Source organism: Nerophis lumbriciformis, linkage group LG36 (genome assembly GCF_033978685.3).
Source record: "Nerophis lumbriciformis linkage group LG36, RoL_Nlum_v2.1, whole genome shotgun sequence".
In the NCBI taxonomy this organism is placed as follows: domain Eukaryota; kingdom Metazoa; phylum Chordata; class Actinopteri; order Syngnathiformes; family Syngnathidae; genus Nerophis; species Nerophis lumbriciformis.
In genome coordinates this window covers 8,526,094-8,814,451 of record NC_084583.2, presented here as the reverse complement: position 1 = coordinate 8,814,451, position 288,358 = coordinate 8,526,094, and the positions used below count along the sequence as shown (strand labels likewise).

The 288,358-nt window shown below is 40.1% G+C and overlaps 10 protein-coding genes and 1 non-coding gene across 28 annotated transcripts in view; 6 read left to right on the top strand and 5 right to left on the bottom strand.

The window, feature by feature from the left end:
• LOC140677570 (uncharacterized) overlaps positions 1-5,102 on the bottom strand; it is a 6,157-nt gene extending 1,055 nt beyond the window's left edge. Inside the window, exon 1 of the mRNA XM_072912386.1 lies at positions 915-5,102. Coding sequence (XP_072768487.1) covers positions 2,043-5,102 — 3,060 coding nt within the window. The 3' untranslated portion in view covers positions 915-2,042. The remainder of the gene's footprint in view (positions 1-914) is intronic.
• The window catches only part of dnajc4 (DnaJ (Hsp40) homolog, subfamily C, member 4), a 25,523-nt gene extending 14,132 nt beyond the window's left edge, over positions 1-11,391 (bottom strand). For 3 of the 7 annotated variants that reach the window (XM_072912436.1, XM_072912437.1, XM_061930502.1), the window contains exons 1-3: positions 10,958-11,043; positions 10,503-10,573; positions 10,337-10,441 (exon numbers count right to left, since the gene is read on the bottom strand). In XM_072912436.1, coding sequence (XP_072768537.1) covers positions 10,337-10,416 — 80 coding nt within the window. In that variant the 5' untranslated portion in view covers positions 10,417-10,441; positions 10,503-10,573; positions 10,958-11,043. Of the gene's footprint in view, positions 1-10,336; positions 10,442-10,502; positions 10,574-10,665; positions 10,755-10,782; positions 10,936-10,957; positions 11,053-11,296 lie in introns of those variants that run through there. The other 4 variants (XM_061930501.2, XM_061930498.1, XM_061930500.2 and 1 more) reach the window with 4 other exon arrangements.
• On the top strand, positions 11,025-19,869 carry nudt22 (nudix (nucleoside diphosphate linked moiety X)-type motif 22). Of its 5 annotated transcripts, none has more exons than XM_061930495.2 (7): positions 11,288-11,669; positions 15,287-15,378; positions 15,441-15,915; positions 15,973-16,086; positions 16,186-16,283; positions 19,555-19,648; positions 19,723-19,869. In XM_061930495.2, exons 2-7 carry the CDS (start codon positions 15,290-15,292, stop codon positions 19,822-19,824), a joined length of 972 nt encoding a protein of 323 aa, XP_061786479.1. In that variant the 5' UTR covers positions 11,288-11,669; positions 15,287-15,289; the 3' UTR covers positions 19,825-19,869. The 5 variants fall into 5 exon arrangements, with proteins under 5 accessions (XP_061786481.1, XP_061786479.1, XP_061786480.1 ...); XM_061930496.2 differs by having other exon boundaries at positions 11,288-11,730; XM_061930493.2 differs by having other exon boundaries at positions 11,289-11,669; positions 15,264-15,378.
• On the bottom strand, positions 19,849-41,693 carry LOC133577015 (heterogeneous nuclear ribonucleoprotein U-like protein 2). Its single transcript, XM_061930492.2, has 11 exons — positions 41,050-41,693; positions 38,347-38,423; positions 38,024-38,269; positions 34,320-34,432; positions 33,980-34,246; positions 33,798-33,920; positions 33,626-33,727; positions 22,252-22,420; positions 21,950-22,159; positions 20,170-20,225; positions 19,849-20,096 (listed from the first exon to the last, which is right to left on the bottom strand). The coding sequence occupies exons 1-11, from the start codon at positions 41,550-41,552 to the stop codon at positions 20,043-20,045; spliced, it is 1,920 nt and encodes a 639-aa protein (XP_061786476.1). The 5' UTR covers positions 41,553-41,693; the 3' UTR covers positions 19,849-20,042.
• Positions 41,694-49,286: 7,593 nt separating this feature from the next.
• Positions 49,287-60,753, bottom strand: LOC133576847 (transmembrane protein 179). The gene is made up of 4 exons (XM_061930189.1): positions 60,287-60,753; positions 54,913-55,050; positions 54,744-54,822; positions 49,287-50,670 (listed from the first exon to the last, which is right to left on the bottom strand). Exons 1-4 carry the CDS (start codon positions 60,607-60,609, stop codon positions 50,497-50,499), a joined length of 714 nt encoding a protein of 237 aa, XP_061786173.1. The 5' UTR covers positions 60,610-60,753; the 3' UTR covers positions 49,287-50,496.
• Positions 60,754-62,233: 1,480 nt separating this feature from the next.
• trnaf-gaa (transfer RNA phenylalanine (anticodon GAA)) lies at positions 62,234-62,306 on the bottom strand. The gene has a single exon. It is a non-coding gene; the product is annotated as a tRNA-Phe (tRNA).
• A 5,143-nt stretch (positions 62,307-67,449) lies between these two features.
• Positions 67,450-78,505, top strand: hs6st2 (heparan sulfate 6-O-sulfotransferase 2). 2 transcript variants are annotated; one of them, XM_061930228.2, is made up of 2 exons: positions 67,450-68,392; positions 76,943-78,505. In XM_061930228.2, the coding sequence occupies exons 1-2, from the start codon at positions 67,845-67,847 to the stop codon at positions 77,751-77,753; spliced, it is 1,359 nt and encodes a 452-aa protein (XP_061786212.1). In that variant the 5' UTR covers positions 67,450-67,844; the 3' UTR covers positions 77,754-78,505. The 2 variants fall into 2 exon arrangements, with proteins under 2 accessions (XP_061786212.1, XP_061786210.1); XM_061930226.2 differs by having other exon boundaries at positions 67,451-68,392; positions 76,940-78,505.
• A 2,317-nt stretch (positions 78,506-80,822) lies between these two features.
• Positions 80,823-185,264, top strand: mbnl3 (muscleblind-like splicing regulator 3). 7 transcript variants are annotated; one of them, XM_061930212.2, is made up of 8 exons: positions 80,823-80,971; positions 81,307-81,388; positions 106,788-107,462; positions 149,136-149,300; positions 151,936-152,139; positions 152,208-152,447; positions 170,005-170,176; positions 184,022-185,264. In XM_061930212.2, the coding sequence occupies exons 3-8, from the start codon at positions 107,289-107,291 to the stop codon at positions 184,162-184,164; spliced, it is 1,098 nt and encodes a 365-aa protein (XP_061786196.1). In that variant the 5' UTR covers positions 80,823-80,971; positions 81,307-81,388; positions 106,788-107,288; the 3' UTR covers positions 184,165-185,264. The 7 variants fall into 7 exon arrangements, with proteins under 7 accessions (XP_061786196.1, XP_061786201.1, XP_061786199.1 ...); XM_061930217.2 differs by lacking the exon at positions 81,307-81,388 and adding an exon at positions 178,838-178,926 and having other exon boundaries at positions 184,022-184,153; XM_061930215.2 differs by lacking the exon at positions 81,307-81,388 and having other exon boundaries at positions 106,791-107,462.
• A 23,321-nt stretch (positions 185,265-208,585) lies between these two features.
• rap2c (RAP2C, member of RAS oncogene family) lies at positions 208,586-222,082 on the top strand. The gene is made up of 3 exons (XM_061930070.2): positions 208,586-209,542; positions 213,667-213,952; positions 220,941-222,082. The coding sequence occupies exons 1-2, from the start codon at positions 209,270-209,272 to the stop codon at positions 213,943-213,945; spliced, it is 552 nt and encodes a 183-aa protein (XP_061786054.1). The 5' UTR covers positions 208,586-209,269; the 3' UTR covers positions 213,946-213,952; positions 220,941-222,082.
• A 7,287-nt stretch (positions 222,083-229,369) lies between these two features.
• LOC133576988 (UDP-N-acetylglucosamine transferase subunit ALG13) lies at positions 229,370-239,750 on the top strand. The gene is made up of 4 exons (XM_061930446.2): positions 229,370-229,836; positions 229,943-230,105; positions 236,356-236,494; positions 236,559-239,750. The coding sequence occupies exons 1-4, from the start codon at positions 229,756-229,758 to the stop codon at positions 236,668-236,670; spliced, it is 495 nt and encodes a 164-aa protein (XP_061786430.1). The 5' UTR covers positions 229,370-229,755; the 3' UTR covers positions 236,671-239,750.
• A 14,917-nt stretch (positions 239,751-254,667) lies between these two features.
• sesn4 (sestrin 4) overlaps positions 254,668-288,358 on the top strand; it is a 47,183-nt gene continuing 13,492 nt past the window's right edge. Inside the window, exons 1-2 of the mRNA XM_061930209.1 lie at positions 254,668-254,853; positions 285,367-285,564. Coding sequence (XP_061786193.1) covers positions 254,803-254,853; positions 285,367-285,564 — 249 coding nt within the window. The 5' untranslated portion in view covers positions 254,668-254,802. The remainder of the gene's footprint in view (positions 254,854-285,366; positions 285,565-288,358) is intronic.

The window sequence follows — 288,358 nt, the reverse complement described above, 5'->3', positions numbered from 1 at the left end:
TTGTAAGTGTATCTTGTGTTTTTTATGTTTATTTAATAAAACAATAAAACAAATTAAAAAAAAAAAAAAAGACCTGGAAATATGTGTCAAAGTACTTCATATTTTCTCACTAAATGTAATTTATTTTTTTCATTTTGACAGAAAAATATATGTACTGCTTGAAATTGCATACCTTTTAAACTTTAATAGTATCCAATATTGCAACAAATATTACAGTATATTATCATACTTTTCAAACATTTTTGTGTCTAAATAAAAATAAATAAAAATACCTAACTTTACAGCAAACTACCCATCAAATTAATAAAAATTACAATACATTTTTACGGTGTTCTTTACAGCATATTACTGTAAATTGAATAAGAAACTATTACTGTTTTTTGCGTTAATCTGTTGACTGAGCTGCCAGTTTTTGACTGTAAAATCTTGTTTTTAACGGTGTATTATTGTAAATGGAAAAACTATACATTTGTTTTTACGGTAGAAAAACTGGCAGCCAAGTTGCCAGAATAAAACAGGAACATGAACAATATAATGTTGTAAAAACCAATGTCAATTTAGCAGTAAAATTCTGGCAACTAAGCTGCCAGCTTTTTCCATAAAAAAAACCCCTAAAAACATTGGTACTGTTTTTTCATTTACCGTAAAATGTAAAAAATACAAAACCCCGCTATATTTTACAGTAAAATTTTGTAAATGTAAAGTTTTTACTGTAAAATCGACAGTCTACTTAAAAATATATATATATTGTAATGGCAATCTTCACCTTCAAATGTTCCAATTTATTGTCATTACTCAACAGGTTTGAGGGAGTGATCCTATGCAGTAGCAAACATTGCATATGAAGTGAGGTCCAGTCAGAAATCCAGTTTATGTCTATTTATTAATGAACTTGCAGGGTGAATGAAACATACCAGGGATTATTGCAGTGATATTGTGTTATATGTTCTCCTGCCTGTTGCTGTCTGCTGTTGCATTTGCTGTTGCCTGATGTTGTCTGCTGCTGTCTGATGTTGTCTGCTGCTGTCTGATGTTGTCTGCTGCTGTTAAGAACGGTTTGTGCTCCCACACCTGAGTCCTCCCTCGTTTGGCTCACCTGTGCTCCTACATATGCCTTCCCCCCTGCACTGCTCAACCAAAAAGCCCGCCACCTAGTGACAAAAGAAAGTAATGCCAACACAAAAATAAGGATGCCTTAAATGGCTCCTACACACCGGGCCCTAATTGTTTACGCTGTAACAATTACTTGAAAGGGAGCCATTCAAATTCACCTTTACAAGATTCCTCTTCCCAGTTTTTTTTTCTTTTCTTTTTTTTTTTTTCGTAATTTCAAAATAAAAATATGTTGGCATTTATAGTTCATTAATCTTGAATCTTCATTAGTCTTCAATTTCAGTCTTTTGGAGGAGACATATCTTGGTTATTGGTCTTTCCAGTATGTTGGTTTTGGTCTTTAGTCGAACTGTGCGTACAAGACCTTTTGCATCAGGAATAGTTTCCAGTATTCTCCCCAGTAACCAGGATCCTCTTGGGGCAGTGGAATCGACCACCACCACAATGTCACCAGGGGCAAAACTTCTCTTGGCTCTGGTCCATTGCTGACGTTCTTGGATTAAAGGTAAGTATTCTTTTGTCCATCGTTTCCAAAAGAGATCTGGCATGTATTGTACTTGTTTCCATCTACGTTTGATGTACAGATCCTCCTTTACAAAGAGTCCAGGTGGCAATATTGGATTGGTTTTTAGCAAAAGAAGATGGTTTGGGGTCAGCGCTTCCAGGTCCATGGGGTCATCAGAGGATTTGGTTATGGGTCGGTCATTTAAGATTGCTTCAACCTCACACATTAAAGTTTGCAATCCTTCATCATCAAGTACTTGTTGATGAAGAACAGAGCGCAATACACTCCGTATCATGCGGATTAGTCGTTCCCATACACCACCGTGATGGGACGCTGCAGGGGGATTAAAGTTCCACTTTATACCTTGCTGTAGCATAGCGTTCTGGATTTTATCCTGATTCAAGCTGTTCAATGCTTTCTTTAATTATTTTTCCGCTCCTACAAAGTTGGTACCATTGTCCGATCTCAAAGATGAAACTTGACCTCTTCGACAGATGAATCTCCTTAATGCATGGATACAGGAGTCTGTGTCAAGTGTATGTGCAACTTCCAGGTGTACTGCCCTGCTGGCCATGCAGGTGAAAATTACACCATACCTTTTAACAAGACTTCGTCCTCTTTTGATTTCTATAGGACCAAAGTAGTCCACTCCTACATTCGTGAATGGAGGTTTGTCTGGTTCAATTCTTTCCAAAGGTAAGTCTGCCATTTTTTGCTCTCCTACTTTACTCCTCTGTCGTTTGCACACAATACAGTCATTTATGACTTTTCTTGCAGCAGAATTGGCTTTGATGATCCAATATTTTTTGCGGAGACAAGACAGCATGTAATTTCTTCCTGCATGCCCGAGTTGCTTATGGATGTGGCATAATAGTAGTGTGGATATGTGGAGGTCCTTAGAGAGAATAATCGGATGTCTGATTTCTTCAGGCATTGCTAGCCTATTCAGGCGACCACCTACTCTGAGAAGTCCATCCTCCAGCACTGGATCCAATTTGTACAAATGACTGTTTCTTTTGACATTTTTCTCAGTCTTTAGAACAGACATTTCCCTTTGAAATCTTTCACTTTGACTGAATGAGATGACTGCATTCTCTGCTTGGATTAGATCTTGGGGAGATAAACACTGTCCATGAAGGGTGGCTTTAAATACTTGCATCTCCTCTTCAATCTTTTTCTTTAATTTGACAGGATTATTTTCAACACTACTCACAGCAGTTTCAACTTCTTTTATTTTCCTAGTCAGTTGCAGGAGTGCAATCTTTACTTTTAAAAGCCAGGCTATTGCAATCTTCAGTCTCATCCAGGAGGAGAAGTAGTGGATGAAATAGTTAGTTGGGTTCAACTGACTTTTGACAATGGCATTTACTGTGATGCCAGGTTTGATCTCTGGATCATCAACAGAGATTTTGGATTCAACTTGCAAAATTGGCCATTCTTGGCTTGCTTTCCAGAGAAAATCTGGTCCTCTTATCCAATTTTTGTAGCCTAAGAAGCGATCTGCTGTCAGCCCTCTTGATGCTGCATCTGCAGGGTTTTCCTTTGTGCTCACGTATCTCCATTGTGATATGTCGGTAGCATCCCTTACAAAAGAGACTCTGTTTGCTACAAATGTTTTAAAGCGTTTGGTTTCGTTGCTTATGTATTTAAGCACGGTTGTGCTATCCGTCCAGAAAAATGATTTCTCCAGTTTTAACTGTAGATCCTTTCGCAGCATTGTGTCAACTTTGACAGCGAGGACAGCTGCCGCCAGCTCCATTCTGGGAATTGTCATTTGTTTTAATGGTGCCACTCTTGATGTTCCTATGATGAATGCAACATGCACTTCTTTGTTTTTGTTTTCCAGTCTTAGATATGAGACGGTTCCGTAGCCACTCTCACTGGCATCCGAAAAGTGATGCAGCTGTGAGTGTGTGATTTGACCAAAGTGTGTAGGCTGCATGCACCGGTCAACTTTAAACTCCTTCATTTTGCTGAGATCTGCTAGCCATCCTGTCCACTGTTGAGAGAAAACGTGTGGTATGGTTTCATCCCATTGAAGCTTTTCCTTGCAGAGCTCCTGCATAATCATTTTGGCTGGCAGAGTAAATGGTCCTAGAAGTCCTAAAGGGTCGTATACAGAGCTGACCACAGACAAAATGCCACGTCTAGTGTGTGGTCTTTCTGGTACAACAACTGTGAACTTGAACACATCAGTTTCCACACACCAGTGTAGTCCTAGGGCTCTTTCCATTGGTAGATTGTCCTTGTCCAAATCCAACTCCTTGATTTCTTTAGCCCTGTGCTCTTGTGGAATAGATATTAATACAGCACGACTGTTGCTGATCCATTTGGACAGAGTAAACCCACCCATTTGGCAAAGAGCAGTCAGATCTTTTACTAATTGTACTGCTTCTTGTTCTGTGGGAATCGAACGTAAACAGTCATCTACATAAAAGTTATGACGTACTGTGTCTGTCACCTCAGGTGGAAAATGAGCTTCGTTGTCTTCAGCAGTTTTCCTCAAAGCAAAATTTGCACAACTTGGTGATGACACAGCTCCAAATAGATGTACCTTCATCCTATATTCAGTCAGATCTTGCTGCATATCACCGTCAGGCCACCATAAGAATCTCAAGTAGTCGACATGCTTATCAGACACCTTAACCTGATGGAACATAGCTTTAATGTCTGCCATCAAGGCAACCGGTTCTTGTCTGAATCTGATGAGGACTCCGATAAGTGAGTTGGTAAGATCAGGACCCTGAAGTAGTTCACAGTTCAGTGATGTTCCTTTAAAGACTGCACCACAGTCAAAAACAACTCTTAATGTTCCTTTTTTTGAGTGGTGCACACCATGATGTGGAATATACCAGAGTCTTCCATCTTTTCTATTCAGCTGGTCTGCTGGTACCAATTCAGCATAGCCACTGTCAATCATATCTGTTAGGAAAGATGTATATTCTTTATGGAACTTTTCATTTGTGTTGAACTTGCGTTTCAGGCTCTGGATGCGTTGCTCTGCAATACAACGGTTGTTCGGCATGATGGGATCTTCTTCTTTAAAAGGTAAGTTTAAACAGTAATGTTCATCTTTAATCTTTGCAGAGTGGCTCACAATATCAAGAAACTTTTCCTCTTCTCTTGACATTTCCTCTATTTCCTTACTGGATCTTTCACTGAAATCTTGGTTGTACTGTTTGACTAATAACTCCTCCAGGTTTAGAATAGATATTCTATTGACACCAGCAACAGGGCAGCCATTATGCCTGCTGGTGTCATCTCCTTTTAAAGGACCATAAATGACCCATCCCAATAGGGTCCTCACTGCGTATGGCCCGTCCTCCTGGCTATTGACCACCTCCCAGGGTTCCAGTACCTTAGAGGCATTCGTGCCAATGAGGAGGTCGATGTCAGAGTCAATTTCAGGTAATGTGATATGGTTTAGATATGGCCAGTGTTTCAAATCCTGCTGTTTTGGAATATTGTGTGGTGAAACGGGCATGATTTTGTGTGTAAATACATCAGGCAATTGAATAAAGTCTTTCGTATTTATCCTGGCTATTTCCAGTCCAGTGATGTGGTAGCTGGTTTCGGGTTTCACTTGATTCATGGTTTTGAGAAGGATGGTTGTTCTTTGTCCTGTTATGTTCAGTCTTTGCATCAGTTTTTCTGTGCAGAATGTGGAGGTGCTTCCATGATCCAAAAATGCATATGTTTGTAACACTGTATCTCCCTTGTTGCTTTTAACTTGTACAGGTACAATGGAGTAGATGGAGGGGTCATCCCCGGCCCCAATATGACCACAAGTATGCTTGGGAGGTGGCACAACAGTATTGGTTCCAATTGATTTGGTTTGTGTTTGTTCTGTCTGTTCAATGTGGAGTATTTGTGGATGTTGTTGTTTACAGGTTTCACATAATAGACGATTTCTGCAGTCTCGACTTAAATGTCCTATTTTCAGACAACCAAAACAGACTCCTTTTTCCTTTAAGAAGTCTATTTTTTCTTTGTGCTTCTTCCTCTTGAATTGTGGACAGCACTCCAGTGTGTGACCACTCTTCTTACAGAACAGACAACGATGAGATTTGACAATCACATTCCTTTTTCCTTCATTTGACTCCACAGTTTCTATGGGTACTAATGTTGTTGCAAAGCTGCTTCTTCGACTTGACCTTACTCTTGGCTTAGGGACGGATGAGGGTTTGACAGTTGATTGCTTAGTGTCCTGAATGTTACCAAACAGTGGATCAGAGAGTATTTTGACTTGTTTTTCAATAAAGTTCACAAGGTCTGGGAAAATGGCTCGATGGCCTTGCTTCTCCTGTAGGTCACAGGCCTTGTTCCTCCACTGCTCTCTGAGCTTGTATGGAAGCTTTAGGATGATGGTCCTCATATTAGAAACAACATTCATTTATTCCATATAGGCCAGACTTTCCATTGCATTGGAACAACTTCTGAGGAATAGAGAGAATGCTCTCAATCCTTTTACATCATCCAATTTAATTGTTCCCCAGGAAAAAGCCTTTTCCATATATGCTGTTGCAATATGATTTTCATTACCAAAATGTTCCTCGAGTAGCTGTCTTGCCCTCTGGTAGCCCTGGGACGGAGGCAAATGTTGGCAACTTTGAACCAGCTCTTTTGGATGCCCTCTAGTATATTGTTCCAAATAATGCAAACAGTCATAGGTGTCACACTTTTTCTCCACTCCATATTCAAATGCCCTTATAAAGGTTTCATACTGAAACGGATCTCCATCAAACACAGGTACGTCTCTTGATGGTAAAGAGGAATGGACATTCTGCTTAACCAATAAGGCATTTAAATCATGTTGTCCTTTTAGTAAATCAAGAATGTGATCTTGTTTGATGGCATTTGTGACAGGGGATGTAGTGTGAACTGTATGACCTTTAACATCATCTTTTTTCACAGAAGTATGATCAGTTTGCCCAGTTGTATTAGACACATTTTTCATTTGCATAGTTGATTTTGACAGATTGTCCTTTTGCATTAAAGAGAGAGCAGCCTGTCTTGGAGTCATGTAATGAGCTTTGGTATACTTTTCATATATGAATTGTTTTGACTTCCCAACCTGTGTGTCAGAGAGGGGCATTGTTTTCTTTGGAGCAGCAGCTCCCTTGTGTGATTCAGAGCTCATTCTTGACACTCTTGATCCTTCCCTAGATCCCATGGTTGCAAAAACTTGCTCCCTTGCATTTGCTGCTGCCAGCTTGGTTTCCATTTCCAACTTTTCCTTTTCCATTCTGAGTTGTTCCTGTTGTTTTGCAAATTGTTCCTGTTGAATTCTTTGTTGTGATTCAATCTGATGTTTTTTCTCCAATGCAGCAGCCTCTGCCATGAGAGCAGCCTTTTCGGCCTGGCCTCGAATGCGAGCAGATGAGGTAGAAGAGGTTCTTGATGTTATGGAACTGCGTGGGATTGAGACATTTGATGCACTGTCCTGGGCTCCAATATCAGAAAGTGTAACACATAAATGTTCATCATGGGCAAGTGGGACATGCATTTCATCTTGGCCTTGCATTTCAACTGAGCCATGTGTTTCAGAGACATGCAATTGTGACTCCTCTCCCATAGGGGCAGTGTCATGTGTGGTTAGCTTTTTCACTTCTGATAACCATTCATGCACAAGTTTTATAAAACCTTCTAGTACCTTAATCTTTTCTTGAAACCAGTCATTTTTTCTATCAAGTTCCTCTTCAGGCAATGGTAAGGCAATCAATGAGGAATGATTTCCCCTTGCCTCTCCACACAAATGAATCAATTCATCCAAGTGACCTCTTACAGCATTTGCATTTTCATCATTTTCATTTGAATGCATGAGTTGTTTAATTGTGTCCCTTATTTTAGCAGCTTTTTTAACACATGCTCCTATTGCTTTATGATAATTGTCAACTTTCATTTCCAAGCCTTTGGCAGTATACTTTATGGCTCTTTTTTCCTTTTCAAAATATTGTACATTTTCCTTTTCAGGATCCACATTTTTGCCACCTTGTGGCTGTACATCATCTTTGCCACCAGACATAATTGGCCAAGTCTCTCCCTTGTGCTGCTTTCAGCTCCACACAACTCACCCTATAGAGCTGGCAGGTGTTTCCAATCACCCTGGCTGATGAGCAGCAGCGTGGCCGTGGCACAGTTTGTCCTCTTGCAGCTTTTTGATGTCCTTCGGTGTTCTTCTTTTTGTCCTTTTCACTCGAAGAGCAATGTTCTTACTTGAATGTAATGGCAATCTTCACCTTCAAATGTTCCAATTTATTGTCATTACTCAACAGGTTTGAGGGAGTGATCCTACGCAGTAGCAAACATTGCATATGAAGTGAGGTCCAGTCAGAAATCCAGTTTATGTCTATTTATTAATGAACTTGCAGGGTGAATGAAACATACCAGGGATTATTGCAGTGATATTGTGTTATATGTTCTCCTGCCTGTTGCTGTCTGCTGTTGCATTTGCTGTTGCCTGATGTTGTCTGCTGCTGTCTGATGTTGTCTGCTGCTGTCTGATGTTGTCTGCTGCTGTTAAGAACGGTTTGTGCTCCCACAACTGAGTCCTCCCTCGTTTGGCTCACCTGTGCTCCTACATATGCCTTCCCCCCTGCACTGCTCAACCAAAAAGCCCGCCACCTAGTGACAAAAGAAAGTAATGCCAACACAAAAATAAGGATGCCTTAAATGGCTCCTACATATATAATTGATAAGGAAATCCAGAGGCAAATTCATACATTATTGGCTGTTACAAGCGAAATGTTGTCTTTAAAACTACTTTCTGTTTTAATAGACACTGTTAGTTGGGTTAGATCAGAGGTGTCAAACTCAAGGCCCGGGGGCCAGATCTGGCCCTCGACATTTTATCTGCCCGCAATAGTAAAGTATCCTGTTAAAAAAAATAACCTCCAAAATGTATTCACTTGTTCTTTATCAGTTTCATTAACCCCTCCCCTACCTTTTAGAGCTGTGTTGCTGACTAAGTACAAACCCCGTTTCCATATGAGTTGGGAAATTGTGTAGATGTAAATATAAACGGAATACAATGATTTGCAAATCCTTTTTAACCCATATTCAGTTGAATATGCTACAAAAACAACATAATTGATGTTTTTTTGCAAATAATCATTAACTTTAGAATTTGATGCCAGCAACACGTGACAAAGAAGTTGGGAAAGGTGGCAATAAATACTGATAAAGTTGAGGAATGCTCATCAAACACTTATTTGGAACATCCCACAGGTGAACAGGCAAATTGGGAACAGGTGGGTGCCATGATTGGGTATAAAAGTAGAGTCCATGAAATGCTCAGTCATTCACAAACAAGGATGGGGCGAGGCTCACCACTTTGTCAACAAATGCGTGAGCAAATTGTTGAACAGTTTAAGAAAAACCTTTCTCAACCAGCTATTGCAAGGAATTTAGGGATTTCACCATCTACGGTCCGTAATATCATCAAAGGGTTCAGAGAATCTGGAGAAATCACTGCACGTAAGCAGCTAAGCCCGTGACCTTCGATCCCTCAGGCTGTACTGCATCAACAAGCGACATCAGTGTGTAAAGGATATCACCACATGGGCTCAGGAACACTTCAGAAACCCACTGTCAGTAACTACAGTTGGTTGCTACATCTATAAGTGCAAGTTAAAACTCTCCTATGCAAGGTGAAAACCGTTTATCAACAGCACCCAGAAACGCCGTCGGCTTCGCTGGGCCTGAGCTCATCTAAGATGGACTGATACAAAGTGGAAAAGTGTTCTGTGGTCTGACGAGTCCACATTTCAAATTGTTTTTGGAAACTGTGGACGTCGTGTCCTCCGGACCAAAGAGGCAAAAAACCATCCGGATTGTTATAGGCGCAAAGTTGAAAAGCCAGCATCTGTGATGGTATGGGGGTGTATTAGTGCCCAAGACATGGGTAACTTACACATCTGTGAAGGCGCCATTAATGCTGAAAGGTACATACAGGTTTTGGAGCAACATATGTTGCCATCCAAGCAACGTTACCATGGACGCCCCTGCTTATTTCACCAAGACAATGCCAAGCCACGTGTTACATCAACGTGGCTTCATAGTAAAAGAGTGCGGGTACTAGACTGGCCTGCCTGTAGTCCAGACCTGTCTCCCATTGAAAATGTGTGGCGCATTATGAAGCCTAAAATACCACAACGGAGACCCCCGGACTGGTGAACAACTTAAGCTGTACATCAAGCAAGAATGGGAAAGAATTCCACCTGAGAAGCTTAAAAAATGTGTCTCCTCAGTTCCCAAACGTTTACTGAGTGTTGTTAAAAGGAAAGGCCATGTAACACAGTGGTGAACATGCCCTTTCCCAACTACTTTGTCACGTGTTGCAGCCATGAAATTCTAAGTTAATTATTATTTGCAAAAAAAAAAAAAGTTTATGAGTTTGAACATGAAATATCTTGTCTTTGTAGTGCATTCAATTGAATATGGGTTGAAAATGATTAGCAAATAATTGTATTCCGTTTATATTTACATCTAACACAATTTCCCAACTCATATGAAAACGGGGTTTGTAACAAACTAACAGATTGGCGGAGGTAATAATAGAATTGTGTGTGGGCATTCATTGTGGCGGCCTTATGACGGAGCGTCGGGAGGTCGGGTCTGTTGTCCACCTTTTGTCTTTTGCATCGGTGTTGGCTTAACCCGGTGGTTTGGAACATGTTGACCAAACAGGTGGAGCGGGAGTATATTTACATACATTACCTATGTGAGAACAGACGCAGTCCACTCTTACAGCACCACAGGCAAGTCTGATAGAGACGAAGCTGCGCCTCCAACTGCATGGCGACGAGATACCCTCAGCTCTTTCTATTGGGAAAGAAACCATGTGTTGATTGCAGTTGTGTAACTGTACTGCCAAGAAGGTTACCTTGTTTAAGATACATTGACAGGGCACAATGTTGATGACGTCAGCAACTGTGGCCCATCTGATGACTCGGTCTGAGGACCATAAAGAGTGAGATTGTCATTTAGAGAAGATAATAAGGCATCAATAAGAACAAAAACAAAGCATTTGTCATTGAAAAGCCTACTGTGTAAACACGAATGGTACCGCGTGACTTTTATATCACAGGCGTGTGGCAGCAGGTTTCATTAATCAATGACGTCATCATAACATTTAACCACTATATATGTTGACTATACCTCACCAAAAAAAAAATACAATGCTAGCTGGGGTTAGCATTAAGCACTCGAACGCCGGTCAACGCACGCTAACTACAATACGAACAAAGCGTGACAAAAAGGCAAAAAAAAGACATTTGTCTGCTTGAACTTTTAACAAAGGCGGTAATGTTGACGGAAAATAGGGAAAAATCGACATACCAAGAATGACTCGTGTTTTCATAACAGTGTTTCCGTGAAGTTGCCATTAGCAAGCGCCTCTCGGACCGGAAATGGATAAACGACGCCTTCAAAATACAGCACAGGAATGTTAACTGGTCATTCCAGTTTTGACAAAAAACGTACCGTGAAATGTTACAGAATCACTTCTCCCCCATGATTTGTTGCGAAATGATCACATGTTTTGAGTTAATTTGTTTCACCATTCACTTTGGAATGTTTTATTACACCGGAACAAGACTGAATATTGGCACTTGACGCACACACTACACGCGTTTAGTCTATATAGCTTGACACGTGTCTGTCACCAAACGCGCATACCTTGTTTGAAGACGAATTTAAAAATGTATGTATGTAATAAGACAATTACACCGACTAAAAATCAACACTAGTTTCAATAACAAAATGGTACGGTCACGTGTCAATGTCAACCAATAGCATCGCGTTCCTTTATAGGGAAATCGTCAACGTGTTAGGACTGTCGCAAAATCTCAGCTTGTCAAAAGGATCCAACGGCGCAAAAAAATATGCTCTGCTAATGTTTGTTTTTTTTACTAATTTATTCCACAAACTAGGAATCTGGGAAGTTATTTCGTAAATAGTATTTACTTCCTCTTCCCTCCTGTTTTATTTTGTTTAACTCTCTGTTGAGGAACGCTGACTTCCCTTTCACGGAAGAGAAAGCAAGATACAGGTGACTCTCCATACAGGCTGACTCTCCATACAGGTGACATACAGGCTGACTCTCCATACAGGTGAGCAGTATTCCTGTCATTCAAGACCGTTTATAATCTTTAAAGTTATACACAAACATTTAAAACCTTGTGGTAGTCTGACCTTATTAATAACGTGGTATTTGAATGTCACAATTAAATGACCTGTATTTAGAATTAATTTACATCCATTTTGTGTACAGTGTGTTTTTATAAATCTGCACAAAGACTAATATAGAGTCATTTATACTGTCTTGCAATGCACATAATGTTTTTAAGATTGTAAAATATTATCATCTGATAAAGCTTGTAATAGCAATAAATGTGCACTTTGGACCTCCTTGATGACTTCTTAAAGGGGAACTGCACTTTATTGGCGGGGGAATTTTGCCTATCGTTCACAATCCTTATGAGGGACAAGAAAACAAAAGTTTTTTTTTTTTGTTTTTTTTTTGTATTTTAACATGTTAAATCGTCTTGTTCTATGTGACTAGCAATGCAGCTAATGGGAGCAATCAATTCTGCCTCTAAATCAGGGGTGTCAAACTCATTTTAGATGGGTGGCCCACATGGAGAAAAATCTACTCCCAAGTGGTAAAATCACGGCGCGATAACTTAAAAATAAAGACAACTTCAGATTGTTTTCTTTTGATTAAAAATAGAACAAGCACATTCTGAAAATGTACAAATTAGAGATGTCCGATAATGGCTTTTTTGCCGATATTGTCCAACTCTTAATTACCGATACAGATGTATACAGTCGTGGAATTAACACATTATTATGCCTGATTTTGTTGTGATGCCCCGCTGGATGCATTAAACAATGTAACAAGGTTTTCCAAAATAAATCAACTCAAGTTATGGAAAAAAAAAATGCCAACATGGCACTGTCATATTTATTATTGAAGTCAAAAAGTGCATAATTTTTTTTAACATGCCTCAAAACAGCAGCTTTTAATTTGGGACATGCTCTCCCTGAGAGAGCATGAGGAGGTTGAGGTGGGCGAGGTTGGGGGCGTTCGGGGTTGAGGTGGGCGGGGGGTGTATATTGTAGCGTCCCGGAAGAGTTAGTGCTTCAAGGGGTTCTGGGTATTTGTTCTGTTGTGTTTATGTTGTGTTACAGTGCGGATGTTCTCCCGAAATGTGTTTGTCATTCTTGTTTGGTGTGGGTTCACAGTGTGGCGCATATTTGTAACAGTGTTAAAGTTGTTTATACGGCCACCCTCAGTGTGACCTGTATGGCTGTTGACCAAGTATGCTATGCATTCACTTGTGTGTGTAAAAAGCCGTAGATATTATGTGATTGGGCCGGCACGCAAAGGCAGTGCCTTTAAGGTTTATTGGTGCTCTGTACTTCTCCCTACGTCCGTGTACACAGCGGCGTTTTAAAAAGTCATACATTTTACTTTTTGAAACCAATACCGATCATTTCCGATATTACATTTTAAAGCATTTATCGGCCGATAATATCGGCTGTCCGATATTATCGGACATCATAATGTTGGGTGTGTTGTTGTTTTTTACACTTACATGATGCAGTTAATAGTATTCTATCTTTATTTGTCATTATTTATACTTTCTGAATAAATGATGTGATAATGTTCATCAGTCAACTCATTGGTGTTCATTTTCAATCCATCAAAATCAAAAAGTAATATCAAATTCAAATTACAGGATGTTATTTATGTAGTTTGATCATTTTCCTCGACTGGTGCACTATTTTTTTTTTTACATATGTAGCATCGTCTACAAAGATGCAAAGAATTGCTATTGCGACATCTAGTGGACGCATTTAATCATTTTTCATTCCAAAATTTCGTCTCATTTTCATACTTTGCAAACTCATCCCGCGGGCCGGATAAAACCTGTTTGCGGGCCGTGCGTTTGACACCCCTGCTCTAAATCACTTTAAAAATGCATCCAAAAACTGCCAACAATACTTCATTTGCGTTCCGTTACTGTATAATAACCAAGGTGTAGCGACATTGTTATTGAAAGAGCGAACACTGAGGATTCGTTTTTCTAGCGTAGTTACAAATAAATGCGCCAGGGAAGGAAGTTCCACTGTTGATTAAAATAACCAAAATATGGTAAATATTGAACCTATCACATGTTACTACATTATATATATATATATATATATATATATGTATATATATATATATATATATACATATATATATATTACTTGCAGTGTGTATATTGTACATATTACATATTGTTATGAAAGTGTCTGTTACTACATTATATATATACTTGCAGTGTGTATATTGTACATATTGCATATTGTTATGAAGGTGTCTGTTACTACATTACATGTATACTTGCAGTGTGTATATTGTACATATTACATATTGTTATGAAGGTGTCTGTTACCACATTATATATATATACTTGCAGTGTGTATATTGTACATATTGTTTTGAAGGTGTATGTTACTACATTATATATATATATATACTTGCAGTGTGTATATTGTACATATTACATATTGTTATGAAGGTGTCTGTTCCTACATGATATATATACTTGCAGTGTGTATATAAAACATTACATATCGTTATGAAGGTGTCTGTTACTACATTATATACCGTATATACTTGCAGTGTGTATATTGTACATATTACATATTGTTATGAAGGTGTCTTTTACTACATTATATATATATATATATATATATATATATATATATATATATATATATATATATATATATATATATATATACATACATGCAGTGTGTATATTGTACATATTACATATTGTTATGAAGGTGTCTTTTACTACATTATATATATATATATATATATATATACTTGCAGTGTGTATATTGTACATATTACATATTGTTATGAAGGTGTCTGTTACTACATTATATATATATACTTGCAGTGTGTATATTCTACATATTACATATTGTTATAAAGATGTCTGTTCCTACATGATATATATACTTGCAGTGTGTATATTGTACTTATTACATATTGTTATGAAGGTGTCTTTTACTACATTATATATATACTTGCAGTGTGTATATTGTACATATTACATATTGTTATGAAGGTGTCAGTTACTACATTATATATATACCGGTACTTGCAGTGTGTATATTGTACATATTACATATTGTTATAAAGATGTCTGTTCCTACATGATATATATACTTGCAGTGTGTATATAAAACATTACATATTGTTATGAAGGTGTCTGTTACTACATTATATATATATATACTTGCAGTGTGTATATTGTACATATTACATATTGTTATGAAGGTGTCTGTTACTACATTATATATATATATATACTTGTAGTGTGTATATTGTACATATTACATATTGTTATGAAGGTGTATGTTACTACATTATATATATGCTTGCAGTGTGTATATACAACGTTGATGGAGGGTTTTGAAGTTGTTTTAGAGACTTTGAAGGCTACAACAGTATCATCTTTAAAATCCTAATAAAAAAAGACTTGTCTTTCATAATGATTGTGAACGATAGGCAACATAAAAAAAAAGTGCAGTTCCCCTTTAAGTTTGTATATAATAAACAAAGCGTTGTGTGTTGTAGTAATGATGAGCACCTACATACAGTAGATGATGGACCCTGATGTGTCTCTGCTGCTGCACTGTGGACCCTGGCGAGGTCTGCAGCAGTCCCAGGTGCAGGTGGAGCTCTCTGAAAGGTAGGATGATCCAGCATGAAGACATATTTCCATGTGTGAGGTGCTGGAATGTGAACTTGCAGGTTCAACCGTCAGTCGGACGCAGCTCTTGAACGTCACATCGAGGAGGTGTGGACGGCGCGGGTGACCAAGGAGCCGTGGCTTTTCAACGGCGCCAAATTCAGGCTGCACTCTTTTCAGCTGGCGCCACCTCCCAGTCTGCCGTCTGCTGCAGAGTCCTCATGTCGTACTCCGTCCTGCCAAGACTCAGCAGGGGGTGAGAGGACCACCAGTGAGCCAGCACGGGTGCTGACTCTGCGTGTCGGACTCACGTCCTACAAGGACTATCTGGGGACCAACTGGTCCTGGCGGGTGGCGGAGCTCTGTAGACGCGGCGAGGCGGACTTCAGCAGCCGCCAAGCCCTGTTGGCCCAGCCTCTAGGCGTGGGCGCCGTTATGTGCACCGGCGACAGGCAGGTGGTGCTGATCAGGCGCAGCCAGAAGGTAGCGGAGGCGGGCGGGAAGCTGGACATGCCTGGTGGTCACCCAGAACCAAAGGTAAGGTCTTGTGATAGTTCTTGGTGCATCGGTGTTGCCTCAACTGCTCATCCTCAGGCGGTGTGCCAGAGTCTGGGTGAGGAGAACATCAACATGACCCTGCTGGAGAAGAGTCCGGAAGCGGTTGTCTCCGAGCTTTTCTCATCCGTGTGTGCTGAGATCAGAGACGAGGTGGGTCCTCGTCAAACTCAGGAGGTTTATCGCGCTCTCCTGTGGATTGTAGGGATCTTCTCACGTCTTTTGACTAAATAGACACTTTTTATCTCCCAGGTGAACGTTCCTCTGAGTTCCCTCGGAGAGCCTCTGCTAATGGGCGTGGCCCTCAACCACAGCAGCGCTGGGAGACCGAGCATAGAGTTCCACGTCAGGTTTGTCTCCTTTTGACGCTTCTAGGAGGATGGGAGATTGGGAAAGGTGGAAATTCCCATCTTGGAGGTCCGAGCTTAAAAGGTTTTGGTCAAAAGGAAGCAAAAAAACATGGCTGACGACGTCACGTGTTTAGTATTAATTAGGGATGTCGATAAATGCGTTAAAATGTAATATCGGAAATGATCGGTATCATTTTTTTTACTATCGGTATCGTTTTTTTTATTTTAATTTTTTTATTAAATTAAAAAAAACAACCTTTGTTTTCTTATGTCAAACACACAAAATATGCAATATTTTCCTCAAAAAAATATTTCAAAGTGGAATATTTGATGTGAAGTAAGGTTAGCCTTGAATTGGTCAATAATTCATAACATCATTGATTTTGATACATTATTATTTTTTGAGCAATGACAGTTTAAAAAACATCCTACTAAAATTCTCGGGGATCCACTCATAAGTGTTAAAAATAAGTCATATAAATAAATAAATGGGTTGTACTTGTATAGCGCTTTTCTACCTTCAAGGTACTCAAAGCGCTTTGACACTACTTCCACATTTACCCATTCACACACACATTCACACACTGATGGAGGGAGCTGCCATGTCTTGCTCAGGACACAACGGACATGACGAGGTTGGTACTAGGTGGGGATTGAACCAGGGACCCTTGGGTCGCGCACGGCCACTCTTCCACTGCGCCACGCCGCCCCCATATATATATTATTTTTATTTTTTTTACTTTCAATGCTTAAATCTCTAGATCAACTTCAGCTCTATCAATCAATTATACAATTTTATTTTAATTTTATTATTATTATTTTTTGGTTTTTTAATTTATGCCATTTTTGTAAAAAAAAACAACAAAAAAAACCTTTGTTTTCTTATGTCAAACAAACAAAATATGCAATGTTTTCCTCAAAAAATATTTCAAAGTGGAATATTTGATGTGAAGTAAGGTTAGCCTTGAATTGGTCAATAATTGATAACAACATGGATTTTGATACATTATTATTTTCAGAGCAATGACAGTTTTAAAGAGAAAAAAACAGCCTGCATGGCAACTTTTTCTTGTTACATTTCACATGTTTGCTCTTCTATAACACTTTTTAATGTTGTTTTTTTAATAGTATTGTTTAGAGATGTCCGATAATTGCGTTAAAATGTAATATCGGGAATTATCGGTATCAATTTTTTTTTTTAATCGGTATCGTTTTTCTTCTTTTTTTATTTATTTTTTTATTTTTATTAAATCAACATAAAAAACACAAGATACACTTACAATTAGTGCACCAACCCAAAAAACCTCCCTCCCCCATTCACACTCATTCGCACAAAAGGGTTGTTTCTTTCTGTTATTAATATTCTGGTTCCTACATTATATATCAATATATATCAATACAGTCTGCAAGGGATACAGTCCGTAAGCACACATGATTGTGCGTGCTGTAGTATATATATATATATATTATATTATATATATATATATATATATATATATATATATATATATATATATATATATATATATATATATATATATATATATATATATATATATATATATATATATATATATATAATATATATATATTTTTTTTTTTAATGTAACTATGAGCAAGTTGCAAACAGACCATTTAAGAATGTTAAAATATTCATAAATTATGTGTACAATAGATATAACATTAAAAGCCTGGAACGCACACTTAATTTGTACACTTAAGATTGTTTCTTGTGGGAAAACATTTCCACTGTACTGTAGATGCTAAACATCTCCTAAAGTGTCCATTTTTGAAACACTGAGTGATATGCCTCACAGTTATTCAATGACATTTTACATATTAAAAACAATTCAGGCTATACAGTATTGTACTTATGAAAGATACAGTGACACGACATCATGCCTTGTCCTTCCAACATTTCTCAACCAGCTATTGCAAGGAATTCAGGGATGTCACCATCTACGCTCCGTAATATCATCAAAAGGTTCAGCGAATCTGGAGAAATCACTGCACGTAAGCCATGATATTACAGACCTTGGATCCCTCAGGCGGTACTGCATCAAAAAGCGACATCAGTGTGTAAAGGATATCACCACATGTGCTCAAGACCACTTCAGAAATCACTGCACGTAAGCCATGATATTACAGACCTTGGGTCCCTCATTCACAAACAAGGACGGGGCAAGGGTCGCCACTGGTTTTCTACATGTTCCGAGCCCTTGACCTTTTTTTAGACAGTAAAAAACTGCAGGAATCCCCCTCCTTTTAATGATGTCCCTGTCGTCAGCCATGTTTTTGGTCTATGTTGGACTTTAAGACATACTTGCCAACCCTCCCGAATTTTCTGGGAGACTCCCGAAATTCAGCGCCTCTCCCGAAAACCTCCCGGGACGAATATTCTCCCGAAAATCTCCCGATTTTCAGCCGGAGCTGGAGGCCACGCCCCCTCCAGCTCCATGAGGACCTGAGTGACAACAGGGTGACAAGAACTAAATCATCCAGACTAGAGATAAATTGTATTATTATGTTTTTATCTTGCCTACAAATAAATATATTTATTAATTTAAAAAAAAAAAAAAACTAAATAAATGTTTACTATATTTTGCTAAAAACATCAAAATTAATTGTATTTTTATTTGTATTTTTTCTGACTCCTTATTACATCCAGCCATAGAATTATACATTAAAATAAACATGTTTGAAATAATTAATTTTAAATGATCATTTAAAATGACCATATTTAATTATTAAAGTAATTGCTTGTTTATCAACAACTTTAGCATTTTATTCATTACATTTTGAATCTCTCAGAAGCCAAGTTATGTTATATTCCTTAAGATTTATTTATGCAAGTTTGAACTATCAATTATCTAAACACAGTTTTGTTTGCATATTTTCAGGATGTATATATATAATATATATTTATATATGTGTGTGTGTATGTATATATATGTATATGTGTGTGTGCGTGTGTATGTATATATATATATATATATATACATATATATATATAGATAGATAGATAGATAGATAGATAGATATAGTATGTATGGAATGCTTGACTTGGTGAATTCTAGCTGTCAATATACTCCTCCCCTCTTAACCACGCCCCCCACCTCCCGTAATCGGAGGTCTCAAGGTTGGCAAGTATGCTTTAAGAGGCCAAGTGGGATATTTCCGAATCCCCCTGAATGCAGCAATAGCAACCTTGACAATAAAAAATAAACATACATTCCTGGTATTTTCTCACGTACCTCAACGTGTCCCTCAGGTGTTCGCTGTCATCTGCTGAAGTCAAAGAGTTGTACTGGAAAGGCGGCGCGGAGGCCAACGAGTCCACAGACGTCGTCTTCCTCAGCACAGCGGTGAGACACGTCCGCCTAAATGTTTTTGGTTTTTTTTACGTTTGGCAAATAAGCAGTGAGGAACATTCCAACAGGAGGTGTTGGGTCTGGACAGCAGCAGCCCCCTGTGGTCGGAGCTGTGTCCCTCCGCCAAAGGAGCCGTGCTGCTCTACCAGACCGTGACGCCCCACGTGTAAACGAAAGTGAAACCTCACATTAGATCATCTTTAATACTTCCGAGCTTTATTACTCCTCTTCAGGGTGTTCAAACTATGCAAAGTGCATTCATGATTCCAAATCTGTACAATTAAAATATATTTTTGGAATAAAAACTTTTTAAAAAAACTGTAGTTTTGTTTGTAAACACTGATTGCATATTAGAGTCCTCCTGCACACCGAATGTCCCGTTTTGTATTTACCAGTATCCACTGTTACAGTACATGGCCTGGTCATGATAAACTGTGTTCCACTGAAATGCAAGATAAAATCAAATTAATGAAGTAGATCAAATATTATATGATGCTTAGTTGATATATACTCACACAAGTGGGCTGGTGGCTCCAAGGCTGCTGCGTGTACGGCCTTGTGTCATTCCACCCTGACAAGAAAAACATTTATTATTTAACAACATTACGGACAGGAAGTGACACTAAAAGTGTGAATATTATCTCATACTAGTGTTGTCCCGATACCAATGTGGTACCGCTACCAGAATGTTTTTCGATACTTTTCTAAATAAAGGGAACCACAAAAAATGGCATTATTGTCTTTATTTGAACAAAAAAATGTTAGTGTGCATGAAACATATGTTTATTATTGTAATTTAGTCCTTAAATAAAATAGTGAACATACTAGACAACTTGTCTTTTAGTAGTAAGTAAACAAACAAAGACTCCTAATTAGTCTGCTGACGTATGCAGTAACATATTGTGTCATTTATCTACCTATTGTTTTGTCTACATTATAAAGGACAAACTGTAAAAATGTATTATTAATCTACTTGTTCATTTACTGTTAATATCTGCTTACTTTCTGTTTTAACATGTTCTATCTACACTTCTGTTAAAATGTAATAATCACTTATTCTTCTCTTCTTTGATACTTTACATTAGTTTTGGATGATACCACACATTTAGGTATCGATCCGATACCAAGTAGTTACAGGATCATACATTGGTCATATTCAAAGTCCTCATGTGTCCAGAGACGTATTTACTGACTTTATAAACATATGAATTTTAAAAAAAGGAAAAAAGATTTTGTGCCGATAAAAAATATCAATGTATTCATAGTATTATCGACTAGATGCACTCTTGTACTTGGTATCATTACAGTGGATGTCAGGTGTAGATCCACCCATGGCATTTGTTTACATTGTGACGCTCCGATACCAAGTAGTTACAGGATCATACATTGGTCATATTCAAAGTCCTCATGTGTCCAGGGACATATTTACTGACTTTATAAACATAATATAATTTTTTTTTAAACGAAAAAAGATGTTGTGATGCCAAAAAATATCAACGTAATCATAGTAGTATCGACGATACGCCCCTGTACTTGGTATCATTACAGTGGATGTCAGGTGTAGATCCACCCATGGCATTTGTTTACATTGTGATGCCACACATTTAGGTATCGCTCCGATACCAAGTAGTTACAGGATCATACATTGGTCAGATTCAAAGTCCTCATGTGTCCAGGGACGTATTTACTGACTTTATAAACATAATATAACATTTTTTTAAACGAAAGAAGATGTTGTGATGCCAAAAAATATCAACGTAATCATAGTAGTATCGACTAGATACGCCCCTGTACTTGGTATCATTACAGTGGATGTCAGGTGTAGATCCACCCATGGCGTTTGTTTACATTGTGACGCCGGTGAGCTATTGTATCCTCCTACGTTGTGTAGTGAAGCATGTTTAGCTATTCCTCGTCCTCCAGTGATAATGCTACTTGTAAGAAACGTACTTTATTTGTCGCCATGGAGGCGAGTATTAGTGATTTAGAAGTAGCTAAAGCACCTCTTACTGAGGGCGTTTCAGTGTTATAACTTCACCTTTATCTTTACTTTTTACACCAAAATGCGTCCATTCTCCCTTTTCTGTGTACACACTGTGTCTGCTTGTAAGTACTCTGTGTGTGCGCTGCCGAACATGCTCCCCTGCTCGCAAAACCAGCCATGTCACGACGTGACGACGAAAGGGTGGTGGTGGACTGGTACTTTTTAGAGGCGGTATAGTACTGAATATGATTCATTAGTATGGTGGTACTATACTAGTAGCGGTATACCGTACAACCCTATCTGATATGTACCGTTTGAGTGAGGTTGTAAAGGTCCATGCGCGTGGGGTCGTTTCTTCTGCAGGTATTTCTTCTTCTTCTCTGCTTTGGCAACAGGAGGCAGCAGCCGGCGGGCCTGGTCTTTGTACTCCTGCAGCAGCGCCCCCGCCGCTTCCTGAGGCAGCTCCACGTACTGCAGCTCGTCCAAAAGGTGGCTGTGCTGCTCCGGAAGACTGCAGCTCACTGGACGTCACAATTGAAGGATGTTTTTTTCCCTATTTGTGTCAAGCAGCCTTATTTGATCTCATTCTGTCCCTCCTGGTAACGAGTCCCACCTTGGAGTTTGAGCAGAGCGATCTCAGGGATCCTACCCCAGACCTGCTGATGTTCCCACAGCCGTCTTTTCCACTCGGCTGCTGAAGGAAAAACCACCACCACCAAGCGGTGGCTGAAGTCGGCGAACAGCTGCAGCTTGTAACGTTGTGCGGAAAAGAGGATGTTGCACTAGGAAAAAGGGGAAATTAGAATGTTATCATTGGGGCACTAAGAAGTTTTATCAAATGAAACTTTACTTTTATAGAACTTTAACCACCAGCGCACAAAGGCTGACTTTTTTGTCCAAAGTGTGGTCCGGGGGCCATTTGTGACCCGCCTCTAACTTTTTAACAGCCTGCGACCAATTCTAAAAATACTAGGGATGTCCGATAATGGCTTTTTGCCGATATCCGATATTGTCCAACTCTTTAATTACCGATACAAACCGATACCGATATCAACCGATATATGCAGTCGTGGAATTAACACATTATTATGCCTAATTTGGACAACCATGTATGGTGAAGATAAGGTACTTTTTAAAAAAAATTATAAAATAAGATAAATAAATTAAAAACATTTTCTTGAATAAAAAAGAAAGTAAAACAATGTAAAAACAGTTACATAGAAACTAGTAATTAATGAAAATGAGTAAAATTAATTGTTAAAGGTTAGTACTATTAGTGGACCAGCAGCACGCACAATCATGTGTGCTTACGGACTGTATCCCTTGCAGACTGTATTGATATATATTAATATATAATGTAGGAACCAGAATATTAAAAACAGAAAGAAACAACCCTTTTGTGTGAATGAGTGTGAATGGGGGAGGGAGGTTTTTTGGGTTTGTGCACTAATTGTAAGTGTATCTTGTGTTTTTTATGTTGATTTAATTAAAAAAAAAAATAAAATAAAAAACAAAAACAAAACGATACCGATAAAAAAAAAAACGATACCGATAATTTCCGATATTACATTTTAACGCAATTATCGGACATCTCTAAAAAATACTATTAAAAAAATAACATAAAAAAGTGTTATAAAAGAGCAAACATGTGAAATGTAACAAGAAAAAGTTGCCATGCAGGCTGTTTTTTTCTCTTTAAAACTGTCATTGCTCTGAAAATAATAATGTATCAAAATCCACGTTGTTATGAATTATTGACCAATTCAAGGCTAACCTTACTTCACATCAAATATTCCACTTTGAAATATTTTTTGAGGAAAACATTGCATATTTTGTGTGTTTGACATAAGAAAACAAAGGTTTTTGTTTTTTACAAAAATGGCATAAATTAAAAAAACAAAAATAATAATAATAAAATTAAAATAAAATTGTATAATTGATGGATAGAGCTGAAGTTGATCTAGAGATTTAAGCATTGAAAGTAAAAAAAATAAAAAAATAACATGACTTATTTTTAACACTTATGAGTGGATCCCCGAGAACTTTAGTAGGATTTTTTTTTAAACTGTCATTGCTCAAAAAATAATGTATCAAAATCATTAATGTTATGAATTATTGACCAATTCAAGGCTAACCTTACTCACATCAAATATTCCACTTTGAAATATTTTTTTGAGGAAAATATTGCATATTTTGTGTGTTTCACATAAGACAACAAAGGTTGTTTTTTTTTAATTTAATTTAAAAAAAACAAAACGATACCGATAGTAAAAAAAACGATACCGATCATTTCCGATATTACATTTTAACGCATTTATCGGACATCTCTAAAAAATACTATTAAAAAAACAACACTAAAAAGTGTTATAGAAGAGCAAACATGTGAAATGTAACAAGAAAAAGTTGCCATGCAGGCTGTTTTTTTCTCTTTAAAACTGTCATTGCTCTGAAAATAATGTATCAAAATCCATGTTGTTATCAATTATTGACCAATTCAAGGCTAACCTTACTTCACATCAAATATTCCACTTTGAAATATTTTTTGAGGAAAACATTGCATATTTTGTGTGTTTGACATAAGAAAACAAAGGTTTTTTTTTTTTTACAAAAATGGCATGAATTAAAAAAATAAAAATAATAATAATAAAATTAAAATAAAATTGTATAATTGATTGATAGAGCTGAAGTTGATCTAGAGATGTAAGCATTGAAAGTAAAAAAAAATAAAAATAATATATGACTTATTTTTAACACTTATGAGTGGATCCCCGAGAATTTTAGTAGGATTTTTTTTTAAACTGTCATTGCTCAAAAAATAATAATGTATCAAAATCAATGTTATGAATTATTGACCAATTCAATGCTAACCTTACTTCACATCAAATATTCCACTTTGAAATATATTTTGAGAAAAATATTGCATTTTGTGTTTGCCATAAGACAAAGGTTTTTACAAAATGTCAAAAAAATAAAAAAAAATAATAATAATACAATACAAATACAATTGTATATTCAATGGATGGAGCTGAAGTTGATCTAGAGATTTAAGCATTGAAAGTAAAAAAAATTAAAATAATATATGACTTATTTTTAACACTTATGAGTGGATCCCCGAGAATTTTAGTAGGATTTTTTTTTTTTACTATCATTGCTCAAAAAATAATAATGTATCAAGATCAATGTTGTTATGAATTATTGACCAATTCAAGGCTAACCTTACTTCACATCAAATATTCCACTTTGAAATATTTTTTGAGGAAAATATTGCATATTTTTTGTGTTTGACATAAGAAAACAAAGGGTTTTTTTTTTTACAAAAAGGCATGAAAAAAATAAAATAAATAAAAACGTATAATTGATGGATAAAGCTGAAGTTGATCTAGAGATTTAAGCATTGAAAGTAAAAAATAATAAAAAATAACGTATGACTTATTTTTAACACTTATGAGTGGATTCCCGAGAATTATAGTGGGATTTTTTTTTTTTTTAAACCGGTCATTGCTCAAAAAATAATACGAATCAACATCAATGTTGTTATGAATTGTGGACCTAGTTAAGGCTCCAATTACTTTATATTCAATATCCCACTTTGAAATATTTGTTGAAGAAAAAAATTAACAACAAAATATTGCATATTTTGAGTGTGTGCCATAAAACAACAACATTTTAGTCAAATTTTTAATGACAAAAAAGGGAATAAAACTTTACTTTTATAGAACTTAAACCACCAGCAGACAAATGCTGACTTGTTTATCCTTTCAGTAAATGCTTGCTATATTTTAGCCATCATTTTTGTTGTTACTCCAGAGGTGTCCATAGTGTGGCCCGGGGGCCATTTGCGACCCGCAGCTAACTTTTTAACAGCCTGCGACCAATATTAAAAATACTATTAAAAAAACAACATAAAAAAGTGTTATAGAAAAGCAAACATGTGAAATGTAACAAGAAAAAATTGGCATGCAGGCTGTTTTTTTCTCTTTAAAACTGTCATAGCTCTGAAAATAATAATGTATCAAAATCAATGTTGTTATGAATTATTGACCAATTCAAGGCTAACCTTACTTCACATCAAATATTCCACTTTGAAATATTTTTTGAGGAAAACATTGCATATTTTGTGTGTTTGACATAAGAAAACAAGTTTAAAAAAAAAAAAAAAAAAAGGCATGAAAAAACAAAATTAAAATAAAATTAAAAACGTATAATTGATGGATAGAGCTGAAGTTGATCTAGAGATTTAAGCATTAAAAGTAAAAAAAATAAAAACGTATGACTTATTTTTAACACTTATGAGTGGATCCCTGAGAATTTTAGTAGGATTTTTTTTTAACTGTCATTGCTCAAAAAATAATAACGTATCAAAATCCATGTTGTTATGAATTATTGACCAATTCAAGGCTAACCTTACTTCACATCAAATATTCCACTTTGAAATATATTTTGAGAAAAATATTGCATTTTGTGTTTGCCATAAGACAAAGGTTTTTACAAAATGTCAAAAAATAATAATAATAGTAATACAATACAAATACAATTGTATATTCAATAGATAGAGCTGAAGTTGATGTAGCGATGTAAGCATTGAAAGTAAAAAAAATAAAAATAATATGTGACTTATTTTTAACACTTATAAGTGGATCCCCGAGAATTTTAGTAGGATTTTTTTTTTAACTATCATTGCTCAAAAAATAATAATGTATCAAAATCAATGATGTTATGAATTATTGACCAATTCAAGGCTAACCTTACTTCACATCAAATATTCCACTTTGAAATATTTTTTTGAGGAAAATATTGCATATTTTGTGTGTTTGACATAAGAAAACAAAGGGTTTTTTTGACAAAAAAGGCATGAAAAAAAATTAAAACATAAAAACGTATAATTGATGGATAGAGCTGAAGTTGATCTAGAGATTTAAGCTTTTAAAGTAAAAAATACAATTTTAGTGGGATTTTTTATTTAACTGTCATTGCTCAAAAAATAATACGAATCAAAATAAATTTTGTTATGAATTATTGACCTAGTTAATTACTTTATATTAAATATCCCACTGTGAAATATTTAGTTTGAAGAAAAAGAATAACAACAAAATATTGCATATTTTGAGTGTGTGCCATAAAAAACAAAGTTTTAGTAAAAAAATGTATGACAAAAAGGGAATAAAACTAATTAAAAAAACACTATGAAAAATTAATAGGTGCGGCCCTCAGTGGAAAAAGTTTCCATCATACATGATTTTTTCCAATTCTTTCACAGGTGTACCATACACTGGCACTTATTCAACAATACCCCAAAGCCAAACGGGACATAAAAGTCTTTCATTTTTCAAAGGCCATAAAACCATTTTGGATTAATTTTTTTAATTTTTACTTTCTTTACTCAAATATCTGAATCAACCACAGCCCAAAACAAAAATAGCAAGCAACAAAAAAGGCTGACATCATGAAATGTTACATTACCCCAGCAAAAACCAAACAAACGAAGGACGTACACTATTTGATTTCCTATTATGCAGCTCATTTTTATTTGACACTTATTGAAATATCTTGTGTGACATCATATTTTCAAACTATTGTAGTGGCGTTCTGTACAAAAAGTGCACTTTAATTTAGTGTTGTTTTGATAAGTCATCTTAGTGACGTCATGCACAAAAAAGTGCACTAATAGCTTGTTTTAAAATGTCTCTGACAATCTTGCACTTTCTGTTTTGGAAATGACATGAATGTTTGTGACACTGCTTAATAACTGTTTAATAAATACACTTTTGGTAAATTGACTTAGTTGTGATTTCCCTCTCTGCATGAAAGTTTAAAAGTATCATATATTAATGCAGTATGAAGAAGAATGTTTTAATGTAGACACATAGAATCATCATACTGCTGTGATTATATGCATCAAGTGTTCATTCAAGGCTAAGGGCCTCACCTGCCATCATGGAAAGAAAAAAAATGTAAAAAGAAAAAAAATTAATTAAATTGTTATATGTATCCAGTATAAAGTTATTTTCCATTTAACTTCACCAGTTTTAGATTATTTTTATTCAAAATCGCTGAATTTTCACATTTGCCGTACAAATACTGAGAAGAGACAGTGCAGTGATCAGCAGCCAGTTGAGGCACGTCACTCAGTGCCTCAACATGGATTCCGGACTCGGCTAACTGCTGGCCTGCTGTGCAGTGAGACTATATTGCTATATGAATTATATTATACATTTCCATAGTTTAGTAAGCTGAGGTATATAATGTACAGTGTATTTTGTCAACAATTGTATGTGTGAAATGTATTTCTTGTGCTGAGCGATCATAAAACGGCTGCAAAAGACGCACTGGCTGAGGCTCCAGTAATCCCGCCTCCTGCACCCCCACCGTAGAATTGTTATATCAACTAAAGCCCACACTTAAACTTTCCACGTGCAAGATTGAGTCTATTTAAAAAAGTTATTTCATAAGAAGCCAATAAGTGCAAAAACAATAATGTTCGTGTTGGAGGAATGACTGCAGGGCCACAACATTAGGTACACCTGCAAACTGCAGGTGTATCTAATTCACAACTCCTCCAACACGAACATTATTGTTTTTGCACTTTTTGGCTTCTTATTAAATAACTTTTGTAACCTATTTTCATGGGCTTTTCTCTTTGTGATGTTAAGTTCCTGTTATGCGCTGTTATACAGTATATGCCTTGAGCTCTTATTTTGAAGGCGCTAAGAGCGGAAGTGATGACACGGAGTGGAGCGGAGGTTTTTGAAAGAAGGTAAATAAAGTGGTCCTCGTGTAAACTGGAGCCTCCGTGTTTGTTATTTTGTAGTTTCATACAGTGTAGGCGACATTTATAAACCCTCGGTTACACTTTTTTTAAATAGATTCAATCTTGCACGTGGAAAGTTTAAGTGAGGGCTTTAGTTGCGGCGCATGGACTTAATTTATAAGTAAAGGTAAGACCATAATAACGTTTTTTTTTATTAAATGTGCTTTTTTGTGTGCTACAGTTTGTATGTGTAAAGTTAAAGTTAAGTTAAAGTACCAATGATTGTCACACACACACTAGGTGTAATGAAATTTGTCCTCTGCATTTGACCCATCCCCTTGTTCACCCCCTGGGAGGTGAGGGGAGCAGTGGGCAGCAGCGGCGCCGTGCCCGGGAATCATTTTTGGTGATTTAACCCCCAATTCCAACCCTTGATGCTGAGTGCCAAGCAGGGAAGAATGCTGGTATGAGCTTTTAAACATAACCCGTTAACTGCTGCCAATCGAATGGTGAATAAGATACTCTTTAGGGTTCATATGTTTGTAAATCTGACTGTGATGAAGTCAGTGCCTCACCAGCCATCAACCTCACCGCACGTCACTGATATTGTGTATCGTGACATGGCCTAAAAATATCGAGATACTAAAAAAAGGCAATATCACCCAGCCCTACCCCAAACACACGTCTAAAGTGGTAAAGGAATGGCTAAATCAGGCTAGAATTAAGGTTTTCAAATGGCCTTCCCAAAGTGCTGACTTAAACGTGTGGACAATGCTGAAGAAACAAGTCCATGTCAGAAAACCAACACATTTAGCTGAACTGCACCAATTTTGTCAAGAGGAGGGCCTTATAGCAGTAAAACTTGCCAAACCTACTCAGTGGCCTAGTGGTTAGAGTGTCCGCCCTGAGATCGGTAGGTTGTGAGTTCAAACCCCGGCCGAGTCATACCAAAGACTATAAAAAATGGGACCCATTACCTCCCTGCTTGACACTCAGCATCAAGGGTTGGAATTGCCGGTTAAATCACCAAAAATGATTCCCGGGCGCGTCCACCGCTCCTGCTCACTGCTCCCCTCACCTCCCAGGGGGTGATCAAGGGTGATGGGTCAAATGCAGAAAATAATTTCGCCACACTTCGTGTGTGTGTGTGTGTGTGTGTGTGTGACAATCATTGGTACTCTAACTTTAACTTAGTAAACTCACCATGAAAGCGTTAAAACATACCGGTGTAGTGAGTTTACTTTATTCACCCAAGGAACTTTAGTTATTAGAGAGTTCCGCCCGGACGTTTTTTTACGGGACACACTTCCGGCATTGTTGATGTTTCCGGATGAGGAGATGCTGCTCCGTTATTGACTGAAGTAAAGTCTGAATGTCATTAAAACAGTTAGCGCCATCTTTTGACACTTCTTCCACTCCCGTCCTTGCACGCTACACCGCTACAACAAAGATGACGGGGAGAAGACGCTGTCGAAGGTGAGCCACGTAAATAAGACCGCCCACTTTGTTTGGGGTCATTGTACTGTTGGAACACCCAACTGTTTGGCCACAATACTCAGTAATATGTTTGGAGGAGAAAAGGTGAGGCCTTTAATCCCAGGAACACCAAACCTACCGTCAAGCATGGTGGTGGTAGTATTATGCTCTGGGCCTGTTTTGCTGCCAATGGAACTGGTGCTTTACAGAGAGTAAATGGGACAATGACCTCCAAATTCTTCAGGACAAGCTAAAATCATCAGCCCATCAGGAGGTTGGGTCTTGGGCGCAGTTGGGTGTTCCAACAGGACAATGACCCCAAACACACGTCAAAAGTGATAAAGGAATGGCTAAATCAGGCTAGAATGAAGGTTTTAGAATGGCCTTCCCAAAGTCCTGACTTAAACGTGTGGACAATGCTGAAGAAACAAGTCCATGTCAGAAAACCAACACATTTAGCTGAACTGCACCAATTTTGTCAAGAGGAGTGGTCAAACATTCAAGCAGAAGCTTGTGGATGGCTACCAAAAGCGCCTTATAGCAGTGAAACTTGCCAAACCTACTCAGTGGCCTAGTGGTTAGAGTGTCCGCCCTGAGATCGGTAGGTTGTGAGTTCATACCAAAGACTACAAAAATGGGACCCATCACCTCCCTGCTTGACACTCAGCATCAAGGGTTGGAATTGGGTGTTAAATCACCAAAAATGAATCCCAGGCGCGGCCACCGATGCTGCTCACTGCTCCCTTCACCTCCCAGGGGGTGATCAAGGGTGATGGGTCAAATGCAGAGAATAATTGTACCACACCTCGTGTGTGTGTGTGTGTGTGTGTGTGTGTGACAATCATTGGTACTTTACCTTTGTAAACTCGCCATGAAAGCACTAAAACATACCGGTGTAGTGAGTTTACTTTATTCACCCAAGGAACTTTAGTTATTAGAGAGTTCCGGTCGAACGGTTTTTCACGGGACAAATAGTTTGCATGTTGGTTTGGTGGCCCACCAATTTGTTTACCTAATCACGTGACAGAACCTATTTTCTTCCCTATGAACACATTTCGATGCATGAAAGCACTAAAACATACCGGTGTAGTGAGTTTACTTTATTCACCCAAGGAACTTTAGTTATTAGAGAGTTCTGGTCGGACGGTTTTTCACGGGACAAATAGTTTGCATGTTGGTTTGGTGGCCCACCAATTTGTTTACTTAATCACGTGACGGAACCTATTTTCTTCCCTATGAACACATTTCGATGCATGAAAGCACTAAAACATACCGGTGTAGTGAGTTTACTTTATTCACCCAAGGAACTTTAGTTATTAGAGAGTTCCGGTCGGACGGTTTTTCACGGGACAAATAGTTTGCATGTTGGTTTGGTGGCCCACCAATTTGTTTACTTAATCACGTGACGGAACCTATTTTCTTCCCTATGAACACATTTCGATGCATGAAAGCACTAAAACATACCGGTGTAGTGAGTTTACTTTATTCACCCAAGGAACTTTAGTTATTAGAGAGTTCTGGTCGGACGGTTTTTCACGGGACAAATAGTTTGCATGTTGGTTTGGTGGCCCACCAATTTGTTTACTTAATCACGTGACGGAACCTATTTTCTTCCCTATGAACACATTTCGATGCATGAAAGCACTAAAACATACCGGTGTAGTGAGTTTACTTTATTCACCCAAGGAACTTTAGTTATTAGAGAGTTCCGGTCGGACGGTTTTTCACGGGACAAATAGTTTGCATGTTGGTTTGGTGGCCCACCAATTTGTTTACTTAATCACGTGACGGAACCTATTTTCTTCCCTATGAACACATTTCGATGCATGAAAGCACTAAAACATACCGGTGTAGTGAGTTTACTTTATTCACCCAAGGAACTTTAGTTATTAGAGAGTTACGGTCGGACGGTTTTTCACGGGACAAATAGTTTGCATGTTGGTTTGGTGGCCCACCAATTTGTTTACTTAATCACGTGACGGAACCTATTTTCTTCCCTATGAGCACATTTCGATGCATGAAAGCACTAAAACATACCGGTGTAGTGAGTTTACTTTATTCACCCAAGGAACTTTAGATATTAGAGAGTTCCGGTCGGACGGTTTTTCACGGGACAAATAGCTTGCATGTTGGTTTGGTGGCCCACCAATTTGTTTACTTAATCACGTGACGGAACCTATTTTCTTCCCTATGAACACATTTCGATGCATGAAAGCACTAAAACATACCGGTGTAGTGAGTTTACTTTATTCACCCAAGGAACTTTAGTTATTAGAGAGTTCCGGTCGGACGGTTTTTCACGGGACAAATAGTTTGCATGTTGGTTTGGTGGCCCACCAATTTGTTTACTTAATCACGTGACGGAACCTATTTTCTTCCCTATGAACACATTTCGATGCATGAAAGCACTAAAACATACCGGTGTAGTGAGTTTACTTTATTCACCCAAGGAACTTTAGTTATTAGAGAGTTCCGGTCGGACGGTTTTTCACGGGACAAATAGTTTGCATGTTGGTTTGGTGGCCCACCAATTTGTTTACTTAATCACGTGACGGAACCTATTTTCTTCCCTATGAACACATTTCGATGCATGAAAGCACTAAAACATACCGGTGTAGTGAGTTTACTTTATTCACCCAAGGAACTTTAGTTATTAGAGAGTTCCGGTCGGACGGTTTTTCACGGGACAAATAGTTTGCATGTTGGTTTGGTGGCCCACCAATTTGTTTACTTAATCACGTGACGGAACCTATTTTCTTCCCTATGAACACATTTCGATGCATGAAAGCACTAAAACATACCGGTGTAGTGAGTTTACTTTATTCACCCAAGGAACTTTAGTTATTAGAGAGTTCCGGTCGGACGGTTTTTCACGGGACAAATAGTTTGCATGTTGGTTTGGTGGCCCACCAATTTGTTTACTTAATCACGTGACGGAACCTATTTTCTTCCCTATGAACACATTTCGATGCATGAAAGCACTAAAACATACCGGTGTAGTGAGTTTACTTTATTCACCCAAGGAACTTTAGTTATTAGAGAGTTCCGGTCGGACGGTTTTTCACGGGACAAATAGTTTGCATGTTGGTTTGGTGGCCCACCAATTTGTTTACTTAATCACGTGACGGAACCTATTTTCTTCCCTATGAACACATTTCGATGCATGAAAGCACTAAAACATACCGGTGTAGTGAGTTTACTTTATTCACCCAAGGAACTTTAGTTATTAGAGAGTTCCGGTCGGACGGTTTTTCACGGGACAAATAGCTTGCATGTTGGTTTGGTGGCCCACCAATTTGTTTACTTAATCACGTGACGGAACCTATTTTCTTCCCTATGAACACATTTCGATGCATGAAAGCACTAAAACATACCGGTGTAGTGAGTTTACTTTATTCACCCAAGGAACTTTAGTTATTAGAGAGTTCCGGTCGGACGGTTTTTCACGGGACAAATAGTTTGCATGTTGGTTTGGTGGCCCACCAATTTGTTTACTTAATCACGTGACGGAACCTATTTTCTTCCCTATGAACACATTTCGATGCATGAAAGCACTAAAACATACCGGTGTAGCGAGTTTACTTTATTCACCCAAGGAACTTTAGTTATTAGAGAGTTCCGGTCGGACGGTTTTTCACGGGACAAATAGTTTGCATGTTGGTTTGGTGGCCCACCAATTTGTTTACTTAATCACGTGACGGAACCTATTTTCTTCCCTATGAACACATTTGGATGCATCAGTGTTTCCAAGTGCAAAGGTTACCTGGTCCAGGATGTAGTTGCCTGGTGTGTTAGCGGCTCTTTGGATTAATTCAGTCAGACACTGAGCGGCCTGCTGCAGCTGGCGCTCCCTCGCTCCCCGTCCCTGAAAAAAACACGGGGAAGGTTTGCCTGATGTGGACGAGGTGAGTCGTGATCGTGATGTCTCTCCTGACCATCATGCATGCCAGCAGCTCCTCGGTGCTCAGCAGCCTGTAGTGTTTTCCCGGATGCTGTCGTACGCGAGCTTTGGCCCAGTGGCTCTTTCCCGCAGCAGGGAGACCCACCATCAACACCACCTAAGACGTGACAAGAGACTTTGCCTTAAAAAATAATCATTCATGGATTGTTGCTTTACCTCACTCTGCGCTCTGGAGTTGGGGCCCAACGTGCTGCGGAGCCTCAGCCCAGCGGGGAGTGCCGCCAGCGGCGTGAAGCCAGGGGGGCTGCAGTACCACGCCGGGGCTGCGGGGCCCAGCAAGAAGCGGACCGCACAGTTCTTACAGAGGACGTGAGGGAACAGAGCGCGGCCTTGAAGCTCCGAGGCCTCGAGGGAAAAGGCCACGCCCATGAAACGCCCGTTTTTATGGAAGGAGAGCTGAACACTTCCGTTGGTGGAGAAAGACTGTGGGCAGAGTTCGTGGCGGATTAGTGGACTTTCGCTTCTGGCAAATAAATGATTGTAAAAAGTCAATCACAGCATAGCAGCCGATGATGTCTCCCTCGGAGAACGTCTCCCCGTAGTCTTCTTCTTGCCCGCTGGTCACTTTTCTGGCTCCTGCATCGTATGCGAAGGAGAAGGCCTCTTCACCTGGTGGGGGGAGGACAGGTTATTACTAGAGATGTCCGATAATATCAGACTGCCGATATTATCGGCCGATAAATGCTTTAAAATATAATATCGGAAATTATCGGTATCAGTTTAAAAATTATCGGTATCGGTTTCAAAAAGTAAAATGTATAACTTTTTAAAACGCCGCTGAGAAGTACAGAGCGCCAATAAACCTTAAAGGCACTGCCTTTGCGTGCCGGCCCAGTCACATAATACCTACGGCTTTTCACACACACAAGTGAATGCAACGCGTACTTGGTCAACAGCCATACAGGTCACACTGAGGGTGGCCGTATAAACAAGTTTAACACTGTTACAAATATGCGCCACACTGTGAACCCACACCAAACAAGAATGACAAACACATTTCGGGAGAACATCCGCAACGTAACACAACATAAACACAACAGAACCCCTTGCAGCACTAACTCTTCCGGGACGCTACAATATACACCCCCCGCTATCCTCTACCCCGCCCACCTCAACCTCCTCATGCTCTCTCAGGGAGAGCATGTCCCAAATTCCAAGCTGCTGTTTTGAGGCATGTTAAAAAAAAAAAAGCACTTTGTGACTTCAATAATAAATATGGCAGTGCCATGTTGGCACTTTTTTTTTACTTGAGTTGATTTATTTTGGAAAACCTTGTTACATTGTTTAATGCATCCAGCGGAGCATCACAACAAAATTAGGCATAATAATGTGTTAATTCCACGACTGTATATAGCGATATCGGTTGATATCGGAATCGGTAATTAAGAGTTGGACAATATCGGAATATCGGCAAAAAAGCCATTATCGGACATCTCTAGTTATTACTGTATAGCGGTAAAGCTCGGTTGGTAGAGTGGCTGTGCCAGCAACTTGAGGGTTCCAGGTTCGATCCCCGCTTCCGCCATCTTAGTTTAGTTTAGTTTATTAAGGATCCCCGTTAGTCTACACTAGAGATGTCCAATAATGGCTTTTTTGCCAACATCTGATATTCCGATATTGTCCAACTTTTAATTACCGATTCCGATATCAACCGATACCGATATATACAGTCGTAACTCATTATTATGCCTAATTTTGTTGTGATGCCCCGCTGGATGCATTAAACAATGTAACTTTACCATGAATTGATTAACGTGGACTTAAACAAGTTGAAAAACTTATTCGGGTGTTACCATTTAGTGGTCAATTGTACGGAATATGTACTGTACTGTGCAATCTACTAATACAAGTTTCAATCAATAAATCAAAAACAAGGTTTTCCAAAACAAGAGAACAACTTCAACTCCAGTTATGGAAAAAAGTGTCAACATGGCACTGCCATATTTATTATTGAAGTCACAAAGTGCATTATTTTTTTAACATTTGGGACATGCTCTCCCTGAGATAATCCTGATACCCACTACAACTATGGGAAATATTATACTTTGACTTTCATAAATTGCATTATTTTTTTTAAACATGCCTCAAAACAACAGCTACAAAAACAATGAAGGCACACAGCTTCAGTCCAGAGTATACTTGTCAACCTTGAGACCTACTAATTCGGGAGATGGGGGGGGGGTATATTGTAGCGTCCCGGAAGAGTTAGTGTTGCAAGGGATTCTGGGTATTTGTTCTGTTGTGTTTATGTTGTGCTACGGTGCGGATGTTCTCCCGAAATGTGTTTGTCATTCTTGTTTGGTGTGGGTTCACAGTGTGGCGCATATTTGTAACAGTGTTAAAGTTGTTCATACGGCCACCCTCAGTGTGACCTGTATCGCTGTTGACCTGCAAAATTCCACACACAACGTCCTATAGCCATGAAATGAAATTGGTTTGTGTATGTTTGCAAATGTATGAAAAAGACACGACAAGACGCTTCTCATCCAACCTGATGGAGCTTGAAAAGTGCTGCGAAGAGGAATGGCTGGAAACATTCCCAAAGATGGGTGTGCCAAGATTGTGGAATTAATATTGAAAAAGGCTTTAATTGCAACAACAAAGTCGAACATTGAGCAAATTGAGTAAAGGCTGTATTTTTAATACATTTGGAAACATGAAAAAAAAACGTTTTCATGTTATTATGGAGTGCTGTGTTAAGAATTTTGGGGGGGGGGATTGTGTTTTGCATTAAGGCAGTAACGTAACAAAATATGTGAATACTTTCCAGAAGTACTGTATAATATCAAATCTTTGTTGTAATAATTTCCCAATTTTTATAATTTGAGTATGAGTATAACCCATATACATGAGCCAAAACCAGCGAAGTAGTCACGTTGTGTAAATGGTAAATAAAAAGAGAATACAATGATTTGCAAATCTTTTTCAACTTATATTCAATTGAATAGACTGCAAAGACAAGATATTTCATGTTCACACTGAGAAACTTACTTTTGAGGCTTTATATTGCGCCACACATTTTCAATGGGAGACAGGTCTGGACTACAGGCAGGCCAGTCTAGTACCCGCACTCTTTTACTATGAAGCCACGCTGTTGTAACACGTGGCTTGGCATGGTCTTGCTGAAATAAGCAGGGGCGTCCATGGTAACGTTGCTTGGATGGCAACATATGTTGCTCCAGAACCTGTATGTACCTTTCAGCATTAATGGTGCCTTTGCAGATGTGTAAGTTACCCATGTCTCGGGCACTAATACACCCCATACCATCACAGATGCTGGCTTTTCAACTTTGCGCCTATAACAATCCGGATGGTTCTTTTCCTCTTTGTTCCACAGTTTCCAAAAACAATTTGAAATGTGGACTCGTCAGACCGCAGAACACTTTTACACTTTGCATCTGTCCATCTTAGATGAGCTTGGGCCCAGCGAAGCCGGCGGCGTTTCTGGGTGTTGTTGATAAATGGCTTTGGCTTTGCATAGTAGAGTTTTAACTTCCACTTACAGACGTAGCGACCAACTGTAGTTACTGACAGTGGTTTTCTGAAGTGTTCCTGAGCCCATGTGATGATATCCTTTACACACTGATGTGGCTTTTTGATGCAGTAGCGCCTGAGGGATCCAAGGTGCGTAATATCATGGCTTACGTGCAGTGATTTCTCCAGATTCTCTGAACCTTTTGATGATATTACGGAGCGTAGATGGTGAAATCCCTAAATTCCTTGCAATAGCTGGTTGAGAAATGTTGTTCTTAAACAATTTGCTCAGGCATTTGTCGACAAAGTGGTGACCCTCGCCCCGTCCTTAGTTGTGAACGACTGAGCATTTCATGGAAGCTGCTTTTATACCCAATCATGGCACCAACCAGTTCCCAATTAGCCTGTTCACCTGTGGGATGTTCCAAAATAAGTCTTTGATGAGCATTCCTCAACGCTCTCAGTCTTTTTTGCCACTTGTGCCAGCTTTTTTGAAACATGTTGCAGGCATCAAATTCCAAATGAGCTAATTTTTGCAAAAAATAACAATGTTTCTTAGTGTGAACATGAAATATTTTGTCTTTGCAGTCTATTCAATTGAATATAAGTTGAAAAGCATTTGCAAATCATCGTATTCTCTTTTTATTTACCATTTACACAACGTGACAACTTCACTGCTTTTGGGTTTTGGGTTAGACTCCTAAATGTGCAAATAAGACATCTCACCAAGTAGCAGTGATGTTTGGCTCAAGGACCAGCCTACTCGCATGCCGTAAGCCTCGCTGCTTTCAAGGCCGTCCACCATGTTGTTGCTTAACAACGTCCTCTCCAGCCTCGCCTCGAAGCTCACCCTGCCCTGCCACACCCCGTGGGTGAGCCTGCAGCCGGACCACAGCAGGGGGAACCTGTCCCAGAACCGCGGCTGACCACAGACACCATCTTGGCTTATGTCAAAGTGCAGGTGGCTGTCATCTAAGTTGAAAAAAAAAACGCGTATTAAATGGGCAGATGTTGTCACAAAAACAAGGTTAGAGTCTTGAAATACTCACAGGAATCTAACTTGACTGCATCTTCAACTTCCTGCTGCGTCTCGTCTCTCTCCAGTGGAGCTTGTGGTGCTTTGGCTCTGGTCAATGGAGAGACTACGTCACTGACATATTGTGTGATGGTTGAAATCAGTGTTTGGTAACCATTGTTATTGTTGGGCCGCCAAAAAATGTGTTTCTCCGCTGTGGTCCGTTTGGGCTATAGTGGTACTTTTCCACCACTTTTCTATTATTTCCAAGCTTTCACAGGCCACATAAAATGACACCTGAGGTTCAGTCTTTCACAACACTGGGGGTACCACTGTTGCTTATTTAATCCAAAACACACCACAAATATGTTGGAAAACAGTCCAGTCACAGTTAAAGTTAAGTTAAAGTACCAATGATTGTCACACACGCACTAGGTGGGGCGAAATTATTCTCTGCATTTGACCCATCACCCTTGATCACCTCCTGGGAGGTGAGGAGAGCAGTGGGCAGCAGCAGTGGCCACGCCCGGGAATAATTTTTGGTGATATAACGCCCAATTCCAACCCTTAATGCTGAGTGTCAAGTATGACAATTATTTAAACATAACTCCGAAACCAAACATGCAAAGTGGCTAATAATGCCTGAAATAATGTATCTTTGTGAGTTTTACTCGAAACATATGCTTCTTTTAAGGCTTGCAAACACAAAACTTTTTTTTTACTCAATGACAGTATAACTGTCACACTCAATATGACAGTTAATTAAACATAACTCCTAAACCAAACATGCAAAATGGCTAATAATGCCTGAAATAATGTATCTTTGTGAGTTTATATAATAGTGTAAGAGTCCAGTCCATAGTGGATCTAACATAATAGTGTGAGAGTCCAGTCCATAGTGGATCTAACATAATAGTGAGAGTCCAGTCCATAGTGGATCTAACATAATAGTGAGAGTCCAGTCCATAGTGGATCTAACATAATAGTGTGAGAGTCCAGTCCATAGTGGATCTAACATAATAGTGTGAGAGTCCAGTCCATAGTGGATCTAACATAATAGTGTGAGAGTCCAGTCCATAGTGGATCTAACATAATCGTGTGTGAGTCCAGTCCATAGTGGATCTAACATAATCGTGTGTGAGTCCAGTCCATAGTGGATCTAGCATTATATTGTGGGAGTCCAGTCCATAGTGGATCTAACATAATAGTGTGAGAGTCCAGTCCATAGTGGATCTAACATAATAGTGTGAGAGTCCAGTCCATAGTGGATCTAGCATAATAGTGTGAGAGTCCAGTCCATAGTGGATCTAACATAATCGTGTGTGAGTCCAGTCCATAGTGGATCTAGCATAATATTGTGGGAGTCCAGTCCATAGTGGATCTAACATAATAGTGAGAGTCCAGTCCATAGTGGATCTAACATAATAGTGAGAGTCCAGTCCATAGTGGATCTAACATAATAGTGTGAGAGTCCAGTCCATAGTGGATCTAACATAATAGTGAGAGTCCAGTCCATAGTGGATCTAACATAATAGTGTGAGAGTCCAGTCCATAGTGGATCTAACATAATAGTGAGAGTCCAGTCCATAGTGGATCTAACATAATAGTGTGAGAGTCCAGTCCATAGTGGATCTAACATAATAGTGTGAGAGTCCAGTCCATAGTGGATCTAACATAATCGTGTGTGAGTCCAGTCCATAGTGGATCTAACATAATAGTGTGTGAGTCCAGTCCATAGTGGATCTAGCATAATATTGTGGAAGTCCAGTCCATAGTGGATCTAACATAATAGTGTGAGAGTCCAGTCCATAGTGGATCTAACATAATAGTGTGAGAGTCCAGTCCATAGTGGATCTAGCATAATAGTGTGAGAGTCCAGTCCATAGTGGATCTAACATAATAGAGTGAGAGTCCAGTCCATAGTGGATCTAACATAATAGTGTGAGAGTCCAGTCCATAGTGGATCTAACATAATAGTGTGAGAGTCCAGTCCATAGTGGATCTAGCATAATATTGTGAGAGTCCAGTCCATAATGGATCTAGCATAATAGTGTGAGAGTCCAGTCCATAGTGGATCTAACATAATAGTGTGAGAGTCCAGTCCATAGTGGATCTAACATAATAGTGTGAGAGTCAAGTCCATAGTGGATCTAGCATGATATTGTGAGAGTCCAGTCCATAGTGTATCTAACATAATAGCGTGAGAGTCCAGTCCATAGTGGATCTAACATAATAGTGTGAGAGTCCAGCCCATAGTGGATCTAACATAATAGTGTGAGAGTCCAGTCCATAGTGGATCTAACATAATAGTGTGAGAGTCAAGTCCATAGTGGATCTAGCATGATATTGTGAGAGTCCAGTCCATAGTGTATCTAACATAATAGCGTGAGAGTCCAGTCCATAGTGGATCTAACATAATAGTGTGAGAGTCCAGCCCATAGTGGATCTAACATAATAGTGTGAGAGTCCAGTCCATAGTGGATCTAACATAATAGTGTGAGAGTCCAGTCCATAGTGGATCTAACACAATAGTGTGAGAGTCCAGTCCGTAGTGGATCTAACATAATAGTGTGAGTGTCCAGTCCATAGTGAATCTAACATAATAGTGTGAGAGTCCAGTCCATAGTGGATCTAACATAATAGTGTTATTATGTCACGCTTCTACTGTTATATTTAGGGAAAGTAAATAAAACTTTTATCTTTAATTATGATGATAGTTTCTGGTGATGTTCATTACCTTTTATATCGTATCTCCTCTTTAAACTCGTAGAAAGCCCGGCCTCGGTCCTCCAGCTCGCTCCTCCCGGCTCCGGCCTCTCCCTGGCCGACTGGCAGATGCTCACAGTCGGCTAGGGGACTCTGTAAGCCGCCCTCGCCGTCCGTCTGTGTCGTGGAGTCGGAACACTCTCTGGAGGTTTGTTGTGGAAGTAAAGAGGACGGGGACGCCACCGCTTGTATATTATCCGCTACAACCGTCGTGTCGTCGTCTTGTCCCGGTATGTCTTGTCCCGGTATGTCTTGTCCCGGTGTGTCTTGTCTCGGTATGTCTTGTCCCGGTATGTCTTGTCCGGGTGTCCGTGCAGGCTGTTGCTGATCCAGCGACGACCAGAGTCTGCCTACCAGCTCTGCCTTCAGCCCTTTGCACTCCAGACCCGCTTCTTGGAGCTTCGACCGCAGTTCCGCGACTTTTAGCTTCTTAATGTCCGCGAGCTTCATGGTTACCTTTTGTGCGGCGGACATAGATGAAGTTGTGCTTTTATACCCGCGTTCGTGACAAAAACACGGGGAAAAAGTGTAGAGAAAGTGCGGTTTTACACAGCAAAACAAACAATTCAATATGGAGCCCTGCTCTCTGATTGGTTGACGTAACTTGACACGCCTTCGCTTTTCTTCTTCGTTGGTTTAAGGGCGGGTGGCAACCATGACTCTAAAAGCATATTTTGCTCCCTACTGTATCGGAGGAAACAACGTCGCACATTAGTTTTTGATGGTCGACGACGTCCACAGTTTCCAAAAACTAATTTGAAATGTGGACTCGTCAGACCACGGAACACTTTTCATCAGTCCATCTTAGATGAGCTTTGGGTGTTGTTGATAAATGGCTGTGGCTTTGCATAGTAGAGTTTTAACTCGCACTTACAGATGTAGCGACCAACTGTAGTTACTGACAGTGGTTTTCTTGAAGTGTTCCCAACCAGGGAACACTTTTCATCAGTCCATCTTAGATGAGCTCTGGGTGTTGTTGATAAATGGCTGTGGCTTTGCATAGTAGAGTTTTAACTCGCACTTACAGATGTAGCGACCAACTGTAGTTACTGACAGTGGTTTTCTGAAGTGTTACCGACCAGGGAACACTTTTCATCAGTCCATTTTAGATGAGCTCTGGGTGTTGTTGATAAATGGCTGTGGCTTTGCATAGTAGAGTTTTAACTCGCACTTACAGATGTAGCGACCAACTGTAGTTACTGACAGTGGTTTTCTGAAGTGTTACCGACCAGGGAACACTTTTCATCAGTCCATCTTAGATGAGCTCTGGGTGTTGTTGATAAATAGCTGTGGCTTTGCATAGTAGAGTTTTAACTCGCACTTACATATGTAGGCAGGGGCGCCGCTAGGGATTTTGGGCCCCATGAAAAGAATCTTTACAGGGCCCCCAACACAGTGTCATTATTTTTTCTGTATTATAATTTCATCATCATTAGGGGCCTCTCTGGGCCCCCCTCTATCATGGGCCCCTAGAATCCGTCTGCTTTACCCCCCCCCTTTTCGGCGCCCCTGGATGTAGGGACCAACTGTAGTTACTGACAGTGGTTTTCTGAAGTGTTCCTGACCCCATGTGGTGATATCCTTTACACGCCGATGTGGCTTTTTGATGCAGTACCGCCTGAGGGAATCCAAGGTGCGTAATATCATGGCTTACGTGCGGTGATTTCTCCAGATTTTCTGAACCTTTTGATGATATCACGGAGCGTAGATGGCGAAATCCCTAAATTCCTTGCAACAGATGGTGGAGAAATGTTGTCCTTAAACAATTTGCTCAGGCATTTGTTGACAAAGTGGTGACCCTCGCCTCGTCCTTGTTTGTGAATTACTGAGCATTTCATGGAAGCTGCTTTTATACCCAATCATGGCACCCACCTGTTCCCAATTAGCATGTTCACCTGTGGGATGCTCCAAATAAGTCTTTGACGAGCATTCCTCAACTTTCTCAGTCTTTTTTGCCATTTGTGCCAGCTTTTTTCAAACACGTTGCAGGCATCACATTCCAAATGAGCTAATATTTGCAAAAAACAACAAAGTTTCTCAGTGTGAACATGAAATATGGTGTCTTTGCAGTCTATTCAATTGAATATAAGTTGAAAAATGATTTGCAAATCATTGTATTCTCTTTTTATTTACAACCTCCGTTTCCATATGAGTTGGTAAATTTTGTTAGATGTAAATATAAACGGAATACAATGATTTGCAAATCATTTTCAACCCATATTCAGTTGAATATGCTACAAAGACAACATATTTGATGTTCAAACTGATAAACTTTTTTTTTTTTTTGCAAATAATCATTAACTTTAGAATTTGATGCCAGCAACACGTGACAAAGAAGTTGGGAAAGGTGGCAATAAATACTGATAAAGTTGAGGAATGCTCATCAAACACTTATTTGGAACATCCCACAGGTGAACAGGCAAATTGGGAACAGGTGGGTGCCATGATTGGATATAAAAGTAGATTCCATGAAATGCTCAGTCATTCGCAAACAAGGATGGGGCGAGGGTCACCACTTTGTCAACAAATGCGTGAGCAAATTGTTGAACAGTTTAAGAAAAACCTTTCTCAACCAGCTATTGCAAGGAATTTAGGGATTTCACCATCTACGGTCCGTAATATCATCAAAGGGTTCAGAGAATCTGGAGAAATCACTGCACGTAAGCAGCTAAGCCTGTGACCTTCGATCCCTCAGGCTGTACTGCATCAACAAGCGACATCAGTGTGTAAAGGATATCACCACATGGGCTCAGGAACACTTCAGAAACCTACTGTCACTAACTACAGTTGGTCGCTACATCTGTAAGTGCAAGTTGAAACACTCCTATGCAAGGCGAAAACCGTTTATCAACAACACCCAGAAACGCCGTCGGCTTAGCTGGGCCTGAGCTCATCTAAGATGGACTGATACAAAGTGGAAAAGTGTTCTGTGGTCTGACGAGTCCACATTTCAAATTGTTTTTGGAAACTGTGGACGTCGTGTCCTCCGGACCAAAGAGGAAAAGAACCATCCGGATTGTTATAGGCGCAAAGGTGAAAAGCCAGCATGTGTGATGGTATGGGGGTGTATTAGTGCCCAAGACATGGGTAACTTACACATCTGTGAAGGCGCCATTAATGCTGAAAGGTACATACAGCTTTTGGAGCAACATATGTTGCCATCCAAGCAACGTTACCATGGACGCCCCTGCTTATTTCAGCAAGACAATGCCAAGCCACGTGTTATATCAACGTGGCTTCATAGTAAAAGAGTGCGGGTACTAGACTGGCCTGCCTGTAGTCCAGACCTGTCTCCCATTGAAAATGTGTGGCGCATTATGAAGTCTAAAATAGCACAACGGAGACCCCCGGACTGTTGAACAACTTAAGCTGTACATCAAGCAAGAATGGGAAAGAATTCCACCTGAGAAGCTTAAAAAATGTGTCTCCTCAGTTCCCAAATGTGTTGTTAAAAGGAAGAGCCATGTAACACAGTGGTGAACATGCCCTTTCCCTACTTTGGCACGTGTTGCAGCCATGAAATTCTAATTATTATTTGCAAAAAAAAAATAATGTTTATGAGTTTGAACATCAAATATCTTGTCTTTGTAGTGCATTCAACTGAATATGGGTTGAAAATGATTTGCAAATCATTGTATTCCGTTTATATTTACATCTAACACAATTTCCCAACTCATATGGAAACGGGGTTTGTAAAATGTAAACACATCGCTATCAATATTAGTTACGTGCATACTTTATCAGTATCACCACTTTGAAAAGCTGAGCTGGGCTCATTGTGGCCATTCATCCTAACATCCTCATTTTGTTTAGAAAGAGAAAATTAGCACAAACTGTTTCATTCATTTTTGTTCTGTAGGTTAGACCAGTGTTTTTCAACCTTTTTTGAGCCAAGGCACATTTTTTGCGTTGAAAAAATGCGGAGGCACACCACCAGCAGAAATCGTTAAAAAACAAAACTCAGTTGACAGTAAAAAGTCGCAATTGTTGGATATGACTTTAAACCACAACCAAGCATGCATCACTATAGCTCTTGTCTCAAAGTAGGTGTACTGTCACCACCTGTCACATCACACCCTGACTTATTTGGACTTTTTTGCTGTTTTCCTGTATGTAGTGTTTTCCTTCTTGTCTTGCACTCCTATTTTGGTGGCTTTTTCTCTTTTTTTGGTATTTTCCTGTAGCAGTTTCATGTCTTCCTTTTGAGCGATATTTCCCGCATCTACTTTGTTTTAGCAATCAAGAATATTTCAGTTGTTTTTAATCCTTCTCTGTGGGGGACATTGTTGATTGTCATGTCATGTTCGGATGTACATTGTGGACGCCGTCTTTGCTCCACAGTAAGTCTTTGCTGTCGTCCAGCATTCTGTTTTTGTTTACTTTGTAGCCAGTTCAGTTGTAGTTTTGTTATGCATAGCCTTCCCTAAGCTTCAATGCCTTTTCTTAGGGGCACTCACCTTTTGTTTATTTTTGGTTTAAGCATTAGACACCTTTTTACCTGTACAATGCCTTCCGCTGTTTCCGACATCTACAAAGCAATTAGCTACCTGCTGCCACCTACTGATATGGAAGAGTATTACACGGTTACTCTGCCGAGCTCTAGACAGCACCGACACTCAACAACAACACATCATTTGCAGACTATAATTACTGGTTTGCAAAAAATATTTTTAACCCAAATAGGTGAAATTAGACTGTATCTCACGGCACAGTGGTTGAAAAACACTGGGTTAGGGGATCCATAATATATATAATCATTGACATCGCTAATAACACGAAAGTGCTGCCGCTGTCTGAACAAGGCACAGAGGTAGGGATACTAGATATTTCAGGGATACAGAATTTCGCATGACACCGGACCCTAAATATATAAAAAAATATTGCCAGAGCCAATTAAGGCGCCTGCAAAAATTTGTGAGTTGTCATGCATGTCAAGGGCCTCATAAACGCGATGGAAGTGGGAGAATAATAATAATAAGCAAAGCTATATCATTAAGCAGTTGGTGTGCTCATACACTATATTGCCAAAAGTATTTGGCCAGCCATCCAAATGATGAGAATCAGGTGTCCTAATCACTTGGCCCGGTGTATCAAATCAAGCACTTAGGCATGGAGACTGTTTCTACAAACATTTGTGAAAGAATGGGCCGCTCTCAGTGATTTCCAGCGTGGAACTGTCACAGGATGCCACCTGTGCAACAAATCCAGTCGTGAAATGTCCTCGCTCCTAAATATTCCAAAGTCAACTTTATTATAAGAAAAGGGAAGAGTTTGGGAACAACAGCAACTCAGCCACCAAGTGGTAGGCCACGTAAACTGACAGAGAGGTCAGCATACTGCAAAGACTTTCTGCACAGTCAGTTGCTACAGAGCTCCAAACTACATGTCACCTTCCAATTAGCCCACGTACAGTAGGCAGAGAGCTTCATGGAAGGGGTTTCCATGGCCGCGCAGCTGCATCTAAGCCATACATCACCAAATCCAATGCAAAGCGTGGGATGCAGTGGTGTAAAGCACGTCACATCTGGACTCTAGAGCAGTGGAGACGCCTTCTCTGGACTGATGAATCACGCTTTTCCATCTGGCAATCTGATGGACCAGTCTGGGTTTGGAGGTTGCCAGGAGAACGCTACATTTCGGACTGCATTATGCAGAGTGTGAAAATTGGTGGAGGATGAATTATGGTGTGGGGTTGGTTTTTCAGGAGTTGGGCTTGGCCCCTTAGTTGCAGTGAAAGGAACTTTGAATGCTCCAGGATACCAAAATATGTTGGACAATTCCATGCTCCCAACCTTGTGGGAACAATCTGGAGCGGGCCCCCCTTCCTCTTCCAACATGAGCAAGGACCATAAAGACATGGATGACAGAATCTAGTGTGGATGAACTTGACTGGCCTGCACAGAGTCCTGACCTGATCCCGATAGAACACCTTTGGGATGAATTAGGACGGAGACTGAGAGCCAGGCCTTCTCCACCAACATCAGTGTGTGACCTCACCAATGCGCTTTTGGAAGAATGGTGGAAAATACCTATAAAGACACTCCGCAACCACAGCCTTCCCAGAAGAGTTGAAGCTGTAATAGCTGCAAAAGGTGGACCAACATCATATTGAACCCTATGTGTTAGGAATGGGATGGCACTTCAAGTTCATATGTGAGTCAAGGCAGGTGGCCAAATACTTTTGGCAATATAGTGTATATATACCTGAGGCAGACACAGGTGGTGCCTCCACGGCTACACACAAAGTGTATATATTTGAAAAAGAAAGACCCTATAAGTGTAGAAATAAAGACAGAGTATTTTATTTGACAAAAACAGTGCATTACCAGGACATACAAGAGGTATAAAGTAAACACACGGTTATATAAAACAATACAAAAACATTCTGTAAATGACTATTTACACAAAGTGAAACTCTTTCCTTCAGATTTGTCGCTCCGCTGTAAGTGTGTCATTACGACTGCCAAGCATCAACTTTGTGTCATTTGTCCGTTAAAAACTCTGCAAAGTTGATGCCATGATCCACAAAGACCTCAAATGTCCATCCCTGATCAGGATCCTGGTGATTAGTGAGGTCTTGGCGTCATTCACACTGACAGCATCATGTCAACACATCTTCACCAGGCAGAGACACGCTCGTGTTGCCGTCACACCACACAACATAAAGAGTAAGTGGGAGGTGAGGTCATGAGGAGTGAGTGGGAGGTGAGGTCATGAGGAGTTAGTTGGAGGTGACGTCATGAGGAGTGAGTGGGAGGTGATGTCATGCTCACACAGTGAGCCTGTCTGACGTCCCTCACAACACATGCGTCACAACAAAAGCATCTTCAGTGCTTGGTCAAGCAAACATAGCATCTTTCTCCCTGTCTGGGACACAAATATGGTGTGCAAAGTCATGCAAGACACAGTCACAGTATATATATATATATATATATATACATATATATATATATATATATATGCATATGTATGTATGTATGTATGTATATATTAGGGCTGCAACAACTAATCGATTAAATCGATTAAAATCGATTATAAAAATAGTTGGCGATTAATTTAGTCATCGATTGGTTGGATCTACGCTATTTTATTTTTATTCTTTATAAACCTTTATTTATAAACTGCAACATGTACAAACAGCTGAGAAACAATAATCAAAATAAGTATGGTGCCAGTATGCGTTTTTTTTCCCAATAATATACTGGAAAGGATAGAAATGTAGTTTGTCTCTTTTACCCGATTATTAATCGATTAATTGAAGTAATAATCGACAGATTAATCGATTATCAAATTAATCGTATATATATATATATATATATATATAAATATATATATAACGATTAATTTGATTATCAAATTAATCGTTTTATATATATATATATATATATATATATATATATATGTATATATATATAACGATTAATTTGATTAATTTGATGATCAAATTAATTGTTATATATATATATATATATATATATATAAAACGATTAATTTCGTTATATATATATATAAATATATATATATATAACGATTAATTTGATCATCAAATTAATCGTCATATATATATATATATATATATATATAACGATTAATTTTGTTATATATATATATATATATAACGATTAATTTGATCAAATTAATCAAATTAATCATCATATATACATATATATATATATATAACGATTAATTTGATTATCAAATTAATCGTTTTATATATATATATATATATATATATACATATATATATATATATATAATGATTAATTTGATAATCGATTAATCTGTCGATTATTACTTCGATTAATAATCACGTAAAAGAGATCAACTACATTTCTATGCTTTCCAGTATATAAAATTTAAAAAAATAGCGTAGATCCAACCAATCGATGACTAAATTAATCGCCAACTATTTTTATAATCGATTTAATCGATTAGTTGTTGCAGCCCTAATATATACATACATACATACATACGTATGTATGTATGTATGTATGTATGTATGTATGTATGTATGTATGTATGTATATATATATATATATATATATATATATATATATATATATATATATATGTATGTATGTATGTATGTGTGTGTGTGTATGTATATATATATATATATATATATATATATATATATATATATATATATATATATATATATATATATACATATATATACACACATACATACATACGTATGTATGTATGTATATATTAGGGCTGCAACAACTAATCGATTAGGTTGCGTGGGGTGCTGGAGCCTATCTCAGCTGCATTGGGGCGGAAGGCGGGGTACACCCTGGACAAGTCGCCACCTCATCACAGGGCCAACACAAATAGACAGACAACATCCACACACTAGGGCCAATTTAGTGTTGCCAATCAACCTATCCCCAGGTGCATGTCTTTGGAGGTGGGAGGAGCCTATCCCCAGGTGCATGTCTTTGGAGGTTGGAGGAAGCCGGAGTACCCGGAGGGAACCCACGCAGTCACGGGGAGAACATGCAAACTCCACACAATGTGCCACCCTATATTGAATATATAATTAATGACTAACATAATTGGATATTAAGAGTGTGAAAGTTCAACTCCCACCTTGTTTACTTTACAACCTCCTTAAGGTTTTCTAATCATTCAGAAATATCCAGCAGCTAAAATGTGCCAAACATGGAAAAGTGCGGGGAGTGTTTAGAAATGTTCCCATTATGCATTGCAGTGGCTTTAAATGGGCGTAATTTTGAATTATGTATAGTGACTTGGACTATTGTTATAATATCCACAAAGTTCAGTGATCAGATTGTGCTATGTGTGACCATGTGTGTTTTTTTTTTCCTGCACTATGACTAGGAAAGGTTGTTTGGATTGGGTCGTATAGGCGACACTTCAAAGCAACATTCATGGTCGTTAATCTGCCGTCGTTTGGACACCCCTCATCTAAATATTGTAAAATTCCAAAATGAATATATGTGAGCTTCCCCTTTAAATCCTCAAATTGCCGTTTATGAAAACATCCTCAGTACTATTGTGACCTTCTGCAAATACCGTATTTTTCGGAGTATAAGTCGCACCAGAGTATAAGTCGCACCTGCCGAAAATGCATAATAAAGAAGGAAAAAAAAATATATATATATAAGTCGCACTGGAGCCCGGCCAATCTATGAAAAAAAACTGCGACTTTTAGTCCGAAAAATACGGTACATGCAGAGATATTTACCTTGGACTCACGGCGACCCTTCATGGGTCTTTGGATGAATAAAACTAGATGGTCATGTTGCTGCATGGCACCGGAACGTGGACTAATCATGCCAGCAGTGCAAAGTCAGTGCGTGGGTGTCTCTACTTACATCAAACATACATATATATATATATATATATACATATATATAAGAAAAATAAACCTCTCGGCTACAATCAGGTGTCACACCATGATGGTGGGTGTTTCCGGAGGGTAAGGTGTGCCCTCAGACCCAGCGTCCCTGAGCAGCAGCTCCTTCTCCCGCAGGAGACACGGCCCACTGTGCGAGTGGTAAAGACGCAAGAAGGCCAGGACGGACTGGACCAACCACAGCAGGGTCACGCACCACAGGGACGCCTAAATGCAGACATAGGGAAATACAAAATTAAAAAATTTAGCCTCATTACAGAGATCTCTAATCCTGTGGGATTCAGTTCTGGATTAATTTTGGGATAGGGGCAAGACTTTAGGGGAATTTGGGACACAGCTTAGGACATACTTGCCAATCTTGAGACCTCCGATTTCGGGAGGTGGGGGGTGGGGGCGTGGTCGGGGGTGGGGCAGGGCGTGGTTGGGGGCGTGGTTAAGAGGGGAGGAGTATATTGACAGCTAGAATTTCATACATATATATATATATATCTACATCCTGAAAATATGCAAACAAAACTGTGTTTAGATAATTGATACTTCAAACTTGCATAAATAAATCTTAAGGAATATAACATAACTTGGCTTCTGAGAGCTTCAAAATGTAATGAATAAAATGCTAAAGTTGCTGATAAACAAGCAATTATTTTAATAATTAAATATAGTCATTTTAAATGAATTATTATGATAAATTAAAAATTAATTATTTCAAATATGTTTATTTTAATGTATAATTCTATTGCCTGGATGCAATAAGGAGCCAGAAAAAATACAAATAAAAATATAATTAATTTTGATGTTTTAAGCAAAATATAGTAAACATTTATTTTTTATTTTTTATTTTTTATTAATAAATATATTTATTTTTAGGTAAGATAAACATAATAATACAATTTATCTCTTGTCTGGATGATTTAGTTCTTGTCAACCTGTTGTCCTCCCGTCGTGAAAAAAGGCTGTCCTCACTCAGGTCCGCATGGAGCTGGAGGGGGCGTGGCCTCCAGCTCCGGCTGAAAATCGGGAGATTTTTGGGAGAATATTTGTCCCGGGATGTTTTCGGGAGAGGTGCTGAATTTCGGGAGTCTCCCGGAAAATTCGGGAGGGTTGGCAAGTATGGCTTAGGACTCGAACTGGGTCAACATTGAAGTTGGTGCCTTTCTGTGTCATTGAGATGTTGTTTATGTGGTAAACACCACCTTGTGGACCACTCATAAACCAAATAATACAAAACCCAAAAGCAGTGAAGTTGTCACGTTGTGTAAAAATGGTAAATAAAAAGAGAATACAATGATTTGAAAATCCTTTTCAACTTATATTCAATTGAAAAAACTGCAAAGACAAGATATTTAACGTTCAAACTGGTAAACGTTGTTATTTTTGGCAAATATTAGCTCATTTGGAATTTGATGCCTGCAACATGTTTTCAAAAAAGCTGGCACAAGTCAACATGTTTTCAAAAAAGCTGGCACAAGTGGCAAAAAAGACAGAGAAAGTTGAGGAATGCTCATCAAAGACTTATTTGGAACATCCCACAGGCTAATTGGGAACAGGTGGGTGCCATGATTGGATATAAAAGCAGCTTCCATGAAATGCTCAGTCGTTCACAAACAAGGACGGGGGCGAGGGTCACCACTTTGTCGACAAATGCCTGAGCAAATTGTTTAAGAACAACATTTCTCCACCAGCTATTGCAAGGAATTTAGGGATTTCACCATCTACGCTCCGTAATATCAATTAAAGGTTCAGAGAATCTGGACGTAAGCAGCAAGGCTGAAAACCAACATTGAATGCCCGTGACCTTGGATCCCTCAGGCGGTACTGCATCAAAAAGCGACATCAGTGTGTAAAGGATATCACCACATGGGCTCAGGAACACTTCAGAAAACCACTGTCAGTAACAGTTGGTTGCTAAATCTATAAGTGCAAGTTAAAACTCTACTATGCGAAGCCAAAGCCATTTATCAACAACACCCAGAAACGCCAGATGGACTGATGCAAAGTGGAAAAGTGTTCTGTGGTCTGACGAGTCCATATTTCAAATTGTTTTTGGAAACTGTGGACGTCCTGTCCACCGGAACAAAGAGGAAAAGAACCATCCGGATTGTTCTAGGCGCAAAGTGTAAAAGGCAGCATGTGTGATGGTATGGGGGTGTATTAGTGCCCAAGGCATGGGTAACTTACACATCTGTGAAGGCACCATTAATGCTGAAAGGTACATACAGGTTTTGGAGCAACTTATGTCGCCATCCAAGCAACGTTACCATGGATGCCCCTGCTTATTTCAGCAAGACCATGCCAAGCCACGTGTTACAACAGCGTGGCTTCATAGTAAAAGAGTGAGGGTACTAGACTGGCCTGCCTGTAGTCCAGACCTGTCTCCCATTGAAAATGTGTGGCGCAATATAAAGCCTCAAAAGTAAGTTTCTCAGTGTGAACATGAAATGCCTGAGCAAATTGTTTAAGGACAACATTTCTCAACCAGCTATTGCAAGGAATTTAGGGATTTCACCATCTACGCTCCGTAATATCATCAAAAGGTTCAGAGAATCTGGAGCAATCGCTGCACGTAAGCCATGATATTACGCACCTTGGATCCCTCAGGCGGTACGGCATCAAAAAGCCACGTCGGTGTGTAAAGGATATCACCACATGGGCTCGGGAACACTTCCGAAAACCACTGTCAGTAACTACAGTTGGTCGCTACATCTGTAAGTGCGAGTCAAAACTCTACTATGCAAAGCCACAGACATTTATCAACAACACCCAGAAACGCCGCCGGCTTCGCTGGGCCCGAGCTCATCTAAGATGGACTGATGCAACATTTTGAGCAAAGAACCACCATTACCGTATTTTCCGCACCATAAGGCGCCCTGGGTTATAAGCCGCGCATTCAATGAACGGCATATTTCAAAACTTTGTCCACCTATAAGCCGCCCCGTGTTATAAGCCGCATCTAACTGTGCTAAAGGAATGTCAAAAAAACAGTCAGATAGGTCAGTCAAACTTTAATAATATATTAAAAACCAGCGTGATGTGGGCGCGCACGGAGTCGTATATCAACATGGACGGAGCTGCGTGAAAAAAGCCACCCGGCCTCTTCGCGTAAACTTACCTTAACCACTCGCTCATCTTTTCTTCATCCATCCATCCCTTCGAGTTAGCTTTTATGATGACGCCGGCTGGAAAGGTCTCTTTTGGCAAGGTCTTCCTTTTGAATATCACCATGGGTGGAAGTTTCTGGCCATTAGCATGGCAAGCTAGAACCACAGTGAAGGATGACTTCTCATTCCCTGTGGTGTGAATATTCACCGTACGTGCTCCCGTTGTATCCACAGTGCGGTTCACAGGAATATCAAAAGTCAGTGGAACCTCGTCCATGTTGATAATGTTCTCTGGCCGGATCTTTTTTTCAGCTATCTTGTTTTTACAATATGCACGGAAAGTAGCCAGCTTTTCTTGAAAGTCTTTAGGCAGTTGCTGTGAAATAGTAGTCCGTGTGCGGATGGAGAGATTGCGTCTTTTCATGAACCGGAAACCTGTCGCTTAGTAGGAGCCATTTTGTGGTCTTTACAGATGTAAACACACAAAGGAAATGAAACGTAATATCCGCGCGCTTCTTCTTCTTCTTCTACGCGGGCGGGTGGTTGCTTACAGTAGAAGAAGAAGCGCTTCCTGTTCTATGGGGGCGGGTGCTTACCTTGGCGGTTGCTTGCGTAGAAGAAGAAGCACTTCCTCTTCTACGGGGAAAAAAGATGGCGGCTGTTTACCGTAGTTGCGAGACCGAAACTTTATGAAAATGAATCTTAATATTAATCCATATATAAACCGCACCGGGTTATAAGCCGCACTGTCAGCTTTTGAGTAAATTTGTGGTTTTTAGGTGCGGCTAATAGTGCGGAAAATACGGTACATGTTATGTAGACCACAAGGAAGTCTTTTATATTTCGAAAAAATATATATTAATATCACTCCTTTTTTGCACCCTATAATGTGGTGCGCCTTTTGTATGAAAAAAGACCTGACTCAACCCGCTCATCGGCAGTGCGCTTTATAATCCGGTGCGCCCTATGGTCCGAAAAATACGGTACATAAAAACATCAGATTTTACAAAAAAAAAATCTGAATTGGGCATTGGACTATACAGTGTGCACATAGTGAAAGTGACCCCTTCAACATGAACCCAGATTTAACCTTTCAAGTGTGTGTGTGTGTGTGTGTGTGTGTGTGTGTGTGTGTGTGTGTGTGTGTGTGTGTGTGTGTGTGTGTGTGTGTGGACGTGTTACCTGTGCCAAGCTGAGGTCCGTGTAGAAGGACGAGGTGTCCACGTCCAGGTAAAGCGGCACAGACTGGGAAGCTGCACAGCTAAATATCAACACAATTTAGTTTGATTTAGTTTGCTAAGAAGTTGACAACAATAACAAGAAATCCAAACAAAAAGACACGATGGCCGACCTGAAGGGCCGTGTGTTGTTGTCGGTCAGCGTGTCACACCAGGAGGCCAGGCCGAGAGACAAGATGACGCTGGCACCGGCCGACAGGAAGAACAAACACACGCTCAGCAGCACCGTCAGGAAGGAGGAAAACAAAGTACTGCATGGAGGAAACACACAAACATTGTCATGTCTGTGCAATCATGTTTTGTTTTAGTCATGTTTTGTTTTGTTTAATTATTGGACTCTTTAGTTTCTGGCTTTTCACTCCCTTGTCTTGTTTCCATGGTTCCCCATTAGTTTCACTTGTTTGGACTCATTGTGCACTCTTGTTTGTCACCATAGCAACCCATTAGTTTTCACCTGCCCTCACAACTCACGCACCTGTCTTTAATCATGTCACTATTATTTAAGCTTCCAGTTGCCAGGCTGTCTGTCTGGCGACAACATACCCGTCACAATCTGTTTACCTTTGCGCACTTCATGCTACGTCCAAGTAAGTTTTTTTTAATTAATGCCACAGTTAGTGTTTTTGTTTCAATGTTCATAGTTTCTGCCTTTGTGCAAGTTTTGTGTTTATAGCCAAGTTTTGTACCTCCGCTGTGAGGGCCTTTTGTTTGTTTCTTTTTTTTTGAGTGTTAAAATTAAATATGTCTTCACCTTCACGCCATGTCTGGTCCAAATCATTTGCACCACGGGAGAACAAACCACGCCATAGTCCAAGTCCTGACAAACATGACACTTTTCATCAAGGGACGACTACAGTGAAGTTGTCACGTTGTGTAAATGGTAAATAAAAAGAGAATACAATGATTTGCAAATCAAGATATTTCATGTTCACACTGAGAAACTTCTTTTTTTTGGCAAATAATCATGAACTTATGATTTAAAGGCAGCAACACATTGCAAAAAAGGCATGTTCACCACTGTGTTACATGGCCTTTCCTTTTAACAACGCTCAGTAAAGGTTTGGGAACTGAAGAGACACATTTTTGAAGTGGAATTCTTTCCCATTCTTGCTTGATGTACAGCTTAAGTTGTTCAACAGTCTCCCTTCTCATATTTTAGCCTTCATATTGCACCACACATGTTCAATGTCTGGACTACAGGCAGGCTAGTCTAGTACCTGCACTCTTTTACTACGAAGCCACCCTGCTGTAACACGTGGCTTGGCATTGAAATAAGCAGGGGCGTCCATGATAACGTTGCTTGGATTGCTCCAAAACCTGTATGTATCTTTCAGCATTAATGGCGCCTTCACAAATGTGTAAGTTACCCATGTCTTGGGCACTAATACACCCTCATACCATCACACATGCTGCCTTTTACACTTTGCGCCTAGAACAATCTGGATGGTTCTTTTCCTCTTTGGTCCGGAGGACACAACGTCCACAGTTTCCAAAAACAAATTCAAATGTGGACTCGTCAGACCACAGAACACTTTTCCACTTTGCATCAGTCCATCTTAGATGAGCTCGGGCCCAGCGAAGCCGGCGGCGTTTCTGGGTGTTGTTGATCAATGGCGTTGGCTTTGCATAGTAGAGTTTTAACTTGCACTTACAGATGTAGCGATCAACTGTAGTTACTGACAGTGGGTTTTTGAAGTGTTCCTGAGCCCATGTGGTGATATCCTTTACACACTGATGTGGCTTTTTGATGCAGTGCCGCCTGAGGGATCCAAGGTGTGTAATATAATTTCTTTTGTGCAGTGATTTCTCCAGATTCTCTGAACCTTTTGATGATATCACGGAGCGTGGATGGTGAAATCCCTAAATTCCTTGCAATAGCTGGTTGAGAAATGTTGTCCTTAAACAATTTGCTCAGGCATTTGTCGACAAAGTGGTGACCCTCGCCCCCGTCCTTGTTAGTGAACGACTGAGCATTTCATGGAAGCTGCGTTTATACCCAATCATGGCACCCACCTGTTCCCAATTAGCCTGTTCACCTGTGGGATGTTCCAAATAAGTGAACTTTCTCACTCTTTTTTGCCACTTGTGCCAGCTTTTTTGAAACATGTTCCAAATGAGCTAATATTTGCAAAAAATAACAAAGTTTATCAGTGTGAACATGAAATATCTTGTCTTTGCAGTCTATTCAATTGAATATAAGTTGAAAAGGATTTGCAAATCATTGTATTCTCTTTTTATTTACCATTTACACAACGTGACAACTTCACTAGTTTTGGCTTTTGTAGCATGCATGAAATATTCGTACATGTGTATCAGCCAAAGTGTCGCTTAATCTTTGCTAATGTTTAACTTGTCTTTCTTTGAGGCAGTGAGTATAAATACATGCATATTACTTATTATGTTCAGGTAACATGTTCATGCATGATTACTACTGCAGTACAGGTGTAGTATTTAAGCATAATAAGTCTGATGATATAATCATGCAAACTCCTGCTGCGATATCAACATTGACAGTGACGTCACAGAGTGAAGTTACTGTATTTCAAGACTTGTCATCATTCTTTACATAAGTTTTGTTATTATTTATTAGGAATGTCATTAGAGTGTAAATACGGTTAAAAGGTGACTTGTGTGTAAATGACACATCTTATAGTAGCATGTTAGTAGTATGACTAAAGTTTGACGCAGTTATGCGAACTGTGTTACTGTATAAACATTAGTAATGACGCTATTTTAATGGTATACAGTCCTGGTCAAAAGTTTACATACACTTGTAAAGAACATCATGTCATGGCTGTCTTGAGTTTCCAATCATTTCTACAACTCTTATTTTTTTGTGATTGAGTGATTGGAGCACATAGTTGTTGCTCACAAAAAACATTCATGAAGTTTGCTTCTTTTATGAATTTATTATGGGTCTACTGAAAATGTGACCAATCAAAAGTATACATACAGCAATGTTAATATTTGCTTACATGTCCCTTGGCAAGTTTCACTGCAATAAGGCGCTTTTGGTAGCCATCCACAAGCTTCTACTTGAATTTTTGACCACAACATTGGTGCAGTTCAGCTAAATGTGTTGCTATTCTGACATGGACTTGTTTCTTCAGCATTGTCCACACGTTTTAAGTCAGGACTTTTGGGAAAACCTTCATTCTAGCCTGATTTAGCCATTCCTTTACCACTTTTGACGTGTGTTTGGGGTCATTGTCCTGTTGGAACACCCAACTGCGCCCAAGACCCAACCTCCGGGCTGATGATTTTAGCTTGTCCTGAAGAATTTGGAGGTCATTGTCCCATTTACTCTCTGTAAAGCACCAGTTCCATTGGCAGCAAAACAGGCCCAGAGCATAATACTACCACCACCATGCTTGGCGGTAGGAGTGGTGTTCCTGGGATTAAAGGCCTTACATTTTCTCCTCCAAACATATTGCTGGGTACTGTGGCCAAACAGCTCCATTTTTGTTTTATCTGACCACAGAACTTTCCTCTAGAAGGTTTTATCTTCATACTTGCCAACCTTGAGACCTCCAAATTCAGGCGATTTGGGAGGGGCGGTGGGGTTAAGGGGGAGGAGTATATTTATAGCTAGAATTCAGTTAAATTCAGGTATTTCTTATATATATATATATATATATATATATATATTTTTATATATATATATATATATATATATATATATATATAGCCCGATTGTAGCTGAGATAGGCTCCCGCGCCCCCCGCCACCCCAAAAGGGAATAAGTGGTATATATATATATATATATATATATATATATATATATATATATATATATATATATATGTATATATATGAGAAATACTTGAATTTAAGTGAATTAATTAGAATTCACTGAAAGTCAAGTATTTATTTTATATATATATATATATATATATATATATATATATATATATATATATATATATATACTGTGTATATATATATACATACTGTGTATATATATATATATATATATATATAAAATAAATACTTGATTTTCAGTGAATTCTAGCTATATATAAATATGTAATTTATTATATATATATAAATATATATACACAGTATATATATATATATATATATACACAGTATATATATATATATATATAAAATATATAAAATAAATACTTGACTTTCAGTGAATTCTAATTAATTTACTTAAATTCAAGTATTTCTTATATATATATATATATATAAATAAAATAAATACTTGACTTTCAGTGAATTCTAGCTATATATAAATATATATGTAATATATGTATTTTATTTTATATATATATATATATATATATATATATATATATATATATATATATATATATATATATATATATATATATATATATATATATATACACATAAAAATAAAATAATTACTTGAATTTCAGTGTTCATTTATTTACACATATACACACATAACACTCCTCTCTACTCATTGTTGCATTTGAAAGTGCAATGCTTTGCAGCCAGTAGCACAGCCTTTGAAGGAGCATAGGTATGGGCAGTGTAATATTCTGGGTTGGAGTCAATAACCAGGCGAGGTGATGAAGTTAAGTCTCTTTACTTCATACTTCTGAACCGACTCCCACACTTGCCGTCAGGGCGCGCAATACAACGTAAACCGTTGGCCAACCAAACGGTTTACGTTGTATTGCGCACTCTGACGGCAAGTGTGGGAGTCGGTTCTGAAGTATGAAGTAAAGAGCGGACGTGACGACAGGCTGTCCACACTCAGGTCCGCACGGACCTGGAGGGGGCGTGCCTTAAGTCCGACTGGAAATCGGGAGAAATTCGGGAGAATGGTTGTCTCGGGAGAGGCACTGAAATTCGTGAGTCTCCCGGAAATTTCGGGAGTGTTGGCAAGTATGCTTGATGTCAGATGAAACACAAATGGAGCTGTTTGGCTACAATACCCAGCAATATGTTTGGAGGAGAAAAGTTGAGGCCTTTAATCCCAAGGAACACCACACCTACCGCCAAGCATGGTGGTGGTAGTATTATGCTCTGGGCCTGTTTTGCTGCCAATGGAACTGCTGCTTTACAGAGAGTAAATGGGACAATGACCTCCAAATTCTTCAGGACAAGCTAAAATCATCAGCCCGGAGGTTGGGTCTTGGGCGCAGTTGGGTGTTCCAACAGGACAATGACCCCAAACACACGTCAAAAGTGGTAAAGGAATGGCTAAATCAGGCTAGAATGACGGCTTTAGAACGGCCTTCCCAAAGTCCTGACTTAAAACGTGTGGACAATGCTGAAGAAACAAGTCCATGTCAGAAAAGCAACACATTTAGCTGAACTGCACCAATTTTGTGGTCAAAAATTGAATCATAAGCTTGTGGATGGCTACCAAAAGCGCCTTATTGCAGTGAAAGTTGCCAAGGGACATGTACACTTTTGACCACGACTGTATATACTGTATTAATGTCGAAAGAGAAAGTGAAAATAACATTGCGTCATCAACAAGTCACTGATTATATTCTTTCTTACTCGTCATGTCGTCCGTGGAGGTAGAAGAGGCTCCTCCAGCCCTGCGCCGCCCCGTACAGGACCGTGAAAATGCCCACGAAAGTAACGAACTGGCAGGCGGCGGGTGGGCCCCACTGTTGCACCCGCAGGTGCGGGGCCACCTCCCCCGTCTCTGCTACGTCCGGGCCGGACTCGGTCCTCCAGTAGCCGCTGGAGAAGAGCGCGCAGCGGCCTTTGAAGGCGGAGCCGTTGAGAGCCATGGGCACCACCAGCAGCAGCCCCGCCGCCATGGAGAGGGCGTGGGCGGCACAGTGAGCCAGCAACAGCCGCCGGTCCAGCTCCATGTCCCGGCGGGAATCCAAACAGTGACGTCGAAAAGTGAAAAGAAAAGGAAAAAGTCAGCACATGTCTAAGGAATGTAAACACGTTATTGTTGTTATCTTGCTCTTTAAAGAGCGACGGCAAGAAGGGCGGAACTGTTACACAACTTGCCCACTCAAAGATAGGAAGGATGCGAGAGTTCTCACTCTGCTGCGGCACTACAAACAACAGCGTTCAATTTTTTTTTTAATTTTTTTTTTTTTTTATAAACCTTTATTTATATAACGCAACATTTACATACGAGCAAAGAAATAATAATGTAACCTATTTTTTATGGACTTGCCTCTTTGTGATGTTAAGTTCCTGTTATAAGCTGTTATACAGTATATGCCTTGCGCTCTTATTTTGAAGGCGCTAAGAGCGAGTTTGGAAAACAAACGTGTACAAATTACGTTTACCGAGGGTTTATATGGGTCATCTATACTAAATAAAACTACAAAATAACAAACACAGAGGCTCCAGTTTTACACGAGGACCACTTTCTTTCGTTTGTTTTCCAAACTCCGCTCCACCATAACCTGTCACCACTTCCGCTCTTAGCGCCTTCAAAACAAGAGCTCAAGGCATATACTGTATAACTGCTTATAACAGGAACTTAACCTCACAAAGAGGCAAGTCCATAAAAAATAGGTTACATTGAGTTCCTGTTATAAGCTGTTATACGGTCTATGCCTTGAGCTCTTATTTTGAAGTCGCTAAGAGTGGAAGTGGTGGAGCGGAGTTTAGAAAAATAAAATGAAATAAAGTGGTCCTCGTGTAAAACTGGAGCCTCCGTGTTTGTTATTTTGTAGTTTCATACAGTACAGGTGACATATATAAACCCTCGGTTACATTTTAAACGTAATTTGTACACGTTTGTTTTCCAAACTCCGCTCCACCGCAACGTGTCACCACTTCCGCTCTTGGCGCCTTCAAAATAAGAGCTCAAGGCGTATACTGTATAACAGCTTATAACAGGAACTTAACATCACAAAGAGTCAAGTCCATAAAAAATAGGTTACAACAATAATCAAAACAAGTACAGAAACAGTACAAAACAGCGCCAGGGCGTTATTAGTCGTCGCCTGTTAGATTTCTGACTTCACGTTGTACATTCTGGGTAATAATCGCTTGTTTAAACCTTACTAATAATGTGTGTCTACTCCACTATTACACGGAGCTGCTCGAAATGTTTCCTTTCATCCAAACCAGAACGGCGGAAATATTCCACATGCGTGACCCACTTTCTTTCTTTTTTTGAGCCGAGTGAGATATCTTCTGTAAACACACGATCTGCGGTACAGTTCCCCCTGGCTGTATGCCAGTCTTATCCCTTTACTAGGTCAGGAGAATGTGCATTTATTATTAATTTAATCTACATTCTATGTCGACTGACTGGTTCTGTCTACACTACGATGCAACATATTATTAGTTCTGTCTATAATACAATACTTGTTTACTCAATATTATAGGTCTCAAACAGGATACAATAGGATATACATTTATTATTGTTCACAAAAACACGCTCAGTATAATCATGTCAACTGTGGCATTTTGACAAACATTGTTACTGTGACATGTTTAAATAAATAGGTAGCTTGATCAAAATGCCGAAACCCGGGATCGAACCAGGGACCTTTAGATCTTCAGTCTAACGCTCTCCCAACTGAGCTATTTCGGCAGATGAGAAACTGAGGGCACAATTTTAATATTAGAATTTGTTGTGGTCCATTTCTACTTTAGTGATTTACAGAACCACTATCAGAATAATAATAACTAATATAAGATGTTGTACTTTATTCTATGTATTTAACCTATATATTGGTACGCAGGCTTATCAAAATGCCAAAACCTGGGATCAAATCAGGTATCTTTAGCCGATCGTCTCTGGTAGTCCATCCAGCCATCTTCTTCCACTTATCCGAGGTGGGGTCGCGGGGGCAGCAGCCTAAGCAGGGAAGCCCAGACTTCCCTCTCCCGAGCCACTTTGTCCAGCTCCTCCCTTCCAGCTCAGCTCCTTCTTCACCACAACGGATCGATACAGCGTCCGCATAACTGAAGACGCCGCACCGCCTGTCGATCTCACCATCCACTCTTCCCTCACTCGTGAACAAGACTCCTAAGTACTTGTGCTCCTCCACTTGGGGCAAGATCTCCTTCCCAACTTGGAGATGGCACTCCACCCTTGGACTTGGAGGTGCTGATTCTCATCTCAGTTGCTTCACACTCGGCTGCGAACCGAACCAGTGAGAGCTGAAGATCCTGGCCAGATGAAGCCATCAGGACCACATTATCTGCAAAATGTAGAGACCTAATCCTGCAGCCACCAAACCGGATGCCCTCAACTAGGGATGTCCGATGATATCGGCCGATAAATGCTTTAAAAAGTAATATTGGAAATTATCGGTATCGGTTTCAAGATTATCGGTATCGGTTTCCAAAAGTAAAATTTGTGACTTTCTAAAACGCCGCTGTGTACACAGACACAAGAAGAGGTACATAGCGCCAATTAATCCTTGAAGGCGCTGCCTTTGCGTGCCGGCCCAGTCACATAATATCTACGGCTTTTCACACACACAAGTGAATGCCATGCATACTTGATCAACAGCCATACAGGTCACGCTGAGGGTGGCCGTATAAACAACTTTAACACTGTTACAAATATGCGCCGCAATGTGAACCCGCACCAAACAACAATGACAAACACATTTCGGGAGAACATCCGCACCGTAACACAACATAAACACAACAGAACAAATACCCAGAATCCCTTGCAGATGCTTGTTTTCATTCAGAAAAATGTATCTCTCACACGTGATGACAAGGAGAAAAAGCATTAGCCCACTCTTTGAGCTTCATCTGTTGCACAAATAGACTATTAGTCTGGGCTGAGTGAAGCTGTTTTATTTATGTTTTGTGCCTTTTTTTCCCCATGCACTTTAAAGGATGGCTGTGTTTTCTACTAGGCTAGACTGAAGCAGTTTTATTCATGTTCATGCACTTTAAAGGATGGCTGTGTTATCTACTAGTCTAGACTGAAGCAGTTTTTTATTTTTGTGCCTTTTCTTGTTTTTATTTGCACATTTTTGTTACTCATACGAATATGTTAAGAACAGGGCAGTTTGAGCCCAGTTTATAGTATACTCTGGACTGAAGCTGTGTGCCTTCATCGTTTTTGTAGCTGTTGTTTTGAGGCATGTTTAAAAAAAAAAAGGAGAAAAAAAAGCACTTTGTGAAAGTCAAAGTTAACAGTGTTTCCCATAGTTGTACACTGCTCAAGCGTCCTCTGCGCACGGCAAATCTATGCCACGCACAAAATCAAATAAAAAAATAAGCGCATAACAATTTTCGACACGACAGAGAAAACAGTTTTCGTCATCATTGTTCAAATATTGTAACGTCTGTTGAGATGCTTTGAGGACATGAATTCCATCCATCACTTTACTGAGCAAAACTCTTTATGGTCGGCCATAAACACATCACCAAAACATTAGTAAAAAATATACAGTATATCTAGCAAAAGTGGCCATTTTCTGCAGTACAAACCAGACCAAAAGCAACTTTGTTATATCAACAGCAGCCGCTCGCTCTTTCTCACTTGCGCCAACACATGCACATATGGCACTTAGCCAGTGATGCGTTTACAGCCACACAAAAAGTCGGACAACTCCAACACCACACATAAAGTGTCATTCCAGGTCGTTACACTATGATTTACCAATCAAATGTGTGCTTATTCTAGTGTCATTTTTTTAGGAAGAGTTGAAGCTGTAATAGCTGCAAAAGGTGGACCCACATCATATTGAACCCTATGGGTTAGGAATGAGATGGCACTTCAAGTTCATATGTGAGTCAAGGCAGGTGGCCAAATACTTTTGGCAATATAGTGTACATATACCTGAGGCAGACCAGTGTTGGGTTAGTTACTGAAAACCAGTAACTAGTTACAGTTACTAGTTACTTTATTTCAAAAGTAACTCAGTTACTAACTCAGTTACTTAAACCAAAAAGTAATGCGTTACTGTGAAAAGTAACTATTTAGTTACTTATACATTTATTTTTTATTTTTTTAAGGCCCCATTTAATGCCCTTTTAGCCTTCATTTTAGTACTGTTATTGCACTGGAGAATAATACAATCTGTTGATCAACTTGACATGCATTTGCATCACTGAACTCTGCTAAGCAATGTGCTCTACATACAACACACAAAGACAAAGATATGTTTTAAAGGGCCAATTTGTTTCAGACCAGAACAAATTGACAAAACTATTTTAAATAGCTGCAACTTAACATACATAAGTAACAAACAGCATAATAACAACATAGCTGTAAAACAAGAAAGGCACACACTACATACATAAAGCCTAACCAGGCGTTTTCTCAAGGAATTCTGAAATAAAATCATGTCTGAAGCCCAGAACACTCTACACATTTCCCCACTTAGTTTAGAGAAAAGGAAATATTAGCCTGGCCCACTAGTATCCCTCTTTAGGTTTGTGAACTTTATAGTCTAAACATTTAGAGTGATGTGATAATCAAACACTCTAAAAGTTTAAAATGAAAGAGTATATAAGAGAATTGACAGAGTGTGTGTACCTTCAGTGTGCAGTGCCTCGTTAAAATCCAGCCGCTGTTGGAAGTGGAGGTGAGTGTGTGTCTCTTTACTAGCTTCGTCGAAGCATGTTGTTTTTGTCGCTGTTTCAGCATATTTGAAACTTACATTCAACTAAAATGTTCTTTTCTTTGTGGTCGATAAAAGAAACGTACTGAAAATATCTCCATTTTAAGAAACTCGGCTTCGGGGTTCGCCATGACGTCTTGATAGTAGACACAGACACGCCCCCTCCCACACACACACACACACACACGTACACACAGACAGCGCGCGGCGCGCCTCTTTTTTGTCGCCTCTTCAGCAGCACTGCAACACTCAGATCTTCTCAGTTTCTAGCCGATACTACATAAAAAATAACGCAAAATAACGCAGTAACGCATCATGTAGTAACGGTAACGGAGTTACTGAATATAAAAAATAACGCGTTAGATTACTAGTTACCGCCGATAGTAACGGCGTTACAGTAACGCGTTACAAAGTAATGCGTTAGTCCCAACACTGAGGCAGACACAGGTGGTGCCTCCTGAGGCGGACACAGGTGGTGCCTCCACGGCTACACACAAAATGTATATAGCGCGTGCGTGCTTGTTGCCACGGGGAAAAGGAAGGCCATGAGGCGGCAAGTACCTCTGCCTCACAGTAGGGGGAGATATATTGCTGCCTCAGCAGTACTCTGACTCGCCAAGTGGGGGCGCTAGAGTTAGCAGACACATGTCTCTCCAGCTGAAGCAAGCCTTTTTTTTTTTTTTTTACTATATTTGTAACAAACGAGCACTACCTGTGTCTACGTCAGGAGGCACTACCTATGTCCGCCTCAGGAGGCACCACCTGTGTCCACTTCAGGAGGCACTACCTGTGTCCGCTTCAGGAGGCACTACCTGTGTCCGCTTCAGGAGGCACTACCTGTGTCCGCCTCAGGAGGCACTACCTGTGTCCGCCTCAGGAGGCACCACCTGTGTCCGCCTCAAGAGGCGCCACCTGTGTCCGCCTCAGGAGGCGCCACCTGTGTCCGCCTCAGGAGGCGCCACCTGTGTCCGCCTCAAGAGGCGCCACATGTGTCCGCCTCGGGAGGCGCCACCTGTGTCCGCCTCCAGAGGCACCACCTGTGTCCGCCACAGGAGGCGCCACCTGTGTCCGCCTCAGGAGGCGCCACCTGCGTCCGCCTCAGGAGGAGCCACCTGCGTCCGCCTCAGGAGGCGCCACCTGTGTCCGCCTCAAGAGGCGCCACCTGTGTCCGCCTCAGGAGGCGCCACCTGTGTCCGCCTCAGGACGCGCCACCTGTGTCCGCCTCAAGAGGCGCCACCTGCTTCCGCCTCAGGAGGCGCCACCTGTGTCCGCCTCAAGAGGCGCCACCTGTGTCCGCCTCAGGAGGCTCCACCTGTGTCCGCCTCAGGAGGCCCTACCTGTGTCTGCTTCAGGAGGCACTACCTGTGTCCGCCTCAGGAGGCGTCACCTGTGTCCGCCTCAGGAGGCGTCACCTGTGTCCGCCTCAGGAGGTGCCACCAGTGTCCGCCTCAGGTGGCGCCACCTGTGTCCGCCTCAGGAGGTGCCACCAGTGTCCGCCTCAGGCGGCGCCACCAGTGTCCGCCTCAGGTGGCGCCACCTGTGTCCGCCTCAGGAGGCGCCACCTGTGTCCGCCTCAAGAGGCGCCACCTGCGTCCGCCTCAAGAGGCGCCACCTGCGTCCGCCTCAGGATGCGCCACCTGCGTCCGCCTCAGGAGGCGCCACCTGCGTCCGCCTCAGGAGGCGCCACCTGCGTTTGCCTCAGGAGGCGCCACCTGCGTCCGCCTCAGGAGGCGACACCTGTGTCCGCCTCAGGAGGTGTCACCTGTGTCTGCCTCAGCAGGCGCCACCTGTGTCCGCCTCAAGAGGCGCCACCTGTGTCCGCCTCAGGAGGCGACACCTTTGTCCGCCTCAGGAGGCAACACCTGTGTCCGCCTCACTTCTCATCTGCCGCGTTATTTTGATTAGGAAACACGGAATGTTCGCGATTTTGATCATGAAAATGATGAACATATACAGGAACCACACCAAAATCCCATAGAAAGCATAGACCGAAAGAGAAATATTCAAACGTATTTATTTTATTACTTCGTTTTTAAAACATCTCATGGTTAAGCCTTTTCCTCCAACACATTTGTGTCCGAATCCGTCTTCACGGCTTTATTTGAAGGCGCTCTGTGGGAGGACATTGCGACGACGTCATTTTAACGCCGCAAAGGGTAGTGAGCGGTCAAGAGTCGGATGACGTCAACACCGCGATCACGCAAAGGCTTCTGGGTAGAGAGGTCAAGAGTCGGTCGGCGGTAGCTGCGGAAGAACGCTTCGACTCGACAACAAAGACTGTTGCCTTACCTAAAAAAAACAACCAAATACTTATAATATGTGCAGCAAATTCGGGGCTTCATATCTCTTATTTCAGCACAACACGGCGAGAATTACACCAGCATGCGTTTTGTTCATCAAGGCTTGCTGTTAGCATGCTAACTAGCTAGTTAGCATGCTAACTAGCTAGTTAGCATGCTAACTAGCTAGCATGCTTGTTATTGTTTTGCTGTAGTGGACGTTCCTCCCCGTGATGTTATCTTGCTTCTACCGGGAAAATGGATGAGAAGTCCAGCAGCCACCACCGGCTCCTGGTGGCCGTGCTCATGGCGCTGACCTTCGGCGTCATCACGATCCAGTACGCTTGTCCGAGTCGCTCCGAGTGCCAGGTGCTCCACCGGCTGGGCTCCTGGCTCAACCTGGCCGCCGGCCCCTCCAGTGTCCGAGAGCAAAGAGATCCGTACACGGCGGAAGACGGCGCCATGGTCCGCTTCATCCCCCGCTTCAACTTCACCGGAGCCGAGTTGAGCCGCGCCGTGGACTTTAACATCAAGGGCGATGACGTCATCGTCTTCCTGCACATCCAGAAGACGGGCGGCACCACGTTCGGGCGCCACCTGGTGAAAAACATCCAGCTGGAGAGGCCCTGCGAGTGCCACGCTGGCCAGAAGAAATGCACCTGCTACCGCCCGGGGAAGAAGGAGACGTGGCTCTTCTCGCGGTTCTCCACCGGCTGGAGCTGCGGCCTTCATGCCGACTGGACCGAGTTGACCCGCTGCGTCCCGTCACGCATGGACTCCAGGGAGGCTCCGAAAACCATGCTGAGGTGGGTCCACCATGTGACTATTAGGTCTAGTACCTGCTCAGTGGCCTAGTGGTTAGAGTGTCCGTAGGTTGTGAGTTCAAACCCTGGCCGAGTCATACCAAAGACTATAAGAATGGGAGCCATAACCTCCCTGCATCAAGGGTTGGAATTGGGGGTTAAATCACCAAACAAGATTCCCGGGCGCGGCCACCGCTGCTGCTCACCGCTGCCCTCACCTCCCAGGGGGTGATCAAGGGTAATAGGTCAAATGCAGAGAATAATTTCGCCTCACCTAGTGTGTGTGTGTGTGTGACTATCATTGGTACTTTAACTTTACAGTCCCGATACCAATATTTTGGTACCGGTACCAAAATATATTTCGATACTTTTCGATTCTTTTGTAAATAAGTCAAAATGGCATTATTGTCTTTATTTTAACAAAACAATCTTAGGGTACATTAAACATATGTTTATTATTGTAATTTAGTCATTAAATAAAATAGTGAATATACTAGACAACTTGTCTTTTAGTAGTAAGTAAACAAACAAAGACTCCTAATTACTATGCAGTAACATATTGTGTCATTTATCTACCTATTATTTTGTTAACATTATGAGGGACAAACTGTAAAAATTGATTATTAATCTACTTGTTCATTTACTGTTAATATCTGCTTATTTTCTGTTTCAACATGTTCTATCTACACTTCTGCTAAAATGTAATAATCACTTATTCTTCTGTTGTTTGATACTTGACGTTTGTTTTGGATGATACCACACATTTAGGTATGGATCCGATACCAAGTAGTTACAGGATCATACATTAGTCATATCCAAAGTCCTCATGTGTCCACGGACGCATTTCCTGAGTCTCTAAACATAATATGAATTTTTTAAAAATGAAAGAAAATATCGATGTAATCATAGTAGTATCGACTAAATACGCGCCTGTACTTGGTATCATTACAGTGGATGTCAGGTGTAGATCCACCCATGGCGTTTGTTTACATTGTGACATCGGTGAGCTATTGTATCCTCCTACGGTGTGTAGTGAAGCATGTTTAGCTATTCCTCGTCCTCCAGTGATAATGTTACTTGTAAGAAACTTACTTTATTTGTCGCCATGGAGGCCAGGATTAGTTTCAGTGTTATAACTTCACCTTTATCTTGACTTTTTACACCATTATGCATCCATTCTCCCTTTTCTGTCTACACACTGTGTCTGCTTGTAAGCACTCTGTGTGTGTGCGCTGCCCAACATGCTCCTCTGCTCGTAAAACGACGACTGGGGGGGCGGGGGCCGGTACTTTTTAAAGGCGGGATAGTACCGAATATGATTCATTAATATTGCGGTACTATACTAATACTGGTATACCGTACAACCCCAGTACAGTGGTTGTCAAACTTTATTCACCAGGTACCACCTCAAAAAAAAACTTGTCTCTCCATGCACCACCCACGTGACCAACATTAACATACAGTAGCACAGTAGGCCTAAATATTCATTAAAAACAAGGCAGCAGTTTTATTTGACAAGTACCGTATTTTCCGCACTATAGGGCGCACCTAAAATCCTTTTCCCCCCTCAAAACTCGACAGTGCGCCTTATAACCCGGTACGCCTAATGTACGTAATAATTCCGGTTTTGCTTACCGATCTCGAAGCAATTTTATTTGCTCCATGGCGTAATAAGTGTGACCAGTAGATGGCAGTCAAACATAAGAGATATGTGTAGACTGCACGATGATGGCAATATGACTCAAGTAATCAACACCAACATTTTATATGTTCCATTGAAAATATAGAACATTACACACGGCGCTCAAAAATCCATCAAAATGTTTTAGTGTGACTTTGGTAAGCTAGGAAGCCACACCACTTGATGGAGTGTACTGTGCTTCAACTAGGGATGTCCCGATCCGATATTTGGATCGGATCGGCTGCCGATATTTGCCAAAAATTGCGTATCGGCAAGGCATGGGAAAATGCCGATCCAGATCCAGTTTTAAAAAAAACTCCGGTCCGTGTTTTCCAACGCACCGATTTAAATAATACATTCCACTTTTCTGCTGCTCCGTAATTTCCGTTCCGCATTTTCCAGCACACCTTCAACACATCCACAGGTCTGTGGATTCTCACGCAGTTGCTTTTAGCTGCTGGCATTACACGACAGGCTCTTCTCACTCTTTTCTGTGTCTGTGCTTCTCACAGACAGCAAGTGCACCTTCTTACACACGTCACATACTGTCACGTCATACGTCACATACGTATATGTCGTCCCCGAGCAGAGAGGTGGCAGCATGGCTAACGTTAGCTGTGATGCTAGCGCAGCCGTGTGACCAACGTTCTCTCTAAGGTGCGCGCTTGTGCAATTGCGCACTGTTTAAACGTCCTCTGCGCATAGCATTTATATGCCACGCACAAAATCAAATAAAAAAATAAACGCATAACAATTTTCGACACACGGACACGACAGAGAAAACAGTTTTCGTCATCAAATATTATAACGTCTGTCGAGACGCTTATCTCCGTTCGGTGCCACACGCCCACACCATCAAAATGCCGAGGCAAAAATTTCCAGATCAACACCGTATGAAAAAATGTGTGATTTTTTTAGTTGTGATTTCCTTCTCTGCATGAAAGTTTAAAAGTAGCATATATTAATGCAGTATGAAGAAGAATGTTTGAATGTAGACATGCAAGCCTTGAAAGAAAATGTTGAAAATCAAGACTACATTTCCTGCAAATGGGTGCATTTCTACCCTATATTTTAACTTTAGATTTATTCTCATATCAAACTCTTTTGGCTGTCTTTTTGACACTTACATCCGGCGCCCCCCTCCACACCCTGGATTATAAATAATGTAAATAATTCAATGTGATTACCGTATTTTCCGCACTATAAGGCGCACCTAAAAACCACAAATTTTCTCTAAAGCTGACAGTGCGCCTTATAACCCGGTGCGCTTTATTACGATTCATTTTCATAAAGTTTCGATCTCGCAACTTCGGTAAACAGCCGCCATCTTTTTTCCCGGTAGAACAGGAAGCGCTTCTTCTTCTACGCAAGCAACCGCCAAGGAAAGCACCCGCCCCCATAGAACAGGAAGCGCTTCTTCTTCTACTGTAAGCAACCACCCGCCCCCGGAAGAAGAAGAAAAAACGCGCGGATATCACCGTACGTTTCATTTCCTGTTTACATCTGTAAAGACCACAAAATGGCTCCTACTAAGCGACAAGGATCCGGTTCATAAAAAGACGCAATCTCTCCATCCGCACACGGATTACTACCGTATTTCACAGCAACTGATATTCCTGTGAACCGCACTGTGGAACGGGAGCACGTACGGTGAATATTCGCACCACAGGGAATGAGAAGTCATCCTTCACTGTGGTTCTAGCTTGCCATGCTAACTTCCACCCATGGTGATATTCAAAAGGAAGACCTTGCCAAAAGAGACCTTTCCAGCCGGCGTCATCATAAAAGCTAACTCGAAGGGATGGATGGATGAAGAAAAGATGAGCGAGTGGTTAAGGGAAGTTTACGCGAAGAGGCCGGGTGGCTTTTTTCACACAGCTCCGAAGGCGAACACACCTTCACTAAGACGGGCAGACAGCGCCGGACGACATACGCCAACATTTGCCAGTGGATCGTAAATGCCTGGGCAGATATTTCGGTCACAACTGTGGTCCGAGCTTTCCGGAAGGCAGGATTCACAGAACTACTGGACAACAACAGCGACACTGACTCCGATGACTTCGAAGAGACGGAGCCGGCCATTTTGGAACCCACGCTTGCGCAACTTTTCAATTCGGACACCGAAGACGAAGAATTCGAAGGATTTACGAATGAAGAATAACTTCAGAAGGTGAGCGCTATGTTTATTTTGTGTGTTGTGACATTAACGTTCGAGCAACATTATGTTGCTATTGCTCTACACCATTTTGAATTTTACTATGTTTGTGATTGCACATTTGCGTACATTTTGGGACAGAGTTGTTAGAACGCTGGTTTTCAATATATTATTAAAGTTTGACTGAACTATCTGACTGTTTTCTTTGACATTCCCTTTAGCGCAGCGTAGGCGCGGCTTATAATCCGGGGCGGCTTATTGGTGGACAAAGTTATGAAATATGTAATTCATTGAAGGTGCGGCTAATAATCCGGTGCGCCTTATAGTGCGGAAAATACGGTATCTTGTGTGATGACTGTATTATGATGATAGTATATATCTGATAGTATATATCTCTATCATGAATCAATTTAAGTGGACCCCGACTTAAACAAGTTGAAAAACTTATTCGGGTGTTACCATTTAGTGGTCAATTGTACGGAATATGTACTTCACTGTGCAACCTACTAATAAAAGTCTCAATCAATCAAAACGCACAGAATCATCATACTGCTGTGATTATATGCATCAAGTGTTCATTCAAGGCTAAGGCAAAATATCGAGATATATATCATGTATCGCAATATGGCCTTAAAATATCGCAATATTAAAAAAAGGCCATATCGCCCAGCCCTAGTTTCAATGATGCCATTTCTGTTTGTCATGTATAATTTTGTCTATTTTGTGTTTATCCTTGAATAAACAGGTCAGTTTCTTGTTACCAACCATTGTGTATTATTCAAACTCCCCTAATTCAGCTGGCTAGTTGTTATCAAAAGTACTAAAAACCCTTTTCAACATGATTCTGACAACTAAGTAGGCTAAATAACTTTAAACTTTAATACATGCTCGGATAGGCCATTATCGGTCAGTATCGGTATCGGTCAGTATCGGTATCGGATCGGAAATTAAAAAACAATATCGGTATCGGATCGGAAGTGCAAAAACCTGGATCGGGACATCCCTAGCTTCAACATAGGAGTATTATTATGGTGTGTGTATAAGGTAAGATATATTACCCGCCGTTTTGTTTTGCAATATTATGCAAAAGCAACTTTTCTTACATTCTGATACCTGCTGATCTGTTTGCCTTTCAAATGTCTATTCTTGGTGTTGGGTTTTATCAAAAAAATGTCCCCCAAAAATGCGACTTATACTCCAGTGCGACTTATATATGTTTTTTTTTCCTTCTTTATTATGCATTTTCGTCCGGTGCGACTTATACTCCGGAGCGACTTATACTCCGAAAAATACGGTATGTTTCATGTACCCTAAGATTTTTTGTTCAAATTAAGCCAATAATGAAATTTTTTTGTGGTCCCCTTTATTTAGAAAAGTATCGAAATACATTTTGGTACCGGTACCAAAATATTGGTATCGGGACAACACTAGCCTGTAGAGATGCGCGGATAGGCAATTATTTCATCCGCAACCGCATCAGAAAGTCGTCAACCATCCGCCATCCACCCGATGTAACATTTGATCAGAACCGCACCCGCCCGCCATCCGCCCGCACCCGCCCGTTGTTATATATCTAATATAGACGATGCAAGGCATTAGTGAGGTTATAAAGCTTTTGCCTGTTAAAGAAAGGAGACTGATCCAATGCAGTACAGACATTTGCGTGCCACGCTGTCACGACCCAGACGCACACCAGTGCGCAATCATATGGGAGCCGCGCTGAGCGCACCTCCAAGCGCGTCTCGCTGCCGGCGACGGCCGGGTATGGGCCCAACGCTCCAGCGCCATCCATTTTCAGGGCTAGTTGATTCGGCAGGTGGGTTGTTACACACTCCTTAGCGGGTTCCGACGTCCATGGCCACCGTCCTGCTGTCTATATCAACCAGGGTGAGCCCCACCCCTTTCGTGAGCGCACTGCGCGCGGAGTGACCCCTGTTACGCGCCCCCGGCAACAGGGGTGGCGGGCAGGTAAGCTGCGCGGGCGGAGCGCGCGGAGTGACCCCTGTTACGAGCCCCCGGCCACGGGGGTGGCGGGCAGGTAAGCTGCTTACCTGCTACGCGTGACGCCGGCCGCGGCGAAGGCGGACGAGGCGGGGTGTCGGTGCGGTGGGCGCGGTGGTGACCCTGGACGTGCGTCGGGCCCTTCTCGCGGATCGCCTCAGCTACGGCTCCCGGTGGGGCCCTCTCGGGGGAAGGGGCCTCGGTCCCGGACCCCGGCGAGGCGTCGGGGGCCTTCTCCGCTCCGTAAAAGTGTCCATCTCTTTTTTTTTTTTTCTTCTGTTGTGGCATATGCTGCAGGTGCCTGCTCGTTTTTCGTATGTGGGTAACAACATTTAACTATGTACAGGTAAAAGCCAGTAAATTAGAATATTTTGAAAAACTTGATGTATTTCAGTAATTGCATTCAAAAGGTGTAACTTGTACATTATATTTATTCATTGCACACAGACTGATGCATTCAAATGTTTATTTCATTTAATTTTGATGATTTGAAGTGGCAACAAATGAAAATCCAAAATTCCGTGTGTCACAAAATTAGAATATTACTTAAGGCTAAGGTCAGCAGCAGGAAGCATGAAGTGCTCTAAAACTTGCTGGTAGACGGCTGCGTTGACCCTGGATCTCAGGAAACAGAGTGGACCGACACCAGCAGATGACATGGCACCCCAAACCATCACTGATGGTGGAAACTTTACACTAGACTTCAGGCAACGTGGATCCTGTGCCTCTCCTGTCTTCCTCCAGACTCTGGGACCTCGATTTCCAAAGGAAATGCAAAATTTGCATGGTTGGGTGATGGTTTGGGGTGCCATGTCATCTGCTGGTGTCGGTCGACTCTGTTTCCTGAGATCCAGGGTCAACGCAGCCGTCTACCAGCAAGTTTTAGAGCACTTCATGCTTCCTGCTGCTGACCTGCTCTATGGAGATGGAGATTTCAAGTTCCAACAGGACTTGGCGCCAGCACACAGCGCAAAATCTACCCGTGCCTGGTTTACGGACAATGGTATTTCTGTTCTAAATTGGCCCGCCAACTCCCCTGACCTTAGCCCCATAGAAAATCTGTGGGGTATTGTGAAAAGGAAGATGCAGAATGCCAGACCCAAAAACGCAGAAGAGTTGAAGGCCACTATCAGAGCAACCTGGGCTCTCATAACACCTGAGCAGTGCCAGAAACTCATCGACTCCATGCCACGCCGCATTAACGCAGTAATTGAGGCAAAAGGAGCTCCAACCAAGTATTGAGTATTGTACATGCTCATATTTTTCATTTTCATACTTTTCAGTTGGCCAACATTTCTAAAAATCCCTTTTTTGTATTAGCCTTAAGTAATATTCTAATTTTGTGACACACGGAATTTTGGGTTTTCATTTGTTGCCACTTCAAATCATCAAAATTAAATGAAATAAACATTTGAATGCATCAGTCTGTGTGCAATGAATAAATATAATGTACAAGTTACACCTTTTGAATGCAATTACTGAAATAAATCAAGTTTTTCAAAATATTCTAATTTACTGGCTTTTACCTGTATATATATTTCCGAATTGGTTTAACTGCCACCCGCCTGAATCTATTTAAAATCTAATTTTTTTTTATTTCAACCGCCCGACCCGACCCGCGGATAAAATCTACCGTATTTTCCGCACCATAAGGCGCCCTGGGTTAAAAGCCGCGCCTTCAATGAACGGCATATTTCAAAACTTTGTCCACCAATAAGCCGCCCCGTGTTGTAAGCCGCATCTAACTGCGCTAAAGGAATGTCAAAAAAACAGTCAGATAGGTCAGTCAAACTTTAATAATATATTAAAAACCAGCGTTCTAACAACTCTGTTCACTCCCAAAATGTACGCAAATGTGCAATCACAAACATACGTATATCAACATGGACAGAGCTGCGTGAAAAAAGCCACCCGGCCTCTTCGCGTAAACTTAAACTTACCTTAACCACTCGCTCATCTTTTCTTCATCCATCCCTTTGAGTTAGCTTTTATGATGACGCCGGCTGGAAAGGTCTCTTTTGGCAAGGTCTTCCTTTTGAATATCACCATGGGTGGAAGTTAGCATGGCAAGCTAGAACCACAGTGAAGGATGACTTCTCATTCCCTGTGGTGCGAATATTCACCGTACGTGCTCCCGTTCCACAGTGCGGTTCACAGGAATATCAGTTGCTGTGAAATACGGTAGTAATCCGTGTGCGGATGGAGAGATTGCGTCTTTTCATGAACCGGATCCTTGTCGCTTAGTAGGAGCCATTTTGTGGTCTTTACAGATGTAAACAGGAAATGAAACGTACGGTGATATCCGCGCGTTTTTTCTTCTTCTTCCGGGAGCGGGTGGTTGCTTACAGTAGAAGAAGAAGCGCTTCCTGTTCTATGGGGGCGGGTGCTTACCTTGGCGGTTGCTTGCGTAGAAGAAGAAGCGCTTCCTGTTCTACCGGGAAAAAAGATGGCGGCTGTTTACCTAAGTTGCGAGATCGAAACTTTATGAAAATGAATCTTAATATTTATCCATATATAAAGCGCACCGGGTTAAAAGCCGCACTGTCAGCTTTTGAGTAAATTTGTGGTTTTTAGGTGCGGCTAATGGTGCGGAAAATACGGTAATTTTTTAAAATTTCATCCGCCCGATCCGCGGATAATCCGCGGACTCCGCGGTTGTGCCCGCAAACCGCGCATCTCTACTAGCCTGACATGATCCATTTGTCCTGTCCAGTAGGAACTATTACTACATCACCATCCTGAGGGATCCGGTGTCACGCTACCTGAGTGAGTGGCGTCACGTCCAACGCGGTGCCACCTGGAAGGCCTCCCTCCACGTGTGTGACGGGCGCTCCCCGACGCTGTCGGAGCTCCCCAGCTGCTACCCGGGAGACGACTGGTCAGGCTGCACCCTGCAGGAGTTCATGGACTGCCCTTACAACCTGGCCGACAACCGGCAGACGCGCATGCTGGCCGACCTGAGCCTGGTGGGCTGCTACAACGTGTCGGCCATGAGCGAGGAGGAGCGCTGGGCGGTGCTCCTGGAGAGCGCCAAGCGTAACCTGCGCGGCATGGCCTTCTACGGGCTGACCGAGTACCAGCGTAAAACGCAGTACCTGTTTGAGCGCACCTTCAACTTGGAGTTCATCGCGCCCTTCACCCAGCTCAACGGCACGCGGGCCTCCAGCGTGGACGTCCCGGCCGACACGCAGAGCGTCATCCGCCGGCTGAACCGATGGGACGTGGAGCTCTACGAGTACGCCCGCGACCTTTTCCTGCAGCGCTTCCAGTTTGCCAGGCAGCAGGAGCGAAGGCAGGCCAGGGAGCGGCGGCAGCAGGAGAGGAGGCGGCTGCGTGGAAGGCAGGGACGCCAGCAGAGGCCCACGGCGGCGCCCCCTGTGGTCGACAGCCCCCTGCTGGTAACTGAGTCACTAGAAAAGTCTGAAGAAGACAGCGTGGAGTCTGATGGGCTCCTGCCGGACTGGTGGGATGTGGACGAGAAGGGCGTGATGGAGGACTACATGGACAACGTGGAGCAGTGGAAATGACCAATTTGAATAATACTTCTTTTAAAGACGAGGCCTTACTTTTGGTTACTGTGAAGAAGAAAACAATACTTTGTATCAAACATCTTCACCAGTCAATTTATTTCTGTTATTTATAATTGTAAAACACAGTGGTTATACTATAGTTGTTATCACTAATCTTACTGTGATTTTATTATACTGTGATTTGTTCCACTTTTCTTTTAATGTTGTATTAATTTATAAAGTTGATGTCCAAGAACCACAGTATGCAAATGATGCTATGTCTAGACTAGACTGAACAATTTAGACAGATTCCAATCCATCCATACATTTCCTACACATTCGTGTGAAATAATAGTGGGGATAGATGGCTGCTAAATTGAACGTATTGTAGTGCATCAGGCAGAAATCATAGGAACAAAAAAAAAAAGTCTTAAAGTAACCCGAGATAGTAACAATCTTCATATGTTTGCCTCTCAGTTGTTAAGATGGTCTGCAAGTGATTTGCCAATACATTACTGTGTAACATTTACTTATGTTTTTATTTTTATGACACACAACTTAATACCTTTTTTTTTAATGTTTGAAAACAACATTTTTCAAATTGTCTGAAATGCATATGTTTACAAATGTAGCTATTTTATCACAGAAAAAGAATACCTCAGTGGGTAGCATAAATGATGTTGTGGTAAAGTAACTGAATGTTTCCATGCATCTTTTTTATATATAAAAAAAATACTTTACCCTCAACGGAGTGTGGACGGTTCTTCTGATGATTTTTGTTTAGAATAATGTACAGTGCAAGCCAAAAGTTTGGACACCCCTTCCTCATTCAATGCAATGTTTTCTTTATTTCCATGACTATTTACATTGTAGATTGTCACATCAAAACTATGAATGAACTATGAAAAAAAGGTGAAATAACTTAAAACATGTTTTATATTCTACAAACCCCGTTTCCATCGGAGTTGGGAAATTGTGTTAGATGTAAATATCAACGGAATACAATGATTTGAAAATCATTTTCAACCCATATTCAATTGAATGCACTACAAAGACAATATATTTGATGTTCAAACTCATAAACTTTATTTTTTTTTGCAAATAATAATGAACTTTTAACATTTTCAATGGGAGACAGGTCTGGACTACAGGCAGGCCAGTCTAGTACCCGCACTCTTTTACTATGAAGCCACATTGATGTAACACGTGGCTTGGCATTGTCTTGCTGAAATAAGCAGGGGCGTCCATGGTAACGTTGCTTGGATGGCAACATATGTTGCTCCAAAACCTGTATGTACCTTTCAGCATTAATGGTGCCTTCACAGATGTGTAAGTTACCCATGTCTTGGGCACTAATACACCCCCATACCATCACAGATGCTGGCTTTTCAACTTTGCGCCTATAACAATCCAGATGGTTCTTTTCCTCTTTGATCCGGAGGACACGACGTCCACAGTTTCCAAAAACTATTTGAAATGTGGACTCGTCAGACCACAGAACACTTTTCCACTTTGTATCAGTCCATCTTAGATGAGCTCAGGCCCAGCGAAGCCAACGGGGCTTCTGGGTGTTGTTGATAAACGGTTTTCGCCTTGCATATGAGAGTTTTAACTTGCACTTACAGATGTAGCGACCAACTGTAGTTACTGACAGTGGGTTTCTGAAGTTTTCCTGAGCCCATGTGGTGATATCCTTTACACACTGGTGTCGCTTGTTGATTACAGCCTGAGGGATCGAAGGTTTTTCTTAAACTGTTCAACAATTTGCTCACGCATTTGTTGACAAAGTGGTGACCCTCGCCCAATCCTTGTTGGTGAATGACTGAGCATTTCATGGAATCTACTTTTATACCCAATCATGGCACCCACCTGTTCCCAATTTGCCTGTTCACCTGTGGGATGTTCCAAATAAGTGTTTGATGAGCATTCCTCAACTTTATCAGTATTTATTGCCACCTTTCCCAAGTTCTTTGTCACGTGTTGCTGGCATCAAATTCTAAAGTTAATGATTATTTGCACAAAAAAAAGGTTTATCAGTTTGAACATCAAATAAGTTGTCTTTGTAGCATATTCAATTGAATATGGGTTGAAAATGATTTGCAAATCATTGTATTCCGTTTATATTTACATCTAACACAATTTCCCAACTCATATGGAAACGGGGTTTGTAGTTCCTTCAAAATAGCCACCCTTTGCTCTGATTACATTTTCGCGCACTCTTGGCATTCTCTCCATGAGCTTCAAGAGGTAGTCACCTGAAATGGGTTTTCACTTCACAGGTGTGCTTGGAGCTCATGGAGAGAACGCCAAGAGTGTGTAAAGCAGTAATCAGAGCAAATGGCGGCTATTTTGAAGACACTACAATATAAAACATGTTTTCAGTTATTTCACCTTTTTTTTTTTGTCAAGTCCATAACCCCACATGTGTTCATTCATAGTTTTGATGTGACAATCTACAATGTAAATAGTCATGGAAATAAAGAAAACGCATTTAAAGAGGAGAAGGTGTGTCCACCCGAACGCCTCGGGCACGTCCGACCGGTAGGAGACCATGGGGAAGACCCAGGACACGTCTCTCCCGGCTGGCCTGGGATCCCCCAGGAATAGCTGGACGAAGTGGCTGGGGAGAGGAAAGTCTGGGTTTCCCTGCTTAGGCTGCTGCCCCCGCGACCCGACCTCGGATACGCGGAAGAAGATGGATGGATGGATGGAAGGAAGGTGTGTCGAAACTTGTGGCCTGTACTGTAGGTCTCTGAAAGCACCAGCAGGGGGTGTTCAACTCAAGTCTCCAAAAACCAAACATCATTAATACTGGATCATTTATACACAGCAACATGTCTAAAGTCTATCGATGACGCAACAGGCCAACCGCCGCAGTTCGAAATCCAAACAAAAACGCAAATATTTGAGCCAGACAACGTTTACTGTATAACAAAACACCATTTCAAGCAATACAAAGTTATCTGCCTTAATTGAACGTCGGCTCATTTTTTTTGTCCCAACACTCTTATTTCGGCGGCGCCATGTGCTCTTACGTTGAAAGGGTATACACGGGAAGTGTGTTAACGAGGCGGTAGCGTCACGTGACTGCCAATGTGCGCAAACAAGTATGTGAGTTTCTTCCGTGTTTTCGCTCTCAAAAGGAGCGTACCAATAACCAACAATTGGCACTATTATGTTTTCCAAACGCCATTTTTCAAGCAGCTGACAATTCGGAACTAACAGAAGTGGACTGGGTAGGTATATTTTATATTTTTCCACGGCGTTCTAACATCATTTAGCAAGCTATTCGAAAGTGGAAAATCCCCGTCCATGTTTTTTTGTATCCACCTGTGATGCGTTCACGGCGGTCGTGACTTTCGCCTCTGCAACTGACGTTTCCGCGCCAACTCCTCCCTCGCCAGTATATCTCCTCCCTTTTTCTTCATCTCTTCGTCTGTCTAATGTCCCTTTTTATGTCCGCTGTCTGTCTCGCTGTCATCCATTGCTACGCAGCGGGAGAACCGTCAGCCATATTGCAGCTGCTCCACGTTTATTATTGTGTTGCTTATTTTCCTTGGCGTCATTGAAGGCGTGTCCGCTCCCGTTGAAGACACCGAGGCTTGGTGGGAAAATGACACCTTCACCTACGTTGACTTGTTGGATTTGATGAGGTAAGAGCTGGAGAGTGTCATCACGTCATGCTGCTGTTGTAATGCATGGAAGTCGCACTTGTTTTCAATAAGACAGCCATGTTTGTTGCTAGTAGGCGTTATTATTGTGCATTGCTACAGGTTTCTCTTGTTGCCAAAACGTTGAAAGGGCCATATTGGACCAAAAATACAAAAAACAAATCTGTCTGGAGCCGCAAAACAATTAAAAGCCGTATATAAGTCTTATAATGAAGGCAACGCATGACGTAAGGGTCAATATTAGCTATAATAGCCTACTACCAAAATGACTTTAAAAGTCTTATATACAAGTGTTATAATGAAGGCAACACATGATATAATTGTCTATGTTAGTTATATTAGCCTACTATCAAAATTACTTTAAAAGTCTCATATAAATGTTATAATGAATGCAACACATGTTGTGTCTATATTAGTTATATTAGCCTACTATCAAAATGACTTTAAAAGTCTCATATAAATGTTATAATGAAGGCAACACATGATGTGTCTATATTAGTTATATTAGTCTACTATCAAAATGACTTTAAAAGTCTTATACAAGTGTTATAATGAAGGCAACACATGACGTAAGTGTCTATATTAGCTATATTAGCCTACTAAGCTATATTAGCCTACTATCAAAATTACTTTAAAAGTCTTATGTAAGTGTTATAATGAAGACAACACATGATGTAAGTGTCTATAGTAGCTATATTAGCCTACTATCAAAATTACTTTAAAAGTCTTATATAAGTGTTATAACGAAGACACCACATGACGTAAATGTCTATATTGGCTATAATAGTCTACCATCAAAATGACTTTAAAAGTCTTATACAAGTGTTATAATGAAGACAACACATGATGTAAATGTCTATATTAGCTTACTAACAAAATTACTTTAAAAGTCTTATACAAGTGTTATAATGAAGACAACACATGATGTAAATGTCTATATTAGCTTACTAACAAAATTACTTTAAAAGTCTTATATAAGTGTTATAATGAAGACAACACATGATGTAAGTGTCCATATTAGCTATAAAAGCTTACTATCAAAATGACTTTAAAAGTCTTATACAAGTGTTATAATGAAGACAACACATGATGTAAATGTCTATATTAGCTTACTAACAAAATTACTTTAAAAGTCTTATATAAGTGTTATAATGAAGACAACACATGATGTAAATGTCTGTATTAGTTATATTAGCCTACTATCAAAATTACTTTAAAAGTCTTGTATAAGTGTTATAATGAAGGCAACACATGACGTAAGTGTCTATATTAGCTATATTAGCCTACTAAGCTATATTAGCCTACTATCAAAATGACTTTAAAAGTCTTATATAAGTGTTATAACGAAGACAACACATGATGTAAGTGTCTATAGTAGCTATATTAGCCTACTATCAAAATTACTTTAAAAGTCTTATATAAGTGTTATGACGAAGACACCACATGACGTAAGTGTCTATATTGGCTATAATAGTCCACTATCGAAATTACTTTAACAGTCTTATACAAGTGTTATAATGAAGACAACACATGATGTGTCTATATTAGCTTACTAACAAAATTACTTTAAAAGTCTTATATAAGTGTTATAATGAAGACAACACATGATGTGTCTATATTAGCTATATTAGCCTACTATCAAAATGACTTTAAAAGTCTTATATAAGTGTTATAACGAAGACAACACATGATGTAAGTGTCTATAGTAGCTATATTAGCCTACTATCAAAATGACTTTAAAAGTCTTATATAAGTGTTATGACGAAGACACCACATGACGTAAGTGTCTATATTGGCTATAATAGTCCACTATCGAAATGACTTTAAAAGTCTTATACAAGTGTTATAATGAAGACAACACATGATGTGTCTATATTAGCTTACTAACAAAATTACTTTAAAAGTCTTATATAAGTGTTATAATGAAGACAACACATGATGTGTCTATATTAGCTTACTAACAAAATTACTTTAAAAGTCTTATATAAGTGTTATAATGAAGACAACACATGATGTAAATGTCTGTATTAGTTATATTAGCCTACTATCAAAATTACTTTAAAAGTCTTGTATAAGTGTTATAATGAAGGCAACACATGACGTAAGTGTCCATATTAGCTATAAAAGCTTACTATCAAAATTACTTTAAAAGTCTTATACAAGTGTTATAATGAAGACAACACATGATGTGTCTATATTAGCTTACTAACAAAATTACTTTAAAAGTCTTATATAAGTGTTATAATGAAGACAACACATGATGTAAATGTCTGTATTAGTTATATTAGCCTACTATCAAAATTACTTTAAAAGTCTTGTATAAGTGTTATAATGAAGGCAACACATGACGTAAGTGTCTATATTAGCTATATTAGCCTACTAAGCTATATTAGCCTACTATCAAAATGACTTTAAAAGTATTATATAAGTGTTATAACGAAGACACCACATGACGTAAGTGTCTATATTGGCTATAATAGCCTACTATCAAAATTACTTTAAAAGTCTCATACAAACGTTATAATGAAGGCAACACATGATGTAAGTGTCTATATTAGCTTACTAACAAAATTACTTTAAAAGTCTTATATAAGTGTTATAATGAAGACAACACATGATGTAAGTGTCTGTATTAGTTATATTAGCCTACTATCAAAATTACTTTAAAAGTCTTGTATAAGTGTTATAATGAAGGCAACACATGACATAAGTGTCTATATTAGCTATATTAGCCTACTATCAAAATGACTTTAAAAGTCTTATACAAGTGTTATAATGAAGGCAACACATGACGTAAGTGTCTATAGTAGCTATATTAGCCTACTATCAAAATGACTTTAAAAGTCTTATATAAGTGTTATGACGAAGACACCACATGATGTAAGTGTCCATATTAGCTATAAAAGCTTACTATCAAAATGACTTTAAAAGTCTTATATAAGTGTTGTAATGAAGGCAATACATGACGTATGTGTCTATATTAGCTATATTAGCCTACTAAGCTATATTAGCCTACTATCAAAATGACTTTAAAAGTCTTATATAAGTGTTATAATGAAGACAACACATGATGTAAGGGCCTATAGTAGCTATATTAGCCTACTATCAAAATGACTTTAAAAGTCTTATATAAGTGTTATGACGAAGACACCACATGACGTAAGTGTCTATATTGGCTATAATAGTCCACTATCAAAATTACTTTAAAAGTCTTATACAAGTGTTATAATGAAGACAACACATGATGTAAGTGTCTATATTAGCCTACTAACAAAATTACTTTAAAAGTCTTATATAAGTGTTATAATGAAGACAACACATGATGTAAGTGTCTGTATTAGTTATATTAGCCTACTATCAAAATTACTTTAAAAGTCTTGTATAAGTGTTATAATGAAGGCAACACATGACGTAAGTGTCCATATTAGCTATTAAAGCCTACTATCAAAATGACTTTAAAAGTCTTATATAAGTGTTATAATGAAGGCAATACATGACGTAAGTGTCTATATTAGCTATATTAGCCTACTAAGCTATATTAGCCTACTATCAAAATTACTTTAAAAGTCTTGTATAAGTGTTATAATGAAGGCAACACATGACGTAAGTGTCTATATTAGCCTACTATCAAAATTACTTTAAAAGTCATATATACAGTAAGTTTTATAATGAAGACAACACATAATGTAAGTGTCTATATTAGCTTTATTAGCCTACTATCAAAATGACAGTGTGTCGCAAGCTGAAGCAAATCATCGTTGACAGAAATGTTGCAATGTAATATTTATTCTACCTATTTTTACAACATTAGAAAACATTAGTAAATCAGAGGCTTCTCAGAAGGTGAGATAACTCCTGGAATAAGTTACTGTCTTAGAATGGCCAAAGGTATAGATGTGTGTGTCCAAGTTAAAGGAAATGGCGGGCTGTCTTCTTCTAATGGATTTATTACAATCTTTGCAAGCTAGGTAATGTTTGCTGTGGTCTGGAAAAACGTGACACACAAACAACTATCAGAAATGCAGCCAATATTACATACAGATAATGTGTCATGAGACATGCAAATATAAATTAAATACACAGAGGACATAAGTGAAGGAAATTAAATGAGCTCAAATATGAGGCATAATGATAAAATATGTACATACAGCTAGCCTAAATAATATGTTAGCATTGATTAGCTTGCAGTCATGCACTGACCAAATATGCCTGATTAGCACTCCAACAAGTCAACAAAGCTCACCTTTGTGCATTCACGCACAGTATAAAACGTTTGGTGGACAAAGGAGGAGTGGACGATTTTACATGTAAACAAACTGCTGCGTCACGGTCCACACTATGGTGAGTTCAAGAACCGCCAAAAAGAGTAGGACAAAAGGCTGTTCGCCAAATAGTGTCATCAGTGAAGCATACACAAACACATATTCAACAGTGGTAGTTCTAACAATTGGGAAGTGTCATGTTTGTCCTCAAACAAAAAAAACATACTACAACAAAAAAATTATTTTTCTCAATCTTTTTCCATTTTCAATCCTTTTTAAAAAATGCTGCAGGGAGCCACTAAAGCAGTCGTAACTGACAGCAGGAAAGACAATCCATGTGAAATGACTTGACTGTAAATCCCATCGCAGCCCTGCAGAGGTAAAGAACACCTGCAGCTTGCACATTCTTTATATCCGGATTCTTTCCGCCTTCTCCTCGTTTCCCGGGGTCACGACACTCAAGCCACCGTGGCACGCTCGTGTTGCCACAACTTGCATACGCACATTCCCTAATGAAGTATCGCCATGCTCTTGGCTCGACGAAGTAAAAAAACAAAAAAAACAGTCATGGCAAGTTTAGGCTCCTCCCCCACGCCTCAGGGCTGTGGACTCTGCACCAGTCAATCTGGTTTTTTTGCTTCTCTTAAAATTAGGTGAACGTTTATTCTCCCAGGGAGGTTCACTTTGGGTCTTCAAGAGGATACATGCTCACCTAGTTTTAATGTGCCTCAGGGGTAAATATGAACTAAGGTGACCAGACCCATATACCGTATTTTTCGGAGTATAAGTCGCACCGGAGTATAAGTCACACCTGCCGAAAATGCATAATGAAGAAGGGAAAAAACATATATAAGTCGCACTGGAGCCCGGCCAAACTATGAAAAAAAACTGCGACTTATAGTCCGAAAAATACGGTACCGGTTCTTTAAACCAGGGGTCTGCAACCCGCGGCTCCATTTGGCTTTGAAACACAATGTCAACAAATAATGGCTACTTAATTCATGTAGTTAATTTTAATTTAACAGTTATTTTGGAGAGTTCTGGGATTTTGTCATATGAAACTTTTTATTTATTTATATATTGTCGATCGAAATGTACCGTATTTTTCGGACTATAAGTTGCAGTTATTTTCATAGTTTGGCCGGGGGTGCGCCTTATACTCAGGAGCGACTTATGTATGAAATTATTAACACATTACCGTAAAATATCAAATAATATTATTTAGCTCATTCACGTAAGAGACTAGACGTATAAGATTTCATGGGATTTAGCGATTAGGAGTGACAGATTGTTTGGTAAACATATAGCATGTTCTATATGTTATAGTTATTTGAATGATAAATAAATGATAAATGGGTTATACTTGTATAGAGCTTTTCTACCTTCAAGGTACTCAAAGCGCTTTGACAGTATTTCCACATTCACCCATTCACACACACATTCACACACAAATGTTTTAACATTATTTTCGCCTCAAAATATCGCTTTCGTAATTTTTTTTTTTGTATTGAAACATTGTAGCGTTTAAAAAAGGGAGAAGGAGTGTCAACATTTGGAGCTAATTTAATGACATTCAGACTTTGTTTTCTTATCAGCAGTCGAGCAGCATCTGTACATCCGTGGCTTCTCAGCGCAACAACACCCAACATCAGACATGTGTATCGTAAAAAACCCGTCCGACTGGAAGTTCTGTGGCTGGATTATGTAAACACTACCATATCAAAAAATAGCATCTAAAAAATATTTGTTGAACTCTCGCCTCAACGTTGACGGCCTTCTATTTGCTACTATTCATATTTGGATGATTACAATCCCAACACTGTTAGTTCGAACTAGTGTTGTCCTGATACCAATATTTTGGTAATGGTACCCGTACCAAAATGTATTTCCATACTTTTCGGTACTTTGCGGTACTTTTCTAAATAAAGGAGACCACAAAAAAATTTCATTATTGTCTTTATTTTAACAAAAAATCTTAGTGTACATGAAACATATGTTTATTATTGTAATTTAGTCCTTAAATAAAATAGTGAACATACTAGACAACTTGTCTTTTAGTAGTAAGTAAACAAACAAAGACTCCTAATTAGTCTGCAGTAACATATTGTGTCATTTATCTACCTATTATTTTGTCTACATTATGAGGGACAAACTGTAAAAAAATATTATTAATCCACTTGTTCATTTACTGTTAATATCTGCTTATTTTCTGTTTTAACATGTTCTATCTACACTTCTGTTAAAATGTAATAATCACTTATTCTTCTCTTCTTTGATACTTTACATTAGTTTTGGATGATACCACACATTTAGGTATGGATCCGATACCAAGTAGTTACAGGATCATACATTGGTCATATTCAAAGTCCTCATGTGTCCAGGGACGTATTTACTGACTTTATAAACTTTTTTTTTTAAATGAAAGAAGATTTTGTGGTGCTAAAAAATATCAATGTAATCATAGTAGTATTGACTTGATACACTCTTGTACTTGGTATCATTACAGTGGATGTCAGGTGTAGATCCACCCATGGCGTTTGTTTACATTGTGATGCCGGTGAGCTACGGTGTGTAGTGAAGCATGTTTAGCTTTTCCTCGTCCTCCAGTGATAATGATACTTGTAAGAAACTTACTTTATTTGTCGCTATGGAGGCCAGGATTAGTGATTTAGAAGTAGCTAAAACACTGTGGATGGATGTTAGCCGTTAGCTAGCTAGCCATGTCTTAAAGCACCTCTTCCTGAGGGTGTTTCAGTGTTATAACTTCACCTTTATCTTTACTTTTTACACCAAAATGCGTCCATTCTCCCTTTTCTGTTTACACACTGTGTCTGCTTGTAAGTACTCTGGGTGTGTGCGCTGCCTAACATGCTCCTCCGCTCGTAAAACCAGCAATGTCACGACGTGATAAAGACTTTTTAGAGGCGGTATAGTACCGAATATGATTAATTAGTATCGTCTTAGCCAGCGAGAAGGTATATTTTTGACGTGACGCATGTAAACAGAGGTTAAAACACAGGAAGTACAGTATATTGCCAAAAGTATTTGGCCACCTGCCTTTACTCACATATGAACTTGAAGTGCCATCCCATGGAATCGTCCAAAATGCTTTGGTGTCCTGGAGCATTCAAAGTTCCTTTCACTGGAACTAACTCCTGAAAAACAACCCCACACCATAATTCCTCCTCCACCAAATTTCACACTCGGCACAATGCAGTCCGAAATGTAGCGTTCTCCTGGCGACCTCCAAACCCAGACTGGTCCATCAGGTTGCCAGATGGAAAAGCGTGATTCATCAGTCCAGAGAAGGCGTGATGTATGGCTTAGACACAGATGCTCGGCCATGGAAACCCCTTCCTGCGTACTGTACGTGGGCTAATTGGAAGGTCACATGAAGTTTGGAGCTCTGTAGCAACTGACTGTGCAGAAAGTCTTTGCACTATGCTGACCTCTCTGTCAGTTTGTGTCCTACCACTTGGTGGCTGAGTTGCTGTTGTTCCCAAACTCTTCACTTTTCTTATAATAAAGTTGACTTTGGAATATTTAAGAGCGAGGAAATTTCACGACCGGATTTGTTGCACAGGTGGCATCCTATGACAGTTCCACGCTGGAAATCACTGAGAGCGGCCCATTCTTTCACACATGTTTGTAGAAACAGTCTCCATGCCTAAGTGCTTGATTTGATACACCCCGCGGGGGCGTGGCTACAGGATAGACTTGCCAAATAGGGAACGTTTTCGGACTTCTTTGCATGCATGTTATATAATTTGACATGACATTCTCAATGATGATCATGTGAGTAAATCATTTACCTAAAACACTTCAGTGTTACATGACATGACATGCAAGTGTTGGTAGATGAGTAAAATAGTACAATAGTGTAGAAATGCACCCTACTGCAGGAATTGTGGTCTTAAATTTTCAACTTTTACTTTCGGTGTTTGTGTGGTAGAACTTTGTCGCCATGGAAATGTTCCTCATTTTTTTGGGTCAGTTTTTCTCTTTTATTTCTCAAGAGGTGCTCACATTCTTTGATTGTTTGATTGATTGAAACTTTTATTAGTAGATTGCACAGTACAGTACATATTCCGTACAATTGACCAGTAAATGGTAACACCCAAATAAGTTTTCCAACTTGTTTAAGTCGGTGTCCACGTTAATCAATTCATGGTAAATGGTATCTTCATGGTATCTTGGCACTACTAGTATGACTAAGTACGTAGAATAAAAGACTGCATGTGAAGTTGTGGAGGGGGGCGTGGCCTGCGGGCCTGCAGCGAAGCGGGGTGTGCCAGGACCGACTCCTCCCACCTCCAAAGACATGCACCTGGGGATAGGCTCCTCCCACCTCCAAAGACATGCACCTGGGGATAGGTTGATTGGCAACACTAAGTTGGCCCTAGTGTGTGAATGTGAGTGTGAATGTCTAATTGTCTGTGTTGGCCCTGTGATGAGGTGGCGACTTGTCCAGGGTGTACCCTGCCTTCCGCCCGAATGTAGCTGAGATAGGCTCCAGCATCCCCCCCCCGCGTCCCCAAAAGGGACAAGCGGTAGAAAATGGATGGGGATGGGGTAATCTAATTAGCTGCTATGGTAATGTAATTAGTTACTATGGTAATCTAATTAGCTACTATGGTCATCTAATGAGTTACTATGGTCATCTAGTTAGTTACTATGGTCATCTAATTAGTTACTATGGTCATCTAATTAGCTACTATGGTCATCTAATGAGTTAATATTGTCATCTAATGCGTTACTATGGTCATCTAATTAGTTACTATTGTCATCTAATTAGTTACTATGGTCATCTAATTAGCTACTATGGTCATCTATGAGTTACTATGGTCATCTAATGAGTCACTATTGTCATCTAATTAGTTACTATGGTCATCTAATGAGTTACTATGGTCATTTAATTAGCTACTATGGTCATCTAATTAGCTACTATGGTCATTTAATTAGCTACTATGGTCATCTAATGAGTTACTATGGTCATCTAATGAGTTACTATGGTCATCTAATTAGTTACTATGGTCATCTAATTAGCTACTATGGTCATCTAATTAGTTACTATGGTCATTTATGAGTTACTATGGTCATCTAATTAGCTACTATGGTCATCTAATGAGTTACTATGGTCATCTAATTAGCTACTATGGTCATCTAATTAGTTACTACGGTCATTTATGAGTTACTATGGTCATCTAATTAGCTACTATGGTCATTTAATGAGTTACTATGGTCATCTAATTAGCTACTATGGTCATTTAATTATTTACTATGGTCATCTAATGAGTTACTATGGTCATCTAATTAGCTACTATGGTCATCTAATTAGTTACTATGGTCATCTAATTAGCTACTATGGTCATCTAATGAGTTACTATGGTCATCTAATGAGTTACTATGGTCATCTAATGAGTTACTATGGTCATCTAATTAGCTACTATGGTCATTTAATGAGTTACTATGGTCATCTAATGAGTTACTATGGTTATCTAATGAGTTACTATGGTCATCTAATTAGTTACTATGGTAATCTAATTCGTTACTATGGTAATCTAATTAGTTACTATGGTCATCTAATGAGTTACTATGGTCATCTAATGAGTTACTATGGTTATCTAATTAGCTAATATGGTAATCTAATTCGTTACTATGGTCATCTAATTAGTTACTATGGTCATCTAATGAGTTACTATGGTCATCTAATGAGTTACTATGGTCATCTAATTAATTACTATGGTCATCTAATGAGTTACTATGGTCATCTAATTAGTTACTATGGTCATCTAATTAGCTAATATGGTCATCTAATTAGTTACTATGGTCATCTAAGTAGCTACTATGGTCATCTAATTAGTTACTATGGTCATCTAATTAGCTACTATGGTCATCTAATTAGTTACTGTGGTCATCTAATTAGCTACTATGGTCATCTAATTAGTTACTATGGTCATCTAATGAGCTACTATGGTCATCTAATTAGTTACTATGGTCATCTAATTAGCTACTATGGTCATCTAATTAGTTACTATGGTCATCTAATTAGTTACTAGGGTAATGTAAGTCACAGCAGCTCAGACGAGGCACCAAGCAGTGTGGGCGGGGAGCGTTTCCACAGAGTGTTTCCAGAGCCTGAAATGTGGGTGTCAGGGACAGACACGGAAGGAGATTTTTACAACAAAGTTCTAAAGCTTAGTGATATATCACACATATCAGATTGTAGGTGGTTTTTTGTACCCTTTGTGTTCATCTTTGGCTGTGTTTGTTGCATTTTTGTTGATAGTAAAATATGTGGATGGAGAGGGGGAGTGACGTTCATATGTTGTCAATATTCAGCGTTTTATCCTTCATAGTTAATATTGTAACACTCTTTATTTTCATGTACATTCTGGGTGTCTCATTCAGTAGAAAAATTAAAAATTCCATTCTGTTTTAAGGCGGTCTGTCATAACGTTTTTAGCCTTCAATCAGACATTATTGTGAGGTTTTGTATTAGTGTTCCTAAAAATAGATATACCGGCTCCCAGACACATTCTCTTCTCCAAATTTGGCCCCCTGAGTCAAAATAATTGCCCTGGCCCGTATATGCCTAAATACCTCCAATCAGATAAACACATGATCCCCGTATGAATGAAGGACACTTGTGCAAAATACCACTTCTTTATGGACTCACACATTTAGTTGTGTTGTTTTTGGCAGTCATTTAACTGAAATAACAAAATAAAACAGTTTCCTTGGCAGAGCTTTGGAAATGCGGCAAGGGTAAAACATGATTTCTACCAAGCGAGATCATTTATTAGTCCTGTGTTCTGTGGCCAAGTTGAGATGAGTCATGGCCGCAATCTCCAAGTCTTCATACTTAAGTTCGTTTTGCTCCAACGCCCTGAGAGACAAGTTTGCCTCTGATTAGTTAGACCTGAGAGGATTATTTTAACTTAACCTGATTACTTTCTCCCAGACTGGTTTTGACTCTCATATACAAACCCCGTTTCCATATGAGTTGGGAAATTGTGTTAGATGTAAATATAAACGGAATACAATCATTTGCAAATTCTTTTCAACCCATATTCAATTGAATGCACTACAAAGACAACATATTTGATGTTCAAACTCATAAACTTTATTTTTTTTTTGCAAATAATTATTAACTTTCATGGCTGCAACACGTGCCAAAGTAGTTGGGAAAGGGCATGTTCACCACTGTGTTACATCACCTTTTCTTTTAACAACACTCAATAAACGATTGGGAACTGAGGAAACTAATTGTTGAAGCTTTGAACGTGGAATTCTTTCCCATTCTTGTTTTATGTAGAGCTTCAGTCGTTCAACAGTCCGGGGTCTCCGCTGTCGTATTTTACGCTTCATAATGCGCCACATATTTTCGATGGGAGACAGGTCTGGACTGCAGGCGGGCCAGGAAAGTACCCGCACTCTTTTTTTTACGAAGCCACGCTGTTGTAACACGTGCTGAATGTGGCTTGGCATTGTCTTGCTGAAATAAGCAGGGGCGTCCATGAAAAAGATGGCGCTTAGATGGCAGCATATGTTGTTCCAAAACCTGTATGTACCTTTCAGCATTAATGGTGCCTTCACAGATGTGTAAGTTACCCATGTCTTGGTCACTAATGCACCCCCATACCATCACAGATGGTGGCTTTTCAACTTTGCGTCGATAACAGTCTGGATGGTTCGCTTCCTCTTTGGTCCGGATGACACGATGTCGAATATTTCCAAAAACAATTTGAAATGTGGACTTGTCAGACCACAGAACACTTTTCCACTTTGCATGAGTCCATCTTAGATAATCTCGGGCCCAGAGAAGCCGGCGGCGTTTCCGGGTGTTGTTGATACATGGCTTTCACTTTGCATAGTAGAGCTTTAACTTGCACTTACTGATGTAGCGACCAACTGTATTTCGTGACAGTGGTTTTCTGAAGTGTTCCTGAGCCCATGTGGTGATATCCTTTAGAGATTGATGTCGGTTTTTGATACATTGCCGTCTGAGGTATCGAAGGTCACGGTCATTCAATGTTGGTTTCTGGCCATGCCGCTTATGTGGAGTGATTTCTCCAGATTCTCTGAACCTTTTGATGATATTATGGACCGTAGATATTGAAGTCTCTAAATTTATTGCAATTTCACTTTGAGAAACGTTGTTCTTAAACTGTTTGACTATTTGCTCACGCAGTTGTGGACAAAGGGGTGTACCTCGCCCCGTCCTTTCTTGTGAAAGACTGAGCATTTTTTGGGAAGCTGTTTTTATACCCAATCATGGCACCCACCTGTTCCCAATTAGCCTGCACACCTGTGGGATGTTCCAAATAAGTGTTTGATGAGCATTCCTCAACTTTATCAGTATTTTTTGCCACCTTTCCCAACTTCTTTGTCATGTGTTGCTGGCATCAAATTCTAAAGTTAATGATTATTTGCAAAAAAAAAAAAATGTTTATCAGTTGGAACATCAAATATGTTGTCTTTGTAGCATATTCAACTGCATATGGGTTGAAAATGATTTGCAAATCATTGTATTCCGTTTATATTTGCATCTAACACAATTTCCCAACTCATATGGAAACGGGGTTTGTGTGATTATTCATCATTTAACGTGTGCTCTTTGGTAAATCACCTGGTCATTGATGTGAGCTTGTAGCAGAAGAGGACGATGCCAGATAATCTCCAATTCTGTCCACATTTTTACGCAGGAAATAACGGTGTACGACTGGTTTACGGTATTTTTCGGACTATGAGTCGCAGTTTTTTTTCATAATTTGGCCGGGCTCCAGTGTGACTTATATATATGTTTTTTTCCTTCTTTATTATGCATTTTCGGCAGGTGCGACTTATACTCCGGTGTGACTTATACTCCGAAAAATACAGTAATATGGATTAGCAATCACTTCAGGACAGCAATGATGTGTTCAGGTGAGTGCAGGAGAAATAATAGATCAACTAAGGTAACCACAATGCAATGAAATATAAGCACAAGGCTGTTGTATTATATATCACTTAGCTGTGTACACACCAGGGTTGTACTAGTTTAGTATCACGGTACCGTATTTTTGGAGTATAAGTCGCACCGGCCGAAAATGCATATTAAAGAAGGGAAAAAAACATATATAAGTCGCACTGGAGTATAAGTTGCATTTTTGGGGGAAATGTATTTGATAAAAGCCAACACCAAGAATAGATATTTGAAAGGCAATTTAAAATAAATAAAGAATAGTGAACAACAGGCTGAATAAGTGTACGTTATATGAGGCATAAATAACCAACTGGTATGTTAACGTAACATATTATGGTAAGAGTCATTCAAATAACTATAACATATAGAACATGCTATACGTTTACCAAACAATCTGTCACTCCTAATCGCTAAATCCCATGAAATCCTATACGTCTAGTCCATGGGTCGGCAACCTGCGGCTCCGGAGCCGCATGCGGCTCTTTGATCACTCTGATGAGGCTCAGCTGCATACCACCAAACCCCCCCCCCCCTCTGTGCGTCGGTTGAGGTGGGCGGGGTTTGGTAGCGGGGGGTGTATAATGTAGCCCGGAAGAGTTAGGGCTGCATGGGATTCTGGGTATTTGTTCTGTTGTGTTTATGTTGTGTTACGGTGCAGATGTTCTCCCGAAATGTGTTTGTCATTCTTGTTTGGTGTGGGTTCACAGTGTGGCGCATTATTAGTAAGAGTGTTAAAGTTTTTTATACTGCCACCGTCAGTTGTTGACCAAGTATGCCTTGCTGTCACTTATGTGAGCAAGCTGATAGTGATGGGATCGGCAGTTCTTTTGACTGTACAGAATCACTAGAATCGGTTCCTTAATTTGAGTCGTTCAAAAAATTCGTTCACCGTGATTCGGTTCAGTACGTTCACTCAAAAGATTCGTTCGTTCGAACGAATCGTTCGCGAACGATACAACATTACAAGCTGAAGCCCCATACAACGCGTGGCTGGGCCGGCAGGCTAGTTGTAGCGGGCGCCAAATGCTGTACCATCACGGCACGTTCGAGAGAAGTATGATGCTGTCAAGCACCATTCATATAAAACCCGCGGGCCGCACTAACATTCAATTATCATATTAAGGTGTGGGCCGCGTGTCTGAGACCCTTGGTTTAAACATAGCACAAAGCAAGAAAAAAAACTTTGTATGCAGTGCTATTTCATTTTAAATTTCAAAAGATTTTTGTGGCTCCCATTGTTTTCTTGAATTTGTGAAACTGGTCAAAATAGCTCTTTGACTGGTAAAGGTTGCCGACCCCTGGTCTAGTCTCTTACGTGAATGAGCTAAATAATATTATTTGATATTTTACGGTAATGTGTTAATAATAATAATTTCACACATAAGTCGCTCCTGAGTATAAGTCGCTCCCCCGGCCAAACTATGAAAAAAAACTGCGACTTATAGTCCGAAAAATACGGTACTAATGAATCAAAAAGGGTACTATACTCTGTTTGAAAAGTACCGGTTCGCCATATTTTTTTGTAACGGGCTAGAAGGCGCGTCGTCACGTCGTGACATTGCCGGTTTTTACGAGTAGAGGAGCATGTTCGGCAGCGCACACACACAGAGTATTTACAAGCAGACACAGTGTGTGGACAGAAAAGGGAGAACGGACGCATTTTGGTGTAAAAAGTAAAGATAAAGGTGAAGTTATAACACTGAAACGCCCTCAGGAAGAGGTGCTTTAAGACATGGCTAGCTGGCTAGCAGCTAACGGCCATCCACAGTGTTTTAGCTAATCACTAATCCTGGCCTCCATGGCGACAAATAAAGTAAGTTTCTTACAAGTCGCGTTATCACTGGAGGACGAGGAATAGCTAAACATGCTTCACTACACACCGTAGCTCACCGGCGTCACAATGTAAACAAACGCCTTGGGTGGATCTACACCTGACATCCGCTGTAATGATACCAAGTACAGGAGTGTATCTAGTCGATTACATTAAGGCTGAAACGACGCATCGACGTAGTCGACGTCATCGGTTACGTAAATACGTCGACGTCGTTTTTATGCTTCGACGCGTCGCATATTTACGTCACACTGCCGTCATGGCGGAGCGCAAAGCAGATGATGCGAGCGGTGCGAGCGAGGGAAAAAAAGCACGCCAAAAGTCGTCAGAAGTGTGGTAGTATTTCAATAAACGGCCTAATAATGTTGTAGCGGTGAACAGCTGTCTCGTCAGCTGAAGCGCGAGCTCGCAACCGTGGCTGTTTAGCAACCAGCCAAACCCCACTTAATAAAATTATATTTTATCTTAGAGCACATCCGCATCCCTATTCACCTAGGCAACCCCAGGAAATGTATATAATTCGGCATTATTTCGGCCAGTCGGCTTATAAAATCAGAGCCGATCAGTTTACGTTCGCGCGCAGGTATAACGCGGCGCGCTCCTGTCTCATCTGCTGGTGCGCGAGCCCGGTAATTAGACCGCTGTGTCAAATCAAGGAGTACAAAAGACGCCAGCGCAGAGTGGAAAAAGGTTTAGTTCATTACAGAAAACCCAGAGTTGTGCCAAAAGTATGTAAGATTTAATATTTCTCTTCGTGGGTGTGGCGCACCTGTTGCGCTGGTGAGATGGGGGGGGGGGGGGGGGGTTGTGTGCATGTAGCGTGCTTAGTCTGGAGGCTAAATACACACAGTGTGTTATGTAACTGTTGTTTAGTGTTGATATTCTTTGCTTAGTTTGATAAATGTTGGAGCAGTTTGCTTCATCAGGAGGGTGAAGTCGCTCAATTTAAAGTGTTGGATTTAACTGTGTTGGTGAGGGCGTAGAAAAAGGGGCATTTTTCTACCAGTAGACAGCGTTTAAGATTGAGTGTTTCACTGCTAAATTAATAATATATTTATATTGAATATGGATTTTAAATATGTATCTAAATAGGTGGTTAATTGGTTAGGTATTTATGTATTTGCATATTGGGTTTTCTGTTGCATTTATCTATTGTGTTTCTGGTGTTAAATGTATTTTATATGTATCTTGGTGCATTTATGTTGAGACAATTTATTTAAAATCTGTTTTAACTTAAAGGGAAAAGATGTGTCCATTTTCTTGCACTTGTTTAATGGTTAAGAGTTTGATAGCCTAATTAATAGTTGTAAATTATGGGATTGATAATTGATTGATTTTTTACAGCATGTTAATCTTGTGGTGTTTTGTCCTTAAAGGTTTTTCACCTACTAAAGAAGCTAAAGGCTACTAAAGGCTACTAAAGGCTACTAAAGACAGCTAATGACAGCTAAAGAAACTAAAGTCTATTAACACTGCTAAAGACTGCTAAAAAGACTAAAGAAGAAAAAAGAAGCTGTTTCTTGGTTGGAAAAACTGTTGCAAACTAAAGGAAAATAAAAGGAAAAAGTAACTACGGTCTGGTCTTTTGAGTGAAATCCAGAAGCCACATTCAGCATTGGTACATCCCTTCAAGTGTGGGATAAGCACAGCGAAAAAAGCAAAACACTTGACAGTTGTTGTATGCACACTGTGTCGAGCGGAAATGGCCTATCATAGCAGCACAACGGCTATGAAGGAACATTTGAAAAGAAAACACCCGACAGCGTTCTTGCCATCACCATCAACTAGTCAATCGTCCGCGTGAGTATACGTTGTCATCATTACACAAAATCATGAATGTGTCATTTGTATCTGCGTTGTAAATTCATAAACTAAAACACTGTTTCGCTCTGAGAGGCGCGTTTGGCAAGCCTGTTCAGTGTTTACAAAGACGCGCTCCTCTTTAACGCTAACGTTAATTAGTTGTGCAAATACCTTTTACAACATTTACAGTTACATATACTATGTACAAACCAACAATTAACTTTCACTTTAATCATACTATCATTGTTGTGTTATTAAGCAAAATAAGCAATACTTTTACTTTTGTTGAAATGTTTACAATGTTACAGAATATTTCGTTTTGCACTTTTTTGTATTGGATGTTTATCTTTATTTTTGCACATTTTAAAGCAAAATAAGCAATACTTTTACTTTAGAAATGCTTATACTATTGCAGAATATTAAGATTTGCACTGGATGTTTACTTTTATATTTGCACATTAAAAAGCAAATAAGCTACTTTTAATTTTGTTAAATGTTAAAAGTTTTAAATGTTTACATTGTTACAGAATATTTTGTCATGTTGTTGTCAATGTTGACTGAGTGGCCATACTTTTTTTTTGTATATAAAAGTCATGCCTTTTGAAAAAACTGGCCAACATTTATTTTTTCATCTTCATTTTAAATAAAAAAAATAATCGGTAAAAGGAAAAATAATCTATAGATTAATCGAAAAAATAATCTATAGATTAACCGATTAATCGAAAAAAATAATCTATAGATTAATCGATAGAAAAATAATCGTTAGCTGCAGCCGTAGATTACATTGATATTTTTTTTATCGTTACACAATCTTTTTCCCTTTTTTTAAATGTATATTATTTTTATAAACTCAGGAAATACATCCCTGGACACATGAGGACTTTGATTATGACCAATGTATGATCCTGTAACTACTTGGTATCGGATCGATACCTAAATGTGTGGTATCATCCAAAACTAATGTAAAGTATCAAAGAAGAGAAGAATAAGTGATTATTACATTTTAGCAGAAGTGTAGATAGAACATGTTAAAACCGAAAATAAGCAGATATTAACAGTAAATGAACAAATAGATTAATAATACATTTTTACAGTTTGTCCGTCATAATCTAGACAAAATAAATAATGCCTTTATGTCTTGGCCCTCCTCTCGATCCAACACAAGGTAACACAGCTAATCACACACTCCGCCTCACACACACACTCTTGAATTTTGTCACACACCATTCTGTAGTTTATTCATAGTATTATTGCTGATTATTATATATATTACACTATATATAATAAAATACATACAGCTATACCGCCCCCTTGTGTCTGTGCCGTCACAACTCCCTCCAACCATAACAGTATTGAATCGGTACCTAAATGTGTGGTATCATCCAAAATTAATGTAAAGTATCAAAGAAGAGAAGAATAAGTGATTATTATATTTTAGCAGAAGTGTAGATAGAACACGTTAAAACAAGTAAATACAAATAAGCAGATATTAACAGTAAATGAACAAGTGGATTAATAATCCATTTTTACAGTTTGTCCATCATAATGTAGACAAAATAATAGGTAGATAAATGACACAATATGTTACTGCATACGTCAGCAGACTAATTAGGAGTCTTTGTTTGTTTACTTACTACTAAAAGACAAGTTGTCTAGTATGTTCACTATTTTATTTAAGCACAATAATAAACATATGTTTCATGTACATTAAGATTTTTTGTTAGAATAAAGACAATAAGGACATTTTTTTTGTGGTCCCCTTTGATTAGAAAGGTATCGAAATACATATTGGTACCGGCACCAACATATTGGTATCGGGACAACACCAGTATAGACATGTTCATAAATGCACATCATTTGAACAAAGTAATGTAATGATTAATAGAATGTAAATAGCATCACAACAATAATTGTAAATGAACAAACAGGCCCCACATGCTATTCAGCTCGCAGTCAGCTTGTGAACTTGACGCCAAACAGCCTTTAGACGACATTAAATCGGACAAAATGTGTTGTATTACACTTTTAAGCACATAGCAAGTGATGTTAAAGTAACTCACTCTGTATTGACTGCCAATTCAACAATTGACAACCAAGTTCAGTAACTTTCACAGCTTGGTGATGCAATGGTGCGTTCAAGGCCCCCTCCAGTGTCGTAAAAGCGAACCCCACCCAAGCAAGCCAATGCCACAAAAAGAAAACAAGCATTACTGAGTCAGCATATAAATGAATGTGCTCCACCTTCACTTGGGTGTGCAAATGCTGCTTTTTTTTTGTGGCGCACGATGGAAATTTACTGTTGTTATTATGAGCTCTTTTTTTTTTTTTTTTTTTTTAAACTAGCCGCATTGCACGTTATTAATTAGACAAATAAGGAGGTGTACAGACCTGTAATGAGTTGAAAGTGTTCATTGTGAGCCAAGAAGGCACAAGGCTGTTTGTCAGGGTTGCACCCAGCAGGGAGATCACACTCTTGCTGTGGGAATGTTGAGGTTTGACACGGGCTTTTATCTTGAAATCCTAACCTCATTTTGTCAAATGTTGGGTAATTCACGCGTCATTCAGTGTTTCCCACAGGACTGCAATCTATTTGTGGCAGTGGTTGTGCACATTATCATCTATTCTCCCTAATTGGCCAAGTCATTTTTTTTATGAAAAGTATAGGCTCCAGCACCCCCCGCGACCCCAAAAAAGGGACAAGCAGTAGAAAATGGATGTATGGATGGAAGTATCAAATTCGGCACCGTATTGTTTGGACCATAGCACGCATTGCCAAGGAGTGAGTCTATTTAGGTCTATTTTCATACAAAAGGTGCTCCAGATTATAAAGTGCACTGCCGAGGAGCGTGTCTATTTAGGTTTATTTTCATACATTAAACGCACCGGATTATAAGGCCACTGCCGAGGAGCGTGTCTATTTAAATCTATTTTCATACAAAAGGCGCACCGGATTATAAAGCGCACTGCCGAGGAGCGTGTCTATTTAGGTCTATTTTCATACAAAAGGTGCACCGGATTATAAGGCCCACTGCAGAGGAGCGTGTCTATTTAAATCTATTTTCATACAAAAGGCGCACCGGATTATAAATTGCACTGCCGAGGAGCGTGTCTATTTAGGTCTATTTTCATACATAAGGCACACCGGATTATAATGCGCATTGACGAGGAGCGAGTCTATCTAGGTCTATTTTCATACAAAAGGCTCACCGGATTATAAGGCCACTGCCGAGGAGCGTGTCTATTTAGGTCTATTTTCATACAAAAGGTGCACCGGATTATAAGGCGCACTGCCGAGGAGCGTGTCTATTTAGGTCTATTTTCATACAAAAGGTGCACCGGATTATAAGGCCCACTGCAGAGGAGCGTGTCTATTTAAATCTATTTTCATACAAAAGGCGCACCGTATTATAAGGCGCACTGCAGAGAAGCGTGTCTATTCAGGTCTATTTTCATACATAAAGCGCACCGGATTATAAGGCCCACTGCCGAGGAGCGTGTCTATTTAGGTCTATTTTCATACAAAAGGCGCACTGCAGAGGAGCGTGTCTATCTAGGTCTATTTTCATACAAAAGGCGCACCGGATTATAAGGGGCACTGCCAAGTAGCGGGTCTATTTAGGTCTATTTTCATACAAAAGGCGCACCCTATTATAAATCGCACTGCCGAGGAGCGGGTCTATTTAGGTCTATTTTCATACAAAAGGTGCACCGGATTATAAGGCCCACTGCCAAGTAGCGGGTCTATTTAGGTCTATTTTCATACAAAAGGCGCACCGGATTTTAAGGCGCACTGCCAAGTGGCGGGTCTATTTAGGTCTATTTTCATACAAAAGGCGCACCAGTTTATAAAGCACACTGCAGAGGAGCGTGTCTATTTAGGTCTATTTTCATACAAAGGCGCACCGGATTATAAGGCGCACTGCCGAGGAGCGTGTCTATTTAGGTGTATTTTCATACAAAAGGCGCACCGGATTATAAAGCCCACTGCCGAGGAGTGAGTCTATTCAGGTCTATTTTCATACAAAAGGCGCACCGTATTATAAGGCGCACTGCTGAGAAGCGTGTCTATTCAGGTCTATTTTCATACATAAAGCGCACTGGATTATAAGGCCCACTGCCGAGGAGTGAGTCTATTTAGGTCTATTTTCATACAAAAGGCGCACTGCAGAGGAGTGTGTCTATCTAGGTCTATTTTCATACAAAAGGCGCACTGCAGAGGAGCGTGTCTATCTAGGTCTATTTTCATACAAAAGGCGCACCGGATTATAAAGCGCACTGCCAAGTAGCGGGTCTATTTAGGTCTATTTTCATACAAAAGGCGCACCAGTTTATAAGGCACACTGCAGAGGAGCGTGTCTATTTAGGTCTATTTTCATACAAAGCCGCACCGGATTATAAAACCCACTGCCGAGGAGTGAGTCTATTTAGGTCTATTTTCATACAAAAGGCGCACTGCAGAGGAGTGTGTCTATCTAGGTCTATTTTCATTCAAAAGGCGCACTGGATTATAAGGCCCACTGCCGAGGAGCGGGCCTATTCAGGTCTATTTTCATACAAAAGGCGCACCGGATTATAAAGCGCACTGCTGAGAAGCGTGTCTATTCAGGTCTATTTTCATACACAAGGCGCACCGGATTATAAGGCCCACTGCCGAGGAGTGAGTCTATTTAGGTCTATTTTCATACAAAAGGCGCACCGGATTATAAGGCCCACTGCCGAGGAGTGAGTCTATTTAGGTCTATTTTCATACAAAAGGCGCACCGGATTATAAGGCCCACTGCTGAGAAGCGTGTCTATTCAGGTCTATTTTCATACATAAGGCGCACTGGATTATAAGGCCCACTGCCGAGGAGCGAGTCTATTTAGGTCTATTTTCACACAAAAGGCGCAGAGGAGTGTGTCTGTTTAGGTGCACCACCTGAATGACCCTGCACCACCAGGGTCACTGTGTTGTCTTCTAAGAAGAAGCGATGGGGGTACAGCGGGTGGAGGCGATGGTGTCACGTGACCATTTGCAGTGTGAACTCTGACATTCTTTGGGTAAAGTTTGTGTTCCTGCTGGTTCTTCTGGAGGCTCAGTTGGTGTTTAGATGTTCAATTTCACTCCCATCCCCCTCCTTACTACCACTGCAGTCTTCTTCTTCTGGCTTGTCTTATCTGCATGCTCTCTCACACACACACACACACACACACACACACACACACACACACACACACACACACACACACACACACACATTGCCTCACACTCTTCCCCCCCGCAGCTTCCTCGTCTGTGTCTGCCGCCATCAGACCCAGCGACTGATGATATCTGTGCCCCGCCTCTCTTTGTCTGCACCATGTCTTCCATTCTCTTCCACTCCAGCATCACATGACCCATCCTCCTACTCCTCATCCTCCTCCTCCTCATCCTCCTCCTCACCTGCTCTCCGGAGTCCTCGCGTGCACTTTGAAAAGCAGCGTGTGACTCGGCCATGACTCTGCTTTGCCGGTGTGTGTGTGTGTGTGTGTGTGTGTGTGTGTGTGTGTGTGTGTGTGTGTGTGTGTGTGTGTGTTCTTGTATTTCTAGCCTTCTTGAGACACGAAGAAGGAAAAGTATCTTCCATATGAGGAGGTGTGAACAAGTGATGACATAAATCATGGTCCCAATAAGATTGCATCTAATAGACAATGTCTCATGTGCACCCCTGCTGGTCAAAATGAGGGTGGTCCCAAAAAGTAGGGATTTTTCAAATTGACTGTGTGTCGCTTTTAAAAGTGCTCCCCCCTCTGGTCAACATATGAAATAACAAGCGTGTGTAGAAATTCGAAGTGTTTCCCCTCTGGTCAACATATGAAATAACAAGTGTGTGTAAAATTCGAAGTGCTTCCCCACTGGTCAACATATAAAATAACAAGTGTGTGTAAGAAATTGAAATGCACCACCTTTGGCCAAAATTAATTAAAAAAATAAATAAATATGTATATAGAGACATACTGTAATAACTTGAAGTAAATAATGAAGATTAAAAACCAATTACAAACAAAAAAATCCCCCCCCCCAAAAAAAACAAATTAGCTAAAAGCAGTCTTTTTCTCACAATGTGTCGACTTTTTTATTATACATTTGGGAACAATTTCTCATATTCTTTCTGTTTCTGTAATATTGCAATATTTTCTCGTAAAATTATTGCTTTTTTTTAATGTAAAATTATTACTTTTTAATGCAAAATGGCGACATTTGTCATATGAAACTCTGACTTTTTTTTACAATTATGCCAATTTTTTTGTTGTTCTTGGAAAAGACTTGTGTCATAATTTTGCCAAGTAAAATTCTGATTATTATTATAATATTGCCAAAATTTTAAAGTTTTCTTCTAAAATTGTGACTTTTGTTGAATAAAGTTACGACTCTTTTCATAAAATTGCCAAAATGTTAAGCTTTTTCTTGTAAAATTGCGACTGTTATTGAGTAAAATTCCAACTTTTATCATAATATTGCACAAATGTTCAGTTTTTCTTGTAATATTTTGACTTGCGTCGAGTAAAATGATGACTTTTATTATAATACTGCCAAAATTCTAAGTTTTTCTTGTGAAATTTTGACCTTTTTCTTGTGAAATTCCAACTCATTTTTCAAAACAAGCTTTTTTATATTTGCATAGTATGTATATATTATTAATGTTGTAAATACACTTCTTTATATATCTAGAAAGGGTGGTCCTAAAGAGGGAGGCATTTTTCTCAGGTCTCAAGAAGGTAAGAAATACAATAATGTGTGTGTGTGTGTGTGTGTGTGTGTGTGTGTGTGTGTGTGTGTGTGTGTGTGTGTGTGTGTGTGTGTGTTCTTGTATTTCTACCCTTCTTAAGACATGAAGAAGGAAAAGTATCTTCCATATGAGGAGGTGTGAACAAGTGATGACATAAATCATGGTCCCAATAACATTGCGTCTAATAGACAATGTCTCATTTGCACCCCTGCTGGTGACATCTATCAAAATGAGGGTGGTCCCAAAAAGGAGGGATTTTTCAAATTGACTCTGTGTCGCTTTTAAAAGTGCTCCCCCTCTGGTCAACATATAAAATAACAAGTGTGTGTAAAAATGTGAAGTGCTCCACCTCTGGTCAACATATGAAATAACAAGTGTGTGTAAGAAATTGAAATGCACCCCCTTTTGCCAAAATTAATTAAATAAATAAATAAATATGTATATAGAGACATACTGTAATAACTTGAAGTAAATAATGAAGATTAAAAACCAATTACAAACAAAACATTTAAAAAAATTAAAAATTTACTAAAAGCAGTCTTTCTCAAAATGTTTGGACATTTTTCTTATAAAATTGGGAACAATTTCTCATATTCTTTCTGTTTCTGTAATATTGCAATATTTCTCGTAAAATTATTACTTTTTTTAATGTAAAATTATTACTTTTTAATGCAAAATGGCGACATTTGTCATATGAAACTCTGACTTTTATCACAATATTGCCAATTTTTTTGTTGTTCTTGTAAAAGAGTGACATTTTTTGGGTAAAATGATGACGTTTGTCATAATTTTGCCAAATAAATTCAGATTATTATTATAATATTGTTTTATAGTTCTCTTCTAAAATTGTGACTTTTGTCGAGTAAAATGACGACTCTTTTCATAAAATTGCCAAAATTTAAAGCTTTTTCTTGTAAAATTGCGACTGTTATTGAGTACAATTCCAACTTTTATCATAACATTGCACAAATGTTCCGTTTTTCTTGTCAAATTTTGACTTGCGTTGAGTAAAATGACGACTTTTATTATAATACTGCCAAAATTCTAAGTTTTTCTTGTGAAATTCCAACTCATTTTTCACAACAAGCTTTTTTATATTTGCATAGTATGTATATATTATTAATGTTGTAAATACACTTCCTTATATATCTAGAAAGGGTGGTCCTAAAGAGGGAGGCATTTTTCTCAGGTCTCAAGAAGGTAACAAATACAAGAGTGTGTGTGTGCGTGTGTGTGCGTGTGTGTGTGTGTGTGTGTGGAGCTGGCAAGGACGTGCTCCGTGCAGGGAGGAGCTGCCGTAAGAACGGCCGCATCCATTGGCCGTCCGCTCGCCGCTTCCGGCCCGCGCCACCGCGCCCGATTGGCCGGTGCCTGGCATCAGACGCGGCTGCTGCAGCTTCCTCTCCTTTCTACCCTTTTTTTTCCTCCCCCCCGTCCTCTTCCGAGCGTCTACCCGTGGCACGGCGGTTGTTAATCATTGCCGTGTGGCCGTTTTCAAGGACGCCGCCTCTCGCAGCGTGATTCATGTCAAGTTAGTCCGCTGCAGGAAGTTGATGTGACGCCTCCTCCTTCCCTCTCCCTCCCTCTCTCTCTCTCTGCTGTATCACTTCATCAAGACATCTCTTTCCTGCTCCGTGCTGCCTCGCTCGCCCATGCTCGTTAGTCCTTGGTCACCCTCCTCCACCACACTAGGTCCTGGTTGGATTTTAATGCCGCCTTTCTCATCAACAGGCTGCAAAATGTCTAAAGCATGGTGTGTTCTCCCCAGCAGGGAGCAGGCGGCGTGCAAGGGCACCCAGAGGAGAAGATGCTGACCAGGGAGGAGTAAAACAGGAAGTGGAACTGCCAGTAGTCATCGGACACTGTTTTTTTTTGTTTTTTTTCTGCTGCTGCTGGATAAGTTTGACAGGCAAGATTCGAAGAAGATACCCACTGAAGCTTAGTGTTATCATTGGAAGAAGCATGGGTTTGTAGCTGGGCACGTGGCGCTGCAGTGAGCATGCTGACGTGATCGTGGGAGCGAGGCAGGGTCGCCAGAGGCCTGGCATCACTCGTGACCACCATGTTTTTTGTTGTGGACAGACTCCAACATTGAACCCTGCTATCTTTGCCCGGTCAAACTTCAGCTGACGCTTTTCCCAGCGAAAGCCAACAAAGCTTCAGGACCGCCTCTCTGCTGGGGAGCCACGGAAATTGCTCTCTTTTTCCCAGCATTAGTCACCCCCGACTAGAACTCTCCGTCCACTCCGGTTGCCGCGTTCCTTGGGCGATGGCGGTCAGCATGAGTATGGGGCGGGACACCAAGTGGTTGACGCTAGAAGTGTGTCGGGAGTTCCAGCGAGGCACCTGCTCGCGCTCGGACGCCGACTGCAAGTTCGCCCACCCCTCCCGCAGCTGCCACGTGGATAACGGCAGAGTCATCGCCTGCTTCGACTCCCTCAAGGTAAGCCTCGCTGTCCGCATGTCGTGTTTGTTTGGACACACCACTTCCTTGACCTGCAAAATATTTGTACAGTCATCCGAGTCAAGGTGGTGCCGGCTTGTAGGCACCAGAGTTGTTGTTACGGTTATCAGCATTATCACAGCATGTGCTCAAAAAGTACTCATGCACACTTATAACCAAGTCTCATTTAAAATATTAAATACAAAATACCGGATTTTGCTTGTGCTTACCGACCTCGAAGCAATTTTATTTTCTCCATGGTGTGACCAGTAGATGGCAGTCAAACATAAGAGATACTTGTAGACTGGACTATGATGGCCAATATGACTCAAGTAATCAACACCAACATTTTATATGTTCCATTGAAAATCTAGAACATTACACACGGCGCTCAAAAATCCATCAAAAATATTTTAGTAGGTGCGCCTAATGTAGTGTTTTTTTCTTATAAAATTGTGAACAATTTCTCATATTCTTTCTGTTTCTGTAAGATTGCAATATTTTCTCATAAAATTATTACTTTTATGTAAAATTATTACTTTTAAATGCAAAATGGTGACATTTGTCATATAAAATTCTGCCTTTTATCACAACATCGCCAATATTTTTGTTATTCTCGTAAAAGAGTGACATTTTTTGAGTAAAATTATGACTTTTGTCATCATTTTGCCAAGTAAAATTCTGATTATTATTATAATATTGCCAAAATGTTCAAGTTTTCTTGTAAAATTGTGACTTTTGTCGAGTAAAATGACGACTCTATTCATAAAATTGCCAAAATTTGAAGATTTTCTTGTAAAATTGCGACTGTTATTGAGTAAAATTATTACTTTTTAATGCAACATGGTGACATTTGTCATATAAAATTCTGACTTTTATCACAATATTGACACTTTTTTTGTTGTTCTTGTAAAAAAGTGATATTTTTTGAGTAAAATGATGACCTTTGCCATCATTTTGCAGAGTAAAATTCTGATTATTATTATAATATTGCCAACATTTTAAAGTTTTCTTCTAAAATTGTGACTTTTGTCGAGTAAAATTATGACTCTTCATAAAATTGCCAACATTTTAAGCTTTTTCTTGTTTCTGTTTCTCTGTTATTGAGTAAAATTTCAACTTTTATCATAACATTGCACAGATGTTCAGTTTTTTTTGTAAATTTTTGACTTGCGTTGAGTAAAATGAGGACTTTTATTATAATACTGCCAAAATTTTAAGTTTTTCTTGTGAAATTGTGACCATTTTCTTGTGAAATTCCAACTCATTTTTCACAACAAGTTTTTTTATATTTGCATAGTATGTATATATTATTAATGTTGTAAATACACTTCTTTATATATCTAGGGTGGGTAGGCATTTTTTGGAGGTCTCAAGAAGGTAACAAATATAAGAATGTGTGTGTGTGTGTGTGTGTGTGTGTGTGTGTTCTTGTATTTCTATCCTTCTTGAGACATGCAGAAGGAAAAGTATCTTCCATATGAGAAGGTGTGAACAAGTGATGACATAAATCATGGTCCCAATAACATTGCATCTAATAGACAATGTCTCATTTGCTCAAAAAGTACTCATGCACACTTATCACCAAGTCTCATTTAAAATATTAAATACAAAAATACCGGATTTTCCAGACTATAAAATCCTTTTTTTTCCTCAAACCTCAACAGTGCGCCTTATAACCCGGTGCGCCTAATGTAAGGAATCATTCTGCTTGTGCTTACCGACCTCGAAGCTATTTTATTTTCTCCATGGTGTGACCAGTAGATGGCAGTCAAACATAAGAGATACTTGTAGACTGGACTATGATGGCAATATGACTCAAGTAATCAACACCAACATTTTATATGTTCCATTGAAAATCTAGAACATTACACACGGCGCTCAAAAATCCATCAAAAATATTTTAGTAGGTGCGCCTTATAGCCCGTATGTAGTGTTTTTTCTTATAAAATTGTGAACAATTTCTCATATTCTTTCTGTTTCTGTAATATTGCGATATTATCTCGTAAAATTATTACTTTTATGTAAAATTATTACTTTTTAATGCAAAATGGTGACATTTGTGATATAAAATTCTGCCTTTTATCACAACATCGCCAATATTTTTGTTATTCTCGTAAAAGAGTGACATTTTTTGAGTAAAATTATGACTTTTGTCATCATTTTGCCAAGTAAAATTCTGATTATTATTATAATATTGCCAAAATGTTCAAGTTTTCTTGTAAAATTGTGACTTTTGTCGAGTAAAATGACGACTCTGTTCATAAAATTGCCAAAATTTGAAGATTTTCTTGTAAAATTGCGACTGTTATTGAGTAAAATTATTACTTTTTAATGCAACATGGTGACATTTGTCATATAAAATTCTGACTTTCATCACAATATTGACAGTTTTTTTGTTGTTCTTGTAAAAAAGTGATATTTTTTGAGTAAAATGATGACCTTTGCCATCATTTTGCAGAGTAAAATTCTGATTATTATTATAATATTGCCAACATTTTAAAGTTTTCTTCTAAAATTGTGACTTTTGTCGAGTAAAATTATGACTCTTCATAAAATTGCCAACATTTTAAGCTTTTTCTTGTTTCTGTTTCTCTGTTATTGAGTAAAATTTCAACTTTTATCATAACATTGCACAGATGTTCAGTTTTTTTTGTAAAATTTTGACTTGCGTTGACTAAAATGAGGACTTTTATTTTAATACTGCCAAAATTCTAAGTTTTTCTTGTGAAATTGTGACCATTTTCTTGTGAAATTCCAACTCATTTTTCACAACAAGCTTTTTTATATATGCATAGTATGTATATATTATTAATGTTGTAAATACACTTCTTTATATATCTAGGGTGGGTAGGCATTTTTTAGAGTCTCAAGAAGGTAACAAATACAAGAATATGTGTGTGTGTGTGTGTGTGTGTGTGTGTGTGTGTGTGTGTGTGTGTGTGTGTGTGTGTGTGTGTGTGTGTGTGTGTGTGTGTGTGTGTGTGTATTCTTGTATTTCTATCCTTGAGACATGCAGAAGGAAAAGTATCTCCCATATGAGGAGGTGTGAACAAGTTACTCATTAATCATGGTCCCAATAACATTGCATCTAATAGACAATGTCTCATTTGCTCAAAAAGTACTCATGCACACTTATAACCAAGTCTCATTTAAAATATTAAACACAAAAATACCGGATTTTCCAGACTATAAAATACTTTTTTTCCCTCAAAACTCAACAGTGCGCCTTATAACCCGGTGCGCCTAATATAAGGAATCATTCTGCTTGTGCTTACCGACCTCGAAGCTATTTTATTTTCTCCATGGTGTGACCAGTAGATGGCAGTCAAACATAAGAGATACTTGTAGACTGGACTATGATGGCCAATATGACTCAAGTAATCAACACCAACATTTTATATGTTCCATTGAAAATCTAGAACATTACACACGGCGCTCAAAAATCCATCAAAAATATTTTAGTAGGTGGTCCTTATAGCCCGGTGTGCCTAATGTAGTGTTTTTCTTATAAAATTGTGAACAATTTCTCATATTCTTTTTGTTTCTGTAATATTGCAATATTTTCTCGTAAAAATTATTACTTTTATGTAAAATTATTACTTTTTAATGCAAAATGGTGACATTTGTCATATCAAATTCTGACTTTTATCACAATATTGCCAATATTTTTGTTATTCTCGTAAAAGAGTGAAATTTTTTGAGTAAAATGATGACTTTTGTCATAATTTTGCCAAGTAAAATTCTGATTATTATTATGATATTGCCAAAATGTTAAAGTTTTCTTCTAAAATTGTGACTTTTGTCGAGTAAAATGACGACTCTATTCATAAAATTGCCAAAATTTGAAGATTTTCTTGTAAAATTGCAACTGTTATTGAGTAAAATTATTACTTTTTAATGCAAAATGGTGATATTTGTCATATAAATTTCTGACTTTTATCACAATATTGACAGTTTTTTTGTTGTTCTTGTAAAAAAGTGATATTTTTTGAGTAAAATGATGACTTTTGTCATCATTTTGCAGAGTAAAATTCTGATTTATTATAATAATGCCAACATTTTAAAGTTTTCTTCTAAAATTGTGACTTTTGTCGAGTAAAATTACGACCCTTCATAAAATTGCCAACATTTTAAGCTTTTTCTTGTTTCTGTTTCTCTGTTATTGAGTAAAATTTCAACTTTTATCATAACATTGCACAGATGTTCAGTTTTTTTTGTAAAATTTTGACTTGCGTTGAGTAAAATGAGGACTTTTATTATAATACTGCCAAAATTTTAAGTTTTTCTTGTGAAATTGTGACCATTTTCTTGTGAAATTCCAACTCATTTTTCACAACAAGCTTTTTTATATTTGCATAGTATGTATATATGATTAATGTTGTAAATACACTTCTTTATATATCTAGGGTGGGTAGGCATTTTTTGGAGACTCAAGAAGGTAACAAATACAAGAACATGTGTGTGTGTGTGTGTGTGTGTGTGTGTGTGTGTGTGTGTACAAAAATACCGGATTTTCCAGACTATAAAATCCTTTTTTCCCCTCAAAACTCAACAGTGCGCCTTATAACCCGGTGCGCCTAATGTAAGGAATTATTCTGCTTGTGCTTACCGACCTCGAAGCTATTTTATTTTCTCCATGGTGTGACCAGTAGATGGCAGTCAAACATAAGAGATACTTGTAGACTGGACTATGATGGCCAATATGACTCAAGTAATCAACACCAACATTTTATATGTTCCATTGAAAATCTAGAACATTACACACGGCGCTCAAAAATCCATCAAAAATATTTTAGTAGGTGCGCCTTATAGCCCGGTGTGCCTAATGTAGTGTTTTTCTTATAAAATTGTGAACAATTTGTCATATTCTTTTTGTTTCTGTAATATTGCAATATTTTCTCGTAAAAATTATTACTTTTATGTAAAATTATTACTTTTTAATGCAAAATGGTGACATTTGTCATATAAAATTCTGCCTTTTATCACAACATCGCCAATATTTCTGTTATTCTCGTAAAAGAGTGACATTTTTTGAGTAAAATTGATTTTTGTCATCATTTTGCCAAGTAAAATTTAAAGTTTTCTTGTAAAATTGTGACTTTTGTCGAGTAAAATGACGACTTTATTAATAAAATTGCCAAAATTTGAAGATTTTCTTGTAAAATTACGACAGTTATTGAGTAAAATTATTACTTTTTAATGCAGTATGGTGACATTTGTCATATAAAATTCTGACTTTTATCACAATATTGACAATTTTTTTGTTGTTCTTGTAAAAGAGTGACATTTTTTGAGTAAAATTCTGATTATTATTATAATATTGCCAACATTTTAAAGTTTTCTTCTAAAATTGTGACTTTTGTCGAGTAAAATTACGACCCTTCATAAAATTGCCAACATTTTAAAGTTTTCTTCTAAAATTGTGACTTTTGTCGAGTAAAATTACGACCCTTCATAAAATTGCCAACATTTTAAGCTTTTTCTTGTTTCTGTTTCTCTGTTATTGAGTAAAATTTCAACTTTTATCATAACATTGCACAGATGTTCAGTTTTTTTTGTAAAATTTTGACTTGCGTTGAGTAAAATGAGGACTTTTATTATAATACTGCCAAAATTCTAAGTTTTTCTTGTGAAATTGTGACCATTTTGTTGTGAAATTCCAACTCATTTTTCACAACAAGCTTTTTTGTATTTGCATAGTATGTATATATTATTAATGTTGTAAATACACTTCTTTATATATCTAGATTGGTAGGCATTTTTTGTTTTTATTTAAAACATTTAATACAAAAATACCGGATTTTCCAGACTATAAAATATTTTTTCCCCCTCAAAACTCGACAGATTGTTTGGTAAACGTATAGCATGTTCTATATGTTATAGTTGTTTGAATGACTCTTACCATAATATGTTACGTTAACATACCAGGCACGTTCTCAGTTGGTTATTTATGCTTCATATAACGTACACTTATTCACTATTATTTATTTATTTTAAATTGCCTTTCAAATGTCTATTCTTGGTGTTGGATTTTATCAAATAAATTTCCCCAAAAAATGCGACTTATATATGTTTTTTCCCTTCATTATTACGCATTTTCGGCCGGTGCGGCTTATACTCCGGATCTACTTATACTCCGAAAAATACGGTATGTCTGTGTACTAAAGGTAAGGCTCGACTGTCCAGTTTGTTGAGTCAGGACTATACAGAACAAACTGTAACACGTCAACAGCCTCTGCAGCTTCTCAATAGTCTTATGGATAAATGTTTGTGGCTTCGGCTTGTGTGATGTGGACTGACTCGCCGGGTAGACTGCAAACAAAAAAAGATATAAACAAAAATGTACTTACAAACAGGTAGGACATATTTTTAGTGGTTTATTGGGGCGGTATAGCTCGGTTGGTAGAGTGGCCGTGCCATCAACCTGAGGGTTGCAGGTTCGATCCCCGCTTCCGCCATCCTAGTCACTGCCGTTGTGTCCTTGGGCAAGACACTTTACCCACCTGCTCCCAGTGCCACCCACACTGGTTTAAATGTAACTCAGATATTGGGTTTCACTATGTAAAGTGCTTTGAGTCACTAGAGAAAAGCGCTATGTAAATATAATTCACTTCACTTCACTTATTCATCTGATTTGCTCTTCCACTTCCTGGCCTTCGCACTGACCTTGTTACTTCCCAGGGTTGGCGGGCAGGATTGTGTCCATCTCTGAAACACGCACGCCATCCGTCAAACTGTCAAAACACTGTCCGAACAACAATAAATTAACTTGTTATTGTTCAAATATTTTTGTTTCCTGTGTAAACGGAGCAGGAACAACAAGGCGTATTAACTCTTTATTGCACAACCCGGTCACAAATATTACTTCAATCGAGGGTGAGAATGCTCGTTAAGTCAAGGTTTGCTCACAGCTTCAAGCATAACAAAAAGCTGAAAGACGGCTCAAAATAACTCACGAGTTAAGGTATTTGTAAGTTGAGGTAACACTGCAGTCGAGGTTGTACGCTATACCGGTACTAGTATAGTACTGCGATACTAATGAATCTAAAAAGTACCGGTCCCCCACGACCCCGCCCCACCGTCGTCGTCACGTCGTGACATTGCTTGTTTTACGAGCAGAGGAGCATGTTCGGCAGCGCACACACACAGAGTACTTACAAGCAGACACAGTGTGTGGACAGAAAAGGGAGAACGGACGCATTTTGGTGTAATAAGTAAAGATAAAGGTGAAGTTATAACACTGAAACAACCTCGGGAAGAGGTGCTTTAAAACATGGATAGCTCGCTAGCGGCTAACGTCCATCCACAGTGTTTTAGCTACTTCTAAATCTCTAATCCTCGCCTTCAAAGTGACATATAAAGTAAGTTTCTTACAAATCTAATTATCACTGGAGGACGAGGAATAGCTAAACATGCTTCACTACACAATGTAAACAAACGCCATCGGTGGATCTACACCTGATATCCACTGTAATGATACCAAGTACAATAGCGTATCAAGTCGATACTCCTATGATTACATTGATATTTTTCATTGTCACAAAATAATTTTTCCTTTTTAAAAAATTCACATTATGTTTATAAAGTCAGTAAATACGTCCCTGGACACATGAGGACTTTGAATATGACCAATGTATGATCCTGTTACTACTTGGTATCGGATCCATACCTAAATGTGTGGTATCATCCAAAACTAATGTAAAGTATCAAAGAAGAGAAGAATAAGTGATTATTACATTTTAATAGAAGTGTAGATAGAACATGTTAAAACAGAAAATAAGCAGATATTAACAGTAAATGAACAGGTAGATTAATAGTCAATTTTTACAGTTTGTCCCTCATAATGTAGAGAAAATAATAGGTAGATAAATGACATAATATGTTACTGCATATGTCAGCAGACTAATTAGTGTCATGACTTGGTCCTGGGGTTTAGTTTTTCTAGAAGGCAACGGAAAGTTAGCTCGGGCGAGACGGCAATGAGAGTACATAATTTATTTTTTACACTAATAAAGGACAAAAAAAAAGCGTGCACAGTGGCAGAGAAACAACTTGGCTATGAAAACAAATACTTGCACAAAGGCAAAAACTATGAACAACAAAAAACACTAAAGTTAAAGTTAAAGTACCAATGATTGTCACACACACACTAGGTGTGGCGAAATTATTCTCTGCATTTGACCCATCACCCTTGATCACCCCCTGGGAGGTGAGGGGAGCAGTGGGCAGCAGCGGTGGCTGCGCCCGGGAATCATTTTGGTGATTTAACCCCCAATTCCAACCCTTGATGCTGAGTGCCAAGCAGGGAGGTAATGGGTCCCATTTTTATAGTCTTTGGTATGACTCGGCCGGGGTTTGAACTCCCAACCTACCGATCTCAGGACGGACACTCTAACCACTAGGCCACTGAGTAGTACTAACTGTGGCAATAATAAACAAAACTTACTTGGCATGGACAAAAAGGAGCAGTGTGAACGATGGACATGAAAAAAGAGTCAGAAATGTGCAGAGCATAAATGTGGGGATGTCACCAGAAAGACAAACTGAAAACAATGAACTTAAATACTACAGACATCCATCCATCCATCCATTTTCTACGGCTTATTCCCTTTTGGGGTCGCGGGGGGCGCTGGAGCCTATCACAGCTACAATCGGGCGGAAGGCGGGGTACACCCTGGACAAGTCGCCACCTCATCGCAGGGCCAACACAGATAGACAGACAACATTCACACTACAGACATGATTAACGAAAACAGGTGCGTGACTCAAAACGTGAAACAGGTGCGTGACGTGACAGGTGAAAACTAATGGGTTGCTATTGTGACAAACAAGAGTGCACAATGAGTCCAAACGTGGAACAGGTGAAACTAATGGGTAATCATGGAAACAAGACAAGGGAGTGAAAAGCCAGAAACTAAAGAGCCCAATAACTAAAAACATGACTAAAACAAAACATGATTACACAGACATGACAATTAGGAGTCTTTGTTTGTTTACTTACTACTAAAAGACAAATTGTCTAGTATGTTCACTATTTTATTAAAGGACTAAATTACAATAATAAACATATGTTTCAAATAAAGCCAATAATGACATTTTTTGTGGTCCCCTTTATTTAGAAAAGTATCAAAAAGTATTGCAATACATTTTGGTAGCGGTACCGGTACCAAAATATTGTTATCGGGACAACACTACACTGCAGCTTTGCTTTATTTTACTTTTATTTGACAGTGGTTGACTTCCACTGCTGTCTGAGAACAAAAGTTACGTTAAAAGTGTCCTCTATTATGGCACCTGTTTTTTGTACAAGTTATATACAAGTATATAAGTGCCAACAATTCTAATTCAAAGCATGTTGCTGAGATATTTATTAAACAACGTTTGCCTTGTTCTAAATGAGCTGTTTGATATTTGCTCAGACTCGTGATGAATGCCAACTTATGACATCAGTGGATATCTCCATACATGGTCAGTGTTTCCTCCACCATTTTTATTTCTCTAAGACAGGGGTGGCCACACTTTTGCAGGCCAGCTACTTTTCAACTGACCAAGTGGAGGTGATCATTAGGGACCGCAATGTCCCTTTGGGACAGAGGACCCTATTGTAATTGTAAGGTTTTATTATTATTATTCCGCCGCCTCTTTGAGCTGTAATTTGACCCTCTTAACATGCTTCAAAACTCACCATAATTGACACACACATCAGGACTGGCAAAAATTGCCATCTAATAAAAAAACAAACCCCAAAACTCATAATTGCGCTCTAGCGCCCCCTAGGAAAAAACACAGACAAAACTGCTTGTAACTTCCGGTAGGAATGTCGTAAAGTCATGAAACAAAAACCTCTATGTAGGTCTGACTTAGACCTAGATTTCATACATTGACATCCTTCAGCAAAAATCAACAAGAAGTTGGCAAAATCAACAAGAAGTTGGCAATTCCCCCTTCAAAACAAACGTTTTGTAAAAACAGTTACTTTTGCCTCTGAGCTGTAATTTGACCCCTTTAACATGCTTCAAAACTCACCAAACTGGGAAAACACACCAGGACTGGCAAAAACTGCGATCTAACAAAAAACCCAACCCCAAAACTCAAAATTGCGCTCTAGCGCCCCCTAGGAAGAAAACACAGACACAATTGCTCCGAGGAAGAAAACTCAGACAAAACTGCCTGTAACTTCCAGTAGGAATGTCTTAGAGACATGAAACAAAAACCTCTATGTAGGTTTCACTTAGACCTACATTTCATTCATTGACAACTCCCAGCAAAAATCAACAGGAAGTTTGCAATTCCCTCTTCAAAACAAAAGTTTTGTAAAAACCGGTCACCTTTTTTCAAACATTATCTCCTCTGAGCGCGTTTGTCGTGTCGGCTTCAAACTAGCACAGGAGAGAGATTGAACCCTTCTGATTAAAAGTTGACCAAAGAGTTTTAATTACTGCTCCGGTTTGGATTTCATGTGCCGTCAAAGTCGGTCCCGTCCATCGCTGCTTGCAGCTTTCATTCATATTGAATTTATATTGATTTATTTACGAAAGAGGTAAATGTGTTTAATGATAATACATGCATGTTTAACATTCCTTTCTTTCATGAAGACAAGAATATAAGTTGATTGTGATAATAATAATAATAATAATGGATTTTATTTGTAAAAGCACTTTACATTGAGCATACAACCTCAAAGTGCTACAGTGTATTAAAAAATAAAAAGATAATACAAATAAAAAAAAATAAAAAAACTAGAACAGCCTAATAGCACGCATATATCTAAAAAAAAAAGTTTAAAAAAAAATGTTTAAAAAAAAAGAAGGGTTTTTAAGCCTTTTTTAAACGCATCCACAGTCTGTGGTACCCTCAGGTGGTCAGGGAGAGCGTTCCACAGACTGGGAGCGGCGGAACAGAAAGCCCGGTCTCCAATTGTCCGGAGCTTTGTCCTCGAAGGTTGGAGGAGGTTAGCCTGTCCGGAGCGAAGGTGTCGTGTGGAGGATTTGGGGGTGAGCAGTTCTTTGAGGTAGAGGGGGGCATTTCCATGGAATGATGATTTGCATTGATTGGAATCAGACAGTAGTGATGATAACGTCCACATTTTCAAATGGAGGAGAAAAAAAGTCCTCCTTTCTGTCCAATACCACATGAAAGTCCAGCTTCCATACTCCTTTTTATACATTGGCGGCAAACTCCGTAGCTCGCAAGCTTGTGTGCGTGGCAGCTTTCTGAGAATCTTATTTTGTTAGCGCAGGCAGGATGAAGCAGGGCTTTTATTGTGAAGACAGTCGGTCTTTAGAGTTTTGACAGCAGGTACGGCACGAGAGTCTGATGAAATAAAAAGTGTTTCTCGCCTTCCTGTCGGTCGTTTTTTCTTAATAATGATCTGGCAGCAAGGCAAGGCAACTTTATTTATATAGCACATTTACAACAATTTTTAAATTGGACCAAAGTGCTTTCCAGGTTAAAAAGCATAGAGCAAAAAAGAAAACAAAGAACATAAACAATGCATAAGCTAAACAAGATAGTGCAAAAGCAATACAGTGAAAGGGTTCAAATAAAAAGTAAAATTGCAAGATAAAAATAATGAAATAATAAAAGTGCGACAAATTGAAAACATAACTAAATAAATAAATAAATAAAGCGAAGGACGGGGGGGGGGACTAGAAATGGTGGCCTAGTGGGCGGGCTCAGCTCAGGTTGAAGGCCAGGGAGAAGAGATAGGTCTTAAGAAGGGTTTTGAAGACCCCCAGGCTCTGGGCTGACCTAATGTGGAAGGCAGCCAGCGTCATCTCACAAGACCCTCGGGTGCCGTGAATGTCAATCAAGTGACATCATTGTGAAGATTGATAATCCATCATTTTTAGGGCTATTTTTTTAATGCCTCGCTGGCGACGGACTGACACACCCTCCACCATCGATGTAATGGGCACCCTTGCACTAAGACAATCAAATACATGTCTAAGGTCGGGCTGGGCGATATGGCCTTTTATTAATATCTCCATATTTTTAGGCCATGCCATGATACACCATATACAAACCCCGTTTCCATATGAGTTGGGAAATTGTGTTAGATGTAAATATAAACGGAATACAATGATTTGCAATTACTTTTCAACCCATATTCAATTGAATGCACTACAAAGACAACATATTTGATGTTCAAACTCATACTTTATTTTTTTTTGCAAATAATAATTAACTTAGAATTTCATGGCTGCAACACGTGCCAAATTAGTTGATAAAGGGCATGTTCACCACTGTGTTACATGGCCTTTCCTTTTAACAACACTCAGTAAACGTTTGGGAACTGAGGAGACACATTTTTTAAGCTTCTCAGATGGAATTCTTTCCCATTCTTGCTTGATGTACAGCTTAAGTTGTTCAACAGTCCAGGCGGGCTCCGTTGTGGTATTTTAGGCTTCATATTGCGCCACACATTTTCAATGGGAGACAGGTCTGGACTACAGGCAGGCCAGTCTAGTACCCGCACTCTTTTACTATGAAGCCACGTTGATGTAACACGTGACTTGGCATTGTCTTGCTGAAATAAGCAGGGGCGTCCATGGTAACGTTGCTTGGATGGCAACATATGTTGCTCCAAAACCTGTATGTACCTTTCAGCATTAATGGCGCCTTCACAGATGTGTAATTTACCCATGTCTTGGGCACTAATACACCCCCATACCATCACAGATGCTGGCTTTTACACTTTGCGCCTATAACAATCCGGATGGTTCTTTTCCTCTTTGGTCCGGAGGACACGACGTCCACAGTTTCCAAAAACAATTTGAAATGTGGACTCGTCAGACCACAGAACACTTTTCCACTTTGTATCAGTCCATCTTAGATGAGCTCAGGCCCAGCGAAGCCGACGGCGTTTCTGGGTGTTGTTGATAAACGGTTTTCGCCTTGCATAGGAGAGTTTTAACTTGCACTTACAGATGTAGCGACCAACTGTAGTTACTGACAGTGGGTTTCTGAAGTGTTACAGAGCCCATGTGGTGATATCCTTTACACACTGATATTGCTTGTTGATGCAGTACAGCCTGAGGGATCGAAGGTCACGGGCTTAGCTGCTTACGTGCAGTGATTTCTCCAGTTTCTCTGAACCCTTTGATGATATTACGAACCGTAGATGGTGAAATACCTAAATTCCTTGCAATAGCTGGTTGAGAAAGGTTTTTCTTAAACTGTTCAACAATTTGCTCACGCATTTGTTGACAAAGTGGTGACCCTCGCCCCATCCTTGTTTGTGAATGACTGAGCATTTCATGGAATCTACTTTTATACCCAATCATGGCACCCACCTGTTCCCAATTTGCCTGTTCACCTGTGGGATGTTCCAAATAAGTGTTTGATGAGCATTCCTCAACTTTATCAGTATTTATTGCCACCTTTCTCAACTTCTTTGTCACGTGTTGCTGGCATCAAATTCTAAGTTAATGATTATTTGCAAAAAAAAAAAAGTTTATCAGTTTGAACATCAAATATGTTGTCTTTGTAGCACATTCAACTGAATATGGGTTGGAAATGATTTGCAAATCATTGTAATCCGTTTATATTTACATCTAACACAATTTCCCAACTCATATGGAAACGGGGTTTGTATATCTCCATATTTTGCCTTAACCTTGAATGAACACTTAATGCATATAATGATGATTCTATGTGTCTACATTAAAACATTGTTCTTCATACTGCATTAATACATGCTAATTTTAAACTTTCATGCAGAGAGGGAAATCACAACTAAGTCAATTTAGCAAAAGTGTATTTATTAAACAGTTATTAAGCAGTGGCACAAACATTCATGTCATTTCCAAAACAAAAAATGCAAGATTGTCAGAGACATTTTAAAACAAGCTATGAGTGCACTTTTGTGCATGATGTCACTAAGATGACATATCAAAACAACACTAAATTAAAGTGCACTTTTTGTACAGAACGCCACTACAATAGTTTAAAACAAATAAAGTGCACTTTTGTGCATGATGTCACCAGTGTTGGGTTTGTTACTGAAAACCAGTTACAGTTACTATATTTCAAAAGTAACTCAGTTACTAACTCAGTTACTTACACCAAAAAGTAATGCATTACTGTGAAAAGTAACTATTTAGTTACTTCTTTTGTTTTTTAAGGCTCCCATTAATGCCCTTTTAGCCTTCATTCAGTACTGTTATTGCACTGGAGAATAATACAATCTGTTGATCAACTTGACATGCATTTGCATCACTGAACTCCGAAAGCAATGTGGTCTACATACAACACACAAAGACAAAGATATGTTTCAAAGGGCCAATTTATTTCAGGCCAGAACAAATTGACAAAACTATTTTAAATAGCTGCAACATAATGGAACTTTAACTTTAAGTAAATAGGATCTTTGATCCAAGACACAACTTACATTGAACTAAAATGCTGTTTTCTTTGTGCTCGACAAAAGAAAAGTATTGAGAATGTCTCCATGTTAAGAAACTCGACTTCTGGCTTCACCATGATGTCTTGTTAGTTGTTATGAGAGTAGCGTATGTGTGTGTGGCCCTTTAAGATATGACAGCATGTGAGGTGAGTGAGTGGGCGAGAGATGTGAGGGAACGGCGACAGTGAGTGCGTGCAGGTGCTCTAGCTTGGTGGATGGCTGCGTCCAATAAAGTCACAAAGTTGCAACAAACCGCCGGCCTCGTCATTCACCCTCAGCTGTAAAGACCCACTTCCGGGTAAAGTGAAGGTTGTTAGCCCCGAAGTACATAGGCCCTGGAGGAACGTCTCCCCTGCGCCCCTCAACTACGGTCTGGGAACCACCCCCCGCCCCCACACACACAAAGCACGCCTTTTCTTTTCCTTGTGACACAGAAGCACGACACCGCAGCGCTCCAATAAAACACACTCAGATCTTCTGTTTCTAGCCGATACTACATAAAAAATAACGTAAAATAACGCAGTAACGCATCATGTAGTAACGGTAACTGAGTTACTGAATATAAAAACTAACGCGTTAGATTACTAGTTACCGCCGAAACTAACGGCGTTACAGTAACGCGTTTCAAAGTAACACGTTAGTCCCAACATTGGATGTCACACAAGATATTTCAATAAGTGTCAAATAAAAATGAGCTGCATAATAGGAAATCAAATAGTGTATGTCCTTCGCTATGTGGTAGGTTCCTGCGGACGTTATCTCCTTCTGTTGTTGACTATTTGTTTCATACGGTGTTGATGTGGAAATGGTTGCTTGGGCATTTTGTGGGCGTGGCACCAGCCGGAGATGTTGACATGCGAAGTTTCAAGTACTCTTCATTCTCTAGCGGGTGACTTTTCAAATGATGCTACATTAGCAGTGCTGCTACTTTTTGTAGCAACGCTTTTGCTGCATAAATGTTCAACATCTTCCCGCTTGAAGCCAAACCACCACCAGACGATGGACCCCGTGCTGTTTTTCTTGGGAATTAATTCTTCCTTCATTTGTTACCAGATTCGCACCTTCTCTCTCTCTCTCTCGTATTACCACCCGCACCGCACCGTTAGCATCACAGCTAACGTTACCATGCCGCGAGAGCGTATGACGTTGCACACGTGACGTATGTAAGAAGGTGCGCTTGTTTTAAGTCTCTGTGAAAAGGAGAGACAAGAAAGAGTGAGAAGAGCCTGTAGTGCAGTGGTTCTTAACCTTGTTGGAGGTACCGAACCCCACCAGTTTCATATGCACATTCACCGAACCCTTCTTTAGAGAAACATTTTTATTTTTTCTTCTTAATTTAATCCTAATTTATTAATATGAATCATGAAATGATGTTATTATATTAAAGATTATATTTTTTTACAAACAGAAAGTTACAGGAATGTACACATGATCCCATGTTTACATCTCATTGTGCAACATGTGAATGTTTTAGTTGGAACTAAATGCGATATCTAAAAGGGGTGCAAATTATTTCCAAAGCAGGACCCCCACCCAGCTATACAATACTAGTACACAGCTCATGAAAAACAATATTTTTTGTTATTGTCATTGTAAGTGGGCCAAAACACTTATATTAGAAAATATGGAAATGACTCCTGTCATTTGATTATAATAATAAAACATTTAAATCAATCAATCAATCAATGTTTATTTATATAGCCCTAAATCACAAGTGTCTCAAAGGGCTGCACAAGCCACAACGACATCCTCGGTACAAAGCCCACATAAGGGCAAGGAAAAACTCACCCCAGTGGGACGTCGATGTGAATGACTATGAGAAACCTTGGAGAGGACCGCATATGTGGGTAACCCTTTAACTTGTTATTTAGTCAGGTTTGGGACAGGTGGGGCCACAGTGTGCACGTCTGACGTCGCTCACACACATGTGCTCCACTGAATGCTCAAGGAGTTTTTGAGTTTGCTCACACATATGGAAAATTAGAGGGAACATTGTTTGGGGGTATTCATAATACGCCGAACCTCTAGGGTTCGATCAAACCCAGGTTAAGAACCAGTGCTGTAGTGTAATGCCCGCAGCTAAAAGCAACTGCGTGAGAACGTATACTCCAATATCACCATATAGTCATTTTCTATATCGCACAGAGACGAACCCGCGATATATCGCCCGGCCCTAGTCTAAGGTGCGACTTGATGATTCAAAAAATGCAAATTTATTGGTGTTATCAACCGGCCCTTTGTCACCGATTCTGTTCATAACTTTTATGGACAGAATTTCTAGGCGCAGTCAAGGCGTTGAGGGGATCTGGTTTGGTGGCTGCAGGATTAGGTCACTGCTATTTGCAGATGATGTGGTCCTGATGGCTTCATCCGGCCAGGATCTTCAGCTCTCACTGGGTCGGTTCGCAGCCGAATGTGAAGCGACTGGGATGAGAATCAGCACCTCCAAGTCCGAGTCCATGGTTCTCGCCCGGAAAAGGGTGGAGTGCCATCTCCGGGTTGGGGAGGAGACCCTGCCCCAAGTGGAGGAGTTCAAGTACCTAGGAGTCTTGTTCACGAGTGAGGGAAAAGTGGATCGTGAGATCGACAGGCGGATCGGTGCGGCATCTTCAGTAATGCGGATGCTGTATCGATCCGTTGTGGTGAAGAAGGAGCTGAGCCGGAAGGCAAAGCTCTCAATTTACCGGTCGATCTACGTTCCCATCCTTACCTATGGTCATGAGCTTTGGGTTATGACCGAAAGGACAAGATCACGGGTACAGGCGGCCGAAATGAGTTTCCTCCGCCGGGTGGCGGGGCTCTCCCTTAGAGATAGGGTGAGAAGCTCTGTCATCTGGGAAGAAGGAGCTGAGCCGGAAGGCAAAGCTCTCAATTTACCGGTCGATCTACGTTCCCATCCTTACCTATGGTCATGAGCTTTGGGTTATGACCGAAAGGACAAGATCACGGGTACAGGCGGCCGAAATGAGTTTTCTCCGCCGGGTGGCGGGGCTCTCCCTTAGAGATAGGGTGAGAAGCTCTGCCCTCCGGGGGGAGCTCAAAGTAAAGCCACTGCTCCTCCACATCGAGAGGAGCCAGATGAGGTGGTTCGGGCATCTGGTCAGGATGCCACCCGAACGCCTCCCTCGGGAGGTGTTTAGGGCACGTCCAACCGGTAGGAGGCCACGGGGAAGACCCAGGACACGTTGGGAAGACTATGTCTCCCGGCTGGCCTGGGAACCCCTCGGGATCCCCCGGGATGAGCTGGACCAAGTGGCTGGGGAGAGGAAAGTCTGGGCTTCCCTGCTTAGGCTGCTGCCCCCGCGACCCGACCTCGGATAAGCGGAAGAAGATGGATGGATGGATGGATTGATCAACCGGCACGGGTCACTACACAAATATACGGAATGATTTTCCCAGAAACTACATTCAGTGACGCGGTTCAAACACATTTTCATATTGTCGCCATGGGGTATTGTGTGTAGAATTTTGAGGACAAAAAGGAACGTATCCCATTTTGGAATAGTGGCTGAGACATAACAAAAGGAAGGAAGTCAACATGTCATGTTGATGCTCTCAGCCCATCAGCGGGCGAGTCGTGGTGACATCCACACCACTCCAATTCCATTTTTACAAAAAAAAAAAAAGGATCAAGGTGTTTTCTCAGTCTCAAGGAGTCATTTATTTAATGTGGTCCGACACGCCTACGACACAGTGGATGCAGTGTTTCCTACTTGTTTCTTTTAGGCCGACATGTACGAACAAACGAAAGTCGAATGACTAAGCACATCATTCCTGACTGTAAGATACACTATATTGCCAAAAGTATTTGGCCACCTGCCTTGACTCACATATGAACTTGAAGTGCCATCCCATTCCTAACCCATAGGGTTCAATATGATGTGGGTCCACCTTTTGCTGCTATTACAGCTCCAACTCTTCTGGGAAGGCTGTCCACAAGGTTGCGGAGTGTCTTTATAGGAATTTTCCACCATTCTTCCAAAAGCGCATTGGTGAGGTCACACACTGATGTTGGTGGAGAAGGCCTGACTCTCAGTCTCCCTTCTAATTCATCCCAAAGGTGTTCTATCGGGTTCAGGTCAGGACTCTGTGCAGGCCAGTCAAGTTCATCCACACCAGACTCTGTCATCCATGTCTTTATGGACCTTGCTTTGTGCACTGGTGCACAGTCATGTTGGAAGAGGAAGGGGCCCTCCTCCAAACTGTTCCCACAAGGTTGGGAGCATGAAATTGTCCAAAATGTTTTGGTATCCTGGAGCATTCAAAGTTCCTTTCACTGCAACTAAGGGGCCAAGCCCAATTTATGAAAAACCAACCCTACACCATAATTCCTCCTCCACCAATTTTCACACTCTGCATAATGCAGTCTGAAATGTAGCGTTCTCCTGGCAACCTCCAAACCCAGACTGGTCCATCAGGTTGCCAGATGTAAAAGCGTGATTCATCAGTCCAGAGAAGGCGTCTCCACTGCTCTAGAGTCCAGTGGCGACGTGCTTTACACCACTGCATCCCACGCTTTGCATTGGACTTGGTGATGTATGGCTTAGATGCAGCTGCTCGGCCATGGAAACCCATTCCATGAAGCTCTCTGCGTACTGTACGTGGGCTAATTGGAAGGTCACATGAAGTTTGGAGCGCTGCAGCAACTGACTGTGCAGAAAGTCTTTGCACTATGCTGACCTCTCTGTCAGTTTACGTGGCCTACCACTTGGTGGCTGAGTTGCTGTTGTTCCCAAACTCTTCACTTTTCTTATAATAAAGTTGACTTTGGAATATTTAGGAGCGAGGAAATTTCACGACTGGATTTGTTGCACAGGTGGCATCCTGTGACAGTTCCACGCTGGAAATCACTGAAAGCGGCCCATTCTTTCACAAATGTTTGTAGAAACAGTCTCCATGCCTAAGTGCTTGATTTGATACACCGGGCCAAGTGATTAGGACACCTGATTCTCATCATTTGGATGGGTGGCCAAATACTTTTGGCAATATAGTTAAGGTGTGTGTGCGGGAGGCAGCAGTGTGTACCTTGGTAAACATAATTCCCTGACCACTTCAAAAGCATCGGGATCTATAGCGCAGGCTTTTGGCTCGGTAGCTAGCACGCTCGTCTCTCATGCTGCCGACCCAGGTTATTAATCCTGTGAGGAAGGGAAAAAGCAGACGCTGAACATGTGCTTGGGAGTTACACGTCTGGTGTGGCGACACACCTCACCTCAAAGCCAACAATATGAAAGATTTGCTCGGTGTTTTCCACACATGTTTGAATTCCCACAGTAGCACAAATTGTATACTCTGCCCAAAATACAAAAGCCAAAAGCAGTGAAGTTGTCACGTTGTGTAAGTGGTAAATAAAAAGAGAATACAATGATTTGCAAATCCTTTTCAACTTATATTCAATTGTATAGACTGCAAAGACAAGATATTTCATGTTCGCACTAAGAAACTTTTTTTTTTGTGCAAATAATCATGAACTTAGAATTTAATGGCAGCAATACATTGCAAAAAAGGCATTTTTTCCACTGTGTTACATGGCCTTTCCTTTTAACAACACTCAGTAAAGGTTTGGGAACTGACGAGACACATTTTTGAAGTGGAATTCTTTCCCATTCTTGCTTGATGTACAGCTTAAGTTGTTCAACAGTCTCCCTTCTCATATTTCAGCCTTCATATTGCACCACACATTTTCAATGTCTGGACTACAGGCAGGCCAGTCTAGTACCCGCACTTTTTTACTAGGAAGCCACGCTGTTGTAACACGTGGCTTGGCATTGTCTTGCTGAAATAAGCAGGGGCGTCCATGATAACGTTGCTTGGATTGCTCCAAAAGCTGTATGTACCTTTCAGCATTAATGGCGCCTTCACAGATGTGTAAGTTACCCATGCCTTGGGCACTAATACACCCCCATACCATCACACATGCTGCCTTTTCCATCCTAGAACAATCCGGATGGTTCTTTTCCTCTTTGGTCCGGAGAACACAACGTCCACAGTTTCGAAAAACAATTTGAAATGTGGACTCGTCAGACCACAGAACACTTTTCCACTTTGCATCAGTCCATCTTAGATGAGCTCGGGCCCAGCGAAGCCGGCGGCGTTTCTGGGTGTTGTTGATAAATGGCTTTGGCTTTGCATAGGACAGTTTTAACTTGTACTTACAGATGTAGCGACCAACTGTAGTTACTGACAGTGGTTTTCTGAAGTGTTCCTGAGCCAATGTGGTGATATCCTTTACACACTGATGTCGCTTTTTGATGCAGTACCGCCTGAGGGATCCAAGTTGCATAATATCATGGCTTACGTGCAGTGATTTCTCCAGATTCTCTGAACCTTTTGATGATATTATGGAGCATAGATGGTGAAATCCCTAAATTCCTTGCAATAGCTGCTTGAGAAATGTTGTTCTTAAACAATTTGCTCAGGCATTTGTTGACAAAGTGGCGACCCTCGCCCCCGTCCTTGTTTGTGAATGACTGAGCATTTCATGAAAGCTGCTCTTATACCCAATCATGGCACCCACCTGTTCCCAAATAGCGTGTTCACCTGTGGGATGTTCCAAATAAGTCTTTGATGAGCATCCCTCTTTTTTGCCACTTGTGCCAGCTTTTTTGAAACATGTTGCAGGCATCAAATTCCAAATGAGCTCATATTTGCAAAAAAATAACAAACTTTTCCAGTGTGAACGTTAAGTATCTTGTCTTTGCAGTCTATTCAATTGAATATAAGTTGAAAAGGATTTGCAAATCATTGTATTCTCTTTTTATTTACCATTTACACAACGTGACAACTTCACTGGTCTTTCCCACATGCTTCCTCAAAAAGGCTGCGGCGGTCCTTGTGAGACAAACACACACACACACACACGTCGTACAGAACCAGAACCCAAACGCGGGCCAAGTGGTGCTTCGCTGCCACCGAGCAGGTTTCGGGACTTTCAATGAAGCATTGTGCTAAAAATGACAGTGGACTATTGTCATGTTGCTCCGCGAGACATTTCGCTCCAGCGGCTTTACGACGACCAAAAAAAAGAAAGAGAGAGCGAGCCAGCCAGCCAGACAAGTGTCTTTGTGTACCAGCCTAGCCCGTGGCCGCGTTCTCTTCTTTATTGAATTTATTATCCGGCCATGTTTCTGTGCTACACAGCAGCAGCAGGGAGAGGAAGTGTAAGGGAGGCCTAGCAACAGCTCAGGATTGGATAGTTGGATGTCTGTTTTTAGCTCAGACCGACAGTCTGCATCAGTTTAGATGGCACTGACCGCAGGAAGCAAAGGCCAGAATGATGCTCGTACCTGTTTGTTGTCTGACAGGCGAAGGTCATCAGCAGGATAAAAGTATATGACTCTACAGCAGGCGGCTGACATGAGCCACCACCCTCCTCTTTGCAGCCTCGCCCTTCTTTGTTCATTCTATGGATTTATCTCCTAATGGCGTATCTGCCATCTTGTGCCCAGTCTGAGCCGACTGCTGTCATGTCGTGTTCCTCCTCCTTCAGGCTGTGTCCGCCACCGCAAGGTTCTTAGTACCTTGTTAGGTGGAGTGCTGTTGTGGTCTCACAGGACGAGTGTCACACCGCTCCACATGGAGCAGGACCCAAACCCAAAGACACCTTTTTGTCCAATTGGAAGAGCTCTCATTGTATTCACGCATCATTCGTGCCAACAATAAGCATCGAAATACATTATTGGACTATTTGGTATTTGCTTTTGTTTAGGGATGCATAACAATGGAAATTTGAACCAATAACTGATGATTTCCAGAACTTATTTATGTGTGTGTTTGTGTGTGTATATTAGGGATGTCCCGATCCAGGTTTTTGCACTTCCGATCCGATACCGATATTGTTTTTGCATTTCCGATCCGATACCGATACTGACCAATACCGATACTGGCCTATCCGAGCATGTATTCAAGTTTAAAGTTATTTAGCCTACTTAGTTGTCAGAATCATGTTGAAAAGGGTTTTAGTACTCTTGATAACAACTAGCCAGCTGAATTAGAGGAGTTTGAATAATACACAATGGTTGGTAACAAGAAACTGACCTGTTTATTCAAGGATAAACACAAAATAGACAAAATTATACATGACAAACAGAAATGGCATCATTGAACTAGGGCTGGGCGACAGGGCCGGCCCGTGGCATAGGCCGTATCCTGCCTTCCTTAAGCACACTTGTACACGAAGGCAGTAAGTTCAACACCTTCCGCTCATCAAAACTCTGAACACCAGGTTGACTGATGGAGGCCAGGTTTATTGACAATTGCAAGGGTAAAACAACGATGCCACGAACAGCATAAGATGTGATAGTTTGCTGAGAAACACGAGGAATGAGGCGGAGTTGTGCGCACCTGTCTGAAATACTTCCTGAGTCTAAACACGTGACCTATCTGCGTGTTTCTTAAAGGTACAGCTCACTTAACAGAACCAACTGAAATGACTCGAAAATAAACACACACTAAATAAAGTCATCTTAATAACCGTGGCAGAACACTCCCCGCCTGGCATTATCAAATGTCATCACTTAAATGTCCCTACAGCTCTTATTGTTCCTAATCAGGAGCAAGAAGGAGGACTGTCTCTGAAATGGGACGCAGGAAGAGTTTAGTCCCATCTTTCCTGTAGACCTTGATCTCCACTTGCCGCACCTTACCGTCTTTGCTTGGAAAGACTTGAGTAATCAAGCCCAGAGGCCACTCGTTTCTTGCAAGCTGGTTGTCTTTGAGAAGGACAATACTCCCAAGCTGAAGGTCTGGGGTGGAGGCCATCCACTTTCTCCGTGGTTGAAGTGATGCAAGGTATTGTTTCTTCCATCTACTCCAGAAAGTTTGGGCAAGATGTTGGACTTGACGCCACTGGGACTTGTGAAGGTCTTTGATCCAATCACCGACTGGGGCAGAAGGAATACTCACCTTTTGGGTGAGGAGGGTCGCTGGAGTAAGGATGAGGGGGTCGTCCGGGTCAGTCGACACTGGGATCAGAGGTCTGGCATTAATGATTGCAGCAACCTCTGCCATCAGTGTAGTGAGTGCTTCGTGAGTGAGTCGTGAAGCTCCCAGCTGGAGGAACATGGAGTCCAGAATCCTTCGTGCTACTCCAATCATCCTCTCCCATGAACCACCCATATGAGAGGCGTGAGGAGCGTTGAACTTCCATTCACATCCTTGATCCAAGAGATACTTCTCGACCGAAGCATTAATGATGTTTGAGAAGATCTTCAGCTCTTTACACGCGCTGACAAAGTTAGTTCCTCGGTCTGAACGAATAAGCTTCACAGGGCCCCTAACAGCAAGGAAACGCCGAAGAGCGTTGATGAAGCTTGACGTGTCGAGAGATTCTATTACCTCGATGTGGACAGCTCGAACACTCATGCAGGTAAATAACACTGCCCACCGTTTACTCTGAGCAAAGCCACCTCTTGTACGTCGTGAAGACACAGCCCACGGTCCGAACACATCCAAGCCAACATTTGTGAATGGAGGTTCAGTAGAGAGGCGATCTTCCGGAAGGTCGGCCATCTTCTGTGTCTGATGGGGGCCTCGTAGTTTATTATCGGGGAGACGGCGCCTTAGTGACTTGAAAGGCAGCGGAGCTACCCAGCTGTTGTTTTTATCTTTCTTTAAATTGTTTCTCATGATTTTCAAGAAAGAAATGTCCTCAATTGATGGAGAAACTTTGTCATCATCCCTTGTCTGTTGAAACACTGTGGAGCCCAACTCCTCAGCTTCTCGACTGCATGTAGGAATCCCTGTTGTCTGTATCTTAGGATAGTCTTTGTACTGAAACTGACTGCACCTCTCTTTCACCTGCAGGGTGTTTGGGCATGGTTGAAAGATGGAGGGGCGTTTGCATTCTGCTGTCTGGGTATAGAAGGCATTTACACTGTCTGGCTTGTACACACCTCCCAAGCAGACATTACCAACTATTACCCATCCCAGGTCGAGTTTCTGTGCATAAGGAGCATCTCGAGGGCCGTTCAACTGTTTGCGAACTTTGTGGGCTGCGATAATGTCTCGCCCTAGGAGAAGCAGAATGGGTGTACTCTGTTCGAGCTCTGGGATGAATTGAGCAATAGACTTCAGGTGGGGGTGATTAGATGCAGCATTGGGAGTTGGGATCTCTGATCTATTGTTAGGGATGTCGTTGCATTCAACCAGACTTGGTAGAGGAAGACTGACTTTCCCGTCCATGGATTCGATCTGGTAGCCTGTAGCTCTTCTCCCCATGGTTTCTGTTACTCCTGAACAGGTTCGGAGAGAGTATGGAGAGGGGGATCCTTGGACTTTGAAGGTGTCGAAGAACTCAGACCGGGCCAAGGATCTGTTGCTGTGTTCGTCAATGATAGCGTAGACCTTTATTGCCTTCTCTTGACGGTTGACGGGGTAGATTTTAACCAAACAGATTTTAGAACATGACCTGTCGTTTTGATCACCACCACAGACTGTAGTGCAGCTGCTGGCAACTTCTGAAGGTGTTGGCTCCCCGCCATGCTTTGAAGAGGGGTATGGCTCCTCTGTCTGTGGTGCTGGTCCTGGATGAAGAGCAGAGTTATGTTTCTCACTCCCACATTCAGTGCATGTGGCCGTATACTTGCAGTCTCTAGCCATGTGTTTTGAAGATGTGCAACATTTAAAGCAGATCTTGTGTTCTCTGAGGAATGCTTTCCTTTCTTCTATGGGTTTATCTCGGAAAGCTCGACATTTCCTCAGAAGGTGGGGTTTTTTATGAATTGGGCAGTGACGTTCGGGGTTCTCAGCTTCATCACTGTGTTCTGTAGGAGAGACGTCCATCTTGTGGACTGATATTTCTTTTGGTTTGGTTGTTCTAAAGGTCTTGTCCGTCATTGCAATGTCAGCTTGAACAGCAAAGTTGAAACTAGGGTCATTTCTGATTTTAGCCTGATGGAAAATAAAGTCCACAAATACTTCAAAGGGAGGGAATGAGACTCGACAACGTTCTCTGTAATCGGACCCAACAGACAGCCATTTCTCTTGCAGACTAGAGGGCAACTTATGGACAAGAGGACTTATTCCTCTGGCTGTGTCGAGGTAGTGAAGGCCGGGAAGAGTTCCATCTGTCTTGGCCGCCTGCAGTTCCATAAGAAGGTCACTGAGCTCATGAAGTTTTGCATAGTCTTTGTAGGTGATTTTGGGGAAGTTGCTGATGCGTTGGAAGAGTGCCTCTTCGACAACTTCAGGGGCTCCGTAGCATGCGTCCAGTCTGTCCCATATCATCTGAAGTCCTCTTTGAGGTTGGCTAGTGTTGACAGCTCGAATACGTTTTGCATGTTCTCCTGACTCTTTCCCAAGCCACTTGACCAGCAAATCCATTTCCTCGCTGCATGTTAGATGAAGTCCTCTTACTGCGTTTTGAAAGGACTGTTGCCAAGCGCTGTAACTCTCCGGCTGGTCGTTGAATTGGGTCATACATGTAGTAACCAGTTCACGTCGAGCGAAATATCTGATGACATCACTCATACCTGATCTGTCATGATGAGCATTATGAGGAGTGTTACTGGACATGGCGGGATACTGAAAACCATTATTACTTGATCCCTGTGGGTTATGATAACCTTGAGTATGCTTGAAGGGTAGGGGCGTGGTCATAGAGGGTTGTGGCTGATTTACAATTACTCTGCTTGCTGCTGTTTGTGTGATGTTGGAAGCAGCTGGCCTATCTACTGCTATGGACTGGGGAGCATGGTGATAGTTTCTTGGTGCTGGGTCTAAACATAGATGGCTGCTTTCATTTTGAGAAGGAAAATGAGGATGTGGATGCAGTGCCGGGGTTGAATGTGTGTGTAGCTGACCAACACTGTCCTGGATGAAGGGGTGAAGAGGGGCGTTGGATTGTGTGCCTCGCTCACGAGCACCATCCTGAGCGTATTCTTCTAATGCTAAAGACGAATGTTCTTTAGACTGTTCAGTGACATATTCTCTGGTCCGCCCTAGAGGATCACAGGGAATCTCTTGAAGTGGTAGCTTCCTGCTACTTCGCACACTGCCGTCCATGCTTAACGCTGCTTCTAGCGCCTTAGCCTCCGCTTCAGCTACAGCTGCATCTCTTTCTAGAGACAGTTTCATCATTTGTGCTTCTAATTGGGCTTTTTCCATTGCTAGGATCATGTCTTTTTCTGCAAAGTTCAGTCGTGCTTTTGCTGCCTCTGCGTTGGCACGGGCTAAAGCCGCAGCATTCCCTGCAGATGATTTTGTGGAGCGTGATGTGTAGGATCTAGACTTCAGCGACGGCTCCTTTGAATCCATGATGTATGTTCAGCGTGAAACTGTGTTATCTTATACGATGAAGTCGTTGTTTTACTATCCTGCCTTCCTTAAGCACACTTGTACACGAAGGCAGTAAGTTCAACACCTTCCGCTCATCAAAACTCTGAACACCAGGTTGACTGATGGAGGCCAGGTTTATTGACAATTGCAAGGGTAAAACAACGATGCCACGAACAGCATAAGATGTGATAGTTTGCTGAGAAACACGAGGAATGAGGCGGAGTTGTGCGCACCTGTCTGAAATACTTCCTGAGTCTAAACACGTGACCTATCTGCGTGTTTCTTAAAGGTACAGCTCACTTAACAGAACCAACTGAAATGACTCGAAAATAAACACACACTAAATAAAGTCATCTTAATAACCGTGGCAGAACAGGCCGTATAGGCAAATGCTAAGGGCGCCGTCCATCAGGGGGCGCCACGCCAGTGCCACAAATGTTGGAGGGAAAAAAATAAAATAAAAAGTTGGTATTATTATTTCTAAATACAAAAAATAATCCCACGTTAATTAAAATGGAAAGTAAAGCCTATTTAATAGAAATATTATTTGTTACAACATTACGCCCCCTCTCCCCCGCACGGTGCGCCCCCTCCCTTCCCGTATCATGACTCTTTTTGGACGTCACCACATCAAAAAATCAACACAAGATGTCAAAACGGTCAAAACTGTCAGGTGCCCAGGGAAGAAAAAAGAGAAAAGAAGAGGAGTAGAAACGAGAAAAGACAGAGTTAGCAGGTAGGTAACGTTAGCCTACATGAAATGATTTGTCTGTTACAATGTGATAGTAACCTGGCTTTTTAGCATTAAGCTAATGTTACATGATTCGGCAATTGCTAATCAATAAATAGCTAGTTCTGTTTTAACGTCGGGTTAATATTGTGGAGGGGGCTAAATTGTTATGGAAAATAATAATGTAACGTTAGGTAATTACAGTACTCACCTTACATTCCTCAGGGACATTTGTATTAGATCTTTTAAGCAGGTGTTTTTTGTTTACATTGTTATTGCCTTCTGGTTAGCTAATGTTTGCCCTGCAGGTAATAGTCACTTGTCCACCCCTTTATATATTAGGTATAGTTGTAAGTAAAAAAAAAAAGGTCAAAGACAAAGCTATTCGGTTTCTTGTGAGTATATACACTTCACTGCCGATGTGGGGGGGCGCCACCTAAAATCTTGCCTAGGGCGCCAGATTGGTTAGGGCCGGGCCTGCTGGGCGATATGGCCTTTTTTAAATATTGCGATATTTTAAGGCCATATTGCGATACACGATATATATCTCGATATTTTGCCTTAGCCTTGAATGAACACTTGATGCATATAATCACAGCAGTATGATGATTCTATGTGTTTTGATTGATTGATTGAGACTTTTATTAGTAGGTTGCACAGTGAAGTACATATTCCGTACAATTGACCACTAAATGGTAACACCCGAATAAGTTTTTCAACTTGTTTAAGTCAGGGTCCACTTAAATTGATTCATGATACAGATATATACTATCAGATATATACTATCATCATAATACAGTCATCACACAAGATAATCACATTGAATTATTTACATTATTTATAATCCAGGGTGTGGAGGGGGGCGCCTGATGTAAGTGTCAAAAAGACAACCAAAAGAGTTTGATATGAGAATAAATCTAAAGTTAAAATATAGGGTAGAAATGCACCCATTTGCAGGAAATGTAGTCTTGATTTTCAAAATGTTCTTTCAAGGCTTGCATGTCTACATTCAAACATTATTCTTCATACTGCATTAATATATGCTACTTTTAAACTTTCATGCAGAGAAGGAAATCACAACTAAAAAATCACTAATTTTTTCATACGGTGTTGATGTGGAAATTTTTGCCTCGGCATTTTCATGGTGTGGGCGTGTGGCACCGAATGGCGATAAGCGTCTCGACAGACGTCACAATATTTGAACAATGATGACGAAAACAGTTTTCTCTGTCGTGTCCGTGTGTTGAAAATTGTTATGCGCTTATTTTTTTATTTGATTTTGTGCGTGGCATAGATTTGCTATGCGCAGAGGACGCTTAAACAGTGCGCAATTGCACAGGCGCGCACCATAGAGGGAGCGTTGCTCGCACGGCTGCGCTAGCATCACAGCTAACGTTAGCCATGCTGCTACCTCTCTGCTCGGGAGAGGGAGACACAGGAAAGAGTGAGAAGAGCCTGTCGTGTAATGCCAGCAGCTAAAAGCAACTGCGTGAGAATTCACAGACCTGTGGATGTGTTGAAGGTGTGCTGGAAAATGCGGAACGGAAATTAGGGCGCGGCAGAAAAGTGGAATGTATTATTTAAATCGGTGTGTTGGAAAACACGGACCGGAGTTTTTTTTTAAACTGGATCTGGATCGGCATTTTCCCATGCCTTGCCGATACGCAATTTTTGGCAAATATCGGCAGCCGATCCGATCCAAATATCGGATCGGGACATCCCTAGTGTATATACAAACCCTGTTTCCATATGAGTTGGGAAATTGTGTTAGATGTAAATATAAACGGAATACAATGATTTGCAAATCATTTTCAACCCATATTCAGTTGAATATGCTACAAAGACAACATATTTGATGTTCAAACTGATAAACTTTTTTTTTTTTGTGTGCAAATAATCATTAACTTTAGAATTTGATGCCAGCAACACGTGACAAAGAAGTTGGGAAAGGTGGCAATAAATACTGATAAAGTTGAGGAATGCTCATCAAACACTTATTTGGAACATCCCACAGGTGTGCAGGCTAATTGGGAACAGGTGGGTGCCATGATTGGGTATAAAAACAGATTCCCAAAAAATGCTCGGTGTTTCACAAGAAAGGATGAGGCGAGGTACACCCATTTGTCCACAACTGCGTGAGCAAATAGTCAAACAGTTTAAGAACAACGTTTCTCAAAGTGCAATTGCAAGAAATTTAGGGATTTCAACATCTACGGTCCATAATATCATCAAAAGTTTCAGAGAATCTGGAGAAATCACTCCACGTAAGCGGCATGGCCGGAAACCAACATTGAATGACCGTGACCTTCGATTCCTCAGACGGCACTGTATCAAAAACCGACATCAATCTCTAAAGGATATCACCACATAAGTCGCACTGGAGTTTAAGTCGCATTTTTGGGGGAAATGTATTTGATAAAACCCAACAGCAAGAATATACATTTGAAAGGTAATTTAAAATAAATAAAGAATAGTGAACAACAGGCTGAATAAGTGTACGTTAAATGACGCATAAATAACCAACTGAGAACGTGCCTGGTATGTTAACGTAACATATTATGGTAAGAGTCAATCAAATAACTATAACATATAGAACATGCTATACGTTTACCAAACAATCTGTCACTCCTAATCGCTAAATCCCATGAAATCTTGTACGTCTAGTCTCTTACGTGAATGAGCTAAAGAATATTATTTGATATTTTACGGTAATGTGTTAATAATTTCACACATAAGTCGCTCCTGAGTATAAGTCGCACCCCCGGCCAAACTATGTAAAAAACTGTGACTTTTAGTCCGAAAAATACGGTAATCATGAATTTAAACATAAACAACGACTTGCCCTAAGGCGGTGTTTGTCAACCTTTTTTGAGCCAAGGCACATTTTTTGCGTTGCAGAGGCACTTAACCAACAGAAACATTAAAAAAGAAACTCAGCAGGCGATATTGACAGTAAAAAGTTGTTCTCGCAATTGTTGGATATGACTTTAAACCATAACCAAGCATGCATCACTATAGCTCTTGTCTCAAAGTAGATGTACTTTGAGACAAGACAAGTACTCACACCCTGACTTATTTGGACTTTTTTGCTGTTTTCCTGTGTGGAGTGTTTTAGTTCTTGTCTTTTGGCGGCTTTTCCTGTTTTGTTGGTATTTTCCTGTTGCAGTTTCATTTCTTCCCTGAGCGTTATTCCCCCACAACTACTTTGTTTTAGCAATCAAAAATATTTAAGTTGTCGCTATCCTTCTTTGTGTGGACATTGTTGATTGTCATGTCATGTTCGGATGTACTTTGTGGACGCCTACTCCGCTCCACACGCTGTAAGTCTTTGCTGTCGTCCAGCATTCTGTTTTTGTTTACTTTGTAGCCAGTTCAGTTTTAGTTTCGTTCTGCATAGCCTTCCCTAAGCTTCAATGCCTTTTCTTAGCGACACTTGCCTTTTGTTTATTTTTGGTTTAAGCATTAGATACATTTTTACCTGCGCACTGCCTCCCGCTGTCGTCTGCATATTGTGATCACGACAAAGCAATTAGCTACCTGCTGCCACCAACTGATATGGAAGAGTATTACACGGTTACTCTGCCGAGCTCTAGACAGCACCGACACTCAACGACGGCGGGTTATAATTACTGGTTTGCAAAAAATATTTTCTGACTTAGACTTCCTTTTATTGTCATTCAAATTTGAACTTTGCAGTACAGATAAGAACGACATTTCGTTGCATTAGCTCGTTGTAGTGCAGGATAAAAGAGCAATAAGGTGCAGATATAAATAAATAGAATACTGTACAGATAAATATATTGCACTTTTGCATATGCATCCATGTTTATGGATGTATGTTATATTGTCTTTATATTCCAGCCAGTTAATCAATTTTTGGGGGGAATTGAAGGGATTATTATGATGCGTTCAAGAGTCTTTTTACGGCCTGAGGGAAGAAGCTGTTACAGAACATGGAGGTTCTGCTACGGAGGCTGCGGAACCTCTTTCTAGAGTCCAGCAGTGAAAACAGTCCTTTGTGGGGGTGGGAGGAGTCTCTGCAGATTTTCTGAGCCCTGGTCAGGCAGCGGCTTTTTTGCGATCTCCCGGGTAGGAGGAAGAGGAGTTTGATTGATTGATTGAAACTTTTATTAGTAGATTGCACAGTACAGTACATATTCCATACAATTGACCACTAAATGGTAACACCCGAATAAAACACCCGCATAAGTTTTTCAACTTGTTTAAGTCGGGGTCCACTTAAATTGATTCATGGTACAGATTAGGGATGTCCCGATCCGATATTTGGATCGGATCGGCTGCCGATATTTGCCAAAAATTGCGTATCGGCAAGGCATGGGAAAATGCCGATCCAGATCCAGTTTAAAAAAAAACTCCGGTCCGTGTTTTCCAACGCACCGATTTAAATAATACATTCCACTTTTCTGCTGCCCCGTAATTTCCGTTCCGCATTTTCCAGCACACCTTCAACACATCCACAGGTCTGTGAATTCTCACGCAGTTGCTTTTAGCTGCTGGCATTACATGACAGGCTTTTCTCACTCTTTCCTGTGTCTCCCTCTCACAGACAGCAATTGCACCTTCTTACACACGTCACATACTGTCACGTCATACGTCACATGTTGTCACGTCATACGTCACATACGTATACGTCCTCCCCGAGCAGAGAGGTAGCAGCATGGCTAACGTTAGCTGTGATGCTAGCGCAGCCGTGCGAGCAACGCTCCCTCTAAGGTACTCGCCTGTGCAATTGCGCACTGTTTAAGCGTCCTCTGCGCATAGCAAATCTATGCCACGCACAAAATCAAATAAAAAAATAAGCGAATATCAATTTTCGACACACGGACACGACAGAGAAAACAGTTTTCGTCATCATTGTTCAAATATTGTGACGTCTGTCGAGACGCTTATCTCCATTCGGTGCCACACGCCCACACCATCAAAATGCCGAGGCAAAAATTTCCACATCAACACCGAATGAAAAAATTAGTGATTTTTTTAGTTGTGATTTCCTTCTCTGCATGAAAGTTTAAAAGTAGCATATATTAATGCAGTATGAAGAAGAATGTTTTAATGTAAACATGCAAGCCTTGAAAGAACATTTTGAAAATCAAGACTACATTTCCTGCAAATGGGTGCATTTCTACCCTATATTTTAACTTTAGATTTATTCTCATATCAAACTCTTTTGGCTGTCTTTTTGACACTTACATCCGGCGCCCCCCTCCACACCCTGGATTATAAATAATGTAAATAATTCAATGTGATTATCTTGTGTGATGACTGGATTATGATGATAGTATATATCTGATAGTATATATCTGTATCATGAATCAATTTAAGTGGACCCCGACTTAAACAAGTTGAAAAACTTATTGGGGTGTTACCATTTAGTGGTCAATTGTACGGAATATGTACTTCACTGTGCAACCTACTAATAAAAGTCTCAATCAATCAATCAAAACACATAGAATCATCATACTGCTGTGATTATATGCATCAAGTGTTCATTCAAGGCTAAGGCAAAATATCGAGATATATATTGTGTATCGCAATATGGCCTTAAAATATCGCAATATTAAAAAAAGGCCATATCGCCCAGCCCTAGTTCAATGATGCCATTTCTGTTTGTCATGTATAATTTTGTCTATTTTATGTTTATCCTTGAATAAACAGGTCAGTTTCTTGTTACCAACCATTGTGTATTATTCAAACTCCCCTAATTCAGCTGGCTAGTTGTTATCAAGAGTACTAAAACCCTTTTCAACATGATTCTGACAACTAAGTAGGCTAAATAACTTTAAACTTTAATACATGCTCGGATAGGCCAGTATTGGTCAGTATCGGTATCGGTCAGTATCGGTATCGGATCGGAAATGCAAAAACAATATCGGTATTGGATCGGAAGTGCAAAAACCTGGATCGGGACATCCCTAGTACAGATATATACTATCATCATAATACAGTCGTCACACAAGATAATCATCAGAGTATATACATTGAATTATTTACATTATTTACAATCCGGGGTGTGGTATGTTGGGGTTAGGTTTGGTTGATATCAACACTTCAGTCATCAACAATTGCATCATCAGAGAAATGGACATTGAAACAGTGTAGGACTGACTTGGTAGGATATGTACAGCAAGTAGTGGACATAGAGAGAGAGATCAGAAAGCATAAGAATAAGTATCTACATTTGATTATTTACATTTGATTATTTACAATCCGGGGAGGTGGGATGTGGAAGGGTGAGGGTGTTAGTTTAGGGTTGAAGTTGCCTGGAGGTGTTCTTTTAGTGCGGTTTTGAAGGAGGATAGAGATGCCCTTTCTTTTACACCTGTTGGGAGTGCATTCCATATTGATGTGGAGTCCTGATGATCTTTTCCGCCGTCCTCACCACTCTCTGCATAGACTTCCAGGTGAAAATAGTGGTTGAAAAACACTGCCCTAAGGCATACTTGCCAACCCTCCCGGATTTTCCGGGAGACTCCCGAAATTCAGCGCCTCTCCCGAAAACCTCCCGGGACACATTTTCTCCCGAAAATCTCCCGAAATTCAGGCGGACCTGGAGGCCACGCCTCCTCCAGCTCCATGCGGACCTGGAGGGTCTGCATGGAGCAATGTTGTTGTAATATATTGAGTTGGAGGCAATAAACAGGCGAGGGGATGAAGTACGTCTCTTTACTGTAGACTTCAGAACAGACTCACACACTTGATGTCAGGTGCGCAACACCACGTAAATCGTTGGCCAACCAAAAAGTAACCCCAGTACGCTATAGCCAACATTCACCAGGAGATGGCAACAGACAAACATAGATCACTCTATTACATTCCAGTCTCTCCATGTTTTCTCCATGGTAATATGTGATCCACATGCACATGCACTGTCTCTGTCCCTCTTGATATATATATATATATATATATATATATATATATATATATATATATATATATATATAGAATAAAATACTTCACTTTCAGTTAATTCTAGCTATATATATATATATATATATATATATATATATATATATATATATATATATATATATATATATATATATATATATATATATATATATATATATATATTTATTTTACTACATATATATATATATATATATATATATATATATATACAGTATATATATATATATATATGTGGCAGAGGGGTTAGTGCATCTGCCTCACAATACGAAGGTCCTGAGTAGTCTTGGGTTCAATCCCGGTCTCGGGATCTTTCTGTGTGGAGTTTGCATGTTCTCCCCGTGACTGCGTGGGTTCCCTTCGGGTACTCCGGCTTCCTCCCACCTCCAAAGACATGCACCTGGGGATAAGTTGATTGACAACACTAAATTGGCCCTAGTGTGTGAATGTTGTCTGTCTTTCTGTGTTGGCCCTGCGATGAGATGGCGACTTGTCCATGGTGTACCCCGCCTTCCGCCCGATTGTAGCTGAGATAGGCTCCAGCGCCCCCCGCGACCCCAAAGGGAATAAGCGGTAGAAAATGGATGGATGGATATATATATATATATATATATATATATATATATATATATATATATATATATATATATATATATATATATATATATATATATATATATATATTTATATGAAATACTTGACTTGGTGAATTCTAGCTGTAAATATACTCCTCCCCTATTAGCCACGCCCCCCACCCCCCACCTCCCGAAATCGGAGGTCTCAAGGTTGGCAAGTATGCCCTAAGGTCTCTCTTTTTCATAACTGTTGCCTCTTATCAAACGCTCTCTCATTATTCTTTTGTCTTTACACCGGCTGCGGTCGCCGCTATTAACTCTCGGTCTCAGCTTAGCAACACAGACGGCTTCGTGCAGCTTCTGTAAAACTTCTCGTGTTGAAGCTGATCTTTAACCCTCCCTGTTTAGTTTCTGCAGAACGCGTTTGGTAAACAACGAGTAAAATGTCTTCTCCTGACACGCTAAAGAAAGGCCACACCGTTGACTGGGAGGGGTCAAGGATGAGCCTTGTATTATTGTCAGCTCCTTTTTCGGAATGGGAATTATGGAGGTGACATCATCATTCGGTGGATAATATCGTGCATCCCTGCTCTGACTTGGTCATGAGACTCACTCCTCGTTACACTGATGCTAACAATGTGTAGCTGTCTGTTGTCTGAGTGAGCTTTGATACAGCTCCTATGCGGCTAAGCTGATTCTTTTCTTTGACATCATCCGTCACGTCTCTTTGCTCAAACTGTTCTAGATGCTTCCGTCTGCAGCTAGCGTGCGTCTGGGTGTGGTTGGTGGCGAAGCGTGCTGGTGAGAGGTGTACGCAGAGGTAATGTTTAACAGCCCCTCTGTAGGGGGGCGCTTTAATGGCGACTGCAGTTCCTGACCTGCAGTGCTCCTGCAGCAACATCTTCACTCCCACTAGCAGCCAGGACACTCCTGCAGACCTCCAGCTGTGCAGGAAGACACTCCTGTCTTTGTTTGATACTAAGTGGCTCAACCTGGTGATCACATACACTTGTAGGGTCTGCTCTTTGATATCAACTTCTTGGTTTAATGATTCAGTCAACTTAATCCACATGCTTTGTTTACACACACACACACACACACACACACACACACACACACACACACACACACACACACACACACACACACACACACACACACACACACACACACACACATTGTTTATGCACATCCCGTACACACACATTGTTTACACACGTCCAGTACACACACATTGTTTACACACATCCAGTACACACACATTGTTTACACACACAGTACACACACATTGTTTACACACGTCCAGTACACACACATTGTTTACACACATCCAGTAGACACACAATGTCTACACACCTCCAGTACACACACACACACACACACACACACACACACACACACACACACACACACACACACACACACACACTGTTTACACGCACACACACACACACACACACACAGTACACACACATTGTTTACACACATCCAGTACACACACATTGTTTACACACATACAGTGCACACACATTGTTTACTCGCATACACTACACACACATTGTTTACACACATACAGTACACACACAATGTTTACGCACATTCAGTACACACATTGTTTACACACACAGTACACACACATTGTTTACACACATGCAGTTCACACACATTGTTTACACACACACAGTACACACACATTGTTTACACACACAGTACACACACATTGTTTACACACATACACTACACACACATTGTTTACACACATACAGTACACACACATTGTTAACACACATCCAGTACACACACATTGTTTACACACATACAGTACACACACATTGTTAACACACATCCAGTACACACACATTGTTTATGCACATACAGCACACACACATTGTTTACGTACATCCAGTACACACACATTGTTTACACACACAGTACACACATATTGTTTACACACATCCAGTACACACACATTGTTTACGTACATCCAGTACACACACATTGTTTACACACACAGTACACACATATTGTTTACACACATCCAGTACACACACATTGTTTACACACATCCAGTAGACACATTGTTTACACACATTCAGTACACACACACACACACACACACACACACACACACACACACACACACACACACACACACACACACACACACACACACATTGTTTACACACACACTGTTTAGTGTTTAGACGTACACACACAGTACACACACATTGTTTACACACATCCAGTACACACGCATTGTTTACATACATCCAGTACACACACATTGTTTACACACACACACACACACACACACACACACACACACACACACACACACACACACACACACACACACACACACACACACACACACAGTACACACATTGTTTACACACATCCGGTACACACGCACTGTTTACATACATCCAGTACACACACATTGTTTACACACACACACACACACACACACACACACACACACACACACACACACACACACACACACACACACATTGTTTACACACACATACACAGTACACACCCAGTACACACACATTGTTTACACACACACACACACACACACACACACACACACACACATTGTTTACACACATAGTGCACATTTGTTTACACACGTACAGTACACACATTGTTTACACACACATAGTTTACACACATTGTTTACAGACACACAGTAAACACACATTGTTCACACACACAAACACACACATTGTTTACACACAGTGCACATTTGTTTACACACACACAGTACACACACATTGTTTACACACACACACACACACACACACACACACACACACACACACACACACACACACACACACACACACACACACACACACACACACACACAGTACACACACATTGTTTACACACACACATTGTTTGAGTTTAAGATACACATCAGGAACCAATATAGTTTATTGTGTAAAGTAAAAACAAAGGGTTGTATTGATCAAGTTGAGATAAAGATGAGATCCACTGGCAGGACAAGACTGTGGGAGTGGATCATCTGTTTCCACTCTGGTACCTTTTCTCACGTCCACCTTCCCTTCATTCTAGTTACAATTCTGGAACGCAAATCAAGAAACAAAATTATGGCTGTTTGTCAATTTTTTATTATATATGGCAGATTTTAAAACAAACAAAAAAGGATTGATTTTCATTCAAATATTATTGTGCGTTTTCCTTTTATGGATTTTGATTTTTTCCAGATGTTACTGTTAAAAGAATCAATGTTACAGTTTGTCCATGAACAACTGTGCTGTAAAAACAACATTGTGGTGACTAAGCTGCCAGCTTGCAGATTTTTTAACGCAAAAAAAAACAATCAAACAATCATTCTTATAAATGAATGTATTATTTACTGTCACACATGGCCCTCTGAGGGCAGCCAGAACTGTGATGTGGCCCTCGGTGAAAACCACTTTGACAGCCCATTTTAGCATCCACAGGTTTTCGTCTAATAATATTCATAACAATTTCTATATATTGTTTTATGGAATTAAATTCATCATTCCTTTTGAATCTTTTAATGGAGGTGATTCTGTTCCTTTCCTTCACCACACTATTCCACAAGTTAATTTCTTTAACAGGAATACACATGTTTTTTTTTGGAGTAGTCCCTATTTGAGTGTTTTTGGACAGTAGCAGCACCTCTTAAACTGTCCTCTCTCTCTCTTGGCCGGAACATTCCCTGGGAAGCACCTGACTGTGTGTGAAACACTGTGCTACTTCCACTGCATCCGCTAAGTATTCACTTTTTCCACATGTTGGTATGTTACGGCCTTCCATTCCAAAATGGAATAAATACATTTTTGTCCTGATATTCAGCTGGGAATGACTAAAACAGTAAATAAACACAAGACATATAAATATACTCTATTAGCCACAACACAACCAGGCTTATGCCACAAATTAATCCCGCATAACAAACACCTCCCCCCCCCGTCCATATACAACTCAAACACCTGCACAACACACTCAATCCCACAGCCCAAAGTACCGTTCACCTCCCCAAAGTTCATACAGGACATATATTTCCCCAAAGTCCCCAAAGTTACGTACGTGACATGCACATAGCGGCACGCACATACGGGCAAGCGATCAAATGTTTGGAAGCGTACTCACGGTACCGCGTCTGCGTATCCAACTCAAAGTCCTCCTGGTAAGAGTCTCTGTTGTCCCAGTTCTCCACAGGCCAATGGTAAAGCTTGACTGTCATCTTTCGCGAATGTAAACAATGAAACACCGGCTGTGTTTGTGTTGCTGCAGCCGCCCGCAATACACCGCTTCCCACCTACAGCTTTCTTCTTTGCTGTCATGTCTGTGTTACCATGTTTTGTTTTAGTCATGTTCGGTTTTGTTTTTGGACTTTTTGTGCACTTTTGTTTGTTTTGTCACCATAGCAACCATTAGTATTCACCTGTCACGTCACGCACCTGTTTCACGTTTTGAGTCACGCACCTGTTTTCACTAATCATGTCTGTAGTATTTAAGTTCATTGTTTTCAGTTTGTCTTTCTGGCGACATCCGGATTCATACCCCTGTCACACTCTGTTTACCTCTGCGCACTTCATAGTCCATGCCAAGTAAGTTTTTGTTTATTAATGCCACAGTTAGTGTTTTTGTTTCATTGTTCACAGTTTCTGCCTATGTGCAAGTTTTGTTTTCAATAGCCTAGTTTTGTACCTCCGCCATTGTGCGCGCTTTTCGTTTGTTCTTTTTTGATATATTAAATAAAACATGTACTTACATTCCCGTCTCGCCCGAGCCAACTTTCCGTTGCCTTCTGGAAAAACAAAATCCAAGGACCAAGTCATGACATTTGCTGTCTCCATTGTTCATTGAACAAATTGCAAAAGATTCACCAACACAGATGTCCAGAATACTGTGGAATTTTGCGATGAAAACAGACGACTTAATAGCTGGCCACCATGCTGTCCCAAAATGTCCTCTACAATCCATGACGTCACGCGCAGGCGTCATCAAACTGAGACGTTTTCAGCAGGATTTTTCGCGTGAAATTTAAAATTGCACTTTAGTAAACTAACCCGGCCGTATTGGCATGTGTTGCAATGTTAAGATTTCATCATTGATATATAAACTATTAGACTGCGTGGTTAGTAGTAGTTAGTTTCAGTAGGCCTTTAAAAACATGTAACTAAGGAACCACATGAAGTATTGACAGCTTTTGCCATGAAGCTCAAAAGTGAGATGAGGTTTGTCCTGTTTTCAGCTGAGCATCCTTCAGATGTTCCTACAGCTTCACTCCAGTCCACCTGTGGCAAATCCAGTACATTTTGGTACCACTACCAAAATATACTTCGATACTTTTCGATACCTTTCGATACTTTTTCCACAAAAAAAATTAATAATTGGCTTTATTTTTAACAAAAAATCTTAGGGTACATGAAACACATGTTTCTTATTGTGCTTAAATAAAATAGTGAACATACTAGACAACTTGTTGTTATGATCCGCTGCCCGGATCATATTTTTGTTTTTGTTTTCAAGTCACTTGTGTTTTCAGCACCTCTTGAGTTTGTTTCTGTTGCCATGACGGCAGATTATAGTCACCTGCCTCTGGTTAGTGTCCCGGACGCGCACCTGTTGCCCGGGCACTAATCAGAGGGCTATTTAGTTTACGCGCTGGCCTCATTCGGTCTGTTGGTTTTGTTTGCTCCTACGCAACAAGTTACGCTCCTAGTTTCGCTCATAGTTTACATTTTTGATATTAGCATCTTTGCTACCCTCTTGTTTTCCGTGCCGTGGTGCACCGCGCAGCATTTTGTTCTGCAATCAGAATAAATCATTTATTCTCACCTGCAAGCCGCTTCCTGACATCCCTCTGCATCTTGAAAAGACGACCTCCGGCATCACAATGCCACGTAAGCGTAACACTTGTCTTTTAGTAGTAAGTAAACAAACAAAGACTCCTAATTAGTCTGCTGACGTATGCAGTAACATATTGTGTCATTTATCTACCTATTATTTTGTACACATTATGAGGGACAAACTGTAAAAAATTTATTATTAATCTACTTGTTCATTTACTGTTAATATCTGCTTATTTTCTGTTTCAACATGTTCTATCTACACTTCTGTTAAAATGTAATGATCACTTATTCTTCTCTTCTTTGATACTTTACATTAGTTTTGGATGATACCACACATTTAGGTATCGATCCGATACCAAGTAGTTACTGGCTAGTTACAAGTAGTTAGTAGCTAAATGATCCAGCACACGTGCCTCAGAGAGCATCAAGCAGCAACTTGTCCTATATTCACATCCCACGTGATGTTGACCAGCAGCATCTTGTCCTATATTTACATCCCACTTGATGTTGACCAGCAGCATCTTGTCCTATATTCACATCCCACGTGATGTTGACCAGCAGCATCTTGTCCTATATTCACATCCTACGTGATGTTGACCAGCAGCATCTTGTCCTATATTCATATCCCACGTGATGTTGACCAGCAGCATCTTGTCCTATATTCACATCCCACTTGATGTTGACCAGCAGCATCTTGTCCTATATTCATATCCCACGTGATGTTGACCAGCAGCATCTTGTCCTATATCCACATCCCACATGATGTTGACCAGCAGCATCTTGTCCTATATTCACATCCCACGTGATGTTGACCAGCAGCATCTTGTCCTATATTCACATCCCACGTGATGTTGACCAGCAGCATCTTGTCCTATATTCACATCTTCTCTTCAGGGCCGCTGCACACGAGAGAACTGCAAGTACCTGCATCCACCTCCACACCTGAAAACCCAGCTGGAGATTAACGGCAGGAACAACCTGATCCAGCAGAAGGCAGCGGCGGCCATGTTGGCTCAACAGATGCAGTTCATGCTGCCAGGAGCCCAGCTGCAGCCCATTGTGAGTAGTCAGTGTTCACATCATCATCTGCTGCTTAGTACTAAGTCAGTGTTCACATCATCAACTGCTTCTTAGTACTAAGTCAGTGTTCACATCATCATCAACTGCTTAGTACTAAGTCAGTGTTCATATCATCAACTGCTTCTTAGTACTAAGTCAGTGTTCACATCATCATCAACTGCTGCTTAGTACTAAGTCAGTGTTCACATCATCGTCTGCTGCTTAGTACTAAGTCAGTGTTCACATCATCATCATCTGCTGCTTAGTACTAAGTCAGTGTTCACATCATCATCATCAACTGCTGCTTAGTACTAAGTCAGTGTTCACAACATCATCAACTGCTGCTTAGTACTAAGTCAGTGTTCACATCATCATCAACTGCTGCTTAGTACTAAGTCAGTGTTCACATCATCATCATCAACTGGTGCTTAGTACTAAGTCAGTGTTCACATCATCATCATCTGCTGCTTAGTACTAAGTCAGTGTTCACATCATCAACTGCTGCTTAGTACTAAGTCAGTGTTCCCATCATCATCAACTGCTGCTTAGTACTAAGTCAGTGTTCACATCATCAACTTCTGCTTAGTACTTAGTCAGTGTTCCCATCATCGTCAACTGCTGCTTAGTACTAAGTCAGTGTTCACATCATCTTCAACTGCTGCTTAGTACTAAGTCAGTGTTCACTTCATCATCATCAACTGGTGCTTAGTACTAAGTCAGTGTTCACTTCATCATCAACTGCTGCTTAGTTCTAAGTCACTGTTCACATCATCAACTGCTGCTTAGTACTAAGTCAGTGTTCACATCATCAACTGCTGCTTAGTACTAAGTCAGTGTTCACATCATCAACTGCTGCTTCGTATTAAGTCAGTGTTCACATTATCATCAACTGCTGCTTAGTACTAAGCCAGTGTTCACATCATCAACTGCTGCTTAGTATTAAGTCAGTGTTCACATCATCATTTGCTGCTTAGTACTAAGTCAGTGTTCACATCATCATCATCAACTGCTGCTTAGTACTAAGTCAGTGTTCACATCATCATCAACTGCTGCTTAGTACTAAGTCAGTGTTCACATCATCATCATCAACTGTTGCTTAGTACTAAGTCAGTGTTCACATCATCAACTGCTGCTTAGTACTAAGTGTTCACATCATCATCATCAACTGTTGCTTAGTACTAAGTCAGTGTTCACATTATCATCAACTGCTGCTTAGTACTAAGTCAATGTTCACATCATCATCATCAACTGCTGTTTAGTACTAAGTCAGTGTTCACATCATCATCATCAACTGTTGCTTAGTACTAAGTCATTGTTCACATCATCAACTGCTGCTTAGTACTAAGTCAGTGTTCACTTCATCATCAACTGCTGCTTAGTACTAAGTCAGTGTTCACGTCATCATCATCTACTGTTGCTTAGTACTAAGTCAGTGTTCACATCATCAACTGCTGCTTAGTACTAACTCTTTTTTTAAAGGACTAAATTGCAATAATAAACATACGTTTAATGTACAATAAGCTTTCTTGTTAAAATTAAGCCAATAATGAAATTGTTTTGTTGTCCCCTTTATTTTGAAAAGCATGGAAATACATTTTGGTACTGGTACATCATAATATGACCACTTTAACTAACCACATTCTCATCAAGTCTATATACAGTTTTTGCAGTATGTACTGTATATTATGTGATACTTATAATATAATTGAAGGTAGGGTATGTACTGTATATTATGTGATAATAATGGAAAAGCACGATATAAAATCTAATCCATTATTATTATTATTATTATTACTTATAATATAGTTGAAGGTAGGGTATGTACTGTATATTATGTGATACTTATAATATAGTTGAAGGTAGAGACATGTACTGTATATTATGTGATACTTATAATATAATTGAAGGTAGGGTATGTACTGTATATTATGTGATACTTATGATATAGTTGAAGGTAGGGTATGTACTGTATATTATGTGATACTTATAATATAGTTGAAGGTAGGGTATGTACTGTATATTATGTGATAATAATAGAAAAGCGTGATATAAAATCTAATCCATTATTATTATTATTATTATTATTATTACTTATAACATAGTTGAAGGTAGGGTATGTACTGTTTATTATGTGATACTTATAATATAGTTGAAGGTAGGGTATGTACTGTGTATTATGTGATACTTATAATATAGTTGAAGGTAGGGTATGTACTGTAAATAATGTGATATTTATAATATCGTTGAAGGTAGGGTGTGTACTGTATATTATGTGATACTTATAATATAGTCGAAGGTAGGGTATGTACTGTATATTATGTGATACTTATAGTATAGTTGAAGGTAGGGTATGTACTGTATATTATGTGATACTTATAATATAATTGAAGGTAGGGTATGCACTGTATATTATGTGATACTTATAATATAATTGAAGGTAGGGTATGTACTGTATATTATGTGATACTTATAATTGAAGGTAGGGTATGTACTGTATATTATGTGATACTTATAATATAGTTCAAGGTAGGGTATGTACTGTATATTATGTGATACATATACTTGAAGGTAAAGACATATATCTGCGTAGTGTACATCAGATTTTCTGATCCAGGCCACCTTGTCAACCCCCCAGACTACATTCCCACTCACACCCTCCCTGGCAACCAGTCCCAGTATGGCCTTCAGTCCGTACCTGAGCCACATGGGCCCCGGCATGGGCTTGATGCCCGAGATGTTGCCCTGCACTCCCCTGCTGGTCTCTGGAAGTCCCACCGGCCTGGCGTCTATGGGGAACGGCACGGTTGGACCCAAGCACGCACGCACAGACAAGCTGGAGGTATGCCAGGCTTTTTTGTCTTTCCTTGAAAGGTTAGTCGCTGATCGGCGTTCTCACTGGCTTGCCAGGTTTGTCGAGAGTTCCAGCGCGGGAACTGCACGCGGGGGGAGAGCGACTGTCGCTACGCTCACCCCATGGAGGCGGGCATGGTGGACTGCAACGAGAACTCGGTCATCGTCTGCATGGACTACATCAAGGGGCGGTGCAGCAGGGACAAGTGCAAGTACTTCCACCCTCCCACTCACCTGCAGGCCAGGATCAAGGCGGGCCAGCACCAAGCTGGACCAAACAGCGCTTCTGCAGCCTTGGTGAGTGCACTTGAACACAACACTGGTGGTCATCCACAGTTAAAACACCGCTTCTGCAGCATTGGTGAGTGCACTTGAACACAACACTGGTGGTCATCCACAGTTAAAACACCGCTTCTGCAGCCTTGGTGAGTGCACTTGAACACAACACTGGTGGTCATCCACAGTTACTACCTCTACATGTGCTCAAACAACAGTGCCTAAACCAGTTTTTTATTTTTTATTTATTTTTTTTAAGATTAGCACTTTTATTAATAAGGACGTTAAACGTTATTCAAGTCCGTCTGCCCGTCTGTGGCGTCCTCGCCATCAGTCCGCAAAACAAGAGTGTCAGACAGCTACGGTGGCTGATAAAGGTCACGACAAATGCAAACGCGACAAGACGCTAACATCAATTACAACAAAACTATCTGCTAGAGCAGAGTTTTTCAACCACTGTGCCGCGGCACACTAGTGTGCCGGGAGATACAGTCTGGTGTGCCGTAGGAGATTATCTAATTTCACCTATTTGGGTTGGAAATATTTTTTGCAAACCAGTAATTATAGTCTGCAAATGATGTGTTGTTGTTGAGTGTCGGTGCTGTCTAGAGCTCGGCAGAGTAACCGTGTAATACTCTTCCATATCAGTAGGTGGCAGCAGGTGCTAATTGCTTTGTAGATGTCGGGAACAGCGGGAGGCAGTGTGCAGGTAAAATTGTATCTAATGCTTAAACCAAAAATAAACAAAAGGTGAGTGCCCCTAAGAAAAGGCATTGAAGCTTAGGGAAGGCTATGCAGAACGAAACTAAAACTGAACTGGCTACAAAGTAAACAAAAACAGAATGCTGGACGACAGCAAAGACTTACGGTGGAGCAAAGTACATCCAAACATGACATGACAATCAACAATGTCCCCACAAAGAAGGATAAAAAAACAACTGAAATATTCTTGATTGCTAAAACAAAGTAGATGCGGGAAATATCGCTCAAAGGAAGACATGAAACTGCTACAGGAAAATACCAAAAAAAGAGAAAAAGCCACCAAAATAGGAGCGCAAGACAAGAATTAAAACACTACACACAGGAAAACAGCAAAAAAGTCCAAATAAGTCAGGGTGTGATGTGACAGGTGGTGACAGTACACCTACGTTGAGACAAGAGCTATAGTGATGCATGCTTGGTTATGCTTTAAAGTCACATCCAACAATTGCGACAACGACTTTTTACTGTCAACTGAGTTTCGTTTTTTAATGATTTCGGCTGGTGGTGTGCCTCTGGATTTTTTCAACGCAAAGAATGTGCCTTGGCTCAAAAAGGTTGAAAAACACTGCGCTAGAGAACCATTGCAGAAGCGACAACAAATACAAACGCCACAACACAATGACATAAAGCCGCAACCCAATTTTTTAAGCCATAAAGGACAGAATGTACACAGCGGAGCAATTTAAGGCGTTGGACCAACTTCCTAAACATAGTATATTAGTATTACTGAAAAAGAAAAACAAGCTATTTATGACTGGAAAAAGTGCTCACACTTCACTTACTTTTCCAACTTCATTTATTACATGCTTTTCAACTTTCTGTCTCAGGAAGTCGGCGAGTCGCCGAAACTTGTCTGCTGTCACTTCCGTTTTGTCTTTGTATTGTTGTGTTTTGCTTTTTGGTTGTGTAAATGGCTTTATGTTATTGTGTTGTAGCGTCTGATCCCTGGGGGAAATTAAGCACCACAGTTCGCTCACAATAAACAATAAACACTTAGGTGTTTTTTACATGTGAATAATATAAATACAGTCTATTATACAGCATTATTCACATGTGAATAACATGAATACAGTCTATTATACAGAATTATTCATATGTGAATAATATAAATACAGTCTATTATACAGCATTATTCACATGTGAATAATATAAATACAGTCTATTATACATCATTATTCACATGTGAATAATATAAATGCAGTCTATTATACAGCATTATTCACATGTGAATAATATAAATACAGTCTATAAAACAGCATTATTCACATGTCAATAACATAAATACAGTCAATTATACAGCATTTTTCACATGTGAATAATATAAATACAGTCTATTATACAGAATTATTCACATGTGAATAATATAAACAGTCTATTATACAGCATTATTCACATGTGAATAATATAAATACAGTCTATTATACAGCATTATTCACATGTGAATAATATAAATACAGTCTATTATACAGCATTATTCACATGTGAATAACATAAATACAGTCTATTATACAGCATTATTCACATGTGAATAATATAAATACAGTCTATTATACAGCATTATTCACATGTGAATAATACAAATACAGTCTATTATACATCATTATTCACATGTGAATAATATAAACACAGTCTATTATACAGCATTATTCACATGTGAATAATATAAATACAGTCTATTATACAGCATTATTCACATGTGAATAATATAAATACAGTCTATTATACAGCATTATTCACATGTGAATAACATAAATACAGTCTATTATACAGCATTATTCACATGTGAATAATATAAATACAGTCTATTATACAGCATTATTCACATGTAAATAATATAAATACAATCTATTATACAGCATTATTCACATGTGAATAATATAAATACAGTCTTATTATACAGCATTATTCACATGTGAGTAACATAAATACAGTCTATTATACAGCATTATTCACATGTGAATAATATAAATACAGTCTATTATACAGCATTATTCACATGTGAATAATATAAATACAGTCTATTATACAGCATTATTCACATGTGAATAATATACATACAGTCTATTATACAGCATTATTCACATGTGAATAACATAAATACAGTCTATTATACAGCATTATTCACATGTGAATAACATAAATAGAGTCTATTATACAGCATTATTCACATGTGAATAACATAAATACAGTCTATTATACAGCATTATTCACATGTGAATAATATAAATACAGTCTATTATACAGCATTATTCATATGTGAATAATATAAATACAGTCTTATTATACAGCATTATTCACATGTGAATAACATAAATACAGTCTATTATACAGTATTATTCACATGTGAATAATATAAATACAGTCTATTATACAGCATTATTCACATGTGAATAATATAAATACAGTCCATTATACAGCATTATTCACATGTGAATAATATAAATACAGTCTATTATACAACATTATTCACATGTGAATAATATAGATACAATCTATTATACATAGACTTATAACTAGTTGAATGACACCTCTGTCATGGTCTGAGGGCGTCTGTGTCGCTTCTACTGGCACTTAACGACATTAATGAGGGTGTCAGGAAACTTGCTACAAAAAAGACTACAAATAACTTGCTTTACGGCAGTGGTTCTCAAACTTTTTTTGTCATCCCCCACTTTGGACAAGGGGGAGTTTTCAAGCCCCACCTGCCCCCATCACCCCAACAGAGCGCTAATGCCAAGCTTTAACATTTTCAAATTTATTGAACATCAAGTTGTATACATTCGAACTCAATAACATAAAATAACATTAAGTTCAATAATAAATAAAATAACTGTGCAGCTGTGGTATAACTTGCATCAAGTTCAATAATAAATAAAATAACTTCCATCAAGTTCAATAATAAATAAAACAAAAGTGTTATAACTTGCATCAAGTTCAATAATAAATCAAAAAAAGTGTTATAACTTGCATCACGTTCAATAATAAATCAAAAAAAGTGTTATAACTTGCATCAAGTTCAATAATAAATTAAATAAAAGTGTTATAACTTGCATCAAGTTCAATAATAAATCAAAAAAAGTGTTATAACTTGCATCAAGTTCAATAATAAATCAAAAAAGTGTTATAACTTGCATCACGTTCAATAATAAATCAAAAAAAGTGTTATAACTTGCATCAAGTTCAATAATAAATCAAATAACTTGCATCAAGTTCAATAATAAATAAAACAAAAGTGTTGTAACTTGCATCAAGTTCAATAATAATAAAAAAAAAGTGTTATAACTTGCATCAAGTTCAATAAAAATCAAATAAAAGTGTTATAACTTGCATCAAGTTCAATAATAAATCAAATAACTTGCATCAAGTTCAATAATAAATCAAAAAAAGTGTTATAACTTGCATCAAGTTCAATAATGAATAAAACAAAAGTGTTATAACTTGCATCAAGTTCAATAATAAATAAAAAAAAGTGTTATAACTTGCATCAAGTTCAATAATAAATCAAAAAGAGTGTTATAACTTGCATCAAGTGTCATGACGCGGAGTCGAACCCACGTTTCCTCTGCAGTTGGAGCTGCAGGCACCTCTCTTAACCCCTCTGCTAGCAGCACACTCAGACAAGCCTCTGCTCGCGCTGAGCACAACACACCCACACAGCAACAAGCCTGCAAACAATTACTCATCAGCGCACCTGGACTTGACGAGGGGGAGCAGCATAAAGACCAGCGGACCTGAGGAACCTTTGCCAGAACGTCGCTAACCTTCCAGTAAGCATCACGTCTGGCATTCCTTTCCCAGTGATTTCCTCGTCCTTGTTTTGCTCTATCTCTCCGTGTTTCCCCTTGGTTCATGCCCTTTTGTATTTTCCACAGTGACTCCCATGTCCTCCGTGATCGTGCCTTGTTACTCGACACCCATCCGGATTCCTGACTGCTCTCCATGATCCACGACCTCCCTGCTCGGACCCAGACACGCTGCCCTGCTCTTGCCCACGACCACTTGCCTGTCCACGAACTGCCTCTTCGCCTTGCCCCCTTGGATAACGACGAAAGATACAATCAACATTTACAGACAACAACCCTTGGTAACATTTACATTATTAATTTTACACATAGTCAACACTCACTCACTTTGAGTAGCATACACACGCCACGTATTCAGCAAAAGGTTTCAAATAAACCTTGTAACCGCAGTCCTGCCCTGGTTGTCGCCTCCTTCCCTTTTCTGATACATAACAGTACGTTCTGGCCACAACATGTCGGAACCAGGCGACAACGGCAAGCCCCAGGCCCGGTCATCCAGAACTTCTGACCTGGCTATCCTTAGCTCCGTCGTGAGCGAGCATCAGGTTCGTTTTTCTGCCCTTGAGGACAATCTGGATAGAGCATTTTCCCGACTGTATACTAGGCTGGACAGCCTATGCCCTGGGGCCAGTCCCGGGCCGGTGGTACCCCCACATACGTCCCAAGTCCGCGGACCTGAACACTGCAATCTGGAACGGGAACCCAGGATTGCCAGTCCGAGACCCTTTGAGGGAGACTTTGAGCTATGTAGGGGTTTTCTGGTACAATGTGACCTCATTTTTTGTCATCAGCCCTCCCGCTATTCCACCGATGGTGCCAAGATTGCATTCATTTTTTCCTTGCTTTCCGGACCGGCACTCAAGTGGGCTACGGCCGCCGTCGACAGAACCGTGGGTCTCAACTCCGACTACTGTGCTTTCCGAACTGAATTTCGGGCCGTCTTCGATCACCCCAAGGATGGGGGGGACGCGGCCGGACGTCTGCACTCCATCTCGCAGGGCTCACGCTCCGTGGCAGCCTACACCCTGGAATTCCGGACCCTGGCGGCGGACAGCGGTTGGGGGGACCGGGCGCTCCAAAGCGCGTTCCGTCGCGGCCTCTCTGAGGAGATTAAGGACGGTCTGCTGAGAGACAGACCTACTTCCTGCAAAGACCTCATCGAATTGGCCCTCCAATTTGACCGAAGACTTTGTGAACGTGCAGCAGAGCGAGGCCAGAGAGCGGCTTCTAGAAGCCAACCTTTTCCTTCTTTAAAGGCGGAGGGAATCCTGGTGAGCCATACTTTATTCCCCCGTAAGGAAGAAAACCCAGACATTCTGCTACCCGCTACTCTGGCCTGGGACAAGAGGAGCGTACAAGTGGAGGCATTTGTGGACTCTGGAGCAGACGAGAGTCTTTTAGACTATGAGTTTGCCCAGCAGATGGGCATTCCATTGATCTCCCTGGACAAGACACTGCCTGCACAAGCCCTGGATGGACGGCCTTTGGGCCCCATCAAGTACCGCACGGAGCCCCTCTCCATGACCATTTCCGGTAACCACAGGGAGACCATCAGCCTTTGGGTGCTGGAAGCTCCAGTAGCCCCACTGGTTCTTGGAAGATCTTGGCTTCGTCTCCACAACCCCCATATCTCTTGGACTTCCGGAAGAGTCCTGGCTTGGAGCACACCATGCATGGCCAACTGTCTCAGGTCAGCGTCCCTTCCAGTCCACCACTCCTCTACCACGACTCCCCCGGCCGATTTATCCCTGGTCCCTGCTTGCTACCATGACTTAGCCGAGGTCTTCAGCAAGGTACGTGCACAGGGACTACCTCCTCATAGACCCTACGACTGTTCCATTGAGTTACTCCCTGACGCTACCCTGCCTTCTAGCCGCCTTTACAATCTGTCTCTTCCAGAGAAGGAGGCTATGAGGGAATACATTACGGAGGGCCTTGCTTCGGGCATCATTACCCCGTCCAAGTCTCCATTGGCCGCAGGATTCTTTTTCGTGGCCAAAAAGGACGGGTCCCTTCGGCCCTGCATTGATTATCGTCACCTAAACAACATCACCATCAAGAACAAGTACCCTCTTCCGCTACTCAACTCTTCTTTCGAGCCCTTGGCACCTGCTACCGTCTTCACCAAACTGGATCTCCGTAACGCCTATCACCTTGTACGGATCAGAGAGGGGGACGAGTGGAAAACTGCCTTCAACACCCATATGGGGCATTATGAGTACCGGGTAATGCCTTTTGGTCTTACCAACGCACCTGCAGTTTTTCAAACACTTGTCAACGACATCCTCCGGGACATGTTGGACCAATTCGTGGTAGTATACCTGGACGACATTCTGATTTTCTCCCGTAACCTCTCTGACCACCAGCAACATGTCCGGCGTGTCATGCAACGTCTCCTGGAGAATCGTCTATTTGTGAAGGCAGAGAAATGCAGCTTCCACTCCTCTTCAGTGGAGTTCCTGGGATTTGTGGTCGAAAAGGGGCACATAAGACCCGACCCGAAGAAGGTGAAGGCCGTGGTAGAGTGGCCTCAACCTACTAATAGGACGGAACTTCGAAGATTCCTCGGCTTCGCCGGCTTCTACCGGCGATTCATTCGGGACTTCAGTAGGGTTGCTGCACCACTCCACTCCCTCACGTCAACTAACGTGCCCTTTGTGTGGACACTTTTGGCTAGAAAGGCCTTTGAGGACTTAAAAGAGCGTTTCGTTTCAGCCCCCATTCTCGTCCACCCCGACTTAGACAGTGCTTTCCTGGTAGAGGTGGACGCCTCAGACTCTGGGATTGGGGCTGTTCTCTCACAACGGTCCAGAAGTGACAATTTGATTCACCCTGTGGCTTTTTTCTCTAGGCGCCTGACTCAGGCCGAGCTGAACTACGACGCTGGGAACAGGGAACTATTGGCGGTCCACGAGGCCCTGGCTGAATGGAGACATTGGCTGGAAGGAGCTAGACACCAGTTCCAGATCTTGACCGATCACAGCAACCTGCTCCACATCCGAGCTGCCAAAAGACTCAACAACCGTCAGGCAAGGTGGCAGCAGTTTTTCTCCCGCTTCAATTACGTGCTCTCTTTCAGGCCTGGGTCTAAGAACACTAAGGCTGACGCACTATCCCGGTTATTCGTGAAAGAGACCACCTGTCCGTCAGTGGCGGATCCCATCCTTCCTCCCACTCGCATCGTTGGAATGGTGACTTGGAAGGTGGAGGACCTAGTCAAATCTGCGCTGCGCGCCAATCCAGGACCGGGAGGTGGACCACCCAACAAGCTTTATGTCCATCGGGAGCTACGACCCAGGGTCCTGGATTGGGGACACTCAAGTCTGTTCTCTTGCCATCCAGGCTTTCAACGATCCCTATCACTGCTGCGAAGACGTTTTTGGTGGCCATCCATGGCCAAGGATACTTGTGAGTTCATCGCTGCTTGTACTACTTGTGCCCGTAATAAGACGTCACACAGGCCTCCTGCTGGTCTCCTTCGCCCTCTCTCCATTCCTGCCCGTCCTTGGTCACACATCGCCCTGGATTTCGTCACGGGATTCCCAGCCTCCAGAGGTAACACCACCATTCTAACTATTGTTGACCGTTTCTCCAAGGCAGCCCACTTCATTCCTCTGCGCAAGTTACCTTCTGCCTCAGAGACGTCTGATCTTCTCACACTACACGTCGTCAAGCAACATGGTATCCCGGTGGACATAGTCTCTGACCGAGGGCCTCAGTTTACGTCACAAATATGGAGAGCCTTCTGCAAGGGAATCGGGGCCTCGGTCAGCCTCACATCCGGATACCATCCCCAGAGCAACGGGCAGGCTGAGAGGGCAAACCAAAGCTTGGAGACCATGCTACGCTGTGTTGCCAGTCGTCAACCCACGTCCTGGAGCAAGTTTTTGCCTTGGGTGGAGTTTTCCTACAACTCCTTGAAGAGCTCCGCTACCGGTATGTCCCCATTTGAGTGCTCGTTGGGTTATCAACCCCCCTTGTTTCCCCAACAGGAACTAGAAATCGCTGTGCCCTCGACTAGGGCTCATATTAGGCGGTGTCAGAGGGTGTGGAGAGCCGCTCGTGCGGCCTTAGAGAGGGCCTCCGAGAGGATGTGCCGCAACGCCAACCGTCATCGCATTCCAGCCCCGTCCTATCGGCCAGGACAACAAGTTATGCTACTCACAAAGGACCTCAGCCTCCAGGTACCATCTAGAAAATTGGCACCACGTTACGTTGGTCCTTTTGCCATCTTGTCCATCATAAACCCTGTATCTGTCAAATTGGCTCTTCCACCCTCGGTCAAGCGGCACCCAGTGGTCCATGTGTCCCAGATTAAACCGGTAGCGGAGAGCGCTCTGTCTCCTCCTGCCCCTGCCCCCCCACCCTCGAGGTTCTTGGCGAACGGAGATCAGGTTTGGACGGTCAAGGAAATCCTCAGGGTCCGTCGACAAGGTAGGGGGCTCGTTTATCTGGTCGACTGGGAGGGATATGGGCCAGAGGACAGATCTTGGGTTCCTGCCTCCTATCTTGCCGATCCCTCTCTTCTGGAGGATTTCTACCGTGCCAATCCTGATGCTCCCCGGCGCTCGTCGGGGGCCTCGCATAAGGGGTGGGGTACTGTCATGACGCGGAGTCGAACCCACGTTTCCTCTGCAGTTGGAGCTGCAGGCACCTCTCTTAACCCCTCTGCTAGCAGCACACTCAGACAAGCCTCTGCTCGCGCTGAGCACAACACACCCACACAGCAACAAGCCTGCAAACAATTACTCATCAGCGCACCTGGACTTGACGAGGGGGAGCAGCATAAAGACCAGCGGACCTGAGGAACCTTTGCCAGAACGTCGCTAACCTTCCAGTAAGCATCACGTCTGGCATTCCTTTCCCAGTGATTTCCTCGTCCTTGTTTTGCTCTATCTCTCCGTGTTTCCCCTTGGTTCATGCCCTTTTGTATTTTCCACAGTGACTCCCATGTCCTCCGTGATCGTGCCTTGTTACTCGACACCCATCCGGATTCCTGACTGCTCTCCATGATCCACGACCTCCCTGCTCGGACCCAGACACGCTGCCCTGCTCTTGCCCACGACCACTTGCCTGTCCACGAACTGCCTCTTCGCCTTGCCCCCTTGGATAACGACGAAAGATACAATCAACATTTACAGACAACAACCCTTGGTAACATTTACATTATTAATTTTACACATAGTCAACACTCACTCACTTTGAGTAGCATACACACGCCACGTATTCAGCAAAAGGTTTCAAATAAACCTTGTAACCGCAGTCCTGCCCTGGTTGTCGCCTCCTTCCCTTTTCTGATACATAACATCAAGTTCAATAATAAATAAAACAAAAGTGTTATAACTTGCATCAAGTTCAATAATAAATCAAAAAAAGTGTTATAACTTGCATCAAGTTCAATAATAAATCAAATAACTTCAATAATAAATACAATAAAAGTGCCACTTTGCAATCTTTGCAAAAAAAAAAGGAGGAGCTATGCATTTGACAAGACAGGGCAAGTGACAGCACTTTCCCCCAGGAGAGCCACCTTGCTTCACTGTGAAACAGCACGGCTGTATGATCAGCTCCCATTTCCTCACACAGTGCAGAGAACAGTCGCACTTTCAGTGGTCGTGTTTTGATCAAATTTACCGCGCTCACAACATGTTAAAACCTCATTGAGTTCAGGGCTGAGCTGCCTTGATGCGAGTGCTTCCCGGTGAATGACACAGTGTGTGCCCGTCACATTTTTGTTTCTCTGCAGGTGCTGGCTCTGGCTCGACGACCTTTGAGGTGCGAGTCACAAATGTATATATTTGTGTAATTGTGATCCACACATTAGCCTGCTACCCATCCGTGCGAAAGTTTGTTCCGCTTAGCCCCGCCCCCATTAGTTACTGTTGCTATGTCTGTCAAACTTTCGCTCGTACCGAGAAATATAAAGCCTACAGTAAAAATAAGTACCGGTAATTTCCATTTATTTATATAGCGGATTTCACAGACAGAATCACAAAGTGATTTACAGTGTGTATAGAAAATGAAAGCATAGTAAAAAAAATAATCTAAGAATATAATAATTAAAAAAAATTTTTAAAGTGAAATTTCCTCCCGTTCCTCGCGCCCCACCTGTCATGTCTCTATTCCCCACCAGTGGGGCGCGCCCCACACTTTGAGAAACGCTGCTTTACGGCATACGTCACTCTCTCTTTCCCCATTCGTTAAAAAGTTTTTAGTTGTGTAAATGGCTTTATGTTATTGTGTTGTAGCGTCCGTATATATTTTATTGAATTTTACAGTTAAAATCACATTTGACAGTCATACTTTGCTCACGCAGACCCTTCATAAAGGCACACATCCACTCATACACAGTTTGGAGTTTAATAAGGAATTTGGCCCGTGAGGGTGCTTCCAAATTAATTTTAAATAACTATTAATCTGATTGCTGCACATTTGCTGCCACTTTGTGGACAATCTGAATAAATTAGGTCAATGACCATGAAATAGTAGCATTTACCTTATATGACCCCATCCAAACAACCCTCCCTAGTCATTGCGCAAAAAAAAAAAATGCAACCAACACAAAAAGTCAACCACATTTCGTCACACATATCACAACCTGCTCGCTGAAGATTGTGGATATTATTAAAAAAAACAACCTCCATGCACCATCAAAAATGCAAAATGACAGCCATTTAAAAGCATTACAATGCACCATGGGAAAAATGCAAAACACTATATTCATTCATATTTGGCGCATTTTAGTTGCTTGATATGTCTGATTGATTACAAAACTTTAAGGAGGTCGTCACAGAATTAAACAGTAAGGAGTCAAACTTTCACATACTCTTAATATGGAATTATATTACTAATTATTAGGGGTGTAAAAAAGTAGATTTTCGAATGAATCGCGTTCTTTTTTGTAACGATTTTAAATTGATTAAAAAAAAAAAAATCTAAAATCTTCTCTTTTTTTTTTATCTGTCCTGTCCAGCCACTCAGGCAAATCATATGATGATCTATATCTGCTGTACACATTTACTTTAGAAAACAAGTAATATAATAATATAGTACTAGAAATAATATATATATATATATATATATATATATATATATATATATATATACTGTATATGTATATATATATATATATATATATATATATATATATATATATATATATATATATATATATATATATATATATATATATATATATATATATATATATGTATGTATATGTTTTTTGTTTCAATCTGTCCTGTCCAGCCACTCAGACAAATCATATAGTTAAAGTCAAAGTTAAAGTACCAATGATAGTCACACACACACTAAGTGTGGTGAAATTATTCTCTGCATTTGACCCATCTCCTTGTTCACCCCCTGAGAGGTGAGGGGAGCAGTGAGCAGCAGCGGTGGCCGCACCCGGGAATCATTTTTGGTGATTTAAACCCCAATTCTAACCCTTGATGCTGACTGCTAAGCAGGGAGGTAATGGCTCCCATTTTTATAGTCTTTGGTATGACTCGGCCGGGGTTTGAACTCACAACCTACCCATCTCAGGGCGGACACTCTATCACTAGGCCACTGAGTTTTTTTGAGGTGCGCCTTTTAAATAGGGAACCGCTTTGGGCTAATGTACTGTAACAATATATATAGCTTATACATATACTGTACATGTGTACATATTATATTGATATCATAGATGTATTATAAATAGGGATTTGAGAAGTGGTTAAAATGAGTGTTGATTAGTTCCAACTGCAGTAACATTCCCCTTCTCTCTTTAATTGCAATTATTTGCCGGCTAGGAAAGAAGCTAACAAGCTAAATAGTTGATAATTGTGCTGGTTGACACTAAAGAAGATCTATAGAAGCAATGGTGTAGGCGACTATTTTTATACAAATGACATTTTACAAAAAAAACGTGTGATGAATTGTGCAAAAATCTTAAGGTAACGTGAAAAAGCTGAAATAATGATACTAATAACGAATAATAACAAAGCTTTGTCTTTATATATGTATTTTAGGCTATTTACAACATTAAGAATATATAGTAATTTAGATATATCACAGCACACAACACAACATATGTATTCATATATTGATATGATTATTAAAAAAAATATACAAAAACACACAAATAAACCCATGTGGACATTTTTTCATACGCCCCTCCTATTTTGCTCTTGCTGGCTGACCTCTGGGATGTGAGCTCATATTGTGCACGGCAGTGACCTCTAGTGGCCACAAACACAAACATCTACAGCAGAGATTTGTGCACGGCAGTGACCTCTAGTGGCCACAAACACAAACATCTACAGTACGTATTCGGTCTGAAACATGTCACTACTGTATTTCATCAATGATGACGCCACATAAAAAGCATTTTTCTGTGACAAACACACGGGAAAGTGTGATTATTATTATTATAATAATCCTCCAATCAAAACATATGTACAGTAGTACCTCAACTTGGGAGCTCAATTTGACAGAGCTCATAACTCAAAACACTGGTATCTTAAATCAGCCACGCCAATTGAAAATAATTGAAATCAATTTAATCTGTGATTGGTCCCCCTAAAACACCACAATTATATCTTGTAACACACCTTTTAACAAGAAACATTTTTTTAGATAAGAAATTGTGTTACTACAATAGCATGTATCAGGGTTGTATGGTATACTAATATAGGTATTAGTATAGTACCGCGATACTTAGGAATCATATTCGGTACTATACCGCCTCCAAAAAGTACTGGTCGTAGCTCACCGGCGTCACAATGTAAACAAACACCATGGGTGGATCTACACTTAACATCCACTGTAATGATACCAAGTACAGGAGTGCATCGATACTACTACTACTACACATTGATATTTTTTAGCATCACAACATATTCTATGTTGTTTTTTTTCATTCATATTCAATCAAAGTTTATTTATATAGCCCTAAATCACGAGTGTCTCAAAGGGCTGCACAAGCCACAACGACATCCTCGGCCAAGGAAAAACTCAACCCAAAGGGGATGACAATGAGAAACCTTGGAGGGGACCGCAGATGTGGGGACCCGCCCCCCTGGGCGCCCGGTGCAATGGACGTCGAGTGGATCTAGCATAATATTGTGAGAGTCCAGTCCATAGTGGATCTAACATAATAGTGTGAGAGTCCAGTCCATAGTGGATCTAACATAATAGTGAGAATCCAGTCCATAGTGGATCTAACATAATAGTGTGAGAGTCCAGCCCATAGTGGATCTAACATAATAGTGTGAGAGTCTAGTCCATAGTGGATCTAACATAATAGTGAGAATCCAGTCCATAGTGGATCTAGTTAATGGTGTGAGAGTCCAGTCTATAGTGGATCTAGTTAATGGTGTGAGAGTCCAGTCCATAGTGGATCTAGTTAATAGTGTGAGAGTCCAGTCCATAGTGGATCTTACATAATAGTGAAAGTCCAGTCCATAGTAGATCTAACATAATAGTGTGAGAGTCCAGTCCATAGTGGATCTCACATAATAATGTGAGAGTCCAGTCCATAGTGGATCTAACATAATAGTGAGAATCCAGTCCATAGTGGATCTAGTTAATGGTGTGAGAGTCCAGTCTATAGTGGATCTAGTTAATGGTGTGAGAGTCCAGTCCATAGTGGATCTAGTTAATAGTGTGAGAGTCCAGTCCATAGTGGATCTAACATATTAGTGAAAGTCCAGTCCATAGTGAATCTAACATAATAGTGTGAGAGTCCAGTTCATAGTGGATCTAACATAATAATGAGAGTCCAGTCCATAGTGGATCCAACATAATAGTGAGAGTCCAGTCCATAGTGGATCTAGTTAATAGTGTGAGAGTCCAGTCCATAGTGGATCTAACATAATAGTGAAAGTCCAGTCCATTGTGGATCTAACATAATAGTGAAAGTCCAGTCCATAGTGAATCTAACATAATAGTGTGAGAGTCCAGTCCATAGTGGATCTAACATAATAGTGAGAGTCCAGTCCATAGTGGATCTAACATAATAGTGAGAGTCCAGTCCATAGTGGATATAACATAATAGTGTGAGAGTCCAGTCCATAGTGGATCTAACATAATAGTGTGAGAGTCCAGTCCATAGTGGATCAAACATAATAGTGAGAGTCCAGTCCATAGTGGATCTATCATAATAGTGTGAGAGTCCAGTCCATAGTGGATCTAACATAATAGTGAGGGTCCAGTCCATAGTGGATCTAACATAATAGTGAGAGTCCAGTCCATAGTGGATCTAACATAATAGTGTGAGAGCCCAGTCCATAGTGGATCTAACATAATAATGTGAGAGTCCAGTCCATAGTGGATCTAACATAATAGTGAGAGTCCAGTCCATAGTGGATCTAACATAATAGTGAGAGTCCAGTCCATAGTGGATCTAACATAATAGTGAGTGTCCAGTCCATAGTGGATCTAACATAATAGTGTGAGAGTCCAGTCCATAGTGGATCTAACATAATAGTGTGAGAGTCCAGTCCATAGTGGATCAAACATAATAGTGAGAGTCCAGTCCATAGTGGATCTAACATAATAGTGTGAGAGTCCAGTCCATAGTGGATCTAACAAAATAGTGAGGGTCCAGTCCATAGTGGATCTAACATAATAGTGAGAGTCCAGTCCATAGTGGATCTAACATAATAGTGTGAGAGCCCAGTCCATAGTGGATCTAACATAATAGTGTGAGAGTCCAGTCCATAGTGGATCTAACATAATAGTGAGAGTCCAGTCCATAGTGGATCTAACATAATAGTGAGAGTCCAGTCCATAGTGGATCTAACATAATAGTGAGTGTCCAGTCCATAGTGGATCTAACATAATAGTGTGAGAGTCCAGTCCATAGTGGATCTAACATAATAGTGAGAGTCCAGTCCATAGTGGATCTAACATAATAGTGAGAGTCCAGTCCATAGTGGGGCCAGCAGGAGATCATCTTGAGTGCAGACAGGTCAGCAGTCCAGAGACTTCCCCAACTGATGCACAGATGAGTGGTCCACCCTGGGTCCCGACTTTGGACAGCTAGCGCCTTATCTGTGGTCACCGAAGCTGTGCCCCCCCCCCGTGCATGTTTTTTCGTTTACAGGTTTTTTTTTAAATTTATTGTATGTTTTTCTTCCTTTACAGTACTGTACAGTATATGTTTTTTCGTTTCTTATACATGTTTTAAGTACTGTAAAACCACACACAGAGACAGGCATTAACCTTTTTGTCACATTTCTGTCGTTTAAACACTCTCAAAGTTCAAACCTTAGTGAATTAGAAAAAATAAGTACAATACTGTGGAGGTTGCCCTCTAGTGGGTTCTTCGGATCACCACACACTTGCACGAGAGCCCGGTATTCAGGGTTCAACAATGTCTTTTATTGTGAGCGCACACACGACAGTCTCTGCTCCGTGACTTTTCAGTCTTTTTGGCGTGTCGTCTTTCTGGCCGTCTCTCTCTCGCAATGTCCAGCGTCTATGTCCGTTCACCAGTACCAACTCCAACAACGTATCTCGGCCCGGCTGCTGCTAATAAAGACAACAGGTGATTAGATAACCAGCCCCAGCTGGGCAATCTACTCACCTGCCGCTGGCTTCGAGGCCGGTCCTTACACACCCCGCTCCGCGGCAGGCCCGCAGACCACGCCCCCCCTCCACAAGTACACTACTGTATTAAAGAATGAAACCAAAGATCAAAACCTGATTTTTAGGGATGGAGAATTTTTTTACCTATAAAAAAAGCCCGGGTTTTATCATAAAGCCCGCAGCATTTCCACACATAACCAGAGTCACACCATCTTTTTGGGCCTAAAAATCATGCGCTTTTGGCCTGGTCCTGCATTATAAAGGTGCGAGAGGGCATTCGTTTCCAAAATAAGTCCATATTAAAATCTTCTCCAGCAGAGATGTCCGATAATGGCTTTTTTGCCGATATCCGATATTCCGTTATTGTGCAACTCTTAATTACCGATTCCGATATCAACCGATACCGATATATACAGTCGTGGAATTAACACATTATTATGCCTAATTTTGTTGTGATGCTCTGCTGGAGGCATTAAACAATGCAACAAGGTTTTCCAAAATAAATCAACTCAAGTTATGGAAAAGAATGCCAACATGGCACTGCCATATTTATTATTGAAGTCACAAAGTGCATTGGTTTTTTTTTAACATGCCTCAAAACAGCAGCTTGGAATTTAGGACATGCTCTCCCTGAGAGAGCATGAGGAAGTTGAGGTGGGCGGGGTTGGGGGGGCGGGGTTAGGGGGTAGCGGGGGGTGTATATTGTAGCGTCTCGGAAGAGTTAGTGCTGCAAGGGGTTCTGGGTATTTGTGCTGTTGTGTTTATGTTGTGTTGCGGTGCGGATGTTCTCCCGAAATGTGTTTGTCATTCTTGTTTGGTGTGGGTTCACAGTGTGGCGCATATTTGTAACAGTGTTAAAGTTGTTTATACGGCCACCCTCAGTGTGACCTGTATGGCTGTTGACCAAGTATGCTTGGCATTCACTTGTGTATGTGTGAAAGGCCCTAGCTATTATGTGACTGGGCCGGCACGCAAAGGCAGTGCCTTTAAGGTTTATTGGCGCTTTGTACTTCTCCCTAAGTCCGTGTACACAGCGACGTTTAAAAAAGTCATGAATTTTACTTTTTGAAACCGATACCAATAATTTTGAAACCGATACCGATCATTTCCGATATTACATTTTCAAGCATTTATCGGCCGATAATATCGGCAGTCCGATTATATCGGACATCTCTATTCTTCAGGATTATTTCCCCCACCACAGTATGCATTCTGTAGTGTACAGGACACATGGCATGAAGACGATTAATTGACTACAGTCCCTTAGCCAATCAGGATGAATGACACACAAAAATAATCTGTGTAACAGGGAGGCCGTGTAAAGTGAACCGTGTTGTAGTGAGGGAAAACTGCACTGCTTGGTTTTATGCTACGTAATATCTTGTTTGACTTCAGCATGTGGTCAAGTGCTGGTGTGTGGTCAACAACTTGTTTCTCTCCAGTCGTGTGGTCAGGGACTGCCACCAGGAAGCGTGCAGTCGCTACCCAAGAGGACCATGATGGACAAGAGCAACGGTGCCCCCGCCGGTGCCACGGTCTTCAACCCCAACATGTTCCACTACCAGCAGGCCCTGACGAGCATGCAACTCCAGCAGCCCGCCTTCATCCCCACTGGTGAGTGTCTGCACATCGTCTGACTAACTACACATTACATTTAATTATACTAACTGCACATTCCATTTAATTATACACTGGAAATAGCTCCATTTATTCACTGTACTTACTGCTAATGTTTTAATTAACATTGTAACGAGGGCTGGAATGCATTAAATAGATAATTTCAATAACACATGTCATTACTCAAAATAATCATGTATATACGCAGATTAATTCATGCAAATTATTTTGAGCGAAGTGCTCCTTTAATTTAACCGTGGATTAACTTAACCTCAGACTGGCAACTTTCACTCCAAAATAGACTCCAGTGGGACTTGAGATAGTGCTGTCACCTTGGACTGTGACTATTTGGGCCGCCACACCATTCCATTCCATTCTTGAAGGGAACGATTCGATTTTGAATCGATTCTCGACGCAAACCGATTCTCGATTAAAAATCAATAATTTTTTAAACAACATTGGGTGCCAGTTCTATGATTAACTATATTACTCTATATAATAGAGAAACAGCTCTAATAAATGTTTATTTTACTTAAAATAAAACTGATTTTGTTAATAAAATTCTAGCCAAACAATCTATCCAATACTTCTCTTTTCTAAAGTAAATGTGTACAGCACATACAGTATAGATCATCTACATCAATTATATGATTTGTCTGAGTGGATGGACAGGACTGATCTTTAATATATATATATATATATATATATATATATATATATATATATATATATATATATATATATATATATATATATATATATATATATATTTATTTATTTTTTTTATTATTATTATTTTTTAAATTCATTAAAAAAAATTTGGGATCAAATGATGTCACTATTTTGAATTTTACAAATTTAAACCTGTGACGTCATGCCATCAAAATTCCTTAAAGAGGTCCAAATTAAAATAAACAGTACATGTTTATTATTCTTGTTTAGCACTGAGGTCTATTGAGACAGTTGAGCAAAAAAAAAGTAAAAATAAATTAATTTACTCTCTTCAAAACCTTAGGGACTTTTAATGTCCTTTTTGGCTTTGAACATAATTAAAAGGGTTAAAGTTTATTCAACCATTTTAGATAGAATAGAATAGAATAGAAAGTACTTTATTGATCCCTGGGGGAAATTCAGCACCACAGTTCGCTCACGATAAACAATAAACACTTGGGTATTTTTTTTACATGTGAATAATATAAATACAGTCTATTATACAGCATTATTCACATGTGAATAACATAAATGCAGTGTATTATACAGCATTATTCACATGTGAATAATATAAATACAGTCTATTATACAGCATTATTCACATGTGAATAATATAAATACAGTCTATTATACAGCATTATTCACATGTGAATAACATAAATGCAGTGTATTATACAGCATTATTCACATGTGAATAATATAAATACAGTCTATTATACAGCATTATTCACATGTGAATAATATAAATACAGTCTATTATACAGCATTATTCACATGTGAATAATATAAATACAGTCTATTATACAGCATTATTCACAGGTGAATAATATAAATACTGTCTATTATGCAGCATTATTCACATGTGAATAATATAAATACAGTATTATTATGCAACGTTATTCACAGGTGAATAATATAAATAGTCTATTATACAGCATTATTCACATGTGAATAATAGAAATACAGTCTATTATACAGCATGATTCACATGTGAATAATATAAATACAGTCTATTATACAGCATTATTCACATGTGAATAATATAAATACAGTCTATTATACAGCAATATTCACATGTGAATAATATAAATACAGTCTATTATACAGCATGATTCACATGTGAATAATATAAATACAGTCTATTATGCAGCATTATTCACATGTGAATAATATAAATACAGTATTATTATACAGCATTATTCACAGGTGAATAATATAAATACAGTCTATTATACAGTATTATTCACATGTGAATAATATAAATACAGTCTATTATACAGCATTATTCACATGTGAATAATATAAATACAGTCTATTATACAGCATTATTCACATGTGAATAATATAAATACAGTCTATTATACAGCATTATTCACATGTGAATAATATAAATATAGTCTATTATACAGCATTATTCACATGTGAATAATATAAATACAGTCTATTCTACAGCATGATTCACATGTGAATAATATAAATACAGTCTATTATGCAGCATTATTCACAGGTGAATAATATAAATACAGTCTATTATACAGCATTATTCACATGTGAATAATATAAATACAGTCTATTATACAGCATTATTCACATGTGAATAATATAAATACAGTCTATTATACAGCATTATTCACATGTGAATAATATAAATACAGTCTATTCTACAGCATGATTCACATGTGAATAATATAAATACAGTCTATTATGCAGCATTATTCACAGGTGAATAATATAAATACAGTCTATTATACAGCATTATTCACATGTGAATAATATAAATACAGTCTATTATACATAGACTTACAACTAGTTGAATGACACCTATGTCATGGTCTGAGGGGGTCTGTATCGCTTTTACTGGCACTTAACGACATTAATGAGGGTGTCAGGAAACCTGCCACAAAAAAACTTGCTTTACAGCATACGTCACTCTCTCTTTCCCCATTGGTTAAAAAGACGGAAGTCGGTGCGAACGCCTGCGTGCCGCCAAAAAAAGAACAACAACATTGCCTAAGTGCAACCAAAGAAACGAAAAGTTTTGTCTGAGGAGACAAAAAAAGAAAAATGGAGGTTACCCGGACAAAAGGACAGTCAGGGATCAACATCGCCCCGCCTTTCACTCGCTGGTGTGAGCTCAGATGAGGAATTACAGACCAATGCTGCCGTGGTTCTGTTCCTGCTTGATTAGTAAGGTATTTTCGAGGCGTAAATCAAAATGCTAATATTAGCTATCGGAAAGTTGCGTGGTAGCAATAAATATCACCAATGTGATAGTTTCACACTACTTTCTTTGGAAAAACTCTTTCTTTGCTTCGGACCTGCATCCACCCTGATACATACTTGGTAGTAGCGTCATGTTTGTAGCACAATTTAAGATCATTTCTTGCTGGTGTCTGCTATTCAACATCAGCATAGCCATTAGAGACCTAATATTTGTGCCAGTACTACAGCGGACATCATGTCAGTTTGACGCTACATGCGCTAGGCATCATGGGAAATGTGGTCTTCTTCTGGCAAAACACTACCGCTTTGGTCACCTGACACCGCCAAAATCAACCAAAACTGAAAGTTCTTAAGTGGGGCTATAAATATTGCAAGCAAGTAATTTACTGCAATTAATTGTGATGAAGCACAATTCTGATTTATCTAATATAAAAAAATAATTATTTGACAGCACTATATATACTGTATATATATATATACTGTATATATTAGGGTTGTACGGTATACCGGTTCTAGTATAGTACCGCAATACTAATGAATCATATTCGGGCCCCCCCCCCCCCCCCCCTTTTTTTAACGGGCATGACGGCGCGTCATCGTGACATTGCTGGTTTTACGAGCAGAGGAGCATGTTCGGCAGCGCACACACACAGAGTACTTACAAGCAGACACAGTGTGTAGACAGAAAAGGGAGAATGGACGCATTTTGGTGTAAAAAGTAAAGATAAAGGTGAAGTTATAACACTGAAACACCCTCACCGGTGTCACAATGTAAACAAACACCATTAGCCATCTTGGATCAGGTTACAAATCAAGTGTCCACTCCGGGGTTGTCAGTGCCACTTTGGGCGTGTCTTTATGACACGGTTGACTTCCGATGTGGTCACACCTGTGGGTGTGTTTACACTGCAAACCGCATTTTTTTACAGCTTACTGTTTGACACTGCAAGTAAAATTTGATCTTTATCAGACTCCATTGTTAATGTTTGACTTTCAGTTTATTTGGAACATGCATGCATACAACATGATACATCACACATGCATGCATACAACATGATACATCACACATGCATGCATACAACATGATACATCACACATGCATGCATACAACATGATACATCACACATGCATGCATGCATACAACATGATACCTCACACATCCATGCATACAACATGATACATCACACATGCATGCATGCATACAACATGATACCTCACACATCCATGCATACAACATGATACATCACACATGCATGCATGCATACAACATGATACATGCATGTATACAACATGATACATCACACATGCATGCATGCATACAACATGATACATCACACATGCATGCATGCATACAACATGATACCTCACACATCCATGCATACAACATGATACATCACACATCCATGCATACAACATGATACATCACACATGCATGCATACAATATGATACATCACACATGCATGCATACAACATGATACATTGCACATGCAAAAATACAACATGATACATCACATCCATGCATACAACATGATACATCACACATGCATGCATACAACATGATACATCACACATGCAAAAATACAACATGATGCATCACATGCATGCATACAACATGATACATCACATCCATGCATACAACATGATACATCACACATGCATGCATACAACATGATGCATCACATGCATGCATACAACATGATACATCACATCCATGCATACAACATGATACATCACATCCATGCATACAACATGATACATCACACATGCATGCATACAACATGATACATCACACATGCATGCATACAACATGATGCATCACATGCATGCATTCAACATGATACATCACATCCATGCATACAACATGATACATCACACATGCATGCATACAACATGATACATCACATCCATGCATACAACATGATACATCGCACATGCATGCATACAACATGATACATCACACATGCATGCATACAACATGATACATCACATCCATGCATACAACATGATACATCGCACATGCATGCATACAACATGATACATCACATCCATGCTAACAACATGATACATCACACATGCATGCATACAACATGATACATTGCACATGCATGCATACAACATGATACATCACACATGCATGCATACAACATGATACATCACATCCATGCATACAACATGATACATCACACATGCATGCATACAACATGATACATCACACATGCATGCATAAAACATGATACATCACACATCCATGCATACAACATGATACATCACACATCCATGCATACAACATGATACATCACACATGCATGCATACAACATGATACATCACACATGCATGCATACAACATGATACATGCATGCATACAACATGATACATCACACATGCATGCATACACCATGATACATCACACATGCATGCATACAACATGATACATCACACATGCATGCATACAACATGATACATCACACATGCATGCATACAACATGATACATCACACATGCATGCATGCAACATGATACATCACACATGTATGCATACAACATGATACATCACACATGCATGCATACAACATGATACATCACACATGCATGCATACAACATGATACATCGCACATGCATGCATACAACATGATACATCGCACATGCATGCATACAACATGATACATCACATCCATGCATACAACATGATACATCACACATGCATGCATACAACATGATACATCGCACATGCATGCATACAACATGATACATCACACATGCATGCATACAACATGATACATCACATCCATGCATACAACATGATACATCACACATGCATGCATACAACATGATACATCACACATGCATGCATAAAACATGATACATCACACATCCATGCATACAACATGATACATCACACATCCATGCATACAACATGATACATCACACATGCATGCATACAACATGATACATCACACATGCATGCATACAACATGATACATGCATGCATACAACATGATACATCACACATGCCTACATACACCATGATACATCACACATGCATGCATACAACATGATACATCGCACATGCATGCATACAACATGATACATCACACATGCATGCATACACCATGATACATCACACATGCATGCATACAACATGATACATCACACATGCATGCATACAACATGATACATCACACATGCATGCATACAACATGATACATCACACATGCATGCATACAACATGATACATCACACCTGTACGCATACAACATGATACATCACACATGCATGCATACAACATGATACATCACACATGCATGCACACAACATGATACATCACACATGCATGCATACAACATGATACATCACACATGCATGCATACAACATGATACATACATGCATGCATACAACATGATACATCACACATGCATGCATACACCATGATACATCACACATGCATGCATACACCATGATACATCACACATGCATGCATACAACATGATGCATCACACATGCATTCATACAACATGATACATGCATGCATACAACATGATACATCACATCCATGCATACAACATGACACATTACACATGCATGCATACAACATGATACATGACACATGCATGCATACAACATGATGCATCACACATGCATGCATACAACATGATACATGACACATGCATGCATACAACATGATGCATCACACATGCATGCATACAGCATGATACATGCATGCATACAACATGATACATCACACATGCATGCATACAACATGATCCATACATGCATGCATACAACATGCTACATGCATGCATACAACATGATACATCACACATGTATGTATACGACATGATACATCACACATGCATGCATACAACATAATACATCACACATGCATGCATATAACATGATACATCACACATGCATGCATACAACATGATACATCACACATGCATGCATACAACATGATACATCACACATGCATGCATACACCATGATGCATCACACATGCATGCATACAACATGATACATGCATGCATACAACATAATACATCACACATGCATGCATACAACATGATACATCATACATGCATGCATACAACATGATACATCACACATGCATGCATACAACATGATACATCACACATGCATGCATACAACATGATACATGCATGCATACAACATGATACATCACCACACATGCATGCATACAACATGATATATCACACATGCATGCATACAACATGATACATGCATGCATACAACATGATACATGCATGCATGCAACATGATACATCACACATGCATGCATACAACATGATACATGCATGCATGCAACATGATACATCACACATGCATCCATACAACATGATACATGCATGCATACAACATGATACATCACCACACATGCATGCATACAACATGATACATCACACATGCATGCATACAACATGATACATAACACATGCATTCATACAACATGATACATCACACATGCATGCATACAACATGATACATCACACATGCGTGCATACAACATGATACATGCATGCATACAACATGATACATCACACATGCATACATACACCATGATACATCACACATGCATGCATACAACATGATACATCGCACTTGCATGCATACAACATGATACATCACACATGCATACATACACCATGATACATCACACATGCATGCATACAACATGATACATCGCACTTGCATGCATACAACATGATACATCACACATGCATGCATACAACATGATACATCACACATGCATGCATACAACATGATACATCGCACATGCATGCATACAACATGATACATCACACATGCATGCATATAACATGATACATCACATCCATGCATACAGCATGATACATCACACATGCATGCATACAACATGATACATCACACAAGCATACATACAACATGATACATCACACATCCATGCATACAACATAATACATCGTATATAATCGGCGGGCCAGCTCTAGTGTTAATTTGATATCGCCTCAAGGGCCAATTTTGGCCCGCGGGCCAGAGTTTGACACCCATGCTCTAAGGTACAGTACCACGTGTTCCTCTATTTATTTGGGAGGTCCCTGGTTACATCACTGAGGCTGCCTCTGAAGGAAGGGGGGGTAATCTCAGCTGCCCCAGTTAGACACAATATATGACTATTCATGAAATGCAAATGTGCTGACACTCGTGATATCGCCCTGTCTCTGCTCTGTCTGCGTCACGGCACTCGATGTTCGCACTTGGCAGTCAGCAGGCCGGTTCCGGACACAAACACTGATACGAGACGATGTCCCTTTGCACAGATAGTAAAGTACAACTTCAGCACAATTGATAATAACTATAGCAACGGCCTTTAAGCATAAGAGTTGTGTGATAACTTACACATAATTATTCTAACACTAGTACTGTACATGATGTTACTAGTAATGACACCGAGGCCAGCAAGTGGCTAAAAACATCAATCCTGTTGATTTAATGTCGGCCTTTCTTCATGTTCATGTCCATTTCTGAATACAATTGTCAGACATTGCAGTCTGGTCACATTGTATGACTTTATTTGCGTGTGTTGTGAACACTGGTACAAACTCACCCTGCCGACCCTGTGCCGTTGCCATGGTAACCATATCATCCCTGTCCCCCCCCTCCCCTCCCGTCCCTCTTCCCGCATCTTCGTCCTCTTGTCTCTTGTCTGACCCGCCTGAATAAAAGTTCCCATGATGCACGGCGCCGCCGCTGTTTCGTCGGCCTCGGGCGCAGTCACCAATGTTCCTTTCGCCGAATCCGCCGCCTCCGATCAGGTTTGCACTTTTTTTTATTGAGCTCTGTGGCCGTTTTCCATTGTCATATTGTGTGCGATGCGTGCTCACGTTCCATCTTTGCATCGCACATGTGAGCAAAGGAGCACAATATTGAAATAAATGACAATCTGAGGGTCATTTTGTTGCGCTCTGTATACAGTAGGGTGTCCATGGAGGGCCCCATACAAACAAAGAGTCCAGTCCATAGTGGATCTAACATAATAGTGTGAGAGTCCAGTCCATAATGGATCTAACATAATAGTGTGAGAGTCCAGTCCATAGTGGATCTAACATAATAGTGTGAGAGTCCAGTCCATAGTGGATCTAACATAATAGTGTGAGAGTCCAGTCCATAGTGGATCTAACATAATAGTGTGAGAGTCCAGTCCATAGTGGATCTAACATAATAATGAGAGTCCAGTCCATAGTGGATCTAACATAATAGTGTGAGAGACCAGTCCATAGTGGATCTAACATAATAGTGTGAGAGTCCAGTCCATAGTGGATCTAACATAATAGTGTGAGAGTCCAGTCCATAGTGGATCTAACATAATAGTGAGAGTCCAGTCCATAGTGGATCTAACATAATATTGTGAGAGTCCAGTCCATAGTGGATCTAACATAATAATGAGAGTCCAGTCCATAGTGGATCTAACATAATAGTAATAGAGTCCAGTCCATAGTGGATCTAACATAATAGTGTGAGAGTCCAGTCCATAGTGGATCTAACATAATAGTGAGAGTCCAGTCCATAGTGGATCTAACGTAATAGTAATAGAGTCCAGTCCATAGTGGATCTAACATAATAGTGTGAGAGTCCAGTCCATAGTGGATCTAACATAATAGTGAGAGTCCAGTCCATAGTGGATCTAACGTAATAGTAATAGAGTCCAGTCCATAGTGGATCTAACATAATAGTGTGAGAGTCCAGTCCATAGTGGAGCTAACATAATATTGTGAGAGTCCAGTCCATAGTGGATCTAACATAATAGTGAGAGTCCAGTCCATAGTGGATCTAACATAATAGTGTGAGAGTCTAGTCCATAGTGGATCTAACATAATAGTGAGAGTCCAGTCCATAGTGGATCTAACATAATAGTGTGAGAGTCCAGTCCATAGTGGATCTAACATAATAGTGAGAGTCCAGTCCATAGTGGATCTAACATAATAGTAATAGAGTCCAGTCCATAGTGGATCTAACATAATAGTGTGAGACTCCAGTCCATAGTGGATCTAACATAATATTGTGAGAGTCGAGTCCATAGTGGATCTAACATAATAGTGAGAGTCCAGTCCATAGTGGATCTAACATAATATTGTGAGAGTCCAGTCCATAGTGGATCTAACATAATAGTGAGAGTCCAGTCCATAGTGGATCTAACATAATAGTGTGAGAGTCTAGTCCATAGTGGATCTAACATAATAGTGAGAGTCCAGTCCATAGTGGATCTAACATAATAGTGTGAGAGTCCAGTCCATAGTGGATCTAACATAATAGTGTGAGAGTCCAGTCCATAGTGGATCTAACATAATAGTGTGAGAGTCCAGTCCATAGTGGATCTAACATAATATTGTGAGAGTCCAGTCCATAGTGGATCTAACATAATAGTGTGAGAGTCCAGTCCATAGTGGATCTAACATAATAGTGAGAGTCCAGACCATAGTGGATATAACATAATAGTGTGAGAGTCCAGTCCATAGTGGATCTAACATAATAGTGAGAGTCCAGTCCATAGTGGATCTAACATAATATTGTGAGAGTCCAGTCCATAGTGGATCTAACATAATATTGTGAGAGTCTAGTCCATAGTTTTTTGCCTATTGTTCACAATACTTATTAAGAAGACATACGTTTTTTTTGTTTTTTGTTTTTCATTCTAACATGTAAAAATCGTCTCGTTGTAGGTTTGCTAGCAATGTAGCTAATGTGAGCAATCCATTCGAACTCTGAATCAGTTTAAAAAATGCATTCAAAAAAACGTCAACAATACTTCATTTACCTGGATAAAAAAGGTGTAGCAACATTGTTATTGTAAAAGACATTTCTATTGTAGTCACACATGGACATGCGACGGTGTTAGCCGTGAGCTAGCTACGGCAAGAGATAAGCTTGCCGTAGTCAGCACCCGAATCGCGTTTGAGTTTGTGACAGGACACCAATCTGTACTGAGTGAAAAACATGAATAATCATATTACCGTAGGGCTGGGCGATATATGGAATATACTGGATATATCGCGGGTTTGTCTCTGTGCGATATAGAAGATGACTATATGGTGATATTGGAGTATACGTTCTCACGCAGTTGCTTTTAGCTGCGGGCATTACACTACAGGCTCTTCTCACTCTTTCTTGTCTCTCCTTTTCACAGAGACATAAAACAAGCGCACCTTCTTACATACGTCACATACTGTCACGCGTGCAACGTCATATGCCCTCACCGAGCAGACAGGTAGCGGCATGGTAACCTTAGCTGTGGTGCTAGCGGAGTGGTGCGAGTGGTAATACGAGAGAAAGAAGGTGCGAATCTGGTAACAAATGAAGGAAGAATCAATTCCCAAGAAAAACAGCAGGGGGTCTATCGTCTGGCGGTGGTTTGGCTTCAAGCGGGAAGATGTTGAACAGACAACCGTAATATGTCGTAACAGCACTGCTGACATCACATGGACAAAGATAAGACCTTCTAGAGGAAAGTTCTGTGGTCAGATGAAACAAAAATGGAGCTGTTTGGCCAAAATACCCAGCAATATGTTTGGAGGAGAAAAGGTGAGGCCTTTAATCCCAGGAACACCATGCTTACCATCAAGCATGGTGGTGGTAGTATTATGCTCTGGGCATGTTTTGCTGCCAATGGAACTGCTGCTTTACAGAGAGTAAATGGGACAATGACCTCCAAGTTCTTCAGGACAAGCTAAAATCATCAGCCCGGAGGTTGGGTCTTGGGCGCAGTTGGGTGTTCCAACAGAACAATGACCCCAAACACACCTCAAAAGTGGTAAAGGAATGGCTAAATCAGGCTAGAATGAAGGTTTTAGAATGGCCTTCCCAAAGTCCTGACTTAAAGGTGTGGACAATGCTGAAGAAACAAGTCCATGTCAGAAAAGCAACACATTTAGCTGAACTGCACCAATTTTGTGGTCAAAAATTCAAGCAGAAGCTTGTGGATGGATACCAAAAGCGCCTTATTGCAGTGAAACTTGCCGAGGGACATGTAAGCAAATATTAACATTGCTGTATGTATACTTTTGACCCAGCACATTTGCTCACATTTTCAGTAGACCCATAATAAATTCATAAAAGAAACAAACTTCAAGAATGTTTTTTGTGACCGACAAGTATGTGCTCCAATCACTCTATCACAAAATAATAAGAGTTGTACAAACCCCGTTTCCATATGAGTTGGGAAATTGTGTTAGATGTAAATATAAACAGAATACAATGATTTGCAAATCCTTTTCAACCCATATTCAATTGAATGCACTACAAAGACAAGATATTTGATGTTCAAACTCATAAACTTTATTTTTTTTTGCAAATAATAATTAACTTAGAATTTCATGGCTGCAACACGTGACAAAGTAGTTGGGAAAGGCCATGTTCACCACTGTGTTACATGGCCTTTCCTTTTAACAACACATTTGGGAACTGAGGAGACACATTTTTTAAGCTTCTCAGGTGGAATTCTTTCCCATTCTTGCTTGATGTACAGCTTAAGTTGTTCAACAGTCCGGGGGTCTCCGTTGTGGTATTTTAGGCTTCATAATGCGCCACACATTTTCAATGGGAGACAGGTCTGGACTACAGGCAGGCCAGTCTAGTACCCGCACTCTTTTACTATGAAGCCACGTTGATGTAACACGTGGCTTGGCATTGTCTTGCTGAAATAAGCAGGGGCGTCCATGGTAATGTTGCCTGGATGGCAACATGTGTTGCTCCAAAACCTGTATGTACCTTTCAGCATTAATGGCGCCTTTACAGATGTGTAAGTTACCCATGTCTTGGGCACTAATACACCCCCATACCATCACAGATGCTGGCTTTTACACTTTGCACCTATAACAATCCGGATGGTTCTTTTCCTCTTTGGTCCGGAGGACACGACGTCCACAGTTTCCAAAAACAATTTGAAATGTGGACTCGTCAGACCACAGAACACTTTTCCACTTTGTATCAGTCCATCTTAGATGAGCTCAGGCCCAGTGAAGCCGACGGCGTTTCTGGGTGTTGTTGATAAACGGTTTTCGCCTTGCATAGGAGAGTTTTAACTTGCACTTACAGATGTAGCGACCAACTGTAGTTACTGACAGTGGGTTTCTGAAGTGTTCCTGAGCCCATGTGGTGATATCCTTTACACACAGATGTCGCTTGTTGATGCAGTACAGCCTGAGGGATCGAAGGTCACGGGCTTAGCCGCTTACGTGCAGTGATTTCTCCAGATTCTCTGAACCCTTTGATGATATTACGGACCGTAGATGGTGAAATCTAAATTCCTTGCAATAGCTGGTTGAGAAAGGTTTTTCTTAAACTGTTCAACAATTTGCTCATGCATTTGTTGACAAAGTGGTGACCCTCGCCCCATCCTTGTTTGTGAATGACTGAGCATTTTTTGGGAAGCTGTTTTTATACCCAATCATGGCACCCACCTGTTCCCAATTTGCCTGTTCACCTGTGGGATGTTCCAAATAAGTGATTGATGAGCATTCCTCAACTTTATCAGTATTTATTGCCACCTTTCCCAACTTCTTTGTCACGTGTTGCTGGCATCAAATTCTAAAATTAATGATTATTTGCAAAAAAAAAAAGTTTATCAGTTTGAACATCAAATATGTTGTCTTTGAATATGGGTTGAAAAGGATTTGCAAATCATTGTATTCCGTTTATATTTACATCCAACACAATTTCCCAACTCATATGGAAACGGGGTTTGTACTGTATATTCTTAATAAATTCAACAAACAAGACTGGACAACAGCTGGGATAGGCTTCCAGTTCACTCGTGACGCTAATGAGGACAAGCGGTATAGAAAAAGGATGGATATTGAACAACTGCGATGTTTGTCTGTCTGAACTCCAATCTCCTCCTCTTCTGTCTTCCAGTAGAACCTTCTGAGCTTCTGACGCCAGAGCCAGTGGAGCTGCAGTGCCTGCCCATGGAAGCACACCTCTGCCCGGTCCCCAAACTGCTGATGGCGGCTCCGGTGGCGCTCAATTCAGTAAGCCTTTCCCGACACGCCAGTTAAGGTCCCCAAAGTCAGGTGCGGTGCGGCGACGCGAGCGCTCCATGCTTCTAAGGGCGCTCGCCCGGGAGGCTCTAGAGCCGCCATGTTCCTACAGCCATACATACCAACACCTTAAAGTGCAGACACCACATGCACGCAAACTTACATCAACTAGACAAATGAAGACACACAAAGAAAAGACCCTTTATGGGTTGGACTCATCTCATAAGGCAGCCCAACCTTTGACTGTTCCAAAGTCAGAAGCTAGTTCTGGAAGAAGAAGAAGGAGAATAGTTGAATGGCTTCACCACCATGACATGTTTACAGGTGGATCCTCCTTGAACTTTTTGCTTTGTCCTACGTGGGGCAACTTGGTTGTGCCTTGGTTTCAGCTGCGGAGGAGACTTGAAAGCAACATAAAAAGTCCAAAAGGAACATTTGATGAAGGCAAACGACGTAGGAATACGTCAACGTTTGTATTGTCAGTCTTCAAAATCCAAACTATCGTATTTTTCGGAGTATAAGTCGCACCGGAGTATAAGTCGCACCGGCCGAAAATGCATGATAAAGAAGGGAAAAAAACATATATAAGTCGCATTTTTTGGGGACATTTATTTGATAAAAGCCAACACCAAGAATAGGCATTTGAAAGGCAATTTAAAATAAATAAAGAATAGTGAACAACAGGCTGAATAAGTGTACGTTATATGAGGCATAAATAACCAACTGAGAACGTGCCTGGTATGTTAACGTAACATATTATGGTAAGAGCCATTCAAATAACTATAACATATAGAACATGCTATACGTTTACCAAACAATCTGTCACTCCTAATCGCTAAATCCCATGAAATCTTATACGTCTAGTCCAGGGGTCGGCAACCTGCGGCTCTTTGACCACTCTGATTCGGCTCAGCTGCATACTTGCCGACCCTCACGATTTTTCCGGGAGACTTTCGGATTTCACAAACATTTCAAACATTCTCCGATTTTCACCCGGACAACAATATTGAGGGTGTGCCGTGATGGCACTGCATTTAGCGTCCTCTACAACCTGTCGTCGCGTCCACTTTTTCACCTAACAAATAGCGTGCCGGCCCAGTCACATGTTGTATGCAGCGTCTGCTCACACACACACAAGTGACAGCAAGGCATACTTGATCAGCAGATTACACTGAGGGTGGCGATATAAACAACTTTAACACTCTTACTAATATGCGCCACACTGTGAACCCACACCAAACAAGAATGACAAACACATTTCGGGAGAACATCTACACCGTAACACAACATAAACACAACAGAACAAATACCCAGAATCCCATGCATCCCTAACTCTTCCGGGCTACATTATACACTCCCGCTACCACCAAACCCCGCCCACCTCAACCGACGCACGGAGGGGGGGAGGGTTGATGTGTGGGGGGACGGGGTTTGGTGGTAGCGGGGGTGTATAGAGTTAGGGATGCATGGGATTCTGGGTATTTGTTCTGTTGTGTTACGGTGCGGATGTTCTCCCGGAATGTGTTTGTCATTCTTGTTTGGTGTGGGTTCACAGTGTGGCGCATATTAGTAAGAGTGTTAAAGTTGTTTATATCGCCACCCTCAGTGTGATCTGTATAGCTGTTGACTAAGTATGCCTTGCAGTCACTCATGTGTGTCTGCAGAAGCCGCATACAACATGTGACTGGGCTGGCAAGCTGTTTGTTCAGGCCGTAGAGAGCGCTAAAGGTAGTGACATCACGGCACGCCCTTATTATTGTTGTTTGGGTGAAAATCAGCATACATTCGAGAGAATAGTTGCCCTGAAATTCGGGAGTCTACCGGAAAAATCGGTAGGGTTGGCAAGTGTGACGCTGTCAAATTACATTTTCATATTAAGGTGCGGGCCGCGTGTCTGAGACCCTTGGTTTATACATAGCACAAAGCAAAAAAAAAACTTTGTATGCAGTGTTATTTCATTTTAAATTTCAAAAGAGTTTTGTGGCGCCCATTGTTTTCTTTAATTTGTGAAACGGGTCAAAATGGCCCTTTGATGGTAAAGGTTGCCGACCCCTGGTCTAGTCTCTTACGTGAATGAGCTAAATAATATTATTTGATATTTGACGGTAATGTGTTAATAATTTCACACATAAGTCGCCCCTGAGTATAAGTCGCACAACATAAACACAACAGAACAAATACCCAGAATCCCATGCATCCCTAACTCTCCGGGCTACATTATACGACTATTACTATGAAAAAAACTACGACTTATCGTCCGAAAAATACGGTCATTGAATCCCAACTCAATGACAAATAATGCTGAGATCAGTTTGAACTTAAAACCTGGTCTCTATTTGGTTTAACAGTTCCAGTGCAACCTCCAAATCAAGACTGTCAAAGTACTCAAAGTTTTACTTTAACTAATAACTTCTTTTTAGGCAGTTAAGAATGTTACAATATCACTCAACACATCACCTTTGCAGTTAATACAGACTTTTAAGACCCGGGAACAGATTTATTATACAGTGGTACCTTGCTTTTCAGCCCAAATTGTACAAAAACCGAAGCAGTTGTTCCTATAATCACCGACGTGTGGTATTTCCTTGCTGAATGATACGCGCAGGGTTTCCCCAAACGTCTCGCTCAGATTTCAATGTTGTTTTCCGACTGTAGGAACTTTTTGGAGTTCCTATAACCTTTTTAGTCCCCGGGCCGTTTTTCGTCGTGTTCCGACATGCAGCAACTAGGGACTACGGCCCTCAGATCCTAAAACCGTTTTAGCTCCTACTCTGAGGCAGGGTCTAAACTGAGTCCCATAGGAACTAAAATACGTAGGTGTTTGGTGATTGCTTGAACTAACATTTTTAAAAAGTCCCACAGAGTTGGCAACAGCAACGGGAAAAATTGACACAGCCAGCGATAAATGGATAATTTATTCATTGCATTTTCAATCCACTGCTCATCGGTAAAACTGGGGACAACCTTCTCCACCAGTCTTCTACTTTAGTCCGGACCCAGACGGACGGCGAGGAGTGTTGTGCAATGACAACATCGGAACTACAAGGAGAATACGTGTGTTACATAAGGTCTAAAATATCCACACATTGAAAACAGTCAAATTCCGCCTGAAATGTTTACTTGTAGGATTCATAGATCTATACAATCAGCTCATACACTAATTAATAATAATGTTGACTTCTAGGATTCATGGGTCTACACTAGAGATGTCTGATAATATCGGACTGCCGATATTATCGGCCGATAGGGGAAAAAATAACAATAACACCAGAAATATATAGTAGATGTGTTGCCAGTCGTTTTTTGATAAAAGAGATATAAATAAAATAAAAGTGTGACTAAAAGGATGGAGGAATCTTTAGGGGAAAAAAAGTACATTCTACAATAACACCAGAAATATATAGTAGATGTGTTGCCAGTCGTTTTTTTTTTTATATATATAAAAGAGATAGAAATAAAATAAAAGTGTGACTAAAACGATTGGAGGAATCTCTAGGGAAAAAAAGTACATTCTACAATAACACCAGAAATATATAGTACATGTGTTGCCAGTCGTTTTTTTTTTTTGATAAAAAGAGATATAAATAAAATAAAAGTGTGACTAAAAGGATTGGAGGAATCTCTAGGGGGAAAAAGTACATTCTACAATAACACCAGAAATATATAGTACAAGTGTTGCCAGTCGTTTTTTTGACAAAAGAGATAGAAATAAAATAAAAGTGTGACTAAAAGGATTGGAGGAATCTTTAGGAAAACAAATGTCAACAAAGTACATTCTACAATAACACCAGAAATATATAGTATATGTGTTGCCAGTCGTTTTTTGATAAAAGAGATATAAATAAAGTAAAAGTGTAACTAAAAGGATTGGAGGAATCTCTAGGGAAAAAAAGTACATTCTACAATAACACCAGAAATATATAGTACATGTGTTGCCAGTCGTTTTTTTGATAAAAGAGATAGAAATAAAATAAAAGTGTGACTGAAAGGATTGGAGGAATCTCTAGGGAAAAAAAGTACATTCTACAATAACACCAGAAATATATAGTACAAGTGTTGCCAGTCGTTTTTTTGACAAAAGAGATAGAAATAAAATAAAAGTGTGACTAAAAGGATTGGAGGAATCTCTAGGAAAACAAATGTCAACAAAGTACATTCTACAATAACACCAGAAATATATAGTACATGTGTTGCCAGTCGTTTTTTGATAAAAGAGGTAGAAATAAAATAAAAGTGTGACTGAAAGGATTGGAGGAATCTCTAGGGGAAAAAAGTACATTCTACAATAACACCAGAAATATATAGGACGTGTGTCGCCAGTCGTTTTTTTGACAAAAGAGATAGAAATAGAATAAAAGTGTGACTAAAAGGATTGGAGGAATCTATAGAAAAACAAATGTCAACAAAGCACATTCTACAATAACACCATAAATATACAGTACATGTGTTGCCAGTCGTTTTTTGATAAAAGAGATAGAAATAAAATAAAAGTGTGACTAAAAGAATTGGAGGAATCTCTAGGGGAAAAAAGTACATTCTACAATAACACCATAAATATATAGTACATGTGTTGCCAGTCGTTTTTTTTGACAAAAAAGATAGAAATAAAATAAAAGTGTGACTAAAAGGATTGGAGGAATCTCTAGGAAAACAAATGTCAACAAAGTACATTCTACAACAACACCAGAAATATATAGTACATGTGTTGCCAGTCGTTTTTTGACAAAAGAGATAGAAATGAAATAAAAGTGTGACTAAAAGGATTGGAGGAATCTCTAGGGGAAAAAGTACATTCTACAATAACACCATAAATATATAGTACATGTGTTGCCAGTCGTTTTTTGACAAAAGAGATATACATAAAATAAAAGTGTGACTAAAAGGATTGGAGGAATCTCTAGGGAAAAAAATACATTCTACAATAACACCAGAAATATATAGTACATGTGTTGCCAGTCGTTTTTTTTTTTATATAAAAAGAGATAGAAATAAAATAAAAGTGTGACTGAAAGGATTGGAGGAATCTCTAGGGAAAAAAATGTCAACAAAGTACATTCTACAATAACACCAGAAATATATAGTACGTATGTTGCCAGTCCTTTTTTTTGATAAAAGAGATAGAAATGAAATAAAAGTGTGACAAAAAGGATTGGAGTAATCTCTAGGGAAAAAAAGTACATTCTACAATAACACCAGAAATATATAGTACAAGTGTTGCCAGTCGTTTTTTTTGACAAAAGAGATAGAAATAAAATAAAAGTGTGACTAAAAGGATTGGAGTAATCTCTAGGGAAAAAGTACATTCTACAATAACACCAGAAATATATAGTACATGTGTTGCCAGTCGTTTTTTTTGATGAAAAGAGATAGAAATAAAATAAAAGTGTGATTGAAAGGATTGGAGGAATCTCTAGGGAAAAAAATGTCAACAAAGTACATTCTACAATAACACCAGAAATATATAGTACATGTGTTGCCAGTCGTTTTTTGATAAAAGAGATATAAATAAAATAAAAGTGTGACTAAAAGGATTGGAGAAATCTCTAGGGGAAAAAAGTACATTCGACAATAAGCAACAACAATTGAATAAAAAATACATGTTACAATAATTAATAATAACGGATTTTTTTTAATTGTAAGTTTACTTCTTTTTTTTCCTTTTTAAAGAAAAAATCTGCGTTATAGCAAATAATGGACCTTGGCAATCTCGGGGAAACCCTGATACCGACGCCGTAGAATAAAGGACGATGTTTGTCAAAAAGGTGGGCGTAGGAAAAGCAAGGCACCGCTATATTGTCACTATCTCCCACGGGGGAAATAATCCCTCCACTCCCACTGGCAGAACCACTGAATCGTGTCATGAACCACTGAGTCAAGTCAAATATACACTATATTGCCAAAAGTATTTGGCCACCTGCCTTCACTCACGTATGAACTTGAAGTGCCATCCCATGGAATTGTCCAACATGTTTTGGTATCCTGGAGCATTCAAAGGTCCTTTCACTGGAACTAACTCCTGAAAAACAACCCCACACCATAATTCCTCCTCCACCAAATTTCACACAATGCAGTCCGAAATGTAGCGTTCTCCTGGCAACCTCCAAACCCAGACTGGTCCATCAGATTGCCAGATGGAAAAGCGTGATTCATCAGTCCAGAAAAGGCGTCTCCACTTCTCTAGAGTCCACTGCATCCCACGCTTTGCATTGGACTTGGTGATGTATGGCTTAGATGCAGCTGCTCGGCCATGGAAACCCCTTCCTGCGTACTGTACGTGGGCTAATTGGAAGGTGACATGAAGTTTGGAGCTTTGTAGCAACTGACTGTGCAGAAAGTCTCTGCACTATGCTGACCTCTCTGTCAGTTTACGTGGCCTACCACTTGGTGGCTGAGTTGCTGTTGTTCCCCAAACTCTTCACTTTTCTTATAATAAAGTTGACTTTGGAATATTTAAGAGCGAGGAAATTTCACGACTGGATTTGTTGCACAGGTGGCCTCCTGTGACAGTTCCATTCTTTCACAGATGTTTGTAGAAACAGTCTCCATGCCTAAGTGCTTGATTTGATACATCGGGCCAAGTGATTAGGACACCTGATTCTCATCATTTGGATGGGTGGCTTAAATACTTTTGGCAATAAAGTGTATTTAGGAATATCCCAAAGTTCACCTGGGAAGGTGTCTAGTTTGAGGAGTAAGTGAGTGATTGTTTCTTGATTGTAAAAAAAAAAAAAAAAAAAAAAGCATCTGCACTATTTACTATTTACTAAACTCATGTTGGCCTGGACTTGTTGAAATGTGCTGTTGTTGTCGTCCGACATCCATACGCAAGCAGGTCACGCTTTTTCATGCAGAATGTCATTTCATTTTATTTGAAGAGGCTCGGTTGTAGGTTTTATTGCTCTCCAAGAGCACCTTGGTGTGTGTCATTATTAATTAGCGGTCTTTTAACAGTCTCCGGACTCTAAATGCAGGCCGCAGGTGGTAAAAGTACGAGGAAGTTGAAAAAAAGGCCAAAACAAAAACTGGCGATCCAAAAGTTTAAGTTGCAGAAATGACTTTTGTCCAAAGTGAAATTTTGCTTCCATACTTTTGCAGACTACTTTGTGTTTCATTTGCGGCATGAGTCAGAAACATGTTGATGGCGTGCAACAGGGGTGTCCAAACTACGGTGCGTTTGTTTTGGTCAAGTAAAGAAGTGAATTATATTTATATAGCGCTTTTCTCTGCTCAGATGCTCAGTGGCCTAGTGGTTAGAGCAGGCCTGGGCAATTATTTTGACTCTGGGGGCCACATTTAGAGAAAAAAAATGTGTCTGGGGGCCGGTATATCTATTTTTAGGGACACTAATACAAAACTTCACAATAATGTCTGATTGAATGCAAAAAACGTTATGACAGACCGCCTTAAAAAATGTAAAGGGGAACATTATCACAATTTCAGAATGGTTAAAACCATTAAAAATCAGTTCCCAGTGGCTTATTATATTTTTCGAAGTTTTTTTCAAAATTTTACCCATCACGCAATATCCCTAAAAAAAAGCTTCAAAGTGCCTGATTTTAACCATCGTTATATACACCCGTCCATTTTCCTGTGACGTCACATAGTGAAGCCAAACAAACATGGCGGAAAGAACAGCAAGCTATAGCGACATTAGCTCGGATTCAGACTCGGATTTCAGCGGCTTAAGCGATTCAACAGATTACGCATGTATTGAAACGGATGGTTGTAGTGTGGAGGCAGGTAGCGAAAACGAAATTGAATAAGAAACTGAAGCTATTGAGCCATATCGGTTTGAACCGTATGCAAGCGAAACCGACGAAAACGACACGACAGCCAGCGACACGGGAGAAAGCGAGGACGAATTCGGCAATCGCCTTCTAACCAACGATTGGTATGTGTTTGTTTGGCATTAAAGGAAACTAACAACTATGAACTAGGTTTACAGCATATGAAATACATTTGGCAACAACATGCACTTTGAGAGTGCAGACAGCCCAGTTTTCATCAATTAATATATTCTGTAGACATACCCTCATCCGCTCTCTTTTCCTGAAAGCTGATCTGTCCAGTTTTGGAGTTGATGTCAGCAGGCCAGGGAAGCTAGGGTCGATATTCTTCTCTTGATCATCTTCGGTGGCATAAGGGACGGTGTGAGCCAAGACATCCAGGGGGTTTAACTCGCTCGTCTGCGGGATCCATACCCAAATGTGTGTTATCATCCAAAAACTAATGTAAAGTATCAAAGAAGAGAAGAATAAGTGATTATTACATTTTAACAGAAGTGTAGATAGAACATGTTAAAAGAGAAAATAAGCAGATATTAACAGTAAATCAACAAGTAGATTAATAATCCATTTTCTACAGTTTGTCCCTCATAATGTAGACAAAATAATAGGTAGATAAATGACACAATATGTTACTGCATACGTTAGCAGTCTAATTAGGAGTCTTTTGTTTGTTTACTTACTACTAAAAGACAAGTTGTCTAGTATGTTCACTATTTTATTTAAGGACTAAATTACAATAATAAACATATGTTTCATGTACACTAAGATTTTTTTGTTCAAATAAAGACAATAAAAAAAAAAAATTGCGGTCCCCTTTATTCAGAAAAGTACCAAAAAGTATCAAAATACATTTTAGTAGTACACTTATATATACATATATATATATATATATATATATATATATATATATATATATATATATATATATATACATACTTTATATATATATATGTATATATATATATATATGTGTGCCCCCAAGTCAAAAAGTTTGGACACCCCTATTATGAAACAATTGATTATTGAATACTATTCATTTTGGAGAATAATGCTACAGTTGTGTGAATGTATCCCATGCAGCCATCCATGTATTTATATTAGGACCATGGCACACACTACAGACTGCTGTTACATGTCCGCTGTGTAGACCCAGGTGGAGCAGGTCCAGGTCAGAATATACCCAAAGTGCCCCGACAACATCCCAATGATGGCCTGGTGTTGGCCAGGAGGTCTTGGACACCTTGAATGTGCAGCAAATGTACTTTAAACCTCTTTTTGTTCATATCAGAAACAATAAGCTTTGTCCAGCCAAGAAAAGGAAACTCCTCTCGTCTGGCCTTGGTCTCCTCTGCCCTTCACTATCATGGATGCCTTTGCTCCCCTGCTGGGAAGAAGAAGAAATCACACAAAAAACATTCATGAAGTTTGCTTCTTTTATGAATTTATTATGGATCTACTGAAAATGTGAGCAAATGTGCTGGGTCAAAAGTATACATACAGCAATGTTAATATTTGCTTACATGTCCCTTGGCAAGTTTCACAATACCCAGCAATATGTTTGGAGGAGAAAAGGTGAGGCTTTTAATCCCAGGAACACCATGCCTACCGTCCAACATGGTGGTGGTAGTATGATGCTGTAGGCCTGTTTTGCTGCCAATGGAACTGCTGCTTTACAGAGAGTAAATGGGACACTGAAAAATTCTTCAGGACAAGCTAAAATCATCAGCCCGGACGTTGGGTCTTGGGCGCAATTGGGTGTTCCACTATGGACTGGACTCTCACTATTATGTTAGATCCACTATGGACTGGACTCTCACACTATTATGTTAGATCCACTATGGACTGGACTCTCACTATTATGTTAGATTCACTATGGACTGGACTCTCACACTATTATGTTAGATCCACTATGGACTGGACTCTCACTATTATGTTAGATCCACTATGGACTGGACTCTCACTATTATGGTAGATCCACTATGGACTGGACTCTCACACTATTATGTTAGATCCACTATGGACTGGACTCTCACATTATTATGTTAGATCTAGACTCTCACACTATTATGTTAGATCCACTATGGACTGGACTCTCACACTATTATGTTAGATCCACTATGGACTGGACTCTCACACTACTTTGTTAGATCCACTATGGACTGGACTCTCACTCTATTATGTTAGATCCACTATGGACTGGACTCTCACTATTATGCTAGATCCACTATGGACTGGACTCTCACTATTATGTTAGATCCACAATGGACTGGACTCTCTCACTATTAACTAGATCCACTATGGACTGGACTCTCACACTATTATGTTAGATCCACTATGGACTGGACTCTCACACTATTATGTTAGATCCACTATGGTCTGGACTCTCACTATTATGTTAGATCCACTATGGACTGGACTCTCACTATTGTGTTAGTTCCACCATGGACTGAACTCTCACATTATTATGTTAGATCCACTATGGACTGGACTCTCACTATTATGTTAGATCCACTATGGACTGGACTCTCACTATTATGTTAGATCCACAATGGACTGGACTCTCACTATTATGTTAGATCCACTATGGACTGGACTCTCACATTATTATGTTAGATCTAGACTCTCACACTATTATGTTAGATCCACTATGGACTGGACTCTCACTATTATGTTAGATCTACTATGGACTGGACTCTCGCATTATTATGTTAGATCTAGACTCTCACACTATTATGTTAGATCCACTATGGACTGGACTCTCACACTATTATGTTAGATCCACTATGGACTGGACTCTCACACTATTATGTTAGATCCATTATGGACTGGATTCTCACTATTATGCTAGCTCCACTATAGACTGGACTCTCACTATTATGTTAGATCCACTATGGACTGAACTCTCACTATTATGCTAGATCCACTATGGACTGGACTCTCACTATTATGTTAGATCCACTATGGACTGGACTCTCACACTATTATGTTAGATCCACTATGGACTGGACTCTCACTATTATGTTAGATCCACTATGGACTGGACTCTCACACTATTATGTTAGATCCACTATGGACTGGACTCTCACACTATTATGTTAGATCCACTATGGACTGGACTCTCACACTATTATGTTAGATCCACTATGGACTGGACTCTCACTATTATGTTAGATCCACTATGGACTACACTCTCACAATATTATGTTAGATCCACTATGGACTGGACTCTCACACTATTATGTTAGATCCACTATGGTCTGGACTCTCACTATTATGTTAGATCCACTATGGACTGGATTCTCACTATTGTGTTAGTTCCACCATGGACTGAACTCTCACATTATTATGTTAGATCCACTATGGACTGGACTCTCACTATTATGTTAGATCCACTATGGACTGGACTCTCACTATTATGTTAGATCCACAATGGACTGGACTCTCACTATTATGTTAGATCCACTATGGACTGGACTCTCACATTATTATGTTAGATCTAGACTCTCACACTATTATGTTAGATCCACTATGGACTGGACTCTCACTATTATGTTAGATCTACTATGGACTGGACTCTCGCATTATTATGTTAGATCTAGACTCTCACACTATTATGTTAGATCCACTATGGACTGGACTCTCACACTATTATGTTAGATCCACTATGGACTGGACTCTCACACTATTATGTTAGATCCATTATGGACTGGATTCTCACTATTATGCTAGCTCCACTATAGACTGGACTCTCACTATTATGTTAGATCCACTATGGACTGAACTCTCACTATTATGCTAGATCCACTATGGACTGGACTCTCACTATTATGTTAGATCCACTATGGACTGGACTCTCACACTATTATGTTAGATCCACTATGGACTGGACTCTCACTATTATGTTAGATCCACTATGGACTGGACTCTCACACTATTATGTTAGATCCACTATGGACTGGACTCTCACACTATTATGTTAGATCCACTATGGACTGGACTCTCACACTATTATGTTAGATCCACTATGGACTGGACTCTCACTATTATGTTAGATCCACTATGGACTACACTCTCACAATATTATGTTAGATCCACTATGGACTGGACTCTCACTATTATGTTAGATCCACTATGGACTGGACTCTCACTATTATGTTAGATCCACTATGGACTACACTCTTACAATATTATGCTAGATCCACTCAACGTCCATTACACCAGTCGCCCAGGGATTAACGTGGACCCCGACTTAAACAAGTTGAAAAACGTATTGGGGTGTTACCATTTAGTGGTCAATTGTAGGGAATATGTACTGAACTGTGCAATCCACTCATAAAAGCTTCAATGCTCCCTCCAAGGTTTCTCATTGTCATCCCATTGGGTTGAGTTTTTCCTTGCCCTGATGTGGGATCTGAGCCCAGGATGTGGTTGTGGCTTGTGCAGCCCTTTGAGACACTCGTGATATAGGGCTATTTAAGTAAACATTGATTGGTTGATTGAAGAATTTGGAGGTAATCTTCCTTTTTCATTGTCCCATTCACTCTCTGTAAATTCAAGATTCAAGATTCAAGATGCTTTATTATTGTCCATTCTTTAACATGTACAAGACATGTAAGAACTGAAATTTCATTTTCGGCACAGTCCCACTGTCACATGAGGGTCGCAGCTTGCTGCGGGGTTGTTCTTCCATCGCAAAAGACGGCTCCGGACGACAGCGTGAAGGTAGGCTTGGTTTTATTAACATAAATAATCCTTGGATTTATTAATATAAATAATCCAAACTACCACTAACGCAAACAATACAAGAAAAAAAAGGCAAGCGTGCCTAAAACACAAAAAGTTACTCTTTAACAGAAACTAGGACATGGACATGGAAACTTACTTGGTCAGAATCAGATATAAGCCGGTGTGACATCCAGACAATGCAGGCAGAACGAGTGATGAACAAAGGTAGGCTTAAATAACAGTGACATGATTGGTGACAGGTGTGTGTGAGTCCGGACGTGAAACAGGTGCGTGACGTGACAGGTGAAAACTACCGGTAATGGTTGCTATGGTGACAAAACAAACAAAAGTGCACAAAAAGTCCAAAAACAAAACCGAACATGACTAAAACAAAACATGATCACACAGACATGACACCCACTAAGAGTAGGGATGTCCGATAATGGCTTTTTGCCGATATCTGGTATTCCGATACTATCCAACTCTTTAATTACCGATACCGATATCAACCGATATATACAGTTGTGGAATTAACACATTATTATGCCTAATTTGGACAACCAGGTATGGTGACGATAAGGTCCTTTTTTTTTAAAATAATAAAATAAAATAAGATAAAAAAATTAAAAACATTTTCTTGAATAAAAAAGAAAGTAAAACAATATAAAAACAGTTACATAGAAACTAGTAATTAATGAAAATGAGTCAAATTAAGTGTTAAAGGTTAGTACTATTAGTGGACCAGCAGCACGCACAATCATGTGTGCTTACGGACTGTATCCCTTGCAGACTGTATTGATATATATTGATATATAATGTAGGAACCAGAATATTAATAACAGAAAAAAACAACCCTTTTGTGTGAATGAGTGTAAATGGGGGAGGGAGGTTTTTTGGGTTGGTGCACTAATTGTAAGTGTATCTTGTGTTTTTTATGTTGATTTAATTAAAAAAATAAAATAAAAACGATACCGATAATAAAAAAAACGATACCGATAATTTCCGATATTACATTTTAACACATTTATCTCTAACTAAGAGCAGACATACATTACAAGGGGGACAAGACGGGGCCGCCTACGGCTCAGCCACTTACGGCGCTCCGTAAAAAAGGTGGGAAAAAGGTGACATTGGGAAAGAGGGGAAGAGTAAAAAAAATATCACTCTAAGGCTGGACCCTCGGGAGGGGTCCAGACTGAGTCCAAGGAAAAAAACCTCACATAGCATACATAGCACACATAAACATGATACATATAATCACAACAACTCGCAACAGAGGGGGGGGGGGGGATTTGGGGCCCTGGAGGCCGGCCTGCTGCTATTAAAGCGCTACTAGCCCTCCATAACCCCGAAGAGAAATTTGTCATGACTTGGACTGTGGAGTTTTTGTTTTCCCAAGATGCAAAAGGATTTGGATCGGACATGGCTTGAAGGTAAATACATTTTTAATAATAACACTCAAAAGAACAAAAGGCGCGCTCAAGGCGGATGTACAAACTTGACTAATGAAAACAAAAGACTTGCACGGGGGCAAAAAACTATGAACAATAAAAAAAACACTAACTGTGGCAATAATAAACAAACTTACTTGGCATGGACATGAAGTGCGCAGACGTGGACAGAGTGTGACAGGGGGCATAAATGCGAGGATAGCAGGGTGAGAAAGGCTATGACTCCAGGACGAACAACAGAAAATGAAAAGCTTAAATAACACAGACATGATTAACAACAGGTGCGTGACTCAAAACAGGTGCGTGACATGACAGGTGAAACTAATGGGTAACTATGGTGACAAGACAAGGGAGTGAAAAAGCCAGAAACTAAACAAAACATGACTAAGACAAAACATGATTACACAGACATGACATAATTAAGCAGTGGTGAAGGCGTTGAATGGGGGAGGGGCCCAATTAACTTGGGTGAGAGGTTGAAATGCCTTTGTGGACTGGGGCCGATCTCAAAGTTCGACACCAGGTGTTATTGGAAAAAAAGGAAGTTCAAAAGCGTCCTCGGGGAACTTTTTCAGAACAGCCTGTTCCTCATAGCATCAAGGCCATTCGAGGGAGTCAAATCGTAGATTAGGATGTTGTTAAAACCATGACTTGCCTGCTCTATGTCCGCTCTATTTAATTCTCCTTCTCGGCAAGCTTCTCCATGATGAGATCCATTTTACGAGTAAAGCAGCAGTTCCATTGGCAGCAAAACAGGCCCAGAGCATAATGCTACCACCACCATGCTTGGCGGTAGGCATGGTGTTCCTGGGATTAAAAGGCCTCACCTTTTCTCCTCCGAACATATTGCTGGGCATTGTGGACATGTCAGCAAATATTAACATTGCTGTATGTATACTTTAGCTCACATTTTCAGTAGACCCATAATAAATTCATAAAAGAAGCAAACTTCATGAATTTTTTTTGTGACCAACAAGTATGTGCTCCAATCACTCTATCACAAAAAAAAAAAGAGTTGGATTGGCAACTCCAGACAGCCATGATGTTCTTTACAAGTGTGTGTACACTTTTAATAAGCGTTTTAGCGAAGGCGGCAAAAGAAATGTTTTTAACTTTTCCCCGATTTGAGTCCTTTTTTCCCCCCTCCCGCTCAAGTGAGGACTACTGTACGTACAGTGAGGTGTTTGCAATATGTGAAGACTTGTTTCAAAGAGAGAGAAAAAAAATAAGGGCCTTATCTCTACTTCACTCTCCCACTCTGTATAATAACAACAACAACATATACTCGTCCTTATTTGGCAGGCATGACAAGTACAACACATAGTCAACAGTGTGTCAGCTATACATTTGTACGCAATGATGGACGGAGTCATTGTTTTTTTTTGCGGTGATCGTTGCCATGGCAACGGAATTACAACATGGCTACCTTTCCATTATCCTTCTCGTGAAGTGACGCATCAATTTAATGGAAAAAGGGGATCATTATGGTGGTTAGTTTGCAGTAAGGAATTACTGAATGGTCATTTCTAAAAGGTTTTTTTAGATATATTTTGGCTTGTAAAGCAAACGCCTATCTATCAGGGAGGTTAAAAAAGAAAAGAAAAAAAAGGGGGCTTTTGGACTGATGCGAGATTTGAATTGGTCATTTTTGTACCCTCCACTTGTGCTGCGGTGTTGTGACTGCGAACCACACAGGTGGGGAGGGGGGGAGTTTTTGGCTCAGAAGGCAGTCCAGAAGCCGCTTGATGCCCAGCTGTGCTGGTCCATGTCGATCCTCGGGGGTGTCTCAACGAATGTGTGACGTTCACCTTGTTTGCACTTATGTACATATATGGCAAAATACTCCACATTTATTTTAAATAATATGAGAGAAAAGAGTTGCTTAGAATGTCAAACCAGTGGATTGTTCATAATATGTCTGTTAAGCTTCATTTTTAATTTTTTTTTGCTTATAAAATGTTTTTTGGGGGGTTAAAGAGCCATTTTTATTTCAGGAATGTGCACCAATGATGTCAAACAAATATTATATGACTTAAAAACTATTACATATACACTCATTGTCCCCTTATTCTTTAGGGAAACACTTCTGTTGGAAGTAGCGCCACTTGCTGACAGTGGAATAGCTTCCCCTGGTTGTTCCAAATAAAATGACATCATTTCATAGTCTAACAACTTGGACGAGTCTTGCTCAAAAGTACATATTTGAACAAAAAACAACTTAAGTGTAAGTTTTAGAGCAAGGGTGTCCAAAGTGCTGCCTGCAGGGAATATTAGGGCCACAATAAAAAATGTAAAACTTCATTTCATAGTCTAATAACATAGCTAAGTATCGCTCAAAAATATATATTTTAACAAGATATGTAAAAACTAACTTAAGTGTAAGTTTTAGAGCTAGAGTGTCCAAAGTGCTGCCTGCAGGGAATATTAGGGCCACAATAAAGAGAGAAAAACTTCATTTCATAGTATAATAACATAGCTAAGTATCGCTCAAATAGATATATTTTAACAAGATGTGTAAAAACTAACTTAAGTGTACGTTTTAGAGCAAAAGTGTCCAAAGTGTTGCCTGCAGGGAATATTAGGGCCACGATAAAAAGAGAAAAACGTAATTTCATACTCTAATAACATAGCCAGATCTCGCTCAAAAGATACATTTTAACAAGATATGTAAAAACTAACTTAAGTGTAAATTTTAGAGCTAGAGTGTCCAAAGTGCTGCCTGCAGGGAATATTAGGGCCACGATAAAAAGAGAAAAACTTCAATTCATAGTCTAATAACATAGCTAAGTATCGCTCAAAAATATATATTTTAAAAAAGATATGTAAAAACTAACTTAAGTGTAAATTTTAGAGCTAGAGTGTCCAAAGTGCTGCCTGCAGGGAATGTTAGGGCCACCATAAAAAGAGAAAAACTTCATTTCATAGTCTAATAACATAGCTAAGTATCGCTCAAATAGATATATTTTAACAAGATATGTAAAAACTAACTTAAGTGTAAGTTTTAGAGCAAGAGTGTCCAAAGTGCTGCCTGCGGGGAATATTAGGGCCACCATAAAGAGAGAAAAACTTCATTTCATAGTCTAATAACATAGCTAAGTATTGCTCAAAAAGATGCAATTTAACAAGATATGTAAAAACTAACTTAAGTGTAAGTTTTAGAGCAAGAGTGTCCAAAGAGCTGCCTGCAGGGAATATTAGGGCCACAATAAAAAGAGAAAAACTTAATTTCATAGTCTAATAACATAGCTAAGTATCGCTCAAAAATATATATTTTAAAAAAGATATGTAAAAACTAACTTAAGTGTAAATTTTAGAGCTAGAGTGTCCAAAGTGCTGCCTGCAGGGAATGTTAGGGCCACCATTAAAAAAAGAAAAACTTCATTTCATAGTCTAATAACATAGCTAAGTATCGCTCAAATAGATATATTTTAACAAGATATGTAAAAACTAACTTAAGTGTAAGTTTTAGAGCAAAAGTGTCCAAAGTGCTGCCTGCAGGGAATGTTAGGGCCACTATAAAAAGAGAAAAACTTCATTTCATAGTCTAATAACATAGCTAAGTATCGCTCAAAAATATATATTTTAAAAAAGGTTTATATGTAAAAACTAACTTAAGTGTAAGTTTTAGAGCTAGAGTGTCCAAAGTGCTGCCTGTAGGTAACATTAGGGCCACCATAAAAAGAGAAAAACTTCATTTCATAGTCTAATAACATAGCTAAGTATCGCTCAAAAATATATATTTTAAAAAAGATATGTAAAAACTAACTTAAGTCTAAATTTTAGAGCTAGAGTGTCCAAAGTGCTGCCTGCAGGGAATGTTAGGGCCACCATAAAAAGAGAAAAACTTCATTTCATAGTCTAATAACATAGCTAAGTATCGCTCAAAAATATATATTTAAAAAAAGGTTTATATGTAAAAACTAACTTAAGTGTAAGTTTTAGAGCAAAAGTGTCCAAAGTGCTGCCTGCAGGGAATGTTAGGGCCACAATAAAAAGAGAAAAACTTCATTTCATAGTCTAATAACATAGCCAGATCTCGCTCAAAAAGATACATTTTAACAAGATATGTAAAAACTAACTTAAGTGTAAGTTTTAGAGCAAAAGTGTCCAAAGTGCTGCCTGCAGGGAATGTTAGGGCCACTATAAAAAGAGAAAAACTTCATTTCATAGTCTAATAACATAGCTAAGTATCGCTCAAAAATATATATTTTAAAAAAGGTTTATATGTAAAAACTAACTTAAGTGTAAGTTTTAGAGCTAGAGTGTCCAAAGTGCTGCCTGTAGGTAACATTAGGGCCACCATAAAAAGAGAAAAACTTCATTTCATAGTCTAATAAAATAGCTAAGTATCGCTCAAAAATATATATTTTAAAAAAGATATGCAAAAACTAACTTAAGTCTAAATTTTAGAGCTAGAGTGTCCAAAGTGCTGCCTGCAGGGAATGTTAGGGCCACCATAAAAAGAGAAAAACTTCATTTCATAGTCTAATAACATAGCTAAGTATCGCTCAAAAATATATATTTAAAAAAAGGTTTATATGTAAAAACTAACTTAAGTGTAAGTTTTAGAGCAAAAGTGTCCAAAGTGCTGCCTGCAGGGAATATTAGGGCCACAATAAAAAGAGAAAAACTTCATTTCATAGTCTAATAACATAGCCAGATCTCGCTCAAAAAGATACATTTTAACAAGATATGTAAAAACTAACTTAAGTGTAAGTTTTAGAGCAAGAGTGTCCAAAGTGCTGCCTGCAGGGAATGTTAGGGCCACCATAAAAAGAGAAAAACTTCATTTCATAGTCTAATAACATAGCTAAGTATCGCTCAAAAATATATATTTAAAAAAAGGTTTATATGTAAAAACTAACTTAAGTGTAAGTTTTAGAGCAAAAGTGTCCAAAGTGCTGCCTGCAGGGAATATTAGGGCCACAATAAAAAGAGAAAAACTTCATTTCATAGTCTAATAACATAGCCAGATCTCGCTCAAAAAGATACATTTTAACAAGATATGTAAAAACTAACTTAAGTGTAAGTTTTAGAGCAAAAGTGTCCAAAGTGCTGCCTGCAGGGAATGTTAGGGCCACCATAAAAAGAGAAAAACTTCATTTCATTGTCTAATAACATAGCCAGATCTCGCTCAAAAAGATACATTTTAACAAGATATGTAAAAACTAACTTAAGTGTAAGTTTTAGAGCAAGAGTGTCCAAAGTGCTGCCTGCAGGGAATGTTTGGGCCACAATAAAAAGAGAAAAACTTCATTTCATAGTCTAATAACATAGCTAAGTATTGCTCAAAAAGATAGTTTTTACACATCTTGTTAAAATATAACTTAAGTGTAAGTTTTACAGCAGGAGTGTCCAAAGTGCTGCCTGCAGGGAATATTAGACACATGAAATTAAACTTTATGAATGGAGATTTGGGCCACAGTAAAAAGAGAAAAAACTAATTTAATTGTTTAATAACATAGCCAAATCTCACTCAAAAATATATATTTTAACAAGATATGTAAAAACTAACTTAAGTGTAAGTTTTAGAGCCAGAGTGTCCAAAGTGCTGCCTGCACGTAATATTAGGGCCACCATAAAAAGAGAAAAACTTCATTTCATAGTCTAATAACATAGCTAAGTATCGCTCGAAAAGATACGTTTTAACAAGATATGGAGGGGTTAGTGCATCTGCCTCACAATACGAAGGTCCTGAGTAGTCTTGGGTTCAATCCCGGGCTCGGGATCTTTCTGTGTGGAGTTTGCATGTTCTCCACGTGACTGCGTGGGTTCCCTCCGGGTACTCCGGCTTCCTCCCACTTCCAAAGACATGCACCTGGGGATAAGTTGATTGGCAACACTAAATTGGCCCTAGTGTGTGGATGTGAGTGTGAATGTTGTCTGTCTATCTGTGTTGGCCCTGTGATGAGGTGGCGACTTGTCCAGGGTGTACCCCGCCTTCCGCCCGATTGTAGCTGAGATAGGCTCCAGCGCCCCCCCGCGACCCCAAAGGGAATAAGCGGTAGAAAATGGATGGATGGATGGATGGATGTTAAAACTAACTTAAGTGTAAGTTTTAGAGCAAGAGTGTCCAAAGAGCTGCCTGCAGGGAATATTCGACACATGAAATTAAATATTATTAATGGGGATTAGGGCCACAGTAAAGCCAGAAAAAAATTAATATTAAATGTTTTAACAAGATATCACGCTAACAATAAAATTATTGGAAAAAATTGACAACTTATCGTATTTTAACCAATACTGGAGTGTTTTGGCCATGACAAATAAAATAAGGAAAAGTAAATAACACCATTAGTAAAGGTCTGTGGAACTGGCGATACAATCTTTGTCTGTTTTTTTGTTTGGTTGGAATTTTGATCAATAAATCTTAAATTTGTCAACATTCCCCCCTAGGTGCGCAAAATAAATAGGCTTCGAATTGTTACAAAATAAATAAGTTTCATATTTTTACAAAAAAAAAACAGGCTTCAAATTGTTACAAAATAAATAAGTTTCATATTGTTGCAAAATAAATAGGCTTCAAATTGTTACAAAATAAATCAGTTTCATATTGTTACAAAATAAATAGGCTTCAAATTGTTACAAAATAAATAGGCTTCAAATTGTTACAAAATAAATAGGCTTCAAATTGTTACAAAATACATACGTTTTGATATTGTTACAAAATTAATAGGCTTCAAATTGTTACAAAATTAATAGGCTTCAAATTGTTACAAAATAAATCAGTTTCAAATTGTTACAAAATAAATAGGCTTCATATTGTAACAAAATAAATAGGCTTCAAATTCTTACAAAATAAATAAGTTTCATATTGTTACAAAATAAATAGGCTTCAAATTGTTACAAAATAAATAAGTTTTGATATTGTTACAAAATAAATAGGCTTCAAATTGTTACAAAATAAATAAGTTTCATATTGTTACAAAATAAATAGGCTTCAAATTGTTACAAAATAAATAGGCTTCACATTGTTACAAAATAAATAGGCTTCAAATTGTTACAAAATAAATAGGCTTCATATTGTTACAAAATAAATAGGCTTCAAATTGTTACAAAATAAAAAGGTTTCAAATTGTTACAAAATAAATAGGCTTCAAATTGTTACAAAATAAATCAGTTTCATATTGTTACAAAATAAACAGGCTTCAAATTGTTACAAAATAAACAGGTTTCAAATTGTTACAAAATAAATAGGCTTCATATTGTTACAAAATAAATAGGCTTCAAATTGTTACAAAATAAATCAGTTTCATGTTGTTACAAAATAAACAGGTTTCAAGTTGTTACAAAATAAACAGGCTTCAAATTGTTACAAAATAAACAGGCTTCAAATTGTTACAAAATAAACAGGCTTTAAATTGTTACAAAATAAACAGGCTTCAAATTGTTACAAAATAAACAGGCTTCATGTTGTTAGACTAATTAAAGTGGCTATAAAAAAACAAGTGAAAACTTGCTGAGCAGTGAAATATGTTAATTGGCTCCTTCATCAAGGTTGGCTGTATTTCACTTGCTTTTCGGACTATGCCGTGGTCTGGACCTTGGTCACCCTGGCCTTCTAGGAAATGATGTCATTAGTGTGTGGCCCCGTGTACGTGTGGACTCCATCCCAAACGCAGCTTGTCATTGTTGCACGTTGATGCTCTCCGGTTGTTGCTCCTACAGCCTGCCATGTTGTTGCCATGGCAGCGGTCCTCGCTGGCATGAGTCATGCTGATCAACCAACTGCTCAAAAAAAGACATCACCGGAGCTTCTCCGCCATGTTGTTGACTGTGAGGGCAAGGATCAACAAACATGACGGCTAATGTTATTGTTTAATGACACAAAAAAACAAAAACAATTGTAATCGTGCCTTTTATGCAAATATGGTTTTCTGTTCATCCACATTTAATTTCATTTAAAAAAAATAAAAAAAAAGTTTTGTTGGTGAGCTTGAGGAAAAGCCATAATATGATAAACTCATGGAAAGAATCAAAAGTCTTTATTGTTTCTTTCCTTTTCCTTCTTGTAGTGCTTTCATGTGCTTTGTGCGACTTGCCAATTACTTTTCAGTGTATAGATAGCAGTATTATTACCAGTAAGTACTGTGCCTATTATTCTGCAATTTATGTTTGACCTTTAATAAATACATCATTGTGATCTGGACTCTGGTCTTTTTATCCATTGTTTACATTTTTTTGTGTCCGGGTGTTGTTGATTTTTTTTAACCAATAAGGGAAAATAAACAGGGAATTGGCGATTATTTCGTTTTTTGATTGATTGATTGAGACTTTTATTAGTAGATTGCACAGTACAGTACATATTCCGTACAATTGACCACTAAATGGTAACACCCGAATAAGTTTTTCAACTTGTTTAAGTCGGGGTCCATCCATCCATCCATCCATTTTCTACCGCTTATTCCCTTTGGGGTCGCGGGGGGCGCTGGAGCCTATCTCAGCTACAATCGGGCGGAAGGCGGGGTACACCCTGGACAAGTCGCCACCTCATCGCAGGGCCAACACAGATAGACAGACAACATTCACACTCACATCCACACACTAGTCCACTTAAATCAATTCATGGTATTGTAAAAGATGCACTTTAAGTGGACACAGTATGAATGTATAGTATTTTAAATTAGGTTATGGAAAAACCTAAAGTGTGAGTTTTTGTTTTAGATTTAAAGATGATATGTTTTGTCATTAAATGTGCGAGGTACAATATAACAACAGCTTTTATTGTGGAAGACAAATCCAACCGGAAGTGACGGCGGAAGCTGGCCGTTGGCTCCCCAGGAAGCCAAACGGGTGTTTTTTATGCCATAAATTCTTCTCTTTGTCTTGTAACATTTCTTACCGGCGCCAACAGGTTAAAATCCCAAAATTGTTTTATGTGTAACGGTTTTAAAAGATGCACTTATTTTAAGTGGACAAAGTATGAATATATATTACTTTAAATTAGGTCATGGAAAAACCTAAAGTGTGAGTTTTTGTGGACACAGTATGAAAACATATTATTTTAAATTAGGTAAGGAAAAACCTAAAGTGTGAGTTTTTTTTAGATCTAAAGATGATATGTTTTGTCATTAAATGTGCGAGGTAAAATATAATAACACTGTGCTTTTATTGTGGAAAGAACAGCCAACCGGAAGTGACTGCGGAAGCTGGCCGTTGGCTCCCCAGGAAATCGGTTAGGAAGGCAAATGGGTTTTTTTTTAATGCCATAAATTCTTCTCTTTGTCTTGTAACATTTCTTACCGGCGCTAACAGGTTAAAATCCCCAAATGGTTTTATGTGTAACAGCTTCAAAAGATGCACTTATTTTAAGTGGACAAAGTATGAATATATATTATTTTAAATTAGGTTATGGAAAACCCTAAAGTGTGAGTTTTTTTTAAATCTAAAGATGATATGTTTTGTCATTAAATGTGCGAGGAAATATATAAACACACTGTGCCTTTATTGTGGAAAAACATCCAACCGGAAGCTGACCGTTGGCTCCCAGGAAATCGGCTAGGACGCCAAATGGGTGTTTTTTCCGCCATAAATTCTTCTCCGTGTCTTGTAACATTTCTTACCGGCGCCAACAGGTTAAAGACCCCCCCCACCCAAAATTATGTGTATTTCGGGCTGTAACAGTTTTAAAATATGCACTTATTTTAATCGGACAAAGTATGATTATATACTATTTTAAATTAACCCTAAGTGTGAGTTTTTGTTTTAGATCCAAAGATGATATGTTTTGTCATTAAACGTGTGAGGTAATGTGGTTTTATTGTGAAAAACATCCAACCGGAAGCGACGGCGGAAGCTGGCCGTTCGCTCCCAGGAAATCGGTTAGGAAGCCAAATGGGGGGGTTTTACGCCATAAATTCTTCTCCGTGTCTTGTAACATTTCTTACCAGGTTAAAATCCCAAAATAGTTTTATGTGTAACAGTTTTAAAAGATGCACTTATTTAATTGGTTGGACACAGTATGAATATATATTATTTTTTAATTAGGTTATGGAAAAACTTAAAGTGTGAGTTTTTGTTTTGTCATTAAAATGTGCGAGGTAAAATATAATACCACTGTGCTTTTATTGTGGAAAAAACATCCAACCGGAGGTGACGGCGGAAGCTGGCCGTTGGCTCCCCAGGAAATCGGTTAGGAAGCCAAATGTTTTTTTTTACGCCATAAATTCTTCTCTTTGTCTTGTAACATTTCTTACCGGAGCCAACAGGTTAAAATCCCAAAATTGTTTTATGTGTAACAGTTTTAAAAGATGCACTTATTTTAAGTGGACACAGTATGAATATATATCGCCAACAAGTTCAAATCCCCCAATTGTTTTATGTGTAACAGTTTTAAAAATGCACTTATTTTAAGTGGACACGGTATGAATATATATTATTTTAAATTAGGTTATAGAAAAACCTAAAGTGTGAGTTTTTGTTTTGTCATTAAACTTGCGAGGTAAAATATAACAACACTGTGCTTTTATTGTGGAAAAACATCCAACCGGAAGCTGGCCGTTGGCTCCCAAGAAATCGGTTAGGACGCCAAATGGGTGTTTTTTTACGCCATAAATTCTTCTCCGTGTCTTGTAACATTTCTTTACCGACGCCGCTTTGTTCGTCGGTTGTTTTCAGATGAACTATTCAGCGGTATATTTACTGGCTGCGCGTCAATAGCACACACGGGGCTCCCCACGGTGGTACCCCTGGCCGGAAACAGAAGCAGGCCCGGCCGGAAGTAGAAGTAGGCCCGGCCGGACACAAGGAAGACAGGCAAGGCTGCGGTCGGCGACACCGGCGTGTGTTTATACGGGAATTAGTGTACTGCATGTCGGCTAAATCTACTGCGTTACACCGCGTGTGTAACAAGAAGACATATTTTCCTAACTGTGTCCCGCTGTTTAATTAAGTCGGACCTTTAAAGTTTTAGCATGGCACTTAGCAACAGACGAGCTAGCTAACAGCGGATATCAACTTTTTTCTAGCCGAGTTTTAACCTCATTTTGGCGGTGTGGCTTAAACAAATATGAGCGCCAGGGCCCATATTGTGAACGAATATATTTCCTTTTAAGTCGCCTCATTTGCTGTCACTTAAAAAAAAAAAAAGCGGTTAAATGTTTGGGGAGCGACTCTAGCGCGCTAGCAGTGTAGCGAAGCCCTTAGCTGCTAAAGTTAGCAATGAAAGAATACAAAGTGGTCGTGTTGGGCAGCGGCGGCGTGGGCAAGTCCGCGCTCACCGTGCAGTTTGTCACCGGCACCTTCATCGAGAAGTATGACCCCACCATCGAGGACTTCTACCGGAAGGAGATCGAGGTGGACTCGTCGCCCTCCGTGCTGGAGATCCTGGACACGGCGGGCACGGAGCAGTTCGCCTCCATGAGAGACCTGTACATCAAGAACGGCCAGGGCTTCATCCTGGTCTACAGCCTGGTCAACCAGCAGTCTTTCCAGGTAAACAACACCTTGTCTGGGCTTCTTTTCAAAGTGGGAGCCTCGCTTCTCAAAGACATCACAGCCCGGGCCTGCCATGATCCTGAAAAACTGTTTGTGTGAAGTTTATGCCCACCAAAAACAATCTATTCACTCACTGGGTCAACTAAAAGTCCATTTATTAAAAGCAGCAGATTATTTTACTCAAGCTGCTGCTCCGCCCATGAAGTCTTAGGCCCCGTTTACACTAAGCCAGATAAGGTTATCCAGTGTAAATCCCACCTAACCTTATCCGAGTCCACACACAACAATGCCACCGTTTATCATAGTCACCTCTAGTGTTGCTTTGTGTGCAGCTTCTTAAATGTAACTTACCTGAACTATATCCAGTGTTGTGGTATTTCAATGAACTGGAATCCAGTGTGCTGTGGGGCCCTATTGTCGTGAATCACACCTGAGACCAATGTTCCCTCTAAGGTGCGCGCCTGAGCAATTGCGCACTGCTCAAGCGTCCTCTGCGCACGGCAAATCTATGCCACGCACAAAATCAAATAAAAAAATAAGCGACACGACAGAGAAAACCGTTTTCGTCATCATTGTTCAAATATTGTAACGTCTGTCGAGACGCTTTTAGGACATGAATTCCATCGATCGCTTTACTGAGCAAAACTCTTTATTGTCGGCCATAAACATATCACCAAAACATTAGTAAAAAAAATTATATCTAGCAAAACTGGTCATTCTCTGCAGTACAAACCAGACCAAAAGCAACTTTGTTATATCAACAGCAGCCGCTCGCTCTTTCTCACTTGCGCCAACACATGCACATATGGCACTTAGCCAGTGATGCGTTTACAGCAACACAAAAAGTCGGACAACTCCAACACCACATATAAAGTGTCATTCCAGGTCATTACACTATGATTTACCAATCAATTGTGTGCTTATTCTTGTGTCATTTATTAGGGATCTTAATTTATAAATATTAATCATGAAATGCTGTTAGTATATTAAATAAAAACTAATAAAAATATATTTTTTACAAACAGGAAGTTGCAGGAATGTACACATGATCCCCTGCTTACATCTCATTGTGCAACATGTGAATGTTTTAATGGGAACTAAATGCAATGTCTGAAGGGGGTACAAATTATTTCCAAAGCAGGACCTCCACCCAGACAAACAATACAAGTACACAGTTCATGAAAAACAATATTTTTTGTTATTGTATAAGTGGGCCTAAACACTTATATTAGAAAATAATCTCATGGAAATGACTGCTGTCATTTGATTATAATAATAAGAGAATGTTGTCTGTCTATCTGTGTTGGCCCTGCGATGAGGTGGGGACTTGTCCAGGGTGTACCCCGCCTTCCGCCCGAATGCAGCTGAGATAGGCTCCAGCACCCCCCGCGACCCCGAAAGGGACAAGTTTCGGCAACTCGCCGACTTAAGAAGGTTGAAAACGGTGTAGTGAACAAAGTAGGAAACGTGTGACCACTTTTTCAGTCATTGATAACTTTTCCAATAATGCTAATATACCATGTCCGTTACACTCTTATCAACCTTCCATCGCCGTAACTCGCATTTTGTATGTCACATTCTTTGTGGCTCAAAGTTGCGTTGTGGCTGTATATTATTGTGTTGTGGCTGTATATTATTGTGTTGTGTCATGTGAATGTGTTGTGGCTGTTGCAATCGTGCTGTAGCTGAAAGTTGTTGCATTGTAATTGATGATGTAGTCTTGTGGCGTATGCATTTGTGCTGACCTTTCTCGGCCACCGTAGCTATCCGCCATTTTTGTTTTGACGACTGATGGCGGGCAGACAGACTTGAATAACGTTCAACGCCCTTGTTATTGAAAGTGCTAAACATATTGTAATGTTTGCCGTTTTTATCCTTTTTTTCCTTTTTCCAGTATCGATAAAATAGATTGCCTTTTAAAACGATATTGGATCGATACTAGGGTTGTACGGTATACCGGTATTAGTATAGTACCGTGATGCTAATGAATCATATTCGGTACTATACCACCCTCTAAAAAAAGTACCGGTCCCCCACACCCCCGTCGTCACGCCGTGAGGTTACTGGTTTTACGAGCAGAGGAGCATGTTTGGCAGCGCACACACACAGAGTACTTACAAGCAGACACACTGTGTAGACAGAAAAGGGAGAATGGATGCATTTTGGTGTAAAAAGTCAAGACAAAGGTGAAGTTATAACACTGAAACACCCTCAGGAAGATGTGCTTTAAGACATGGCTAGCTAAAGTCCATCCACAGTCGGCAGTGTTTTAGCTACTTCTAAATCACTAATCCTCGTCTCCATGGCGACAAATAAAGTAAGTTTCTTACCAGGGACGGCGTGGCGCAGTGGAAGAGTGGCCGTGCGCGACACGAGGGTCCCTGGTTCAACCCCCACCTAGTACCAACCTCGTCATGTCCGTTGTGTCCTGAGCAAGACACTTCACCCTTGCTCCTGATGGGTGCTGGTTAGTGCCTTGCATGGCAGCTCCCTCCATCAGTGTGTGAATGTGTGTGTGAATGGGTAAATGTGGAAGTAGTGTCAAAGCGCTTTGAGTACCTTGAAGGTAGAAAAGCACTATACAAGTACAACCCATTTATTTATTTATTTATTTATTTACAAGTAACATTATCACTGGAGAACGAGGAATAGCTAAACATGCTTCACTACACACCGTAGCTCACTGGCGTCACCGCTAATAGCACATTTCCTGAATGTAAACAAACGCCATTGGTGGATCTACACCTAACATCCACTGTAATGATACCAAGTACAAAAGCGTATCTAGTCGATACTATGATACAAAATTTTCTTTCATTTTTTAAAAATGGAAATACGTCCCTGGACACATGAGGACTTTGAATATGACCAATGTATGATCCTGTAACTACTTGGTATCGGATCGATACCTAAATGTGTGGTATCATCCAAAACTAATGTAAAGTATCAAAGAAGAGAAGAATAAGTGATTATTACATTTTAACATAAGTGTAGATAGAACATGTTAAAACAGAAATTAAGCAGATAATAACAGTAAATGAACAAGTAAATTAATAATAATTTTTTTTACAATTTGTCCCTCATAATGACAAAATAATAGGTAGATAAATCACACAATATCAATCAATCAATCAATCAATGTTTATTTATATAGCCCTAAATCACAAGTGTCTCAAAGGGCTGCACAAGCCGCAACGACATCCTCGGTACAGAGCCCACATAAGGGCAAGGAAAAACTCACCCCAGTGGGACGTCGATGTGAATGACTATGAGAAACCTTGGAGAGGACCGCATATGTGTGTAACCCCCCCCCTCTAGGGGAGACCGAATGGAATGGATGTCGAGTGGGTCTGACATAATATTGTGAGAGTCCAGTCCATAGTGGATCCAACATAATAGTAAGAGTCCAGTCCATAGTGGGGCCAGCAGGACACCATCCCGAGCGGAGACAGGTCAGCAGCGCAGAGATGTTCCCAGCCGATGCACAGGCGAGCGGTCCACCCCGGGTCCCGGGGTGGACCCAATATGTTACTGCATACGTCAGCAGACTAATTAGGAGTCTTTGTTTGTTTACTTACTACTAAAAGACAAGTTGTCTAGTATGTTCACTATTTTATTTAAGGACTAAATTACAATAATAAACATATGTTTCGTGTACCCTAAGATTTTTTGTTCAAATAAAGACAATAATGACATTTTTTGTGGAACCCTTTATTTAGAAATGTATCTAAAAGTATTGAGATACATTTTGGTACCGGTAACGGTACCAAAATATTGGTGTCGGGACAACACTAATCGATACCAATCTTCCGGAAGGCAAACTTACAAAGCACAGATCGATGTAGTTTAATCTAAAATGTCTTAGATTTCTACAGAAAATATGTCCATTCATGCAAGATATAAAAGAGTGGAGACACTATTCTCTCTCTCTCCTATAATCTGGAGCTATTTTCCCAAGCTCAGGGAGAGGGTGGCTGCGCCATACAGTTTGTTTTTTAAAAACTGACATTAACGACATGTCCATTTGTCGTTATCATTGTTCTATGGACTATTTTAATCTTTGTAAAATAACAACACACACGATATTGACTCGTACAAAATGTTTGAATGTCTTCCATTAGGATATCAGACCCATGCGAGACCAAATAGTGCGAGTGAAGCGTTTTGAGAAGGTCCCGCTGATCCTGGTGGGCAACAAAGTGGACCTGGAGTCGGAGCGCGAGGTCGCCGGCTCGGACGGTCGGGCCCTGGCTCAGGAGTGGGGCTGCCCCTTCATCGAAACGTCTGCCAAGAGCAAGACCATGGTGGACGAGCTGTTCGCCGAGATCGTGCGTCAGATGAACTATTCCACGCTGCCGGAGAAGCAGGAGCCCTGCTGCACGGCCTGCGTGGTCCAGTGAAGAAGAGGTACGGGGGTTCATTTGTTCCTTTTCACATAAAGCCAGGACCCAGCCCTTTTTGCTTTGACTATACCTCACAAGTTTAGTTTTTGTGACACTTTAGTGTGTGTGTGTGTGTATGTGTGCAATTGATTGAGGTGAAAGTGTGAAGGATGCATGTGGGCGGTGCGGCACAGTGCAAAAGCACGATGTTCTAATATGTCCTACACAGCACCATAAAGAACGCCGCAGTTAGACCAAGCAGACCATACAAAGGAAAAACGCGACATCCTGAAAAAGAAATTATGTTTCAAAACAGGAAGTGAGATTGTCATTGTCAGAGAAGTTGCCATCTGTTGCAGAAACCAACACAGCCACACTTTTATAAAGCCGGCTTGCGGTTGTTGCTGTTTTTATACAACACTGTAAGTCGCTCACATTGCACAGCAGCACAACTACAGTAGGGCACTGCCTTTAAGGGTGCACTCATACTACTACCAATCGACCAAAACTAAAAGTATGCTACACTGAATTAGGGATGTCCCGATCCAGGTTTTTGCACTTCTGATCCGATACCGATGTTGTTTTTGCTCTTCCGATCCGATACGGATACTGGCCTATCCGAGCATGTATTAAAGTTTAAAGTTTTTTATCCTACTTAGTTGTAAGATTCATGTTGAAAAGGGTTTTAGTACCGTATTTTTCGGACTATAAGTCGCAGTTTTTTTCATAGTTTGGCCGGGCTCCAGTGCGATTTATATATGTTTTTTTCCTTCTTTATTATGTATTTTCGGCAGGTGCGACTTATACTCCGAAAAATACGGTACTCTTGATAAAAACTAGCCAGCTGAATTATGTGAGTTTGAATAATACACAATGGTTGGTAACAAGAAACTGACCTGTTTATTCAAGGATGAACAAAAAATAGACAAAATTATACATGACAAACAGAAATGGCATCATTGAACAGTAAAAAAGTGAACAGTATAAAGTGCAAATAATGCTGTAAACATTATTAAGAAAAGCAAAACACACAAACATGAGTGGGATAAAATATCTATAACTCCGCATCAATACTTGCTCTTGAACAAGTGTAAACTTAAAGGGGAACATTATCACCAGACCTATGTAAGCGTCAATATATACCTTGACGTTGCAGAAAAAAAGACCATATATTTTTTTAACCGATTTCCGAACTCTAAATGGGTGAATTTTGGCGAATTAAACGCCTTTCTAAAATTCGCTCTCGGAGCGATGACATCACAACGTGGCGTCACATCGGGAAGCAATCCGCCATTTTCTCAAACACCGAGGCAAATCAGCTCTGTTATTTTCCGTTTTTTCGACTGTTTTCCGTACCTTGGAGACATCATGCCTCGTCGGTGTGTTGTCGGAGGGTGTAACAACACGAACAGGGACGGATTCAAGTTGCACCAGTGGCCCAAAGATGCGAAAGTGGCAAGAAATTGGACGTTTGTTCCGCACACTTTACCGACGAAAGCTATGCTACGACAGAGATGGCAAGAATGTGTGGATATCCTGCGACACTCAAAGCAGATGCATTTCCAACGATAAAGTCAAAAAAATCTGCCGCCAGACCCCCATTGAATCTGCCGGAGTGTGTGAGCAATTCAGGGACAAAGGACCTCGGTAGCACGACAAGAAATGGCGGCAATTTGTTCCCGCAGACGAGCGAGCTAAACCCCCTATCCACCCTAGCTTCCCTGGCCTGCTGACATCAACTCCAAAACTGGACAGATCAGCTTTCAGGAAAAGAGCGCGGATTAGGGTATGTCTACAGAATATATTCATTGATGAAAATTGGGCTGTAAATCATCATTTACTCGTGTATAAAAATGTGTTTTATTTAGTTTTGCACATACACAAGTACTAAGTGATGACAGTAAAACGAGCCAATAACTACCGTATTTTTCGGAGTATAAGTCGCACCGGAGTATAAGTTGCACCTGCCGAAAATGCATAATAAAGAAGGAAAAAAACATATATAATTTGCCCTGGAGCCCGGCCAAACTATGAAAAAAACTGCGACTTATAGTCCGAAAAATACGGTAACTACCCACATAATTGGAGTAATAATAATGATAATAGTAATGTACATAAAGACAATGTGTGATAGACTACGTTTACACTGCAGGCCAATGTGTCCCAAATGGGATTACACTGCAAGTAAATTGTGATCTTTATCAGACTACGGTATAAACGTGCAAAGGCCCCAATATGGCCTCGACATCACTTACATGCGCAGTTCGATGAAGAATTTGTGGGGGATTTTTTTCGTAAAAATAAATCAAAGTAATGTAACGTATGAATGGATATATATATATATATATATATATATATATATATATATATATATATATATATATATATATTAGGGCTGCAACTAACGATTAATTTGATAATCGATTAATCTGTCGATTATTACTTCGATTAATCGATTAGTAATCGGATACAAGAGACAAACTACATTTCTATCCTTTCCGGTATTTTATTGGAAAAAAACCAGCATACTGGCACCATACTTATTTTGATTATTGTTTCTCATCTGTTTGTACATGTTGCAGTTTATAAATAAAGGTTTATAATTTTTAAAAAATGCCTCTGCGCATGCGCATAGCATAGATGCAACGAACGATGGCTAAATTCATCGCCAACTATTTTCATAATCGATTTTAATCGATTAGTTGTTGCAGCCCTAATATATATATATATATATATATATATATATATATATATATATATATATATATATATATATATATATATATATATATATAATTTAATTGCTGTTAAGTAGGCTTGCAACTAACGATTATTTTGATAGTCGATTAGTCAACGATTATCCTAACAATTAGTCGACTAATCGGATAATAAAGCGTACACGTTTTCAATGGCTCTAATTTTTCCATTGGCTATTTAGTTATTACATAGTTATTTTAGGAATGTGCTTACAAACAATAAAGGTGACTAGTTCGTAAATATTTATTTATACTGTAACTGTGCTGCTCATTCAGCTGTTACAAAAGTGAAAATCCATCCATCCATTTTCTACCGCTTATCCCGTTCGGGGTGGCGGGGGGTGCTGGAGCCTATCTCAGCTGCATTCGGGCGGTAGGCGGGGTACACCCTGGAGTGTCCTCATCAACTCACTAATAAAATGTTGTCCATTAAAAAGAAAGGAATGGCAAAGTGCTAAAAAAAACAATTAACCTTGTTTATGTATTTAAAAAAAAAAAACAGTTAAAATAGCAGGGTAACTTCCTCAAAATAAAAAGTACTTTGTGATGTTTAAACATCTGCACACTGGTATATTGACTATTGATTAACCATTGGCAGTTTTAGCACTCTAATAGACTCAATGTGTAGAATTATATATTTGATTAATTCTTAATATGTTGGCTATTTAATAGATTGTACAGTATATTTGAAATTGACACTGCTTTAAAACGTGCTTGAATTGATGTAGACAAAGTTTAGTTGGCTGACTTTGGCTAAAATGATAGCTAAATCTATTTTTCACTCAACTTCGACTCTTGTTAGCGAGCTATCAAGGTAGCAGCTAACGCTCTTACCAAGGCTGAGACCGCATCCTCCCTCTAGATGTCCGACGTCATGTCTCCGCTTTAAACGCTGGTGTATCCCAGATGTACTGCCATTAAAAACAAGGTCTGCTTTGCAAAATGAGCAAGGTATTCATCTTTTTAACAAGAATAAGAAAAAATGTACTCAAACTTTACACGTTATACAAATAAACGTAACCGACACACTCCCCTGAACAACCAGCAGAGGGCACAGCAGCCAGAGCGGTCTTGGTCACAGGGCATTATATGCAAAATGCCCGGAGTTCTCTGCACAAAAACAATCCACATCTTTACAGAGAGAACGCACAACAGGCCTGAGCTAGCGAACGTTAGCGTTGTATTAGCTAATTCTAATTTATCCAGTTAATCTGAAAGACCGTGCTAGCTGCTTATTTTATCGTATCAATGCTGTTTAATGACCTTGTCCCGATGTAGATACTGATCTCTTATAGGTGCAAAGTGTGTCAAATCATCATCATATATCAATGATAAATGATAAATGGGTTGTACTTGTATAGCGCTTTTCTACCTTCAAGGTACTCAAAGCGCTTTGACACTACCTCCACATTTACCCATTCACACACACATTCACACACTGATGGAGGGAGCTGCCATGCAAGGCGCTAACCAGCACCCATCAGGAGCAAGGGTGAAGTGTCTTGCTCAGGACACAACGGACATGACGAGGTTGGTACTACGTGGGGATTGAACCAGGGACCCTCGGGTCGCGCACGGCCATTCTTCCACTGCGCCACACCGTCCCTACAATCATCATATGACCCTCCCTTGTGTGCCTCTGATTGGCTCGCCAGTGTCTGACCATGTCTGTGACCCAGACCGCGCTGGCTGCAGTGCCCTCTGCTGGTTGTTCAGGGGAGTGTGTAACTCCACATTTATTTGTGCATCTGGTTTGTGGGAGGAATGTCTCATCGACACAAAAGCAAAAAAGCGATGCGCATATGCAAATATAATACAAATATAAATACAAAATCAAGCATATTTACATTCAAATCTCAAAAATATATTTACAAATACAGGTTTATTTATACAACTTCTTGATTTGTTTGCATGTCACATTTTTATATTTATAAATTTTATTTGTATATATTTTCAAATCTCAAAAATATATTTACAAATATGCGTTTATTTATACAAATTATTTACTTGTATACCACATTTGTATTTGTATATTTATTAATATGTGCATATCTATTAATATATTGATATATATAATATATATAAGTTTATGTGAGACAATTCTACCTCCATATATTTTTGGTATATTAGATGGAATCTTTACCTGACATTTTTTCGACTGACTGTAGTCTTCTTCAGAAGGGTCAGGTGACCACTAGTGGTCACCTGACCACTAGTAGACGACAGTCGAAACATGTCAGGTAAAGATTCCATCTAATATACTGAAAATATGGTCTGATTACAATTAATTATTATTTTTAAGTATTAAAAAAAAAAAAAAAGAGTGCGCATTATAATGTTGAGTGCCTTATGGTCTAAAAAAATAAGGTACATACAAGGACGCATCATTTATTATTTCACAACTGGTGGCCAAACCGTTGTATTAGAAGCTGTCAAGTTATCATTAACTTTGCAATGGAGATGTTTAATTTGGCGGTCTCGCCAATAACAGCCATCTTAAAATACTTAACAGGTAGCTCCGTCTTTTTTTTTTTTTTTTTACATTTAAAATAAGCACCGGGCAGCACGGTGGAACAGTGGTTAGTGCATGTGCCTCACAATACAAAGGTCCTGAGTAGTCCTGAGTTCAATCCCGGGCTCGGAATCTTTCTGTGTGGAGTTTGCATGTTCTCCCCGTGACTCCGTGGGCTTCCTCCCACCTCCAAAGACATCCACCTGGGGATAGGCCCCTCCCACCTCCAAAGACATGCACCTGGGGATAGGCTCCTCCCACCTCCAAAGACATGCACCTGGGGATAGGCTCCTCCCACCTCCAAAGACATGCACCTGGGGATAGGTTGATTGGCAACACTAAATTGGCCCTAGTGTGTGAATGTTGTCTGTCTATCTGTGTTGGCGACCTGTCCAGGGTGTACCCCGCCTTCCGCCCGAATGCAGCTGAGATAGGCTCCAGCACCCCCCCGCGACCCCGAAAAGGGACAAGTGGTAGAAATGGATGGATGGATAGATGGGTTTAAAATAAGTGACAGAAGAATGTTAATTTGTAGCTTATGCTCTTTGTGTATTTTACTGGTTGTCAATATATACCTTGATGTTGCAGAAAAAAGACCATATATTTTTTTAACCGATTTCCGAACTCTAAATGGGTGAATTTTGGCGAATTAAACTCCTTTCTATTATTCGCTCTCGGAGCGATGACGTCACAACGTGACGTCACATCGGGAAGCAATCCGCCATTTTCTCAAACACCAAGTCAAATCAGCTCTGTTATTTTCCGTTTTTTCGACTGTTTTCCGTACCTTGGAGACATCATGCCTCGTCGGTGTGTTGTCGGAGGGTGTAACAACACGAACAGGGACGGATTCAAGTTGCACCAGTGGCCCAAATATGCGAAAGTGGCAAGAAATTGGACGTTTGTTCCGCACACTTTACCGACGAAAACTATGCTACGACAGAGATGGCAAGAATGTGTGGATATCCTGCGACACTCAAAGCAGATGCATTTTCAACTGGACTGGACAGATCAGCTTTCAGGAAAAGAGAGCGGATGAGGGTATGTCTACAGAATATATTAATTGATGAAAAGGGCTGTTTGCACTCTCAAAGTACATGTTGTTGCCAAATGTATTTCATATGCTGTAAACCTAGTTCATAGTTGTTAGTTTCCTTTAATGCCAAACAAACACATACCAATCGTTGGTTAGAAGGCGATCGCCGAATTCGTCCTCGCTTTCTCCCGTGTCGCTGTCAGCCTGTCGTGTCGTTTTCGTCGGTTTCGCTTGCTTACGGTTCAAACCGATATGGCTCAATAGCTTCAGTTTCTTCTTCAATTTCGTTTTCGCTACCTGCCTCCACACTACAACCATCCGTTTCAATACATGCGTAATCTGTTGAATCGCTTAAGCAGCTGAAATCCAAGTCTGAATCCGAGCTAATGTCGCTATAGCTTGCTGTTCTATGCGCCATGTTTGTTTGTGTTGGCATCACTGTGTGACGTCACAGGAAAATGGACAGGTGTATATAACGATGGTTAAAATCAGGCACTTTGAAGCTTTTTTTAGGGATATTGCTTGATGGGTAAAATTTTGAAAAAAACTTCGAAAAATAAAATAAGCCACTGGGAACTGATTTTTAATGGTTCTAACCCTTCTGAAATTGTGATAATGTTCCCCTTTACTGGCCAAATATGCAAATTCACAGCACTGAAAATACATGTTTGTACTAATGTGCTGTTGTGTGTTTGTGTCCACTTTGCAGCCACCGTCGGTTTGTTTTGGATCACCACAAGCATTTTTCGATGGAGCGAGGGCCACCGGACTTTGTGACACAACCTGCCGCGCCCTGGTAACATTTCTGTCTTAACACAGAGCATCTGGCAGCCAAGATGTCAGTCCTATTTTTGATATCCTAACTGTTTTAAAGATGTTTTTGCTGCAACTTTCAAAGCATTTTTGTGGCGTGAAGTGACGGGACGACAGACTCGGGCAGCCATCTCGGAATTTTATTCTTACGTTTTCTCTCCCCGCCTTCCTTTTAGTCAGAAACGGCACTCAAGTGCAATAAACAGGTGTTGGTGAGGTTGCAGCTTCTTTTTTTAAAGCTGCTTTAATCACTCTTCTAAACTTTATTACGTGTATTACGTCACCGTTTTGGAAATTTGAAGAAGTATTTCATGGTATGGAAACATTTAATTTGAAGCATGCCTACTTTTAAGTTAACTGCTGTTGAGTTACACTGCAAGTGTACTTCTCATTCTATTTTTACAAGTTGGTCTAGACTTACAGTATGTGCTGAAAATGCAGCTTTTGCTTCAGGAAATGTCGACTGTGGAAGGAACTCTTATTTCGCTGTTAGAGGACATCTTTAAAGCTACAAATTTGCCTGCTCAGAATTAGTGACAAGAGGGATTTGACTGTTTTGAGCCTGACTCTTGGATACGTGAGTGAGGTGCACAGGGCGTGGGTCACGTCCTCCTTTTTCAATGTCCATCATTGAGGAGGGGGCATCACGGGGGACCACCAAAGAAAGTGCACAGTTTGTTGGATGACATGACACGTGTTGCTTTAAAGATGCAAAGAGTAGCAGAAGTGGTTATGCTATGGCACAGTTAAGCAGATTTAACATTGCTTTGATTTTTTTTTTATTAGTAACATATTTATTGCAAACTAATGGTGTGAGTAGCCAGTTCCAAACATTTAATTTTATACTAGTTTACTGCTTTTGTGACTTCAGAAAACATGGTATTTGTCTTGTTTTTTTTTTTTATTAAGCTGAGAATTTAACAGAGCCTTAAAATAATTTCTGGTGCATCCTGGTGTCCTGTTTGTTTTTTTTCCCCTCATCAAAAGCTATCACAGTAAATAAAACACGACTTTCTACTTTCATCTAAAACACTTTAATCTGACGTACAGCTCTCTCTTTACTCTTTCTGCAAACAGGCACTTAAAATTGTGAGCTAAAAGCAGTTCAACCTTCTTGTTTGATATGTAATGAAATGTAAACCTTCAATATTCTCAGTCGCCTATTTTGCATAGACAATGTGGACCAGTGTTTTTCAACCTTTTTCGAGCCAAGGCACATTTTTTTCCCATTGGAAAAATCCAGAGGCACACCACTAGCGGAAAACATAAAAAAATGAAACTCAGCAGCCGATATTGACAGTAAAAAGTCGTTCTCGCAATTGTTGGATATGAATTCAAACCATAACCAAGCATGGATCACTATAGCTCTTGTCTCAAAGTAAAATTACTTTTTTTGTGTTTTTTCCTGTTAGTGTTTCCTATTTTGTTGTTGATTGTCATGTCATGTACGGATGTACTTTGTGGATGCCGTCTGCTGCTCCACACGCTGTAAGTCTTTGCTGTCGTCCAGCATTCTGTTTTTGTTTACTTTGCAGCCAGTTCAGTTTTAGTTTCGTTCTGCAGAGACATCCCTAAGCTTCCATGCCTTTTCTTAGCGGCACTCACCTTTTGTTTACTTTTGGTTTAAGCATTAGATACCTTTTTACCTGCACCCTGCCTCCCGCTGTCGTCCGCATGTTGTGATCACGACAAACAATGTAACTGACATCTACAAAGCAATTAGCTACCTGCTGCCACCTACTGATATGGAAGAGTATTACGCGGTTACTCTGCCGAGCTCTAGACAGCACCGACACTCAACAACGGAACATTATTTGCGAATTATAATCAGTGGTGTGCAAGAAATATTTTTAGCCCAATTAGGTGAAATGACATCCATCTCCCACGGCACACCAGACTGTATCTCACGGTACACTAGTGTGCCGCGGCACAGTGGTTGAAAAACACTGATGTAGACAAATCAACTGGACGGGGAATATGGTGCTTCCTTAGATGTAGAGCAATAATGGATGTTAAAAGAAACTATAACTCTAAAATACATTCATTCATGAAAAATGCAGCTGCTTTTGTTGAGCTCCTACAAGTATCCAGCGTAACTGTAAAAAAAATACATATACAAGTCTTGGAGCCGGGGTCGGCAACGCGTGGCTCTGGAGCCACATGTGGCTCTTTAGCGCCGCCCTAGTGGCTCCCTGGAGCTTTTTCAAAAATGGAAAAAGATGGGAAAAATATATTTTTTGTTTTAACATTGTTTCTGTAGGACAAACATGACACAAACCTTCCTAATTGTTAGAAATCACAATGTTTACATTAATCATGCTTCACTGATGAGAGTATTTTGCGCGCGCCATTTTGTCCTACTAATTTCGGAAGTCCTTGAAAGCGCCGTGGTTTGTTTGCATGTACAACTTTCCTTGATGCTGCCACAGAAAGACGTGTTTCTTGCCACTCCTCCTTTGTCTCCATTTGTCCACCAAACTTTTTATGCTGTGCGTGAATGCACAAAGGTGAGCTTTGTTGATGTTATTCACTTGTTGGAGTGCTAATTAGACATATTTGGTCACTGCATGACTGCAAGCTAATCGATGCTAACATGCTATTTATGCTAGCTGTATGTATCATCATGCCTCGTATTTAAGTTATATTTGAGCTCATTCTAGTTGCAGTTTCCGTTTCCTTCAACCTCTTTACCTTTGGCCATTCTAAGACAGTACTTTTCAGGAGTTATCTCACCTTCTGGTAAGCCTCCGTTTTAGTAACGTTTTCCAATGTTGTAAAAATGTGTCGAGTAAATATTACATTTCAACATTTCAGTCAACGAAGATTTGCGTCAGCCTGCGACACACAGTCATTTTGATAGTAGGCTACTATAGTTAATATAGACACTTACATCATGGCTTGCCTTCATTATAACACTTTTAAGACTTTTAAAGTAATTTTGATAGTAAGCTAATATAGACACATCTTGTGTTGCCTTCATTATAACACTTATATATGACTTTTAAAGTCATTTTGATAGTAGGCTAATATAGCTAATATAGACACTTATGTCATGTGTTGCCTTCATTATAACACTTATATAAGACTTTTAAAGTCATTTTGATAGTAGGCTAATATAGACACTTACATCATGTGTTGCCTTCATTATAACACTTATATAAGACTTTTAAAGTCATTTTGATAGTAGGCTAATTTAGACACATCATGTGTTGTCTTCATGATAACACTTGTATACAACTTTTAAAGTCATTTTGACATTAGGCTAATATAGACACTTACACCATGTGTTGCCTTCATTATAACACGTATATAAGACTTTTAAAGTCATTTTGATAGTAGGCTAATTTAGACACGTGTTGTCTTCATTATAACACTTACATAATATGTTTTAAGTCATTTTGATAGTAGGCTAATATAGACACTTACACCATGTGTTGCCTTCATTATAACACTTATATAAGACTTTTAAAGTCATGTTGATAGTAGGCTAATATATCTAATATAGACACTTACACCACGTGTTGCCTTCATTATAACCCTTATATAAGACTTTTAAAGTCATTTTGATAGGCTAATATAGACACATCTTGTGTTGCCTTCATTATAACACTTATATAAGACTTTTAAAGTCATTTTGATAGTAGGCTAATATAGCTAATATAGACACTTATGTCATGTGTTGCCTTCATTATAACACTTATATAAGACTTTTAAAGTCATTTTGATAGTAGGCTAATATAGCTAATATAGACACTTATGTCATGTGTTGCCTTCATTATAACACTTATATAAGACTTTTAAAGTCATTTTGATAGTAGGCTAATATAGCTAATATAGACACTTATGTCATGTGTTGCCTTCATCATAACACTTATATAAGACCTTTAAAGTCATTTTGATAGTAGGCTAATATAGACACATTTTGTGTTGCCTTCATTATAACACTTATATAAGACTTTTAAAGTCATTTTGATAGTAGGCTAATTTAGACACATGTGTTGTCTTCATTATAACACTTATATAAGACTTTTAAAGTCATTTTGATAGTAGGCTAATATAGACACTTACACCATGTGTTGCCTTCATTATAACACTTATATAAGACTTTTAAAGTCATTTTGATAGTAGGCTAATATAGACACATTTTGTGTTGCCTTCATTATAACACTTAAGACTTTTAAAGTCATTTTGATAGTAGGCTAATTTAGACACATCATGTGTTGTCTTCATTATAACACTTATATAAGACTTTTAAAGTCATTTTGATAGTAGGCTAATATAGACACTTACACCATGTGTTGCCTTCATTATAACACTTATACAAGACTTTTAAAGTCATTTTGATAGTAGGCTAATATATCTAATATAGACACTTACACCACGTGTTGCCTTCATTATAACCCTTATATAAGACTTTTAAAGTCATTTTGATAGGCTAATATAGACACATCTTGTGTTGCCTTCATTATAACACTTATACAAGACTTTTAAAGTCATTTTGATAGTAGGCTAATATAGCTAATATAGACACTTATGTCATGTGTTGCCTTCATTATAACACTTATATAAGACTTTTAAAGTCATTTTGATAGTAGGCTAATATAGCTAATATAGACACTTATGTCATGTGTTGCCTTCATTATCCATCCATCCATCTTCTTACGCTTATCCGAGGTCGGGTCGCGGGGGCAGCAGCCTAAGCAGGGAAGCCCAGACTTCCCTCTCCCCAGCCACTTCATCCAGCTCCTCCCGGGGGACCCCGAGGCGTTCCCAGGCCAGCCGGGAGACATAGTCTTCCCAACGTGTCCTGGGTCTTCCCCGCGGCCTCCTACCGGTCGGACGTGCCCTAAACACCTCCCTAGGGAGGCGTTCGGGTGGCATCCTGACCAGATGCCCGAACCACCTCATCTGGCTCCTCTCGATGTGGAGGAGCAGCGGCTTTACTTTGAGCTCCTCCCGGATGGCAGAGCTTCTCACCCTATCTCTAAGGGAGAGCCCCGCTACCCGGCGGAGGAAACTCATTTCGGCCGCTTGTACCCGTGATCTTGTCCTTTCGGTCATAACCCAAAGCTCATGACCATAGGTGAGGATGGGAACGTAGATCGACCGGTAAATTGAGAGCTTTGCCTTCCGGCTCAGCTCCTTCTTCACCACAACGGACCGATACAGCGTCCGCATTACTGAAGACGCCGCACCGATCCGCCTGTCGATCTCACGATCCACTCTTCCCTCACTCGTGAACAAGACTCCGAGGTACTTGAACTCCACCCTTTTCCGGGTGAGAACCATGGACTCGGACTTGGAGGTGCTGATTCTCATCCCAGTCGCTTCACACTCAGCTGCGAACCGATCCAGTGAGAGCTGAAGATCCTGGCCAGATGAAGCCATCAGGACCACATCATCTGCAAAAAGCAGAGACCTAATCCTGCAGCCACCAAACCAGATCCCCTCAACGCCTTGACTGCGCCTAGAAATTCTGTCCATAAAAGTTATGAACAGAATCGGTGACAAAGGGCAGCCTTGGCGGAGTCCAACCCTCACTGGAAACGTGTCCGACTTACTACCGGCAATGCGGACCAAGCTCTGGCACTGATCATACAGGGAGCGGACTGCCACAATCAGACAGTCCGATACCCCATACTCTCTGAGCACTCCCCACAGGACTTCCCGAGGGACACGGTCGAATGCCTTCTCCAAGTCCACAAAACACATGTAGACTGGTTGGGCAAACTCCCATGCACCCTCAAGGACCCTGCCGAGAGTATAGAGCTGGTCCACAGTTCCACGACCAGGACGAAAACCACACTGTTCCTCCTGAATCCGAGGTTCGACTATCCGGCGTAGCCTCCTCTCCAGTACACCTGAATAGACCTTACCGGGAAGGCTGAGGAGTGTGATCCCACGATAGTTAGAACACACCCTCCGGTTCCCCTTCTTAAAGAGAGGAACCACCACCCCGGTCTGCCAATCCAGTGGTACCTCCCCCGATGTCCACGCGATGCTGCAGAGTCTTGTCAACCAAGACAGCCCCACAGCATCCAGAGCCTTAAGGAACTCCGGGCGGATCTCATCTATCCCCGGAGCCTTGCCACCGAGGAGCTTTTTAACTACCTCAGCAACCTCAGCCCCAGAAATAGGAGAGCCCACCACAGACTCCCCAGGCACTGCTTCCTCATAGGAAGACGTGTTGGTGGGATTGAGGAGGTCCTCGAAGTATTCCCTCCACCGATCCACAACATCCGCAGTCGAGGTCAGCAGAACACCATCCTCGCCATACACGGTGTTGATAGTGCACTGCTTCCCCTTCCTGAGGCGGCGGATGGTGGTCCAGAATTGCTTCGAAGCCGTCCGGAAGTCGTTTTCCATGGCCTCACCGAACTCCTCCCTTGTCCGAGTTTTTGCCTCTGCGACCGCTGAAGCCGCACGCCGCTTGGCCTGTCGGTACCTGTCCGCTGCCTCGGGAGTCCTATGAGCCAAAAGAACCCAATAGGACTCCTTCTTCAGCTTGACGGCGTCCCTCACCGCCGGTGTCCACCAACGGGTTCTAGGATTACCGCCACGACAAGCACCAACTACCTTGCGGCCACAGCTCCAATCAGCCGCCTCGACAATAGAGGCGCGGAACATTGTCCATTCGGACTCAATGTCCAGCACCTCCCTCGTGACATGTTCAAAGTTCTTCCGGAGGTGGGAATTGAAACTCTCTCTGACAGGAGACTCTGCCAGACGTTCCCAGCAAACCCTCACAATGCGTTTGGGCCTGCCAGGTCTGTCCGGCATCCTGCCCCACCATCGTAGCCAACTCACCACCAGTTGGTGATCGGTAGAAAGCTCCGCCCCTCTCTTCACCCAAGTGTCCAAAACATGAGGCCGCAAATCCGATGACACTACTACAAAGTCGATCATGGAACTGCGGCCTAGGGTGTCCTGGTGCCAAGTGCACATATGGACACCCTTATGTTTGAACATGGTGTTCGTTATGGACAATCTGTGACGGGCACAAAAGTCCAATAACAAAACACCGCTCGGGTTCAGATCCGGGCAGCCATTCTTCCCAATCACGCCTCTCCAGGTTTCACTGTCGTTGCCAACATGAGCATTGAAGTCCCCCAGTAGCACGAGGGAATCACCCAGGGGAGCACTCTCAAGTACTCCCTCGAGTGAATCCAAAAAGGGTGGGTACTCTGAGCTGCGGTTTGGCGCGTAAGCGCAAACCACAGTCAGGACCCGTCCCCCCACCCGAAGGCGAAGGGAAGCTACCCTCTCGTCCACCGGGTTGAACTCCAATGTACAGGCTCTGAGCCGGGGGGAAACAAGAATTGCCACCCCAGCCCGTTGCCTCTCACTGCCGGCAACGCCAGAGTGGAAGAGAGTCCAACCCCTCTCGAGAGAACTGGTTCCAGAGCCCTTGCTGTGCGTCGAAGTGAGTCCGACTATATCTAGTCGGAACTTCTCCACCTCGCGCACTAGCTCAGGCTCCTTCCCCCCCAGCGAGGTGACGTTCCACGTCCCAAGAGCTAGCTTCTGTAGCCGAGGATCGGACCGCCAAGTGCCCTGCCCTCGGCTGCCGCCCAGCTCACATGGCACCCAACCTCTATGACCCCTGATATGGGTGGTGAGCCCATTGGAGGGGGGACCCACGTTGCCTCTTCGGGCTGTGCCCGGCCGGGCCCCATGGGGACAGGCCCGGCCACCAGGCGCTCGCCATCGTGCCCCACCTCCGGGCCTGGCTCCAGAGGGGGGCCCCGGTGACCCGCGTCCGGGCAAGGGAAATCTGGGTTCCTTAGTCGTTTTCTTCATAGAGGTCTTCGAGCTGCTCTTTGTCTGATCCCTCACCTAGGACCAGTTTGTCTTGGGAGACCCTACCAGGGGGCATCAAGCCCCCGGACAACATAGCTCCTAGGATCATTGGGACACGCAAACTCCTCTACCACGTTAAGGTGGCAGCTCAGAGAGGAGTGCCTTCATTATAACACTTATATAAGACTTTTAAAGTCATTTTGATAGTAGGCTAATATAGACACTTACACCATGTGTTGCCTTCATTATAACACTTATATAAGACTTTTAAAGTCATTTTGATAGTAGGCTAATTTAGACATGTGTTGTCTTCATTATAACACTTATATAAGACTTTTAAAGTCATTTTGATAGTAGGCTAGTATAGCTAATATAGACACTTGCATCATGTGTTGCCTTCATTATAACACTTATATAAGACTTTTAGCCCTGCGATGAGGTGGCGACTTGTCCAGGGTGTACCCCGCCTTCCGCCCGATTGTAGCTGAGATAGGCTCCAGCACCCCCCGCCACCCCGAAGGCAATAAGCGGTAGAAAATGGATGGATGGATATAAGACTTTTAAAGTCATTTTGATAGAAGGCTAATGTAGACACTTACATCATGTGTTGTCTTCATTATTTGCGGCTCCAGACGGATTTATTTTTATTATTATTGGTCCAGTATGGCTCCTTCAACATTTTGTGTTGCTGACCTATATAGAAACGTCGGGAGGCTTTTTTTCCAAAACGTTGCAGTTCTCCTCCAGGCCACAAGAGGCACCCAAGCCTGTGGTGATAGTGACGTCACGCACTCAATCCGGAAGTGACTTGTCAGACGGCGGCCGTGGGCCGCGTGTTTTTGGTGACGTAGGAAACGACAGAAGACACTTTTTTATAAGTTTAATTTGAGCATTAATTCTCATGAACAGCGATGAAGACTGTGTTTGTCACCGTGGGAACTACCAGCTTTGACGAGCTTATCGAGAAAATAACGTCCGTCCATGCTGTTAAGGTGAGTGGAAAGAGGTTCGCCATTATGTTGTACGTCTAATGAATGTACTATGAATCACGCAATATATGCAATATCATCCTATAAAGTGAGTATTATTGTGACACAGGCTCTAAAAGACCGCGGATATGAGCGGTTAGTCCTTCAGGTTGGACGAGGATCCTTTCTCCCAGACGCCCACACCTGTCCACACATCTACCTGGAGGTGTTTCCCTTTAAAGACTCCATAGCAGAGGACATGGAGCAGGCTGACCTGGTCATCAGCCACGCAGGCAAGTTGTCATCTCTTTTTATTGACATGCAACACTGTGTCCATGCTGGTTATACACTTCTGAATGTCATTTGCTGTCGATTTCATCTAAATTGGCAAACGCAGCGATAGACATCCACAATGTATCCCACCTGGCATCATCCAAATCAATCACCTACCCTATTTTCCGGGCCATATGGCGCACCGGATTATAAGGAGCACTGCCGCTGAGCGGGTCTAGTCAGGTCTAGTTTCATACAAAAGGCGCGCCGGATTATAAGGCGCATTAAAGGAGTCATAAATAATGATAAATGGGTTATACTTGTATAGCGCTTTTCTACCTTCAAGGTAGGGCTGGGCGATATATGGAATATACTGGATATATCGCGGGTTTGTCTCTGTGCGATATAAAATATGACTATATGGTGATATTGGAGTACCGTATTTTTCGGACTATAAGTCAGTTTTTTTCATGGTTTGGCCGGGGGTGCGACTTATACTCAGGAGCGACTTATGTGTGAAATTATTAACACATTACCGTAAAATATCAAATAATATTATTTAGCTCATTCACGTAAGAGACTAGACGTATAAGATGTTTTATATGTTATAGTTATTTGAAAGACTCTTACATACCAGGCACGTTCTCAGTTGGTTATTTATGCCTTATATAACGTACACTTATTCAGCCTGTTGTTCACTATTCTTTATTTATTTTAAATTGCCTTTCAAATGTCTATTATTGGTGTTGGCTTTTATCAAATAAATTTCCCCAAAAAATGCGACTTATACTTAAGTGCAACTTATGTATGTTTTTTTCCTTCTTTATTATGCATTTTCGGCCGGTGCGACTTATACTCTGGAGCGACTTATAGTCCGAAAAAAACAGTATACGTTCTCACGCAGTTGCTTTTAGCTGCGGGCATTACACTCCAGGCTCTTCTCACTCTTTCTTGTCTCTCCTTCTCACAGAGACATAAAACAAGCGCACCTTCTTACATACGTCACATACTGTCGCGCGTGCAACGACAAACGCCTTCGCGGAGCAGAGAGGTAGCGGCATGGGTAACGTTAGCTGTGGTGCTAGCAGTGCGATTGGTAATACGAGAGAGAGAAGGTGCGAATCTGGTAACAAATGAAGGAAAAATAATTAATTCCCAAGAAAAACAGCACAGGTCCATCGTCTGGCGGTGGTTTGGCTTCAAGCGGGAAGATGTTGAACAGGAAACCATAATATGTCAAGTATGCGGCAAAAGCTTTGCTACAAAAAGTAGCAGCACTACTAATGTAGCATCATTTGAGAAGTCACCCGCTAGAGCAGACCTGGGCATTCTGCGGCCTGTGGGCCACATCCGGCCCTTTGTACGTACCTGTCCGGCCCGCGTGAGGCCAATCATAAATTACAAAATAAATTTAAAAAAGTATCTATGTCGAGTGTGCAATACAACGGTGCTGCTTTTGTTTTGAAAAGCGTTATTTGTATTACTTCCGTGTGGACGTATGCGAGTGAATGTGAACAGCGGCAATCACAAATTACAAAATAAAGTTTAAAAAACATCTATGTCGTGCGCGCAATACAACTGTGCTGCTTTTATTTTGAAAAGTGTTATTTATGGACGTATGTCCGGGTGTAGCCTGTGAGTGAAGGTGCACAGCGACAAGTGATGCACGGATTACACCCGAGACGCTAAAAAGAGAAAAGTTGATGACGAATGCCGTGTTTTCAACAAGACATCGACTGCCAAGTATTTCTTTACAGAAATTAAAGGTAAAGCCGTGTGCTTAATTTGTGGTACACAGCTTGCTGTGTTTAAAGAATAAAATTTGAATTGCCACTACATGACGAAGCACGAGGAAAAATACCAGAATCTGTCCGATGAAGAGCGCAAGGGAGGCTGATGCGTTGATGGTAAAACTGCAAACCCAACAAGGACTTTTTGCCAAATTTCACACCCCCAGAATGCAGCCGTCAGGACAAGTTTCGTCATTTCTCACAAAATCGGAGTTTATTAAGGAGTGCTTACTGGACTCTGTTGCGCTGATATGCCCTGAAACTTGGAGCTTCAGCTGAAGAACAGAACGGCCGACTTTGACTGTTTTTCGCTGGCTTTGGATGAGAGCTGCGATGTACGTGACACCGCCCAGCTGCTCATCTTCTTACGTGGGATAACTGCTGACTTTCAAATCACGGAGGAGCTGGCAGCCATGCAGTCAATTAAAAGGGACAACCACAGGTAATGACTTGTTCACATAGGTAAATGCGTGTTTGGACATGTTAGGACTGAAATTGGACAAGCTGGCAGGTGTGACAACAGATGGTTGTCCAAATCTGACGGGGAAAAATGTTGGACTTTTATAGAGGATGCAGGATAAACATTAAATTAACCCTGTGCAGAAATTGACATTTTTGCATTGTGTTATACATCAGGAAGTGTAGTGTAAGACAGTGTTAAAAATAAAACCATCAAAAGCAATCTGCTTTTGTATAAAGTTAAGTTAGGTTAAATGAAAGTATTATTATTATTATTAATTATTATTATTATTTATCTTATGGTATATCACAAATAATATTGAGCAAAATTTTAATTGAAATATTGTCGATGTGGCCCTCCAGCAGTGCTCGGGTTGCTCATGCGGCCCCCGGTAAAAATTAATTGCCCACCCTGCGCTAGAGAATGAGGAGTGTTTGAAACTCCGCATGTCAACATCTCCGGCCAGTGCCACACCCACAAAATGCCCAAGCAATCATTTGCACATCAACACCGTATGAAACAAATAGTCAACAACAGAAGGAGATAACGTCCGCAGGAACCTACCACATAGCGAAGGACATACACTATTTGATTTCCTATTATGCAGCTCATTTTTATTTGACACTTATTGAAATATCTTGTGTGACATCATGCACAAAAGTGCACTTTATTTGTTTTAAACTATTGTAGTGGCGTTCTGTACAAAAAGTGCACTTTAATTTAGTGTTGTTTAGATATGTCATCTTAGTGACATCATGCACAAAAGTGCACTCATAGCTTGTTTTAAAATGTCTCTGACAATCTTGCACTTTCTGTTTTGGAAATGACATGAATGTTTGTGCCACTGCTTAATAACAGTTTAATAAATACACTTTTGCTAAATTGACTTAGTTGTGATTTCCCTCTCTGCATGAAAGTTTAAAATGAGCATATATTAATGCAGTATGAAGAAGAATGTTTTAATGTAGACACATAGAATCATCATACTGCTGTGATTATATGCATCAAGTGTTCATTCAAGGCTAAGGCAAAATATGGAGATATATATGGTGTATCGTGACATGGCCTAAAAATATCCAGATATTAATAAAAGGCCATATCGCCCAGCCCAAGTTCAAGGTACTCAAAGCTCTTTGACACTATTTCCACATTCACCCATTCACACACACATTCACACAATGATGGAAGAAGCTGCCATGCAAGGCCCTAACCACATTTGGGGATCGAACCAGGAACACTCAGATTGCTGGCACGGCCACTCTCCCAACTGTGCCACGCCGTCATATTTTTTATAAATGTAAAAGACTTCCTTGTGGTCTACATAAGATGTAATGGTGGTTCTTTGGTCAAAATGATGCATAGATGATGTTTTACAGACCATTTTAAAGTACGGTAGCTTTCTGAGCGTCGCTTCAGGAAGCGCCGTTTTGTGGGCGGTCTTATTCACGTGGCTCACCTTCGACAGCGTCTTCTCCCCGTCATCTTTGTTGTAGCGGTGTAGCGTGCAAGGACGGGGGTGGAAGAAGTGTCAAAAGATGGCGCTAACTGTTTTTATGACATTCAGACTTTACTTCAATCAATAACGGAGCAGCATCTCCTCATTCGTGGCTCACTCGTGCAACAACAACGCCCGAAATGGGTCCCGTGAAAAAAGTATCCGACCGGAACTCTCTAATAACTAAAGTTCCTTGGGTGAATAATGTAAACTCACTACACCGGTATGTTTTAGTGCTTTCATGGCGAGTTTACTGACAGATATAAGTAAGAACTTTACACTACTTTATATTAGAAATGGCAACAGTGGAGCATGAATGTCCCATAACAAGAAGATGGAGAAAAAGAAGAAGCTTATCGACTACAAAGGTGGACTCGCACAATTTTTCAGGATTATTCAGATCCGAAATACAGATCAGCAGGTACCAGATAGTAAGAAAAGTGGCTTTTGCATAATATAGTGAAACAAAACGCCAGATAATATTTCTTACCTTATACACACACCATAATAATACTCCTATGTTGAAGCAAAGTACAATCCATCAAGCGGTGTGGCTAGAGTGTACACATGAGTTTTAAGATGCTTCTACTGAGGTAGCATCTCTAACTGTTACCGGTAGGGCATTCCAGATGACTGGACAAAAATGAGGGGGAAACATCATCCAAATGTAATCAAGAGATTAGCTCTCATGATTAGATCTCCAGTACTGTTGTGATGCAAATAAAAGTGTGATCTGTGACGGATGGACAAATGGGCTTTTGTGACCCTATTTATCCACTGGGATTCCCCAGATGTCATTGGTGTGAAGAATGCTGCAAGAAGGCAAATAGCACCAGTAGGGCTGGGCGATATGGCCTTTTATTAATATCTCGATATTTTTAGGCCATGTCATGATACACCATATATATCTCCATATTTTGCCTTAGCCTTGAATGAACACTTGATGCATATAATCACAGCAGTATGATGATTCTATGTGTCTACATTCAAACATTCTTCTTCATACTGCATTAATATATGCTACTTTTAAACTTTCATGCAGAGAGGGAACTCACAACTAAGTCAATTTAGCAAAAGTGTATTTATTAAACTGTTATTAAGCAGTGGCACAAACATTCATGTCATTTCCAAAACAGAAAGTGCAAGATTGTCAGAGACATTTTAAAGCAAGCTATTAGTGCACTTTTGTGCATGATGTCACTAAGATAACTTATCTAAATAACACTAAATTAAAGTGCACTTTTTGTACAGAACGCCACTACAATAGTTTAAAACAAATAAAGTGCACTTTTGTGCATGATGTCACACAAGATATTTCAATAACTGTCAAAAAAAAAAGAGCTGCATAATAGGAAATCAAAAACTGTATGTGGTTGGTTCCTGCGGATGTTATCTCCTGTTTTTGACTTTTTTTTTTTTTCATACGGTGTTGATGTGGAAATGGTTGCTTGGGCATTTTGTGGGTGTGGCACCGAACGGAGATGTTGACATGCGGAGTTTCAAACACTCCTCATTCTCTAGCGGGTGACTTTTCAAATCGAATGGATGACACTCGCATTCCAAAAGACATCCTGTACGGAGAACTGGCCTCTGGAACAAGGGCTGTGGGAAGACCTGTCCTTCGTTTTAAAGATGCGTGTAAGCGTGATATGAAGGCCAGTGACATCAACCCATTAAACTGGGAAGCTTCTTCAGCTGAACGTGGGAAATGGAGGAAGTTAGTGAAGGAGGGCGTACATCAGAAGAGTAAGACAGTGGGAGGAGAAGCATGAACGTAGAAAGCGAACAGTCACACCCCCACTGAATCAACCAACAATACATGCAGGATCTGCAACAAAGCATGCCTGTCAAGAATTGGCTTATATAGTCACAACAGGCGTTGCACATGAATTGACATTTGAGCGCAAAACTCTATTGTCTCTCGAGACAAACAGATGCCATAGATAGATAGACTTTTTGTAGCAACGCTTTTGCCGCATACTTGACATATTACTGATGTCTGTTCAACATCTTCCCGCTTGAAGCCAAACCACCACCAGACGATGGACCCCATGCTGTTTTTTTTGGGAATTATTAATTCTTCCTTCATTTGTTACCAGATTTGCACCTTCTTTCTCTCTCGTATTACCACTCGCACCGCTCCACTAGCACCACAGTTAACTTTACCCATGCCGCTACCTCTCTGCTCTGTGAGGACGTATGACGTTGCACGCGCGACAGTATGTGACGTATGTAAGAAGGTGCGCTTGTTTTATGTCTCTTTGAGAAGGAGAGACAAGAAAAAGTGAGAAAAGTCTGTAGTGTAATGCCCGCAGCTAAAAGCAACTGTGAGAATGTATACTCCAATATCACAATATAGTCATTTTCTATATCGCACAGAGACAAACCCGCGATGTATGGAGTAAATTCCATATATCGCCCAGCCCTAAGCACCATGTTTTTAAAATGAGTTCCAAATACTGGGTTGGTGGTCCCTGCAAACCAGAAGTTACCCCGTTGGTAATCTGCGACCTGGTCTTTCTCAGGGGCGGGAAGCTGCTTGGAGGCCCTGGGTGCGGGCAAAGCCTTGCTGGTGGTGGTCAATGACAAGCTGATGGACAACCACCAGCTGGAACTGGCCAGACAGCTGCACCTGGACTCCCACTTGCTCTACTGCACCTGCAGGTAAGTCTGTGGGCTGCACACTACGGTAGAACCAGAGACAAAAGAATGTTTGTTTGCCTCTCAGCACTCTGACGGAAACACTCCGGACCATGGATCTGTCCGTCCTTCAGCCTTTTGTGCCCGGTCAGCCAAAGAAGTTTGCGGACTTTATGAAAAGAGCTTTAGGTCTCCAATAAAGCTTCTTGTTGATGATTACGTCGATGGCGAGCTACCAGTCGATGGCAGAGGGTGTGTCAGTCCACCGCCTGTCAGGCATTAAAGAAATAGACCTAAAAATGAGCGATGATCAATCTCCACCAAGACGTGACTTTCGTCACTTGATTGACATTCACGGCACCCGAGGGTCTTGTGAGACGACGCAGGCTGCTGCCAGATCATTATTAAGAAAAAATGACCGACAGGAAGGCGAGAAACACTTTTTATTTCAACAGACTTAGGACCGATCTGCTGTCCACATGGAACCCTTCTCCACTTCGGCCTTCAAAGTTCTCGTTTGAATATTTGCTCCCACCACCAAGATCTGCACCTGCGGCGGCTCCACCCGGGCTCAGGCCCGAGGCTTCAGCGCGCACCGCGGCGGACATCCTACTCGTCGCGGCTCTCGCTGCCGGCAACGGCCGGGTATGGGCCCGACTCTCCAGCGCCATCCATTTTTAGGGCTAGTTGATTCGGCGGGTGGGTTGTTACGCACTCCTTAGCGGGTTCCGACTTCCATGGCCACCGTCCTGCGGTCTATATCAACCAACACCTTTTCTGGGGTCTGATGAGCGTCGGCATCAGGCGCCTCAACCCGGCGTTTGGTTCATCCCGCAGCGCCAACTTTGCTTACCAAAAGTGACCCACTGGAACGGGGGTCTCCAGCCTCATTTAAGCCAGGCAGCTGTTCAGAAGATATGTTGCGGGTGTGAAACTTGACGGAACAAGCCTGAACTGCTGCCAGGCTTATTTTGACATGAATGATAATAAGGATTGCGAGGCATCCTCACTGCACCTGTGCCCGGGCTTTGAACCTGCCGTCAAAACTCTAAAGACCGACCGCACAGTTCCTGTCTTCACAATAAAAGCGCTGCGTCTTTCTGCCTGCGCTAACAAAATAAGAGTCTCAGAAAGCTGGCGTGCACAAGCGAGCAAGCCACAGAGTTTGCCGCCATTGTATTTGTTGTAAAGTGTATAATCAAACCCCGGCCGAGTCATACCAAAGACTATAAAAATGCATCAAGGGTTGGAATTTGGGGGTTAAATCACCAAAATGATTCCCGGGCGCGGCCACCGCTGCTGCCCACTGCTCCCCTCATCTCCCAGGGGGTGATCAAGGGTGATGGGTCTAATGCAGAGAATAATAGAATAGAATAGAAAGTACTTTATTGATCCCTGGGGGAAATTCAGCACCACAGTTCGCTCACAATAGACAATAAACATTTAGGTATTTTTACATGTGAATAACATAAATACAGTCTATTACACAACATTATTCACATGTGACTAATATAAATACAGTATTATACAGCATTATTCACATGTGAATAATATAAATACAGTCTATTATACTGCATTATTCACATGTGAATAACATAGTCTATTTTACAGCATTATTCACATGTGAATAACATAAATACAGTCTATTATACAGCATTATTCACATATGAATAATATAAATACAGTCTATTATACAGCATTATTCACATGTGAATAACATAAATACAGTCTATTATACAGCATTATTCACATATGAATAATATAAATACAGTCTATTATACAGCATTATTCACATGTGAATAACATAAATACAGTCTATTATACAGCATTATTCACATGTGAATAATAGTCTATTATACAGCATTATTCACATGTAAATCATATAAATACAGTCTATTATACAGCATTATTCACATATGAATAATATAAATACAGTCTATTATACAGCATTATTCACATGTGTATAACATAAATACAGTATTATACAGCATTATTCACATGTGAATAATATACATACAGTATTATACAGCATTATTCACATGTGAATAATATAAATACAGTCTATTATACAGCATTATTCACATGTGAATAATATAAATACAGTCTATTATTTCGCCACACCTAGTGTGTGTGTGACAATCATTGGTACTTTAACTTTAACTTAACTTAAAAGGAGTATGGAAGCTGGACAAACAAGATGGCAAAAAGCAAGCACTTTCATGTGGTATTGGACACAAAGGAGGACTTTTTTTCCTCCTCCATTTGAAAATGTGGATGTTATCATCACTACTGTCTGATTCCAATCAATGCAAGTCATCAGAATCAGGAAATGCACCAACTTTTATTCTTGTCTTCATGAAAGAAAGGAATGTTAAACATGCTTGTAATATCATTAAACACACTTAACCTGTTAACAAAAATGTCTCTTTCATAAATAAGTCAATATAAATGATATATATGAATGATCCCCTCCACTTGGTCCATTCCCTGATGTACAGTAAGGATACGCTAGAGAGGAAGACCAGATACTGAGCTGCATGAATGGTCAACAGGTAAAGTGACATTTTAATCACCATGTCCACCTCAAGCAGGCCAAAGTCCAGTTTCAATTCACTTTGTATCAAAATAATCTCAAACTTGTACACTGAGTAGACTTTGCTCCAACGAACGGGATTTCCCTTGAGCTGCAGTTCAGGTCATGTCAGGAAAATAGATGTATATTTATGGTTTGAAGACTTTATACCGGGTAATAAGGAAGGCACCATTAAAATGTTGTTGTGATTATTCTAGCGACCATTGTGCAAGTGGCAGGCGGTTCAGAACACACTGGAATATTTGCATGGTAACCTGATAGTCAGCTGTGTGTCTCAAGGTTACAAACACACACACACCTGTTGGTACTGAATTCACTGTGGGTGTTGACTTAACCTTTTCACTTACTTTAAGCACTTTCATCACCAATGGCTAGTGCATTTAACTGATTAAGACTAGTATGTACCAACTAGGAACGTCTAATTACGGTCATATTTATTACATTAAGTTACTTTTAAAGGGGAACATTATCACAATTTCAGAATGGTTAAAACCATTAAAAATCAGTTCCCAGTGGCTTATTATATTTTTCTAAGTTTTTTTCAAAATTTTACCCATCACGCAATATCCCTAAAAAAAGCTTCAAAGTGCCTGATTTTAACCACCCGTCCATTTTCCTGTGACGTCACATAGTGAAGCCAACACAAACAAACATGGCGGAAAGAACAGCAAGCTATAGCGACATTAGCTCGGATTCAGACTCTGATTTCAGCGGCTTAAGCGATTCAACAGATTACGAATGTATTGAAACGGATGGTTGTAGTGTGGAGGCAGGTAGCGAAAACGAAATTGAAGAAGAAACTGAAGCTATTGAGCCATATCGGTTTGAACTGTATGCAAGCGAAACCGACGAAAACGACACGACAGCCAGCGACACGGGAGAAAGCGAGGACGAATTCGGCGATCGCCTTCTAACCAACGATTGGTATGTGTTTGTTTGGCATTAAAGGAAACTAACAACTATGAACTAGGTTTACAGCATATGAAATACATTTGGCAACAACATGCACTTTGAGAGTGCAGACAGCCCAATTTTCATAAATTAATATATTCTGTAGACATACCCTCATGTCAGCAGGCCAGGGAAGCTAGGGTCGATATTCTTCTCTTGATCATCTTCGGTGGCATAAGGGACAGTGTGAGCCAAGACATCCAGGGGGTTTAGCTCGCTCGTCTGCGGGAACAAACTGCCGCCATTGCTTGCCGTGCTACCGAGGTCCTTTGTCCCTGAATTGCTCACACACTCCGGCAGATTCAATGGGGGTCTGGCGGCAGATTTCTTTGACTTTATCGTTGGAAATGCATCTGCTTTGAGTGTCGCAGGATATCCACACATTCTTGCCATCTCTGTCGTAGCATAGCTTTCGTCGGTAAAGTGTGCGGAACAAACGTCCAATTTCTCGCCACTTTCGCATCTTTGGGCCACTGGTGCAACTTGAATCCGTCCCTGTTCGTGTTGTTACACCCTCCGACAACACACCGACAAGGCATGATGTCTCCAAGGTACGGAAAACAGTCGAAAAAACGGAAAATAACAGAGCTGATTTCGCTCCGAGAGCGAATATTAGAAAGGCGTTTAATTCGCCAAAATTCACCCATTTAGAGTTCGGAAATCGGTTGAAAAAATTATATGGTCTTTTTTCTGCAACATCAAGGTATATATTGACGCTTACATAGGTCTGGTGATAATGTTCCCCTTTAATCGTGTCAAATCCAATTTTTCGTCGCTAACGTTGCGGTTTCTGCACAAGTTCTTTGCCCTCTTCCTGCGCTTGACTCGTTGGGCACGGGGGAAAAAATGGGTCGGTCACACCCTGAAGTGCTCAATGATGGGCTGTCATTGTGTTATCACAAGCCGATTGATACGCCTTCTTTGTGAGAAGGCGATTGCTTACCACCGAAGCAGCTCAACCACAGCCACAGCCGACGTTATCGGCAAAGCCAGAGCATTAGCTTCTCCCCAAACTAAACAAGTACCGTATTTTTCGGAGTATAAGTCGCACCGACCGAAAATGCATAATAAAGAAGGAAAAAACGACCTACCCATCTCAGGGCGGACACTCTAAACCACCAAGGTTGAGTCCGCATCCTCCCTCAATATGTCCGACGTCATGTCTCCGCTTTAAATATTGGCGTATCACAGACGTGCTGACATAAAAACAAGGTCCGCTTTGCAAAATGAGCAAGGTATTCGTCTTTTTAACAAGAATAAGAGGAAATATAATTCAACTTTCCACGTTAGCACTGGTCATGTTCTTCCGAGTGACCGACAAATGCCACAAAAAGGTAAAAGCTATTATCGTTGGTCAGAAGACTATCGCAGGTCAATTTTCTATGCTAATGAGCAGACTAGCCATATTATTTCAACGTCGCCTGTACAAACTTCTGTCTCTTCTCTCCAAAAAACAAAATTTCCACATAATTTCATGTACTTTAACATTTGCACTACCGTATTTTTTGGAGTATAAGTCGCACCGGCCGAAAATGCATAATAAAGAAGGGAAAAAAACATATATAAGTCGCACTGGAGTATAAGTCGCATTTTTGGGGGAAATGTATTTGATAAAAGCCAACACCAAGAATAGACATTTGAAAGGCAATTTAAAATAAATAAAGAATAGTGAACAACAGGCTGAATAAGTGTACGTTATATGAGGCATAAATAACCAACTGGTATGTTAACGTAACATATTATGGTAAGAGTCATTCAAATAACTATAACATATAGAACATGCTATACGTTTACCAAACAATCTGTCACTCCTAATCGCTAAATCCCATGAAATCTTACACGTCTAGTCCAGTGGTTCTTAACCTTGTTGGAGGTACCGAACCCCACCAGTTTCAAATGCACATTCACCGAACCCTTCTTTAGTGAAAAATATTATTATATATATATATTTTTTAAATTCAAGACAAAGTTATGTTGTTTTTTTTACTGGTGCACAAAATGAACCGTGCATACATCACCTTGTTCCAAGAACAAAACCAACACAGTGCATGAACTCACAACAAATTACTGTCAGGTTCTAACACCAAACTATCTATTACACAAGACAAGAAGAAGGAATCAAGCAGAGACAAAGTTGAATTTTACTCCCCCTACGCTCTAAGGTACAGTCCCACGTGCTCCTCTATTTATTCGGGAGGTCCCTAGTTAACATCACTGAGGCTGCTTCTGAAGGGAGGGGTAATGCAAGCAACCCCAAATAGACACAATACATGATTATTCAGAATGGAAATGTGCTGACACTCCTGATTTCGCCCTGTCTCTGCTTTGTCTGCGTTGAGGTACTCGATGTCCGTCCTTGGCTGTCAGCAGGCAGGGTCTGGAAACAAACTGCTGACGCGAGACAACTCGCAAAGCAAGATTACAAGTTGTGTGCCTTTGCAGAAATAGAAAAGTACAACTTTGATAATAACTATAGCAACGGCCTTTAAGCATAAGAGTTGTGTGATAACTTTTACATAATTATTCTAACATTTACACACCTGCAAATCAGATGGAAAATTAAAGGGAACATTGTTTGGGGGTATCCATAACACGGCGATAGGGAGAAGTTTTTATTTACACGATGAGTCGGGTGTGTCTTGACCTTCGCCGAACCCCTAGGGTTCGATCGAACCCAGGTTAAGAACCACTGGTCTAGTCTCTTACGTGAATGAGATAAATAATATTATTTGATATTTTACGGTAATGTGTTAATAATTTCACACATAAGCATACTTGCCAACCTTCAGACCTCCAATTTCGGGAGGTGGGGGCGTGGTCGGGGGTGGGGCGGGGCGTGGTTGGAGGCGTGGTTAAGAGGGGAGGAGTATATTTACAGCTAGAATTCACCAACTCGAGTATTTCATATATATATATATATATATATATATATATATGAAATACTTGACTTTCAGTGAATTCTAGCTACCGGTATATATTTATTTATTTTATTATATATATATAAATAAAAGAAATACTTGAATTTCAGTGTTCATTTATTTACACATATACACACACATAACACTCATCTAGTCATTGTTGTACTTGAAAGTACAATGCAATACAATTCCGGGGCAATGGCACCTATCAAATACACAGTAATGAAAACACAGTTGTTCTACTAACTGTACTGTGTGTTATGAGAGTAGAGTATGTGTGTGTGTGTGGCCCTTTAATAGGTGACAGCATGTGAGGTGAGTGACGTCAGTGAGTGTGTGGGTGAGAGAAGAGAGGGAGCGTAGCTGAGTGCGGGAGGGACTAGTTGGTTTTGTGTTGGATTGGCTGTGTGCAAGCAATCAATAAAGCAAGATTTGCAACTAATCGCTGGACTCATCATTCACCCTAAAGACCCACTGCCGGGTAAGGTGAAGGGTGTTTCCCACGAGCATACATCGGCCCTGGAGAAGTGTCTCCCCTGCGCTCTTATACTACGGTCTCGTTCTTCTGCTTCGTCTCCTTGTGTGCTCACATTGGACTCAGGTCCGCATGGAGCTGGAGGGGGCGTGGCCTCCAGCTCCGGCTGAATTCCGGGAGTTTTTCGGGAGAAAATTTCTTCTGGGAGGTTTTCGGGAGAGGCGCTGAATTTCGGGAGTCTCCCGGAAAATCCGGGAGGGTTGGCAAGTATGCATATAAGTCGCTCCTGAGTATAAGTCGCACCCTCGGCCAAACTATGGAAAAAAACTGCGACTTATAGTCCGAAAAATACGGTAAATAACTAACACGAGTCATGATGTCAGCAGAGCTACTTTGTCCATGAGCTTCAAGCACACCTGTGAAGTGTGACTACCTCTTGAAGCTCGTCGAGAGCATGCCAAGAGTGTGCAAAACAGTAATCAGAGCAAAAGGCTGGCTACTTTGAAGAAACTAGAAAATAAAACATTCTCTCGATGAGCTTCAAAAGGTAGTCACCTGAAATGGTTTTCACTTCACAGGTGTGCTTGAAGCTCATGGAGAGAATGCCGAGAGTGCGCAAAACAGTACTTCGAGCAAAGGCTGGCTACTTTGAAGAAACTAGAAAATAAAACATTCTCTCGATGAGCTTCAAGAGCAAGTCACCTGAAATGGTTTTCACTTCACAGGTGTCATAGTTTTGATGCCTTCCGTGACAATCTACAATGTAAATAGTCTTAAAAAATAAAGAAAACACATTGAAATGAGAAGGTGTGTCCAAACTTTCAGCCTGTACTGTAGCTCGGCTCCCAGTTTCACATTTACAGCGTTAGGTCAAGCCGACCTCATTCTCTCGGCTTCCGTCTGCGCCGACATTTCACCTCGTCTCTTTGTGCTCGCTTCTATAAGCAGCAGTTCATCCTCTGTATATTCAGCTTCAAAAAGATACAATTGTGAATCCTCATTTGTCCAAAGTTAGTTGTTGTCCGTTACCAAGTCTGCCATGATTAGAACACACTTGCGTTTGTTTCCGGAAGTAGGAACACACATTTGTTGCAGGAAATCTGAAAGTGTGCTGCTATGGAAACGGAAATAAGGCTTAAATGACCAAAATACTGTAAATATTGTTCATATTACATATTGTTATGAAGGTGTCTGTTACTACATTATATACAGTATATATAAACTTGCAATGTGTATATTGTACATATTACATATTGTTATGAAGGTGTCTGCTACTACATTATATATATATATATACTTGCAGTGTGTATATTGTATATATTACATATTGTTATGAAGGTGTCTGTTACTACATAATGTATATGCTTGCAGTGTGTATATTGTACATATTACATATTATTATGGTGTCTGTTACTACATTATATATATATATATATATATACCTGTAGTGTGCATATTGTACATATTACATATTGTTATGAAGGTGTCTGTTACTACATGATATATATACTTGCAGTGTGTATATAAAATGTTGATGGAGGGTTTTAAAGTTGTTTTCGAGGCTATGAAGGCTCCAATGGTGACTACAATTAGCTACATTTGTCAAGCGTTTTTTATTATCTTTAGATTTCTAACTGTCATAAAGATTGTGAACAAAAGGCAAAATTGGCCTTTAATGTCAACATTTATTATGAATGTATTATATAGACCTGATGTTATATCATGATAAATGACCAAGACTGCATCTGTTTATTATTACTTCATGAAACCACCTTTTTGGTTATTATATTTTCCTTATAAAGTAATAAATTTAACTTAAAATACTTCAGGTTGAGGGCTTTTCTTATATTTTTGTATGTGGGATTAAAAATAGATTAATTAATTACAGATCATGATTAATTCATTTCCTTAATGGCTTGACTGCACTAGTTTGAGCCAACTTAACTTAACTCAAAGTTGTTTCCAGCCAATATCTCCCCTAGGCAGTATAGTAGTGTCATTAAATTTGTCACGCAGGTGTAAAAAGAAGTTAACCACTGTATAATAAAAGTAAAATAAAGTAAAACTACTCGCCCTAGAACAGGATGTGTATTAATCAATCAATCAATCAATGTTTATTTATATAGCCCTAAATCACAAGTGTCTCAAAGGGCTGCACAAGCCACAACGACATCCTCGGTACAGAGCCCACATAAGGGCAAGGAAAAACTCACCCCAGTGGGACGTCGATGTGAATGACTATGAGAAACCTTGGAGAGGACCGCATATGTGGGTAACCCCCCCCCCCCCCTCTAGGGGAGACCGAATGCAATGGATGTCGAGTGGGTCTGACATAATATTGTGAGAGTCCAGTCCATAGTGGATCCAACATAATAGTAAGAGTCCAGTCCATAGTGGGGCCAGCAGGAAACCATCTCGAGCGGAGACGGGTCAGCAACGCAGAGATGTTCCCAGCCGATGCACAGGCGAGCGGTCCACCCCGGGTCCCGACTCTGGACAGCCAGCACTTCATCCATGGCCACCGGACCTATGTGCCCCCCCCCCCCCCCCCCCCCCCCCCCCTCTCCACAAGGAAGAGGGGGGCAGAGCAGAAAAGAAAAGAAACGGCAGATCAACTGGTCTAAAAGGGGGGCTATTTAAAGGCTAGAGTATACAAATGAGTTTTAAGATGGGACTTAAATGCTTCTACTGAGGTAGCATCTCTAACTGTTACCGGGAGGGCATTCCATAGTACTGGAGCCCCAATAGAAAACGCTCTATAGCCCGCAGACTTTTTTTGGGCTCTGGGAATCACTAATAAGCCGGAGTTCTTTGAACGCAGATTTCTTGCCGGGACATATGGTACAATACAATCAGCAAGATAGGATGGAGCTAGACCGTGTAGTATTTTATACATAAGTAGTAAAACCTTAAAGTCACATCTTAAGTGCACAGGAAGCCAGTGCAGGTGAGCCAGTATAGGCGTAATATGATCAAACTTTCTTGTTCTTGTCAAAATTCTAGCAGCCGCATTTTGTACCAACTGTAATCTTTTAATGCTAGACATAGGGAGACCCGAGAATAATACGTTACAGTAGTCGAGACGAGACGTAACGAACGCATGAATAATGATCTCAGCGTCGCTAGTGGATAAAATAGAACGAATATGACTATGAGAAACCTTGGAGAGGACCGCATATATGCAAATACAGTCATTTATAGTGGCCCTTTATGTATGATGCCAAATGCTGTCTCCTGTTTGTGGTTCTATGGTTATCGTCACATTTTCCATTTGATGACTCGTGGTTTTTTTGTTTTTTTTCCTGTGCATTTTTGTTTGAACTTCAAATTCTGCCAATTGCAAATCATGATCTACAAACTTCATTTATTTTGGCTTAAAAAAAAAAAAGCGTTAGCCACAAGTTGCAATAAATAGCCCGTTAACACACACAATAATATTTGTTGTGCTTTAATCCCACCCCCACCCCCACCCCCTTCGTGGCAGATACGTGACAGATGTTGGTGACCAACTGATTTGTAGAAGTCTGCTTTAGACCGGTTCTCCCAGCTTCTTCAATAGGATTCACATGACGTTTGCACAAACCCAGAGGTAATTTAATAGAGGTGGACACTGGTGTTTGTGTGGTGGTTGTTTTCCACTACACACAGCTCTTTCTACCAGCTCCGTTTTCCAAACCGTCTTGTACAGTTTTGCTTTCATTTCTGCTTTTTTTTTTTTTTTTACATACAGTCGCGGTCAAAAGTGTACATACACTTGTAAAGAACATAATGTCATGGCTGTCTTGACTTTACAATCATTTCTTATTTTTTTGTGATAGAGGGATTGGAGCACATACTTGTTGGTCACAAAAAACATTCATGAAGTTTGCTTCTTTTATGAATGTATTATGAAAATGTGAGCAAATGTGCTGGGTCAAAAGTATACATACAGCAATGTTAATATTTGCTTACATGTCCCTTGGCAAGTTTCACTGCAATAAGGCACTTTTGGTAGCCATCCACAAGCTTCTGCTTGGTGCAGTTCAGCTAAATGTGTTGCTTTTCTGACATGGACTTGTTTCTTCAGCATTGTCCACACATTTTAAGTCAGGACTTTGGGAAGGCCGTTCTAAAACCTTCATTCTAGCCTGATTTAGCCATTCCTTTACCACTTTTGAGGTGTGTTTGGGGTCATTGTCCTGTTGGAACACCCAACTGCACCCAAGACCCAACCTCCGGGCTGATGATTTTAGCTTGTCCTGAAGAATTTGGAGGTCATTGTCCCATTTACTCTCTGTAAAGCACCACTTCCATTGGCAGATAAACAGGCCCAGAACATAACCCTACCTGTGACGACCGGGGCGCATGGTGATGCAGGGCTCGTTTTCCCAGGAATGCATACGGGCTTCAGACACAGCGTGCAGGTAAGAAAGGATTTATTTAATAAATAAATTATACTGGAACAAACAAAAACGTGCTCATAGCACAGAAGGCAAAAACTAAAGGAGCTAGCGTGGGAGCTAGAAGGTGAAAAAGGAGTCTAGCGTGGAAGTTAGCAGGTTCAGAGCAGGAAACAAAAGTCGTCATCTGTTGTATGAAAACAAACTAGGAAGCAAGACAGACTGACAGGGAAGGCAGGCTTAAATAATAATGTCAGTGATGACAAACAGGTGCGCGTCGGGAACACACGCGGCAGGTGAAAACAATAAGCAGCCATGGCAACAAACTCAGGTGTACAAACAGGCACTCAAGGAGTCCAAAACTAACAAAAAACACAAGTGCCTTGAAAACGTAAACAAAAATATGATCCGGGCAGCGGATCATAACACCACCACCACCATGCTTAGCGGTAGGAGTGGTGTTCCTGGGATTAAAGGCCTCCTCTTTTCTCCTCCAAAATATTGCTGGCTCCATTTTTGTTTCATCTGACCACAGAACTTTCCTCCAGAAGGTCTTATCTTTGTCCATGTGATGTCAGATGAAACTAAAATGGAGCTGTTTGGCCACAATACCCAGCAATATGTTTGGAGGAGAAAAGGTGAGGCCTTTAATCCCAGGAACACCATTCCTACTGCCAAGCATGGGGGTGGTAGTATGACGCTGTAGGCCTGTGGAAGTGGTGCTTTACAGAGAGTAAATGGGACAATGACCTCCAAATGGTGGGTGTAAAACCTTATTTCACAATATTTGAGTGCATGTTATTTGAATAATGAGGACATGATTTGTAAATTTGAGGTCACCATGTCTTTTTAAGTCCTCCATGCCGCATGGAAAGTACCTGATTTTAAAAGCAAACTAAAGAACAATCCTTATATTGTCTTCCAAAAGGAGCGGACAGAGTGTGACCGTACAAAGAGTAACAACAACAACTAGGTCAAAATGTTGGCTGACCTGCTGTGCCACCACACCATTGCCAACTTTTTACTGTCTTGCCCTTTTACTTTCACATTGCAGGGATATAAATTATACAGGCCTGACTCATTCTCATCTGACCTCATATACAGCACTTTTTTTTTTTTTTTTTCCCTCCGTGGGTGTTTTTATACTTCCCCTTTCAAGACTATATTGTAAATAAAGCAATGTAGAACTGTAAACCTCACACTTATAAAGCAGCAAAAAAATACATAAAAGCAGTGAAGTTGTCACGTTGTTTAAATAAAAAGAGAATACGATGATTTGCGAATCCTTTTCAACTTATATTCAATTGAATAGACTGCAAAGACAACATATTTCATGTTCACACTTTTTTGCAAATAATCATTAACTTAGAATTTAATGGCAGCAACACATTGCAAAAAAAGCATTTTTACCACTGTGTTACATGGCCTTTCCTTTTAACAACACTCAGTAAAGGTTTGGGAACTGAGGAGACACATTTTTGTGTGGAATTATTTCCCATTCTTGCTTGATGTACAGCTTAAGTTGTTCAACAGTCTCCCTTCTCATATTTTAGCCTTAGTACCTGCACTCTTTTACTACGAAGCCACGCTGTTGTAACACGTGGCTTGGCATTGTCTTGCTGAAATAAGCAGGGGCGTCCATGATAAAGTTGCTTGGATTGATCCAAAAGCTATATGTACCTTTCAGCATTAATGGTGCCTTCACAGATGTGTAAGTTACCCATGCCTTGGGCACTAATACACCCCCATACCATCACACATGCTGCCTTTTACACTTTGTGCCTAGAACAATCCGGATGGTTCTTTTCCTCTTTGTTCCGGAGGACGTGACGTCGACAGTTTCCAAAAACAATTTGAAATGTGGACTCGTCAGACCACAGAACACTTTCCCACTTTGCATCAGTCCATCTTAGATGAGCTCGGGCCCAGTGAAGCCAGTGGCGTTTCTGGGTGTTGTTGATAAATGACTGTGGCTTTGCATAGTAGAATTTTAACTCGCACTTACAGATGTAGCGACTGTTGCGTTTGGACCAGTTGTTCCTCCCAGGGAATTCAAGTTTCTGGTCGTCGCTCCCAAGCTCTTTACGACACTTAAAGTTGAGTAAAAGAACCACCAGAGACAGAATGGGTATTTTGTAATATATTTGCAAAGCTTTCTAAATATAAATGAGACCAGTCCAGCATATAACATTCAATCACGCAGCTAAGATGGTCTTCCCTAAAATATGGAAACCTTCTCTTCTATAAAGTCTCTCTCCCTCCCCCCCTCGTTGTCTTGTCTTTCCAGCCCAAACACATGCCCATTGTCCTCTGCATCTGGACAGAAGAATAGATAAGAAGACGGAGTATCTCTCTTTCTTACATTCCATACCCAAGGTTAGCACACCAAAAGACCACAATTGGAAGAAAAACACTAGCTGTTTTGTAATATGATTATGAAATTAAAGAAGTAACACTTAAATACGGATATATGTAAATATCTGCCTCCAACACAACCAACTGTAGTTACTGACAGTGGTTTTCTGAAGTGTTCCTGAGCCCATGTGGTGATATCCTTTACACACTGATGTTTGTGATGCAGTACCGCCTGAGGGATCCAAGGTCCGTAATATCATCGCTTAATGCAGTGATTTCTCCAGATTCTCTGAACCTTTTGATGATATTACGGCGCGTAGATGGTGAAATCCCTAAATTCCTTGCAATAGCTGGTTGAGAAATGTTGTCCTTAAACAATTTGCTCAGGCATTTTTTCGACAAAGTGGCGACCCTCGCCCCCGTCCTTGTTTGTGAATGACCGAGCATTTCATGGAAGCTGCTTTTATACCCAAATCATGGCACCCACCTGTTCCCAATTAGCCTGTTCACCTGTGGGATGTTCCATATAAGTCTTTGATGAGCATTCCTCAACTTTCTCAGTCTTTTTTGCCACTTGTGCCAGCTTTTTGAGCTAATATTTGCAGAAAATAACAACGTTTTCCAGTGTGGACATGAAATATCTTGTCTTTGCAGTCTATTCAATTGAATATAAGTTGAAAAGGATTTGCAAATCATTGTATTCTCTTTTTATTTACCATTTACACAACGTGACAACGTCACTGCTTTAGGGGTTTGTAGTCGTGCTATGGTCAAAGTTAGTTCAAATATGACATCCAGTATGTGGCGCTTTGTACATGCCTTTCAGTGGAAGCTTCACCAAGCCAGTTAAACACTTAAGTCTTGTTGACATGCGTCACTTATGAGGGAAAAGTGCACAAAAAATGATTGAGCGTGTGGAAAGATGCAAGCTAGTCTTCCTTGTATTGTGCACAAGTTGAACATGTTGTCAGTCAAATGAGTTCTAGCAGTTAAAATGTGGCCGAGACAATTATTTATATGAGAAGTTTGTCCTCAGTGTTGGTGGCCATGATTCATGCTATGTACTGTATATGAACATACATGCTATGTACTGTATATGAACATACATCATATGTACTGTATATGAACATACATGCTATGTACTGTATATGAACATACATCATATGTACTGTATATGAACATACATCATATGTACTGTATATGAACATACATCATATGTACTGTATATGAACATACATGCTATGTACTGTATATGAACATACATCATATGTACTGTATATGAAACTGTATCATGGTGTCACTATTAAAGGAGGCACATTGATGGAATAAGTTAGTCCAGAAGTCTTCAACACGCTGCTGGTCCTGCACCAGGCTTCAATTATTGGACTTTTTTATAAATATCATTTTTCCACAAGGTAAATGTTTTTAAATCCACATGAGCATTGATCCAACACTCTGTAGTGTTTATACATGACACCTATTTACTTCACCTTTCAGTTTGGACGGGAAAGCATCAAACTATTCTTTTATTCATGCTAGCATTTAAGCGATTAGCACGCTAGCTGCCTGCTCGCAATTAGAGCTGTAGTTGCCCGCTAGCGATTAGCGCTCTGGTTACCAACTAGCAATTTGCAGAAGAGTTGACAGCTAGCGGATAACGCTCTAGTGGCCAGCTAGCGATTAGCATTCTGGTTGTCAGCTAACGATTAGTGCACCAGTTGCCAGCTAGCGATACGTATTCAAGTTGCCAGGGAGTAATTAGCGCTCGAGATGCCAGCTTGTGATTTGGGGACTGGTTGCCAGCTAGCAATATGCAGACTAATTGCCAGCTAGCGATTAGCAATCTGGTTGCCAGATAGAGATTTGGGGACTTGTTGCCAGCTAGCGATTAGTGCTCTAGTTGTTAGCTAATGATTTGCAGACTAGTTGCCAGCTAGCAATTTGCAGGCTAGTTGCCAGCTAGCGATTAACATTCTGGTTGTCAGATAGCGATTAGCACTCTAGTTGTCAGCTCACGATTAGCGCACCATTTGCCAGCTAGCAATAAGTGTGCCAGTTGCCAGGGAGTAATTAGGGGACTGGTTGCCAGCTAGCGATTAACATTCTGGTTGTCAGCTAGCGATTAGCACTCCAGTTGTCAGCTCATGGTTAGCGCATCATTTGCCAGCTAGCAATAAGTGTGCCAGTTGCCAGGGAGTAATTAGGGCTCTATTTGCCAGCTAGCGATTTGGGGACTAGTTGCCAGCTAGCGATTAGCACTGTAGTTTTCGTCTAACGATTAGCGCACCAGTTGCCAGCTAGCGATAAGTGTGCCAGTTGCCAGGGTGTAATTAGCGTTCTAGTTGCCAGCTTGTGATTTGGGGACTTGTTGCCAGCTAGCGATTAGTGCTCTAGTTGCCAGCTAGTGATTTGCGGACTAGTTGCCAGCTAGCAATTTGCAGGCTAGTTGCCAGCTAGCGATTAACATTCTGGTTGTCAGCTAGCGATTAGCACTCTAGTTGTCAGCTCACGATTAGCGCACCATTTGCCAGCTAGCAATAAGTGTGCCAGTTTCCAGGGAGTAATTAGGGCTCTAGTTGCCAGCTAGCGATTAACATTGTGGTCGTCAGCTAGCAATTAGCACTCTATTTGTCAGCTAACGATTAGCGTGCCACTTGCCAGCTAGCAATAAGTGTGCCAGTTGCCAGGGAGTAATTAGGGCTCTATTTGCTAGCTAGCGATTTGGGGACTAGTTGCCAGCTAGCGGTTATCATTCTTGTTGTCAGCAAGCGATTAGCACTGTAGTTTTCATCTAACGATTAGCGTACCAGTTGCCAGGGAGTAATTAGCGTTCTAGTTGCCAGCTAGCGATTAGTGCTCTAATTGCCAGCTAATGATTTGCGGACTAGTTGCCAGCTAGCAATTTTCAGACTAGTTGCCAGCTAGCGATTAACATTCTGGTTATCAGCTTGCGATTAGCACTCTAATTGTCAGCTCACGATTAGCGCACCATTTGCCAGGGAGTAATTGGGCTCTGGTTGCCAGCTAGAGATTAACATTCTGGTTGTCAGCTAGCGATTAGTACTCTATTTGGCAGCTAACGATTAGCGCACCTTTTGCCAGCGAGCAATAAGTGTGCCAGTTGCCAGGGAGTAATTAAAGCTCTAATTGCCAGCTAGGGACGGCGTGGCGCAGTGGTAGAGTGGCCGTGCGCAACCCAAGGGTCCCTGGTTCAATCCCCACCTAGTACCAACCTCGTCATGTCCGTTGTGTCCTGAGCAAGACACTTCACCCTTGCTCCTGATGGCTGCTGGTTAGCGCCTTGCATGGCAGCTCCCTCCATCAGTGTGTGAATGTGTGTGTGAATGGGTAAATGTGGAAGTAGTGTCAAAGCGCTTTGAGTACCTTGAAGGTAGAAAATCGCTATACAAGTACAACCCATTTATCATTTATCATTATTTATTTGCCAGCTAGCGATTTGGGGACTAGTTGCCAGCTAGTAATTTGCAGACTATTTTCCAGCTGGCGATTATCATTCTTGTTGTCAGCTAGCGATTAGCACTGTGGTTTTCATCTAACGATTGGCGCACCAGTTGCCAGCTAGCGATAAGTGTGCCAGTTGCCAGGGAGTAATTAGTGTTCTAGCTGCCAGCTTGTGATTTGGGGACTAGTTGCCAGTTAGCGATTAGTGCTCTAATTGCCAGCTAGTGATTTGGGGACTGTTTACCAGCTAGCAATTTGCAGACTAGTTGCCAGCTAGCAATTAACATTCTGGTATTCTAGTTGCCAGGTTGTGATTTGGGGACTAGTTGCCAGCTAGCAATATGCAGACTAGTTGCCAACTAGCGATTAGCTCTCTAGTTGCCAGCTAGCAATTTGTGGGCTAGTGATGAGACTAGCTACTAGTGGCACCACTGCTATTATTTTAATATCTTAGTATTGCACAATAACAAAGCGCCTTAATGAGCATTTTAATATAAAACTTGTTACAAGGTATATAAGGCCTGGACAACATTGAAGACCCCCGACTTAAGCGATGGAATAAAATGATGTGTGACAATTTTAAAGACGATTTTAAGAAGAATGAATACAGAATGGAAAAAATGATGACATAAACTCTTGCGTGTTTCTTCTTGTAAGGATGCATGCGTTATTTATTTTCTACAATCTATTATACACAAAATAAAGTAAAAAGTAGGATGGCTTGAAGTTAACTCAGGTTGGAAATGTTTCATTTATTCGTGTGTTTTTTTTTGTTGTTGCTTAATTTGACTGATCCGTTGTATTGACATGTTTTAAAATATGTGTGCTATGTATCATGTCCGAAGACAATAAGTAAATAAAATAAATATATATTTATACACCAGCTCCTTTGTTTCCCCACTGCACTTGTTTGCAGATGTTATTTCACACTTCCGCCCTGCGTCACCCAATCCCCGCCTCCCCCCTTCTCTTACTTCCGATGTCAGCCAAGCCCCGCCCCCCTCCCGTGCTCTGATTGGCCCGCGCTGTTACCGGAGTTGTCAGCTCGCGTGGTGGAAGATTCCTCCGCCACTTGCGAGGCAGCCTCGCTCCAGCGGCGGACAGCCACCCGCTCGTCTCCACCGGCTGCCTTTTGTTCGCTCTGTCCCGGGAGAAAAGCACCGCCGCCGCGTCCACGTAAAGCGCACACTGGCTGGAAAATGATCATCTGTGCGAATAAGATGGAGTACCCGCTCAGAAGCCAATGCAAGGTAGGTCGCCGCCAAGCTAGGCTAACTAAATAACGGACTTCATTCATTTCACAAAGGGGGGGAAATTCCACTTCAACATTCATTAAACGACCTCGTACATTTATATGTTAGCGTTTTCACAATTACGTTGTCAATTCTAAACTAATTAAAATGAAGCCAGCCAAACTTCATATCGCACTTGCTAACTTTGCTAACATGGCTATTTTTGTTACATTCGGACAGAAATAGACTATCAAAAGTAACTTTTATGAGAAGTTGCTTTTAAGCCTTGATTTTTTTTCTCCCTCCCCCCCTATAATCGTCATGAATACTTAAAAAAACAAAGTGTTGAATAGTCTTCTGTTGAAGGAGTAAACATGTTAACAAATCAACATTAGATGTGCAGTAGATGGGCGATGACGTCACCAGGCGAGGATTCGGGCTAAAAGTGTGAAGTGAAAAAATGCAGTTTGCCCACATCAACATGAACACAACACGGTTGTTTTTATAGCGTCTACATGTCGAGCGGTTTGTTTTGCTAAGCCTTTTTTTTTTTTTTTTTTGATTCCTGCGAGCTGAACTGGACTGCCAATCAAACTTGTTTTTCTCCCCTCGCCGGTGCTGTTCGCTTGGCAGCCGAGAGGGGGCGCCGTCTCCAGGAGTCCTCAGACATGTTTGCTGCAGACTCACTGGAGCTAAACAGGGAGGACCAGCATTGAAAAATATAGCATCACTGTGCTGTTTCTTTTTTTTGTTTTGTTATTTAACCAGGGGAAAAATCCCACTGAGAGGGGAAAAACCTTTTCTTCAAGGGAGTCCTGGCCAAGAAGCAGCAGAGTTACACATAAAATGACAGGATGGACATCAAGTCAAACACTTACCGCATTTTTCGGAGTATAACTCGCTCCGGAGTATAAGCCGCACCGGCCGAAAATGCATAATAAAGAAGGAAAAAAAACATATGTCGCATTTTTGGGGGAAATGTATTTGATAGAACTAGGGCTGCAACTAACGATTAATTTGATAATCGATTATTACTTCGATTAATCGATTAATAATCGGATAAAAGAGACAAACTACATTTCTATCCTTTCCAGTATTTTATTGGGAAAAAAACAGCATACTGGCACCATACTTATTTCGATTATTGTTTCTCAGCTGTTTGTACATGTTGCAGTTTAAAAATAAAGGTTTATATAGTGATGGGTTGATGAGGCGTCATGAAGCGTTTCGACACATTGCAAAACTGTGTTGATACTGTCACTAAATACTGACATCTGCTGGACATTAAAAATCCCTACAGGCAACCTATGGACCGACTCAACTGACACTGATTTTATGACCTAGTATATACAATAATATAAACCAAGTCATTGTATTTCATTTAGGATTATTTCATATCTTCATTTAAATAAAAATATATTTTTATCTTTTTTAGATACAGTCAATAAAAAATGTGAACATGTATCATAACATGGAACTCTAAGAGAATGTGTTGTGAATGAGGATGCTTGTGGACTGGGATTTTTTTTAATTAATTTTTTACACATTTTTATTAAAGAAAAAACAGTTTTTCCAACGTATTCAATTTTAGACTATTTCTTTCATTGATTGATTGAGACTGTTATTAGTAGGTTGCACAGTGAAGTACATATTCCGTACAATTGACCACTAAATGGTAACACCCCAATAAGTTTTTTAACTTGTTTAAGTCGGGGTCCACTTAAATTGATTCATGATACAGATATATACTAACATCATGATACAGTCATCACACAAGTTAATCATCAGAGTATATACATTGAATTATTTACAATCCGGGGTGTGGGATATAGAGGGCGGGGGTTAAGTTTGGTTGTTATCAACACTTCAGTCGTCTCTTCTTAGTTATTATTTCTCCGGCTGTAGAAAAGACCCGCTCACAGGGCACAGAAGAGGCGGGAGTGCGACACAGTTCGCGTATCGGTCACGTGACTTTCTAAAAGTGGTACGCGCACCGACACAGGGTTTCGCTCTATGAGCTCAACGCATGCGCCGATGCATCGGTGTTGCCGGACCCATCACTAGGTTTATATAAAAAAAATGTTTTGCCTCTGCGCATAGCATAGGTCCAACGAATCGATGACTAAATTAATCGCCAGCTATTTTTATAATCAATTGTAATCAATTTAATCGATTAGTTGCTGCAGCCCTAGATAAAACCCAACACCAAGAATAGACATTTAAAAGGCAATTTAAAACTAGGTCTAAGTCAGACCTACATAGAGGTTTTTGTTACGACATTCCTACCGGAAGTTACAAGCAGTTTTGTCTGTGTTTTTTCCTCGAGCGCAATTTTGAGTTTTGGCGTTTGGTTTTTTGATTAGATCGCAATTTTCGCCAGTCCTGATGTGTTTGTCAAATATGGTGAGTTTTGAAGCATGTTAAGGGGGTCAAATTACAGCTCAAAGAGGCGGCGGTATAATAATAATAAAGAAAAAAGAATAATAATAAAACCTTACAATTTCAATAGGGTCCTCTGTCCCAAAGGGACATTCGGTCCCTAATAAATAAAGAATAGTGAACAACAGGCTGAATAAGTGTACATTATATGAGGCATAAATAACCAACTGGTATGTTAACATAGCATATTATGGTAAGAGTCATTCAAATAACTATAACATATAGAACATGCTATACGTTTACCAAACAATCTGTCACTCCTAATCGCTAAATCCCATGAAATTTTATACGTCTAGTCTCTTACGTCAATGAGATAAATATTTGATATTTTATGGTAATGTGTTAATAATTTCACACATAAGTCGCTCCTGAGTATAAGTCGCACCCCCGGCCAAACTATGAAAAAAACTGCGAGTTATAGTCCGAAGAATACGGTACAGATAACTGAGGCTCCTTCGAATGCTCCCAGTTTACATTTAAAAGCATTTAAGGATAAAAAAATGCAGTCTCTTTGTAACATGTTCCAAGCACAGGGAGCTGCATAGACCAGTGGTCCCCAAACTACGACCCGCCAGCGTCCAAAATCCAGCCCGCGGGAAGTCCCAAGCAAAAAAAAACGTTTTAATTATTTTTTTTAGTATGTCCTTTCTAATCCATTTTCTACCGCTTGTTACTCTCGCATATTGTATGTATAAAAATGTCGATAACATGACATCAAGTGCGCGTTCTTTCAGTTAATTAGTGCGCAAGGAATATATATATATATATATATATATATATATATTAGTTTCCAATCATTTCTACAACCCTTATTTTTTTGTGATAGAGTGATAGGAGCACATACTTGTTGGTCACAAAAAACATCCATGAAGTTTGCTTCTTTTATGAATTTATTATGGGTCTACTGAAAATGTGAGCAAATGTGCTGGGTCAAAAGTATACATACAGCAATGTTAAAACCTCTTAAGGCCCAAGCTGTTTGTTTACATGCTTTTTATTTTTATTTCTCTTTGCTATTTGGGCTTATTGGACCTAAATTAGAATAAAAACTAAAAATCATTTTTTTGATATGATGTACTTATTAGTAGAGATGTCCGATAATATCGGCAGGCCTATATTATCGGCCGATTAATGCGTTAAAATGTAATATAAAAAATTATCGGTATCGTTTTTTTTGTTTATGTTTGTTTTTGTTTTTTTTATTAAATCAACATAAATAACACAAGATACATTTACAATTAGTGCACCAACCCAAAAAACCTTCCTCCCCCATTTACACTCATTCACACTCATTCACACAAAAGGGTTGTTTCTTTCTTTTATTAATATCTTGGTTCCTACATTATATATCAATATATATCAATACAGTCTGCAAGGGATACAGTCCGTAAGCACACATGATTGTGCGTGCTGCTGGTCCACTAATAGTACTAACCTTTAACAGTTAATTTGACTCATTTTCATTAATTACTAGTTTCTATGTACTGGAACTGTTTTTATATTGTTGTACTTTCTTTTTTATTCAAGAAAATGTTTTTAATTTATTTCTTATTTTATTTTATTAATTAAAAACAAAAAGTACCTTATCTTCACCATACCTGGTTGTCCAAATTAGGCATAATAATGTGTTAATTCCACGACTGTATATATCGGTTGATATTGGTATCGCTAATTAAAGAGTTGGACAATATCGGACATCGGCAAAAAGCCATTATCGGACATCCCTACTTATTAGTCCATAAGTAACAAACGTGTACTTCATGTTTAGTGGCATGCTAATTCTTATTTTTACACTATTTCACCCCCCAAATTCCATTGTATGTTATACTCTTCTGACACCACCAGATGGCAGTATAAGTGTCCACATAAGCGGCTATAAGACCCCAATTCAGTAGTGTACACAATTTTGGAAATAAGAGCTAAACGGTGCTGTCCACGCATGTGGCCACTAAGCCTTAAAAGGTAAAAATATTTCCTTACATGTCCCTTGGCAAGTTTCACTGCAATAAGGCGCTTTTGGTAGCCATCCACAAGCTTCTGTTTGAAATTTCAACCACTCCTTTTGACAACATTGGTGCAGTTAGTTTTCTGACATGGACTTGTTTCTTCAGCATTGTCCACACGTTTAAGTCAGGACTTTGGAAAGGCCATTCTAAAATCTTCATTCTAGCCTGATTTAGCCATTACTTTACCACTTTTGAGATGTGTTTGGGGTCATTGTCCTGTTGGAACACCCAACTGTGCCCAAGACCCAACCTCCGGGCTGATGATTTTAGCTTGTCCTGAAGAATTTGGAGGTCATTGTCCCATTTACTCTCTGTAAAGCACCACTTCCATTGGCAGCAAAACAGGCCCAGAGCATAATACTACCACCACTATGCTTGGCGGTAGGCATAGTGTTCCTGGGATTAAAAGCCTCACTGTTTCCCCTCCAAACACATTGCTGGGTATTGTGGCCAAACAGCTCCATTTTTGTTTCATCTGATCACAAAACTTCCCCCCAGAAGGTCTTATCTTTGTCCATGTGATATCAGATGAAACACAAATTGACCCGATGCGGCCCCCGAGTCAAAAAGTTTGGGGGCCCCTGGCATAGACAAAAGCTTTTCCCCCAGCTCAGTGCGAGCAAAAGGGACAGAGAGCAACAGCTGATTGTTTTGATTTTGTTTGTCTTGAATTGGGACAAACTTGGCAGTGTTTATTTTGCAAAGGCATGTGGAATGTTTGCGCCAAAGCCAAAATGTAGAAGTGGAAGTCGTGTTTATGTTCTCTAAGGCGAAATCTATGCAAGTTGTGTTTTCCCAGCCTGCAGCACAGAGTTGTGTTTGTCTTGCTGGTGTTCATTCTGCACCCCTTCTTCTCCTCTTAGCTGCTCCCTCAGTTCAGGTTGCAGAGCCAAAATCAGCCTTGCCTGCCTCTTGCTTCCGGGGATTTTTTTTTTTTTTTTTGGGAGTGGGCTAGTAGAGTATTCCTGGATGAAGCCCCCCCCCCAACTCCCCCTTAGATGTAATTGGAATGCAGATTGAATGTCCTTCTCCTCTATCTGCAGCAGCAACACATGACCCACAAAAAGACCCACACATCTCACGCTGGCACATTTACCATCAGCGTAGTTTTTTAACGCTTCATCCATAGTCCTGCTCCTGGTCTCCTTTTACCTTTCAGTGACGTCACTCCTGTTTTTCGTGCCGCCTCAAGCCCAGCTTCCTGGTCAATAAGCAAACAGCCACTCCATGTGGGGATTTGTTTTTAACTGGCAACTCATGGGGCACCTTTTTCTTTGTTTGTTGTGCATTGTTTTCCACTCACAAGATGTTTTTATCTCCCACAGTCTGACCACAATACATAATAGTTTCACATTTAAGGGGAATCGCTCAACAAAAGTCCCTTTGTTGCATTACATTGCAGTAGGGTTGTACGGTATACCGGTACTAGTATAGTACCGCAGTACTAATGAATCATATTCGGTACTATACCGCCTCTAAAAAGTAGCGGTCATCCAAACCCCCGTCGTCATGTTGTGTCATTGCTGTTTTTTTAAGCGCAGAGGAGCATGTTTGGCAGCGCACACACACAGAGTACTTACAAGCAGACATAGTGTGTAGACAGAAAAGGGAGAATGGACACATTTTGGTGTAAAAAGTAAAGATAAAGGTGAAGTTATAACACTGAAACACCCTTAGGAGGAGGTGCTTTAAGACATGGCTAGCTAGCGAGCAGCTAACATCCATCCTCAGTGTTTTAGCTACTTCTAAATCACTAATCCTGGCCTCCATGGTGACAAATAATTTAAGTTTCTTACAAGTATCATTATCACTGCAGGACGAGGAATAGCTAAACATGCTTCACAACACACCGTAGGAGGATACAATAGCTCACCTGCGTCACAACGTAAACAAACACAATGGGTGGATCGACACCTGACATCCACTGTAATGATACCAAGTACAATAGCGTATACTACTATGATTACATCGATATTTTTTAGCATCACAAAATCTTTTTTTCATTTAAAAAAATGTATATTATGTTTCTAAACTCAGGAAATACGTCCCTGGACACATCAATGTATGATCCTGAAACTACTTGGTATCGAGTTGATACATAAATGTGTGGTATCATCCAAAACTAATGTAAAGTATCAAAGAAGAGAAGAATAAGTGATTATTACCTTTTAACGGAAGTGTAGATAGAACATGTTGAAACCAAAAATAAGCAGATATTAACAGTAAATGAACAAGTAGATTAATACATTTTTACAGTTTGTCCGTCATAATGTAGACAAAATAAATAATGCCTTTATGTCTTGACCCTCCTCTCGATCCAACACTAGGTAACACACACATACAGCTAATCACACACATAGCCTTACACACACACTCTTGAATTTTGTCACACACCATTCTATAGTTTATTTATAGTATTATTGCTGATAATTATATATAATATATATAATACAATACATAGCGCTCTATCGCCCCCTTGTGTCTGTGCCGTTACAACTCCCTCCAACCATAACAGTATTGAATCGATACCTAAATGTGTGGTATCATCCAAAACTAATGTAAAGTATCAAAGAAGAGAAGAATAAGTGATTATTACATTTTAGCAGAAGTGTAGATAGAACATGTTAAAACAGAAAATAAGCAGATATTAACAGTAAATGAACAAGTAGATTAATAATACATTTTTACAGTTTGTCCGTCATAATGTAGACAAAATAAATAATGCTTTTATGTCTTGTCCCTCTCGATCCAACACTAGGGAACACACACTACAGCTACTCACACACATAGCCTCACACACACACTCTTGAATTTTGTCACACACCATTCATAGTATTATTGCTGATTATTATATATATTATACTATATATAATAAAATACATACAGCTATACCGCCGCCTTGTGTCTGTGCCGTCACAACTCCCTCCAACCATAACAGTATTGAATCGATACCTAAATGTGTGGTATCATCCAAAACTAATGTAAAGTATCAAAGAAGAGAAGAATAAGTGATTATTACATTTTAACAGAAGTATAGATAGAACATGTTAAAACGGAAAGTAAGCAGATATTAACAGTAAATGAACAAGTAGATTAATAATCAATTTTTACAGTTTGTCCCCCATAATATAGACAAAATAATAGGTAGATAAATGACACAATATGTTACTGCATACGTCAGCAGACTAATTAGGAGTCTTTGTTTGTTTACTTACTACTAAAAGACAAGTTGTCTAGTATGTTCACTATTTTATTTAAGGACTCAATTACAATAATAAACATATGTTTCATGTACTCTTAAGATTTTTTTGTTCAAATAAAGACAATAATGACATTTTTGTGGTCCCCTTTATTTAGAAAAGTATCGAAATACATTTTGGTAGTGCTACCAAAATATTGGTATGGGGACAACACTACATTGCAGTATTTATACATCATACATGGCTGTACAGTGCGACAAATTTACTGGTGTTTGTGACTACAAATAGGTGGTGCAACTAGAAAATAGAATAAAGTGGCACTCATGCAAACATGGATTTCAACACTTTCATTGTCATTTTGCACCTAAAATAGACAAAAAGTGCATCAGACAGAGTAGGGCTGCAACTAACCTATTTTGATAATCAATTATTTAACGACTATCTTAACGATTAGTCAAATAATACAGCGAACGCATATTTAATGGTTCCTATTTATTTGAAGTTATTTCAAGCATTTGCTTACGGACAACAAAGGTGAATAATTCATCCATAAACATTTATTTATATTGTAACTATGCTGCTTATTCAGCTGTTACACAAATTAGAATGATTATTTAAATGTATTCGTTAAAAGAAAGGAAATGCAAAGTGCAAAACAAAACAATTAACCCTGTTTATGTATTAAAAAGCAGTTAAAATACAAGCAAAGAAAACAACAAAACCTAAAGTCTAATTTCCTCTAAAAAAGCTGCAAAGTTATATTGACTATTGATTAATTTTTGGTAGTTTTAGCACTAATAGACTCAATGTGTAGAATTCTATTTTTTCTTAATTCTTCAAATGTTGGCTATTTAATAGATTGCATTGATGTAGACAAAGTTTAGCTGTCTGACTGGTTAAAATGATAGTTAAATCTATTTTTCACACAACTTGGTCTCACACTTGTTAGCTCGCGAGCAAAGGCACAAGCTAACACTCTTTAAGTTAAAGTTAAAAGGCTACTAGGAGCTAGCAGCTACACAACAGCTAAGCACACAATAGCGCACAAGCCAGAACAGGTGTCCTTAATTGAACAACTTTGCGGTCTAAAACAGCACGTTTGTTGATAACAAGTATCACATCATTATAGTTACACATTACTCACTTAAGTCTCCAAGGCGGATCAGAAAGTATCCAGGAACAAACGTGTCCGCATCATTCAACTCAAGAGTTAAAGTACCAGTGATTGTCACACACACACTAGGTGTGGCGAAATTATTCTCTGCATTTGACCCATCACCCTTGATCACTCTCTGGGAGGTGAGGGGAGTAGTGAGCAGCAGCGGTGGCCCCGCTCGGGAGTCATTTTTGGTGATTTAACCCCCAATTCCAACCCTTGATGCTGAGTGCCAAGCAGGGGGGTAATGGCTCCCGTTTTTATAGTCTTTGGTATGACTCGGCCGGGGTTTGAACTCACGACCTACCCATCTCAGGGCGGACACTCTAACTACTAGGCCACTGAGCAGTAATCAGAGCAAAGGGTGGCTATTGTGAAGAAACTAGAAAATAAAACATTCCCTGCTTCAAGAGCAAGTCACCTGAAATGGTTTTCGCTTCACAGGTGTCATCGTTTTGATGCCTTCAGTGACAATATACAATGTAAATAGTCTTAAAAATAAAGAAAACACATTGAAATGTGAAGGTGTGTCCAAACGTTTGGCCTGTACTGTAGCTTGGCTCCCGGTTTCACATTTACAGCATTACGTCACGCCGACCTCACTCTCTCGGCTTCGCCGATATTTCACCTCGTCTCTTCGTGCTCGCTTCTATAAGCAGCAGTTCATCCTCTGTATATTCAGCTTCAAAAAGATAAAATGGTGAATCCTCATCAGTCATTTTTGGTGATTTAACCCCCAATTCCAACCCTTGATGCTGAGTGCCAAGCAGGGAGGTAATGGGTCCCATTTTTATAGTCTTTGGTATGACTCGGCCGGGGTTTGAACTCACGACCTACCCATCTCAGGGCGGACACTCTAAACCACCAAGGTTGAGTCCGCATCCTCCCTCAATATGTCCGACGTCATGTCTCCGCTTTAAATATTGGCGTATCACAGACGTGCTGACATAAAAACAAGGTCCGCTTTGCAAAATGAGCAAGGTATTCGTCTTTTTAACAAGAATAAGAGGAAATATAATTCAACTTTCCACGTTAGCACTGGTCATGTTCTTCCGAGTGACCGACAAATGCCACAAAAAGGTAAAAGCTATTATCGTTGGTCAGAAGACTATCGCAGCTCAATTTTCTATGCTAATGAGCAGACTAGCCATATTATTTCAACGTCGCCTGTACAAACTTCTGTCTCTTCTCTCCAAAAAACAAAATTTCCACATAATTTCATGTACTTTAACATTTGCACTACCGTATTTTTTGGAGTATAAGTCGCACCGGCCGAAAATGCATAATAAAGAAGGGAAAAAAACATATTTAAGTCGCACTGGAGTATAAGTCGCATTTTTTGTGGAAATGTATTTGATAAAAGCCAACACCAAGAATAGACATTTGAAAGGCAATTTAAAATAAATAAAGAATAGTGAACAACAGGCTGAATAAGTGTACGTTATATGAGGCATAAATAACCAACTGGTATGTTAACGTAACATATTATGGTAAGAGTCATTCAAATAACTATAACATATAGAACATGCTATACGTTTACCAAACAATCTGTCACTCCTAATCGCTAAATCCCATGAAATCTTATACGTCTAGTCTCTTACGTGAATGAGCTAAATAATATTATTTGATATTTTACGGTAATGTGTTAATAATTTCATACATAAGTCCCTCCTGAGTATAAGCCAAACTATGAAAAAAAACTGCGACTTATTGTCCGAAAAATACGGTATATCGTGCCCTTGTGACTGTTTTAATTTCAGATACATAAATTAATCCATCAGTTATTACAACCATATCATATCAACACCAAAATAATTAAATACAACATTTTTAGAAAAATAGGAATACAAGAACTAGAAATAAATTGATAATTTTAAAGGGACTTAGCTGTTTGCAACTTGCTTTCGGTTACATTTTTCAAATTAAAAAAGTAACAAGAACACCACAAGCTTGGTAGGTTATGTTACCATTAGTGGTTTAACACAACATACTTTTATAAGTGTCATATTCTTCACAATTACTAATTATACTGAATACATTTTTTTACTCGGTCCTTTGGCATTCATGCTTGTGACTTACTTAGGAGAAGCAACTAACTAACGTGTTACGTTAGGCGCGTAGTTACGTCCTTACCGTTCATGTTGGGGATATACTTAAAGGGGAACATTATCACAATTTCAGAATGGTTAAAACCATTAAAAATCAGTTCCCAGTGGCTTATTATATTTTTCGAAGTTTTTTTCAAAATTTTACCCATCACGCAATATCCCTAAAAAAGCTTCAAAGTGCCTGATTTTAACCATCGTTATAAACACCCGTCCATTTTCCTGTGACGTCACATAGTGATGCCAACACAAACAAACATGGCGGAAAGAACAGCAAGGTATAGCGACATTAGCTCGGATTCAGACTCGGATTTCAGCGGTTTAAGCGATTCAACAGATTACGAATGTATTGAAACGGATGGTTGTAGTGTGGAGGCAGGAAATTGAAGAAGAAACTGAAGCTATTGAGCCATATCGGTTTGAACCGTATGCAAGCGAAACCGACGAAAACGACACGACAGCCAGCGACACGGGAGAAAGCAAGGACGAATTCGGCGATCGCCTTCTAACCAACGATTGGTATGTGTTTGTTTGGCATTAAAGGAAACTAACAACTATGAACTAGGTTTACAGCATATGAAATACATTTGGCAACAACATGCACTTTGAGAGTGCAGACAGCCCAATTTTCATCAATTAATATATTCTGTAGACATACCCTCATCCGCGCTCTTTTCCTGAAAGCTGATCTTTCTAGTTTTGGAGTTGATGTAAGCAGGCCAGGGAAGCTAGGGTCGATATTCTTCTCTTGATCATCTTTGGTGGCATAAGGGACGGTGTGAGCCAAGACATCCAGGGGGTTTAGCTCGCTCGTCTGCGGGAACAAACTGCCGCCATTTCTTGCCGTGCTACCGAGGTCCTTTGTCCCTGAATTGCTCACACTCTCCGGCAGATTCAATGGGGGTCTGGCGGCAGATTTCTTTGACTTTATCGTTGGAAATGCATCTGCTTTGAGTGTCGCAGGATATCCACACATTCTTGCCATCTCTGTCGTAGCATAGCTTTCGTCGGTAAAGTGTGCGGAACAAATGTCCAATTTCTTGCCACTTTCGCATCTTTGGGCCACTGGTGCAACTTGAATCCGTCCCTGTTCGTGTTGTTACACCCTCCGACAACACACCGACGAGGCATGATGTCTCCAAGGTATGGAAAACAGTCGAAAAAACGGAAAATAACAGAGCTGATTTGACTCGGTGTTTGAGAAAATGGCGGATTGCTTCCCGATGTGACGTCACGTTGTGACGTCATCGCTCCGAGAGCGAATATTAGAAAGGCGTTTAATTCGCCAAAATTCACCCATTTAGAGTTCGGAAATCGGTTAAAAAAATATATGGTCTTTTTTCTGCAACATCAAGGTATATATTGACGCTTACATAGGTCTGGTGATAATGTTCCCCTTTAAACTATTTGTGAAAAGTTGGCGCCTCCTAGGCATCTGTGTAAAGGTTGCAAGCAGCCTCCTTTTTACGGGTGTCCCGCTAACTTTTCCGAGGACTGACTCAATTCAGGATTCACTACGGTGAAAACGTATGAAGTCATTCTGGCATGTGTTTACGTAACGTTAATACCGTTATGATCAGAAATGTCTTTATACGTTGGAGTGTTAATACCGTATTTCCTTGAATTGCCGCCGGGTATATATTATCCGCATGCCTCGTTTTACCGCCGGGTCAAACTCGTTTCGCAAAATAATTAGCGCATGCTTAGAATTACTGCTGGGTCAAACTTGTTTAACAATATAATTAGCGCATGTCTCGTTTTACCGCCGGGTCAAACTCGTTTCGCAGAATAATTAGCATCTGCCTCGTTTTACCGCCGGGTCAAACTCGTCACGTCACGAGTGACACTTCACCTTTCAAGGCATCATTTTCCAAAATGGAGGAGGCTAATTTCAATAATTTAAAATCGCATAAAGGGAAAAAGATAAAGAGCTATTCAGTAGGATTTAAGGTCCAAGCTATTGAATATGCTAAAAAGAGCAGTAAAAATGTTGTATTAATATAGCTGCGTGTGTCAAATATGAGTCATTAAATGACTCCCGCCTCATGGTGGTAGAGGGCGCTAGTGATCCCAGGAATCATTCTTGCGACTACTCGGCTGCAGAAGAAGTGACAACAACAGTTTTCTAAACTGGACTTTCAATTGAAGCAGGAGGTAATAATTAAAGGAAGATCTCCATCGAGACAGAGACTTTTAAAACTGAAGAAAGATAAGGAAGACTTCTATAAACAAGTTATCGATGCTTTTGTTCAGAAGGAGCTGCGCATGGACTTCATTTATAAGTAAAGGTAAGACCATAATAACGTTTTTTTTTTTATTAAATGTGCTTTTCATGATGGTATCCTTACATCACACTCAAATTTATAAGCGCAGGCCTAAATTTACCGCATGCCTTTGGTAAGCGCCGGAGTTAGAAGAGGTTTTAAATTAATTACCGCCCCGGCGCTAATTCAAGGAAATACGGTAGTACAATTGCGTTATTTAGGACATTTCATTTTGTTCTGAATTGTTTTCTATGCAACCATTTTTTTTCTGTGCTACTCAATGTTTTCATTGTGTAGCACCCTTAACAATTTTAGCCTCTTTTGCACGGAAATTCCTCAAAATTGGCACATGAAAGCCGTGACTGGCATGTATCCACTTGTGCTTTTTCACACAGAACCAGACCAAGCAGCAAAATGGCCACACCGGTCAAGCTTTTTAATGATCAGTTAATCAACTAACGGGCTATAATGCACTTCCCTCGTCGCACAGAAATAGGTTTTAGCGGGAAGGAACCGGCCCCGCACCTTTTTCGTTGTTTTCATTTTGTATGCGCGAAATGTTTTCATCTTCCGTAGGGCAGTGTTTTTCAACCGTTTTTGAGCCAAGGCACATTTTTTGCGTTGAAAAAATGCGGAGGCACACCACCAGCAGAAATCATTAAAAGACTAAACTCAGTTGACAGTAAAAAGTCGTTGTCACAATTGTTAGATATGACTTGTAAATGCACAAAAAGTGCGGAGATGGCCTTGAAAATTTATTTAAAAAAATAATATATATATGTATAATAATTAAAAAATATATATAATTAAAATACAATAAGTGCAAAAATATCCATTCTTAAAAAAATCTGACTATACTAGAGAACAATATCAATGTTTTTTTTACATAGTTCATATTATATCAAAACATTGTTTAAACTACTTGGGAAATGTGTTTTTTTCCCACACCTTTTAACAAAAAATGGCGCCTCTGCTGGTTGCTGCCAAGTAGTGCACTCTTAATATTTGTTTTTACGATATAAAGTTAAAGTACCAATGATTGTCACACACACACACTAGCGATATATTAATTGACTATGGTGTCTTAATTATGTAAATGCACAACAAGTGTGGAGATGGCCTTGAAAATGTATTTAAAAAATAATATATACCTTATTTTTCGGAGTATAAGTCGCACCTGTCGAAAATGCATAATAAAAAAGGAAAAAAACATGTATAAGTCGCACTGGAGCCCGGCCAAACTATGAAAAAAAATGCGACTTATAGTCCGAAAAATACGGTATGTGTGATAATTAAAAAATATATATAATCAAAATACAATAAGTGCAAAAATATCCATTCTTAAAAGAATCTGACTATACTAGAGTACGATATCTAATGTTTTTTGTTTTTTTTACATAGTTCATAGAATATCAAAACATTGTTTAAACTACTTGGGAAATGTGTTTTTTTCCCACACCTTTTAGAGTAACATTAACAAAAAATGGCGCCTCTGTTTGTTGCTGCCAAGTAGTGCACTCTTGATTATTTGTTTTTACGATATAAAGTTGAAGTACCAATGATTGTCACACACACACACACACACACACACACTAGCGATATATTTATTGACTATGGTGTCTTAATTATGTAAATGCACAACAAGTGTGGAGATGGCCTTGAAAATGTATTAAAAAAATAATATATATAATCAAAATACAATAAGTGCAAAAATATCCATTCTTAAAAAAATCTGACTATACTAGGGAACAATATCAATGTTTTTTTTTTATATATATAGTTCATATTATATCAAAACATTGTTTAAACTACTTGGGAAATGTGTTTTTTTTCCACACCTTTTATAGTAACAATAACAAAAAATGGCGCCTCTGCTGGTTGCTGCCAAGTAGTGCACTCTTGATTAATATTTGTTTTTACGATATAAAGTTGAAGTACCAATGATTGTCACACACACACACACACTAGCGATATATTAATTGACTATGGTGTCTTAATTATGTAAATGCACAACAAGTGTGGAGATGGCCTTGAAAATGTATTTTAAAAAAAAATATATGTATAACAATAAAATAAAAAATATAATTAAAATAAAATAATTGCAAAAAAATACATTAAAAAAAAATCTGACTATACTAGAGAACGATATCAATGTTTATTTGTTTTTTTTACATAGTTCATATTACATCGAAAAATTGTTTAAACTACTTGGGAAATGTTTTTTCTGCACACCTTTATAGTAACATTAACAAAAAAAAAAGGGTGCCTCTGCATTTTGTTGTCAAGTAGTACACTGATGATTAACAGATATTTTGATAATCTACTTATCAACTAAATCATCACAATGCCCATCTGTAGTCTGGATATACGATGGATGATGACCTGTTATTTTACATTTGTTTAAAAAAAACATGTCGTCGATTCTTTTGTGAGTAGTTTGACTGCCAAATGACGGTGCGGCCTTTTTGCAAATGTTTCTGCATCTGCAACATGACACCCTCCCCCCATTTATTTGTATTATCATTAATCCTTTGTCCCTCTCTGGCTTGAAGACTAGCAGTGTTTATGTTGCTGCTGGCCATCAGACTGTTTACTGCACGGAACAAAAACATGCTTCGTAATGGCGCACATCGCCTCCTAAATCATCATTTATTCCTCTCGCCGCCCACACGTGCTGCAGGTTTTTTTTTTGTATCCTTTTCATGCGGGTGTTTTTTTCCCTCCTGTGGGTGGACAATAAGGAGTCTCTCCTTATCAAGAACGCTGCTGCTGCTGTTTTGCACCTTTTGTTTGTTTTTAGGCAGACACATGAAGCAATGCCACCCCATCCCCCGACCGCTATATTCATCACATGCATTGATTTCTACTTCAATATATAACTCCGTGACGTTATTGACTCAAGTTGCTATTTTATTATCGCTCCACCTCTTAATATTGCACACAAATTTAAAGAAAAGAGTTGTCTCTTTAAGTTTTGCTTTCATACGAAACTGAATCCTTAACCACGGCGTCAACCTCGGTTCCCTTTTCAGTCATACTCGTCCTGACATGCTCGTGTGAGTCATGAAGTGACACATTTCTTCATTGCTTTCTCCCAAAAATGGTTGTCATGACGGAACTGATTATTTCTCCTGTCGACACAAGGACTCACAATACTGCTAGTCATGTTTTGTTGTTGGTTGCAGGCTAAGTTAAGTTCAAGATAAAGTACCAATGATAGTCACACACACACTAGGTGTGGCGAAATTTGTCCTCTGCATTTGACCCATCCCCTTGTTCACCCCCTGGGAGGTGAGGGGAGCAGTGAGCAGCAGCGGTGGCCGCGCCCGGGAATAATTTTTGGTGATTTAACCCCCAATTCCAAGCCTTGATGCTGAGTGCCAAGCATGGAGGTAATGGCTCCCATTTTTATAGTTTTTGGTATGACTCGGCCGGGGTTTGAACTCACAACCTACCCATCTCAGGGCGGACACTCTAACCACAAGACACTGGCGCAGTCATTCTTTCATATACGTCAAACTTATTTTAAGCTCAGGGGCCACACGAAGAAAAACCTACCGTATTTTCCGCACCATTAGCCGCACCTAAAAACCACAAATTTACTCAGAAGCTGACAGTGCGGCTTTTAACCCGGTGCGCTTTATATATGGATAAATATTAAGATTCATTTTCATAAAGTTTCGTTCTCGCAACTTCGGTAAACAGCCGCCATCTTTTTTCCCGGTAGAGCAGGAAGCGCTTCTTCTTCTACGCAAGCAACCGCCAAGGTAAGCACCCGCCCCCATAGAACAGGAAGCGCTTCTTCTTGTACTGTAAGCAACCACCCGCCCCCGGAAGAAGAAGAAGCACGCGGTGCATGCTGGGATATGTGACGTTTCATTTCCATTTGTGTGTTTATGTAAAGACCCCAAAATGGCTCCTATTAAGTGTGTTGTCTGTCTAATTATAAATAATGCAGACGAGGCGTGTTAACTGAGTTCTCAACGTTTACTCACAGCGTGCTCATAACCACATTCTAACTGCCAGCATACAACGCTTCTCAGGGCTACCGCGCATGCTCGTAACTATCGTTGCATGCTGGGTAGTGTGGTTGTTATATTTGCTAGCTCATAACATCACATTAAGAGACACGCTTACGCGCTTAATTCAATACTCGCCGTCATTCCGGGTGGATTGACAAAAGACCTCCAGCCGCTAGATATTGGTGTCAACAGGGCATTCGAAGCTAGACTGCTAACTGCGTGGGAACAATGGATGACAGAAGGCGAACACACCTTCACTAAGACAGGGAGGCAGCGCCAGACGACGCCAACATCTGCCAGTGGATCGTAAATGCCTGGGCAGATATTTCGGTCACAACTGTGGTCCAAGCTTTCCGGAAGGCAGGATTCACAGAACTGCTGGATAACAGTGACACTGACTCCGATGACTTCGACGAGACGGAACCGGCCATTTTGGATCTCACATTTGCCCAACTTTTCACTTTGGACACCGAAGACGAAGGATTTACGAATGAAGAATAACTTCAGAAAGTGAGCGCTATGTTTATTTTGTGTGTTGTGACATTAACGTTCGAGCAACATTATGTTGCTATTGCTCTGCACTATTTTGAATTTTACTATGTTTGTGATTGCACATTTGCGTACATTTTGGGAGTGAACAGAGTTGTTAGAACGCTGGTTTTTAATATATTATTAAAGTTTGACTGACCTATCTGACTGTTTTTTTGACATTCCCTTTAGCGCAGCGTAGGCGCGGCTTATAGTCCGGGGCGGCTTATAGGTGGACAAAGTTTTGAAATATGCCATTCATTGAAGGTGCGGCTAATAACCCGGGGCGGCTTATAGTGCGGAAAATACGGTAAGTGGGTCGGATTGGTAAAATCATGGCGTGATCACTTAAAAATAAAGACAACATTTTTATTAAGGATCCCCATTAGCTGGTTGCCTCAACAACCTACTAGTCGTCCTGGGGTCCACAATTCAATACAATTACAAATAAAAGCATATAATTATAACTACCGTATTTTTCGGAGTATAAGTCGCATCGGAGTATAAGTCGCACCTGCCGAAAATACATAATAAAAAAGGAAAAAAACATATATAAGTTGCACTGGAGCCCGGCCAAACTATGAAAAAAACTGCGACTTAAAGTCCGAAAAATACGGTACACAACACAGAAAAAAAATAAAATAAAAGCATCAATAAGAAAACATGCAAATAATTTACAGTCACAGAAAAATAATTACCATACAAATATAAGTACACAATATAAAACCAAACGAATCACCAACGAGCAAACTAATTTAAAGACTCAGATAAAATATTACTCTCTTTTTAAAAACCTGTTTACGTTCAATGCCGGTGAGAATTTGAGGCAGGTTATTCCAGAGCGATAAAGATCTATAAATAAAAGATTTCCGCAAAGCATTATTCCTGGGACGAGGGAGTACAAAATGCCCCTCACTGGTGTTATGATTATGTATAGTGCTACTGTGAACTATTCGGGCCATGAGAAAAGCAGGAGTTTTACTTTTTAGTTTTTCTTTGTTAAAAAAATAGACCAAGAACTAGGGTTGTCCCGGTACCAAAATGTATTTCGATACTTTTCTAAATAAAGGGGTCTACAAAAAATGTCATTATTGCCTTTATTTTAACTGAAAATGTTAGGGTACATGAAACATGTTTATTATTGTAATTTAGTCCTTAAATAAAATAGTGAACATACGAGACAACTTGTCTTTTAGTAGTAAGTAAACAAACACAGACTCCTAATTAGTCTGCTGATGTATGCAGTAACATATTGTGTCATTTATACACCTATTATTTTGTACACATTATGAGGGACAAACTGTAAAAAATAATTATTAATCTACTTGTTCATTTACTGTTAATATCTGCTTATTTTCTGTTTCAACATGTTCTATCTACACTTCTGTTAAAATGTAATAATCACTTATTCTTCTCTTCTTTGATACTTTACATTAGTTTTGGATGATACCACACATTTAAGTATCAATCCGATACCAAGTAGTTACAGGATCATTACAATGGTCATAATTTAAGTCCTCAGGTGTCCAGGTACGTATTTCCTGAGTTGTTTTAAACAAAAAAATATTTTTCTACTGCTAAAAACGCTCTTGTACTTGGTATCATTACAGTGGATGTCCGGTGTAGATCCACCCATGGCGTTTGTTTACATTGTGACGCCGGTGAGCTACGGTGTGTAGTGGCCTTGTGGCGACCCATCAGCGTGCTGAAAACAAAGTTTTGTTGTACTTGTGCAATGACAATAAAGACCTACCGTCTAGTGAAGCATGTTTAGCTATTCCTCTTCCTCCAGTGATAATGGTACGTGTAAAAAAAAAGACTTTAGCCATGTCTAAAATCACCTCTTCCTGAGGGTGTTTCAGTGTTATAACTTCACCATTATCTTTACTTTTTACACCAAAATGTGTACATTCTCCCTTTTCTGTCTACACACTGTGTCTGCTTGTAAGTACTCCGTGTGCTGCCGAACATGCGCGTCATGCCCGTTAAAAAAAAAAGGGTGCGGGGGGTAACCGGTATATTTTTAGAGGCGGTATAGTACCGAATATGATTCATTAGTGTCGCGGTACTATACTAGTACTGGTATACCGTACAACCCTACCAAGCATACTTGCACACCCTCCCGATTTTTCCGGGAGACTCCAGAATTTCATTGCCCCTCCCGAAAATCTCCCGGGGCAACCATTCTACCGAATTTCTCCTGATTTTCACCCCGACAACTATTTTAAGGGCGTGCCGTGATGGCACTGCCTTTAGCGTCCTCTACAACCTGTCGTCGCTTCCGTTTTTTCACCATACAAACAGCATACCGGCCCAGTCACATGTTGTATGCGTGACTGCAAGGCATACTTAGTCAACTTGGTCAACAGCCATACAGGTCACACTGAGGGTGGCCCTATAAACAACTTTAACACTGTTACAAATATGCGCCACACTGTGAACCCACACCAAACAAGAATGACAAACACATTTCGGGAGAACATCCGCGCCGTAACACAACACAAACACAACAGAACAAATACCCAGAATCCCTTGCAGTCCTGATTCTTCCGGGCTACAATATACACTCCCCGCTACCACCAAACCCCGCCCCGGATGTTATTAATGTTAATTTACTCATTTTCCTCAACTGATGTACTAACATGATGTGGTTTATCCCGCACATATGCAGCATCATCTACGACAAAACTTGTGAATTTGAAATCATTTCATTAATCACACATGAAGTTAGAAGGGGATACTTATTATTTCAGCATATTTATGTGCGCCCAGAAAATGTGTCATAAGTACAACACAGAATGTACAGATTATCAAAAGCATTAATTTGGGTGTAAACATCACAGGTGACATCACCAACAACTTCTTTGACTACAAGGCATGAACGTAACAATCCACATTTTGTATACTATCACTAATAAGTACGTAGTGCCCAAATAAGGAAGTGTTGCCTCTATCTTAGCTCCGCCCCCTCTGAAGTCATGTGGCTCTCACAGCAGAATTGCTATTGCGACATCCAGTGGACACATTTAGAACAGCAGGTTCTGTCATTCCAAAAATGTCATCTTGTTTTCATACTTGGCAAACTCATCTGGCGGGCCGGGTTCCGTACGTTTGACACCCATGATGTTTATTTATATTTATAGTCTGGTGGAAAACATGTGGCACATATGACCGAAAAGTTTGTGGCGCCCCCTGTCGGTTGGTGCTCAGAATGCTTTTGAAAAGCATACATGTAGTACATATAGTTTTAGAATGCTTAGTGCAGACTTGTTTTCATTGAGGGCCACATCACAGAAATGGCTGCCTTTTTAAAGGGCCTTTTTTTTAAAAACAACAACATGCATGTTGGTAATAACCTGTGATTGATAATGTTTCATTAAAATTCAAGTTTGAGTTGAAAATATATATCACTTGACAGCACTAATACACATGTATAATTAATAGGGGTGTCAACATTTTTTTATTTCCAAATGAATCCTGATTAACTACTCTTTAATCTATTAAAACAATGTTTTTGTTATAATGTGTTAATCTGTCCTGTCCAGCCACTCAGACAAATCATATAGTTGATGTAGATCAGACCTGGGCAAATTAAGGCCCGGGGGCCACATGCGGCCTGTTGAGCTTTTCAATCTGGCCCGCCGGACATTCCCAAATCATTTTTTTAGATCTTTAAAGGCCTACTGAGATGTGATTTTCTTATTTAAACGGGGATAGCAGGTCCATTCTACGTGTCATACTTGATCATTTCGCGATATTGCCATATTTTTGCTGACAGGATTTAGTAGAGAACATCGACGATAAAGTTCGCAACATTCGGTCGCTGATAAAAAAGCCTTGCCTGTACCGGAAGTAGCAGACGATATGTGCGTGAAGTCACAGGTTGTGGAGCGCCTCACATCTGCACATTGTTTACAATCATGGCCACCAGCAGCGAGAGCGATTCGGACCAAGAAAGCGATGATTTCCCCATTAATTTGAGCAAGGATGAAAGATTTGTGGATGAGGAAAGTGAGAGTGAAGGACTAGAGGGCAGTGGGAGCGATTCAGATAGGGAAGATGCTGTGAGAGGCGGGTGGGACCTGATATTCAGCTGGGAATGACTAAAACAGTAAATAAACACAAGACATATATATACTCTATTAGCCACAACACAACCAGGCTTATATTTAATATGCCACAAATTAATCCCGCATAACAAACACCTCCCCCCTCCCGTCCATATAACCCGCCAATACAACTCAAACACCTGCACAACACACTCAATCCCACAGCCCAAAGTACCGTTCACCTCCCCAAAGTTCATACAGCACATATATTTCCCCAAAGTTACGTAGGTGACATGCACATAGCGGGACGCACGTACGGGCAAGCGATCAAATGTTTGGAAGCCGCAGCTGCATGCGTACTCACGGTACCGCGTCTGCGTATCCAACTCAAAGTCCTCCTGGTAAAAGTCTCTGTTGTCCCAGTTCTCCACAGGCCAATGGTAAAGCTTGACTGTCATCTTTCGGGAATGTAAACAATGAAACACCGGCCGTGTTTGTGTTGTTGCTGAAGCCGCCCGCAATACACCGCTTTCCTCCTACAGCTTTCTTCTTTGCTGTCTCCATTGTTCATTGAACAAATTGCAAAAGATTCACCAACACAGATGTCCAGAATACTGTGGAATTTTGCGATGAAAACAGACGACTTAATAGCTGGCCACCATGCTGTCCCAAAATGTCCTCTACAATCCGTGACGTCACGCGCTGATGTCATTATACCGAGACGTTTTCAGCAAGATATTTCGCGCAAAATTTAAAATTGCACTTTAGTAAACTAACCCGGCCGTATTGACATGTGTTGCAATGTTAAGATTTCATCATTGATATATATAAACTATTAGACTGCGTGGTCGGTAGTAGTGGGTTTCAGTAGGCCTTTAAGATTGAAATTTTAGCTGCCATTATGATGTGCAGTGATGTTTTCTAATGACCGTAAGTCCTCAACTATACTAAGTATTTCAATGGTTGGAATCTGCGCTAATAGATGATATACTAGTTACTATGGTATGTTGTCTGTCTACCTGTCTTGGCCCAGCGATGAGGTGGGGACTTGTCCAGGGTGTACCCCGCCTTCCGCCCAAATGCAGCTGAGATAGGCTCCGGCGATCCCGAAAGGGACAAGCGGTAGAAAATGGATGGATGGATGGAGATTGAGTCAGGTTTGGGACAGGTGTGCTGCTGGTGTAGCCACAGTCTGCACGTCTGATGTTGCTCACATGGACTCCACTGAATGCTCAGGGAGTTTTTGCGTTTGCTCACACACATGAAAAATTAGAGGGAACATTGGTGTGGAGACATTTGAGGGAAAAAAATGAATGTGGAATAAGGCGGCAACGTAATGTGGAAAAATTGAAGCGCTGTGCATCATTGGATTCTTGCTGACTTCTCGTGTTTGCCGCAACGCAGACGTTTTGGTCAAATTCCACATTTTCCGCTTGGGGAGATGGCGGGAGCGGACGTGACGCTGTCTATTAAGTTGAAGTTTGTCTCATGACAAATGTAAACGTGTGTCTGTTTGCTTTAACGCCTGAGAGAAGAAGGCCAGCAGGTGCTGATATTGACAGACTTGAAGGACTGACACTTGGCTGGTGTTTGTCCTTTCTGCCTCATGCTCGTTAGTGTCGCTTTCAAGGAGCCAACAGCGAAGTAATCAGTCGTTGCTGCTGTGAATGTCAATATGTCTTTGAGTGGCAGGCACCTGTGTGTCCAACTTTTTTTACCAGGAAGGGTCAGGAACCCCAACATGCAAAGTCCACACTATGCAAGGCAACAATATTACCTCCCAAGAAAGGTTATTCACTGCATATTAGGGATAAAACGATAAACGGTATTATGATAAGCGTTTTATATTAAAATTACTGTATTTTCCGGACTATAAGGCGCACTTAAAATCCTTTTTTTCTCCTCAAAACTCGACAGTGCGCCGTATAACCCGGTGCGCCTACTGTAAGGAATAATTCTGGTTTTGCTTACCGACCTCGAAGCTATTTTATTTGGTACATGGTGTAATGATAAGTGTGATGAGCAGAGGTGGGTAGAGTAGCCAGAAATTGTACTCAAGTAAGAGTACTGTTACTTTAGAGATGTATTACTCAAGTAAAAGTAAGGAGTAGTCACCCAAATATTTACTTGAGTAAAAGTAAAAAGTATGTTGTGAAAAAACTACTCAAGTACTGAGTAACTGATGAGTACCTGTTCGTTTAAAGGGGAACATTATCACCAGACCTATGTAAGCGTCAATATATACCTTGATGTTGCAGAAAAAAGACCATATACTTTAACCGATTTCCGAACTCTAAATGGGTGAATTTTGGCGAATTAAACGCCTTTCTATTATTGCTCGGGAAGCAATCCGCCATTTTCTCAAACACCGATTCAAATCAGCTCTGTTATTTTCCGTTTTTTCGACTGTTTTCCATACCTTGGAGACATCATGCCTCGTCGGTGTGTTGTCGGAGGCTGTAACAACACGAACAGGGACGGATTCAAGTTGCACCAGTGGCCCAAAGATGTGAAAGTGGCGAGAAATTGGACGTTTGTTCCGCACACTTTACCGACAAAAGCTATGCTACGACAGAGATGGCAAGAATGTGTGGATATCCTGCGACACTCAAAGCAGATGCATTTCCAACGATAAAGTCAAAGAAATCTGCCGCCAGACCCCCATTGAATCTGCCGGAGTGTGTGAGCAATTCAGGGACAAAGGACCTCGGTAGCACGGCAGTTTGTTCCCGCAGACGAGCGAGCTAAACCCCCTGGATGTCTGGGCTCACACCGTCCCTTATGCCACCGAAGATGATCAAGAGAAGAATATCGACCCTAGCTTCCCTGGCCTGCTGACATCAACTCCAAAACTGGACAGATCAGCTTTCAGGAAAAGAGTGCGGATGAGGGTATGTCTACAGAATATATTAATTGATGAAAACTGGGCTGTCTGCACTCTCAAAGTGCATGTTGTTGCCAAATGTATTTCATATGCTGTAAACCTAGTTCGTAGTTGTTAGTTTCCTTTAATGCCAAACAAACACATACCAATCGTTGGTTAGAAGGCGATCGCCGAATTCGTCCTCGCTTTCTCCCGTGTCGCTGGCTGTCGTGTCGTTTTCGTCGGTTTCGCTTGCATACGGTTCAAACCGATATGGCTCAATAGCTTCAGTTTCTTCTTCAATTTCGTTTTCGCTACCTGCCTCCACACTACAACCATCCGTTTCAATACATGCATAATCTGTTGAATCGCTTAAGCCGCTGAAATCCGAGTCTGAATCCGAGCTAATGTCGCTATAGCTTGCTGTTCTATGCGCCATGTTTGTTTGTGTTGGCATCACTATGTGACGTCACAGGAAAATGGACGGGTGTATATAACGATGGTTAAAATCAGGCACTTTGAGCTTTTTTTAGGGATATTGCGTGATGGGTAAAATTTTGAAAAAAACTTTGAAAAATAAAATAAGCCACTGGGAACTGATTTGTAATGGTTTTAACCCTTCTGAAATTGTGATAATGTTCCCCTTTCATGATGACGTCAACAAATAATGCACAAAAACATAAAAATAGCAATGAGCAAATTCAGAGCCAGGAATATCTCTTAAGCAACTAAAACAATAATATATATTACATAATAATACATTAATATACAAAAATTAAGGCAAATTGAGCCACAATAACTTAACAGCACCATAGGCTCAGTAGGCAGAGATTACAAAGGAAAATAACAAGTTAGCCTTTACGCAAACCATAAACTGATAGGTGTGGACTGCATCTGGGAACACACTGTGCACTTCTGATTGGTGTTTCTATGCATGTGTGTGTGTGTTTCTTTGTCTGTCTGTCTATGAAGCTGCAGTGCGTTAATAAATGTCCCCACACGATGTACATTTGACAGTGATTCATAGCAGGGAAGCTAACATCAGCCTACGGTGACAGCCAAAATATCTACTAACGTTACTTACCGCCATGTGCTTCCTCAAATTTGACGTTGAGTTCATGTAAGCAAATATCAAATATCTTGTCTTTGTAGTGCATTCAATTGAATATGGGTTGAAAAGGATTTGCAAATCATTGTATTCCGTTTATATTTACATCTAACACAATATCCCAACTTATATGGAAACGGGGTTTGTAATAATTGTGATGTGACGTTTCCATCCTTATTACATATTAACCGCAGTGAGCCAGTTGGCTTTTCTGAGCTTTTTTTTTTTCTTCTTCTTTTCCTCCCCTCCCTCCGCCATATTGTACAAAGGAGAAAGACTGCGAGCTTCCCTCGCCACATGCTTGTTTGTGTTGGCGGCAGGCATGTTTGTTTGACTGCTCTCATCTCCCAAAGTATCCTTCCTCATGACCCGTTCAGCCCATATTTCACATCCCTGCCTTTGTAATCCGGTGACTACAAGTCGAATAGTCGGGTTAACGCGTGCAAAGATGGTTTTTCATAAGAGTTGTGAAGCGGTATGACGAAAAGATGCATTAGTGTGTGTTGAGCAGCCAGCTGATCGCCGTCATGCGCTTGGTTTTTGTTTGGAAGAAGAATAATGCAAGGAATGCGCGCCCTCGCCATCACACCCCAGCATCAAGGCTGATGTTTTTGTCCCAGTGCTCCTGCTTGGATGGCTTACTCCTCTCATCCCTTTTGACATTTCATAATAATAACAATAAAATGGTGGAAGTAAGGATTTTTTCCCCCCCAACCATAAAAATCCAGAGTCCAGCTGTTGGCCATCTAAGAACAGTGTTTTTTTTTAAAAGGAGACCCATGATGAATGTAGTCTTTTATGACGGTTGTTACAATGTTGGATACTCCCGTTAAAAATGCCAAAGCGTAAAATCATGAGGTTCATACATTACACACATTTTTGCATGCCTCTGTTTGCAGTCTGGCTTAGGGTTGTACGGTATACCGGTACTAGTATAGTACCGCGATACTAATGAATCATATTCGGTACTATACCGCCTCTAAAAAGTACCAGTCAAACCAAACCTCGAACATTGCTGGTTTTTTGAGCAGAGGAGCATGTTTGGCAGCGCACACACACACAGAGTACTTACAAGTGCGTAGACAGAAAAGGGAGAATGGACGCATTTTGGTGTAAAAAGTAAAGATAAAGGTGAAGTTATAACACTGAAACACCCTCAGGAAGAGGTGCTTTAAGACATGGCTAGCTAGCTAGCTCGCGGCTAACATCCCTCCGTAACACTATCACTGGAGGACGAGGAATAGCTAAACATGCTTCACTACACACCGTAGGAGGATACAATAGCTCACCGGCATCACAATGTAAACAAACGCCATGGGTGGATCTACACCTGACATCCACTGTAATGATACCAAGTACAGGAGCGTATCTTGTCGGATCGATACCTAAATGTGTGGTATCATCCAAAACTAATGTAAAGTATCAAAGAAGAGAATAATAAGTGATTATTACATTTTAACAGAAGTGTAGATAGAACATGTTAAAACAGAAAATAAGCAGATATTAACAGTAAATGAACAAGTAGGTTAATAATCCATTTTTTACAGTTTGTCCCTCATAATGTAGACAAAATAATAGGTAGATAAATGACACAATATGTTACTGCATACGTCAGCAGACTAATTAGTTACTACTAAAAGACAAGTTGTCTAGTATGTTCACTATTTTATTTAAGAACAAAATTACAATAATAAACATATGTTTCATGTACACTAAGATTTTTTGTTCAAATACTTCACTACACACCGTAGCTCACCGGCATCACAATGTAAACAAACGCCATGGGTGGATCTACACCTGACATCCACTGTAATGATACCAAGTACAGGAAGGTATCTTGTCGGATCGATACCTAAATGTGTGGTATCATCCAAAACTAATGTAAAGTATCAAAGAAGAGAAGAATAAGTGATTATTACATTTTAACAGAAGTGTAGATAGAACATGTTAAAACAGAAAATAAGCAGATATTAACAGTAAATGAACAAGTAGGTTAATAATCCATTTTTACAGTTTGTCCCTCATAATGTAGACAAAAAAATAGGTAGATAAATGACACAATATGTTACTGCATACGTCAGCAGACTAATTAGGAGTCTTTGTTTGTTTACTTACTACTAAAAGACAAGCTGTCTAGTACGTTCACTATTTTATTTAAGGACTAAATTGCAATAATAAACATATGTTTCATGTACACTAAGATTTTTTGTTCAAATAAAGACAATAATGACATTTTATGTGGTCCCCTTTATTTAGAAATGTATCTAAATACATTTTGGTACCGGTACCAAAATATTGGTATTGGCACAGCACTAGTCTGGCTAGACTTAAACTTAGACAAATTTTTATGATTTAGCTGTATTCAGAGTTAAAGAATATTATATGGTTCTTATTATTTTTCTTTTATTACTCTTTGTTGTTGTCGTTTTATTTTGTTTTCAAACAAGTTACATGTTCAAAATATTACATTTTTGTGTCTGTGTTTTTAACTTGTTTCTATGACTACAGATGTACAGTAGAAGCCAAAAGTTTGGACGCACCTTCTCATCCAATACGTTTTCTTTATTTCCATGACTATTTATATTGTAGATTGTCGCATCAAAACTATGAATGAACACATGTGGAGTTATGTACTTAACACAAAAAGGTGAAAAAAAGATGTTTTATATTCTAGTTCATTGGTACTTAACCTTGTTGGTGGTACCGAACCCATTAGTTTAATATGCACATTCACCGAACCCTTCTTTAGTGAAAAATAAAATGTCTATTTTCAAATTCAAGACAAAGTTATATGTTTTTGGTAACATTTTAGTATGGGGAACATATTCTAAATAACAAAGACTTAATTTAGAGTTATTTGGTTAGGGTTAGAGGGTTAGGGTTATAATAAGGCCATGCCGAATAAGGCATTAATAAGTACTTAATAATGACTAGTTAAGAGCCAATGTTACTAATTTGCATGTTAATAAGAAACTAATTAATGGTGAATATGTTCCCCATACTAACGTGTTCCCATGTTTTTTTACTGGTGCACAAAATGAACCGTGCATGAACATCACCTTGTTCAAAGAACAAAACCAACACAGTGCATAAACTCACAACAAATTACACACCTGCAAATCAGTCTGACTTCTGCTGTTGTCGTATCCGTAATACGCCAATAGGGAGAAGTTTGTATTTACACGATGAGTCGGGTGTATCTTGACCTCCACCGAACCCCTGAGGCCGACTCACCAAGAACCACTGTTCTAGTTTCTTCAAAATAGCCACCCTTTGCTCTGATTACTACTTTGCACACTTTTGGCATTCTCTCCATGAGCTTCAAGCACACCTGTGAAGTGAAAACCATTTTCAGGTGACTACCTCTTGAAGTGTGCAAAAAATAAATCAAAGCAAAGAGTGGCTATTTTGAAGAAACTGGAATATAACCAGTGTTGGGTTAATTACTGAAAACCAGTAACTAGTTAGTTACTAGTTACTTTATTTAAAAAGTAACTCAGTTACTAACTCAGTTACTTACACCAAAAAGTAATGCGTTACTTTGAAAAGTAACTATTTAGTTACTTATTTTCCCCCACCCCCCCCTTTTTTTAAGGCTCCCATTAATGCCATTTTAGCCTTCATTTCAGTACTGTTATTGCACTGGAGAATAATACAATCTGTTGATCAACTTGACATGCATTTGTATCACTGAACTCTGCTAAGCAATGTGGTCTACATACAACACACAAAGACAAAGATATGTTTCAAAGGGCCAATTTATTTCAGGCCAGAACAAATTGACCAAACTATTTTAAATAGCTGCAACATAATGGCACTTTAGCTTTAACTTTAAGTAGATAGGATCTTTGATCCAAGACACAACTTACATTTAACTACAATGTTATTTTCTTTGTGCTCGACAAAAGAAAAGTATTGAGAATGTCTCCATGTTAAGAAACTCGACTTCTGGCTTCGCCATGATGTCTTGTTAGTTGTTATGAGAGTAGCGTATGTGTGTGTGTGTGGCCCTTTAAGATATGACAGCATGTGAGGTGAGTGACGTCAGTGAGTGAGTGGGCGAGAGAGGTGAGGGACCGGCGACAGTGAGTGCATGCAGGTGCTCTAGCTTGGTGGATGGCTGCATCCAATAAAGTCACAAAGTTGCAACAAACAGCCGACCTCGTCATTCGCTCTCAGCTGTAAAGACCCACTTCCGGGTAAAGTGAAGGTTGTTAGCCCCGAACTACATAGGCTTGGAGGAACGTCTCCCTTGCGCCCCTCAACTACGGTCTGGGAGCCCCCCGCCCCCCCCCACACAAAGCACGCCTTTTCTTTTCCACCGCTTTTCTGTTTCTAGCCGATACTACGTTATTTTACGTTACTGAATATAAAAAATAACACGTTAGATTACTAGTTACCGCCGAAAGTAACGGCGTTACAGTAACGCGTCACAAAGTAACGCGTTAGTCCCAACACTGAATAGAACGCATGTTTTCCGTTATTTCACCTTTGATTTGTTAATAAGTACAAACCTGTAAATGAGTAACTGTGCTATTGACACATTTACAGTCAGATTGCTCATCAATGTGCATTGTCCTGAATAAATAAATACATGAATGATGGCATAAGGTTTGCAACAATGACTCAAAAAGTCAAATATGACAACATTAATTTTAAAATGGAGAAAACATCCGAGGTTTCATGTTGTTATGAAACCTTATCTTATGTTGACGTTGTGATGAATTTGAATCATTTACTCTTTTTCCAAGCAAAGCATTACCTTGGTCACCTTCTGGTGTCTCCCCGCAGGCCATGGTGAACAGCGAGAAGGAGCGAGTGTCGCTGCTCTTGGTGAAGGCACTGATGGGCCGAGGCAGCGTGGACGCCGTCTCCCAGCAGATGGCCTCTCACCCCCAGTACTTGGAGAGTTTCCTGCGCGCGCAGCACTACATCCTGCACATGGACGGCCCCCTGCCGCTGCCGTGCCGCCATTACATCGCCATCATGGTGGGTAACCGTCCTGTCATCAAGAACTATACCAGGTTGTTGACTGCAACCACACCAACAACATGAGTAAACAACTCCTATCTAGAAAAAACTGTGCCGTACAAACCAGGCTAAAACCAACTATTCGCTCTTTCTCACCTGCACCGACACTTGACTGATGCGTTCATGGCCGCACAAAAAGTCGGACAACTCCAACACCACCACACAAACTGTAAATGCCAGGTCGTTAGACAGTGACTCCTTGATAATTACGGATATTAATCATGACATGCTGTTACTGGAATACAGAAAAGATCATATAAAAAAATATTTTACAGACAGAAAGTTGCAGGAAATGTCCACTTAATCCCATGCTTACATCTCATTGTGCAACATGTGAATGTTTTGAGGGAGACTAAATGTGATCTCTGAAAGGGGTACACATAATTTCCAAAAGAGGCATAAAATACTAGTACATAGATCATCAACACCAAACAAACTGTAAATGCCAGGTCGTTAGATCCTCAATCAGATGTGTGCTTATTCGACTGTCATTTATTAAGAATGTTAATTACGGATATTACTCATGGAATGCTGTTACTAGAATACAGAAAAGGTCATATAAAAAAATACAGGTAAAAGCCAGTAAATTAGAATATTTTGAAAAACTTGATTTATTTCAGTACGGTAATTGCATTCAAAAGGTGTAACTTGTACATTATATTTATTCATTGCACACAGACTGATGCATTCAAATGTTTATTTCATTTAATTTTGATGATTTGAAGTGGCAACAAATGAAATCCAAAATTCCGTGTGTCACAAAATTAGAATATTACTTAAGGCTAATACAAAAAAGGGATTTTTAGAAATGTTGGCCAACTGAAAAGTATGAAAATGAAAAATATGAGCATGTACAATACTCAATACTTGGTTGGAGCTCCTTTTGCCTCAATTACTGCGTTAATGCGGCGTGGCATGGAGTCGAAGAGTTTCTGGCACTGCTCAGGTGTTATGAGAGCCCAGGTTGCTCTGATAGTGGCCTTCAACTCTTCTGCGTTTTTGGGTCTGGCATTCTGCATCTTCCTTTTCACAATACCCCACAGATTTTCTATGGGGCTAAGGTCAGGGGAGTTGGCGGGCCAATTTAGAACAGAAATACCATGGTCCGTAAACCAGGCACGGGTAGATTTTGCGCTGTGTGCAGGCGCCAAGTCCTGTTGGAACTTGAAATCTCCATCTCCATAAAGCAGGTCAGCAGCAGGAAGCATGAAGTGCTCTAAAACTTGCTGGTAGACGGCTGCGTTGACCCTGGATCTCAGGAAACAGAGTGGACCGACACCAGCAGATGACATGGCACCCCAAACCATCACTGATGGTGGAAACTTTACACTAGACTTCAGGCAACGTGGATCCTGTGCCTCTCCTGTCTTCCTCCAGACTCTGGGACCTCGATTTCCATAGGAAATGCAAAATTTGCTTTCGTCAGAAAACATGACTTTGGACCACTCAGCAGCAGTCCAGCTCTTTTTTTCCTTAGCCCAGGTGAGACGCTTTTCGCGCTGTTTCTTGGTCAACAGTGGCTTGACACGAGGTATGCGGCAGTTGAAACCCATGTCTTTCAAGCGTCTCTTGGTGGTGGATCTTGAAGCACTGACTCCAGCAGCTGTCCACTCCTTCTGAATCTCCCCCACATTTTTGAATGGTTTTTTTTTCACAATCTTGACCAGGGCGCGGTGATCCCTATCGCTTGTACACTTTTTCTGACCACAGTTTTTCCTTCCCTTTGCCTCTCCATTAATGTGTTTGGACACAGAGCTCTGAGAACAGCCAGCCTCTTCAGCAATAACCTTTTGTGTCTTTCCCTCCTTGTGCAATGTGTCGATGGTTGCCTTTTGGACAGCTGTCAAATCTGAAGTCTTCCCCATGTTTGTGTAGGCTTCAGAACTGGACTGAGAGACCATTTAAAGCCATTTGCAGGTGTTTTGAGTTAATCAGCTGATTAGTTTGTGGCACCAGGTGTCTTCAAAATTTAACCCTTACACAATATTCTAATTTTGTGACACGGAATTTTGGATTTTCATTTGTTGCCACTTCAAATCATCAAAATTAAATGAAATAAACATTTGAATGCATCAGTCTGTGTGCAATGAATACATATAATGTACAAGTTACACCTTTTGAATGCAATTACTGAAATAAATCAAGTTTTTCAAAATATTCTAATTTACTGGCTTTTACCTGTATATATATTTTACAGACAGAAAGTTACAGGAAATGTACACTTTATCCTATGCTTACATCTCATTGTGCAACATGTGAATGTTTTGAGGGAGACTAAATGTGATTGGTTCATTCATATATTATTCCCTGTTACAAGCGGCCCTCTGAGGGCAGCCATAACTGATGTGGCCCTCAATAAAAACAAGTTGATGTAGAGGATCTTTGACTGACATTTTTATAGAGGGTCGTTTTGTAAAAAAAGAGAAAAAAAGGCAGAGTTCTTGTCATATAAGGAATCTCTGACTAGCGTAAACATATTGTTTGTTTCAAACTTTATATTTGATTATGTTGTCATTTTCTGAGGTAAAAATGCGTAGGTATGGCAGAGCTTTGCATTGATATTGTTACCTCTACTTTTTTCCTACACTTTGACCCCTGCGGCTTATAAAACGCTGCGGCTAATTTATGGATTTTTCTTCGCTGACGGGAATAATACAAATATTTTTTCTTTAAAAAAACAAGCAAAGACTATGAGACGGTGTTTTATTTCTGAGTTTGCTCAGACACGTGAATACTTGGGGGTAACCTTGGT

What these genes read in the sequence shown, in the direction of transcription:
- nudt22 (XM_061930495.2), top strand. Translation starts at nt 15,290, where the DNA reads ATGATGGACCCTGATGTGTCTCTGCTGCTGCACTGTGGACCCTGGCGA. An exon ending in CAGGTGGAGCTCTCTGAAAG is followed by an intron (nt 15,379 to 15,440) that starts GTAGGATGATCC and finishes GTGAACTTGCAG; the next exon opens with GTTCAACCGTCAGTCGGACG. An exon ending in TCGTCTTCCTCAGCACAGCG is followed by an intron (nt 19,649 to 19,722) that starts GTGAGACACGTC and finishes ACATTCCAACAG; the next exon opens with GAGGTGTTGGGTCTGGACAG.
- LOC133577015 (XM_061930492.2), bottom strand. Translation starts at nt 41,552, where the DNA reads ATGTCCGCCGCACAAAAGGTAACCATGAAGCTCGCGGACATTAAGAAG. An exon ending in CCAAACATCACTGCTACTTG is followed by an intron (nt 34,433 to 38,023) that starts GTGAGATGTCTT and finishes TCCCCCCACCAG; the next exon opens with GTGAAGAGGCCTTCTCCTTC. An exon ending in ACTCCAGAGCGCAGAGTGAG is followed by an intron (nt 33,921 to 33,979) that starts GTAAAGCAACAA and finishes GTCACGTCTTAG; the next exon opens with GTGGTGTTGATGGTGGGTCT.
- LOC133576847 (XM_061930189.1), bottom strand. Translation starts at nt 60,609, where the DNA reads ATGGAGCTGGACCGGCGGCTGTTGCTGGCTCACTGTGCCGCCCACGCC. An exon ending in CTCCACGGACGACATGACGA is followed by an intron (nt 55,051 to 60,286) that starts GTAAGAAAGAAT and finishes TCCTCCATGCAG; the next exon opens with TACTTTGTTTTCCTCCTTCC. An exon ending in AACAACACACGGCCCTTCAG is followed by an intron (nt 54,823 to 54,912) that starts GTCGGCCATCGT and finishes GTTGATATTTAG; the next exon opens with CTGTGCAGCTTCCCAGTCTG.
- hs6st2 (XM_061930226.2), top strand. Translation starts at nt 67,845, where the DNA reads ATGGATGAGAAGTCCAGCAGCCACCACCGGCTCCTGGTGGCCGTGCTC. An exon ending in GCTCCGAAAACCATGCTGAG is followed by an intron (nt 68,393 to 76,939) that starts GTGGGTCCACCA and finishes TGTCCTGTCCAG; the next exon opens with TAGGAACTATTACTACATCA.
- mbnl3 (XM_061930215.2), top strand. Translation starts at nt 107,289, where the DNA reads ATGGCGGTCAGCATGAGTATGGGGCGGGACACCAAGTGGTTGACGCTA. An exon ending in GAGCCCAGCTGCAGCCCATT is followed by an intron (nt 149,301 to 151,935) that starts GTGAGTAGTCAG and finishes TCAACCCCCCAG; the next exon opens with ACTACATTCCCACTCACACC. An exon ending in ACAGCGCTTCTGCAGCCTTG is followed by an intron (nt 152,448 to 170,004) that starts GTGAGTGCACTT and finishes GTTTCTCTCCAG; the next exon opens with TCGTGTGGTCAGGGACTGCC.
- rap2c (XM_061930070.2), top strand. Translation starts at nt 209,270, where the DNA reads ATGAAAGAATACAAAGTGGTCGTGTTGGGCAGCGGCGGCGTGGGCAAG. An exon ending in TCAACCAGCAGTCTTTCCAG is followed by an intron (nt 209,543 to 213,666) that starts GTAAACAACACC and finishes GTCTTCCATTAG; the next exon opens with GATATCAGACCCATGCGAGA.
- LOC133576988 (XM_061930446.2), top strand. Translation starts at nt 229,756, where the DNA reads ATGAAGACTGTGTTTGTCACCGTGGGAACTACCAGCTTTGACGAGCTT. An exon ending in CCTGGTCATCAGCCACGCAG is followed by an intron (nt 230,106 to 236,355) that starts GCAAGTTGTCAT and finishes GGTCTTTCTCAG; the next exon opens with GGGCGGGAAGCTGCTTGGAG. An exon ending in TTGCTCTACTGCACCTGCAG is followed by an intron (nt 236,495 to 236,558) that starts GTAAGTCTGTGG and finishes TTTGCCTCTCAG; the next exon opens with CACTCTGACGGAAACACTCC.